At 40.7% G+C, this 247,805-nt stretch overlaps 1 protein-coding gene across 7 annotated transcripts; it reads left to right on the forward strand.

Moving 5' to 3' along the window:
- The first annotated feature begins 22,811 nt into the window (after positions 1 to 22,811).
- CDON (cell adhesion associated, oncogene regulated) lies at positions 22,812 to 242,622 on the forward strand. Of its 7 annotated transcripts, none has more exons than XM_075604348.1 (23): positions 22,812 to 22,976; positions 56,536 to 56,579; positions 125,490 to 125,568; positions 145,882 to 145,955; positions 199,977 to 200,113; positions 202,399 to 202,674; positions 204,483 to 204,629; positions 207,820 to 207,963; positions 209,595 to 209,882; positions 212,695 to 212,964; positions 214,451 to 214,810; positions 216,705 to 216,994; positions 219,009 to 219,183; positions 221,028 to 221,150; positions 222,954 to 223,154; positions 223,981 to 224,162; positions 225,017 to 225,122; positions 225,367 to 225,489; positions 228,637 to 228,861; positions 233,052 to 233,323; positions 236,387 to 236,466; positions 237,642 to 237,892; positions 238,475 to 242,622. In XM_075604348.1, the coding sequence occupies exons 5-23, from the start codon at positions 200,038 to 200,040 to the stop codon at positions 238,633 to 238,635; spliced, it is 3,750 nt and encodes a 1,249-aa protein (XP_075460463.1). In that variant the 5' UTR covers positions 22,812 to 22,976; positions 56,536 to 56,579; positions 125,490 to 125,568; positions 145,882 to 145,955; positions 199,977 to 200,037; the 3' UTR covers positions 238,636 to 242,622. The 7 variants fall into 7 exon arrangements, with proteins under 7 accessions (XP_075460463.1, XP_075460461.1, XP_075460460.1 ...); XM_075604346.1 differs by lacking the exon at positions 145,882 to 145,955 and adding an exon at positions 185,150 to 185,334; XM_075604345.1 differs by lacking the exon at positions 145,882 to 145,955.
- Positions 242,623 to 247,805: the final 5,183 nt, after the last annotated feature.

Genomic DNA, 247,805 nt, shown 5'->3' on the forward strand with positions numbered 1-247,805 from the left:
ACATTTAATGATCGCTGGGATTTTCTACAAACTGCTGAATAACTTATCCATACGAACTTCAATTGGAAATGCTGCTGTTTTCCATTTCCCCAGTCAGATAAAAGCCCCTAAATAACCTTTAACAACAGTATACTGTATATTCTGTGATAAAGTACTTTTAAATTAAAGTCTTTTAGCCTAAAGCTGAAGAACTATTAAACATATCTTAAATTACAAAAATGAAAGTGAAAATGTGACTGGGCTTCCAGTTTAATAGTGCTTTCACTTGGTAAACTCTATATACTGTATGTTGTTGAAGCATTAATCCTCAACGCAACTTTTTGTTCTGCAGAGTTTTTTGGTGGAAGACACTGTAGTTTTATAAATTCCTGTTTATTTTCTGCACCTCATTCCCCTTTGATCCCCCCTTTCATTTCTGCTATATATTTATATACTGAAAAATCACAGTAAATATATTTGAGGTGTGAGTTAAGAGGACGTAAAGAAAAGGAAAATACAGATACCAGACCAGTAATCCCATTTGTGGATACATACTTACAGCCAAGAGGCAAATTTGTGAATACAATACTTACCACATACGCAATGTTTTTCTAAAATTTTGGAACATACAGTATTACAGTTTTGTGGCTTTTCTCTTTTTCCCTGCTCATTTTGCACTTAGGTCATCATTCAGAACATTTGGGAATCTTCCTTCTTTATTGATCCAATGTGGGTTCAAAGGGGCCTATTCACAAAGCAATGATAAATGGTTTATTGGGCGACAAAATGCCTTTATAGGGCGATACTGCCTGATCTGCTACTGTATAATGGCTTTTTTATGCCCCTAAAAAGTCAGAGACAAAAAAGTAGTCCGATAGGGCAAAAAATGGCAAAACCGCCTTTTTCTTGCCACTAACAGCTATTCACAAAGCTGTGATAAGTTTATTGTCCCCTAAAAGCTCACCATATTTTTTCACCAGCTAAAGGCTGGCACAAAAAAATATTGAGACATGCATAAAATCATGTATTTTTTTGAGCACTGGTATCAATCCTGAGGCCGGCAGGGGTCTCCAGGTGGCACTTGCGGGTGTCTGGGGGTCCCACGGGAGTCCGGGGTTTGTTTGGTGGTCCCCTTGGGTTTCTGTGGGCCTCCAGGAGGTCCCAGCATGTGTCCGGGGGCCCACGGGAGTCTAGGGGAACTCAGGTGGTCCCTGCGGGTCCCCGCTGGCCTGTGGTACCAATCCTGTCGAGAAAATAAAAAATGCTTTTATGTGGGGGTACAGGGGGTGGGTGGGTTGTGTATTGGTGGGTAGTACATATTGTAATGTTTATTGGGGCAGAGGGGGTGAGTAAATAGCCAAGTACCCCCTTCACTCACGCCCTTTGTCACCAATAAACCCGCTAAAAGGCTGAAATCAATGCGGTTCAGCTCAGGGGTCCCCCTGCTCCCACACACTATCATCAAAATCAATTTTGTTATTGCACGATAGCCTGTAAGAGCCGTGCATGGAGATGCAGCATCTCAAAGCAGCTCTTCCAGGCTGCACTTTTTTTCAGCTATCGCGGTATAAGATTTATAGCGCAATAGCACTGATACAAAAAACAGGTCGGACGATAGTGCATTTTTTTATCAGCCTTAAAAAAAATGGCAGTCATTCTTAGTGAATCCTTTTTTGGATTCATGCTTTAGTATAATATATAATATCTATAATATATGTATAGGGGCCTATGCAGTAAGCTCAGATAAGTCACTTTTCGCCCCCTTATCACCAAGAAAGTCTGCTGCTATTCAGTAAGCTCTGATAAGTCGGCGATAAGAGAGCTTTTCGGCCAATTTTTTGGCCAAAAAAAAAAATATCTCCAAACACGTGACGATAAGCTACTTATCACCACATATCGCCAGCTTTTCAAACTCGTGATATTCTAGTTGTCACAATTAGCTTATCGAGCCTAATCGCAGCTCTAGAATTGAGATTTTCCCTCAAAATCGTCTCGCCAGGAAAAGTTGGCAAGAGGGTGGTGAGAAGCGTCAAGACGGGAGTTAGAAAAATAAATGCAGTTTTTACACATATGTTTAAAGCATGACACGTATTGGAGCTGACACGTATTGCTTTGTAGTTGTGATGCCGTGGTCTTGAAAAGTATGAGTTGCAATAAATATAAGCGTTGAACTTTATGAACTTATTGTGTCACAGCTTAGGTTATGAAGGGGTTAAGATATCACTTGTTGATGTTCTGGTTTTATAAGGGGTACATGAACATTTATGTTCAGCAGGCTAACTAGATATTTATATTGGGAGGTCTTAAAGGTGCAGTTCAAACAAAATCCTACATGTGTGTTTAAAATAATAAATCATGTATGTGCTATGACCAAATACTTACACGTAAAATAAAACATACCATACATTTTAATTACAAATGTAGAATGTTTATAATGTATAAAGCTTTAGCAAAGTGACAGCCACTTCCTCTCTTGATTGGCTCCACCTCTTGATCCCCGGCCTCTCTCTATCAATGCAGCAATTGTATCTAGTAAGTGGCCAATCCTATAATATTGATGTCCAACATTTATCACAATGATGTGCAATAAATGAATTAAAGAACCCAACCAAGCGATCGATTACAGGACAACTCATCGATCTGGAATGTAGCTATCGTTTGAGCTCAGCAGCAATCTTTGATCTTTATGAAGAGTTAAGCAAACATTTAGATTACGTAACAGGCAGAGGTCGTGCAGTCCCTGGCCTTGTAAAAATTGTGAGCTCATTACCTTTTCTTGCTTCTATGTTTTTTCAGACAAATGTGGGCATAGTAGGCAGAGTCTCGCAGTTGGCATTCTCGCGGGCCCTTTGCAAGTTTCTATGTGCACTGACTATTCGCGCTAGGAATTACAAGTATATTGATTTTCCTAGAGATCAGACAGTGGCTGGAACTCAGGATTAGCTTTTATAACATAGCCAGGCTACCCTGCGTGATGGGTGCAATAGATTGCACACATGTTGCGCTAACCCTGCTGACTGTAGATGAGCATGCATTCTGTAACAGGAAACACTTTCAGTCTATCAATGTGCAGGTTGTATGCGGTGCCAACATGAAAATTCTGAACGTGGTAGCCAAATTTCCGGGTTCCAGTCACGATTCCTCTATTCTGAGGAACTCATCAGTCTTCCATGCATTTGAAATGGGTCATTTTGAGCATGATTGGCTGGTGGGTGAGTACATCTAATATCATTTAGCGTTAATATCGTGTTTGTTTCATGTTTTTGTCTTTTAGAGAGAATAGTATGATTAATTGGACATATATCCTGTTGGTTATACTCAGATCTATATTAATTATTAGTTTCACCTACATGTTGGAATGTGTCAAATAGTTGTGACTGAAAAATGGAAGATCCAAGGCACTACAGATTTGAGAATATGAAATGTATTATACTAAGCACAACGTTTCGACCTCCTATCAGGTCTTTTTCAAGTGCCTGTCACTTGAAAAAGACTTGATAGGAGGTCAAAACGTTGTGCTTAATATAATAAATTTCATATTCTCAAATCCATAGTGCCTTGGATCTTCCATTTTTCAGTGTTGACTAGGATTTTCTACAGATTTCTCTGACACAGGTGCACCGGTGATATCGCAAAAAAAATTGTATTTGATATGTAGGTGTGCAGTACTGCTATTTTCTGTTACTGTCAAATAGTTGTGAAACATACAAATTTATGTGTGAGTATAGTATTTCACATATATAAAGACACACACACACCTTTTTAACACAATACAGCTATTATGTCATCAAGAAAATTCTGAATAGTTGTAGCGAACATAGATAACATTCAATCATGCCAATTATGAATGCCTATACTATGGATGTGTAATTTGCCACACTTACAATCTGCAAGAATATGTCAAACACAGAAATCAACATGTCGGATTCACCTCTCATATATGTATAAACACCTCACATCTGATAATACATAGTTCTTGTGAAGCTCTTGAATGTTTGAGGCCAATAACAAGACATATTTGTGTACATATTTACATTGTCAAATGTGTAACTAATTTAAATTTCGATGTATTATAGGTGATTCAGGATATGGGATTCGACCGTCGCTTCTAACCCCACTGGCTAACCCTCAATCCCGTGTAGAGGAGCATATAATGCGGCACACATATCCACTCGAGCAGTTATTGAGCAGACATTGGGACTGTTGAATAGTCGGTTCAGATATCAGAATAGGTCTGGGGAAGCCCTACAGTACAAGTCTGAAAAGGTTTGTGACATAGTAATATGTTGCTGCATTCTGCACAATATTGCACTGATATTCACTTTAAGAATAGTGATCACTCTTTGTTTTATTTGCGCCTTATTTATTCACCTTTACTTGTCAATATTGCACTGCGTCACAGCCTTCCAGGCAACATATGGGAGGGTCTCGAGGAGGACCCTCCTGTCCATTCTGCAGGGGATCATGAGCAGACAGCCAGTTGGGTGGAGACACAGCGGAATGTCATCGAAACATATTTCTCAGGTAAGCTGCAAGTAATGTTTTCATATAAATGTATATTGCCTTTAATGTTCTTTTAATTTAAATGTACTAATATTTTCCCATCATAGGATAGTGCAGTCTGCACACATCTTGGGTATACAACCTCTGATGTGTCTATGTGCACAGATGACTATGGTATGTGAAGCTCAAAAACATTTGTTATAACCATGCCAATAAATATGAATCATGTGTGCATGAGGGATCAATGTAGTACATGTACAAAATGAATAATAATGTATTTTTTTTTGTGTATGCATAAAATGAATGTAATATTGATGTCAGCTGAATAATATTTCAAACTTCATAAAGATGCAGCAACGAGTATCCAAACACTTGCCTTGGAAAATCTGGGGCAGTCTCCCAGTAATGCTGCAACATTTCTGTGACATTTCTGCAGACAGACTAATGGCCCATCGGATTAACACAATGGGGGTCCCTAGCAGTCCAATTCAGTTTGCTCCAAGAGAAAAAGAGACCGGACTGCTATACTCTAGTACAAAAGATGTTTATTGGTACACTTTTATAAAGCGCAGACCCTGCGCGAAACGCGTAAGAGGGTTTTTTCCCTTGCTGTTTTCTTGTGCCAATAAATATCTTTTGTACTAGAGTATAGCAGTCCGGTCTCATTTTCCCTTGGAGCAGTTGCACCGGATCACAACTTTTTCTCCATATTTATTTAAGCGGCAGATGTAAATTCAGCTTTAAACATATATATAAAGAAAACATAAATCATGTATGCATAATCGCTTGTTTATTTTAGCGCATGCGTAATGTATATTATTCATATGATGCTCTCATATTTAATTAAGTACTCCACAATTATGTAATTAAAGTAATATTACATTATATTTACCTGTATTGTATAAGTCACCAATGTCCTTGCTGGTATCCATTTTTCCATGAAGGCGTATCCTGTAAGTACATGGTTGAGTCACTCATGGGATTCTGAAGCATATCAACCTCGTTGCGAGCATTGCTTTGTTCGCCCTCCTTGTTTTCTGCCTGGTACATTGGCTGAGCCAAGTACGGAGGTTGGCTAATGTATTCCCCAACACCCTGATATTGGAATGGTAAGTTCAGAACTTTCCCATAGTAGTTAGCTCCGGCTTGCCAATCATACTGTGTTTGGCTGTGTGCAGGAGTCTGATACGAGACACCACTCTGTGAACTTCGATTCTTCCTGGGATATCTCAAGTACAATCTATTCTCATCCGATAGGTGCCATGATCGAACATACCCTTACACGATTGTTCTACTTCCCAGCAACAGCATCTCTGTCCAGAACGTTGTATTATTCTAATAAAGCATTCTTGAATGGATAAGTTGTGTCGAATGGAATTTTTCCATTTGTTTGGGTGAGTTGCTTCTTTTTAGTATTGATAGATTTCAATGATATTGTCATATATTTCACTGACAGTTGCCCTCTTATCATCCATGCTTTTGATAGCGTTATAGAAAGCTTTGGCCTGTTTATTTTGCCATCCAAATGTTACAGCAGACAACGTGAATAAATCAAACAAACAAAAATCCTTGCTCCACTGAGCACAAAACACAGCTCTCTTGGAGCACTACTCTCCAAGTTCTCTGTCCCAGTGACCCAATAGGAGGCGCAATAAACCACAGATAATACACTGCATCTCCCTGGGGCTTCATTATAGCAGAACTCCTGCAATAATTGAGAGGCAACATATACACCCTCCTCTACCATTCCCTTATATCCGTCACAATATATACATACACACACACACAGAAGATCTGTTGTGTGTATTTTAATTGTAGTGAAAGTGTACATGTGAAGCTTAATTATTATTTTTTCTTTGTTTACAAAATACAACATATGAAGTAAAAAATTGCTTTAAAAAATATATATTTACACATATTGACACCGTGGACCACCCGCTTCTCCTTCACATTCTCCATACTCTTGGTATTCATAACAAAGCTCTATCCTGGATCTACTCCTACCTCTCCCTTCGTACTTTCAGTGTCTCTTCTACTAACACCTCCTCCTCCTCTATCGATCTCTCTTTGGGGGTACCTCAGGGCTCTGTCCTGGGACCTCTTCTCTTTTCTCTGCACACACTTTCTCTGGGTGACCTAATCACATCTCGGGTTTAAATATCACCTCTTTGCTGACAACACACAAATTTACTTTTCAACCCCTGACCTTACACCTGCTGTACAGATCAAAGTTTCTGAATGTCTCTCTGTGATATCATCCTCGATGGCCCTCCACCGACTTAAACTTAGCATGGCAAAAACAGAGCTCCTTATACTTTCTCCCAAACCTGGCCCTACTACCATCCTTCTACATTACTGTTCGAAGTAACATCATTCACCCAGTAGCCCAGGCACGCTGCCTAGGGATCATTCTCGACTCCTCTCTCACATTCTCCCCTCAAATTCTAAACATATCTAAAACCTGTCACTTTTTCCTCCGCAATATTACAAATATATGCACTTTCCTCTGTTACTCGACTGCTAAAACTTTGACTCAAGCCCTCATTCTCTCCTGTCTCAGTTTCTGTAACCTCCTGCTGTCCGGCCTTCCTGCCTCTCACCTGTTTCCCCTACAATCTATCCTTAGCGCTGCTGCCAGAATCACTCTACTCTTTCCTAAATCTGTCTAAGCGTCTCCCCTGCTGAAATCCCCCTCCTGGCTTCCTATCAAATCACACTCAATTCTCCTTCCTCACTTTTAAAGCTTTACACTCTTCTGCTCCTCCTTACATCTCAGCCCTAATTTTTCGCTATGCATCATCCCGACTCTTGCGTTCTGCTCAAAGGTGTCTTTTCTTTATCCCCTTTGTTTCTAAAGCCATCTCTTGCCTTAAACCTTTGTCACTGACTGCCCCACACCTCTGGAATGCCCTTCCCCTCAATACCCGACTAGTACCTTCTCTATCCACCTTTAAGACCCACCTTAAGACACACTTGCTTAAAGAAGCATATGAGTAGCACCTTGGCTAATAATATACACATGATACATAAAGTTTGGCCCCCTGCAGACGCACTTATCAGAATGCCCTTCTACTGTCTCTGTATGTTCTTCCCACCTACCAATTAGATTGTAAGCTCCTCAGAACAGGGACTCCTCTTCCTAAATGTTACTTTTATGTCGGAAACAATTATATGCTGCACACCATAAGTCATATACATAATAGTATTACCAGTGCTGCTGGTTCAAAAGGGATACCTCTTACAATCATCCAGACTTGAACTACAAAAGGAAGGATCCAGCGCTCCATGGATTTTTCAAAAGTTCAAATTAACTTTGAACTTTTGAAAAATCCATGGAGCGCTGGATCCTTCCTTTTGTACTTTTATGTCTGAAGCACTTATTCCAATGAACTGTTATTTGTATAATTTGTTATTTATATGATTGTCACATGTAATACTACTGTAAAGCGCTATGTACATTAATGGTGCTATATAAATAAAGACATACATACATAAATACATACTATTTATCTTACCTTTAGAAGCGTTGGCCATCCGAATCCTGGGGAATCAGCAAGCTCTTGTACCATGACATCACGAAACACAATCCAACGCCATCCACCGTGAAGATCTAGGACAGGTAACAAATTTCTTCTTACTGTAATCGTCCATCATTTTCTTCATCTGTGATTATTTCTTGTTTTTGTTTATCTTCTGTCTTTATCTTCATCTGTTAATCCGATAACCCAATGTTAAATCCACGATATTGACTGACAAAGTGAGAATATGATGTAAGGGGGAGGTCTGACATAACAGCACTGGGATCTAAGCAACCATTTTAAGTCAGCATCCATCTTAGGTGCGTGATATTGTCTATTGTCTGTTTGAAAGTTGGTATGGAAGTTAGTATAATGACACATTTTTTTTTCTTTTCGGCTCCTGAAGGTTTTGATATTAAGCTGTTCAGCTAACTACGAAAAGACCCTGAAGAGGGGAGAAAAAGCGCGAATGTTATGAAAATAAAAGATAGATAGCGCACTGTCTCGCATTCCGAGGGAGGTGCCCATGAAGTCTGTATGTAGAGTAAAAGTCACCGGCTTGTATAAGGAATATTGCTGAATCATTTCATTTATGCATCCCATAATAATATTATTAACTCTATGTGTTCATATTCATATTTTGTTTACGTAGTGACGCACACGCAACCTCGTATAGGGGGTGTGGCCTTAGTATTTTGTGTATAAATAAGGCCTGAATGCCATCATGTCGTTGGGAGAGTTTTTTTTTTGAAACTCTCCTCTGCGTGTGCACCCTTACACTGCAATAAACTTATTTGTCATTCTGCAAGACATATCCTCAGACTTGTGTTTTTTATTCACAACTTTCACATGACACAACGGCTTTTGCGCTCAAATGAGACGTCATGGCCTTAAATATGGCTTGTGATCACATTTGGGCAGCAAATGGTTCACACACCATCTGATTGTCTGTGAAAACCATGTGCCCTTTTTTTATTGTGACGTCATGAAAGGGACTGAAGCCAGCCAATCAGAATGGGAACCATTTGCCGCCCAAATGTGACGTAACATGCCATATTTAAGGCCGTGGCGTCTCATTTGAGCTCAAGAAGCCGTCGTGTCAACATTGTATATTTAACATGGGGTTTTTGGATTAACAGATGAAGATAAAGAAAAACAAGAAATAATCACAGATGAATAATTCCCCAGGATTCGGAGGGCCAACGCTTCTAAAGGTACGATAAAAATTGAATGTATGTACTTTTATTTTTACAGGTTTTTTATTAGATTTTCTTTTTTTTAAAATATTTTTCATTACCCATTGACTGCTAATGTAGTAATCTGTGCCTTTTTATAGTACAGATGGAGCCAATGCTTTTTTTGGCTCATACAGAGATTAAATCAATTAATTCTGGCATCAATATTTAACACAATTATTATGGCAACATTGCCTGAGGCATAATATAGATATCTGCACTCTCTCTCATACTGTAGTTGCTGTTTTTAAATTCACTGACATGCATCACTCATTCCAGAATGGTAATTTGACACCGGGTTACCGTGATGACGCGTTGCTGGAAGGGAAGGTACTGTAAGTGTATTATGGAGGCTTGCGTGATCCCCCGGCATTTACTTTAAATGCATGAGGGAGAGCACAGGACCTTTATAACTGCCCTCCCCGCTCCCCAGGGGAATTAAAGTTAATACTAGTACATTGTATTTACCTTTATTATAATATTTGCCAACCGGGTGGTCACTCATGTAGTCTGCATTATATTTTTCTTCATTATGTACCGTGCCAACCGGTGGAGATGACCCAATGTCAAGGGTGTACAGTATTGTGCATAACAGCCAGAATCACTCAGGTAATTAGCATTATAGTTGACAGATGCCTGCTGAAACTGGTAATCAGGCGGGGCCAGGTAGCAAGGATTGCAGTTCACCAGGTTTTCAGTCACGGTCGGCTCGTTATTGCAATAGTATTGGGAAGCAGGTGTTGGTACCTGTGCACTGCAGGGTCGGGAAGTACGTACTGTACGAATCTTAAATGGATGAAACCCAACCTTTCTTCTTTAAATTTGCCATGAGCAAACATACCGGCAAAAGCTGGTAGCACAGACCAATATCCTCTTGTAACTCCTGGAGGAGGGGCTGTGCTAAAAAAGCAATCCTCATTAGTTAATGTTTGCCTTATCAAATGCTTCCAGTCACGTTGGTTTGGTGAAAATTTGAAGAATTCATATTTTTCAATTATATAGTCGTATATCTTTGCTAAAGTCGCCTTATCTGTTCCAGCATTAATTGCAGAAAATATGAGAAATGCGTAACAACATTGTGGTTTGGTATAAGGACTTGACATGATGGCCATTCACCAAGTGCAGGTAAAGCAATGTAGAATAACGGGACAAGCATTGTGTATACTTTGGAGATTTTAATTATGAAACGCCTAAATATGATAACGTCTTCAGCGACTAAGGTCAATTTATAATGGTTGATTGTAGCGGCCACTCTTTTTATCTAGTTTTTAAACACTTGCAAATTGACTACACACAATTGATTGGTTGCCCTGTGCAAAGGGATTCACTTTTACCATCTGGCGGAAACACGCAGAACTGCACCCAAACAAATCACAATCAAAGTAATCACGTAAATCAACAACGGTAAACACGTGTGTGATTGCCAGCCTTCACGGAAGATTAACGCATGGAAAAACGCGTGAAAGAGAGCAGACTTTGCGAAAACGGCGCAGAGAAATTATCGAATAATGGCCGCTGCATCTGCATGCAGATTTCTCCACATTCACAGAATACATCAGTAACTACAAGCAATTTATCACACATTATGAATTGATCTGTAAGCAAAAGTGTTTCTTCCATGATGTTCATACTTTACTGAATGATTGAAAAGCTAGTTAATTTCCTAAGAGACACATGTGTGACTCAAAGACGGAAATGGTTCAGCCTTCAAAATCCACCATGTATGATCCTGCTGATTTGGATAAGCATAATGTTGGCAATGAACAAGACTAATGCAAAGAAGTGGGGAAAAATCACTTGATGTTATTGCCCATTTTGTATCTTTGCTTTTCATGACAAAGTAAAATCTTTAGCTGAGTGCCAAATCAAGGCTTTCCTGCCAACCCCTGCTGAACATATCAGCATACAGATGTGAGTTATGGCAGACCAGCACCTGGAACTAATGAGCAGATGTTAATAAATATTCCGATCTCTGATGTCATTCTCCTTATGCAGTCCTTTGATCACATGTTAATGGCAACCCTTCTTAGAAATACTTTGGCTGAGTTTGTGTCTACTTGAATATAGTTTACACTTCTTATGAAAGTCCTCACACTGCTAGAACGTGTGCCACACTAGTGAATAGGATGGTTTCAGACATATATTTAGAGCCTTGAAATCCATTGCAAGCATTTGGCTAATTGAGCAGCACTAGTACGATTCTTGTATCAGTTCTCACGTCTGCAAAGATTCTGTGTTACTATGCAATGCTAAATCTGTGTTACATTTTGCTCTTGCAATGATATTATTAAGATGTGCATTGTGTCCACAGCAATTGTTGGCATTTTAAATATTAGTAGGGTTAAGGATATAATGGAGAATAAATAACCACGCTGCAATTAATCTATGAATATTTTAGATCTTGAATTTCTACCAAGAAATTGAGAGGCAAGGTTATTATGAAGTAGAGTAGCTAATAATTTGAACCATCACCATTATATTTCAAACTTACCTGGAGCTCAATATTTGACACAGCTCTTAAAAAGTCTGCCCATTGAAAACTGCTCTAACTAGAACTACAGTAACACAATATTTTATTGGGTTAAGAAGTCACAACTACAGTAGAGAAATGCAAAAAAACTGCTACTACACGTTTATTCTGATAAAAAGCTGGAAATATCTACACAAAAATAGGACCATCTGCTTGTCTGTGGTTTCATTTCATTTTTTGCACCTGACCTTTATTGGATTGTTTCCACAGGGCTTCAGCCCTGAAGATGAGCATGGCCTTCATTCTGGAAGGGGTAAATAATCTAATGGTGTTTAATGGGGAATATTAATTGCCACTGTGATTATCTAGGGCCTTGGTAGCAACAGTGACAATCAATGTATTACAATTATTGTATTTTTATGATGTGATTATGTTTATTTTATATATTTATATAACATGTACAGTATGTTGTAAGGCCTGTCAAAAGACAAAAGCCTTAATAGCCATATTTCACTAATAGAAATGTTGACCATTGGGCTAGTGAGGGTCGAGGGGACTTGGGGGGATGGTGGGCTATGGGGGTAGGTGCCCCAAAGAGGGAGGTAGGCCTCCCGGGGTTTACCAGGGTGCGGTTAACTCCTTGTATGCCACAGAGTTTATACTGCTATGACATTCAATGGGTAGTAGGGATGTTAAGCTATATTTATTAACGCTTTGGTTACCTAAGTGGCCATGAAGGCATGCATAATGCATGTGTTCATGGCCACTATGTCTTCCAAGGGGTTAATAAAAAATAATTTTATAGGGAAGGCAAATGCTAAGTACATACAGTATAGCATTGCGGCTAACGGATATTGTTTTTGCATATATTTAGCTTTGTGGATACCCGTTAAACTCAGGGAAGCTAACGGACGTTACCTATTTAGGTAATGTCATGTTAGTAGCATAGATTTAACAGAGCTTTGTGCATCTACCCCATGGAGTGTCAAATGATTAGGTCAAATGTAAATGTTCCCCTTAGCTCAAGCTCTATTACCCTTAGGTCAGTATCTCTTTGAGCCTGTCTCAGATGAATACCCTCATACAGTGTATGCACATATAAAGAAAAAGGTGTATAGTGTCATATGTAAAAATATATATTGATAAAAAATGTCCCTCAAATGCACTCACAAGTATATACAGTAGTATACAAAAGCTCATCTATGAGTTGCAGAGCGAAGTCTTTCATTTGATCAGTTGGAGGAACCTTCTACATCCAGAGAACAGGAGACTGAATGCCAGATTTACCAAAATAAACAACCAAAATAAAATGGACAAAACAAACATTTTAATATCAACATAAATCCAACCAAAAGAACAACATTCAAATACAATTTTTTTTTTAAATACTTGTCTGTTAATGTAGATTCTAAGGTGACAACAAGCAATCACCTACAGTACATTTACTCATTAAATATATCACTTATTAGTTTCCTATGGCTGTACAGGGGAATTTACTTTTAAAACAACTTGTCCTGGACTATTCATAATCCTACTTGAGTAAAATATTGTGCAATTATCAGACTCCATGACTTAATCACTTTGGGGGGAAAAAATCTGTTTGCAACATATCCCCCTTGGATGTTTAAACAGTCTGCACAATTTACATTCTTTGAGTTTTATCCCAACTAATACCTTGGGGAACTGCCAACCTTTCAACACAGAAACAGGTGAAAATAAGGCAGGTGTTCTGACTGATTTCTCCATCATAAAAATGGTAATTTATTTTTTTCCATTAAAAATCATTTATTTTATTAAAATGTTATTAAATATGACTTATTCGAAATAATAAATAAAGTAATTTGCTACCAGCAAATGTTGCTGTATTACAAACTACTCTGGCAACAAAGTGACTAAATGTTTTCATCATTTACATTTTCAGACATATGATTTATGAGGGACTCTGTGGGTAATCTTATGCTATTACAGTTTTATTGAAAATCTCATTTTATTGAACATCTAAAATTACCCCCAAATACATGACTCACAGGTCTGTAAGTTCTTAATCATTTAGAGTAAGTTTAATTCCTTTGAAGAAAGACGCAATCATGTAAAACATCGGTAGCACCAACAGCTAAGTGTTGGTACTGATAATCACATTTTCTCCATTAAATTGAAATTTTTTGGTCAAGGAATCCCAAATCAAATTGCTCATTTAAGTACTGAGGCCTATATGTAACAAGGCAAAAGTAATACTATAATGGGGCAAAACAATTGTACCATATGTATCAAAACAATCCTATTGAAATCAATTGGATTCTTTCTTTAATGCAGTTGATTTGCCCAATAATGTCCCCACGTTTGCCTTGATACTTAGACAACTTAGGCCTTGGTAGTGACGAATACCATCCAAGTACCAATTCAGATAGACGGCCATTTTTGGATAGCTCTTTTTCTCCCAACACCTTAGAGGAGAATTCCAATTCTTCCTAAACTGTTTAATAGCAATAGCTGTTGTTTTTTCTTTTAGTCAAATTACAACCTAAACCAAAAAAAGGAGGGGACTGACAAGGGGTACCCAGGATAAATAGGCTAGATGGTACTATAAAAAAAAAGGCAGGTTTATGAGGGAAACATGATTTCTATGATAAGACCTTGAGGGATTGTTTTGCGCAGTCCAGGGGGAGCATATAGGGGGGAAAAAACAACACAGACGGATCTAAGTGCAGATGATAGTGCTATAAATGGTGTAGCATTTAAAATCTTGGCTCTTATGTGCAGCTTACTCACAAGATGTCATTAGTAATAAAGCGACTCCAAAACTGTGGCAATACTGTGTCTTTGTATCAGGTGTGCATCAGATGAAAATGTCCCTAGACCACGCCCTACGCGTTTCATCAGCAAGGGCGTGGTTTAACCGTGGCTGTCACTCACATATGAACACTATTGCTGCTGGATGTAAGCTCCTGAGTCCCCCGCGAGTTGGATTGGATACATTCTATACCGGCTTATAGGAACCCTTGAACTACTTATATCCGGAGGAACTTTACTGCCGGGCACCCAAGGGAAAAGGTTCCGTTTCCGGTTATGCGGAGGAGCGACACAGGAGAACGTTGGGACCTCGTGGCGTGCAGAGAGGACAGCATTGTAGGCAAATGAGAGCCAATCTCATACATGCTTGATTTTTCAGTACTTTTGTGAGTGGGCATTTGATTGATTTCATGTTCCTTTAATATATATTTTCTAACGATATTGCGCCTGTTTGTTTTCTTCTTTTCACAGAGTTTTGTCAGGGACTGGTGATTCCTTTAAAACGGGCTGCAGATACCTGGGTGTATCAATTATTGGAACAGGACTCTGTCTCTCTAAGTGGTTTTTGAACATTTTTCAATTTTTTATTTTTTATATATTATTCGTTTATAAATATTTTTTTATTGTTATGTTATTTGCAATATTATGCATTAGATATTCTTGGGAGTAGACGTTTTTATCACATATGCCATCAGCAACAGTTATACCAACCCGCTAGGTTTCATTCAAATAGCCTATAGCAAAATAGTTCTTTATTGTACCATCAGCCATATATTCAGGATAATTTATAAGCGCTACTTCATATGTTCTTCTTTGTTATATATATATATATTAGCATGTTGTATAGTGCTACTAGTTTTACGTATCGCTTTACAGAGAAATTTTGCAGGCACAGGTCCCTGCCCCGTGGAGCTTACAATTTATTTTTTGGTGCCTGGGGCACAGGCAGATAAAGTGAGTTGCCCAAGTCAGACGCTTGCATTAAATTCGTGAAAATTAATATCCTACATTTGAAATACTGTAGGTGCAGAATAGTTTTTAAATTATGTTCTGCACAAAATGAGTGTATTTGATAGATTGCTTATGTACAGCTGTGACCGCCTTTATCCTAAGGCGGCTGTAGCCGCGCCGCTATGATAACCGCGGCCAGATGCGGTCTGTTTTCTTTTTTTCTGGAGCGGTTTTCGATATGTTAGCGCTCGGATTTTTAGCGCTGTCTGCAATACTGCAATAACGTCTAAAACTCAGGTGGGCGATCGCGAGCTGTTGTCTTAAAAGTCTAATAGCAATTCTACAGCCATACATTTTCTGCAAGTCTGTGTGTGCGCACGCAGTAATTGTAAATTTGAAGATTTTTACAGTATTACAAAAATATAACGTCGCGTCTTCATCGAATATAAAATTATCAAATTTCTACAGTATATGTATTATTTAGTAATCAATACTTTTACTTCTTTTCATACTGTTTATTTTATGTGCATGTGTGTACTGTACAGTACAGTATGTTTCATTTGAACATTGTTGAAACGCATAGGCGTGTTACAGTATCACATTTCAGCGCATTAAACATTATGATGACATTTTGAAAATATTTATTTAAACTGATAATCCATCATACAGCGCTCTCCCTCTCGCCCCCGCACACACACAAGGCTAAATTATTTCAACTTCTTATCTACAGTACAATTCTCCCACACCATTCCTTGGAATGGATGGCTTTCTGGCTTTAATCTTCCCGAACCTATCACATTCCTGTGCATGCATGTATAACTTCCCATTCAATTTATTTTTTCGTTTCTCGACATGTGCTGTGCCTGCATAATAATTGTTGATATTCTGATCATCAATCAGTACTGTTGCTTGTTAATTCTACACTAGTCATGCACATGCTTTATGACTGTAATCTTCCTGAGCGAGCCTGGTCTCACATTTCTGCACCTGCGTGTAATTCTCTTTGGGTGGGACCTTGTTGATTATTAATGCGCACGCGTGTATAACTTCCCATTCAATTAGAAGTTCAAGTATGAAAAAAAAGTTTTTTTATTTTATTTTTTCATTTCTCGACATGTGCTGTGCCTGCATAACAATTCTTGATATTCTGATCATCAATCAGTACTGTTGCTTGTTAATTCTACACTATGGAAAAGAATGGTGGAGCACTGCCTGGAAAAATAAAGGGCTGGAGGCTGGAAGCAAATAGATTAAAAATGCTTTATTCTATGGCATAAGTAGACCAAGCTACAAAAAAGCAGGTTCTCTAACGCGTTTCGCGCTATCGTAGCGCTTTGTCAAAGAGTCAATTCTTAATCAAAGTATTAATTCTACACTAGTCATGCACATGCTTTATGATGTGGGTGGCATACTTTGATTTTTATTTGGGGGTGTGGAGATCAAAACATTATGATAACCTGTTGAAAATATTTATTTGAACTACAGGTAATACATCATACAGCTTTAGGCCTCGTTCAGGGTGCCAGAGGCGGGCGTTTGCGAGGGCGGGCGGCAGTCTGCTGGGCGATGTGTGTTCATCCTCCCAGCAGACTTTTTCAGGAGTTGAGGAGGCTGGGAGGGGGCGGGGCTACAGACAGCAGCTTAGGGATCCAAGTTGCAGTCTTGAAATCATTCTCAAGAATGATTTCATTGGCTGCTGAGGTCCCAGTGACGCTGCTGCAGCTTCAAAAAATGACTTGTGTTGTTTATTGAAACTGTAGCCAGCATCAACTCTGCACTTCGGAGACAGGGCAGCTGCTACCCTGACAACCAGTATTCAATTTGAATACATTGTGTCCCACGGTAGCTCGCACGTAAGCACGCCCTCCCTCCAAAGCCAGCACCCTGAACAAGGCCTTACCCCCCTCACCCTTGCACACACACAAGGCTCAAGGATTTCAACTTCTTATCGACACCTCTCACAAACCATTCATTTTCAAATGGTTGCCTTTCTGGCTGTAATCTTCCCGAGCGAGCCTTATCTCACATTTCTGCGCCTGCATGTAATTCTCTTTGGGTGGGACCTTGTTGATTATTAATGCACATGCGTGTATAACTTCCCATTCAATTAGAAGTTCAAGTCTGAAAAAAAAGTTTTTTTACTTTATTTTTTCGTTTCTCGACATGTGCTATGCCTGCATAACAATTCTTGATATTCTGATCATCAATCAGTACTGTTGCTTGTTAATTCTACACTAGTCATGCACATGCTTTATGATGTGGGTGGCATACTTTGATTTTTATTTGGGGGTGTGGAGATCAAAACATTATTATGACCTGTTGAAAATATTTCTTTATAATGAATACAATTCATTATACAGGTTTACCCCCTCCCCCCGCACACACAAAAGGCTTAAGGATTTCAACTTCTTATCGACACCTCTCACAAACCATGAGAATGACTCATCCATCCACCCCCCAAACCCATCTTTGAGGCTTTGTTTACGGTAACGCATGCGCACGTGTGATAATCCGTTCCCGAATTTATTATGTTAATCTGATTAGCCCTTCTTAGCCCTTCAACCACTCCCCCCCCCCACCACTTCACACACAAGCCTTACAACATGAGGGGTGGGGGGAGGGTGTTTCAATGATTATGATTATCGTGAATGTAAAGAAATATTTATTTATGGTCACCTTGAAAAAGCGCTTTGGCAGGAAATGCGTAGGTAGGCTATTACCTCTATATTTTTTAGATGACCCATTAAAGCTTTATAGTTTTTATGGGAGGGCACTTATCTGTATTTATTTCATTAGTTCTTCACCTGTTGTGCTCCGCATTCTTCACTCCTGCTTCTACTCCGAGCGGACTGCACACAGAATAACTAAAGGATCTACAGGGCGGATGTTGTCATTCCACAGCATACCCGGTCCTACTACATGGCTGAGGAAAGGTACAGACTTTTTTATTATATAGTCCTACAGTATAAGCTACTCTATCTGGACACTGGATGTGCTAGCCTTACAATTGTGATATTGTAACGGATCGGGGGACTCGCAGTTCCCAGCGTGTCCCCGTCACCCCTGCTTCCACAGTGCCTAGTTCCTCTGCTCCCTTACTTCCCCAAACTCTTCCTTCCTCCCTCAGCCGTTCCTCCGTGGCTCGATCCTCACGCCCAGACTCACACTCTGCACACGCGCGCGGTTTCCTCACCAAGTGCGCGCGTTCACGATCGCGGGTTACCTTTTGTGGCTCACGAGCTCCTCGGCGTGCCTCTGTCACCCCTGTCCGTTCCCTACCTGGTTCCTCCGTTCCTCCTTCCCCTCTGTCTCCTCTCCCGTGCACCTCCTCCGCTGGTCTTCCCCCACGCTCTGGTGCACGCGCATAGCAGGGTTACAGAGGGCACGCGCACCCACTCTAGTTACTTACTGCCCCCACGCGCTTTCTCTGCCCCCCGTCGGTTGCAGGCTATAACCCTTGATTACCTCCCTGTTTCCTCCCCTGCTCTCACTGACCTATCCCTGCAAGTACCCACTCAAAGCTATACTCCTCCCTGCATCCCTATTGGCTCTCCTTCTCATATAACCCTACTCTGTCCTCTCATTCCTTGCTCTGCATAGCTTTCCTGTAGCTCCTGTGTGTGCAGTGTCTATGCCTAGCTCCCTTGTCTGTTTCAGCCCTTGTTCCTGTCCCTGCCCCTGTTTGGATTCCTTTGGCTTGAACTTGAACTCTGCTTTGGACTTGACTACGCTGCTCTCTCCTGTCCTTGAACCCTGGCTTTCGGACATCACTACGCTGCTCTCTCCAACCCCTGAACTCTGGCACTTGAACATTACCCTCCGACCTCTGGCACCCCAGACTCAGCAAGTATTACGTTAACCCTTACTTACCAGGCCCTGCAACGCTACTACCACACTCCGGGCACGCCCTCACTGCTGTGGGTGCGTGGTATACCCTTACCCACCTCAGTACTGGGGACTTGCCAGGTCTGCGGGCATACAGGCTTTACAGATATTTGAGGGTTTTCAGGCAGGCGTAATCTCCTTTCCCATACAAGCCTTATATTAGTAAATTAAATGGTATTCCTGATGTGAAATCTACAAATGTTTTATTGTATATCTGCTGTCTATTGTTCTGAGCACCAGACTCTTTCTGGACTGTTTAAAAAAAAATAGAATGATTCTTCATACCAAACATAAAAAAGGACCATCTTGGTTAAAGTAGAAAGTGACCGAAGATGCTGGCCAAAAAAAAGCAAGGACAAGGAAAAAATAATGGGCTAGCTACTGTAACAAGCAATACAGTGGCTTTCAGTATGCAATACCCCATCACATACTTTATTGCATATGTGTTTTCAATATTTTCCACTATGCGTGATATATTTCACTCTATGGGGTAGATCTTCATAAAAGTGCAAAAACAAAGTGCTAGGATGGTGCTCTCCAATAGACGCAATTAGTTAATGTAATCAAGTGAAGTTACATCAAACTTTACTTTGAATATTTGATAAAGAAGTGTCAACGTGCAATATAGTAAACGTGGATGACTGTAATGAACAGTATGAATAAAGTGAATTCAAAATATTAAAGTGAAAAAGTGAATAAATGGAGTCCTCCACTCAACCTTCAACAGAAAATCTGTTTCCCAGTTTTTTTCAGATGGGATAGTTCAAGAGAGATGAGGGAGCAGGGGATGTCCAATACATTTATGTGGAGTGTAAAAGAAAAAAACACCAATAGTGTAGTATGCAATGACTGGTTTTGGAAGAACACTCTTTAAACTCCAAAGGTTATACTCACATTTGAGAAAATAACAGGCAGTGAAATAAACTGTGTGGCAATTCCACGTTCAAAAATGGCTGTTTTGGCAAAGCAAATCTATTCAAATGCTTATGTTCTGTATGAATGTTTTTGATGATATGATGCATTTCTTTTTCATGACCATCATGCAGACAGCCTGTGCCCGAGGCTGTAGAGCCCCTGGAGGAGGAAGAGGAAACTGTCACCGTCACCTTCTACCTTACGGAGGTCATGGAAGAGAAGGTCCAAATGCTGATCCAGCTGCCCCAGATGTCCAGAGAGTAGGCAACCGGTGCATCAAAGAAAAACAGGTCCCATTAAAGCATGATAAATTCTTCCGTTAGGACACCTCCAATGTTGATATGAACAACAATTAAGCACCCTAGTAGGGCTAAGGGACTAGTACCTGGTGCTAACCAGCACAATAAACCATACATAAATTGTCCCATATACTAATGCAATATATAAAGAAGACTCACTGTTTACTTCCAGGCTTCTTCAATGCAGAGCGGTCCCAGCAGGTATCCTTAGCAGCGTGCAGTCCACCAGACAAAGCATGCAGAAAGTGGGTAAAAAAAGGCAGTGCACTGCCTAAGAAATGGAGGAGGCTAACGGTGGCAAAAAAAAGTTCCTTTAATGAATAAAAGGATGAAACATGACCCCTGGATGTCACAGCAAACGCACACCTACGCGTTTTGGGTTGTGCGCCCTTTATCAAGGTGTATACACCTTGATAAAGGGCGCACGGCCCAAAACGCATAGGTGTGCGTTTGCTGTGACATCCAGGGGTCATGTTTCATCCTTTTATTCATTAAAGGAACTTTTTTGCCACCGTTAGTATCCTCCATTTCTTAGGCAGTGCACTGCCTTTTTTGCCCCAGATGTCCAAGCTGTACCAGCAGCGGCCCAAGTTGTTGTCCCGGTTGCCCTTGCCACTGTCCCAGCTGCAACACCACTGCCCCATCTGCTGTCCAAGCTGCCCCACTCAAAGTTCTATCTGTACCCAGGCGCACCCGATCTCTACATCTGGCGGAGGACACTCTGACGGGCCATAAGGTGGAGCTGCTGGATATGCAGCACTGTGTGTTTCCACAGTGTGACGGCCCCACTGGCGAACATGGAGGCAACATCAAGGCATTGGGAGCTGGCAGCCCACAGCCACCAATGCATAATCATGCATGCCATTTGGACATCATAGACATGGACCGCCAACTTCACAGACCCTGCCTTCGGCAGACACCTGGTCTATTGCGCCGGAGGTGAGAAAGGGTCTCAAAGGGTCTCATGCATATGTAAGGCTCATTTTCACGCTCTGGATTGGGGAACTCTTGACAGCTCTGTCTCAAGCACTGTGCTGTAATGCATTATAAACCCATTGAGCTATGCAATAGCTTACCAGTGTTTCAACCAAATTAGGCCTTTAAATCTCTCTATTTTAATTTAACAGGACTATATAGACCTATTTCTGTTATAAGGGGGAATATGTCAGCCCTTTTTCTACATGGGTGAAGTTATACTTGCACATTTGGAATTGTGTTAATATACTGCCAGCTGTTAGCATAACATTAATCCTATGATAAAGAAAGTGATCTAGGGAAGCACACTGAACAACTCTACCTATTTATGATGGAGACTCCCAGATTTTTAGCTAACTATCATTTTTTTTCCGCTGAAAAAATAATTCCCTCAACCCAATGTAAGTAAATGGACGTTTAAAAAATCTCCCTCAGTTTTCTTACAAATGTCCCTGAAATAACTTTCTGAATGTTTGAGCAGTATGATCACAACTGTACTAATGTACAGGGACTGAAACGCTGGGATATCTGGTGTTTTATGGATTATAAACATTTGCTTTCTTTTTCAATACTCTTGTGGTCGGTGCTGGTAATTTTGTATATGAAGTAGACCATACTTTGGTAACCACTTCTACATTAAAATAAGAGATTTAAAGATGTGAACTGGCTGAATCTCCTCTCAGCCATTCATCTATAACCAATGCAGAGGCCTGCACTGCATTACAGGCAGCAAAACTGTTACAGACTCATCTAACATTGAAAGGGGATGGGGCTTATTTACTAAAGATTTCCAGCTGCAATACTGGGGAGAATTTAGTGCAAAAGAACGCTACAAAATTGATCAAAAACTTTAATTTTCTTCAATGGGATTCATTGTCTTTGATAAAATTTGTTGTCTTTGTCCCACTTTTGCAACAGGGAAACTTTAGCAAATAGACCCCAAGGTGTTTGCAAGAAAGTGGACATTTTTCAAAACTAATCGGCAGTGGCAAAAAGAAAGGTGGAAAAAAAAAACTTCCCATCCAAAACATATGTTTTTGCTACTATTCTTGTTATCTAGGATATTTCCTGCATGTTTGTTACCACGGCAATGAGCTTGGTTAGGATGGACTATTTGCTAAGCCTTTAGGACATTAAACAGGCATGTGTTATCAATTTCGCAGATAAAATAAAAAAATGAGAGTGAAACTTCTCCTGCAATCTTTCTTTTTGCAGAACAAATGAAGACAAGAACCATCCCTTCCGCTCTCTTCCTCCGTCTCTTCGTTTCAAAGCAATCATTTTTTTTTTCCCCTTCAGAGAAAGTTTTCTTGGCTGCCGAGCAAGAGTCACTGGGCAGAGAGCCACAGCGGAGGGGCTTAACTACGAAGGAAGCGAGGAGAAAAGTGTCTGGTGCTTGAGCGGAACATTAGACTGGTGAAGCAGTGACGGAGAGAAGCTTTCAGAGCTGTACGAGGTAAGTGAAAGATAAAACCACTTGCAAGTAATTGCTGATTATGGCCAGTCATTAATGGGAACCAATGAAGTTTGTTGCAGTTAAAGGATGACTTTTGGTCAGTACAAGATGAGTAACTGTCATCTTAGCACCGGTTCCAAATTTTTTTTATCTATAACTAATAGATAGAATAAAATTTACTGCGCTATTAAATGAAACAATAACTTTTTACAGAGCATGAATGCTTTGCGTTCACTCTTTGGCAATGTTTTATACTGTATGCATTTGCCAATGTTTGTATAATAAAAAATAGCTATGTATAAAATAGGACCTGTTGCTAGTCACTGCAAGGAATATCCGGTGCATTGTTAGGGAATATGCCATTAAAAGGAATATTTCTATGGGAAACAAATCACTTTTACAATAGCAGCAAGAAATGCAATGCAGGTTTAAGGCACATTTTGTATTTCTTTCTGGATATTCATTCTACAAGAACACCTGTCACAGTAAAATATCCCATCCAGGTAACCGTAGTTTCACTGTCAACTTCTAAAAACACACAAGTTCTGGACCTATCAAATATCATTTAATGGAAAAGTACTGACTTCAGTAATTGAAATTCCATGCAGGTCTATGAAACTGCTGGTGCTAGATATCAGTGACACTGACTCCAAATCATTAGTTGTGACAGGTCTGAAAATGTATAAGAAAATCATAAATCATACATTTGCAAAATGCCCTTCATACACATACTTTGGTTTTTATTTGAGTTAAGCAATAGTGCATACAGGGCTGTCCCTTTGTGGCTATATTTGCCTTGGGCCCTTTGGGCTTCCACATAGGATGTCTATACCTAGAAACTTCCCGGACTTGTAAACCATCTCTGCATGAGTGAAAAAAACAATGGAATTTCAAGCAGGCAAGTGACTGAAGGCAAATGACAGTTGACATGGGGTCATTCAATTAACACTATGAGGGTCTATGTATCAAGGCAAAAGTGGAGGAATTAACTGCACCGTGGGGTATATGGGGTGCATGTATCAAGGCAAAAGCGGAGCAATTCTAGGCAAAAACATTTTGGAAATTCAGATTTATGAGAGAAAATTCTGCTATTGAAAGCAATATGGGGCATATGCATCAAGGTAAAAGTGGTGTAATTCTAGGGCAAAAAATATTCCCCAAATGTATCAAAGTAAAAAAAATCCTATGGAAATGTAATGGATTTTTGTTCTTTAAAACGTATGGTGTAATTATTGTGTCCCAGAATGTGTCCACTTCAACCTTGATACATATGCCCTATGTACCCATATTTGTCAATGCAGAGAGAAATGTATTTAGAGGCACCACTGTCTTTTTTGCAGCAGAGTCACATCAAATGTAGGAACAGTTTCTTGCATCAGATGCATCATTTCAGACTTCATCCACTTCAAATATGGCTGATTTTTTTGTGACAAATAAAATGGAAATAGAATGGTGCCCAGAGACGCAGAATGTGATGCATCTAATTATAATCTGTGCACCATGCAACTCCTCAAACTGACACTCCCGATTGTGCAAACTGGGGCAGACAAGGCAAATGTGGAGAAAAGTACTTTGAAAAGTAAATGCAGGATGAGAACGTCCAAGTTTTGCACCAAAATTGCCTTGACACTTGTATCAAATGAAGAATTCTAGTGCAGTCGTTATTTTGTCGCAACCCGTGTTAGCACATACCTGCGACAGACTGTGTCTATGTATAAATCTTTCCTTTGACATGTGCGTCTGTGACCGAAGGGTTGAGGGATTGATGGAGCCAGTGGGAGGGGTCAGTGTCAGGTTAAATTTGCATATTGGCGCAGGTCAATGTACTACGGAATGTGCGGCTTGCTCAACGTTTCTTGATGGTTTTCTGACTTTGTTTTCTCCGTCATATTAAAGGTGGAATAAGTCTTTTTTTCTACGCAGAAAAGCAGTAGAAATACTCTTCATAAATTTGTCGCGTTTCAGAAAGCGCACATGTACCTGTTGATGTGTAGAGTTCTTCGGGGCATGTCTATCAAGGCAAAAATTGTGCAATTCTGAAGCAAAAATCTGCACCATATGTATCAAAGAAAACAATCCCATTGACATCTGGAGTAATGCTTTTGCCTTAGAATGGCACACTTCAGCCTTCATACATATGCTCCATAGACCACTAGGAGCTTTTCTTTAAACAAATCTTGTGAGTTCTTTAAAATGAGTTCCCTCCCCCCCACCCCTGATTTTGCAGCTGGGAGACTTTAGTAAATAACCCCCACAGTGTTTGCGCTGCCACTCCCCAACACCCCACGTAAAGGTATCTCAAGTTCTGCAAAGCTTTGAAGTTCATCAAAGAGAATCTCATTGGCTTTCCTTTCAGCAATTGCACCTATGTTTCTTTGTTGTTGGATCTGTTCATTAAAGCCTTAAGTGACCTATAGACATAAAGCGTGCATCAGAGAGGACGGGACCCTCCCTTCCGCTTACATCACCGGAAGGAGGTCACTATCACGTGAGTGCCAGAGGTTCCATGGCTGTAGCAAAAACCATGGGCAATAAAAGGTGTTAAAATGCCCTGACTGCTACAAACCGCACCAGATTTATCAAAGATAAGGAGCCCTTAATGAAAGCGAAGACGATAATTGATTCAATAAAGATGGTGCATTTCAGTTTTGCAGCCAGCAGATATGAATAAAATGATCCCACGATGTAAACGGTTTGCGGGTCTAATTTGCTACTGCAGAGGGTTTTTGTTTCCACTGTGCTTTAGAATAGTTTTGTTACAAATGCCTGGATTCAATAATAGTGCAATGCATGGCATTCCGGGTTAACTGCCATTGACGTAATCCCCAGAATGGGGTGAGATACCCGACTGTATGTGAGCAATGTCTTTGGTTGAGCATCCACACATGATACGTTCACAAAATCAGGAGGCACACCGTCCAGAAAGCTCTGATATTATATGTACAGCGTCCCCACCCAAACAATTGTTCTTGCAGCCATGGAGCTTAGTGAATGCCGGATTGCCAGTCAAAGAGTGAACAGCTTATGTACAACATTCAGAAACGGTCCTGATTATGGGGACCAAATGGCACTCAAAAATGTAAGTTCAAAACCGTGATTAAGTGTAGACATGGATTCAAGACCTGTTAAGTGTAACATATGGCATATTATTACCATGGACTTCAACTGGTCATTCTAAATTAGATTGTAAGCTCTTCTGGTCAGTACTTCACAGTGACTACTTATGACTGTTTAGAATTAGAATTGCAGTGTTAGATATCCTGATGTTTGGACAGTGAAGTAGAGATACTCATTTTATAATCCAGTGCCATCTCTGTTTCATCTTGACCACGTCATTTCCTTTACTGAATATAAATTTTAAGCTGTTCAGGACCAAGACACGCTCTGAAAATGACTATTCATTTTATTTATTTTGAAGGTGCTAAACATTTAATGTGCCGTAGTAAATTTAAATAGTACCGTGCAGTGTACAGTATACTAGGAATAGTTAAAATATATATATATATATATATCCCCTTCATACTTCAGTTATTTATATTAATGCAGGGAATTTGCATCGCTGCTGGAAGACGTTTACGCAATGTAGTGCTTTGCAATGCTGGTTTGGCAGCATAAGGGTTGCATTTGACTGTGGTTTCATGAATAAAAATATATAATGTTTCATATCTTGTTGTGACAAAGTATTTCAAATGAAAACGTTGGGGCTTTGGTGGGATATTTCTTCCTGTGGGTGTTCAGCTTTAAAATGTTAACACTTTCCTGCTAAAGGTGCCTGCCACCCGCTTGCCCTGCAAAGCTTTGCCTGCTTTACTAGAACATCAGACATCATTTAGCACAGATCTGTGCTGTGTTTTGTAGTCTAAAATCCTTTTCTTTTATTTCTCCTCTGACTCCTCTGATCATTTTCATGACAACAGAAAGTACTACAGTAATTAGAATCTTCTAAAAACAGTATTTGTAAGACACATTAACACACTGTCATTGTAAGTGGCAGTTTCATATTTTATATTAACTGTTTATAAGGAGATAATAATTCCACTCCGTGTAGTTACTGTCGCAGCCGAGTTTATTTTTACCTTTGCCCGGTCTCGGCCGCGACAGTAAGCGGGCGCGCGCCGGGGTGTCCCGTGCGCGCGCCGAAGCATCGGAGGAGCGGTGCTCCGATCGGGGCTTCCCCCTCCACTCTCCGGGTCCGCCGGGTCCCCCGGAACCCCCCACCGCCGTCCCCCACATCGCGGGACACCAGGGCTCCCTCGGGGAGCCCTGGGCACACGTGCATGGGGCGCAGGCACCCGATGAAGCGTGACCGCGCATCGGTGACGTGCGGCACGCCGAGGGGATTTGGCGGAACTAGCCAACTAAGAATAAAACGTGTCGCCAGTGTATGCCAGATTGCATTATCGGTAGTTATTTTTTTATCAATTAAATATCAATTATTGCAAATCTGTGCGTTCCCTATTCCCATAACATTCAAAAGTACTACAGTACCATGTCTTATAATAGAAGTTTTATTACTAAGAATAGTAATAAAGAGAACCTATTTTGCAAATGTGCAGTTGTTTGAATTCTAATATTGATTTTAATGAGTAAATGTGGATGTAATTGATTAACTACTTCAGTGCATGCAGTGCATGAAACACATTTCACAGTAATGCAATAAAGGGGTTAAAAATAGCATACAGTACGTTGCGCTAATTACTTTTGACAGTATAATATAAAAAGTGACAGTGGCATTTAGCTTCGTCGTGTATTTCTGCCTGTTCTGCCTATTTGAAAAATTCATTACTGCCATATAATCTGAAATGATAAAGGTTTCGTTGATAGCAAGTGCTGTAATTGATACCGGATTCCTTTGCCCCAGAATTGCATCACTTTTTACATGATACTGTACATAGACCCCATGGGGGATTTCCCAGTGCAAAACTGTGGCAAAAGTTTTTTTTTCAAGAATTTAATTTCCATGAAAACAAATAGGATTTTCATAACTAATAAATATGGTGCAGTTTTGGAACACATTTTGCCATGGTTTTGCAGCCATAACACTTTGTGTAAATGGTCCCCATAAACGCCAATATCTTAGTATTTTTCTAAAAACAAATGGGGAGGGGAGGGGGGATTTGTTTGCATGCAATCGGCACCAGCTTTGCTGCCACGTTACTTAGATAAAAAGCCCATAAACAGCATTTGCAACTAAACAAAACCAGATATTGTAAACATTTAGTAAAGATGTGACAATTACCCATGCTGGAAAGATATGTTGGTGAAATGCGCTGTATGGTTTCCATTCAATATGAAAACGAGTCCCATCTGTAAGTTATTTTGTCCATAGGTTGGACAGAGGAAATGCTACATAAGTCAGTGTTTCCGACGATTTCTAAACATGTGATTTGCTTATCAACCTACGCGGAGGCACATTTTCCAAGCATCATTCTCTGTGGCTGAAGTGTAATGGCAAAAAGGGGTATGTAATACCACCATTTTGTATGTTAACCAAACAGGAGTCCCACCTTTTAAAAGGAAGGGCTTGTTGAAAAAAATACCTTTCCCCATTCTGTTTGTTTAAAGCACAACACGTATTTTAACTTTTCTAAAATGATTTTGAGTGCTTTGCCTCAATGTTTAACAGGTTTAAATTTCTTGAAATTGAACACAGCGCCACTCATATTTTTTCAAGGCCCTTGACCATGTCTGCTTCTGCTATCTATCAATGCATTACAAAGTGTGAATCTCTTGGGTTCCCCAATGTATGTTGCTAACTGGATCCTGCACACGATACTCAACATGGCCATGTTGTACACACTAGGGTTATATACTAAAGTATCACTGCTGCAAAACTGGGGAACACCCAGAGCAAAATAATTGCACCAGATTTATCAAAGGAAAAACTCCCAATACAGGCAGTCCTCATTTTACAACGCTTGGCTTTACAACGAATGGCTTATCCCACGCTATGCAATGCATACCTATGTTCCTTTTTACAACGCCAAAACGGCTTATCCAACACTCTTACGACGCTTTGCAAAGTTGTTTGTGTGTATATAATATATATATTATACTATATTATACTATATAATATATTATATTTTTATATTATATTATATATTATGTTATATTATATATATATATATATATATATATATATATATATATATATATATATATAATACAGTATATACACTATATAATTTATGTGTGTGCTGCATATCTTATTGTCTGCGTAAAATATTTTGTATATTTTAGCATTAAAAATGCCTTCAGGAACGGAACTTTTCATTTAAACAGTGTTCCTATGGGAAAACGTGTTTCGCATTACAACGTTTCGCTATCCAACGCCATTTTGAGTAATGCATTGTGTCGGATAACCGAGGACTGCCTGTACTTGGGATTTCTTTTCTTTGATAAATCTGGTCCAGTTTCTGGCCCTGTTTTGCCCCAGTTCTGCAGCTATGAGACAAGTAAATAGACCCACCTGTAGATTAAATTCTTATTTCATTATTCCCCACCCCCATGTACAGTATCCAGACTCGAAATGTATCAAAGAAAAAAAACTATTACAATAGGATGTATTCGCTTCCATACATGTTGCGCACAATTGCACCTCATTTGCCTGGATACATACACCCAATAGGCCTCTAAACTCCTAAAAGGGTTATGTATCAAAGTCTCATGGCAGCATAACTAATAAGTAAAACAAGTGCAACAAATTAATTGGAGCAAAAAATCTCCTTTCTATGTGATCTTTTCTTTGATAACTCTGATAAAGTCTATTTGCTACAGTTTTGCAGCTGGGAGCAGTAACCAACTGGGGCATCTAGGGAAAACTGGGGAGCCTGCCTGTAGAGACCATGGTTATCAAGCAAGGGGGAAGGGCATGATGCAGGCACAGTGGGTGTTGAGTGGAGGGGGGACCAATGTTATTGAGTGCAGAGTTTATGGATATTGATATTGAATTGGGTGGGACCCTTGCAGATATTGAGTTTAAGATGGGTCTGTGGCTTTTGAACAGAGAAAATGTCTACGGTATTGAACGGAAGATGGGCCTGCTGGTATAGATTAGAGGGGGAGGCCTGAGGCTATTGAATAGGAGGTTGGCTCCTGTGAGTATTGATAAGGAGGGGGGCACCATACTGTATGTATCAATGTAAAAATCCCATTAGTCCATTAAAAGCAATAGTTTTTTTTCTTTGATGTTTCCCCACTGTTTTCTTTGAACATATGCCCAATTGATAAATACATACATAAACCTCTTGAGTTCCTCCATGACGTAGCCACGATGTAATGGGGTCTGATACTCCAGGGGATCCGTGAGATTGTGGCCCCATCAGAACTTTTAAGATAGTTTTTCTCGGGGAGATCATGTACTGCGCTCCAGTGGAGCACTGGAAGCGATCTGGGAGGAAAGAGAACAGGAGAGTGCTACCACCTTCTCTGTTCACATCATCAGTGATGCCACAATCACGTGACTGCTACTTGGCATGGCCACATGATCACTAATTGCCGGAGGGGCTATAGCACTCTCTTTCTGTGGCTCCTTTGGCATGCAAAGGGTTAATATGTTGTTTTCTCTAGCCAATAATCTGCAAACAAAATATTCCCTTCTGTGATCTGGTGGGACCTAACACATACTGTAAATCCACTGGATTTATTAAGCGTCTCTGGTTTGATTGAATGAAACTAGATATTAACACATTTTAAGAAAGCATGTCATGGGAACAGAATTTAACTTTACAATAAGTAAAAAATTGTCTCAGTGCTAAACATTTTTGACTTGTGAAGGTATTAGAGATGTAATGCTGTCAGTCTAAACATGGGTATATTGTCATCAACATTGAGGATATCTGGTAGCAAGTCAAATGAATTTCTCTGCCAGATAAATAGAGCGGAAATATATCGAATCGGATTAAAGTGAATGAAATTGTGTATTTTCAGCACATTTCCTTAAAGTGAAATTTAAGTCTTAGGATAGGAAAATATGGCTCAATTTGAAAATATTCATGCTACATTTTTAGCACTGAAATATTCCCTTTTCTTTAGGAAAATATAGCATAGGACACAAATCTGGGGTTCCCAGCAGGCTTCTGAACATCCTAAGGTTTTGAGCGTGTGATGGTGGGTGTAAAACTCCACATTATTATTTTAAAAGTGGTGTCATTATTATATTAAAAGTGGTGTCATTATTATATTAAAAGTGGTGGTTCGGACACATGTGGCTTTCATCTCAGCCGACCTGATTTCAACATGGGTTGAATTAACATGTCAGAATGATCTGAAACAGCACTAATTCAGAATATGTATAATGTTATCTTCTTTATGGGCTGCATCTTCACGTGCTCTATTGTAACCTACAGAGGCATAAATGAAGTCCAGCAAATGCAATTATTTGAAAACTCCGATAATGTTTTGGAGTCTCTGTTCCATAAAGAAAAGCTTAGATATTTGGAACTATACAGTCATACTCTGTATTGTTTTATATTCCATTTTAACAGGAAGAGATGGGTTAAAAATGAAATGCGGTTTATCACTTTAATAAACAGACTGATTCTGTACAACTTGTGATACCTTTTAATTGATTGATACACTAATTCATCATTGATGTTGTGGAACATGAGCTTTTAGGACTTTAAGACTTCTTAATACTTTCCCAATGGGTAAAAAGGCCTGTTTACCATACTGCTAGTTGCTGAACTTAGAAAATGGGAGAATGCAGTCCTGATATATATTATGGTCCATTTAACAACTTTAACTCTCTATTTTTCCAGCAGAGCAGGGGGGAAAATACTGGACATACACAATGTAATCTTTGCAAAGGTACTGTACATGTCTTGAATTGTAGATCCAGCGTTGACCAATAATTAATGTACGATTTGTGCTGGTGTGCCAGAGAATTGTACAATTTATACTTGCCTCCAATCAAATAAAAGAAAAAAGCATATATTTCAGCACACAAAAAGATAACACATTATAAAAAGAAAATCAAAAGTTGTATCACTTTGACCTTTATTCTCATGACACATTGCAATTGTTGTTGTGATATTATGATAATTTCTGACATAAACAAAGGTTACAAAAAACATTAAACAGCAGATGTTTAACAGACAAAATGGTAAAGATGGTAGAACTGGTGCAAATTTATTTCCTGCATATTTTAAACCAAATCTGTTCACCCCACCTCCCCTATCACCACCACCACCACCACCACCACAATCCTTCTGCGAATTGGGCACTAAAAATGTACAATTTGCTACTAGATATAATCCAGTCAGATTTTTTAAAATCCAAACTTGGATTAAATATTTAATCTGAAATCCAAGCAACGAATTACGAGACAGAAGAGAGGCAACTTTCAAATTAGTAGAATCTCCAGTTGTATATACAGTGGTGAAAAAGTTTGTGAACCACTTTGGAATTTCACATATTTCAAGCCTAGAATATAATTACATCTTACTCTAAGTCCTAATAATAGAGATAACCTGATCAAACAAATGACAAAAAAACATGATACTTTCTCAACATTTATTTATCCTCAAATGATTAAACATTCAATATGTATGTAAACCTTTAGATTCAATACCTGGTGGCACCCTTTTGATCAGCAATAAATTCAATTAAGCATCTCTTGTAACTGCTGGCCAGTCTCTCACATCGGTTTTGAGGAATTTTGTCCCGTTCCTCCTTACATAACTGCTTCAACTCAGTAACATTTGAGGGCTTCCTTGCATGGACAGCTCGCTTCAGGTCCTGCCACAACATTTTGATTAGGGTTTAGGTCCGGACTTTGACTAGGCCATTCTAAAACGCAGAATTTCTTCTTCTGCAGCCATTCTTTTGTAGATCTGCTTGTATGTTTAGGATCATTGTATTGCTGCATGACCCACTTCGCTTCAGCTCACAGACGAATGGCCTGACATTCTCCTCTAGAATCTTGTGATACAATGCAGAATTCATGGTTGTGTCAATGATGGCAAGCTGTCCAGGTCCTGAGGCAGCAAAGTAGCCCAATAAAATCACACTCCCACCACCATGCTTGATGGTTGGGATGAGGTTCTTCGGTTTGACTGCAGTGTTTGTTTTTTGCCAAACAACCTTTCTCATTGAGGCCAAAATGTTATACCTTTTACTTGTCTGTCCAGATAACATTGTTTCAGAAGTTTTTTGGATCATCTATGTACTCTTTGGCAAACTTCAGAAGAAAAGCAATGTTCTTTTTAGAGAGCAGTAGTTTCTTCCTGGCTATCCTTCCATGAACACCATTCTTGTTCAGTCTTTTTCTGATAGTTGAGTCATGAACACTCACATTAGCCAACGTGAGACTGGCCTGCAGATCTTTGGATGTTACTCTGGGGTTCTTTGTGACTTCCTGGATGATTTGCCGGTTTGCTCTTGGAGAGATTTTGGTAGGATGACCTCTCCTGGGTAGAGTGACTGCGGTCTTGAACTTTCTCCATTTGTCTAACAGTGGATTGGTGGAGCCCCAAATCCTTAGAAATGGGGTTTTAACCTTTTCTAGACTGATGAACATTAATAACTGCTTTTCTGAGATCATCAGATTTATTTTGATCGTGGCATGACATATTTCCATTTATATAGGGTGGGGCTTCCTAAACTCATACCTGAAGATCTACCTAATTATTTAAACACCTGATTCCAATTATCCCCTTTAATTTAGCTGATTAAATCAGTGCTTCACTTACTTTTTCACATACCCTGACTCTCAATTACTCATTAAAGCATTTACTTTTTGCTCCACATTTGCCTTGATGCAGCACCCCAATGAGTCTTTATATGATTCAATAGATATTTTTGCCCCACAATTGCACCATTTTTACCTTGATACATAAGAGTCTATTAACTAAAGTCCATAATGTATAGGTGTAGAGATCGACGCTCATATACGTGTTGAGACTCACAGACTATATTATTAAGCATCAAGATAGATAGGAACTTTCATAAAACTTTCCATTATTTATGCAATAAGAGGTCAAGGGGGGGCATAAACATGAAACCTAGCGGTCAGTCAGCACGACTACCGCAAATGTGGTTCCTCTGCTCACCCCACTTAACATATACACTTCCCCATATAAGGACCAAGGTAACCAAATGAGGGCTAGTGCCCATTACCTGTCCATGGGGTGTATAAAAATCCAGAATCCATCCATTGAAGAGTTCCAGCGCGTGCAGTCCTGATAGAGTGAACAGCAATATTGAAAGGAAGCAAAGGAGCACAGCCAATAAAAGAATCCACAGGAAGAGTCCTATAGAAAAAATAAAGGGCACAACTCCAGGCTAAAACTGAGGGTAGTTTAATGGATAAGTGCACAGGAACAGAAACACAGCCCACACACCAACGCGTTTCGTCCCAGGGGACTTTATCAAGGTGTCCCCTGGGACGAAACGCATTGGTGTGTGGGCTGTGTTTCTGTCCCTGTGCACTTATCCATTAAACTACCCTCAGTTTTAGCCTAGAGTTGTGCCCTTTATTTTTTTCTATAGGACTCTTCCTGTGGATTCTTTTATTGGCTTTGCTCCTTTGCTTCCTTTCAATATTGGTATTAACTAAAGTCTGCTGATTAATCAAGTTTCCACCTTTGGAGCCAAAAAACTTTAATAAATAATCCCCAAACGGGCTTATGTATCAAAACACTCGGTGGCAAAAAGTACATCATGTGTATCAAATTAGAAATCCAAAAGAAATCAAAATGATAAGTTCTTTAATATATTTCGAGCAATATTTTTTCCACACTATTGCACCACTTTCGTTTTGATATATATACTGTGCCTTGTGGACTCACTGATCCTGTAGGAGGTTATTGGGGCTATGTACTGTATTAAGAAATGCAATTAAACTTTTTAACATAAAATTGACACTTTGAAATGTCTTCCTAACTTGCATTTCAAAGGGTAAATGTATCAATGTAATTTTGCCCACTGTTGCTCTATTCGTATCTGCTTGTGTTTTGGGGGAGTGTTATAGAAGGAGTTATGATACACATATAGGAGTCTCTGGGGTAAATCTAGCCATATTCATCAAGAAAATGAATATCATTGAAATCAATGGGAGTTTTTCCTTTGATAAATCTGGGGCAAATCTTTTGCCCAGACTGTGCCCCAGTTCTGCAGCCAGGAGACTTTAGTGAATAACTCCACAAAATAATTTGCCAAGTCTGACTTGGCATAAACCTCTAACTATGAATTTGCACCAAATGGTAGACACTTGTTTAATTAATTTCTTACATTTGCTGCAGACGCAGGCAATTTATTCACTTATTTTTTCAGCTGTGCATCTAGTTGCTCTTTTCACTATCTTTATATATAACCCCCTAAGTATCAAGGGGAGCCATTCTGCACACCATGAAGGAGCAAACATTTTTCATTAGGTCAGTTTGCTTCAGCTCTATACATAAAAGTCAAGAGTGACACACTGTGCTCATCTATATTTCATTACCCAGAAGCCCTGGATGAGAGTGGAAGCATTGTTTGCTAAGCAATAATGGGAAAGACAGGGATGAAGACCTGAAGGCAGAAGATCGGAGCAAACTCCCATCCAGGGACAGAAAGAGAAGAGAGAATACGTGGGCACAACAGATTTCCAAATGATCTAATTTATTTACCCAAACAGAAACACAACGTTTAGACCATAAGGTCTTTTTCAAGTGAGGTATAGTGGCATGGTATTTTTTTATGTATTTTGCTCTCTATATATGAAGCTTGTTATTTGAGCTTCATAGAAGTGGTGCTGAACAAAATATGCCCCCTTGCAGGTTGAAGTGAGGCAATCCATTGAAGCAAACTTTGATACATCTCCTTATGCTATTGCTCTAATCAACTCCTATCCTAACTGCATAGGCGCAGGTTGAAAATTCTCTGTTTTTGCGGCAAACTGAACTTAATACATGGATCCTTATGTATCCATGGGTTTACTGTATCAATACAAAAGGGGCCAATGCTATAAGCGTTCATTTAAAAAATCGCCGGGCCATTTAAATCGCCTGTTTTTTGAGCGTTGCTATCACAGTATTCAGAAAGCCTTGATTACCTGTTGTAGCAAAATTCCCAAAACGGGCGAGTAGCCGGTGACGTGAAGATCGCTTCTCTGAAAAGGGCCTCACCTGGCGATTTCTTTCCGCTACAGAGAGCTGCACAGAGAGCCGCCTCTCCCTGCGCAAATCTCCCCTGAAATTAATGTTTTTTAATACACATTTTATTACTAGTGTAGCTGAGCGGGGGGTCTCTGGAGCAGCAGTGTTGATTTCAGGTCCAGGGACCCCCTGCTTCCCGAGATACAGGCCCTGTTATGGGGTGCCGGTATCTCCTATGCATTTTATTCCCACGGTCACATGACGCGAGACATTTAAATGCATAGGAGATACCGGCACCCCATAACGGTGCCTGTATCTTGGGAAGCAGGAGGTCCCCGGACCTCAAATGAATGCAGTTCTAATCCTGAGACCCCCTGTTCATCTACACTAGTATTAACATTTTTATTAAAACAGATGCTACACACAATAAACATTAAAACACAACAAGACTAATACCCACCTCCTCTACCTCCACATGATTTATACCAGAGGCAGTGGGTGTCCGGGGGTCCTTAGGTGGTGTCTGCGGGTGTCTGTGGGCCCTCGGTTGGTCCCTGCTTGGCCTGTGGTACCAATCCTGTGCTTAAATGGTTTTTTTGCAATATATTGAAATAAATACACCCCCTCCTCCCCAACACAAACAGTACTGTAATGGGCAAAATAACTATTATGCAGATATGGACAATAGCTAATTTCCTCATTAGAAAATCAAACTTTAGCCAACCAGCATAAATAAAGTATATAAAATATTCTACTTACCCCTGCCATCCAGGTCCTCCATTGCCAGAATGAATACAAGAAAAATACTATCTAATGGCCCCTAACCCATTAATCAACTTAGCGGTTAATAAACGTTATAGTAATTAAGGGGTTAACCCACCCTCCCCCGCTACCCACCCGGGAGGCCTAACCACACACCCTGGGACCACTATACCCACCCTCTACCCATTGCTTGGCATAGTGGTACATCATACCCATATAATATGGCCATGATAAGCCACTATGGCAGTCAATGGTCACCCTAATAAAAAAGCATGAAGGCCCAAAATACACAATAATAAAAGATATACACAAGCACCTAAACACCCCAATTCAAGAAATAAAAGCACTAGTCAACCAATTAAATAAATAAAAGCACTAGCCATCCAATTAAATAAATAAAAGCACTAGCCAACCAATCAATTTCATAAATAAAAGCACTAACCAACAAAACAATTAATTAATTTTAAACACTAGCCAACAAAACAATTAATGAATTTAAACCAGTAGCCAACAAAACAAATAATTAATTTAAAACGCTAACCAATCCTAAAATGTACTAACATGCCATCCAAATTCCAAACAATTGAATCCAAACAATAAAAACAAATAGAAAAAATTACAATCAATTCAAAACAAGCATTTGCCAAAAAATGCATTGGCTGTCACTGTATTTATCTGTACCCTAAAGGGGCATAGATTAATACATTATCAGTCAATGGGCAATAGCAAACATAAAACATAAATAAATACAATGAAAAAACCTGACAAAAATACATTTACATACATCAATATTTTACTTACCTTTAGAAGTCTTCACCCTCCGAATCCCATTGTATCTGCAATCTCTCATACCGCGATGAGAGCACAGCTAGAGAAAGAAAGCTTCCCCTTATTTAACAAAGCACAAACTTCTGTGATATACTATAGGACCTTGTTTGTTGATAAATCTGGTGCAATAGTAAATCTAGTTTTGCAAGGATCATAGGGTTCTAGAGGGCATATGTATCTAGGCCAGTGTTTCCCAACTCCAGTCATCAGGGAATCCCAACAGGTCAGGCCTTAAGGATATTTCTGCTCCAGCACAGGTGGGTCAATCAGCGGCTCAGTCATTGTGACTGAGTCGTGGGAAGCGCAAACATGTGGAAACAAAAGATATAACTGATGGTGCAATATTGTTATATAACAGGTAAGTAGTCTTCTCAAGGTCTAGGGATATTATACTCACAAAGGTGAGGATGAGTCTGTGTACGTAATGGTATCTTTAAATGGTATCTCTTCAGTGAGGAGGGATTAACTTCAACCGTAGTGTAGAGGTGAATCCATGATATATGCTGTTTTAAAGCATTTAGATACACAATCGATCTCGCCTTCCGTGCCTTTTAGCTTTCTGCTTCCTTTCTCCTCAGTGTGCGTCTCACGACTGCGTTCCAGCAGATGCGGATGTGACGTCAGCTAGGTTGGGAAGTTCTGGTTGGCGAAGTGGCTGTGGATCACCTTCACTCTACTCCTGAAGAAACCGAGATAGGTGAAACACGTAGAGTGAAGGTGATCCACAGCCACTTCGCCAACCGGAACTTCCCAACCTAGCTGACGTCACATCCGCATCTGCTGGAACGCAGTCCTGAGACGCACGCTGAGGAGAAAGGAAGCAGAAAGCTAAAAGGCACCGGAGGCGAGATCGATTGTGTATCTAAATGCTTTAAAACAGCATATATCATGGATTCACCTCTACACTACGGTTGAAGTAAATCCCTCCTCACTGAAGAGATACCATTTAAAGATACCATTACGTACACAGACTCATCCTCACATTTGTGAGTATAATATCCCTAGACCTTGAGAAGACTACTTACCTGTTATATAACAATATTGCACCATCAGTTATATCTTTTGTTTCCACATGTTTGCGCTTCCCACTGATCATCATGTCTTTATACTCACCTGGGATTGAGAGAGCAATCCTGCACTGGGTCACAGCAGCATTCAAAGGATTTGTTTGTATCACCATATATATTTATAATAATTGGTTTTATATGTTAATACTGAGTTAACACGTGTTTTTATTTAGAATTAGAGCGCCACTATTGGTATATATATTTTTGCAATTGTGACAGAGCCACCTGTGCTGAGCAGGGATATCTTTAAGACCTGACCTGTTGGGGTTCCCTGAGGACTGGAGTTGGGAAACACTGATCAAGACAGAAGTGGTGCAATAAGATTGCTCCAGATGAATCAAAGAAAACAAAATATTAATTTCAGTGGGATTCTTTTAATTTGATGCATATGGTGCAGGGTTCTGTCCCAGAATTGCACCACTTTTCCTTTGATACATATGCCCCAATGTGGTCTGTAATTTAGTTTTTCTGTCTGAAATGCAACCTATTTATGAAATCTATTTCTACTGTTGTACAATTTGGTGAATGCTGCTCTAGTATTCTGAGCTGCAAAAAAGTCTTGCAGTACACCTTTAAGGTGATGGAGAAAACCAAAGCCGAAAACCATCAAGAATATGTATGCAAGACGCACATTTCTTAATACATTGACCTGAGCCAAAATGCAAATGTACCTCCACCTTAACTCCTCCCACTTGCTCCCTACATTCTGCATCTCGTCACAGACACTACCTGGCGCATGTATTTTTCAGTACAATTTGCATTAAAATAAAGACAATGGGGGTGATTTATCATAGAAAATTTGGAGCAAAATTGCATCATTTTTATCTTGCGTCTCCTTGCGTTAGTGTGTCAAGGTCTTTGCGTCTCCTTGCGATTGGAGGCATGACAATAAGACGTGTTACATGACACACAGATTATAATGAGATATCAGAAACTCTGTTTCCCTGCATCACCTTTCTATCTTGTATTTGCATTTTAAAAAATCTGCCAGGTCTGTGGTGGCGTAAATTTTTCTTGCCTACAGTGTGCATCAGATGTAAGAAACACTTTCATCATTTGACGCATATGCGATCACAAAATGAAGCAATGCGTCAAAACAAACTTCTATTTGGACATTGATACATCTCCCCCTTTGAACTATGAACTTTGATACTGTACATAACTAATGGTCACATATTGGTGCAAAATGAACATATGTGTGCCCCTATGTACTGTATTAACCTTTATTTTCTCAATGTGCATCTTTTCTGTCAAAAATTGTTTTAGTTTAGTATATCAGTGCACATAAAAAGGATGCACATCTGTAAATAGTATGATAAAAAATTGTGCGCTGAAAAACGCTAAATACATAGGTTCGCGGAGTTTGATGTGCCTTATAATCATTTAACACTTCCCTAACACCTGCTGCTGACATTGCCTAAATCGCAAGTTGATGTACAGTACATGGCCCAAATCTTGGAGCAAAGACTTTGATGCACTGAAGCAAAGAGTAATGCCTAACCTCTGTTCATTTACTGTAACCATGTATTGTCATCCTAACTTTGTGCCCTGGACATACTTAGAAACGAGAGTTAACTCTTAATATACTTCCTTGTCAAACATTTTTATAAATAAATAAATAATAAAATGCAAGCTGAAAATCACACATTGAGAGTTATGTATTAAAATATTCTCTGTGCTAAACCAGGGCAAAATTAGAGCAAATCACTTGACAGAATATCTGAAAGCAAAACATGCAATTGTAATGTTTTGTGATGTAATTGTCCCATTAGACATTTCCCATTGATAAATCTGTTTTATTGCTCCAGTTTTGTAACAGTTGTGCAACCAAGAGACCCCAATTTGCATCAATTTTGCTCCAAACTTTCTTTGATATATCTCTTCCATTGTCTATTTTCTAAGGTTTCCCAGCAGGAAAACTGGGACAGAACCAGGGCCAAGGAAAGGAATGATAGTGATAACGATTGGGGGTTTATGCATCAAGGAAAAGTGATGCCACTTTACGGCAACAATAGGGCACCAGTTGTATCACCAAAAAAAAATTGGTGCAATTGTTTTTACCGCAAAATTGCAGTATAATCGACTTGATATACAGACCCCTTGGAGTTTTTCCTTTAATACATCTGTGTCGTTTTTTGTGCACTGATTAAGCCTGAGCTTCACAACCGGGGGACTTCCGTGAATAACCACCATGGAGAAAATGTATCATAGGGGCTTGTGCAATGCAGTGAAAGAATTGTATGGTGAGTGATTGTAGGGAAAGGCGGGTTTGAGGACCTTTCAGAGGCGTGAATGTGCATATAAGTGGTATTTTTATTTGATGTACGCTGGAGGGTTTTAGTCACGTATTTGCTCACCATTACACCACTTCCTTTGTGTACCTGATTTGTGGCCACTACCAGCTTCTCATTGCAAAGTCAGTAACAATCCTCACACTGATGACAAGACCCAAAAGGTTGAAACAGTTGTCTATGAGTAGGTTTGCTGCTTTCTTTTTTTAACCAATGCTTTGGTTATAAAACTGCAGACATACTGTACGCTTATAGGGACCCATGTTATAATGGATAAGAAGCAAAAAGCCACACAATGTGAGTACACATTTGCATGTTATTACCCAGAATCCCTGGCTACAGTGGAAGCTGAGAGATAATGGGGAAAGGCAGGTTTGTGGACCTGTCTGAGACATGAACATGTGTTCATACAGTAAGTGATATTTTTATTTGCTAAAAATATGGGGCAAACGTTTTACTCCAGCTTTTCTGAGAGATTTTGATGCACAAAAAGGGGTCATGTATCAAAGTCTCCTGGCTGGAAAAGTGGGGCAAAACTGGTGTAAAACAAACGGCACCAAACTTATCAAAGAAAAAAATCCCATAGGAAACAGTGGGATTTTTGCATTTCATTTGGTGCACTTTGTTTGCTCCAGTTTCCCCCCTCTTTTGCAGCCTTGAGTCTTTGATACATCACACCCCATTGAGGGCTATTTATAAAGGCAAAAGTGTTGCAATTGTGGGGCAAAACAAACTGCACAAAATTTATCAAGGAAAGAGTCCTATTGTTTTCAATTAGATTTTTTATTTAATACATATGTTGCAGACTTTTGTACCAGAATTGCACCACATTTGCCTTTACACATATGCCCCATAGCCCCCAATAGGCCCAATAAAAACTGGAGGCTTGGTCTTGTGTTAGTCATCTTTTCCACAATTTTTCATGTTCTGGTACAGTTTTTTCATGTATAATTTGTGGTGAATTGTCTAATTTGTAATATATTAAAAAGAGACACTAGTTCACATATTGCAGAATATTTAAGAACAAAAAATGAGAGTAGCGCAATGGATTGTTAAGTGTATGATGTTTAAACATAGGTATGTATTATTTTCTTAACTTCTTGGTTGCTGAAGTAGTGGTATAAAAAGTGGTTGCACTGTAAAATATTGAAGGCTGGTCCAATGGAGAAAGGGTTAAGCGGCTGTGGTCTAAAACAGTTCCAAGTGCCAAGAGTAACCCAGTGTGTTTACGATAACTGTGTGAGGCTCCGGCCTATAAAAGGCAATGTAGGCCTCTGGTTTGTGCAAAGGGAATGTAAACGTTTGTAAGGTTAGAAGTATCATATACATTGGGGAACCGAGAAGACCTTGTTACGAGAAACAAACCTGTCTTGGGTTTGATATTATGCTTGTAGTAGGGTGCTAGCTATTGTTAGTGCAGGTTTTCCTGGTTTGATGAAAAGATGTCATGCTGCTTCTTCCATTAGGTTTCAAACTATTTGAGATCTACGGACCAGGTGTATCTACAAACTATAGATACACCAGGTGTATGAAATAAAAAAATCTTATTAAAATCAATTAGATTTGTTTGGATACATTGATACCTGTTTCTGCACTAAAATTGCACCAATTCTGACATGATATGTAGAGACCCTGTGAGTTCTATGCATACAGCACACACTGTTAATGTTGCGTAGACTGTTAATTATTTCTTACTCTGTCAGTTAGCTTTTGCGTCATGCACAGATTTTCTGGGAGGCTCAGAGATTTGGAGTCAGTCTCACTGATTTTTAGTATCAGCTGTCTCATAGACTACAGTGGAGTGACTAATCAAAATCTCTATATATAAATGAGCTTTCTGGCAGTTTGGACCTGATGGTTTAATAGATACACAAAAAATAGAAAGATAGTGGGAAAAGTTTGAGAAATGTATTGTATCATTTATATGTACATCACAAAAATGTGTAACTAACTCCTTCAGTTGCTCTCTGTAGTCATCCCCTACATTTATTACAGACATAAGTGGGGCAAAAAAGAATACTAAATGCAGTATGTGTGCAGCGCACAGCAAAGAGTTGAGAGAGAGCAGGTCTGGCAAAATAAGCTCTTTAATGACAAGCCATAAAATAGAGGGTTGCAACCCTTCTACGCGTTTCGTGCAAGTTATGCACTTTATCAAGAAGTGACTTACACGATATACAGAGCATTTAAATACAGCTGACTGCGGTTTTTGGTGCCAAACGAATGACGTCACTAATCTAAGCTAACCAATGAAAATCTCTCATCTCGCGCATGCGCCGCACTACCAGTGCATAACCTGCATGAGATGAGCTATTTTATGGCTTTCCATTAAAGAGTTTATTATGCCAGACCTGCTCTCTCTCACTACTTTGCTGTGCGCTGCACACATACTGCATTTGGATTCTACTTACCTGGATAAGCTGCATGCTTTGGATAAAGCAACTGGGAGTCTTGTGAGTACGTTTACCTGGGGCCTACCCAATGAGGCAGGGAGGTGTCTCCGTGCCCTTACCCCTACCTTCAGGGTACCTTAGAGCCCTCCTATAGGTTCAGTGCTTGATTATTTTAGTAATCATTACCCAGTGTCTTGCTCTTTTCCTCTCAATATAAGGATACAGATCCTAGTATTTTAGAGCACCACTTCTACACTTTATCTACAAAAAGAATACTACTTAATATATTTGTTTCTTATAAATCACTGACAATGTACACAGTGCTGTACATAGAATTTGCCGAGGAATTCACGCTATTTCACGCTATTTCGTGAAATTATATACAATGTACACTTGTTCAAAAAGATTAGAAAATAGATTTCTAATCTATTTATAATTTATAATGTAATTATTAGAGCTGACACTGGGATTTTAACTGGGTTTATCCATGTTCAATGTGCAGTATTGCTCTTACCACTTAGGGGGTAATTCAATATACTACACACTGCTTCGAAGTACATTGAATTGCCCTACTAAGCACATGTACCTTAAAGAAGCAATCCCTCCTAGGACCAGAGTGAACTAATTCCAGTGAAATATTTAAGGGGTCTAAAAGGGGAGAGAGGGAGAGGGGGAGATATTATTGATAATTTACTCAAAATATTGGGGGGGGAAATTTTCGGCTAAACATTGTACAGTATAATGAATAGAAACGTTTGGTTATTCCAGACTCAGTAACCCGTATGGTGATACAGTATAGGAAAAATACTACTTAACTTGCCTATTTCTACATTCCAGTGTTAAAACAGAAAGGTACGCTCCAAGAAAGTCAAACAATGTTTCCGAAATAAACTAATGTAATAATTGATCTTTCTTCTCTCAATATTGCAGATTACTTCAGTGTGTCAATACTTATTTACAATAATAGCAATTGCAAACCTGGAGCGAACCCTGTGCATCAGGTTTCTCAAATAAAAAAGTTCCCCTGTTTCTATTAGTTTCATTTTCTTTAATAAATCTGGTGCTTTTTTACCTCAATAAATTTTGCCTTTAATAATTATACTCCTTTATTACCGGTCTGTACTGATGAACATACTTATGTATTCCCTATATACATTATGTTTGAAAAATACTGGATCTGATGAATGATGGAAGCGCTACTGCCTGCATTAGGCTGCGGCCAAGCAGGGAGCGGGCGTTCTGGCGCTCATGCGCTGCGCCCTGCTCGGCCGGGCGATTCGTGGTCGGCTAGGTGCGCGGCCATGACGTCACGGAGCTGTGTTGCCCTCATTGGGTGAACCGCTCACGTGACGCGCTTGCTAGAGGCAAAATCAAATTTGCTTGCTCTGCAAGCATCTAAGCGCCGAGCATGCGCAGCCGCTTGCTCACGCTGGTCACACACATTGCTTCAATGTGTTTCAGAGCGGCCAGCGTGAGTGCGCCCGCCGCTCAGCGCCACCCTGGCCGAGGCCTAAGAGAGATGCTGGAAGTAATTTTGAAGGATCTTATGCACCACCCCTAAAGTCATCAGGAATCTCCAATGCTATAAGGACCAACCACTATGTACTAACTACAGGTGTGCTCAACTCCAATCCTCAAGGGCTATCAACAAGTCAGGTTTAAAGGATATTCCTGTTTTAGCACAGATGGCTCAATCAAAATGACTGATCCACTGATTGAACCACCTGTGCTGAAGCAGGGATATCCTTAAAACCTGACTTGTTGTTGGCCCTTGAGCACTGAAGCTGGGCACCCTGGTACTAAGATGATCATTGAAATTGTTTAAAAAAAAAAGGGTGGCAAACTCCAGTCCACCAGGACCCTCAACAGGTCAGGTTTTAAGGATATCCCTGCTTCAGCACAGGTTGCTCAATCAGTAGATCAGCCATTGACTGAGCCACCTATCATGAAGCAGAGATATTTTCAAAGCCTCACCTGTTGGTAGCTCTTGAGGACTGCAGTTGGCCACTCCTGTTTTAATGCGTCAAAAATTGTAGTGCTAAAATGAAGTTCAAACCTTAGTACAATTTGTTTGGTATGTTACGTGGCCTATTACATATGACGCATAGTTCGTTGTCTGAAATTATGTTTGACACCTTGCATCATGTTGCAGACCTGATTGATGCAATTTAAATGAAAACAGGATAATGTCAATTTTTTTAGGACAAATATTAGCAAATAGCCACTATTAGTTTAAAATAATTTATAATAGCCATACTGTGAAAATAATACATTTTGACAAGTGCATAATTAAACATTCGTGCTGCATAAAAAAAATAGTTGATAGTAGCATGCATGACTTCTAATTCTGGCCAAACAATATACAGTATATTGACTTTGTGGGATTGAAGCCAGGTAGAACTTGGCAGACGATTTAGACAAAGGTTCAACTATTATTTTAGCACACAGAAACAATTTTGTTAAGTACATTCCATTTACATCTGTGCACCATGCCCATCCTTATTTGTGTGCACCAGTATATTTGATTCCAAATATTTTTTTACATAAATCAGACTGAGGAAAAAAAGGATTAGTACATAGGTGCACACAAGGGCAATTTAATGTGTGGTTTTGTGCATCAATTTACTGCCAATATTCCATTTGCCACTTTATTGCAACTTCTAATATATGTAAGCTGCATCTTTAAATCAAAATGGTCTGTTCTGAAGCTCAATCAGTGGCTCACATGGCTATTGGTGCAAGTTGAAGGATACATCATGGCCCTCTCTGCAATAATCAGCGCAGACATCACTAGTTCAGAACAGCAGTTTTCACAATGCAGAAAACCGTGCCTCACAGAGGCTTATAGGAACTATAACAACAGCAACGTAGTGAGAATGTTTTGTGTTTTTTTATGGGCTAATGGATTACCTTCAAAGTGTAACTGTATCTACGTCTGACCCGTGAGAGGCTTGTTGTCTTTAGCTGGTCCATTTAAAAGTAGTTAGATGGCCCGGCAAGTCTCCAGGGAGGGGAAAGCACTGAGGCAAATGTTAAATGCAAGAAACCACCTGTCACAAAGCAGTACTGTGCTTTTTCGTTTACAGTGGGAAATGGCAAAATTGTAGAATAATCCAATGCAAGGAAAGCACATCTCATTTGCACTCTGTTAGTGTAATCAGAGTAAATGACTCTGCTTTTACAGAAATTATACATAGAGGTTATTATGTTTTTCTACAGTACAGGATGTACAATTCTAAGACAGCATAGGTTACTGTTTCAGATGGCTGCAGTGCTCAATCACTCAGCTCACCTACTGTAGTTTAGGTATACAGTATAAGGACTTGTTTCATTCCAGTGATAGACTATCATATCTATCACAGAAGTTGTGAGGGACAGGGGCTGTTAAACCCTAACAGTCTAAATCTGCCATGGACGAAATTGCCATTAAGAAGTAACAATTCTGCATAATATAATTATATTGCCCAGTTTCCAAATGTTTATGCTTAATTTATAATATATAAAGAGAGATCATTAATTTTTTAGAATAAATGTTTTTCTCTTTTTTTTTACTTTTAAAGAAGGGGGAGCATGTTTCGTAATTAAAAATAATGGTGTCTTAGTTAACGAGCTTAGTTAACGACACTGGTGACAACTATCTAAAAGTCTGGGCTCTTTGGCTAGCTCAGACAGACATCCCTGGGGTAGAGCGTAACACAATTTGGCTATAATATTAATAAATGCGTTCTCCTTCAGAGAAGGGGAAACCAAGTCCACACTGGGAACCTCACACTCCTTATGATCAATAATTTATATTCTCACACGGCCCCGTTGGTTGTTACACAGCTCTTGAGCCGTCTCAGTAGCCTCCAGAAGCCGTTGCATCCTCATCCTCTGAACCCCCTTCCCTCTCTCTGTCCCCCTATCCCCCCTCCCCCCTTTTTTTCCCCCCCATTTATAACAATTATCATTTTACCCCAGTCCCTCACAATATGAATGACGATCTCCTCTCAAGCGGTTAAGTAGGGCTCGAAATACCGCGTGGGCTTGTTAAGCTTATGTTATTGTACATTTTATGCTACCCTGATCAATGTGCATATGATTTGTTTTTTATGTATACCATGCATTTATTCATTAATAAAATACAAGTTATAAAAAAAATAAAAAAAATTATGATGTCTATAGTTTTTAGCAGCACCTACAAATGAAACATACTGAAAGATGGAAATGGTGCACGGGAACTTAGATGAACCCTAATTTCCTCCAAAGTTACAATACATAACATTGGTGGAGTTCCCAGCACTCTAAGGGAGTATAGATTACATTATTACAAAGAACATATATGTATTGATTGCTGTAAGCTACTTATTTCTTTGAGTTATATAACTGGCCTTTGCTATTTTTTGCATCTCTTGTGATAATTAGCTTATAATATTATTTTTATACATATATATATATATATATATATATATACATATATATATATATATATATATATATAAATATATATAATATATATTGTGACAGAGTCACTGACTCAGTAAGCTGGAATGGAGGATGTGTGTACTTTCCAGCACTAAACCAGTTAACCTACAGTTGGAGAACTGCATACACCTGCAGCCTAATTAAGCAGGATGCCTTAGATACTGTAGGTTTAAAAAGAAGGAAGTCGCTCACACAAGGTGAGCTTGTTTTTCCCCAGGAGGGTGGAGAGACTTCTCCAGCTAGGAAGCCCTAGCTGTGGCTCTGGTCCCAACCCAGTCCTGCGAGGAGCTTTGCTGCTGGGACCAGCTGGGACCCCAACCCAGGATAAAGATTGCTGTGAGCTGGACACAGCCTGCTCCCCGGAACCGGCGTTCCTGTTTGCTATTGGAGCTACAATACAGATAAGACTTTATTGTTATACTTTATTGTTATACTTTGTGGAGCACATGTTTTGGGCATAATCAGATTAGCTGGCTGCCCTGTTAGTAAGAGCTCAAGAAGTTGAGTTAGTTTCCCTTACGGGAATAGGTTTTATTTTCTATAATTTGGTTTCTTAAAGGGACAGTGCACTCATACTTTATTTGGTTGTGGCTAATAAACCACTACAGTTTAAAGTTTCCCATCGTGTCTAGCGTCTTACTGACCCCTCCGCGAGGCCGTCCTGCCACAATATATATATGTATGTATGTATGTATATGTATATGTTCTACGCAATTTCAACTATACAAATTCTATTTTTTGACAAACATCATTGCCATTGTATCGTTATTAGAGTCCTGGGAATTCCACCTATGTTATGTATTAAAAATAATGATGTTCTGAGTTAGTTAACAAACACTTCGACTACACTAGCAATGTCTTACTGCAACCGAGTAAGTTAATTTTGCAATCCTGTGCACACACCTTTTTGTTACGGTACCAAAACCAGGTTATGCTACTAGTGTATAATCACATGGATGACCCCCAGGATTTCCCCTGTATCAGTCGTGTGTGTATATCAGTATACACTGAAAGAGAGAGAGAGAAAAATACCCAGCAGCAATAATGAATAATGACAACATCACTGGAAACTGGCATGTTACTTATCCCAGGAGTAAACGGCGGTCATTTTATACCGGTAGAAAACATTGTTTACTTCCAGAGTAATTACCGGTGCTGTTTAACAATGGGATGCACCCAGAAAAAAAATCAACAAAAAATAAATAAGGGATTTCCCACTCCCATTCTCCTCTGCCTGAAGGGCCTGCTTTGAAATGTATTCAGGACTCCTGTGGCAGAAACAGGGTAAATAATAGATCATAACTGAAGGTAACAAAAGGCAACTGCTCACAAATGTCATTAAAACAAGTGAACGGGTTGGAAGCAGGCTAGCGAAGTGTGAATTAGCTTTAGTTAAGTGATTTATGAGACAGGGAATGCGCCTTGCACAGTGTCTTCTTACGGAGCATTACCACATCCTGCTTTCAGATTCCATTCTTTGTAATAATGTAATCTATACTCCCTTGTGAGTGACCTCTATTCCATGCGAACATCTCTGGCTAATCTTCACTCACTCCCCTGCGAGCCTCCCTACAAAGGCTGCCTGATAATATGCGCTTTACCACATTGCAAAAGAATGATGGAAAAAAAAGAAAAGGCAGTATGTGTTTTAATTAAACGGTTAGAAGGAACATAGCCAGGGCCAGCTGGGGAAAGGAGGTTTATGGGGCTCCAGCTTCCCCTAAAAAATATTGCAGTTGTGTCATACTTTCCACATAAAGTACAGCTTTGTTGTTACTTTCTCTATAATGTTTACGTTTGTGGGGCTATTAGGTATTCACCTGTAACTGCTTGTTCCAGTAATATATAAGAAGGTTGAACCTGATATATATAGATGTATGTATATAATCTAATCAGAGATCTATGGGGTATATGTATCAAGGAAAACACAGTTACAGTATGTATATGGAAAAAAAATCCCATTGAAAGGAATAGGATTTTTTCCCCCAGAATTTCGCCACCTATGCCTTATTACATATGTCCCATAAACCCCAATGTATCAATGCAACATTTGAGCAATTCGGAGGCAAAAAATGCATCAAAGAAAATTATTCTATTAAATTCAATAAGACTTTTTGCTTTAATGCATATAGAGCTTGTATTTTGCTGCTGAATTGCTCTACTTTTCCCTTGATACATAAATCACTTTGTTTTTTGACACATGCAGTTTTGCAGTTTGTTTGCCCCAGAACTGCAGCACATTTACCTCGATATGTTTGGGTCTATGGGGTATATGAATCAAGGCAAAAGTGGTGCATTTTTATGCACAAAACTGCACCATATGTATCAACGACAAAATCCTATTGAAATTCATTTTCTGATTATGTGGGATTGCACCTTTTAAGAGCACCACTGAAAAGCTGGATTCCAAAGTTAATGGGGAATAGACAAAAAAAAATAACTATTCCACTACCCATTGGTTGCATAGTGAAGGAAAGATAACAGATATAATAGAGAGTAAGGATTAAAATGTGTAGTCAACATTTTTGCATCCGCTGGCTACTCTCCCAAGGTTATAGTAGCATGTTGGCCCCATCTGTTTTTCACGCGTGGCAGCTTAACGGTGGTGCGTTGTGTATGAATTACATAGGACCTACCAAAAATCTAAATAACATTATTTTCCGCTGTAAATGATTAAAACATTCCCATTTAAATCTTTCAAAACTAGCCACTACATTGATAGGTTGTTCCATTTTTTTTATTCGATACAGGGTATGGGTAACACAATCCGACATTAGCTGTTGTTTACTTAAATTGCAGTTAACACTGTATCAGCTGCAGTACTGTGCATTGGATCTACAGTAGATGAACCATGGTATATAAGTGAGAGCTCAGTGTTACATTAATTGTGAGACTTTTTAGGGAGGGGGACAATAAAATGACAGTGAGAATTCCAACAAAAAATGCCCACTAAACCACTTGAGTGCTGCATGACGTAGCTACAACATAATGAGGTCTGGCACACCAGGGGCCCCATGTTTTAGTATCTGTCATGGGATTTTTGTTCATTTTTTGGGGAATAACGTGTTTAGCGCTCCAGGACACGATCAAAATGGATAGAGGACGTTTCCTCTTCTATTTGCGTCAGTGACAGCACAATCCCCAGAGTGAGCATGGAAGGCCGGAGGGGCTGTGACAATCTGGTGCCTGCGGAGCCTCTGGCCCTCAAAGGGTTAAAGGGAGAATAATCTCAATTTACAGCCCCACGGGTTCACTGTTTCCTCTATAGACATTAAAAAGAATGCTGACTTAAAATAATCGTGATGAGGGATGTGCAGCCTTTGATCTCTAATAATCTGACATCAGAGGAATACTCAGGCAAAGGATTACAGGAGGGTGTGGGATTAATATTAGAAGTGCAGCAAAATAACAAATACCTGAGGATATACAATACATGCTTATTTTGCTGGGGGCTGGTGCGAGGCTCAACTCTAATTGAGGAAAGAATGCGGCAGCAATTCACAGTTATTAGGACTGAATTATCAGGACTAAACTATATTCAGTGGTTGAAATCCCTTCAAAATAGAGTTTATTGTGTCTGATTACAAGACATTTTGAACCTGTACAGCATTGAAGCAAAGCATTTGGGACCTCACTTTATAAATGGTTTCTATATCTTACAAACAGAAAGGGAGAGAGCCTTTTTTTTTTTTTTAAATTGGCATTTTCCAAACCTGTGTTTATTTTTTTTTATCTGGTGCTTTATTCGGGAAATATATTTGTCTCAAATATTACATGTCCAGGAAGTTAAAATGAAAATCTCAGTGTTTATTGCAGTGAAATCTTTTTTTTTAAATAAATCAGTTCTGTAGTATTAGATACTACTGTCTGCATTTTTTTTTTCTAACTCCAAGTGCCATTTTTATTGATTTTTTTTTAACATACTGATTATTGTTTGGTTGCTACAGCAATCATTTATTAAGTCATATACACTTCCTCTTCTAAAACAGACTCCGACACACACCTTTTTGAGCTCTGCCCTTTAGCAACAAAGCATCACAAACAGATCTGTTGCTGTGTTCTGAAGAATAGACTGCCTAATACTCCGAACGCTGTAACAATAATGTGTTACACTTAGTAATATAATGCTACATATCAGCTGCAAGCATAAAGTTAGAAGGTGGCCATTTTATTAGGCACGCAATCAGGATTTTGACAGATTTGTAACAGGAGCACCAAATGATTGCCATGTTAGGTAAGAATGTAGAATTATTCATTGTCACATGATTTGTATATAAAAGAAAGGAAAAAATGGGGGGTGTTACAATGGTACAATGTTAGAATGGCTGCTTTAATGTTATAATGGTAACCTCAGAAGCTAGAGAATAAGAAAACCTTCTTCGGGGAGAAAGATACAAATATTATGTGAGTTAAACTCATATGGACTTTTGGGGGATTGCTGCTATAAGACAAGAATGTAAGGGTAGTTGCAAAGTAAGGCTGCGCTTATAGTGCCGGCGACAGCAACGTCGCGGCAAAACAAATGCATTGCCGCTGTCGCGTGCCCTTATAGTAAGCGCGATGCGAAGGCGCAACGGAGCGACGATTTGGTCGCGATCACTGGAAGTCATCTCTATTTGATTTTTCCAGAGACCCTAGCCTGACCGTCGCGTCACTGTCACCGGCACTATAAGCGTAGTCTAACTGTGATCAGGCATGAGGTAGAAGGTAGTACTTACAAAACCACATAATGGTAGCCATTTTAATAATCCCAGCAAAGAATGTCATTGAATAATAATATCAATCCTTCTGAAATATTAACATACCGGAAAATGGCCCTGAATTATTTGATTGGGAGGAATAAATAAAAACAAATGCACTGTGCTCACATAAATAAAGACATTCAGATCCAGTGAGTGAAATTGCATTAAGGTTTTGTACATATAGATTTTACATCCTTGCTAAAATAATTATTGCTATCACAAAAGTGGTGTAATGCTGAGGCAACCAAATATCATTTTGGAAGTATTTAAGAAAAATATTCTATTGCTTTCAATTATTATTTTTCCTTTGAAACATAAAAAGGCTTATGTATCAACTTTTTTTTAAGGTTACGTCAAAACGGTCACTGGTAAAAAGTAATACAAACCTTCGAAAAAATGTGCGTTGTGTGTTGGAAATTATTTGTTACGCAGCCCTCATGTTGCACACCCAATTGATACAATTTGAATCATGTGTATATATTGTAAAATGCACCACTAGTTTTAGTAAACATGAATTATTATTGTATTTTGAAAAAAGTGTATTATTTTTTATAATAGCCATACTGTGAGAATAATAAAAATGTTAGCCTATATAATGAAACATATATGCTGCGACACAAGTCTTTGTTTGGGATAACACCAAGTTGAACTTCACAGGTGATAGTTTCACACTTTTCAATGATTTTGTGGTACACAGAAATATATATATTTTTAGTACATACTAATAATAATAATAATAACAACAATGTCATACAGCACTTTTCTCCCACTGGGGCTCAAAGCACTTCATAATTACAGTATAGTCTACAATACATCGTCCCAATCTATGTTTTGGTGCCTGAGGCACAGTGAGACATGAAGTGGTCACAAGGAGCTGACACCAGGAATTGAACCAGCTTCCCTTGATTCAAACCCAGTTTAATTATTTACAGAGTAAGGCTAAGGCCCCAGTGCGCGCAGTGGCGCAAGCTCTGGGGTGCCTGGCGGAGCTTGTTGCCTACATCAGCGCGACCTGATCTACTCCAGGCAATTCGCGATGGGGAGGTATGGTGGGGGCGTGGCTATGAAATTACGCGGCTCGTTTGGCCCCATTGGCTGAACCGCCATGGTGACGTGGCCAATGCTCGGCCGCCCCGCCAAAAGATAAAAATCTTGTCTTTTAGCAAAGGTGGTCGGGCATCGCGCCTTGTGCACGTGCGAACACACGCCGACTGGGGCCTTCCCCATAGAGGGCTGTACCTTGTGCGCGGCATGCACGCCATCACGAGCGCAGCCGCGGCCAACGGGGACGAATCCTTTAGTGTCTTTACTCACTGAGCCGCTCCTTCATCTGTATGCCAAGCACAGTTTCTGTGTGCCAAAACAATAAGGGGGGGGGGGACATTTTTGTCACAGCTGGTGCAGATGGAGAAGTTTGAGCTTAGTACATAGATGCACACTTGTGCATTAAAATGAAGTTTGTCATGCACCAACTCTGTGCCAACAAATCCATTTGTGACACTTAGTACGTAGCCCCCGTGGTGTAGAATTGCATTACTTTTACCTTGATACCAACAGTAAGGATTTATTTACTAACGTATCCCTGCTGCAAAACTGGGGCAAAAGCAGTGCAAAAGAATTGCAGCAGATTAATCAAAGGAAAAACTCCTATTGCTTTAAATTGGATTTATTGCACTTCTTTTGCACCAGTATTGGAGCCCGGAGACTTTAGTAAATAGACACCATATACTCCACAGGATATACATGTGGGGTGGGGGGGAAGGGTTCAGTGGTCAGTGAGGATTAATGAAAATAAATTATTTAGATCTACGGCATACATACAGATGTAGCAAGACTTACTGTTTTCGGCAATGAGCTACTAGACTGCCATGGGACAACCCAGTGCCGGAGGATCCGCAGTATTTAGCGTTTTTCAGCCGTGGCTCCTGAGACAGTACAGTAAGTCTTGCTCCACCTGAATCACACATATCTTACATTATGAAAGGGTAGAAAAGGTGTTCCATGACTGAGTGTGTTCATTTTATTGGAACATCAAAGTGGTCAGGCTAAGAGGGACTGGAGATCATTAATACAGTTCAGCACCAAATAAACGATGTGCAATACTATGTTTCCTTATCATTGTGCTATCTGACTGAATACCATCATATAAAAGCAATGTCCTTCTGTCGCTGGTTCATAATGTGTTGTACGAACTCCAGTCCTTTCCTATGTGTAGCTGTCTCACAGATCGTTGGCGTCTATATGTCCGCCAAAGTGTAATATTTGTTCTTAACTGGTGGTCTTGGCTGCTGGCCCTTTGTAGTAAAATTCCCAAGATAAGCTCTGTGCTTTGTTTTACTGTTATATACACTAAGAGTATGAAGTACAGGGATGATGAGATGGAGGATAATGGCAAGATTATAAATGTGTCAGCTTGGATGCATGTTTCTCCATATTATACTAAGACATATAAACAGCTATACCTACAGAAACATCAGCAACACTTAAACTCATCCCTTCCACGCAAAAACCAGGGACATACTGTATTTGTTTATTTATAAAATGTTTAATACTTTGAGAGTTACCTCTCGTTTTCAAGTATGTCCTGGGCACCGAGTTATGATAACAATGCATGGTTACATTAAATGAACAGAGGTTATGCAGCTTATTCACAGACATTTAATGCACCATTAGAGTTGCTACATTTGGTACAGGGGATACAAGAATTTCCTATTGAAATAGAGCAATTTTAACATCACCAAACATCAGCGAATGGCAGCAAAAGGCTCACACACATTAGCTGCCCTTCGGCTGCGCCAACGGCTGTCCGCCTTTGGGGCGACGCAGATATAGACTGAGGGGTTCAGATTGAATGCAGCTGTGGTTTCAGAGTCCTGTGTCTTCCAGGAGCATTAACATTCAAGAGGGTGGGGCTGACGTAACACAACAGTAAGCAAGCACCAAAATTAACCCTTAGCACGCTGGTTCTGTGCAGAGGGGAGCAGCTCTTGGGGAACCACATCGGGCGACACAGATATAGACCATATACAGATATACTGTACTATATGCACCCATCCACAGATATTGGAGCCATATAATTTTTAATCTTACCACACAAATATCAAGGACACATAACATTCAGCTCATCAAGGGACACATACCTCTCACCCCCACATAGAAAAAACAATGGCACTCACTTTGAATTCCCATAGAGACACCAAGGACAGATACATCTCACATCTTCCCACAGTGACATCAGTGACTTACTGTTACCCACTGAGACATCATGGAGACATATCTGTCAAGCTCACATACACATACGTCTTGCCCTTCTAGTGCAGACATCAGGAGATAGTACATCTCATTCCTTCCCAGAGAAAATTCTGACATCTATCCCTAAGCTCACACATTTCGCCTTCAAAGACGACGTCAGGGTGTCATACCTCCCAACCCCATCTGGGGTCCATACATACATGTGTTCTCACTCACACAAAGATAAAAGGGAAATATACTCCCTACTGCTTCCCAAAAATACATTACAAATTCTCAGGACACTCGCAACCTTATCAGCGATACATACCTCTCGCCCCATTTCAGAGACAAATCGGGAACACAACACTCAACCATCAAAAACACATGCAAAGGAATAAATATCTTTAATTAGGAAAAATAGGGGGTATTTATCAAGCTTCCCCCTGCACAGTACACCAGAAATAATTATCTGTGATACATCCAGTGCTATTTTACAGCAATACCAAAATCTTGAAGACTGATGTCAATAAGGAATATGTGCTACTGCTAAAGAAGTATTAAAAGAGTGGAGATGGGGACTGTATTAGAGAAAGGGTTGGAGCTGACAGCTGTGAATCAGATAATGCTGGTGCCAGTGGATTTACCAAAATACACAATCCAGTTAATAACATTGCTTTGTTATTTTTGTATGTTTTCGCCTTGCAGGAATTTGGCACCCAGCCAGGCTGTCTCCGAGCCAGCTGCTCCAGGTAAGTGTGCAATAAGTAACTATACGTATGTAATAAATGTAAATATCTATAACAAATAAATGTCATTTTGAAATACAGAAACATCAGTTTCTATCCATCATACTATTCAGGGTTATTTTGTTGAACAGTGCACTACTGGAACCTCAAGGGGCAGAGTGGTTTAGACTGCAGTGGTCTTAGCTTAGAGGCAACTGTAGAACACATCCAGATGTGCCAGCTGATGCAGAACAGCAGAACACAGAGATCAAATTAATGACTGATACTAGCTGAAGTCATGCAGGCTCATACTGTAAGTTCTGCAATTGCCTTGAACCCTGTGATTTTTAGTCTTTACATCTAGAAGTAAATGATGGTTTTCATGCTAAATAGTTTAAAGCAAAGAGAGATAAGAGTCATCTGGTTGTGACATCACTGCCTTTGAAGCAGTATCAGAACCTCATGACCTGTGCTTCCCATATATTACATTGTAAGCTTTATAATGCAGGGAGTAGTGTCTGAAAAATGCTTTATTCAGCATAAATCTGGTAGTATGAGAATTATGTTGTAAAGACTCTCAGCTGGCAAATTGGTATAAAAACAGCACTATATTTATTAATTAAAATACTCCTACTTTTTTCAATTGGATTTTTTACCACAAATTATTCTGGTGCTGCACTTGTATTAGGTTTACAGCTCACTTTTAGGGGATGTTTATTAAGGTCTGTTGCGGGCTCACACACCCCATTCAACATTTAGGGCCATTCAATAAATGACAGTTATTTCCGGATCGGGTGTGTTTCCCTGCAATGGACCTTATGTGAATTTCCCTGTTAGATACACACATCTTTATGATTTTACCAAAAAGTATGGGAGTCTGAGATATGATTTTACAGAGGTTATTTACTTCAGCCATCATGTTGCAGAAAAACAGTGCCGTATTGTTTAAAAAAAAGGAACTACCATTGTTATGAAAGGTAAAAAAAAATCCCAATGACATGTTTCTGTTTAAAAATCTGGTGCTTCTCATTTACACAAGTTCTACTTCAGTTTTACAGCTAGCAGAATGTAATAAATAAATCCGCAAGTTGTCAACAATTTTTTACTTTAGTCATTTCTTAATATGGATTCTTCAATGTTGTTCTAGTTTAACTGCCGGGAAACTTATTAGACCCAATAGATCCATTGAAGTTTAGCTATGTGGTAATATCACTAGCTTTGCACCAGTTATGGAGAATTTGGTAAAAGATGGCCAATGTGTCAAAAGGTCTTTCTTTCTCACCGTTATTATGTCACCTCAGTAAGAAGGGACAAATTCATGTGATATATATGTTTATGTATAGCATATGCCAACAGCTGTCTTATACCATTCAATGATAGGGTTACTCCGGTTCTTAAAACAGTAAAATGATCTGGGAAAACACAGAGCAGCATACATGAGTACTCCTTTTTTCCACTGTCACAGGGGATGAATTGCAGGCCCCTCAGTCAGCAAATGCTTAATATACAGATGTAGGCAATGGCCATTGTGGTGTGAGATGTTGTGATATATTGAAATTATTGTGCCAAGTAATATGTGATTTATTGCAACATACTCTGCCAAGATGACCACTCCATCCAATAAAAAAGCCTGTAATACACCGAAGACATTTATGTTTTATTTATTGTAACATTTTTGCAGAACTACATAATTATGATGCCTGAAGCACTAATAACTTGCTTCAAAGTGTGATAGTTCTAGGAGGAACATATTCCTTACAAACTCACAGAACCGCAATTTATTTTGACTTACAGTACTCATTATTGTCTTTCTATTAGAGGGTAAAACTACCCAAAACTGAGGTTCAAAAATCTTCGTCTCGGGAATTTAATATGTTTACAATTGTTTAATACCAGCCACAGTACCGGTAATTTTTAAGACACTTTGATAACTTGCACTGACACTTGTACAGATGCTTCTGGTTCTCAGGACACAGCACGCAACTTCACAGACTTCACATTACCATCACCCATTCCCTTCTCCCATATGACAAATGCACTTAGTAGTAACAAGCCTAAACCACAGTTATACAGTACCTCGCATGGCTAATCATTTGAAAGATCAACTGGAGAAAAGATGTTAGCATAATAGACTCTAGACTCGTAATTGACTCTAAACAAAAGAGCAATAGGTTGTGTGTGACAGTTGAAAAAGAAGGTCAAATGAACTGTTAGGCTGTGTCTAGGGTGGATATCAAATAGACCACGGGTGTAATGCTTCCTTTTTAGAAGGTCTAAGAGATTTATCTTGGATCATCATAACCAGGTTTACGCTCCTCAATAGAAAGGCAATTGTGGGAAAATGAATGGGTAAAGCATACAAGATGTAGAAGAATAGGTAACTGGTTAAGTAGAAGCTTTGAGGATACATAAGCTGCAATAGGCTTTGCATCTGTGTGAGGAGATGGAAATCAATGGCCCTTTATGGGCAAGCAGTTATTTAAATGATTTGCTTGCCTGAAGAGCTAAATTAAGTTGTGCTAAATTGAAGGTGCAGCACGATGGAAACGTTCATGTTTTGGGTTCCATGATCACAGTAAATCAAAGCATTCCTAAAAAATGGTCAGTTTTAATACATATTTGAAGAAACTATCTTCATTTCTGTTTTTCAATGTGATCACTTAGCAAACTATTCAGTAATTTTGCATTTTGGAGAAATATTGATTGGAATATTTTTCTATGATATATTCTAACCATTATGTATTATATAGTAGGTGATATTTGCTACTGTGCTTTTTGCAATTACTGTAAATACAAGGCCTTCCTTTTATGGCTGTTTTACATTACCCAGTACAAAGGATAAATAGTGTTTTTGTTTATATTTTCTGTAAACTTGTATTAACTGTACTCCAAAAATATGTTATTACTGTTAAAGAGGAAAAGTAATAATTTTAATGTTTTTTAGGGGGGCTGTACTGTCAAAGGCATCTTTAAATAAAAATACAGTAATTCTTAAAAAGCAGGGATCATTATTAAAAACCTCACTGAAGTACTTTTTATGTGGAACCATAATCCTCTATAGGCATAAGATGTCTACAGATGCACAGATCTATAATTATGTTTTAGGCCTTTGTGACTAATTGTATTACAGGTTATGGTGATCTTGTATCACCATTATCTCTCAGATCCTTATAGTATAAAGCCTTATTCTGTCCCCTGCTTTCTCTGTTCCCTTTCTAAGGACAGATTGTGTTACAGGGCTAACACTTCTGTTCTACCACTAGTGATAGCGCAACCCAGGTGGCCTGCAGCCAACATTCTGAACCTCTCAAGAACATGACACCCTCCCCTGAGGTACATCAGAAGACAAAATTATTATGTCTGTGGGCTAAGGAATCATCTTGAGAATTTTAAGTTGACTTAGTAGTGCTCTGAGGCCTACGCTCCCCTTCTCGATTGCATTCCATGTATGAGAAAACATATCCAAGGGAATGTGCAAGGGTTTACTTATGGCCCCACTCCAGATCTAGAGGCTAGTACTATTTTCATGAAGCCAACTCAGTGCATGTAGCTGTGTTCAAGGTGAGTCAGTTCAGGTGGCATATTATTGCATATACAGCTCAACCCTCTTATAACACTGTGCTTGGGGTCCAAAGAATTACATCGCATTATAAATAATGTACAATTGTATGCATTGTACTATAAAGTATTTAAGATATCAAAATCGTGTTGTAAAGTATTCATAAATATGAAAATTGGGAGCCACGCTTGCATCGCGTTATAATGGGGTTGAGCTGTATAACGAAAGCTTGTGCTTATGATCCTACATACAAGGATTTACTATTCAAATATCTATAGATACAGTTAGGTACGTAAATAATTGGACACTGACACAATTTTCATCATTTTGGATCTGTACGCCACAACAATGGATTTGAAATGAAACAACCGAGATGCAATAGAAGTGCAGGCTTTCAGCTTTAATTCAAGAGGTTGAACAAAAATATTGTATGAAACGTTTAGGAATTGCAACCATTTTCATACACAGTCCCCTTATTTCAGGGGCTCAAATGTAATTGGACAAATTAACACAATCATAAATAAAATGTTCATTTTTAATACTTTGTCAAGAATCCTTTGCAGGCATTGACTGCTTGAAGTCTGGAACACATGGACATCACCAAACGCTGGGTTTTCTCCTTTGTGATGCTTTGCCAGGCCTTTACTGCAGCTGTCTTCAGTTGTTGTTTGTTCGTGGGTCTTTCTACCTTAAGTTTTGTCTTCAGCAAGTGAAATGCATGCTCGATCGGGTTGAGATCAGGTGATTGACTCAGCCATTGCAGAATATTCCACTTCTTTTCCTTTAAAAACTCCTGGGTTGCTTTCGCAGTATGTTTTGGGTCATTGTCCATCTGTAAAGTGAAGCGCCGTCCAACCAACTTCGCTGAATTTGGCTGAATCTGAGCAGACAATATCCCTACTGCACCGACACACTTTATTCGAGCAAATACCCGGTATGTACCTGGCAGATACCTGGAATGCGCCGCTCCTCACCTCTGACAAGCCCCGTTGCATTTGCCTTCCCAGCCTGGGTTCATGCCTGGCTGATGGGCGGCTGATCTGTTAAATGATAATGATTAGGATTTAATAGGCTGCAATGCTTCGCGTGTCTACCAGATGGCATAAATTCATGAATTGTAATGCAGTATATATATATGTAGTGTGCAGTATTGCAGCCAACGGGAATAAAATGCTTCAATCCCTGCCGGAAAATAACTCAATGCACTCGGGCAGAAAACAGTCACAAACCTCAATACACCCGGGTATACCCGAATTCGTGGGACTAGCCGAGCTCGAATAAAGTGTGTCGCCAGTGTATACACTTCAGAATTCATCCGGCTGCTTCTGTCTTCTGTCACATCATCAATAAACACTAGTGACCCAGTGCCATTGTAAGCCACGCATGCCCATGCCATCACACTGCCTCCACCATGTTTTACAGATGATGTGGTATGCTTCAGATCATGAGCCGTTCCAAGCCTTCTCCATACTTTTTTCTTCCCATCATTCTGGTACAGGTTGATCTTAGTTTCATCTGTCCAAAGAATGCTGTTCCAGAACTTGTCTGGCTTTTTAAAATATTGTTAGGCAAAGTCTAATCTTGCCTTTCTATTCTTGAGGCATATGAATGGTTTTCACCTGGTGGGGAACCCTCTGTATTTGCTCTCGTTAAGTTTTCTCTTTATGGTAGACTTGGATAATTATATGCCTACCTCCTGGAGAGTGTTCTTCACTTGGCTGGATGTTGTGAAGGGGTTTTTCTTTTCCATGGAAAGGATCCTATGATCATCCACCACTGTTGTCTTCCGTGGACGTCCAGGCCTTTTTGTGTTGCATAGCTCACCAGTGCGTTCTTTTATTCTCAGAATGTACCAAATTGTTGACTTGGCCACTCCCAATGTTCCTGCTATCTCTCTGATGGATTTTCTTTTTTTTGGCAGCCTAAGGATGCCCTGTTTCACTTGCATTGAGAGCTCCTTTGACTGCATGTTGTGGGTTCACAGCAAAAGCTTCCAAATGCAAATGCCATACCTGGAAACAACTCCAGACCTTTTACCTTCTTAATTGATGATGAAATAATGAAGGAATGGACCACACATGTCCATGAAACAGCTTTTTGAGTCAATTGTCCAATTACTTTTGGTCCCTTGAAAAAGAGGGGGCTACATATTAAAGAGATGTAATTCCTAAACCCTTCCTCCAATATGGATGTGAATACACTCAAATTAAAGCTGATAGACTGCACTTTAAGCCCATATTCATTATTTAACTGTAACTTGAATTTATTTTGGTACACAGCCAAAATAACAAAACTTGTATCAGTGTCCAATTATTTCCGGACCTAACTGTATATGTAAGGGTGAGCGAATAATCCATTGATGGATCCTAATCAAGAAAACATTTTGTTTCATGCATCAATGTTATTTCAATGGCAGTAGTTCTAAATAATGGAGTACTTCAGTATTAGGTTATACATTTTTTTTATTTGGACTCAATTTATATTTTAGGACAAGATTTTGAGAGTGCTCCTCTCTTTTTCAAGTCTGTAATACTAATTATTAATGACAAATTTTCTTAACAAAAAATTATAAATTGTATTTAGCACTCTTTCCCCCTGACTAAAGAGACTACCGGTACTGCTGTTACCTGTTGGCTCACAGAAGACTGGAGCCTCCGCCACTGGGAGCCTGGGGTGATCGTATATGCACCTCAGTGCAGTGCCTCCACCTGAAAGGGATCCTGACGCAGCAAGATAAGCCCCTTCCAAGAACAATACCAGTAATACACACACACGTCTGTATATATTAACAAACTTTACTATACAGTAAAAACAGATAAACCGGTGCCTAAAGGAAATAAAAATCTGACCAAATAAAGTCCAATTCAAAAGGCTGGGATGAGTTCCATGGAAGTGTCCTCAATGTAATCTCAGACAAACAAACCTTCCTTGTCTGAGTCACTTTCCTCCAGAGCAAATGGTACCGACCTTCTGACCAGTATGGCCACTCCTCTTTTCTTCACACGTGCTGATGCAAAGAACACTGAAGAGGAGGTTCTGTCTCAAAATCCGGGTTGATCTTGTTTCCTGAAATGAGTTTCCTCACAATGCTCTGCATATGCCCCCTTCAGTGCTCCCACGGTGGGTTTGGCAATTGGGAAAACACCTCTCAAAGCTGGCTGTGTGCTCCACTGTGTGCTCCTGCTTCAAACTCCTGCAATCAGTAGCACTGCACGTCCGCAGTGTAAGCTCCTCCCTCTCCCCCCAGATGGGTGCCTCCAGAGACCAAATGCAGGCACAGAAAGAGACAGGCTCCAGGGCACTCACAAACTGATCCTGATCACTTGCTTGATCAAACAAAAGGAGTCTCCTTTGAGAAAGACCAGGTCTGTATATAATAACAAACTTTACTATACACCATAAACAGTACCCTGTACCACACAGTATAACAACCCCAACTCAGTGGGGTGAATTGCGCCAGTCAATGAAGGAGGATCCCCTTCTATGCTCGGAGACTGCTTGCTGCCAGAGTCTGGTCGTTCACCTCCTCTTCTGACGTCACCACTCGGATTTCACAGCTACGGTGTCCCTGCGATGCCAAAAAACCTCCTACGTGTTTCGAAACTCCAAATAGTGGGTTTCTTCGTATGGAATCATTGTGTCTTATAATGTATTTTTTATAGTGTATTAAATTGCTCTCTTTACATAAAAGCAAGTTATACTGTGTACCTGCATAAAATGTAAGAAATATTTTAAAGTGGAAGTCCCTCCTAGGTCCAACCTGAATTTATGAGAGTGGCGTGTTAGTAGTTTGAATGTAAGTGATACATTTTTATGTAAATCAAACAGCTATAAGAATTTTAAAATAACATTTTCAAATGTTTCCATAGTAACCAAATGCTTTGAAGTGTGAAGTGTTTTTTTTTTTTTTTACAATCTTTACCTAAACTCTTTTGTAGTAAGACTGTTGGCAACTCTAAGGCCCAGATTCACACACACTATTCCTCTAGACCAGTTTTTTTTTGGTCTGGTGGACACAAAATGACGCCCTTGTCAGGTCGGCCAATAGAGAGTCACAAACTCATAAGCAAATAAAGTTGCTATTTCCTATTGGTGCCACAAGCCGGCAATAAAAAATACAATCATCTCAGAAACCAAGCTCCTCACCCCTACCACATACAGCACTTATCATCTGAGATCAGACTCCAAAAGACTATTCATGGTCCCAAGGCTCAACAAAGTATCCGGCCGTTCCTCCTTCTCTTACCGTGCATCCCAAAACTGGAACAACCTACCAGAGACTCTCACATCCACCACCAGTTTAAATTCTTTCAAATCTAAGGCTGTCTCACACTTTAATCTGGTCTGTAACTGTTTCATACGCCTATATATATATTTTCTTTAACTATGCATGCAATGTATTGTATATAATGTATACCCTGTTCATTTATGTAACTGTAATTGTAACTATGTATTATTTGTCTTAACTTTGTGCCCAGGTCATACTTGAAAACGAGAGGTAACTCTCAATGTATTACTTCCTGGTAAAATATTTTATAAATAAATAAGAGGACCCCCAGAGGTTTTGGGAGTACAGATCAGCTCCAGTAAAGGCCAAAAAATAAACTGTGGGTGGGACATTACTGCTTTATCACCTTTTACTGATGCTCCTTTCCCAAAATCACACACACTGCAAAATAGGTGCAAAGTATTTTCATAAGTTATTCATTTGATTGGAGCTGACCTCCGCTCCAGCACAGGACATAGCTTAACGGCATATTAAAAAAGTGCCATTCATGTTTTGAGATGCAGAAAAGACATGCCTCTCCTAATATTCCAGACTGGAGTAAGCATTGGTGGGAACCTGTGTGATATGAGGATCCAGTATTCTGTCTTGAAATTACTATAATTAACACACACATTCCCAGTAAGCTCTAACTCCAACACCCACCACATCATACATATATATAAAAAAAAATTTAAATGAAACAGTAGGCACTCAACTGGCAAAATAGGGTAGGTGCATGTTCTATAGAAATCAATAGAGAACCAATGTAACCCAAAGGGAAACAGAAAAACAGCACTCAAGGTATATGCAAAAATCTTGTAATAAGACAAGGTACACAGGCACAAAAATCCAACGTTTCGGATTATATACAAGTCAAAATGAGTGCTCCTGAGCGTGGCAAATGTATACAACAAAAGACAGGGGTGCCCAATGTTACATCCAATTGACAAAACATATATGTGTAAGGAATCGGTGAGCACGTCCCCTGGGTGTGCTCCCTCCTTACCTGCCGCTTCAAAGCCTTCCGTGCACCTTACAGAGCGCGCGCACCCACGGAGGGTTTTCAAGGTCCCTATGGAGCTTGGCTCTGCCCCCCGCTTGCGACGCACGGCTGCCCCGCGCGGCTCACACGTGACGCGCGTGGACTTCTCCCCAGCTGCGTGTCAACATTCTATCTCGCTCACCTGTCTCCTGCACCTCACAGTCTATCTCTGCCTCTGCAGAGGCCGCTCCTCCGCTCCACCCCCCTGTCTCATTGGACTCTCACACACATTTATGCTCAGCTCTCTCACTCCTTCTTTGGCTGAGCATAGTTAATTGTAGCCTTGCTGTTCCCACGTCCCTGTTCCTGCTGTTTTGCCTTGCCTGTCTCTGTGTTTGATCTCCTGTGTACCGACCCCGGCTTGCCTCTGACCTTCCGTATCTCTCCATCCCTGACCACGCACATGACCAACGACTATCCTACTGCCTCCAACCCCTTGACCATGGCACCCAGCTATCGACTACTCTCCTGGCTCCAACCTCTGACCACGGCAAGTATCAAGACCATTCTACTCTCTCCAACCCTGAACCGGCTAACCTTGACTATCCACTCTCCAGATGTGCCTCCGCTGCTGTGGGTGGCGTGTTCTATAATCTCCAACCTCAGTACCGGGGTCCCGCCTTGTTCCTGGTGAGCGCAAGCGTTTACAATATGGTAATAAGTATAAAGTTTAAATACTTCAATAATAATAATATTTTCTTGGTTATTTAGTTAAACCCTTTGGCCAAAGCGTCATAAGCCTGCATACCAACGTCAAGGTATAACCAAATTTTGCAGGTCCTAACTCTAATCTGTGAACCGTTCTTTTTACCTCTGTATGAGGGGAAACAACCACAGTGAGTCCTGTCCATTCAGCAAAATGTTAGAACCTCCCAAGTTAAAAAGGTGGGGAGGGGTGAACTCTGGGAGGAGGGGTCACCTACCTCCAAACAACTCTTGCCAGTTGCCAGTAAGCTCTAACTCCAACACCCACCAGATCATACAGTGTATATATACATAAAATGAGTGCTAATGAGCGTGGCAAATGTATACAACAAAAGACAGGGGCCAATGCTACATCCAATTGACAAAACATATATGGTAATAAGTATAAAGTTTAAATACTTCAATATTATAAATGTTTTCCCCTCCCCACCTTTTTAACTTGGTAGGTTCTAGCATTTTGCTGAATGGACAGGACTCACTGTGGTTGTTTCCCCTCATACAGACGTAAAAAAAAGGTTCACAATTTAGTGTTAGGACCTGCAAAATGTGGTTATACCTTGACATTGGTATGTAGGCTTATGACGCTTTGGCCAAAGGGTTTAACTAAATAACCAAGAAAATATTATTATTATTATTATTGAAGAATTTAAACTTTATACTTCTTACCATATGTTTTGTCAATTGGATGTAGCATTGGGCACCCCTGTCTTTTGTTGAAATTACTATTACAGTTTTCATCTTAGTTTTTAGTTGTGAAATCCTAAGGTAGGTTTACAGTATTTTTTGGAGAAATATTGATAAACAATAATATTTTGGGGGCTTTTATTCACTATATACTGTACACTATTTACTTAATGTCCTTCTACATAAGACATCTTCCAGTGCTGGAAAGGCCCATTTAGGTAATTGAGCTGCAAAGGATATTCTGGTACCAGGTGTCTTACAGCAGAGCACCGCTTAGTAAACATAACCCTTTAACAGTAGAATTGCATCTGCATCCTAAACAAGCACTATGTAAAGTATTGTACATTCTGCATGCGTTGTTGTTCAATATGGAACCCGGGAATCAATTATGAAATCAGTTTTTTGCCTTATATGAACCATGTGGTCCCCACATCACTCAGTGCTCTGGGGAGACCCTGATTGCGGAGATGTGATTTTATCAGTACTTGCAAGGAAATACAAAGTGGCTGCTGGGTCACCCAATTAGATGCTACCATGTCATCTCATGATGATGTCACAGCGTTCTGTTGGCCGCCAGAGAGGCTGAATCCAACCCTGGACAAGAATTCTTGTAAGGTAAAAAAAAATAATTTCTGAGGAACAAGGGGTTCCCCATAGTTTGGAGTGTTGTGGTTTACTTCAGGGAACCCCTTATTTAAAATAGGATATAACAAATATGTATATGTAAAGATATGAGCAGCACAGATTGCTGCTTTAAATTATGGAACAAATTGAAAACACTACATGTGTTTTATAGCTAAGAGATGCTTATTACAGTTCCAGGTTGTTTCCGGAATATATACATTCCTCAACCAAAAATGCTTTTTCCTATAATATAAAGAGCAGCGTCCCTGACAGAATTTGTATTATTTTCCCCTAAGCTGTGTGATTCTTGTTCTTTTCTCACCACTTTGCTAAGAAACACAATACACTTTACCAGTTCTTCTGGATTAGTGCTAATGGGTATGAAGACTGAACTTGTTTTTACGCTGTATATGAAAAAACAGCATGTGTAGTACGTTTCCCAGTCATCTAAGATCAGCTAACATATCTACCAAAACCTAGTACTGACAGAGATAGCCCAGCTGGTCTCTCTCTGCTTGACTTATCCATAGTTTTTTTTTTCATATGTCTAAGAACACATAGTTGATTCAAATGTTGACCAGCAGCTAGAGAAGTGCTGAACCGTCCCATAACAAATTAAATCCCAACACAAGGCCACAGTTAGAAAGGGGAATCGCTGAAGCATATGTAACCATGCATACAGTTTTTCTGTGTTCCCAAATAGTTTAAGAGAGCTCTGGCTCCATTCATAGGAGACCACTGAATATATCTCACCCAATTAGAATTTAACAAAGGTTTTACTTAATAGATGTCTTTTTTCAACCTAATCTTCTATGTAACTATGTAACACTCACTGGCACTGTTAAACCACCATTAGAAGGTTAGCTATCAGGTGAAAACTTAACATGCATATTGGTGTATGGTCACAGCTACAACCAGAGCCATCCTGGCATGTACTGTAGGTAAGCATGAGACCAACTCTACTACGTCATTAAAGGACATTTGAATGCAGCTGCATCAGCTACAGTATTGATACTATGGGGGCGGTTTACTAATGTCTATTGACTGCAAAACTAGGGCAAACCCAATACAAAAGATTTGTATCAGATTTTCTTTGATAAATATGGTGCCGTTTTTTTGGGGGGGGAGGGGGGGTTGCCCTAGTGTTGCCCTAGTGTTGCCCTAGTTTTGCAGCATGGAGACTTTAGTGATCAGCTAAACATTGCAGTGTGCTGATGCTCCACTGCTAGCAGTCTAGTGTCTTATCTCTGTCTCCTCTCTCACCGACAGCAGAAACTTAGGGGGGGGGGGGGGAGAAATAGCTATTTATTGAGAGGGGATGCATCAGCGTGTGTATGGCTGAAATCAAAAGCCCTGTAGTAAAGATCTGCTCACAAATGCAGATCCCCCACCTCTTCTTACAGTACATTGCACACACCTTTTGTGTTGCAACCTCTTTACTGTATATGAGGAGGAAAGAGAGTAATTCCCTACTAGTCACTGCGGCAGCAGGACTGAAGGACATACTGTATCTCTCTGGCAGTGATTTTGACCTGTTGCCAAACTTGGAAACTGCTGCTAAGATGGTTGTGCATGTGACGTGTACAGACACCTGAAGAAGAAAAGAAACAAGATCAAAAGAAAAGTATTGAGTTCACCAGACTTACACTTCAAATCCATCAGTGTGATGAATTCAACTAAAATACATTTACAAAAAGACTCTGAAGTAACAGGAGAAAGCAAGACAAGTAAATAAATACAAGACCATCCATGATCACAGAAGGGATATATATATATTTTTTACACTGAGTGCTCATTTGCATGTCATTTCCCAGAATCCCTTGCTGCAGTGGAAGCGCTGTATGCTGGGCGATGATGGGGAAAGACAGGGTTGCAGACCTGCCTAAGACATGCAAATGAACAAACAGTAATATTTACAGTTGCTATATATACTGTGACAGAAACCAGTGGATGATAATAAATTCTACAGTATATAGAGCTCCCAGGATACTGAACAGTTTCTATCCTGTTTAGGCTGGAAGTGCAGCCTCATAATACATGCACTCCATCCCACAGTTTGGCAAGTGCTGGAACTGAGGGATGAGGGGTCCAAACCAGAGTTTGTCTGCTGCCTGATTTCTGTCACCTGTCCTGCTAATTAGAAATCAGGTATTTAAGACTGATTTCCTGGTTCCTCTCCCCTCTCCCCCAAGAGCCTGGAGGCAGGAAGTCTGCTGGAAGCAGAGGGGGAAAAGCCTCTCCCCAAACAGGTTAAATAATTCTGCTCTTTTTTGTCTAAAACTGCAAAGTTCCTTATTTTGTTGTTGGAAGTGGAAAAGCCACTTCAACCCTGAGTCAGGGTAAACCTAAGTTAAGTTATTGCTCAGGTGAGCAGCTTTTTGTTTTGATGTGTTTCTGTTGTATGCACTGTGGCAGTCTCAGTGCCTGGGACTGAATAAACCAGGCATAGCCTGTTTAAAGGAACAGCACGTGACGCCTCGTCATTTAACCTACCCTAAAAGACCGTGTTCTAACAGTCCCGGACAGACGGCGGAGCCCCAGAGTAAGCCGTTTGTCACAATACACACACACACACACACACATATATGTACTATGATGGCCAGTATTGAACTGGACTGTCCTGTATTTGGACACTCGGTCCAGTAAAAAATAAGATTTGATACAGGACATGGTTGGGTAAGGGAAATGAATCCCTAATGGGTGCTCCACTACGTGACGATGTAGCTGTGGACATATAAAGATGTAAACCAATAAGTCCCACTTGTTAGGGTATGAGAAATTAGAACAGTTTATAATGCACAATCTCCAATGTACACGTGTACTAGCCCAGTGTTGTGTGGTGTGTGTATTCAATGTAGAATCACCTGAGCACTATCCAAAGCTCCTATAACAGGGAAAGATAACAGCTAACCTTAACCATCTGGATGTTGAGTCCGGATTACGATAATCCCTCCTGAGGTAGGTCTGTCCAGTTCCTTGGCTCCGCAGTATTGGTAATATTGCCTCACACCACACTGGCTAGGAACACACAGCACACCGCTTATATCTGTCTGTGTTGTATACTCACACAGGAGAGGCTTCTGTTCTGGTGCGTGACAGGAGAGGCTTCTATTCTGGTGCGTGCTTCAATCCGGGAAAAGCGTAGATGCCGGAAAAAGGGAATGAGCACTGCAATCTTGAAAGTAGGCTGGAGACAGGTACACTTATATTCATTTATTGGGCATAACAGCCAAAAAGCAAAAACAGCTGAATCCTCTGACGCATTTCTCGCCTCTAGGGCGCTTTATCAAAGAGATACTGGACATGTATGTGTCTGGTATTACCTCTCTGGACATAGTGACCTGACCGGCTTGGGGGGCAGCGGGTTTTCCCTGAAAAGGGAGAGAGCAGGGCTATTGCTAGGGGGCTGGGCAGCTTCCTCCATCCTGATTTGCTGCTACTGGTAATGCAGCCAATATTTCACCATTGTGTCCAGCATTTTTGGAGAAGGCACCTGGTAACCCTAAAATATATATTTTCTATATATAGAAATAAAAAACAGCGCTAAAATAGACTAGTTCTAAATACAGTAGTACTAAATATAGAACCACTTGAACAAACTATCCCAGCTAGAAAGGAAACTAGAACACACTGAAATATTAATACAAAATGATAAAAATACTTAATCCTTTAAAAGTCCAAGCAGTGTAAATATATGTTCCAATAAAAGGAAATTAGGATCCACTGGCTGCCCTCCACATGGAAAACCACTCCCATAGATAATCTGAAAATAAATAAAAGGGGGAAGGGAAAAAGAGAGGCGCACTCACCTAGTGTAATATTACTTGAACAATTTATTACACTATAAAAATCATCAATGGTTCAACTCACAAACAACAGCACAGCAACTGCGAGCGGAGCGGAGAACGTGCAACACAGACCTCACGTGTGGAGCCAGTGGAAGATATTGTGAAGCGTGTACAGCGTAGCTGGGGACGGACGGAGTATTATACTCAGAAATGAGAGTGACTTGCTGTTTGTAAGTTGAACCATTGATGATTTTTATAGTGTAATAAATTGTTCAAGCAATATTACACTAGGAGAGAGCGCCTCTCTTTTCCGCTTCCCCTACTGTATATATAATATATACTTACAATTTACTTAAATCTGAATTAAATCTGCATTTCTGCTTATCGATTTAAACTTTTATGTACTTTTTTTTTTTTTTTTTTTTTTACCACCCCACTCATTTTATTTTGTAATAACCATTTTGTTCCAGGGATTTTCTGAAAACGTTTTTATATGTGTTATTTGTTTGCAAGGAGATTGTGATCACCCGTTTTTATACTGTACATTCTTGGAAACAACCAGGTACAAAAATCTTTAAACATTTATATTTCTAGAACTGGAGAATCCCCTGAGTTATTAGTTGGGTGACACATCTGTAGACTCTCTAGATCCAATTATATATAAAAATATGAGCAGCATAGATTACTTCTTTACATTGGAATTTTTTGTTTGAGAACACACAAACCTCATTCAAGTCCTTTGACCTCGACAGCTATGAGTAAAACAGACACCAAGAATCGACTCTACTTTTATGATGTGTGATGTATTTTTTTTTAATTCACTAACACTCTAGAAATTAATTTTCACAGGGTTTGTGAACCCTTACATCTCTGAGATAGCTATACTCATTCATTGGAGCTTTCCAAAGTTGGCACGCAAAAGAGAGAAGAAAATCTCTACTTACTGTACTGGAAAAGGGACTAAAGGTGTAAGGCCTTTGATCTCTGCCCACAGAGTTCCCAAAGAAAACGTTTCAATGCCCCCTCTCCGTGAATCTAATAATGAAAACAGCAGGACATGATCAGAGTTCTCCCTCGCTCCTAAAGAGTGATTTTCTGAGTGTGCTGGCTCTTTCAAGGAAGAATAAACAAAGTACAAAAAAGAAGGTGAAAAAAAGACGTTTTAGACTTTCACCAAATCTTTTCAGTTCTCTTTCTTTTAAGCAAAGGGAAATTGCACAATATTGTCCTCACAGCTTCTCTGTTGGGTAAAACTAAAAACCAAATTATAAGGAATGCCTCCTTCCTAACTCATGTACTAATAAAGGGTTTGCAGTGCATTGCTTTACTATATGTTAAATTGCCCACTGGTTGCTAAGGGATTAGATTAAAAAAATGGATGTTTAAATTACGGATTTAGCTGGCCCAATTTGGATCTATGTATAACTCTGTTTTCATCCCGATCACATAATTTATTATGGAATCCTCCAGCATTTATTGTATTTTTTCACTTTAACTTGGGAATTTTACAAATTGATGAAACATTATTTCCTTTAAGTATGAAGCAGTAACTAGCCCTTAACAAAAGAAGTATGCATTGTATATTTGTTTGTTATTTTTAAAGGGATTTTAACACAAAGTTTGCAGGGCATAATCTGCAAAAACTATTAAAGCAAAAATCTGAGATACTGTAACCTTTTTCTTTTTAACCTTATTCTAAACTGTAGGGTTTTGTAGTAAATGACTACAGACATTGGCAGAAGCCAATCCATAGTTATGGACAATTGTCAATTTTAAACACCTGTTGTATTCAATGATGTTGATCATATTGATCAGCTCATAGCATATTTTCTCTAGGCAAAACCGAACAATATTTCAAATTAAATGATCAAGAGTCTTACAGAAGACTGACCAGAGCAGTCGGGTACCAAGGCACCAGAAAAGGGAATTGATGCGTTAAACAAATTATTCCATGGATCAACAGTTAAATAAGGAAACAAGACATAAAATGGTTAATTTAGGTTACTATTTTATCAGGTTTATAAATAGCTAATAACCATATTCATGACACAGTGCGGTCTATACATCAAGCTTTCTCAAGTGCATTTAGCCACGCATCAGGTTTTGTTTCTGCTTCTCACTACTGTACATAAAATGTAAGAGACTTGCTAATGTATGTATGTATGTCTTTATTTATATAACGCCATTAATGTACAAAGCGCTTCACAGCAGTAATACACGTGACAATCACAAAAATCCAAATAACACATAATGGGAAGAAGTGCTTCAGACATAAAAGTAACATTTAGAAAAAGTTGTTCCTTCTCCGAAGAGCTTACAATCTAATTGGTAGGTAGGAAGATTGTACAGAGACAGTAGGAGGGTGTTCTGATAAGTGCGTCTGCAAGAGGCCAAGGTTTATATATGAGGTGTATAGTATTAGCCACGGAGTTACTCATATGCTTCGGTAAGCAGGGGTGTTTTAAGGTGGATCTTAAAGGTGGGTAGAGAGGGTGCTACACGAATATTGAGGGGAAGGGCATTCTAGAGGTGTGGGGCAATCAGTAAAAAAGGTTTAAGGCAAGAAAGGGCATTAGATACAAAGGGTGTAGAGAGAAGACATCCTTGCAAGAGTCGGAATGGTGCATAGAGAGAAAATAGGGCTGAGATGTAAGGAAGAGCAGAACTGTTAATTCAGTTTCTTACATTGTACACAAATCAGGTACTGAACGTTATGCCAAATCAGTACTAAAAATTTTTTGACATAGGATGAATGGTGTAAGGTTATGGAATCAAAACTAGAGATGGGCAAATTTTGGGGGGCAGATTTGGATCTGCCTCGGATCGGGCGGTTCCTTTCAGTCTCAAAAGATGATTCGTCTTTTCTGGATTTGTTTTAGCAATCAGAATCCAATATGCGGATTCTGCAAATTGTTCGTGAATTTAAAAAGATTGTGGTGGATTCTGCAATCCGTTTGTGGATTGTGGAATCGTCCAATGGACGGGGGGGCCCGACCGGCACTGGTCGGGCCTATTGTTGCCACCATGCCTGACGTCTCCCCAGCTGCTGACCTGCCTCTCTACTGTACTGTCCCACGCCGGGCTCTCATGCCGGTGAGTGCCGGATGTGCATGTCCCAACTTCCGTCGTGAACCGACATCACAGAGCCCGGCGTGGGACTGTACAGGAGAGAGGCAGGCCAGCAGCTGGGGAGACGTCGGGCCCGGCGGCAACAAGAGGCCAAACCAGCACCGGCCAGGCACCCCCACAGCCACCAGCAGGATAGTGAGGGAGAGAGTTGGGGGTCGGCAACCTGCAGAGAGCAGCCACCCTAAATCAGGCAAGTTCTAAGGTCTAACTTAAATAATACATTTCCTCAGAGCTCAAATCCTCGTGCCTCTCTATTTACTTTTCATGGAAGAAATACTCTGGGACTTGCAAACTGAAATATCTTTGTTACTTTGTGTGACAGAGTCACTAACTCAGTAGGCTGGAATAGTGAATGGAGAGACGCTGCAGCCAGTTCACAGAGTGTTAATCTCCTCAGACAGAAAGAATCACACCTGCAGCCTAACTAAGCAGGAGGCCTGAGAGACTGCAGGTTTAAAAGCAGGAAGTGACACACACACAGTGAGCTTGTTTTTCCACAGGAAGGTGGAGAGACCTCTCCCGGCTAGGAAGCCGTTGCTGTTGCTCTGGTTCCCCAGTCCTGCGAGGAGCTAGGCTGCTGGGACCAGCTGGGACCCCAACCCAGGATAAAGATTAAGATCGCTGCGAGGCTGGACACAGCCTGCTCCCCGGAACCGTGTTCCTGTTTGCTACTGGAGCGGCAAAACAGATAAGACTTTATTCTTATACGTATCGTTATCCTTTGTGTAGCATGTTTTGGGCATGACCAGATTAGCTGGCTGTCCTGTTAGTAAGGGCTCAAGAAGTGAGTTAGTGTCCCTAACGGGACTAGGCTTTAATTTTCAAGAAAGTAGTTTCTTAAAGGGACAGTGCACCCGTACTTATTTTGGTTGTGGCTAATAAACCACTAGTGTTTAAAGTTTCCCATCATGTCTAGCGTCTTACTGACCCCGCCGCGAGGCCGTCCTGCCACAGGTGGTGTCAGAAGTGGGATGCTACGCCTCTGGGGGTCAGTAGATGAAGATGTGTTGAGACACTGAACTCAAGCGGAAAAAAAAAATGATTTTTTGCTGAAGCATAGAAGTTACAGCTAGCAAGCGCTGAGTGTAAATTTTGCCCGTCGGGTATGAAAGGATTGCTGTGTAAAGCTAATGCCTTTTGCTGAAGTGAGTGAATTTGCAGCTAGCAAGTGCTGTGAGGTAAAGTTTGCCCTGTCTGGTAAAAGGAAATTGAAAATGGATTTTGGCATAGATGTTGCCCTAAGAAGAACCCAGAAGGTTCATAGATTGTAAAGCACCTACAACTTACGTGTGTTGTGCAAAGTCTGCCTCATCGGATGTGAAGAAAAAAAACAAAACAAAAAAATGGGGTTTTAAAATGGCCGCCGTCAAGTGTCAGTTTTGCAATGTACTTAACCATACAAAACAGTGTCCCTTCAGGCCATATGATGATTATGATGACAACGCATATGTGGCCCCGAGAAGAGAGACGTACCCGCAGATGAAAGCTGCAAAAGTGTCCAGTGTGTGTGTGCCCAGACCACTGATGTCTCTGGAACTAATAAAACAAAGAGAAAGAAGAAAAATAAAAATATTTGTCAAGTCACAGAGGAAGTGACCGAACCACTTGAGCCTGCGATATCAGGACAACAGGCGTCAGCAAGCCACCGAGATGTGCTGCAGACCGGAGTGATGGGCTGAATTGTCACAGGAACCGTGGCAAAGGAAAAGGAGGAGCAAAGGGAAGCTGAATCCTTGGTCCAGGGAAAAGAGGCCTTAATTTCTGCACTCCAAACTGCCCAGCGTGATTATGATGTCTTGCAGGACCAATTGAATAGGGAGCGAGAAGCTAATGCCGAGGTACAGAGGTATATACTCCCAGCTATACAAGAGTATGCGGCATTAAAGAAAACAGAGTTGGAGGAGCTGACGACAAGTTTGAATAAGGCCAACACCGCAATTGCTAACATGGAATCAGGGAGAACAAGTCTTGACTGGAGACTGTGCTATCAGATGTCCCAGAGAGATGTGCAAAACTTCATCAAAGACTTAGAAGTTTCTTACCAAGAAGCTAGCGCGCTCAAAACAGAGCTGGAGCTCTCACACCAGGAGGGCCACAGTCTAAACACAGAGCTGGGTATGTTGAAGAAAACCCATGAGAATGCCCTGAGGGATTTAGAGACTGTAAAGAAGGAGAATGTAAGTCTGATGCAGAAAAATTCAGACTTGACTGATCAAATCAGTAAAGGTGATAAGAAGCTCCACCAAGCAGGAAAATGGAGAAGCAATTGATCCAGGAAAAGCTAGAGGTGCAGGAAGCACTGCAGAATGCAGAGAGGATGCAACGTGTCTCCCTGCAGCAGCACACACAGGCAAAGCACTTATGGCAGAGCCAGCTGCAAGAGCTACATGCAAGTCTGCAAGCAGCCAAGGAGAAGCAGCGACTGCTACAGGAACGGCTGAGTACCCAGTATGTCCCCACAGAACAGCATGAGGAACTGAGGGCCACGCTGTACGCCACAAGAGCATCGCTAGGGGCAGAGCTGGGTACTTTGAAGAAAGCCAATGAAACGGTCCTAAGGGATATAGAGACTGTGAAAATGGAGAATATAAACCTGAAGGAAGAGGTTTTAAACCTGACTGGTCAGGTCAGTGATGGGACTGAGAAGCTTCACCTAGCGCAGAAAGTGAAGACACAATTCCTCTGAACGCCTCTGGAGGAAGTCTCACACTCTAGCAGACTTCCTTCACTACAAATTTATGCTATCCTGTTTCAACTCTGCCCTCTCGCAAGCTAAACAAGCCTACTTTTCTGCACTAATCAACATGCACAAGTCTAACCCACGCCGACTGTTCTCTGTCTTTAATACTCTACTCAAACCACCCTCAGCTGCCTCTCCTTCCTCCATCTCTGCTCAGGACTTTGCTGACTATTTTAAGGAAAAGGTGGAATCCATACGTCAGAACATCCCCTCTGTTTCTTCTTCCCATCCTACACCTCTTCCTAACTCTCCTCCTGCCTTCCTTGACTCTTTTTCCACTGTCTCAGAGGAGGATGTGTCGCTGTTGATCGCCACTTCTCCCTCTACCACTTGCCCTCTTGACCCCATTCCCTCCCATCTCCTAAAACCTCTTGCTCCTACTATAATCCCTACGCTCACACACATTTTTAACTCCTCCCTCTGCTCTGGAACCTTTCCATCCTCCTTCAAACATGCAACAGTCATACCATTACTCAAAAACAGCAAGCTTGACCCTACCTGTCTTTCTAACTATCGACCTGTCTCCCTCCTGCCTTTTGCCTCTAAACTCCTTGAACGTCTTGTATTCTCTCGCTTGCTCCATTTTCTCAACACCTATTCTCTCCTAGACCCTCTACAATCTGGCTTCCGCACTGCTCACTCCACCGAAACAGCCCTCACTAAAATAACTGACGACCTCCATGCTGCCAAAGACAGAGGTCATTACACTCTGCTCATATTACTCGACCTCTCTGCAGCATTTGACACCGTGGACCACCCTCTTCTCCTTCACATTCTCCATACTCTTGGTATTCGGAACAAAGCTCTATCCTGGATCTCATCCTACCTCTCCCATCGTACTTTCAGTGTCTCTTCTGCTAACACCTCCTCCTCCTCTATTGATCTCTCTGTGGGGGTACCCCAGGGCTCTGTCCTGGGACCTCTTCTTTTTTCTCTGTACACACTCTCTCTAGGTGACCTAATAACATCTTTTGGGTTTAAATATCACCTCTATGCTGACGACACACAAATATACTTTTCAACACCTGACCTTACACCTGCTATGTCTCTCTGCTATATCATCCTGGATGGCCCTCCATCGCCTTAAACTCAACATGGCTAAAACAGAGCTCCTCATACTTCCTCCCAAACCTGGCCCTACTACCTCCTTCCACATTACTGTTGGAACTACGATCATCCACCCAGTAGCCCAAGTACGCTGCCTAGGGGTCACACTCGACTCCTCTCTCACATTCGCCCCTCACATTCAAAACATTTCTAAAACTTGTCGCTTTTTCCTCCGCAATATAACAAAGATACGCCCTTTCCTCTGTTGCTCGACTGCTAAAACTCTGACTCAGGCCCTCATTCTCTCCCGTCTTGATTACTGTAACCTCCTGCTGTCCGGCCTTCCTGCCTCTCACCTGTCTTCCCTACAATCTATCCTAAATGCTGCTGCCAGAATCACTCTACTCTTTCCTAGATCTGTCTCAGCATCTCCCCTCCTGAAATCCCTCTCCTGGCTTCCAATCAAATCCCGCATCTCACACTCCATTCTTCTCCTCACTTTTAAAGCTTTACACTCTTCTGCCCCTCCTTACATCTCAGCCCTAATTTCTCTCTATGCACCACCCCGACTCTTGCGTTCTGCTCAAGGATGTCTTCTTTCTACCCCCTTTTTATCTAAAGCCCTCTCCCGCCTTAAACCTTTTTCACTGACTGCCCCACACCTCTGGAATGCCCTTCCCCTCAGTACCCGACTAGCACCCTCTCTATCCACCTTTAAGACCCACCTTAAGACACACTTGCTTAAAGAAGCATACGAATAGCACTGTGAACATTCTGAACACATGATACATAAAGCTTGGCCCCCTGCAGACGCACTTACCAGAACTCCCTCCTACTGTCTCTGTACGTTCTCCCTACCTACCAATTAGATTGTAAGCTCCTCGGGGCAGGGACTCCTCTTCCTTAATGTTATGTTTGTCTAAAGCACTTATCCCCATGACCTGTTATTTATATTATCTGTTATTTATTTGATTACCACATGTATTACTACTGTGAAGCGCTATGTACATTAATGGCACTATATAAATAAAGACATACAATACAATACAATACAATTGGTGCAAGAAAAAAATGAAGTACAGGATGCTCTGCAGAATGCAGAGAAAATGCTGGAAAAAGAATGCCTCGCCCTGGAGCAGCTGAAGATCACGTTGAGCGCCACAAGAGCATCGCTGGAGGCGGAGCTTAGAAGCCAGGTGACTCTGTGTGAGAGGGAACATGAGAAGGTCCAAAGACTGGAGCAAGAGCTGGAGAAGCAGAGAGGCAACTCCATCTCCATGATCCAGTATGCCAAAGAGAAAGAAGCCTGGAAGACAGAAGCAACAGCGATACTAGCGACAAAAACTGCAGGGCTCCAAAAGATGAAGGAGGAGCTGACGCAAGCCCAGAGCAAGTACCAGGAAGAGGTGAGGGCCCTGAGAGGGCATTTTCAGGATCAAATTGAAGAGCTGCAAACGCAGGTTGCTGAGCACAAGATACAGTTCGCCGAGCGGGAGAAGGTGACCGTCCGACAGGTGGCTTGCCTGTCATTGTGCTATGAAACCGAGATGGCTGATACCCGCAAGCTTCTGGACCACACGTCCAATGAGATGGCCCGACTGCAGCTGGAGCTGGACAAGGTCCGGGAGGAGTACTGGCAGTGGCAGGTCAGAAATAGAGCGAAAGAAACATGCATTCATGTGTATGAACATGACACGCACCATAAAAAGAATAAGAAAATCTGTGTCAAATATAAGATCATGAATAATGACATAGCAACATATGTCTAATGATTTTAGGCAATAAATATATTTTTTGATGCAGTGCACTCTTTGAATTAGTTTTTATAAAAAAAAAAATGATTACACATAGCCCCACACATGCTTTACCTCTTCATATTGTAATCTCTTCATTCTTGGAGATATGTGTTGCGGCTTTTTGTAGAACTTAATATCTGGACACTACTGGACTAAACCAAGCCTTGGTTGAGATGCCCTTTACACATCACAGTGAAGATAATGACACTGTAACATAAGTTAGTAACACAGTAGGTTAGTTTTTAAAAAAAAGACATATGTTGATCAAGTTCAATCTAACTGATTGAGACACTCAGCCATTAGTTATGGCTATTAATCCAGAGAAAGACACCACAGTGAGACATTTGCCACTTACTGTATGTCTCATAATGGGGAAAAAATTCCTTCCTGACTCCAGCAATGGCAACCAGATGTTTAACCTTTTCTTAAAGATATTTACTGTATCTGCCATTCCAGTATCCATGGCTAGTAAATTTCACATTTACAACTTCTTGTAAAGAACCCTTTCCTGCTAGTTACATTTACTTTTCTCTTGTCTCAAGGGATCATCCCATGTCATTTGAACTGGGTCTTGGATAAAAACTTCCTTTGAAGGTTTCTTGTATTGATCATGGATATTTGTAGTAATTATATTCATTTTAGATGGCTCTTCTCAAATCCTAATTTGGATACTGTTCTGTCATTGGTCAGATCTTCCATCACATTTTTTTAATTTGGTGGTTCTTCTCTGTACTTTTTTCAGTTCCATAATGTCTTTTCATGATGAGGTACCCAAGTCTAATCCAGATCACAGCTTGGATTATGGGCCCAAATCTGAAGCAAAAGTGAACCAAAACCTAGTTTCTGTCTCAAATTTGTTTCAGGTCCCCTCCTCCCACCCGAGAGAGAGGGCAACAGAGTCCAATTTAATATCCATTAAGGTTGAAACATGTCTGTGAGTGGTTTCTCTGGCTTTGCATCTGATTCCCATGCTATGCGTAAAAGCTGTGTTAACAGCAAGCATTAGCTTATAAGGGTTCCATGTAAAAATGGAGTTCAGGCAAAAGGTGACAAGGTGTGCTCATCTCCATGTCATTTCCCAGAATCCCGGGATCCATCCATCCTTAGTAAATATATATATATATATACATATACACAAAGAAGATACAGTAGCGCCACTTGTGAAACAAGGTGAAATAAACAATATTTAACTAAAAAATAAAAATAAAAAGCACAATATATATATATAAATGATAATATATTAATCTAAAAAACTATATTACGTGCCAACAATAGTGATAACATATTACAAACAAGAAAAAAGAAAACCAAAAATGTAGAAAGTCCAACCCTTTGTGCAAGTCCAGAAAAATTCAAAATGAGGAACAAGATGATAGTATATTGCAATTTGTAAAGTATTGATATACAGGGACGGTTACGGGCGTTTCTATTGGCTAATCACCAGTGCCTTAGCCTCTTTGTATAGGCACTGACGATTGGCCTCTGGTCACTCCTTTGACCACCCCCCTTATTCTGGGTGTGCCTATAAAGACCGAGTCCTCCACCATGTTAGTATTCCCTTTGAAAAAGTCACTTCAGTGATGAAACGCGTCAGGGTACATCACCACGACACTACATCATCACGCAAGTGCGCACTTTAAGACCGGAGAGCGCATGGAGCTGATCTGAGGCTGACAACTTGAAATTGCATTCAAAGCAGAGACACGGTGTTCTCATTCATCAGAAACTGCTGAAGGTGAACTGGATTGGCAATCAATCCACGGATGTGTTCCAGGACGGTGTTGCCCTGTTGGTGGTGATTATATCACAAACTGCTTATAATTCTTTTACTTTTGTGAGTGTCCTTAATCCCCTTGTCCTCTTTTGAACATTAAATGTACTTTTTTACACTATGGGACGTGCGCTCTCTGTTCGTCTCTTTCTATATATATATATGTATATGCAGTGTTCGACAAACCTATACATTTGCTCGCCCCGGGCGAGTGGATTTAACCCCCGGGCGAGTAAATATTGGCCCAAGCAGCACACGTTTGGTACTAGGTGGCGAGTAGATTTTTTTGTGTGGCGAGTAGATTTTTTGATGATTTGTCAACCACTGTGTATATGTATATGTATATGTATATGTATATGTATATGTATATGTATATGTATGACTTTGAATTTCAATTTTTTTTCCATGATTCTTTAAAAAAAACAAAGCAAATCAAGTTTTGGCAAAACAAAAACACAAAAATGTTTTAAAACAAAAACACACGAAAACATTTGAAAACCAAAACTCCAGTGAAAATACCCATCTTTAATTATAGGTTCCTCATAGTCTTTTCAGCTACTGCCCAACATTGAGCACTATTGGTAAGCTCTAAATCCCTTTCCACCAGTGATTGTCTTAATTTTGTCCCATTTAGTTTGTAGGTAGCATGCTTTTTGTTAATTCTCAAACACATAACCTTACACATATCTATATTAAACCTCATCTGCCATCTATCTACCTTCCCAAGTTTCCATCTTATCAAGTTCTTCTACAGACAAATACATTGTGTTCAGATTGTATTGTATGTCTTTATTTATAATAATACAATAAGTGCAGATTAATTGTCCTCCATAATTTAGTTTATGGAGCAAAAATTTAGATTTTGCTCTGTATGTCTACATCAATGCCCTTTAATAAAAAAGTTCAAAAGTAGTAGTCCCAGTGCTATAACTCGAGGCAGTCCATGTAGCCCCATGAGAATCCAATGATTCATGTATGATTCCAACCTGCTGCCTATAATTCAACCAGTTCTCAATGTACTGTACTGCACCGACACACTTTATTCGAGCAAATACCCGGTATGTACCTGGCAGATACCTGGAATGCGCCGCTCCTAACCTCTGACAAGCCCCGTTGCGTTTGCCTTCCCAGCCTGGGTTCATGCCTGGCTGATGGGCGGCTAATCTGTTAAATGATAATGATTAGGATTTAATAGGCTGCAATGCTTCGCGTGTCTACCAGATGGCATAAATTCATGAATTGTAATGCAGTTTATATATATATATACTGTGCAGTATTGCAGCCAGCGGGAATAAAATGCTTCAATCCCTGCTTGGAAAATAACTCAATGCACTCGGGCAGAAAACAGTCATAAACCTCAATACACCCGGGTATACCCGAATTCGTGGGACTAGCCAAGTTCGAATAAAGTGTGTCGCCAGTGTAGGTGCAAATGTTGGCACCCAGACCAATTCCCTTTATTTTGTATATTAACCTCTCGGGTGGCACTGTATCAAAATCCTTTGCAAAATCTAAATAGATCCCATTGAATGCATTACCTTGATCTATATTCCTACTTACTTTTTCAAAGAAACTACAGCCCTAATATCAGTTTAGTATTTACGAACCCTCGTGAAACCGTGGTAACTTAAAAGTAGAAGAGCAGTGTGGGAAGCCAGCCGGAATGATAGGTTGTATAGGAATAAGCAGCAGAAATAGAGGGGAGGTGATGCCACTTTATAGATCATTGGTGAGAAATCATTTAGAGTACTGTGTTTAATTCTGGAGACCTTATCCCCGGAAGGACGTAAATAAATTGGAGATTGTGCAAAAAAAAAGTTACTAAGATTTTACATGAGCTACAGTATAAGACTTATCAGGAAAGACTGCAGGACCCTAATATGTACAGCTTATGATAGAAGGGAGGAAAGCATATTTCAAAGAAAGAGAAGTGCTAAGAGGTAAATCTCTGAAGCTGGATGGTGGAAGGCTAAAGGGAAATGTAAGGAAATACTTCTTCCTCGAAAGGGTGGTAGAGTTGGGGAATAGCCTCCCAATCGAGGCTAATAGAGTAAGGGAATTTAAACATGCTTGGGATAGACATAAGGCTGTCCTAAATATTAAAGACAAGCAAGGATCAAATAGGGTCTGGGGTTTTACAGCAGATACTGTAGCAAAATCGGCAGAAAAGGTGGGCCAAGTGCCTCTTACCTGGCCTTAAATGTTATGTTTATTAGTTTCTAACTTTCAGTAATAATTGTATTATTCTAAAGGTGTTCATGAATATTATCCATCATTGAATCTTTAAGCAGCTTCTCCATATTGATATCAGGCTTACAGGTCTCCAAATCCTTGGTTACATCTAGCCCCTTTTTAAATAAATGCATTACTGTACATGTGCTTTACTCCAATCTTGTGGTACTGAATCTGTGGAAATGTAAAATTAAATATAACAGTCTGGCTACGACTGTGCTGAGCTACTTAACAATCCTTGAGCTTATGTTATCATGGCCAGGTGCTTTATTTACCTTAATATTTTCTATCTGCCCAGGAATTTAAAAATTGTATTGTATTACAGCTTTACAGACTAAAAGCAAAATAAATATAACACAGGTTACATTTGCTGCCATTGTTCTAATAATCAAATCCTGACACAGCCTTCTATTGGATTGCATTGTAGTACATACAAGTGTAAGATCATGTTATGGGATGTATCTTCCACTAACAAACTTTTGGCAGCTCCCCAGTGCTGCAGACTAAATGTACTCTGGATATTGGAATGCAAATCAGTACATTGAGTGTCTTGCTTTGTTTGGTGTGAATAAAACCAGTCTGGAGAGGCTAATCATTAGCATTTATAAGATCCATTGGTTTTCTCCCCTTAAACAGCATGCTGTACAGACACTTACAAGGTGGTTTCTCCACCCACATGCTAGAATCAGTGTTTTTCAACAGGGTGATCCCCAGGTATCTCTAAAGGGTTCCCAGCTATTTTTAGGTAATTTTTAAAATGTACCAAATACAGAATAATTTACAATACATCTGATATCAGAGGCGCTTTTAGAGAGGTTTGGGGTTCCTTACAATGTATCTGATCTCAGAGACGCTATTAGAGAGGTTTGTGGTTCCCTGCAATGCATCTGATGTCAGGCGCACTATTAGAGATGGTCGGCGTTCTTTACAATGCATCTGATCTCAGACGCACTATCGGAGAGGGTTGGGGTTCCTGCAATGCTTCTCATCTTAGACACGGTATTAGGGAGGGTTGGGGTCCCGCAAAATTTCACAATATAATTATTGGGTTCCTTAACCGAAAAAAAGGTTGAAAAAAAGGTATCAAGCTTCTAAGTGGATTGCATCTAAATCCACACATCTAACTATGATTCGTATTTTTAATTGTAGCTCTATCATATGTACAAAATCTATTCATCAGAGAGGGTTACACTAGATCAGATGTTGTTGATGCAGGTGCAGTGCTAAAAACGCAGGAGCCCAGACACAAAGCGGGGTTTCATAGCAAGACCTTTTGGCTTAGGCTGGGGCCATGGTGCTGCAGACCGTGCAGAGGCATCCACTCGCTGAGCAATCAGATTGCCTTAAGGCAGTGATCGCACCCATGCGGCATGTGGGTGAATGTGCGCGGAAGCGGGAGGGGTGCGCGTTGCGCAAGAAATCAGTTGAAACTGATATCTTGGAGCGACAGGACGGTAACATGAGTGGTTCACCCAATGAGGGCGAACCAGCTCCGTGACGCCCCTAGGATTTCCCCCCACAGCCCGTCCACCATGGCCAGGGAAAGCACCTGCTTCGCGCGGGTCACTTCACAGCCTCCGCGCGGTGAAGGCACAAGGGCTGGGAACGTGCATGCTGGTGCTCGAGCGTCGTGACATCATGCGCTCTACTTGGCCATGCGATTCCTGGCCAGCTAGTTGCGCACATGTGTGGGCATGTCGGGAGGCGCAGCCATGACGTCATGGAGCTGGTTCGCCCTCATTGGTCGAACCGCTCACGTGACGTGCCAGCGAGCGGCAGAAACAAATTTACTTGTCTCTGCAAGCAGCTGAGCGCCGTGTGGCCACGGGCATGTGCAGTCGCGCTCACACTGGTCACACACATTGTAGCAATGTGTTTCATCGCAGCGAGCGCTAGTGCACGCGCCCTCTCAGCATCTCCTTGGCCACAGCCTTAAGATCTGAAACAACATATGGACACAGCACCAGATTTTCATTCTTTAAACATCTGGGATTCTAATAGCTGACATTTACCAGCTGCAAAATCAGTGCAAAAAACAGCACCTCATTTATCAAGGACAATAAGCCTCATTAGAGCAATATGATAAATCTGGTGTAGGTTGTTGAAACAATTTTGTAGCTGAGAGGCTAAATATATTCTCTGGCACTGTATTTTTGCTAAAGTATCCCCAGTTTTCAAACCAGGGATTTTTATTGATGTCTCCTTCTATAGAAAAGGTGTGATACTGGTTCAAAAACAGCACAAAATTCACAGGGGACAAGATTACAAGGCACAAGATTGTTAGCTATATCTTTTTCTTTTATTATTAATCTGATGAAATTGTGGGCTATATGAAGGAAGACTGACGCAATAAAATGCACCAGATTTATGAAACCAAAAAATCTCCTGTTTTGCAAATGAGATTTCAATATATATACTCCCAAATCATATACACACACACACACACACACACACACACACACACACACACACACACACACACACACACACACACACACACACACACACACACACACACACACATATCAAATGGAAATATTACTATATGCTCATTTGCATGTCTTAGACAGGTCTGCAACCCCACCTTTCACCATTATCAACCAGCACACAGTGCTTCCACTGCAGCAAGGGATTCTGGGAAATGATATGCAAATGAGCACACAGTGCCACCTTTTGTTTCAAAACCATATAACATGGTCCCCTATAAGCTTATGCTTGCTGCATTTCACAGCTTTTGAGCACAGCCTGGGTTAAGATGCATAGCAAGTAAACCCACCCACAGACAGCCGTTTCGACCGTAATGGGTCTCATCAGTGTGGGGTTAGTTATACTGGCTTTGCAAAATGAAGCACGGATAGGTTTCTAAGTATACAGTATATATATTTATATTTATATATGCCGCTGGGAAGCTTCTCTAGTTGCGAAATGGGATTGCACATTCAATAATATAAGCTGTTCAATCAGACATAGTACCATTAATTCTTAAATAACACTTAGACCAGTGCTTATGCCTGTAACATCACTGGTTTCCAGCTGTTGATGGTGCCCATGTGGGAAAGGCTTTGATAAACTGAGATGAAGCGACACTGCCCTGTAACTCACCAGTTCCTTGAGTGGGATTATCCCATGGCAGGGTGTGAGATATCAAAGCCGGAAGAACATGGGGGGAGCATCAGCTTCCCCTCTTTGTGAGCTTCAGTCCCATGAATGCATGAAAGACCCCCCTGTGTAAACGGCATTAGACTCATTCCCAGGGCTCATTCCTGATTGGACACGCTCCGGATCCCCCCTCCCCACCCTCCCTCCTGCAGCTGCAGTGCCTGGCTGCTGGCACTCTCCTTTTGTCCTGTCAAAATTAGGGTTTGGAACCATGAGAGGCTATCGTGTTACTGGAGGAAGCAGGGGGTAAAGTAGAGTAGGGGGAAGGGACAGACAGAGGTCATTCAGTGAAAAATGAACCAAGCCTGTGTTGGGCTGCAGGGGTTCTGCCTTCATATGACAGAGTAAAATAACCCCCTCACACCTTTTGTACACCGAGAGCTAGCACAGAAATGCAAGATAGATGAGTTAAAAGGACCTGTTGTGCAACCAGAAAAAAAACATTATCATACATGTCATACCATCATAATATAATATTCTTCATCATACTTTATCATATATTCACTGACAGCGCGGCCAACAGTGCTTTGTAAATTTAAGCACAAGAGCTTAAATCTAAGAAGCAGAAAGACAGATACATCCCAATAGAGAACGCAGTATGTTTTAAAAAATGTCAATGCTGCTCTGGATCCAAAGTTGCAGTGAATAAGCTCAATTATAAAGCGATAGTTATAATTCAGAAGTGCACTTAATAATGGCCACACATTTTTTGTACAGTAATATTTATTCAACACACAAAGCCGATCGAGTTTATCTAAATAAAATGGATAGTATTAGGTGATACTTTTTGGATTTGTTTATTGATTGTCCAATAACCTAATGCTGAAGTACTCATTTATTTAGCACTATCGCAACTGGATTAACATGGCTACTTCTATTTAATACATATATATATATATATATATATATATATATATATATACAGTAGATAGAATAAAATGGCTGTGTATATCATCTAAACAGTGTGTCTAAGCTGATCATTATTACGTTATTGTGCTACTTGCAGCTGTTTTAAATGTAACTGAAACTTTTTCTTTTTAGTTTCTAATGTTCACAATATGGCAGAACAGGTTGTGCACCAGTGTCTCTGCGGTGCCAAATGGGGGCAACCAAAATGCTTCAGATTGAATTGAAGGAAAAATATTCTATTGGGGCAAAAGTGGTGCAGTCCCAGTAAAAAAAAATTGCTCCAGATGCATTGGGGATAATATTGATGTGAAAGGGATTCTTTTCTTTAACACATATGCTACAGCTTTTCGCTACAGAATTGTACTTCTTTTCTTTTGATACACAAGTCCTGTTGCTTTCAAAGAGAAATGTCCTTAGATACATCTGATGGAATATTGTGATACTCAATGACTGAAGAACTAGTTTAATTGTGAGAAAACCGACTTTGAAGAGGCAAGAAAAGGTTTTTTTTCCCTCCTGCCTGAGCCAGCAGTGGGTGGGGTTAGTTAATTGCTAACCTAACACACCTGGTAGGTGTCCCTATTTAATAGACACACAGATACCCAACAAGCTCTTAGAAACCCCAAATATTGCCACTATATATAAATATATATATATATATATATATATATATATTTATACATGTAGAGGTATCAGTACCGTGTTAGCCGAGCTTCAATAATCAAAAAATAAATAGATGATACCGTTCTGTGGCTAACGAGATGCTTTTATTTGTGCGAGCTTTCGAGATACACTGATCTCTTCTTCCGGCGATGTTACAATGAATGAAGCAAGGGTATACTTAAAAACAGTGTCTCTTGGAATGTTATCTGTGCTGGTCCTTCCCCCGGTGTGGATGTGTTTTATGGCTAGAGGTGTCAAAGCAAAGCAAGTGAAGAAAGAGTGTGTATGTGTATCAGTGTGAATAAAAATGAATGGAGAGCCCACAGTATATACAGTGCTTTACAAAAGGTGTGTGTGGAGTGGGAGTGGATATATATATAATATATATATGTGTGTGTATATATATATATATATATATATATATATATATATATATATATATATATATATATATACAAATATAGCTGTATGCTCATCTGCATGTCTTAGGCAGGTCTGCAACCCCGCCTTTCCCCATTATCACCCAGCATACAGCACTTCCACTGCAGCAAGGGATTCTGGGAAATGACATGCAAATGAGCACACAGTGTCACTTTTTGCCTCAATAACCATTTTTAACATGGTTCCCTATAGGCTTAAGCTACCCTGGCTGTGCTCAAAGCTGTGACCATGCAGCAAGCTTAAGCCTATAGGGAACCATGTTAAAAATGGTTATTGAGGCAAAAAGTGACACTGTGTGCTCATTTGCATGTCATTTCCCAGAATCCCTTGCTGCAGTGGAAGTGCTGTATGCTGGGTGATAATGGGGAAAGGCGGGGTTGCAGACCTGCCTAAGACATGCAGATGAGCATACAGCTATATTTGCATATTTGCTTTCCTGTGGAGGGTTTTTGTCACTTTTTTTACTCACCATAACTTAACTCAGTATTATATATATATATATATATATATATATATATATATATATATATATATATATATATATATATATATATATATATATATATATATATGTATACACAGAAAAATGACTGCCGGTTCTCTGTAGGTAACAGCGGGGCTATACATTCGCTAAAACACATCCGGTTTGGCTAGAGGGCACGCCATCACTTCCGGGTTAGAGCCCCAATAGCGATCTCCACTAGATGGTTGCGGGAAGACCGGGGCCCTATTCTCTATGAGAGCGGCTAGCCAGCGAAGGTACAGGTACAGGATAATCTCCTGGTGTGGACTTTAAAAGGACTTAGTACCTCGCCCATTATTACATTGTACGGGGACAAATATCCACGATCCTGGCATCCGGTTTACCAAAGAGACTGTTACACTTCCGGGTCACGGCTCCAGAGGCATGCACAGTTCCTGCACTCAGTAAAGACGGCAGAAGCAGCTGACATCCTACTTGAGAGAGAGCATACAGCAATGGCGCCATAGCAGCACACGGAGGCGAATGAGTATACTCATTACATGCTTTTATTGATTTTTTGTTTGTGAGTGCATTTATGTTGGACCTAATCTATTTTTATTAAAAGTGTATTTTTCATGTTGCACTAGGATCGGGCGCTTTCTTTTCTTGTTGTTCATATATATATGTATGTGTATATATATATATATATATATATATATATATATATATATATATATATATATATATATATATATATATATATGTGTGTGTGTGTGTGTATATGTATGTATATAAATGTCAAAAGGAGTGCTAGTGAGCGTGGCCCAAAGCTACTTCCAATGTGACAAAAATACACAAGGTCATGCCTTGAAGTGGCAGTAGGCTTAAGAGGCTTTGGCCAAAGGGTTAAACTAAATGACCCTTTTTCAAGAGAATGTACAGGTATTGCACTGTGTATCTTGTCACATTGGAAGTAGCTTTGGGCATCTTTGTTTGTTTTTTTGTGGTGTCCCTATTTAAACAGAGGTTGCTCACGAATCCTGAGCTTGCGTGTACTGATCTGCGTGACTGGTTGATTTCAAGTGCTGGTTGTATTAGGTGTGCAGTTAGAACAAGAAGCAGTTTGAACGAGGAAGGGGTTTAACAAGGTATAGGTATAGTATACTGAAGTACAGTTTATTGTTAGTACTTATAAACTTCCTAGTTGCTAGAATGAGCAGGATTGAAAATGCCACTCAATGCCCATCTTGCCACATGTATGTGCACTTGGAGCAGTTGTTCCAAGGACAATACCGCTGTGAGAAGTGTGAGCGGCTGGTCTCTATAGAGTCAGAGATTGCTGATCTGAAGAGGAAACTTGCAATATCGAGGGATATTGATAATCTTGAAAGGGGTTTAGTGCTCAATGAGCAGGCCCTTGCTTCCAATAGTGGTGCAGATGGTGGCGCTGTTAGTGAGGAGCAGGTAGGTAGCTGGGTAACAGTTAGAAGGGGAAGCAGGGGCAATAGGGGGAGGCAGGCCAGTTCTGAGCTGACCCATACCAATATATTTGCTGTGTTCAGTGAAGATATTGGGAGTGCTCAGATACAAAGAAAGATTGTGGTGGTAGGGGACTCCATTATTAGGACGGTATATAGGACAACCTGTTGCCGTGACTGCATGAATGAACAGTTTGTTGTCTCCCGGGTGCTCGAGATCGGCACATTGCGGATCGGGTAGACAGATTGTTGGGAGGGGCTGGGATTGACCCATGGTCTTGGTACATGTTGGCACCAATGACAAAGTTAGAGAAAGATGGAGGGTCCTAAAAAATGATTTCAGGGATCTAGGCAAAAAGCTTAAGGCAAGGACCTCCAAGGTAGTATTTTCTGAAATGCTACCAGTGCCATACGCTACCGCAGGGAGACAGTCAGAGATCAGGGAGGTTAATGCATGGCTAAGAAAGTGGTGTAGGAAGGAGGATTTTGGGTTTTTAGAGCACTGGGACTCCTTTTCTGAGAGGTGCCACCTTTATTCTAGGGACAGATTGCAACTTAATGAAGAGGGATCTTCTGAGCTAGGGGGAGAATGTTAAAAAGGTTGGAGGAGATTTTAAACTAGGATGGAGGGGGGAGGGGAATGAAACAGATAATGAACTAAATAGAATAGATGAGGAAATAAGGGGTTATGGAGGTAGAATGGGGGCAAGTGTGAGTTTGACAAGCAGCGAGACACGCATAGTAAATACAGAAAATACTGGAAAACTTCTAAAGACTAAACCAAGTTGGCGCATAAAGGAAGGAAAAGATAAGATAATAGTACAGGCTGGAAAAAAAAACTTAAATGTATGCTTGCTAATGCAGGAAGCCTGACAGATAAAATGGGGGAGCTTGAATTAATAGCTAAAAGGGAGCAGTATGATATCATAGGCATTACTGAAACATGGTGGGATGAGCAAGGATAAGCTCGGAAGGATCGAGCAAATAGAAGAGGAGGTGAAGCATGTTTATATGTTAAACCGGATCTAAAACCTATTATAAGGAAAGATGTTTATGAAGGGAATGATGAAAATGTAGAGACTTTGGGGATAGAAAATAGCAGTGGAGGTAAAAGTATAAGGAAAATGTTTGCAGGGATATGCTATAAACCACCAAATATCTGTGAGATCGAGGAAGCTAAAATACTTTTGCAAATGGAGAAGGCATCAAAACTAGGTCATGTTTACATAATGGGTGATCTTAATTATCCAGACATAGACTGGGGCAATGAGATTAGCATTATAACAAAAGAAAACAGGTTTTTGGGGGTGCTTAAAGACAATTATATACCCAAATTATTGAGGAACCAACCAGGAGAGGGGCAATACTGGATTTGGTCATTTCAAACAAGGTATAAGTAATAATAAATATTCAAGTCCTGGAACATTTGGGTAACAGTGATCATAACATGGTCTCATTTGAAATAAAGTATCAAAAAAACAGATTACTTGGGTTCAACAAAGACCTTAAACTTTAGAAAGGCATATTTTAATAAACTGAGGACTAATCTACAAGTAATACATTGGGACGAGGCTTTTACAGGGAAAATGTAGAAGATAAATGGGCAGTCTTTAAAACATTGTTAGAAAAGCACACTCATCAGTGTATACCATTGGGTAATAAGTATAAAATAAATAAGTCAAAACCAATGTGGCTAAATAAACAGGTAGGGGAGGAAATGGAAAAGAAGAGGCATGCGTTTAGATTCTTTAAGTCAGGGACGGAGGCCTCATATCAGAATTATAAGGAATGTAACAAAAATTGCAAAATTGCAATCAAATTAGCAAAAATGGATAATGAAAATAGGATTGCAATGGAAAGTAAGAACAACCCTAAAAAGTTCTTTAAGTACCTTAATAACAACAAAATGAGAAAAGAAAATATAGGACCCTTTCTGTGTGAGAGGGGCAGGCAGATAATTGGAGATAAGTGGAAAGCAAAGGTATTAAACACATTCTTTGCCTCAGTTTTTAACAGGGAAGAATCAATTTCAATTGTAGTGCCGCAGGAGGAAGCCACAACCTCCATATTAATGAACAATTGGTTAACTGAGGAAGAAGTTTATAGACAGTTTGAAAAATTAAAGTAAATAAGGCACATGGCCCCGATGGCATAGATCCAACAGTTCTCAAGGAGTTAAGTTCAGTAATAGCCAAACCATTACATTTAATATTCAAGGACTCCATTTCCACAGGCTCTGTACCACAAGATTGGCGTAGAGCAGATGTGGTGCTTATATTTAAAAAGGGAGCTACATCACAACCTGGGAATTACAGACCTGTAAGCCTGGCTTCAAGAGTGGTAAAACTACTTGAAGATTTAATAGGGGATATGTGACAGGGTGAAGTCAACCCCTATCAGTTATGCCTGGGAAACATATGTCTGAGTGCTTCATCCAGCACTCATAAGGGTTAACTCAGGTGGAAGCTAGCTAATCATGATGTAAGCTGACACCTGGGAGCCAGCAAGGTAGATAAGGATCTTGTTACCAGCAGTAGCTGCCTGTCCCAGATGAGAGCACATGGATAGATGTGCTGCTAGCCAGAAGGATACAGCACACTACTTACTGCAGCCAAAGTAAGATTTCTTTCATTTGTTTGCATGACTGCTTAAAAAGACTCTTACGGTTTGGGTATGGTTTAGCCAGCCAGCCTGCTAGCTAGGACTGCTGTATTAGTCAGTTTTCTCCCAAAGTGGAGCAGGATTTATTAGCTTAAAGGGACAGTGTACCCGCATGTTATGTTGCTGTGGAGAAATAAAGCCACTGAACGTTTTCATTTATCCTGAAACTACACGTGTGGACTGTTCCCTGACCTCGGCTACAAGCCGTCCTGCCACAGGATAATATTCAGGAATACCTAATGGAAAACAAAATTATTAGTAATAGTCAGCATGGATTTATGAAGGATAGATCATTCCAAACTAACCTTATTAGTTTCTTTGAGGAGGTAAGTAGGAATTTAGACCAGGGTAATGCAGTTGATGTGGTCTACTTAGATTTTTTAAAGGCTTGTGATACGGTTCCACACGAGGTTGGTGTACACAATAAAGCAAATTGGACTCAGTAAAAATATATGCACCTGGATTGAAAACTGGTTGAAGGACAGACAACAAAGGGTTAACATAAATTGAATTTTTCAGGTTGGGCTAGGGTTGTGAGTGGAGTACCTCAGGGATCGGTACTGGGACCCCTGCTTTTTAACTTGTTTATTAATGACCTTGAGGTTGGCATCAAGAGCAAAGTCTCCATCTTTGCTGATGATACTAAATTGTGTAAGGTAGTAGAATCAGAGCAGGATGTAATTTCTCTTCAGAAGGACTTGGAGAGACTGGAAATGTGGGCAGGTAAATGGCAGATGGGATTTAAAACAGATATATGTAAGGTTATGCATTTGGGAAGCAAGAATAAATAGGCGACATACAAATTAAATGGGGATACATTGGGGGAATCCTTAATGGAGAAGGATTTAGGAGTGCTTGTAGACAGTAGGCTTAGCAATAGTGCCCAAAGTCATGCAGTAGCTGCAAAGGCAAACAGCATCTTATCTTGCATTAAAGGGAAGTAAACATAATTCTGCCCCTTTACAAAGCTTTAGTAAGACCACAACTTGAATATGGAGTACCATTTTGGGCACCACTCCTTAGAAAATACATAATGGAACTAGAGAGAGTGCAGAGAAGAGACACCCAATTAATAAAGGGGATGGACAATCTAACTTATGAGGAAAGGACCTTACATACATTTACACTAAAAGATTACAATGATAATATTTTTTATCTGAAATTGCCTTGGTGAATATAATGCTTTATTTATTTATTTCACCAGTATTTCTTTTTGCAGCCGGTTGGCTTTAAATAACCGGTCGACTACCCTTATGACATTACAGCACTCTATGGACCCTAATATTGTACACTGAACATCATGCCATTTGTACTCATTTTCAAGGGAAGATCGTGTTCACTGCTCCACATGGACAGTGAATGTAAACGAATTGGAACAGGTAGACCCTCCTCTTCAGTTCACTGTGGTGACGTCACAAGAATGTGATCGCTGCGAAGCAATCACGTGGTCGCGACTTGCCGAAGGGGTGGTGGCACTGTGGTTCCTGGAGTCTCTCTGGCACTTAAATTATCCCTATTATGTCTACGGTTATTTCAGCAACCTGTAAATTAAATTATATTTATTAGGGGTGAGGCCAGGACAAGAGAAACAGAGACAGGGCCAGAAACTGTGGATTCCTCCCACGGCCTTTTGGAGAACTTTAGTAATATAAAGTCACTAAGTAATCCCAATAGTGTTCTGTTTGCTGGCTGACTGTTAGTGCAACTCCCAAATAGTGATGTTTTACTTAACAATCTTTTTCTTTCCTTCTTTCTGGCATACTGTACCACAATCTTGAGTCAGATTTCACAATGGGTAATTTATTACAGTCTTACTGCTGTGAAAATAGTGTCAAATAAAAACAGCACCAATATTACCAAAGAAAGAATACAGTTACTGTCAAGGCGATTATTTTAGCTATTTATCAGAGTTTTCCATCTGCAAAACTGGGGCCCAAAACTTATTCCCCCACTCCCTTTTTTTAAATTTAAATCTGGTGCTGGTTTTGCACCATGATTGTGTTAGTTTTATAGCCAATAGACTTTGGGGGATGGAAAGAACATTTTATATAAGCAAAGAGACATAGTAGACATGTGTCTAAAGGGGAGGTGTATTAAGATGGAGCAGTTTGCTCCGTAACATTGAGCAAAATCATTTATTTAAGTGAGTTTGCACCAGAGACATATGTATGAAGTGTGTAATTTGAACGCCTTACATTTGGCGGTGATCTCTTAAGCAAAAAAGTTAATGTCGTTAGTATTTCAAGAAAGTGAGGTATTGAAGCAATAAAGAATAGATAGTTAGGGTACTGTCTTAGATTATACAGAAAAAAACTGTCAGCAAAAGCAACAGATGTTGGGTAGAAAGTATTCTATTAATGGCTAACTGATGTTTGAAAAATGCAAGCTGTCAAGACCACTAATATGTCTCCTTCAGACAAAAGTCTCACAAAATAGAAAACAGATCAAATCTCATCGAATAATTGTAGGAAGCAATTTTACATATAAAATAAATGTTTGTGTTATTGTGAATATTTAATGATCCTTTTCATGTTTTCCATAGTCCTTTCAAATGTGAAATATCGTTTTTTTTTATTTGAAGGCTTTGGCATAGTTATAACGTGGCGGCCGTTTTTACCCACGGCAGTAACACATTGGGTATTTTGTGATAAAATGTTCATTTGGCATTTCCTAATATAAGGAACAGAAAATTACATTTTTTTTTTTCACAGCGTTTCAATTTCCTGTGTTTTTTGCCCTCAAAATGTTATGGAACTGTAGGTTTTGGTGCCTTATGAGAATGTCCCCCTGGGCGAAGTCTCTGTGGTAACTTGCTTAGACTGACGTCCTGACTACAAGATGTTCTTCTTTTTGAAGCTTCGAAAAGGTGATGCAGGAGAGGAAAGCTCAGGTCAGAATGCATTAGTCTCCAAGTCTGAAATGAAAAACAGGTTCTCACAGAATGCCCCTTTGGCTTTCCTCCCGTTTTGTTATACATACTGCTTTCCTTGTGTTCCTTGCACAATTCCTCTATATTCTACACAGCCATGCTAGGGGAAAACAGCTTTGCTTCTCTGAAAATAGATCTTTAACCCATTTCACTGCCAGAACTTGAAGGGCCTGCAGGAAAATATGTTACAGAGACCTCTCTTGTTCTTAAGGAGTTCAAGTTGCAATCTATGATGCTCAATTAAAAACAATTGATATAACAAACCTTTTTATATTTTACAGTTATGCTTACATTCCATGTTATGGCGTACTGTACCACTTTGAAAACATCTCTTTGTATTACTTTTGTCTCCGGGATAATAAACAATGGCTTAAACTCTTAATTTAAATGAATAAGGGCCTAATATAGAAAACGTGGTGTACTTTACTTGCCTGCAATACTGGTGGTTGGAGTTGTACGCTCAAATCTATATTTTTAGCACTCCTTTCATATCGTGTACGGAGCAAAGAATGGATTTTTAATTTGGACTTCATTATATTTCAGTACTGAAAGCACAAATGTACATATGTATATCAAAAGACATATTAAATAGGCCATGCGTCTTGTGATTTTAATGTTTAAAAATATTTTTCTTTACATTATTTTACTAGCAAAATATATTGGGAGTGTGTTATTATTACTCTATGGCAGTTCTATACTGTACACATTCTGTTTCTACTTTTCTTCATTGTTCATTGTCAGTTCTCAGTTGATGCTTAACTAAGTAATTGGACTCTGTTGAAACCTGAAAAAAAATAGAAACATTTGACCCAGACGCTATATGACAGTAAATCAGGGGTTTCCAACCTTTTTTTGGTTAAAGAACTCTAAATTATGTGGAACAACAACCCTCTCTAATAGCGCCTCTGAGATCAGATGCACTATAAGAAACCCCAACCCTCTCTAATAGCGTTTCTGAGATGAGATGTATTGTAAGTGCAACAGATTTTCCCCCACCCTCTGGGAGGTTTCAATGTTACCTAGTGTGATTGTGCTGCTCACCTACTAGGCTTACAGGATACTGAGGGTCCGCCAGTGGTAGTGGGGATGAACAGGACAGGCTTTAGGGTTCTTCTCAGTTCTTTACTTGGTGTAGCGCCTCCATTCCCCGCAGGACCCAGCAGAACGGGGCACAGTCCCTGCAGGAAAACCCTCCGGTACTCCCCCTGATGAACTGCACTCTCAGACAGGAGTATAAAACAGGAACAGGTCTTTATTGTTCATCAGCATACAACATGTACACTTCTTCCAAGGTCCCTGGACTCAACCCGGGGTGCTTGAGACCCCAAGGGTCGATCCCTAGCTCCCTTATTCCCTGGTGGAATAAGGGTAGTACCCCACTCCCCTGAGGGAGAGGGTATCTCCAACACTCAGAACACTCCCAGGAACACTACTAGAGCCAGAACCACTAATTTAAGACTCTGCAACCCCTTTTGTAACCAGGGGGATGGTCTTAGGTCTGAGCCACTGATTGGGCAGAACACAGACTCAAGCACCCCCCCCCCCTGTCACTCAAAGGAGCTGCTTACTGCAGGGGAAAACCCAGACTAACCCTAACAATGCCTACGCTGGTATCATGGCGTATGTGTTAGGCAGGGCAGATTAGTAGCCGAGGATACATGGCTACATAAGGCTCTCCAACCTTCTCTAATAGTGTGCCTGAGATGAGGCGCATTGTAAGGAACCTCAAATTTTTCTAATAGTGCACGTGAGATCAGATGCATTGTAAATTCTTCTGTATTTGTTACAATTTTCAAATGAAGAATGCAAGTAACAGCACGGCACAAGGACTTATGCAAAAAGAATATTTAGCCAAAAAAAATAAGGTTTCGGCTGACAAGCAGCCTGTGTCAAGGTGAAGGCTGACGAAGATACTTGTAGCAATTTTTTTGAAAAAAAAAAATATTTTGAAAGAAATGTTTAGTGTATTCTAATGTAACAAGCATTTTTGTTTCTATAACAACCATTTACAAAGTCGCATCCCCTTCCTTTTCTGAAACTGGCTCTGGCTCTTGAGCCCTGCCCTCTCTCTAGCAGTGCACCAATTGTATCTTGTGACTGCCTGATCACGTGATCTTCCACACAGAACTTTGCATCTTGGGTACTCTTCTGCAGCACTAACAGTGATTTAATGAACCCCCGAGTCAAATCTTCACCGATCAATCACAGGAGAACTGATCGCTCTGCAATTTAGCTAATCACTTATCAGTGTGCAGATTGTATTGATGCACATATTGAATGGAATTTTTTTTTTTTTTTAAACGGCAGCTTGAACTGCAGCTTTAAAGGCCGTGAAACATTCTGTAGCTTGCCCAAAAACATTATTTTTTAAACATCTTATCAATGTCATTGGCTTCCTTAGAGAGATTTAATCACCCTCAACGCAACAGTCCAACCTACATTGCATTCAATTTTTTTTAAGCTTACCTGAACTGGAGGATCCCTGGGAGCTGATCCATCGTGCTCTGGGGATCTCCGCTTTGTAACCACCAAATACATTTGACACAACATGCAGGGGGATTGGTTTGGCTCTCGCAGTGAACACAAAGTTGCCACGTCTTCAAAAATGAGAACAAAATAAACAACACAAATCTATTAAACATGGTGGTTCCCAGAGGTTGAGAGATAAAACGTAGGGGGTGATAATTAGCTTTTTATGGGGAACACTAGATTCAAGCATTATGTCAGCTATTTATATTTATCCGTTTGAATAATCATGGCTTTATAATTACTTTTCTAACAAAAAACAGATCACAACTAACAATCTACCTGACATTATAAACACAGGCAAACCGTCTCATCACCAAAAGACATTAGATAAAGATTGTAAAAACACCAATAGCTTTTATTTACCATGGAAATGCTCAAAGTTTAAATACTATACAAAACTACGTGTGTTAGTTTAAAATAAATAAACAAACTTTAGTCAGCTACAGTACTTTAAATCTATAGTATTAAACATGCCACTATTCTCGGTTAACTTTCCTAAGCATGACTGCCCTTTTAAGTGATGCTGCACTTGAAGAGTTGGACAACAGGTCAAAAGCTCCAGGCGAAGGTTTCTTCAGCTTCTGCAAAAGCGTCAGTGGTTTCATCTCTACTTCACAAGCCAACCAGCATCATCCATGACACACACCAGCCGTTCCCAAGGCTTTGAGGTTACTTGTGTCATCCAGGCTCTATGCTGCCCCAGGGCTCAAGACCCAGGTCACAGATGGCTATATAAAATTCCATTGTTCAAGGAACTGACCTACAAAGTTCTCAGTGATGTGGCCCCTTGAGAAAACAGACATAAACTGCAATCCCCAAAGTAGAGTAAAATATAATCCGATGAGACAATCGGAATGACAGAGACTTTGATGTGATAACGAGAGCTGTGCTGAAAATGGGTTATGAAGAGTTGTCAGCAATCTAACAATGCTCTCCTCAGACCCCCGAAACACAGTGCAATGGAGATAGATATGGAGATGACAGATATCTAACTGAATCCTTTCAGGTGCAGAATAAGGGACAGACTGTGCTTCAGTCTGGTATTATAATTGGGGGGGTCTGAATGAACAAAACTCAACACGTCTCCTTTTCCTCTTAGGATTCTGTTTCCTGCACAGGTGAAATGACTTTTTTTAGAGGGTCAATGCTGATTGGTGAAGAAAGTACCACCTCTGCCAGTACAGGGGTTAAACCGATTCCACACTCCTCGTGCAACAGATTTCTTTATGCTTCTGTCTATCCAATAATATATAATATATATATATGGATATATATATAAAAAGAAGCGCAAACAAAGAAACTTGAAAGCAACTTCAAGTTTAATATTGAATGTCATTTAACACATTTAAAATATAGAAAATGCTGCAAATATACAAGAACTGTGTCTTATGTGCTTTAGATACCAGTCCTCTGTGAGCCCATGAAGGACTGCTTGTTTCGTGACTCCTAGTAGTATAGGTTGTGCTGGTGGGACAATAAAAATATGGGGTAGAGGACCCCAGTCACCCAGTGCTACAGAGCTTTGTATTAACCCACAATAATAAAAAATGAGTATGTCTAACTGCTTTTGAACCGGGTCACTTGATGTGAAAATGCGTGCTTGAGGCTGTATGCATGAATCCCCTAGATGGCACAAGGTGGCAGAGATATGCAGAGTTGTAAGGGGGGAGTCTTGAAACCCCCCCCCCCTGACCTCTCCAGTCTCTCTGAACTGAATAAACCTATATGCCTGGGGCAGCTCTCATTGGGCAGCAATAGTACTCACGTATATGTGAAACCACCGGTTCTGTGTGCTCCAAGCTGATGTGACAAGCAGAAGAAGTGTACCTGTTCCGGTGAGGAGAGGCAATTCAGCGGGCACCACAAGGCAGAAGAAAAAAGTTGCTGAAGCTGGACTGTGCTGTATAACAAATCCTTTAATGAAGCATGGTTAAAAAGAGGGGGGACGCATACCCCTGCGCCTCTAACGCGTTTCACCCGCAAATTGGGCTTTTTCTTTGAAAAAGCCCAATTTGCGGGTGAAACGCGTTAGAGGCGCAGGGGTATGCGTCCCCCCTCTTTTTAACCATGCTTCATTAAAGGATTTGTTATACAGCACAGTCCAGCTTCAGCAACTTTTTTCTTCTGCCTTGTGGTGCCCGCTGAATTGCCTCTCCTCACCGGAACAGGTACACTTCTTGTGCTGGTGGGACCGCTTCCTGTGTCCATACGGGTCCTATGTGTTTCGCATCTAAGTCGCTTTATCAGTGAATGGCAAGTCAGTAAGACGGCTGTCGTATTTACAGGGGAATTAACTCTTCCTACAAGTCCTTTGATTTGATATAATTGGACACTCAAACAATACTCGTGTTCCACCTGATTTTATTTTCCCTAGTCGGGACATATTCAACTTTTTGGACTATTTCCAAATATTTTAGATATTCTGTATGCTCATTCTCTGTTTTTATTCCATTTTTATTTGTATTTTTGAATTTAACTTTGTTATACACATCCTGCAATTTCTGCATTATTATGTTTATATTTCATATGGTACAACACTGTTCTTTTCCTACTCACTAGTCTTTGTGTGTTTACCACATGGTATTCTATCTATCCTTGCTGTTATTTACCCAACACTAGAACTTCATATTTAAACACCCCTAGGTCTATCCTTCATATTTCTTTTAGCCTCATATACATAGAGGCTAAATCATATTAATTGTGGATTCTCTTAGTAACTCCAGAGCCCTCCTTTTATTTAGCGCCCACTGTTTACTCCTTGTACTATACACATACATACATAATACATATATTGTGTCAAACGTATGTAGCACTGCCATTTGCCCAGGTTCATCTCGACAAAGTATTCTAGGGTTTAATTGATAGAAAAGGAGGACAAACATGTGTATACACACAAGGGGTACTCAGCCCTCAACCTTCAGCGGTTTATTTTTCCATTAGTGACATTAAACATTTCAAACACCGTCACTTTAAGAAACAAAAGAAATCATAAAAATAACATCTGCTCCTGTCAGGAGTCTAACTCACAGCATATCCCTATCTGCAATGTTGGCTGGGTAAGCCAGTTACAGTACCAACTTTAAATAACACACAGCTATAACATTGAGTTCTTAACTGTCAGATGGGGACAGCGTCCCAATAGATTCTCAGATGCTGCAACACGTGAGGGGGCCGTCTACCATGAACTGGATCCTGGGGGATCAGCATCCTCCCAGCCTCCAGGCTCTAAGAAAGAATGAAGCAGAAAATCTAACTGCAATATATTCCTATTCCTCAATTAGGAGAACAGGTGAGGGAAACCAGAACCATTGTAAAGTCTGGTATGGATTTCCTATCCACCAGCCTTAGTGACTGTGAATCTGTAGGGCGTATCTCTTCCATACTATGTCCGCACTTTCTTCTATAAATCAGACAGAATGCTGCCCACTATCCTGGGACTATGTTAAAAAAAAAAAAAAAATTTTAAATATATATACACACACACACACACACACACACACACACACACACACACACACCTTTTTGTGTAGGGAGAGCTTAATGGAACACCATTTTACACATTGACACTTTTAAGGAGAATCAAAATATTGTATCTGGTTAATAGAACTAAGGTACAGTACCTCTAACCATTGTGTCCCAATTTGGAGACCAGTAAGGTCTATAAAAGGCCATAAGAAAGTATGCAGGCAATTACTAATGACCTCAGTAATTACACATGTAAGGAGGGAAGGCAGGGAGTAGAAAAATACTTTGAAAAATGCTTCCTGCCTGTGCCCAATTCATACCCTTAAGATATTTTTAAAGTTAAAAGAACACCTGAACAAAGGATCATGCTCTGTAGCTAGAGGGTAGTAGATACAGAGAGAGTAGGAGATGCATGGAGCAACCCTGCTGATGTGATAGGGGCATCTACTGTAAACAATTAATAAAATGGGAAAAGTAGGCAAAGGAAAAGCCATTGAAAAACAAGGTATGTGGGTTAGATGGATAAATGTTCCTTGTCTCCCTCCAATTTTCATGTTTCTATATTACCTTCTGAATTCTATGTCTGGGGGCCACTTCAGATGTGAATACCAGACTCAAAGGAGAAAAAAACGAGAGAAACTTTTTATGAAGCCGTCTACCACTCTCTAAGATGAGATATTCCTGCATTTAAAGCACAGCACAGCAAACTAGGAGACCTGGATATAAAGCAGAAATGTATACCTTACGTTTATAGGGTTATGGTATGACTGCAAAACTGGTGTAATAAGTGGTGCAAAGAGAAACTCACATCCATATGCAACACTTAATACATGGCATTAGCTCCCTGTGCACCATTCAATTGTAATATTAAAGCTGCAGTTCAGTCAATATCCTGCATGTGTGTTTTTTTTTAATAAATCAGTTCTGTAGTAAGAAAAAATACTTTTAGCATTTTCTGTTTTTAAAAAAACAACTTTGAAAGACCAATTTTCTTGTATTCTATTTTAACAGCCATTTGCTAAGGCACTGCCCCTTCATGTCCTGTCACAAGCCCAGGCACACCCCTTTGTCAGCCCTGCCCTCCCTCTAGCACATGTCAGTGCAGGAGTGCTCATGAATATTCATGAGCTTCCACTGCCAGTCAAGCAGATTATAAACAAATCCCAGCTTTTAATATGTCACAAAATTTCGACCTATCAATACATGGAAAACGAATTGACTGGCAGCTATACTGTTCTTTAGGTAATTAGAGATTGCACACATGAAACTATTGAAGTAAAAAAATAAATTAAAAAAAAAAAAAGACTGAACTGCAGCTTTAATTGGCAGTGCTGCAATTTATGGTTCAGTAGTTATATCAACGTATGTATACTAAAATGTTTAACCACAGCCAACATCTAAAATAACTTTAGGGTCAAGGTAAGGGTGATATTTCCCCAAAGCATAATCTGACACGGGAACTGTTAGCAGATTATCTGTTCCGTGGATTGTTGTGAAGAAACATGCCGTTCCAACGAGAGATAGTGTTCTCTGTAATGCCAGCTCACAAAATCCTTGGGATCTGGGTGGCCAAACACTTGTTTCCTAAGGCACTTCAAGGTTTTGTTACCATGTAATAATTCTGTTGATTACTTGAGTTACTGTACCTTTGTGTAATATCATCCTTTGGACTATTTGAACAAACAGTTATGTATTTTGTTCACACTTTAAAATGATCTTAACAAAATATATATATTTCCGGAAAAAGTGTGTGTTTGTGTACATGTATATATTCACACAGCAGTGAATCAACACGGCCTGAAGAACATGGTGTGTGTGTGTATATATATATATACTCATATATACATATACACATTGTATATGCTACAGAGAGGAATAAATGGCTGCACTCACAAACTTATATTGTCTTTCAGAGCATACTGTACATCATGCACGGTAAACAAATAGTTACAACAATCTACTAAACCAGAAAGAGTGGTCAAAATACCAGCACTGGAGGAAGGAATATGGTTCTAAATGATTTATTGCTCCATATGACTCTGGGCTATCTACTGTCATCTGGAGCAATACATACTTTAGAATCATATTGTAATGTTCAGAGCTGGTATCTTGACCACTCCCTGTGATCTAGTAGATTGTTATATATTTTTTATATATATATGCACCTGCTGGCTTGTAGAACTCCTGAGTCTTCCGCGGTGATATGGGGAAATACATCAGGTCTGGCTCATGAGGTAATGCTGAGAACTACTCACTTCTGGTACAGCGCCTCCATCTCTTCCAGGTCCCCACGACAGCAGGGAGGAGTCTCTGAAAGAGAACCTCTGGGTGCAGTTTCTCCTTGAATGACTCCACTCTCAGGCAAGAAGGTTCTTTCATGTTGGACATTCTTTATTAACATCATTTGTGGCAGACTGCCCATCATTGCAGCCGGTCTCTAGCTGCTCAACATAAAGGTTGCCCACCTCAATGAAGTCCCTGGACACCACTCCTAGTCAGGGCCCTAGAAGCTGTCCTTGCTCTTCCCTTACTCCCTAATAGATACATACATACAATAGGTCTGAGTATTGCTGACTGTAAACTGCAGAGTGAAAAAGTGTAAAACTGTGGGTTTTTTTGTTTTTAAGTTGCGTTGTATTGTATATGTTAAATGTTATAAAAATGTGGATTATAAATAAAGAATTTACAAAAAAAATTATATGAGATGTGTTAAAACAAGGTGGATTTCTGATATTGGGTTCAGTATGTAAAATTGAAAACAGAAAGAGCTCCATCTGTCGAGTTTCTTAATTATGGTGAAGCTGTGCTAACTCTTAAAGAATTACTTGAAAAAGAATTAAGACCTACAGTAGATTGCTCTTTACCATTTTAGGGATGTGTTGCAGGAACAATGCAACGACACATGGGTTATCTGAGTAGGCTTGTTTATTCAGCCACAAAAATATGGAACACAAAATTAGCTTAATTCAGCACAGGTCTAAAGTAACAAAAAAACTCCAGTTTAGAACAGTCCAACTAAATAGTCTATAACAGGGCTTTGCCCTTTTCCCCAAAAAGGCCATTCAAGTCCAAGAAAAACACAAAGAACAAGGGTAAGTGTCCCACTGTAACATACCTTGTTGCAGGGTTGTCTCCCTCCAGAGTTTCAGAATGTGCTTCTCTGGTTCAGACAAGAACCCTAAACAAGCGAGAGCTCTGGGTTCTTAAAGCCCCATAACGAGCCAACGGGGACTGGTTAATCCCAGTTTGAAAAAAGGCTGGATTAATTAACCAGGTCCCAGTTGACTCAGGACATACTTGAAAACGAGAGATAACTCTCAATGTATTACTTCCTGGTAAAATATTTTATAAATAAATAAATATGGGGCTTGAAGAACCCAGAGCTCCCGCTTGTTCAGGGTTTCTGTCTGAACCAGAGAAGCACATTCTGAGGGAGTCTGCTGGAGGGAGTCTGCTGGACTCCAGACCTATAAATAGGTCTCCTGGGCATACTGTTGGGATAGTGAATTCGCCCTGTCACAAGATACCTTGTGGAAAAGATGCAAAGTAATTGACCCTACCAAGAAACTACAGGTGCCTGCAGAATACATGCACAAGACAAACAAGACTAGCAAAAGTCCAATATCACTCTGACTATCTTTAAAAAATACATAAAATCCTTCAATCTTCTGGAAGGTCATCAACAATATATTCCAGCCTTCTCGCCATCAACATATCAAAAAGGATGATACTATGACAAATCACACTGACATTGCAAATACTTAAATTAATACTTTGTGGGGTGTGCTACTTCCCTTCTAACAAAACACAACCATAACTACAATCATGAATCTCAAACTGGGCACCCCTAAAGCCCCACCCCCTTTCCAACAGTGCTTACAATGTGTCCCAGTATCTGAAGAGGAGATTATACAGGCGCTCCTAACATTAAAATTAAACAGCCAATGTGGATTTGACCTAGTGCAATCAAAGTTCCTATGACCCAGTGCCCAAGTCATTGTCATACCACTTCCCTAATCAACTCTATTTTGTCTTCAAGCCATATCCTAAAGACCTGGAAAACTGGCAGAGTTGTCCATGTCTTCAAAAGTGGGGACAAAAACATTGTCTCCTACAGGCCAATCTCTCTTCTCCCAATACTATCTAAAGTCATCGAAAAATGTGTCCATTCCAAATTAAGCAATAACTATATAAGACAAATTTCCTTAGCGAACTCAAATCTGGCTCTGCATGGTAACTACCCTCTTAAAAGTTTGCAATGAGATCCAGTGTGGAATGGAACTGGGACATCTTACTGGTGCAATATTCCTAGATTTTGCAAGGACTTTTGATACGGTTGATAATGTTATCTTGTTAAACAAGTTCTGGTGCTCTGAAATAGGGGAACATGCTTTAAACTGATTTCACTCATAGGTATATCTCAATATGGGTATATGTCAAGCTCTAACTCCAATCACTTGCATTTCACCTGTGGGGTCCAGCAAGGCTCTGTTCTGGGGCCCCTACTCTTTTCAGTCCTCATTAACTGACTTTAAGGAAGTTTCAATGCACATGCATGCAGATGACACAATCTTATATACACATGGCCCTAGCCTCTTTGTTTGGGAAACGTACTTCAATCTGATTTTTTAAGACTTGAACACTGGATCTCCCAAAACAAACTGTTTTAAACACTGACAAAACTGTAACAGTGGTATTTGGGGCTAAGGCTAAATTTAGAAAGCTACCAACGATAGCTTTTAACGAGAGGCTGAGGAGGAGCCACGGGAGTGGGAGCAGACGGATCCTGTACAAATGGTTTTAGCAGGGTAACATGAAAGACCACAGGAATTTTCATGGTGGGTGGTAGGCGTAGTTGGAAAGCCACCGGTTTGACCCTTTCGATGATTGGGAAAGGGCCAATGAATTTTGACGACAGTTTCGCGGTAGGCGCCTTCAACTTAATATTTTTGGTTGAGAGCCATACTGCTGCGGCACAGTTTATTCGAGCATTTGCCCGTTCTGTGCCGCAGCAGTAGCCTGGCGCGCGCCCGAGTGTGACGGGCGCACGCCGAAGCAGCGGAAGAGCGCCCTCCGATCGGGGCGCTCTCCCTACCGCTGCCGGGTCCGCCAGGTCCGCCGGGTCCCCCGGAACCCCCTGCCGCTGTCCCGCGATCGCGGGACACCAGGGCTCCCTCGGGGAGCCCCTGGACACGCGTGCAGGGGGCGCACGCTCCCGATGACGCGTGACCGCGCGTCTATGACGCGCGGCACGCCGAGGGGCGGCCACTAGCAAGCCGGGAGATTTCCCGGCTTGCGGTACCGACCACACTTCAATAAAGTGTGTCGGTAGTGTACCTTGTCTCCACTGTTGTATACTGGGGCCGTATGATGATGCCTATCCGCTTGCCTTTTCTGGGTTGTCACTGCTTTCCGAAGATTCTCCTGGATTTTTCCCCATAGTTCCTGAAGCTGCTGAATCTGGTTATTCACAGCTAAGACCTCGGACGTAGCTCTGGCTGAAGGAAGCGCTGATGGATGAAACCCATATTTCGAAAAGAACAGTGACTCCTGAGATGATTCGCTTTGCAGGTTGTTATGGGAGAAGAGATCCAGAAGGTAAAAAATGGAGCACAGCTATGGCAGAAAAGTGGGGCTACACACCAGAGTCTATATTAAAAATACCTCCATGCTGTCACCATGGTAATAAAGGTATTTTTAATATAGACTCTGGTGTGTAGCCCCACTTTTCTCCATTTTTTACCTTCTGGATCTCTTCAAGCAAATAGCTAGTGTGATGCACACATTGAGACTGGACTGCCTACAGACTGTGAGTACTTTTTTCTCCACTTATGACTGTATATTTGTGTGTGGCTCAAGGGTGGTTGTTCCTAAAGGTGGTATATAGGGTTCACTGTTCATACACAGTCGTCCCACACATACACCACAGGATTCTGATATTTAAAAAAAACCTCTACATGAGCACATTTGCACACTACAGTAGTGACTCATAGATGCTTTTATGTCCATCATCAAGCAAGTTTATATATTTTGAGCAGCTTATACTCACTGCTTCCATTGTTCTATGGATCTTGAGCACTGATATTTAGGACTTGGTTCTTGTTTTTTCTACTTTGTTATGGGAGAACTCCACCCATGGCAATAGATCAGCCCAGTCGTCCTGAGTTTCGGACATGAAACAGCAGAAGTACTGTTCGAGGGACTGATTCTTCCATGTTTGTCCATTCGACTGGGGGTGATAGGTGGACAAGAAGTGCAGCAAAACTCCGAGTTGCTGGCAAAAGGCCCGCCAGAACTTGGAGATGAATTGTGAACCTCAATCCGAAACAATGCCCCATGAAGTCATAAGATCTCCCGGATGAACACCTCGGATAAGGTGAAGGCGTTGGGCAGGCCCCTCAATGGGAGGAAGTGAGCCTGTTTAGAAAAATGATCCATGACCACTAGGATCCTGGTCATGCCCCTGGATAAGGGTAGCTCCATGATGAAGTCCATCATATGTGGGTCCACTGACGGTATTTAATTGGGAGTGGCTGTAACAGACCAGTAAGATGACTCCTAGGTGTCTTGGTCTGGGCACAGACACGACAAGCATCCACGAAAGTCCTCACATCTTTCCAGATCCCGGGTCACCAAAATGTCCGCTCCAAAAATTCAGCAGTCCTCTCTCCAGAATGCCAGTGCTCTTGGAGCTATGACCCCAATCCAAGACCCTATGTCAAAAGGGTGTGGGTACAAAGAGGTGACCCTCCGGGATATTGAGACCCTCTGTGATCGGAGACTGTCCTTGAACAATGTCCTCCAAGGCGTCAAAGGTGGCAGCGGAAATTATGCACGAATCGGGCAAAATAGGATCCTCAGCAATATCGGCCACCAGGAACTGACGAGAAAGAGCATCCGCTTTTACATTTTTGGAGCTGTGGATATATGATATAATATAGTTAAAGCGGGAAAAGAACAGTTACCACCTTGCTTGCCGAGAACCCTGTCGACGGGCGCCCTCTATGTACATCAGGTTCTTATGGTCAGTAAGAATCGTGGCAGGGTTTTCAGTACCCTCCAGAAGGCATCTCCATTCTAGCAGAGCCATTTTAATTGTCAAAAGCTGCCTATGTCGTAGTTGCGTTCTGCCGGTGAGAACTTATTGGAAAAGAACACAGACAGATGTAATTTAGCCTTCATGTCCTTCCATTGGGAAAGGATGGCCCCTGCCCCGACATCGGACGCATCCACCTAGAGGGTGAAGGGAAGAGTGGGATCTGGGTGCACCAGGACTGGAGCTGATGCGAATGCCTTGTCAAGTTTAGTGAAGGCCCATAAAGCCTCCGCAAGCCATTGCGAAGGATCGCACCTTTGCTGTTCAAGGTTGTGATAGGAACGAGGACTGAAGAAAAGTTCTGTTTGAATCGACGGTAGTAGTCCGCAAAACTTAGGAAGCGCTGGATGGCCTTCAAGCCGATAGGACATGGCCACTCCAGAATGGCCTTTACTTTAGCTGGGTCCATAGCCAAACCCATAGCTGAAATTATGTACCCTAGGAAGGAAGTGCTGGACTTGTGGAACTGGAATTGTTCTAGCTTTGCAAAAACGTGAAAAAAAGGGGTGGTGTAAAAAGTGCTAATGCTAGAAATACACTGTGTATATAGTGTGTGAATTAATCAGGAACACTAGAATACCTCATATATATAAGGCAAGGCTGCCTGGCAACAACTCTAACCAAACCAGGTCAGGAAACAATACAGATATAACGGAACTAACGTGGTCAGCGTGGCAGGCGTGTTTTGAACTGGCAAGCAGGAAGAGGTTCTTCTCCTCGAGGTCTGCCCTCAGCGTCGGAGCATCCGTTCCAGGAGCGCGGGGCAGCATTGGAACGCTCTCACTCCAATGTCATCGGAGGACAAGCTGTCATCTCACTGCGGTCGATACACTTTGCCTGCTTACTCTCATCATCTTGTGAGTAGGATTCTGTTTTTTACCCACCGGACCAGCTGTACTACCGTTATTCTTATTTTAGCAATTTTATTGTTTTTATACGTTATATTAAATTAGCTCTTCCTGGTTGAAGAGGCTGAGCCTAAATAGCAGGAGCGACAAATCAGCTGCAGGATTACTGCTGCAGGCAGGAGAGAAGCGCGACCCAATCAGGTGACTGGAGCTTGACTGGGGCAGGGTCTGCGCCCAATCTCACAAGAAGCCAGCAAAATGTTTCTGAATTTAATAGTTGAAGGCTACTTTTTGAACCGAAGGTAAGACGAATTGTGAAATAGTAGGCGTCCCGCCACTTGATGCTGTGGAGATGCCACAGACAGGGAGGAATGGAAGGAGTTTGTGTTACGCCGATGCTCGCCACAAACCGGGACCGGACCGCGGGGCTGAGGTGGGGTTATATAATCACCGACCTGAGTCCACGCAGACTGATCCGGAGTGCGCAGTTCGTAGTCGTACATCGCAGGGTCAGGATTGGAGAAGGCAGCATCGTCGTTATGGAAGCAGGAGTTCGGCAACAGGTAGTCAGGATTTCCCCGCTTCAGCTTAGGAGCGTGAGCGCGGGGGTGGCTTCTGCGCGAGGAGCGGCCTCGGCCCATGACGCCGATCTCAGCAGGAGGAGACAGCAGGCTGGCCGAAGTTCACCGCAGGGCAGCGTCGGGTAGAACCAACGCTTCAGCGCAGAAGTCCAAGGCAGGTCACTGCAAGAGGATCGCAGCAAGCCGCAGGAAAGGAAGGGTAGCCACTGCTAGGAGGGAATGCAGCAGGTACCGGTGCTGGCAACACGCTTCAGCACAGACGTCCCGGGTAGGCCACTGCAGGAGAATAGCAGCAGGCCAGTGCTGGCATCAACGCTTCAGCACAGACGTCCAGGGCAGGCCACTGCAAGGAGATAGCAGCAGGCCGCAGGAAAGGAAGGGTAGCCACTGCTAGGAGGGAATGCTGCAGTACCAGTGCTGGCATCAACGCTTCAGCACAGACGTCCAGGATAGGCCACTACAGGAGAATAGCGGCAGGCCACAGGACAGGAAGGGTAGCTACTGCTAGGAGGGAATGCAGCAGTACCAGTGCTGGCATCAACGCTTCAGCACAGACGTCCAGGGTAGGCCACTGCAAGGAGATAGCAGCAGGCCAGTACTGGCAACAACGCTTCAGCACAGACGTCCAGGACCAGGCCTCTGGATACTCAGGAACTTGGAAGGTAAGAACGCTAGGAGAGAGGCCTGGGGTGGTTTGTGGCAGAGACAGTAACATAGAGGTAGGAATAGTTTATGCTCGGCGCTGGTTCAGAGCCAACGCCTAGAATATAAAGGGCGGAGATCCAATCACAGGAGGAGGGTGTGTGAGAATTCCTCCAATGAAGTAGCACAGGGCAGAAGCTGCAATGAGAGGCAGCACCTGTGCCATAGATTGCCAGAGGAAGCCTGCAACTGCACAGGTCTGCAAGGCAAAAGTCAAAGCCAGTAGTGGATTCCTTACAGTACCCCCCCCTTCAGGTGAGACCTCCGGACGAACAAGATCCATCACAGATTTGGGGGACATGGAATTGTTCCTAAACCTCCTTAGGCGAGAGGTAGCGTTGAAAGCCCATAGTTTGTTGGGATTCCTTACAGTACCCCCACCACTGGGTGAAAAGCCTGGGTGAACAGGACCATTCATAGGTCTGGGAGACATTGAGTTGTTCCTGAAGTGTCTCCGGCGAGAATTAGGTCCACAATCCAGATGTACATTGGCGAGTGCCATGAAAGACAGCGGTGGTACTGCAGTTCTTGGTACATGGACAATGGGACCTGAGGGCTCCGGAATGGGAACATCGGAAGGACGGTAGCCAGGTGTCCGGTGCATAGTAATAGTCCAAGAGTACGGGACACAGGACACAGATTGTCGGACAAAAATGGCAGAGGGACCTTCAGAGAAGGCAATGTCTTTGGTGAAATCAGCACGGAGGAAGTTGCGAGAGTCTTTAGCTTCCAAGGAATTCCGGGTGGTGGTTAGCAAGGGAATGGGGCGGGAGGGTTCACTACACACTATTGCAGCGGTACTTTTGATACCAAGCAGGGTTGCTATCCCAAGCAATTTGCGAGAGTCTGTAGCAGTGTGTATGCAACTCATGGTACTGGCAGTTGAAGAAGGATCCGCTTCCTTTGGTTTGTGATCTTTAGAGAGAATCAAATCCGAAATTGTGGCCTTGGCGAAGGACATAATAAGCATGTCTATACCCATAGTGGACCCATAGAGAACAGGAACGGACGCTTCAGGTAAAGCGACGAGGTCCAGTAAGGGTGTCTTCGTCTTAGGGAGAGGCCAATTGCCATACAGATTGGGCACTTTGGGCACCGCACAGAGACCTGCGAGTAAGGAGTCTGTTTGAAAGGTGAGAAAACAGATTTTATCCAAAAAACAAGGCAGGCGGTTAAGCGGTGCATCAACCTTAGGGAAAAAAGTATTGGGGTTAAAGCTGGGTGCCTCCAACACAGAGAAAGAAGACAGAGAACTAGAGCTTGGCTTCGGAGTGGAGGTCCCAGGTACCCAGGTCTCACATGATACTGTGGGAGAAGCAATGCAAATTGTTACTGTTTTAAACATAGGGTCTTTAACATCGGTAGCTCCAGGCACCTTTTTGAGAGGTAACCCTAGTTTTGGGACAGGACAGTCAATAGCAAGTACCCCAAGTATTGTGGAAGACACAGAGAAAAATAAGTCCATTTTAAAGACGGGATCTTCTGAAAAAAGGGAACGTTCCAAATGCGATACCCCTGAGTTCGTGGTAGTAGACATAGTCAGTAGTGGATACCCCGAATACTGTGGGCGAATCAGCGTGAAACAGTATTATTACAGGAATGGGCATCCCAGACTTAAAGTCATTTTTAATCATCCCGGAGGCTGTGGCATGATCCGTGAGAGAAACTGGGGTAAACTCTCCAACAGACACAAGGGACATCTTGCTTGTTACAGAATTGGGTCCCTGAGAATCCCTAGTGAGGGCATCAGACTCCATGGGAGACTTAGTGACAGGGGTTTTGGAACTGATTAAAGGAATGGCAGGTATCACAGATTTACTAGGAGAAATACCTTGCAAAACAGAAATTTTAGTAAAGGTGATAGGCATCACAGATAGGGCAGACAGAAGTAAGCTAGGCAAGGTTGCTTCTATAACAGAAGATTTGGCAGCGGCAAAGCTTAACTCAGCGGCTGCTGGAGAACTTTTAACTACAGTGAGAAGGGACTGCAGTTTTACAAAGTCAGGGATAAAGGGAGTCTCAAACTTGAAAGCCTGATCATTCAAAAAGAAGGGCCCTAACTTTAATGGTACTGAGGGAGCAACAGCAGATACGCTGATCTCAGAAGGGGTCACTTGGAAAGGAGAATAATATGTACTGTTCGCTTTAAACCCTAGGATTTGGGAAAAGGAGAACTCAGACAGTGCAAGTGGGGCAACCACGACTGTGCTGGCCTCTGAAGTGGGTATTTGGGAAAGAGTGTCTGGGACTTCAGAAACGACAACAGATTCCACGAAAAGGGGTCTATGCTCAGAAGCAGGGGTCTCAGCTCTCTGAGTGGCAGACGGGGTGAGTGAAATACCTAGGAGTAGGGATTCTGCGAACAGGTTTAGAGAAACAAACGGCTCCAGAATACTTTTTACTGGAGCCAGTATTATTGCCGAAAGTTCAGGGGGCATAGCCCCGAGAATTTTAGCCGAGTCAGAGGACAAAAGGGGTTGATCCTCTGAGGCTAAGGAGGTGTCCCTGACTGACGAACTAAAGGGATCTACCAAGGAAGGTTCACAGGGCTGACCTGCAGGGGTTAACATAGGAAAAACCCCAAGGGTTAAATTACTCTGTACCTGAGAATCAGAGAAATAGAAGCTAGTCTCCGAGAGTGGGGTCATAGGGGGTTCTGCCTCTTGCCCTAGGAACCTATCATTAGACTGCGGAATACTAGGGTTAGCAATAGGAACCTCACAGAGCAGACTAGCAGGGGTTAATACAGAAAAAACCTCGGAAACAGAGCTTAGAATTTTTGGTTTAGGAAAAGAGGGCAAACAGGATTCATTCTCTGGTGCTAGGGAAGACACACTGACCTGGGTACTGCAGGGATTTACAGTGGGGAACGCATAAGCCTGACTAGCAGGGGTTAAGACCGAAATAACCTCAGGGACAGAACTTAGGGAGGTTAACTCAGGATTAGGGAGCGTGGCAGCTTCTTCCTTAGCGGGCAGCGACAGAGAAATGGTTTGACCATTCTTAGGAGAGAGAGGTAACCCCACAGGTTTAGTAACAGGACTGGTAGCACAGAGAATCTGCCAAGCAGCAGCATAGCTGGCAAGGAGGGGATCCTGTTCTATTATGTGAGTGTCTAGTGTTGAGGAAAATACATGGAGTGTATCTTGAGACTGAGCCAACATGAGGAGGGCGCTCTGTTCTACTAGATGAATGTCCAGTGATGAGGCCAGGGCATAGATTGCCTCTTGGGCGTCGGCCAGTTCCATAGGGTTCACATTATCCCAGGTTAAAGGGGAATCAGGGGAGCGAATACATTCGGCTAGAGACTGTTTTAAGCTCAGGATACAGTAAGCCTTAATAAAGAGATCACAACGGCATTGTCTTTGCAAAGGGGTTAAACCTTCATAGGTAAACATTTCATCCATCAGGGGTATTACTTCACACAAATACTGGCCTTCATAGTGGGACTGATACGCAGGACGGGACATAACTTCAGTTGGAAAATTGCCATCCCCCGCCACGGCGCGGTCCGGTTTTAACGGGCCGAGCATACTGTTACGCCGATGCTCGCCACAAACCGGGACCGGACCGCGGGGCTGAGGTGGGGTTATATAATCACCGACCTGAGTCCACGCAGACTGATCCGGAGTGCGCAGTTCGTAGTCGTACATCGCAGGGTCAGGATTGGAGAAGGCAGCATCGTCGTTATGGAAGCAGGAGTTCGGCAACAGGTAGTCAGGATTTCCCCGCTTCAGCTTAGGAGCGTGAGCGCGGGGGTGGCTTCTGCGCGAGGAGCGGCCTCGGCCCATGACGCCGATCTCAGCAGGAGGAGACAGCAGGCGGGCCGAAGTTCACCGCAGGGCAGCGTCGGGTAGAACCAACGCTTCAGCGCAGAAGTCCAAGGCAGGTCACTGCAAGAGGATCGCAGCAAGCCGCAGGAAAGGAAGGGTAGCCACTGCTAGGAGGGAATGCAGCAGGTACCGGTGCTGGCAACACGCTTCAGCACAGACGTCCCGGGTAGGCCACTGCAGGAGAATAGCAGCAGGCCAGTGCTGGCATCAACGCTTCAGCACAGACGTTCAGGGCAGGCCACTGCAAGGAGATAGCAGCAGGCCGCAGGAAAGGAAGGGTAGCCACTGCTAGGAGGGAATGCAGCAGTACCAGTGCTGGCATCAACGCTTCAGCACAGACGTCCAGGATAGGCCACTACAGGAGAATAGCGGCAGGCCACAGGACAGGAAGGGTAGCTACTGCTAGGAGGGAATGCAGCAGTACCAGTGCTGGCATCAACGCTTCAGCACAGACGTCCAGGGTAGGCCACTGCAAGGAGATAGCAGCAGGCCAGTGCTGGCAACAACGCTTCAGCACAGACGTCCAGGACCAGGCCTCTGGATACTCAGGAACTTGGAAGGTAAGAACGCTAGGAGAGAGGCCTGGGGTGGTTTGTGGCAGAGACAGTAACATAGAGGTAGGAATAGTTTATGCTCGGCGCTGGTTCAGAGCCAACGCCTAGAATATAAAGGGCGGAGATCCAATCACAGGAGGAGGGTGTGTGAGAATTCCTCCAATGAAGTAGCACAGGGCAGAAGCTGCAATGAGAGGCAGCACCTGTGCCATAGATTGCCAGAGGAAGCCTGCAACTGCACAGGTCTGCAAGGCAAAAGTCAAAGCCAGTAGTGGATTCCTTACAGTTTGAAGGCTTCAGTGATGTTTGGATAACCAGGAACCACTGCCAAGATGCTTGATATAGTCGATGGCGTTGTATATTCAAGCATATTGCAGGGAAAAGACCTCTGATGGTATTAATGAATTAGTGCTTGGAATTAGCCTCTTCTTATATTTTATATTTTGTCAATATAAAAACTACTGTAGAGGTTTCAGAATGTGGTAACGGTGTCTGTTCTCAAGATTAAATGGTTAAAATGAAATGCAATTGGGGCAAAAAAGTGGCTTGTTTTTATTCCACGTTCTCCTTATTTGGAGCAGCTCAAACTAACTGGCGAACTAAAGTCTGTGTCCTATTAAGAAGAGTAGGGGCTGTAACTGCTCCCTTGACTGATTTACACCTTGTGTGCAGGTCAGGGGAAGCAAGCCTTAAATCAACCTTGTTGGCTACCAGCCTTTTTTAGGCCTTTCTCCCTTGCAGCAACCAGCAGATGGTTCTGATTAAATACAAATATTTGCTTAAGTTGATACACAGCACTGCTTCACTGGACATAGAATTTTACAGAACCAACAACCAAATAGCTTACACTCTAATTTTATTACAGCATTTCTGAAACGTATACATTGTCACTAATGTTTTGAAAAAAATCTAGATGTCTCAAAATGCTTACAGGCACATATTAGTTAAAAGTGCACATAAATTCCGCTACATAATTCAGCCCAAAATAATGAGTGAATACTCACATATTTGTTGGAAGCAGTCTGCCGTTTCATTTAGGGATAAGCTTGGAGTTTTTCTTCCACTTCCAGGGTATGTCCAGTGTGCAGATGCGCTGATAATACTGTAGAAAGAAGAAAGGCAAAAAGCCACTGCACAGCACCACAAAAATGAAGAGTGAGAGAGGGTGACTATAAAAAATCCCAAATTTATTGTAAAAAACGGAGACCGGAAATCACGAAATCGCGTTGTCAATGTGTGATATATTACATTAATAAAAAAAATTATACTATAGAACATTAATATTTTCATGTTTTATAATGACACATCGCTGTAAATATAATCATGTGTATAAAGATTATTATAGCTATAAACCTATGCAAATGTTACTTCTATATTAGCACTATGGCCATATACCAGCACTAATAGTATAGTTAAAGTTAAAGAAGTCTGCCCATTTTTCCTTATTTTAATTGTTTTTGAAGATTACTTTGGTTTGCTATTGCACCCAATATTTACTATAAATTGGTCTTGAACATTGGATTTGGAGAGTTCCTCCAAAATTCAAAACCTAAAAAAACAACACTTTCATTGTCATTTTCATGCAAATAAGAAGTTGTTGGTACAGTGAGATGCAGGAATAAAATACTTAGAGGGACATGCACAAAGCTTGGATACAGGGTATTGCACTGTAATGCCATGTTAACTGGCATTTAAATCAATACCCCACATTGGAGATCAGTGAAATCTAGTTAGTTTAATAAGTCCAAGTAATGATGGGAAAACATTTAGTAAATCGTGTTAGGAACATATCAGGAAATATTTCAAGCAATTTTGGATGTGTTAGTTTTTAACATTTTGCACTAGACCCTCATTGGATCTTTGGCAGAAACATTGTTAATTCTGAAAATGTGGAAGAACTAAGGTGTGTAGCAAGGCACTTCACATCTGATTTTCTCATTAATAGGAGCTTAGGAGGTGTTGTCTGATGCACATATATAAAGGTGATGTGTTTCACTGGTATTGTCTAGCATGAAAAAAGGAATCTATGCTTCATGCGTTGGTGATGCAGAAACATCAGTCAGAGGTCAAACACTTTTACAATCTACTGTGTAGCTCAGTCACATGGAATACTTTAGTACAGCCCAAGAGTTATGTTTCAAAGAGATATGTAATGCTTTAATCTTTCAACATAATTCAAAACAGCAATTAAATGCAAAACTAGGCATCACAAGTCTTTTCGTTCCTAATCTCCCTGGATCTGACTCTGTAAGGGTTGTCTAGTGAAATGGTACCTGGCTATCTGGAATGAACATTTGCATTTTAGGACCAGTAAAGTGGATGGGGGAGTATGGTATTAAAAGGGCTCTTCTCCCCCCTAACCCCGCAATATATAACACTCATGCATAAGTTGTCATCCTTTAATTGCTGTAATATTGCAACTATTTTTTTTTAAACGAGCAGTTCAAACGAGCAAACATTTTTTATATATATTACTAAAATATGAAGGCTTATAAACATCTAAATAATTTACTTTAATAACAGTAGAAGTTTGTGTTTGTTAGCAATATTTAATGTATCCCAATCTGTTGGGAACATCGAAAGTAGCTGCAGAAACGTCTACCTCTGCCCACCAAGTAATGTCACAGGCATTCCGACTGTAGCACTGTCTGAGAGAGCATTCACATCATTACATTATTACTAGTACAACCTGATCAATGATTTAATTTATTTATAAAAAAAAGTTGTAAGTAATAGATTGAGAGTCATCTCTCATTGTCAAGTATGTCCTGGGCACAGTTACAGTATGATAACAATACATGGTTACATTAAATGAACAGAGGTTATGCATTATATTTAAACACATTTCATGGATTGTTAGATATAATATATCTTATGGGTGTATGTATCAGTTACAGACAAGATTAAAATGTGAGACAGCTGAGGTCTTTAAAGAATTTAGCCTGGTGGCAGCTTTGAAAGTCTCTGGTAGGTTGTTTCAGATGTGAGGTGCACGGTGAGAGGAGTGACCAAATTCCTTGTTGAACCTTGGGACCGTGAACAGTCTTTTGGAGTCAGATCTCAGGTGATAAGTGCTGCGTGTGGTAAGGATGAGGAGCTTGTTCAGATAGCCAGGTAGCGTGTCCAAAATGTATTTGAAGGCAAGAAAGGAAAAATGTACTTTGCGCCTGGACAGAAGTGATAGCCAATCTAGATCTCGGAGCATTTCGCAGTGATGTGTTGTAGTTACATTGTAGGACAAAGCGGCATATTGAGTTGTAGAGGGTGTTTAGTTTGTTAAGATGACTCTGAGGTGCTTTACCATATACTATGTCCCCATTGTCTATAATTGGCATTAGCATCTGCTGTGCGATGCGCTTTCTGGCCAGCAAGCTTAGAGATGATTTCTTCCTATAAAGTACACCTAGTTTGGCATGGGTTTTAGATCTCAGAGTATCAATATGCAACCCAAATGTTAAATGGGACTCAAACCATATATTTAAAACTAGTGACAGGGGCTAGAGTGGTGTTAGACTTGGTTCTGATCTGTAGCTGTGTTATTTATAGCTTTAAAATGGTCTTTGTCCCATATACCATTGTTACGGTTTTGTCAGTGTTTAAAAACAATTTGTTTTTGGAAATCCAGTTTTCAAGTCTTGAAAAATCAGATTGAAGTATGTGTTAAACATCAAAGAGGCTAGGGCTGTGTGCATATAAGATTGTGTCATCCACATACAGTACATGTGCATTGAAGCTCCCTTACATGCTGTAGGTAGATGATAATGAAGACTGAAAAGAGTTCCCCCCAGAACAGAGCCTTGAGGGACACCGCAGGTGACATCCAAGGGGCTGGAGTAAGATCCCAAGATAGAGACATAGTTTAAAGCATGTTCCACTATTCCAGAGCACTGAAGCTTGTTTAACAAGATAACATGATCAACAGTATCAAAAGACTTTGCAAAATCTAGGAATATTGCACCAGTAAGATGTCCCAGTTCCATTCCACACTGGATCTCATTGCAAACTTTTAAGAGGGTAATTACCATGCAGTGTTTTGGCAAAAGTCAGATTGGAGTTGGATAAGGAAATTTGTCTTGGTATAGTAATCACTTAATTTGGAGTGGACACATATTGGGAGAAGAAAGATTGGACTGCAGTTGGAGACAGTTTTTCTCCCCACGTTTAAAGATTGGGATAACTCTGGAATTTTTACAGGTCTTTGGGATATGGCCTGTAGACAAAATAGAGTTGATTAGAGAGGCAAGCGGTATGGCAATGGCTGGAGCACTGAGTTGCAGGAACTTTGATTGCAGTAGGTCAGATCCACATTGGCTGTTTTGTTTTAATGAGTAGAGCTTGTGTAATATCCTCTTCAAATACTGGATAGGTAACCCGTGGATTGGCAACCCGAGGTACAAGGGGGTAAAGTAATTTCTCTGAGGGGAAGAGTAGCTTACTAAACATGTAATTGAAACTAACATGCCACCATAACATTTATACCAATGGCTATTGGTAAATTACTTCCTTGACTATCTCCTTCCCTTCCCTGTTATTCTTAATGTGTTTTGTGCAAACCCTGTTCTTTTAAATACCTATCCTATTGCCCATACTATACCAACTTGAGATTCCCTACATAAAAGATAGAGTGAATATGGTGTCTCTTTGAGCTGTCTTTAGTAGCTTTTGCTCCCTACGTCTCCTTCAGTTCAGCCCAAAGGGGTCAGGTTTCAATTAATGGAAAAGTTTGCATCCCTGCTAGTTTCACACTATGAAAGGAACAGGAACATTTAAAATCTGGTGCATGGCATTACAGAACCCATATCATCTCTGCAAAGATTGTGCTTATTATTTTTTAAAGCCATTAGGAAGTTCTATTGAGTGCTGCTATGTTGGTAAGAATAACACCATTCATATCCCACACACAGGGCCCCAGTGATGAGATCATTGTTACCAATTTTAAAAGTATTGGACCTGCATACTGCAATGGAAAAATATCATAAAAGAAAAGCTGTTATATGAGCAAATTACCAATGTTTTCTGCTAAAAGAAAATCTGGCTCCTTTTACACTTACATAATTAGACCGTGTAACTCCTTCACCACTGTAGAAACTTACAATGCATTGAACAGTTTACAGGTCCCTAATGTTATAGAGGCATGAAAAGCCAGCACAAGCATATTAATGCAGTAATTTTTGATGAGGCGTGTCATTCTTTTGACCACATGCAATATTTAGACTAGCTATTATCCATAATTTAGTTTCACTTAATTCTCTATAAATCTATGAGATGTATGATGCAGTCATTTGTCTTTAAAACAAATATGCTTGTAATAGACTGAAGCTGTGCATGATAAATTGAGAAGGCACCTTTAACATTGGAAGATCTACACTACATATGTTAAGTGAGCAATAGTGGATTCACATATGGAAGACGTGGGGTAATACATACAGTAATTAATAAAGCATTACAACTGACTGAATTGAATAAAAGTTCCTTCGTGCATAATTGTGTGGTACTGTAATCCACTTTACACCATATGGAATAAAGGCCATAAAAAAAAATTGACATTTGTTCTGGATTATAATAGTTAGTACAGTACAAACTAAAAGTAAACATGGCAAAAATATATGTACACACATGCTGCATGTAGATAACAAATTGGTATAAGCTTTTTTATGTATTATTCTCCCCAAAAACAACAAAATGGAATCACAAACATTAAGTAAAATACCCTTTTGAAATCTGGGTAGGGGAAAATTACTAAAAGTGTGAAGGACTACAAAGATTATTATAACTATTTGCCTTTGCTATGATTGTGTTGATACTGATTTTTGTTGTACTCAAGTTTTACTGGAATGTTTATTATTTTCAAAATAATAAAGAGGTATGAAAAAGAGGGAGTATGTGAAAAGTGGTGAGGGGAGGACAAAACATAAGGGAAATATACCATTTTTTAATATACTGTATATGTAGCAGTGTTTCCCCCACCCTCTAGGAGATTTGCCCTGCTACCAGGTGTGTAGTGCTGGTACCTGCTGGCTTACAGGATACCGAGGTGTCCACCGATGGTAGTGGAGACATCAGGACTGGTTTCTGCGGTATTAGCTGGTTCTCTCTCACTCAGTTGTCAGCGCCTCCATCTCTTGCAGGCTCCAGGGATGTGGAGACAATCCCTGCAGGAGAACTCACAATACTCCCCCAGGACAGATTGCACTCATGAGGCAGGAGTATATTTTAACAAGAGGGGTCTTTATTCCTCACAGCATCTATAGCATACACTGATTAGCAATCTCTCTCTCTGGCCCCTCCACCTCTGGATGGTTCCTGGACTCACACCACTGGCCTAGGGCACCAATGGTGGTCCTTGCTCTTCCCTGACTCCCTATTAGAGTCAGAGGCATGGTATTCACCCCCCACTCCCCAAGGGGAGGGGGCAGAAGGTGCCAGAGCCCTGAACACCTCTGTGTGATACCAGTCTCTCTCAAAGGGGAAAGACAACTGCCTAAATTTAGTAATGCAGTCCCTTAAGTACCGCGGGGGAAGGTCCAAGGTCTGAGACCCTTATTGGGTAGAACACAGGCCTTACCCCACCTCCTCAACTGTCACTTAAGGGAGCTGCTTGCTGGTGGGGAAAATTCTGGATTGGTCCTGACACTGCCTGCACTGTTACCAGGGCTTGTGTGTCAGTGGGGACAGATTAGTAGCCAAAACAAGCATGGCTGTATATATTTGTCATTACCGACTCTTTCCAAAGCCTGGTACGTTTAAGTATATTTTCTCAATATTTGAATACTGTCTGCGATAAATTATGGTTTAAAAAGGGTTTTCTAATTGAAAGTTTTTGTCTAACTGATTGTTATGCAGAATAAGTTTTTGGAAGTGCCTCCAGGAATAGGAGCAGGCTCTCTAATGAACATACTGTATCTACAAAGTCCGGGAAAAAAGCTTTAGAAATGGATGAAAAATAACTCAACTCTGAAGTGCATTAGTTTGTCAATGGAAGGCAACTTTTTCCCTTTTTATATACTTACAGGCACCACAACATTTTTACTATTAGCTTATATCCTGGCATTGCTATACAGACTTCTGTCAGGAGATAGTCCACAAGTTACCATTTCTTTATGCTTGGCCTTTGAAGAACTACATGTAAAAATAGTAGGTGGTGTTGTGCTCTTCTACAATGAGAGCCTGATCATGGGTCATTAAATCTGGGGTTACTGCATGTCAGTATGCTATGGATGTGCTCTTGTGGTAGCTTGTAATTAAGACTCCCATGAGAGCATATTCAGGAGCTGGGTGGCTCTTATTTCTGTCTGTGTTTGAAATAACAAACAGGTGGATGGTTCTTAAAGTGTAAATGGATTCATGTAAAAGAAAGTGATTGTTTATGTATTGAGAGGTACTGAATGAAGTTTAATAATACACACTTAACCAATAATTGAGTTATGCTAGAAAATAAGAGATATGAGATCTGATTTTTTTTTGTGTAAATCTAATGACAGCAAAATTGCAATAAACAGCCCTTCCATTGTTCAGACCAGAGAAACAGAGCAATACTGGCATGTGTTAGGTCAAACTGATATCAGGAATCTATTCAATCATTGTGTCCATATGCCACTATCCTTCTGTATTTCTCTACGCTTCTTTTATCTCTTTCTCTGTTTTTGGCTCCCCTCCATGCCTATTACCTTCCTTTTTACATTTTATCTAGCTATTGCTCCACACCTGCTATGATCTTTCTTTCTGTTGCTACTCTCTGTACCTCTTTTGCCTGTCACATTCTCTTTGTCACTTTATTGCTCTCTTGGCGAAGTCCTTACTATTTCTACAGCTCTTCCCTCCACTAAATGAGTCTGATTGCTGTGTAGAGCAGGGGTGCGCAAACTGGGGGCACAAAATTCTCTGCGGGGGGTCGTGGGAGGGGCGTGGCATTTGCAGAGGCCCTGCACGCTTCCCGAAGGCAATTAAATTAAATGCCGGGGGAGTGGCGAAGGCCTCTGTAAACTTCACTTACTTTGGCTCAGACGGCTTCTGAAGACGCATCGCCATGGCAACACGGCGTCTAATGACACTGCAGGATCACGTGACGCCGCGTTGCCATGACAACATGACATTGTGACGTTAGAACGCCGGAGACAAGGTAAGGAGGGTCGCGAGGAGGGGGAGAGATGGCAGGGGCCACAGGGGAAAAAGATTGCGCACCCCTGGTGTAGAGCATACTGTAGTATGCTTTCTGTGTTAGACAACAAACTGCTCTCAGAAGAGCCACAGAAGGTTTTCTAATTTTCCTAGCAGGTCAACCGTCTTTCTAAGTATATGTAATAAAAATATTTATTCATTTTAGATGTGCAACCACACTGAGAAGATATATAAAGGACACTTTTAAACATTTGGCCCTCCTAAAAGTAAATGTCAATGTGATAGGCAGTGAGGAATTAGCTATCACTATGGGAAGATGATAGTAACTTGATGATACTCAAAATAATGTAGTGGCCACTTTTCCCCTGGAATCACACTGTTGTGAAATGAAAGTGACACAAACTATAACACTTCCATTTGTGAACTTAAGGAAACCAATCGGAAGCAGAATTTGGAAGTGGACATTTTGGCCTATATTTACTAAGATGTGCTACCCCATAAAACACCTGCCAGCACGGCTTAGTAAAAATTACCCATTACAGCCCTTACGACTGATTGGGCTGTAAGGTATGTTCTGGCCGCCACAGACGTCTTATGAAGTAGCACTTCTTAGTAAATGTGGCCCTTAATACGTTCAGTCTCCAGCCAAAATGTTGATATATTGGGTTGAGTCACATGCTTCTGCCCAGAATTGTGCTTTCACTGTCAATATTAAGTTCTTAGATCCTTATTAAATAAGCTGTGAAGTCACTTCCAACTGCTAGGGAAAATATCAGTTTCATACAAATACATTCGTCTAAAATCTTCTTCTACACAGGGATGTGGCTTCACAGTATACTGAATAAGGGCCCTAGTGTTCTATCTAGAATAAGATGATAATAGCTTATGACTGAGAGCTGTAGATATTATATTACTGCGTATGTTAGAATTGTGTTATATGTATAAAAACAAATCACTGTATCTGGATTCTTACCAGACTGTGTCAGTGCCATCTGTGCAAGGTTATAATAGTAGCCAGAATGTGACAGTGTAATGAAGCTGTAAAGAAACACAAAAGCATCGGCTAATGTTTGTAGTGGAAGCGTCAACTGTGAATTTATTTCCTCATTTTCTACCCACAGGAATCCTTCCTTACCACACCAGACCACAGATAGAGACTATTGTTTAGAGCAACACGTCAAGGTGATTACCATCCAACTGGTAGGTGAACATCCTTCTATTATTTTCCAGTGCAATTAAGGTAGCAGTCCCTCTCCCCGAAAACAGTTTTTTGTTTTTTTTACTTTGTCTGAACCAGGAGTTTTCCCAGAGCTATCCCTTGTTCTCCAACATCCAGAGACCCGATTTGTATAGAAGCAACAAAACTTCATTTTTTTTTTTAGTTTTCCCCAAAAAACTACAAACATGACTGTTGGGTGCCCAATATAAAGCCACAACGCCATCTCACTATGCAAAACATTTTTTCGAGCAGCAATCATTGCTGCTTTAAGTTCATTACAGTCTGTTATTTTAATTAAAATGGAATATTAGGGCCAATATTTTACTTGTGAGTGAATGAAAAAGGGGACATATGAGATATAAGGAACCTATTCACTGTTTCTGTGAACAAGAGTAAGAGTACTCTTTTTGCTATTATCTTTATTTATCATTCACAAGACCCCGTTCTCTCTATTCCCTCCACCTTTTATTCCACTTGCCTTCTCCTTTTCTCTCCCCTTCCCTCCACCCCCCTTTATTTTATTTTTTTTTGGGGGGGGGGTTGGCTTTTGAGTTTCTCCTTCCAGTGCGATACACCTGTTACCTTTTTTTCACTGATCTATACCATTTTTGATTGATATTGCTGCTTGTCCTGCAGCTTACTCCTACAAGCTTCAGCTAAGCAGTTTGCTCTTGTAGATGTTTTTCGGTTTCACATACAGTATCTCTGTATCACTTTGCTACTTGTAGGAGTTCACCTCTGTATAGACTCGCATGGTGTAGTGTTATCATACTTTACTTTGAGTAAATATCTCTTTGGTGGCACATCCTGTGTGTGTCTCTTTTCATGCGTGTGCGGGTTCCCCTCTGTATTTATTGTATTGGTATTTAGGGACCCAGGGGCCCTAGTGGGCTCCTTGCACCTTGTATCTTACTGTGCTTGTATTTTTCTCTTGGAGTGCTGATTCTCACAATTTTTCTGACAAGTATGTGTCTGTCGTGCTCTATGTCTCCTGCAATACAACCGTTTTGCTCCCCATGTATGTATATGTATAATTTTATTTATATAGCACCAGCAATGTATGCAGCACTTTACAACATTACAGTACGAGGTAAATACATTACAAACAATAGGAATGAGTGCAACAGGTAAATGACAACATAAGGCAAAGGACACCCTGCTCCAAAGAGCTTACAATCTAAGGCCTAGATCCACAAAAAGATGCTAAGCTTTAGCACACCTCAGCTCCTTTTCACATGAATAGGTATAAAAACGTGCTAAAGCTTAGCAACCTTTGTCGAACTGGGCCTAAATATCTTATACATTGATGGAACGTGCTTTGTGAGGACTTGTCAGCCCAAACTATTGTAGTCTCTACTCTTCTATCACCGGGCTGTGTTTATTTAATTGCACTTTCCGGAGCTCTAAATTACTTCACAGCTTACAGTTTTAAACAGGTACTGTAGTACAATGATAAGACCCCCCCAAAATTCAGTATTTTAATAAACCGGAACACAAACAGTTAACTTTAGTTACAAGAACAGCTTAAAAATGCATGTATTGGTGTTAATGGAGGTCAGCAACTTGGTCTGGTTTTCTGTGTTTGTCTAGAAGTGAGGTTGTCCGGGGTCAAAGCCTGGTTTTTAAAGTCAGTTTATTAAAATCTGGCTTCCCAACTCTTTCTGACAGTAGAAATAAGCAAGGACCCTTTTAATATATCTTAAAATAGATTCCTAAGTGTTCTGTTGAATGCAGGAAGGTGTGGCCAGGAAGACAGTCCATGTCTGTGTATATTTACTAAAAAAACAAAGATATTCCGGATCGGACAACGATTCACAAGAATTACAAATATATCTTTATAACATTTGCGATCAGACTATTTAAATGATGCTGAACAATCCACAATTGTGAGGCTGCAAAGAACAGATATCCATTTGTCTCTCAAACCTAACATTAATCACATCAACTTTAATATCCACAACTTTTATATTTTAGTTATAAAACGCAAAAGTGAATATGGCATTCTTCTAAGTATTAAAGAAATAAAGATATAGGGCCTTTTCTATATTCAGGCATCGTTTGATTCAAATGAAAAAGCAATTTTTTATCCTTAAGCCATGAAGGTGTAACTGCAGATTGATTAGAGGGTGTTAATGACACGCCGAGAAGGTGGGTTTATTCAGTTTCCAAAGCAGGAAGTTTTAGGATAAAAACCATACATTTAAAATATGAATTTAGATTTTCAACGAAGGGAGTGTCAATGCTCTGACACATGAAATCTCATATATTTAACTCACAACCCTTTCAGAAATCTGATAAACGTTATGTATGCTGTAATGTAAGTTAGAATTTCTATTTATCAACTTTTTATTATTTTAACTGTCTGCATAATTGTACTGTATGTTTTTTCTGTAATGTAAGCACTGTACGACTTTTGTATATTAAATCTAAAATGTAAACAGTATTGTCTTTTGAGCTCTAATTGAACTTTGTACATTTTGAAGAGAGATTAAATTTTCGCACACATTTTGCTACAATAGATTTTTGTTTGTTAAGTGCATATTTGTCTTAATTAAAAGGGAGCAAAAACCCTGCAAGTACAACTTGACATACATTTTTGTTGGTGGAAGGAAATGAAGATATATATTGTGATGGATTGAGGGGAGATATTATTCATTTGAGAGATCTTGCAGAGATGAATAGTGGGTTAGTTAGGTAGTTCTGTGTATTAATCCTTGTCATATATACAAGTCACGTGCTCACAACTATGACGTTTGTGATATGTACATATTAACTTCTACAAACTACAGGCAATTTGTCTGCGCATGTGAGAGATCAGTGCCATCGTAAAATACTTTATATATTTTGCTGCCTTCTTCACTGTGTGCTGTATATTAATATATTAATAATCTTACCAGCTAACATCTCATTGTGTACTAATGCCCAGATCCACAAAGCTTCAGTAAATAACGGCTGTGATCACATGTGATATCTAAAACAGGAACTGACGTTATGTCCCCTCAGTTAATATGGTATACCCAAAGCTAATTATATTCCAAGACAAATTGTGAACTATATCTCATTAGCATAGGCTTAAAAATCCAATTTCAGAGTGTGGATGGGATAACCGTCAAATATTCTGTAGCTATGACTTAACGTAAAGGTAAGTTCTGGCGCTAACCGTAATGGATTTTAGAGGATGAGCGGTACTATGATAATGGCTTATTTGCTATGCTCTTTATGGGAGAAAACATGGCTTAACATTATGTTATTGTAGTTTGAAGATACACCGTTAGTCTTAACAAGACGTTAAATTAGATTGAAGAAAAGAACAATGTTAAATCCTAATATAAACGTTAGTGTAAGTTGTTGCTTCCTTTTCTGTATTTCTAACAAATGTTTTATATTTTCACAAATATATATATAATTTCGTGAAAATGATAGTGTAAGAATGTAGCTTTTACTATACTAAAGAGGCACGTACTGCATTTTTTAAAATAGTAGTATTCTTTAAAGATGTGGTTAAAATGTTTCTCCTAGAAGACTTTTTTTTAGAATAATGTACATTTTTATAGAAATGGGAGAGGTTGGGCTACTAAGAATATGAAAAGGAAGTCACTATGAGGTGGCTCAGAAACATGATGATTGGGTGGCTATAACCAGTTGGAGAGTGAATCGTGGACCAAGTTTCTGCAGATTGAGGCCACCTACTGTGAAATCTAGTGAAATACTTTTCTTATTGTCAATGGAAGTCTCCAGCAGCACTCAACAAGAGATAGGAGCCCATTTTAGGCAAAGGCCAATGTCCTCTTTTAACAGGTTGGTTATATTGAAGCTGTTGAATAATAGACTGTTGAAATTGAATTCATGATGTAAGTGGGGCCAATATACATTACTAGCCTTGCTAGACATTTAGGGAGTCACATTCTTAAGGTTACTTATTTCCAGTGAATTGCATGCACCCGCTGGCTGGGAAGGGGTTAAAGGTTCATTTTGCACTGGTGCCAATGGCTAATGAGGAACTCATATAAATCCATGCAAAGTACCAAGGAGCATGCACACATGCTAATTAAAGTGACGGCTGCTCTTTAATTAAGCAGCAATTCCCCCCCAAAGTAGGCTTTATCATGTAAATAAGGAGCACTTGGCTAATGCAAAAGCTCTATTACCAACAGCCTAGTCTCCTAAACGGCCTCACAAGAGTATCTGGAGATGTTAATCCCTGATGTTTCATTGTTTTTAAGATGTTGAAAGTGCTAAAAAATGTGTAGTAATTCTACATTTTTGTGGCCAGAGCAACAGCATTGATGTTGTTGCCAGAGTCGTTTTTTTAAAGTAGGATAACAGCCAATTGGAAATGTGTTTCAAGGGAACTAGCTCCTCTTATCAACCTAATGTGCCTTTAATGAAATGCTAAAGTACTGTAGTATGCAAGTGCAAGTGAATTTTAACGGATAACAAGGGAGGGCAATAGCATTTTGCAGCTGGTGTAGGTGAATCAGGAGCACCCACATACAGTATAGATCTACAGACACACATCTCAGTAGTAGAGGTTTTGTCCATCAGACTATAGAAAATGTATAGAGTCCCCATTAATCACTGCTTTGCCTAAAAGTTGAACTGATGATTCTGTTTCACTTTATCTAACAAATCTGCAAATGAAGGAACCTTTTTGACCCCGAATATTTGCACTCTTTGTAACCATTGGCTATTAAAGGAATCACTTTTAGCGTACTTTTCTTTGTCTATTATACGGACTAACATAATACCATCCTCTATTTTTCTCCAACAGATAGAACAGTGGTTCCCAACTCCAGTCCTCAAGGACCACTAACGTTTTAAGGCTATCGTCTCATTAGCACAGGTGACCCAATAATTTTGTCTGAACCACCTGTGCTCAAGCAGGGGCATCCTTAAAACCTGTACTATATAGGTAAGTGGTCCTTCAGGACTGGAGTTGGGAACCGCTGAATATCTTGAATTTATACAGTGCCTTCACTAAGATAGTAAGCTATCCAGAGCAAGAATTGATGTTCCTATTGTGTGTTTTATGTTTCATGCACTTATTGTATTATATTTTCCTGTATTCTAATGTCTATTTAGTAAAGTACTTCATACATTTTTGGTGCTTTATTAATAAATAAATAAAACATGTATATAACTAATTATTCATGCACCACTGATTCATGTATCAATAAAGCATTTTTTTATTGAAATACTTCTTTATCTGGTACTGGCAATCATTTCATGATTGGGATGAATAATTAGTTAGACTCATCTACCGTATATAACGTGTACGCACCGTATACTGAGGCCCCATCTTTCAGCGAGTGCAGCCATCTTTTCTATTTATTTATGTATCTACAGTATGTATGTACATACAGTATAAAACTGCTTTGCATTTATAATACTAAAGCATCCACACAGACACCTTTGTACAAGAATCCTTACATTTTAATCTGCATCAAAAATGGATATGGGTGAATGGAGTTAATACATTGGCCAAAAATATGTTAGGGATGATTTATTATAATATGCCCACTGCAAAAATCTAAGTTCAATTGACTTTGACACTTCCTTTTTTCTCTCTTCCTTCCTTTCTTCACTTCCCCTTTTCCTTTCTATCTTCCTACAATGAGGCTGTACTGATTTTGTCGAAGTTGTACTTCACCACTGGCTTTATGTAGTTTCATGCCAAAATTCAGTAAGACCATTAGATTGTTTGGTAAACAACCAATAATATATATGTCTTTATTTATATAGCGCCATTAATGTACATAGTGCTTCACAGTAGTAATACATACTGTATATATAGATCAACTCCATTATAGTGCAATCCGCTGCAACGTGGATACGCTTATAACTCGGTCTGAGCGTCGCTCCCTATTTAAAAACATCTCTAAGTTGTTTTGTTTTTTTTGCGAAATGGACTTACCTGGCATCTGCAGCTCTCTCCTCTCTGCAGTTCTCTCCTCTCTCTCTGCTTTATCAGGCTGCGTCCACGTGCATGGCTCACATCTCCAAGGTTTTTCTTTTTTTTTTAATAACATTCAATGCTTTATTGCTGTAACACTTGTGCTCGCCACGAACAAGACAGGACCCCGGTACTGAGGTGGGAATGGGTATAAACTCCACCCACAGCAGCAAGGGTATGTCTAGAGAGTGGGTAGTCAAGGTAGCCGGGTCAGGGTTGGAGAAAGGAGAACAGTCCTGATACTTGCCAAGGTCTGAGGTCGGAGCCAGTAGAATAGTCGATATTCGTGGTGCCGTTGTCAGGGGTTGGAGCCGGTAGAGTAGTTGATGTCCGGGTGCCGAGGTAAGGGGTGGAGAGATGCAGAAGGTCAAAGGTAAGCCGGGGTCAGCAATCCAGAGAAGCGGAGTCCAAGGGTCAAGACGGGTCAGTACACAGGAAGGCAAACAGCAAAACAAGATAAGGTAAGGCAAGGTAAACGCAGCTAGGAACAGGGACGTGGGAACAGCAAGGCTACAAAGAACTATGCTCAGCCAAAGTGCCAGTGGCACAGCTGAGCATAAGTAGGGTAGGACGACCAATGAGGCAGGGGGGAGGAAGGAATATGCGGACCCAGTGGAGGTAGGGAAAGGCTGGGAGAAAGACTTGCAGCTGGGGAGCAGTGCACGCGCATCATGCGTGTGTGCCACGCGCCGCCGGAACGCGCCATGATGGGAGGGCGGAGCCAGACCCTGTGAGGTCAGAGGGACTCCTCCGTGTGCGCGCGCGTGTGTTGCGGGAGCGACGTCGGGTAAGGAGGTAGTGCACTGCGGAGGACACGCTCTCCGATTCCTTACAATTGTGGACGGATGCACGCACCCTACACTAATAATTTTAGCATACCATGCAGAAATCGAACCCATGACCCTTCATACACTAGTAGCGATTCTCTATCTGCTACACCATAGGATTGATGTGATGTCATTGACTCTATTATCAAACTTAACTTCTACTGCACAATACTGAAAGGCAATACTGTGCAGTAGAAGTTAAGTTTGATAAAAGAGCCACAGAACGATATCATCTATTCATTTTTGATATATATATATATATATATATATATATATATATATATATGTATATATATGTATATATATATATATATATGTATATATATATGTATATATATATGTGTATATATATATGTATATATATGTATATATATATATGTATATGTATATGTATATATATATATGTATATATATATGTATATATATATGTATATATATATGTATATATATATATATGTATATGTATATATATGTATATATATATATGTATATATATATATATGGAAGGAAAGAGAAAAAAGGAACCCGTATGGGAGCACTCAGGTATGCAAAAAATTAATTAATTTATATATTTGACACAATTCAAAAAAGATTTGAATAAACAGTACAAGATTAAAAACACTTAAAAAAGAGGCATGGACCCCTGTCACGGTTGTTACTTTAAAGCACTGATGAGCAACACTAGGGAACGACATGCATTGTCAACCCTATACATAAGTAGAATAGTGACTCAAAAAACACTAGGGTAAATCAAAGTAAATCACAATGGGTTATTGGGTTCAAAAGGCACCTATACAGAGCTAAGAATGATTCGCACTACACACCAAACGGTGGACTGATCAAAGTATAAATGACAGTCACCAGGCATCACACATCTGCATGAGTATACAATAATTTGATCAGTACCTTCAGCATGAATCCTGTGTAGGAAAGGTGGTGAATTGGAATATAATCCCTAGGTGTGTGGAGTAGTAGTTGGTAATATAGCATGTATAGGAAAATACCTGATGGACGCCTATTACATAACCCTGTGTTAGTGGTCAGTGCCCCTAATGAAAAAATGATGAAAGTCACAGTCCAGGAAAATGATTAGCATAGGTGCTGGGTAACATAATTACGTGAGCCAGTGGGTCAGGGGTCCTGCCTAGCACCCCCACTCCGACGCATTTCGTCCAGAGACTTAGAATTGGAGTGGTGAGGGAGCTAGGGCAGAGAACTGTTTATATGGGTTTAAATTTCGCGCCAAAACGGAGAACAGCGGCGTCAGCTGCAGGTGATTAACTGGATTACAGGCTGCAAGCCACTTCCGCGTGTCAGTATGGTACGCATTATAGTGCGGTGAGTCATGACAGGGTCTCTGTAATCAAAGCGCGCGTGCGCGGCTAGTAAAGCCTGCCTGCTGTGTCAGGCTCGATGTCCCTGTCATGACTCACCGCACTATAATGCGTACCATACTGACACGCGGAAGTGGCTTGCAGCCTGTAATCCAGTTAATCACCTGCAGCTGACGCCGCTGTTCTCCGTTTTGGCGCGAAATTTAAACCCATATAAACAGTTCTCTGCCCTAGCTCCCTCACCACTCCAAGTCTAAGTCTCTGGACGAAACGCGTCGGAGTGGGGGTGCTAGGCAGGACCCCTGACCCACTGGCTCACGTAATTATGTTACCCAGCACCTATGCTAATCATTTTCCTGGACTGTGACTTTCATAATTTTTTCATTAGGGGCACTGACCACTAACACAGGGTTATGTAATAGGCGTCCATCAGGTATTTTCCTATACATGCTATATTACCAACTACTACTCCACACACCTAGGGATTATATTCCAATTCACCACCTTTCCTACACAGGATTCATGCTGAAGGTACTGATCAAATTATTGTATACTCATGCAGATGTGTGATGCCTGGTGACTGTCATTTATACTTTGATCAGTCCACCGTTTGGTGTGTAGTGCGAATCATTCTTAGCTCTGTATAGGTGCCTTTTGAACCCAATAACCCATTGTGATTTACTTTGATTTACCCTAGTGTTTTTTGAGTCACTATTCTACTTATGTATAGGGTTGACAATGCATGTCGTTCCCTAGTGTTGCTCATCAGTGCTTTAAAGTAACAACCGTGACAGGGGTCCATGCCTCTTTTTTAAGTGTTTTTAATCTTGTACTGTTTATTCAAATCTTTTTTGCATTGTGTCAAATAAATAAATTAATTAATTTTTTGCATACCTGAGTGCTCCCATACGGGTTCCTTTTTTCTCTTTCCTTCCATATTACTCATAACCCGTGAGCACCGCCATACCTTACTCATGTAAATCAAACAGGGTTTTTCTCTGGCCTATGGTGGCATAATTTATGTAAAAAGTAGATGCGAGGTTTTCCTTCCCCATCCCTCTCCCCTGTTTTTCCCCCCGTTATTTGAGTATATATATATATATGTATATATATATATATGTATATATATATATATATGTATATATATATGTATATATATATGTATATATATATATATGTATATATATATGTATATATATATGTATATATATGTATTACAACTTGTGTAAAATGTGAACTACAATAAGTACTCGTACAGCCATATGTTTCTATCCTGGGTAACTGTGTACTTCAAAAAAGCCATGCAGGATAAAATACAGCTTTAGAACACATGGTTATCTTCAGATAAAAATAATGAGATGCAGCTTGTATAAATGAAAATAGCCAACTTCAAAGTCTGTTAAATCTGGCTTAATATTCTTTCCAATCTTTTAGCAGTTCCTTCTAATCTCTGGTGAAATGTCCAGTGCATAACATCTTTAAGTTTTTTTTTTTTTTAAATCAAGATTTAACATTTCAGCGGCTTTATGTGAATGGCCATTATATATCTGGATCGTAACCAAAAGAAGTGTGACCTAGCATACAATCTGCAGCTTTTGGGAAAGCAAAACAGCTATTTGTGGCCAGGGCTCTGTTTATTTTATTCTTAGGCTGTGGAATCCTTTCACAGGAAAAGCCTAAAACAGCAGTAGCTATTTATATAGTTATGCGCAGAGTACACACACACACACAGAGAATTGTCTCCATTCACAACATGGCAGCCATTTTCATGGGAAACCCGCCACTTCCTGTTTCCATGGAAACCATGTTTACCATGCTCACGCTTATCAGGCCTTGGTGTCTAGACCTAAAGAATGTTCGTTGAACTTTGCTAAGTAATAAAAGAAATAGTTCCATGACAAGAGACAAAAGCAGCTGGAATTCCACGCTGGTGTGTTTACACTGTACAAAGTCAGATGTTACAGCCTAGCCCTGTGTAACTCACTCAAACACTCACTAACACAATTATTCCAATATTGCAGGATGGGAAAATGAACACCTAAACTTGTAGTATTGCAGAATTATTACCATGTTTATTTACCTAAGGTTGAGACAACTAGTTTTTATGCAATGGGGTAGGTGTAAGGTGTGAAAATTAGGGTTAAAACCCTTTCTGTCAGGTGAGAATGATTGGTATTGGTGGACTATAAAATAAATATAGAATAATCAAGTCATGTCTTTCAACTTACTTGAATTGTAAGGGTGTTATTACATTCACCAAATAAAATAGATGTCCCACTCTCTTCAATTGGGTAATTCTCATAAAAGTCAGAAAGTTACTCTGGCAGATATTTGAAACTGAAGATTTATACATTAAACTGTAATCTTAGTAGTCATAAATTTAAGCAGTCAAATAAGCAACACCTGTCCAACATGTTTGGCAGTTGATACACAATATACATTTGGTAAATTTTGGCTAAAAGCTTAATTGAGATAATTGCTTTCATTATATAAGACATTTTGCTTTCATTATATAAGAATACAAGTTTTTCCAAGAAACAAAACTGATCTCATATCACTGTGAAAATAGAATGGATGCTTCACTTTATACAGACTTAAGTTCAAAATACATTCTGTCTCTATTTATTAATAAGACAATTTTGACACAGAACTGGGTCATCTTCATCCTCCATCTATAAATGTACTTAGCACCAAGTTTCCCAGCGTGCTCCAGGCTGTGACATGGGAAGTTTCAGTAGGAATCGGAGAGGAGTTACATGGGGCATATATTATAATGAAATCCATGACATTCATGGGGGCTGGAACTAGGCATGTGGGGGGAGCTTCAGCCCCCCTCCCCCCCCCCAAGGTCTATTTAAAACAATTATTATAGTAATATATCTATGCTACTGATTTCATATGTACAGCACCCCCACCCAAGGAATAGATTCTGCAAGCATGATCACATTCTGTTTTCCCCTTTCATTTGCACCAAAAAGTCCAAATTTCCACACTCTATATGTGCTCTAGTGGGGACTGAATCCATCCTCCCTTAGTACATCATACTTGATCTCCTGGAATAAAACCAGATGAGACTTGTGTATATATTAATCGGTGCTTTCTGACCCCTGGACTAACCTTAATCCGGTGGCCCTTACTCTTAAAGAAAACACTCTATATTTAACACACTGTATATACATACGCAATACAATACACAATAAATATTGATTCTGCACTATTGTCCCTTGTATTAGTTCCAGTGTCCAACGTGAAAACAACTTAGCACAATATTATTGTCAGTACTGCGTTGGAGCTCTTATCTCAAAATGGTGTGTAGTCACGTTGCTGGTCTATTAAGGGTGAAACCAGGGCCGCCAATGAGGGGGACAAAAGGGACAGGTGTCCCGGGCTCGGTGTATGCGGGTGGCCAGTCCGTCCGGGTCTGTAAGTTGGGCCCGACCTCTGGCCAGGCCTGGCTGCCAGTCCTCTCGCAGCCATGCTCCGGCTCTCCTTCAACTGCAGGCCTCTTCCTCTCTGTCCCACGCCGAGTTTCCAACACCAACGCACAACGGGCCTCTGTGACGGCAGCGTGCCGGAAGTAAGCTTGGCTCAGCTTCCGGCATGTGGAAGCAGAGGGAGACCCGGCTTTCACGCCAGCGTTGCAAGCACATGGGAGAGAGTGGTAGAGACCTGCAGCTGAAGGAGAGCCGGGGCCGGCCACAAAAGGACAGGGCAGCCAAGCCTGACCAGAGGTTGGGCCCACCATGCAGCACTGGCCCCCCCAGCAAACACCGGGCCCCCGCAGAAACCTGAGAATCCACATAGTAAGTCTGTTTTTTAAGTATGGGGGAGGGGATATTTTTTATATGTATTGGGGTTTATATATATATATACAGTATATAGTTTTTTTTATATGCATTGGGTTTTTTTTATGTGCATTGTTTTTTTTTATATGTATAGGTTTTTTTTATATGCATAGTTTTTTTTATATGCATTGTTTTTTTATATGCATAGTTTTTTTATATGCATTGTTTTTTATATGTATTTTTTTATATGCATTGTGTTTTTATATGTATTTTTTTATATGCATTGTTTTTTATATGTATTTTTTTATATGCATTGTTTTTTATATGTATTTTTTTAATATGCATTGTTTTTATATGCACAGGGGCTTTTTTTTATATGTAATAGTTTTTTTTATATGCATAGTTTTTTTTATATGCATTGTTTTTTATATGTATTTTTTTATATGCATTGTGTTTTTTTATATGTATTGGTTTTCTTTAATTTGTATTGTTTTTTTATATGTATTGTTTTTATATATGCACAAGGGCTTTTTTTATATGTATTGGGATTTTTTTATATGCATTGTTTTTTTTAATATGAATGGAGGTTTTTTTATATGCTTTGGGGCTTTTTATATGTATTGGGGATTTTATACATGTATTGGGGTCTTTTTTATATGTATTTTTTTTAATATGTATTGGGCGATTTACATGTAATGTTTTTTTTTATATATATGTATTGTTTTTTTATGTGTATGGGAGTTTATATTTTTTGTTTTTTATATATATATATATATATTTTTAATATGTATTGGAGTGTTATATGTATCGGGGTAGTGTTTTTTTGTATGTATTTGGGGGTTTCTATATATTTGGTGAGGTGGGGTCATTGTATATATTTGGGGGTGGGGATTTTTTGTATGTATTTGGGGGTGGGAAGTTTTTTTGCACTACACACTGCCTATTAAGTATTTTCATGTCCATCTAACAAAATGTATCATGGTATGCAAAGAATACAACTCATATTATTGCCCTTCAATGCTGTAACGTTGCCAACCAAATGGTACAGTTGATTTAAGTTTAGCTTCAGTTTAGCAAATCCTTTGTTTATTGAATTTCCCAGTTGATAAAAATAAAAGAAACAATCAGAAATAATAGCTACGCATCTTTCCTTCCAATAAAGATCAATGACTGAAGGTTTTTTTTTTTGCTATCCTGGATACTGTTTTCATTACAATGGCCTGAGGTTAAGTGGTTTAACTGCCAGAGCAAGTTTAAAGTGCCTTTCATTTTTTGGGTTTTCTTTTTGGATTAAAAAAAAAAAAAAAAAACACAACAAGAAAATGTGTTTTACCTCAGGCTTAGTACTCAGAGAATAGGCAAGGGAAGTCCCAAGCAAGTCTTTCCCCAGGCACCTTGCTTTAATCACGTCTTAAATCTTTTTTGAAAGCAGTATTGAGGGGGTTAGGCCTGATAGGGTGCTAATTGGCTTCGAGCTAAGCCTTTTGGAGAAGCCAAACAAAATTGCAATGCAAGTCAGTAAAACAACATAGCTGTGATTCAAGCAGAGAATTGGTCAACCTATTTGGTACCACTAAAGTCTAGTGAGTCTATTGGGGTTATTCATTAAACTGCCATATTGCTGAATGGGGAAATGGAAATTGATGGATCATATGGTGAATTAACTACGTCTCTAAATGTTTCTGTGGTTCCATGTAACCACTCCCTGATTCCCACAGTGAAACAAGTGTCAATGAGTCAATGGGGGTTATTTACGAAGCTGTGATGGTGCAGATTGGAGCACTATTGAGAACTGAAACTCTCATTGACACTATCACTGTTTAATGAATGACCCCCCAATCAGAGTGGAGGCTGTGCCCTTGCAATAATGTCAGCTTAGTTCAACTATACTTACTAGTGTATATGTATGTATGTCTGTGTGTATGTATGTATATCTTTATTTATGTAGCACCATTCATGTACATACTGTAGCGCTTCACAGCAGTAATACACGAGATAGTCATATCAATAACAAATAATACAATAACACATAATGGGAAGAAGTGCTTCAGACATAAAAGTGACACTTAGAAAAAGGAGTCCCCTTCCCTGTTCAAACGGCTTCTAGTTCAAACTGCACTCTTAATACAACCAGCACTTGAAATCAACCAGTCACGCATGTCAGGACACACAAGCTTATGATTCTCATAAGGAGTCCCTGCCCTGAAGAACTTACAATCTAAATACTAGTCTCTCTGATATCCTCCTATCGTAAGAGTGTTGGGATATTTTAAAAGTGTATTCCCGCTCATACGACCAAAATGAACAAATAACAGTGATACATTTAAAGCAGCAAATGATCTTTTTTGTATATTGATCTTTTAACATGGGTGGAACTGGGGCCTCCTCCGGAACTGTACCAGTCAATTTTCAGCTACCCAGATACTTACAGTTTTAGCTGCTGGTCTTCTACACCCATCCTGGGGGAAAAATGGCTGCCTAATCACTGGCCAATAGGAAGCCGCATTGGGTGACATTATAGGAGCAGTTCCTCCTACTCGGTTTTTTTAAAATGCTCCCATTTGTTTACAAGGTGGGAATCCTGAGCAACTATTTTCAATTTCAAGAATTGCCCCGGTTCCCGAGATACTTACCGGTAACTTACCAGGTTGAAATCTCCCATAAAATGGCTGTCAAATCTTAGGCCAATAGGAAGCTACAATATAATTGGTTGGGGAATCCTATTGAATGGTGATTTAAATCCCCTTTAAAAATCCGGAAGTTATACTGGTAAAAATCTAAAGAAACAGGGAGTCTAGAGAGCTGTAAATAGCGCAGTTGAGCTCTGGAGGACCCCCGGTTAAAAATCATGTGAAAGAAAATAGAGGTTAGTTAGGGTGGATTGCTCAAGTAAGGCTTTTTATTGGATGACAGCCGGTACCATGTTAAAAAAAAAAAGTAAGTGTGCCGGCAGCTAAAATGGTAAGTATCTCAGAAATTCGGGTTCCCCAGAGTACCCCCTGGTTCCATTCATGTTATAAACATTTTAGGACATTTTGGATGACATTGCTTCTTTAAGGGGTTATTAATGCCTTAGTAATGACTTACAGCTGTTGGTATTTGGAAATAATTGTAAAGCTATTTTGTAAACACTGGCCTCAAAGGAGATTCCTTTAGCCACTCCCATTTTTGTGAACTCAGTGGGGCATATGTATCAAGGGAAAAGTGGGGCAATTGTGGGGCAAAATAACTGCACCATACAGTATGTATTAATGAAAAAAAATGCCTATTGACTTCAATGGTACTGTCTCTTTGATACATTAGGTGGAATAATTTTGCTCTCAATGCTCTTCTTTTGCCTTGATACATATAGCCCAATGTGTGATGGGCAGGAGCTTCCACACACAAGTGTCCTACTCTTCTCCTGTATACTCATCTGACTGGATAGGTGCAGGCAAAGATACCAGGGAGTACTTGGCTGACACTTCAGCTTCCACAGTGCAAAAGTGACCTTATTAAATATAGCACAGAATAAAATGTTTACTTTAAGACTAAATAAATGAGCGTAGGAAGGGTTAAGTCAACTGCAAAAATTGTTATAGCAGTCCACAAAAGCTACAAGACAAACCTTAACACCGACAATGTAACAAGCTTAGCAATGCCCAAAATGTAACCCTTTCTGGCAGTGAAAGGGTTTCATAGTAACATAATTATATAGTAGATGAGGTTAAAAAAAAGACATGTCCAACAATTCAACCTACAATTTGTTACATTTAGTCCACTAAGATACTCATCCTGTATTTGTATTTATATTTTGAAGCTCGATAAACGGTAGAGTAAGTGGTATACACCGTGCGTGATAACATAACATATTCCGTTATAAAAACACAAAATATCACAGAGTTTGCATAGGATACATTGGCAGTATGGGTGTAGAATCAGAATATCACAACATATCCCATCATAACACAACAGAGGGACAATGAAGTTTGGTACATCTTGGTTGGTTTATGACTTTCACTATTGTAGGTGATCATGTTGAAAAGTTATGCATTCACCAGCCTTTGGCATTGGGATTTATACCTTTACTGCTACAGTAGGTGTCTATGAGAAAAGCAGAGCAGCATTGGTCCTGGCTGCTCCCACTTGGGAGTGAAATCTGAAAAGAAGTGCAGACACCACGCTCGGGGTAAAATAGCTTTTTTTTCTGGCAGGGAAATGGATAACTATATTTCCCCAGGCTTGGCTGTTCTAGGCAGGGTTGAACTCAGTAGACTAGAGGAGGAGGAGGGCAACCAAGTCCTGAGTAAAATGTAAAGCAGGAAGCACATGCTTGTTGTCTCTGGTTTATTTCTTGAGATATGTCTGGTGGTTCCCAAGATCCTCTCATGTTGACCCCTTTCGAAAACAGAAACACTATTATTAACCACTTGTATTCACCGAGATGTAAAGATCCAGTGGCCATTGCTTCATTCCCAATATCTTTTTATTAGCCTTTTCTTTGAATTTTCCATCCTTATTATCAGTGTATGCAATAAGGGGCAATGAGGCAGCAGATGTGGTCTATTCCTTCCTCCGCTCCTCCTCTTTTTCAAGTTGCTAATAAGAGTTAAAATATATTTCTTATTGCGCATTTATAGGGGTGTTTGAATGTTACAGCATTTCGAAAGCGCGTGGTGAATCGGGTTTGCCCATCCTGGGTTATTTGGTAATTTACAGTGGGCTAAGTGGCTTAAAAAAGTAATGATATTGTGTCTGACTTTAAATGTTTCCAAATTTATATAGCACAGAGGATAAACTTTTTTTGACCGTGTATGTATGTATGTACGTATTTATGTACAGTATGTATGTCTTGATCTGTATAGTGACATCCATGTACATACTGTAGCACTTCACAGCAGAAGTAAACGCAACAAAATAACATGAGATGTAAATACATGATGGCAAAAAGCTCTTCAAATACAACATTAGGAAAGAGTCCCTGCCCCATAGAGCTTACAATGTAAGTGGTATGTAGGGTCCACATACAGAGACATTAGGAAGGTGTTCTTGTTAGGGCATATGCAAGGGTGAATATTTTGGAGCTACTTAAATGGTTTATTAAAGAGATATGTTTTGAGACAGACTGTAAATGTGGAAAGAGTTGGTGCTTGGTGGATATTGAGGGGAAGGCCATTCCATGGGTTCGGGGCAAGAAGTAAGAAAGGCACCAGGTGGGTGAGGGCTTCATATACAAAAAGGTAAAAAGAAGACATCCTTCAGCAGAACACAAGAGGGGTGCAGGGATCAATTGATAAATTAGGGCAAAGATATAAGGAGGGGTAGAGGAGTGTATAACCTTGAAATAGAGACAAATAATTATGTAAGTAATACAGGACTTAATAGGAAGCCAGGTGAGAAACAGAGACAGATTTAGGAGAGAGTGGGGTGATTCTAGCAGCAGGATTTAGGTTAGATTCCATGTGGTTACTAATGGGTTAGATTAGTAAATTTTGCCTTAGCCTCTGTAGTGTTTAGGTCCCATGTTTTAAAAGACAAGTCATCTATAGAGTGGGAGTTCTGAAAGTTCTCGAAGGAGTCAAAGATCTTGGGAGGTGAACCAGGTACAGGAGCAACCAGACCGGTACCCCAAGCAGTAGGCAAGGGCACGTCACCAGAAGACTAGCCGTGCAATGAGGGGGAAAAGATAGCAGGGGACTGGTTGAGTAACGGAGGTTCCTATGGGAGATAGGTCCCCAAGATCTTAACTAAACATAATACACCCTAATTCAAACTCTTGTGGAAGCCTTCTCTTGGTGAGCTCCCTAAATATTGAAGTACGCTATCCAGGTTGTAGCCTGAAATCACCTCTTGGGAAAAATGTATTGTTGCTCTAAGAAATCATTGTTGCTGTGAAGTTGCTGTTACTGTTTGAGTTTCTACAATAAAGAACTTGATTTTTTTGTAAAAGTCCCTAGCACACTTTCATCTTTCTCCTTTTGCTGCCGTGCCCAAAAACCCAGCAGCCTCATCACCTGCGTTCCGGTCTACCCTTAACAACATCAAGATCATTTTCTGGACTAGCCAGAAAAGTAGTAAATGTCCTGATGACCTGCCCAGTTCCAGAGCTGCCCCTCTGACCAAATAGGCTACAGGGTTTAGGGGAGAAAGGGGAGATGCCAGTAGGGCCAAGCAGTAGAATGATATAATAGTTAAGACAGGGCATTCAAAGACATATTCCTGGAAAGCAGGTGTAAGGTCTGGAGTTGAAGTGTAAATGTGTGTGTTGTTAGCATAGAGGTCATATTTAAAACAAAAATATGTGATAATGTCACCTTGAGAGACTCAGCACAGACCCCTGGGGTGTGGCCACAGAGAAATCGGCAGACAAAGAGAAGGTTTAGACACTGAAAGTACGTTAGGAGAGATAAGTGGAAATCCAGGATAGAGCTTTGTCACTGATACTGAGAGTATAGAAAATGTGATGTAGAAGCGGGTGGTCAATAGTATCAAAAGCAGCAGACAGGTTGACTAATATAAGTATCATGTAATTAGAGATGGGCAAAACTGTCAAAAATTCATTTTAAGGATTTTCTGCACCAAAATTCGATTGGCACATGGAAATCCGAAGGCGGATTAAGCACTAAAAAATTCCATCCGGATACATCCAAATCCGCCATTGGATCCGTTCCACCTGGATTTTGTTGAATGATAGAAAGAGTCTCAAGTTCTATATATATCACCACAAACCACATAGGGAGAGACACCTGATCTCAAAAAGGAGCACACATTAGATATCTGAGAGATATGGTTAGAGATATGCAAAGTCTATTTAAATTGCTCACATCCCACACTTACTAAAAGTATTTCCATAAGAACTATATTGACAAGCTTAAGGCACCTTGCGAAGATTAAATGAGCAGGGTGGTGGTAGTGTGTGCTTTTCTGACATAGGGCGGTGGGGGAGCCCTCTCCGTATGCAGCCTACTGTGTCTCAAATCGCCTCTGGAGACCAGATTTATATAAATTGACCATTTTGACTTTTATAGCAATGGCTACCCTAGCTATACCCATAAAACATATAAAATTCTGCACCTGTAATTTCCTACTTTTCTGTATTCTTTGCTCAAAGAAATCCAGTGACATAAATCTCCCAGATTAACTATCGGTAGCAGAAGTAAGAAACTTGACTAACTGGCTTCTTACATACTACGCAGTCAAGAGCAAAATTGGAGACCTGTGCACAACACACTTCTCTTTGCCTTAATATAGTACATCCCTGTAGTATGCAACTCTAATGCTTTAACCATTACATGTTTCCTCACTGGAACAGAGAGAACGAATTCTTGATTGCAGCGCAAATTGCGCTGCAAAGACTTAAAATTTCATAGTGGGAATAGTTTTTTCAAACCTCCCAAACATTACCAGTGCTTTCTAATCCTGTTATTTAGCTAATGCAGAAACTATGGAGATACGGAGAGCTATTCATGTGCCTGGAGGGTTCGTTTTTTTCTTTCTTTTTGGTGACTTCAAAGAGGTCTCTAGGATAAAGCAAAAATGCACCACGGAGAGCCTCAGAACCAATAGCTTCCGTTGCCTAAACACACCCACAGGGCATGTCCTGGAATGCTTAAGTAATGCACGTAACACACTGTGCTTATATTCCTTCTGTACGTTCCTTACAATGTAAATAAAGAGCCTTAAAGGCATATGTATAAAACAGGATCTATCAATGCAGAGCAGTGTCATCAGAATTTATAATGATAATATGTTCTTCAAAAGTGCTGGCGTATAAATATAAACTTTCAAGAATGAGTCTGCACCCTATGGAACTTACTATTTAATGTTAGTGCCATATGCACAACATGGAGATAAGGTGACATATCCAATGTCATGATGAGCCGACACGGATATAGAATGGCATAGTGTTAGCCCATAGAGTACATGGAAACAATCTGAAGAAGGGACCAGAGTGGCCCTTAAAGCTTGCACTCCTTTTGAACATGTTAGTCACTAATGGTATTATTTTTGCCTTACTTTAGTATTTTTTTTTATTAGAAGGAGCTGACAATGTCAGTATTGCAGCTGTATACCAATACTTTGTCAAAATCATTGCAGCTCACAGCAGATCATGTTTCACTATTTTTTTTAGACTGATGATTATCAAAAACTGAAGGCCATTGTGTTCCAATGAATTGACAATAAACTGGTACATTGGCTGCAATGATCATAATGTCAGATCAGGACAAAATCCATTTTTATTTATTATAATTAAATGTGTTTTCCTAATTCTTACTTGTTGAATTATTACATTTGTTCAAATTATTACTTAGTGAAAAAAGATCTAGTGGGTAGATTCATTGAACTTGTGAATAGACATTACAGTGTTGATCTTACAGCCCTCAACAATGTTCTCTTTCCTTGCTCTGTTTTGCAGATCATATTTATTTCACTTTTTCTAACATGCTACTCACCAAGAAACTCAGTACTAGAGCACATTGAGGACCTTAGGTAAGACACCCAGATGATCTTACAGTCTGTTTTTGTTGGTGCCTGAGGCACAATGAGATAAAGTGACTTGCCCAAGGTCACAAGAAGCAGACAGCAAGAATTGAACCACGTTTCCATACTTCAAACTCAGCATTATTGTTAACAATCACTGTCTTTACTGACTGAGCCACTCCATCTCCTGAATAATCATACAGTAGGTTCTTCATTTGATATTCACGTAACATACTTTGTTGGAAAGCTAACCCATTCAGACCTATCAACTCATATATTTTCTGTGAGTCTCTCTGATTAGAAGTCAGCCTCACTTATATTTGGCATCAGCATCTTAGACTTCAATGATAAAAATCAGTAGTTTTCTATTTAAATACAATAGATGATCCAGAACCCGCAAATGTCACTGATTTCAGTTCTTGGAAGCTGCCATCTCTGCCAGTATATATATATATATATATTGCCCCCTGAAGAAGCAGGACGGCAAAACGTACGTTGGGGTTGCCTGTATGTCCTTGTCCTCTCTGTGTCCCTCACATCCCCACCTCATGACCGCATACAAGGTGATGCACTCATGTCTAGCTTCAGCTGTACCAGCAACAGATTCTAAGTTCCTGAAGCTGCTTTCTGCATAAGTATCTACTTATCTTTATTCTATATATGACCATCGTTGGCTCCTGGGACTTTCTCACAATGTATACCTATGTGGAATAGTGAGTCTATATGAACTGTGTGTACAGCCATTTTTGCATTTTCCTTACTGGCTGTTTACGGGTTGCTGTAGCTTTATGCTGCTATTTACACATGAGTGCTGATGCATTTCCTTGTTTGTTATCAACTCTGAGGTTATGTTACCTTTTATGCCTAATGTTTGTTGAAGGCTTGTCTCATTCCACCATTTTCAATACAGGACCGGACGGTCTAAGGGTCTAAAGGGTTTGAGGCCGCTCACATGACTCATTACTCTGTGGTTTTGAATAAATAGGGATTCATAATGTGACTTTCCTCCATCTGGTATAGGGCTTTCTATATTCATTAGCCATTACTCAGGGATTTGTTGTTATGTGAGGGTATTGGAAACTGTTTTAATGTATGTGATATTATAATAAAATGTATTATCTTTTGTTACACCAGAGTGCTATTATGGGAATATATATATATATATATATATATATATATATATATATATATATATATATATACACACACAACACATATATACACACATACACGCACAGTATTTAAACCTCGTAAAAACTACCTTTACTCTTTCTATCTTCCGAACTCATTAGAAATGTATGCTGCATAGAGCCTACAATATATTACCATCACAAGCACTTTTCTCTTCCTTTCTAATTTAAACTGAGAACAATAAAATGGCTTGTAGTGGTAATAAAAGAGCCTATGTTTGTAATGCAAACTTTTATGCTACATTAAAAGTTAAAAGTAATTTTGCTTTTGATGTTCATAGAGCATATAATAATTATGGTCAGTCGCTAACATAATCAAACTTTGTATCATGATTGTAACATACATCTGCCATGCTTCTCATTTTGAGCATGTTCTTACTGATGCCAAGTTTAAAGACCTGGATTCAATAAACTGTGCTGCGATGTGTCGAGCCCGAATCCATTATTAACATCCATGCATGTCAATGGCCATTAACACCGGATCGGGGTATAATACCCAGTATTGTGACTTAGGGCTGTTATATAGTGTGTGCGGCCGTGCGCGCGCACGCCTGTTCGAAGGCGCATGCACGTGCCGCATACTTTTTGTGTGTATACTGTGTATGCTGTGAGCTGTGAAGGTACTGTGTTTGTGTGTGTTTGTGTGTATATGTATATGTATATGTGTGTGTATGTATATGTGTGTGTGTGTATGTATATGTGTGTGTGTGTATGTATATGTGTGTGTGTGTATGTATATGTGTGTGTGTGCGTGTGCGTGCGTGCGTGTGTGTGTGTGTGTGTGTGTGTGTGTGTGTGTGTGTGTGTGTGTGTGTGTGTGTGTGTGTGTGTGTGTGTGTGTGTGTGTGTGTGTGTGTGTGTGTGTGTGTGTGTGTGTGTGTGTGTGTGTGTAATGTGTAATTTATAATTTATTAAAAAAAAAACATTGGTAAAAATAAAATATTTATTACATTTGTACAGACACACAAATACATACACACATACACACATACACACACACACACACACACACACACACATTCAGCGCCGGTAGCGTCGCAAAAAGATGATTTTCCTTCTCTTCCCCGTGGTCTGTCGGCTCCCTGCCGTGCGCGTGGCCCTTGTATAGAAGGGCCGGCTGACCTCAGCCATCTATAACTGCCGTGTGCGCGCACGGCGTAGCACGCCCCGGCAGTATAGAACCAGCCTTAGTGAATCCTGTCCCTGGAGTGATAAAGTGATGTGCTCACTGCCCAACAAAAACTAAAGTGGTCAATACAAGACATGAACTGGCAAGCTTGTGTATTTAAACCAGCACCTTATTTATTATACCAGCTCCTTGCCAGAAAAGAAATAGAAAAGAACAAACAAAAGAATAATTTCGCAATAAACATCACACAGCTGTGTGTGATATTGTGGTGTTTACAGGTTGTAATGTGCAAGGAGTAAAAAATAAGAAAATAATGAATCACATTTCCAAAGTGGTTACAATCAAGCTGTGGTGGTGGAGGCCCTTGGTGAATGTTACAAGACCACAGCGTGCAGCTCTCATATCCAGCTGACCTCAACCAGTCCTCATTTACATGTTATCTATACTGCAACTCAAGTGTTACAGCAATAAGCAATTCCCTTGTCAATAGCATGGCATTTATGAGGTGTGTTCTTATCAGGCCACTTGGTCCCTGAATGTGATGTTTATCTTAGGACCGTTATGAAGTGTTAACTAGATTAACCAAAGACTTTTATTTCAACTTATGAAATCTACAAGATAGAGGATGGTACTGTTTGTCATACCAAATTAGCAAATGTAGAGTGGAAATGGCACATTTAATGGATAATTAATATTGCAGGGAACAATAAAGACATTATGGGCCACTCATATCCCTTTTTCATTCCACTTATAATTTGGGAATGAGCTTCTAGATAACTCATTCTCCATGCAGGGAACTATTTGAAGGTGGCTTCTTTTAAATTGGCTAGGGCCGCAGTTGCCACTAACATGGAACTATTTTGTTTGTACAATGTGCTATGTGCTGAATTTGGTGCTGGATACAGTTTGTTGCTGAGAATATTCAGAATTTGCTAACTTGGAAGTTTATTATTTATTAAAATCTATCAACTACAAAAATGGTGCAAAAGGATTGTGCCAGATTTATCAATGGAAAAGAAATCCAGCTGCTTTAAATACGCTTCGTTTTCTTTGACAAATCGTATGTTGTTTCTTGTGGCCTTTAGCAAAAGGGCAGCTGAGAAACTTGGTGCAGTAGGGGAGTGCTTTGTGCTTATCTGTATTAAGTCAGTTAAGAGACTCAGGGGGCTATGCACTAAGCAGTGAAAAGTCCTTTTAAGACCGATACTGCGTGCAGCGTGATTCACAAAGCAGTGATAACACTGCAGTATTGCTCTTAAAAGGCATTTTCCATGGGGAAAAAAGTCAGTGAAAAAAAAAATCGTCCGATCAGGCAAAAAACGGCAAACAAGCCGTTTTTTGCCAGTCAGCACGATTCACTAAGCAGTGATAAGTGTATCGCACTTTAAAAACTCAGCATTTCTTTTCACCAGCTAAAGGCTGACACAAAAGAAATGGAGACAGTCAGAAAATCTTTGTTTATCTTTTTTTCAGCACAGCATTGATACAACAGGCCAGCGGGCGTCCGTGGCAGATCCCCGCGTGTATCCGTGGGCCCTTGGGTGATCCCCACGGGAGTCTAGGGCCCTCAGGTGATCCCCGCGGGAGTCTGGGGCCCTCGGGTGATCCCAGGGGAGTCTAGGGCCCTTGGGTGATCCCCACGGGAGCCCGGGGCTCTCGGGTGATCCCCACGGGAGTCGATGGGTCGCCGCTGGCCTGCGGTACCAATGCTGTGCCCAAAAAAAACACAAAGGCCAATACTTTTAAATAAATACACCCCACTCCCCACCTGCCCCCTAACACATACAGTACAATAATGGGCAAAATTACTATGATCCAGATATTGATAATAGTGCATTTGCCCATTTAAAATACATTAAGCAGCATAAATAAAGTAAATACATCTTGCACTCACCCCTGCCAGGCTGCCACGATGAAGGCCGTCCTCATCCTCATCACTGTCCATGTCCTCAAGCCATGCTGCTTTTGGTGACGTCATGTTAAAGGGAAAGGAAGCACAGCCATTCTGAGTGGATGGCTTCATTTCCTTTACATGACGTCATCAAAAAAAGGCACATGGTTTTCACAGGCCAATCAGATGGCGTGTGAACCATTTGCCTAAAATGTGATGTCATAGGCCTATAAAAGCCTTTGCAGCCTCATTTGACAGCAAAAAGCCTCCTCCACCAATAGAAGGACAAGGGCGTGCCGAATGAAGACCGATGAAGATGAAGAAGATCCAGATGAAGATCCAGATGAAGAAGATCCAGAAGAAGATGAAGAAGAAGATAGAAGACCCCTAAATGGATTACAAATTTAAAAGAAAGAAGAAAAGGACTTTGGATTTATTTTACCTGTGGCCCATTCCTATTTGAGTTTGTGGATTGGTTCGAGAGGTTGCGGTGTCCCCAGGAATCGGATGGTGAAGACATCTAAAAGGTAAAGAATAAAATTGAATGTATGTTATTTTTATTTTACAGGTATTTTTAATTTAATTTTAATTGTGATTATTATTTTTTTACCACATTCATTGCTTATGTATTTATGTATGGCACTTTACTGCTATACATACATACAGTTAGAAGCAATGGTGGTTTTGGCAAATGCTTGCTTGTATGTATTTTAAATGTATATTGGTACTTTGTTTTTTTATTTTTTATGCTATTTATTTTCCGTTTGGATTTTGTGTGTTGGCATTTTTGGTGGTGTTTTAAATGGTTTATATCTGGCTTTTGATTTGTGTTTGCTTTTTAATGTTGGATTAATGTTTGAGTTTTGTTTTTTAATGATGCTGTTTATTTGGATTTTTATTTGATTTATTCATGGTTTTGTGTTGGTGTTTTAATTGTTTATTCTGGTCTTTATTTTGGATTTGATTAATTGATTGGTGGTAATTTTGTTCTGTTTACTTCTTAATTTGTTTTTATTTTGTGATTGTTTGGATCTTGTTTGTGATTGTTTATTTTTAGGTTGAACATTGACTGACATAGTGTTAAATCATGCCCATATATTATGGGCATAATGTACCCACTGTACCATTCAATTGTTTGATTGGCATAAGTAATGTGTTGATTTTGCAATGTAATGTGTTTTTAATTGGTTCTGTTCTTTTTATTCTATCACCATTTCTTGCTATAGTGGTAAATCATGCCCATATTTTATGAGCATGATGTACATACTGTACCAATGAATGGGTTAAGGGTGGGGTTAGTTGCCTGGGGAGGGTGGTTAAGGGTCCTGGGTGGGTAGTTGGAGAGGGTGGGTTAACCCCTTAATTACTATAATGGTTACTAACCGCTAAGGTGATTAAGGGCTCAGGGGACACTAGATTGTATTTTTTATTGTACTGTTTGTGGAACGGAGGCCATGGACGATGATGAGGATGAGGACGGCCTTCATCATGGCAGCCTGGCAGGGGTGAGTGCAAATGTTATTTACTTTTTTCAGCTTGTTGATGTTGTATTTTAAATGGGCAAATGCACTATTATCCATATCTGGATAATAGTAATTTTGTCCGTTATTGTACTGTATGTGTTAGGGGGCGGGTGGGGTGTATTTATTTATGGGTTTTTTTTTTTGGGCACAGGATTGGTACCGCAGGCAAGCAGAGACCCCCGAGCACCTGCGGGGACCACACGAGGGCCACCGCCGGCATATAGTATCATTCCTGTGCATAAAAAAAAATTAAGATCTTTTATTGTATTGTATGTCTTTATTTATATAGCAAAAAAGAAGAACCGGCGCCACAGTGAATAATGAAAACCAAACCAATAGAATGTAATGTCCAAATGGAGTCCTATTAAAGTTGGTAATCAAGGATGCTCACGTCAACGATGTGATATGAAAAAAAGAAGAAGAAAAACAAATTATGGTGCAGTAACTCAAATTAGGAGGTGAAAAGGTGGGCTAAACACACAAGACAAACAGGACATACAAACCAAGACAAACACACATGAAACGTAACACTAGCACAGGCCTATTAATAAAGAAATGCTGATTTAATAAGGTGGAGGGTGAATGAGACACGCATCCGGAGGGGCAAAATTACAACCCTACTCACAAGATGCCAGATAAAACAAGCAGCGAACTGGGGACATGCAGCTGGGCTTCCAAGATGGTGACCGGGATCCTCTCACTGGCGTCCTCACGTGACAGGGGTGAAAGGCTGAATCCCTCAGGTGATACAACTTCCGGACGGGTGTGACGTCACGTCCGCTGGAGATCCACACCGGACGTTCTTTAGAGCACTAGTCCTCCACTGGTGAGCCGCAATGTCCTCAAAAGTCAACCGCTTGACTTGACTAAAAATCGCCAGATACACACTTCTCCAAACCTGGAACAGCACTAAAAACACTGGAAACTTCCCGACGCGTTTCGTACGCATGCGCGTACTTCTTCAAGGGATGTGCCAACCCCTTGGACTCTATGATATATATACCATCAGTCCTGAGCTCTGATTTGTTAATTAATGATTGTATTAAATTAACCCCATATTGGGCATACTCGAGGCGGCACTGGGGGATAGGCATATGCTAAACAAATACACAAAAAACACATAAAAAACTTAGACAACATTAAACATAATGACATTAATACATAAAAACATTAAAATATTAAAACATTAAAAAGCATTAAGAAAATAAATATTAAGAGGCAGACAATTGAATGATTCACAAAAAAGCCTTAAGTTCAAAGTCTATGTTTAACCCTTTAGGGGACATAGTTTTCAGTTCATATATCCAGTTAGCTTCACGCATACTGGCCTGCTGGAGTCTATTTCCCCCTCTTGGGTTAACATCAACTATCTCGATAGCCTGACAGCAAAGACCATTAGGGTTTTTGTCATGACAAACGAGAAAGTGATGTGAAACACTGTGTGTCACCAAGCCCCTCTTAATATTGTAAATGTGCTCGTAGATACGTCTTTGGAACGTCCTCCCTGTTCTGCCTACATATTGCAAGCCACAGGGGCATTGCAATAGGTATATAACATATATTGAATGACAGTTAATAAATTTTTGTATGGAGTAGCTCTTATTAGTGACGTTAGATTTAAACTGTCTAGCACTCTTACTATAGAGGCATGCTGTACACTTAGCACAGGTATAAAAGCCTTTCAAGCTCCCTCCTTGTCCCTGCTTATGTTGTTTCACTGGACAGCTGGGGGCTAGCTTTGACTTAAGGTTATTGGCCTTTGAAAATATGATGTTAGGTCTTTTGGGGAGAATGTCCACTAACACCTCATCTTGTAACAAGATTGGCCAATATTTGTTAATAATTTGTTTTATTTTTGGCGCCATCTCATTATACTGCGTAATGAACGCTACCTGCTTATTACTCCTTTCTTGCGTATCCTTTTTTTTATATTGGAGTAAAGTGTCTCTATGTATCCCATTGACTTGATTAAAAGCTTCATTAAAGTCAGACTCTGAATATTTTCTATTAATAAATTTTTGTTTTAGATCTTCAGATTGGATCATAAAGTTCTCTACTTCGGAACAATTACGTTTAAGGCGTACCAGTTGGCCTTTCGGAATGTTTCGCAACCACTGGGGGTTATGCTGACTATCTGCGCGTACATAATTGTTAGCCTGCACAGGTTTAAAAAAGGTCTTAGTGTGCAGTATTTCATTTTTAACATATATGTGAAGATCTAGAAAATTAATGTGCTTAATGCTAGAACTACAAGTGAATTTAAGATTAAGGTGATTGTGATTAAGGTATGTGCAAAAATTATCAAGTGATTCCTGAGTGCCTGACCATACAAAAAACACATCGTCAATGTAGCGCCGCCAGAGCACCAGGTTTGCTCCTAGAGGACAGTTGTTCCAAATAAACTCCTCCTCCCAACTGTCCATAAAAAGGTTGGCATAACTAGGAGCAAACCTCGTGCCCATAGCGGTACCACATTTCTGAATGTAATACTGTGAGTTGAATGTGAAATAATTGTGTGACAAAATAAACCTAATACCGTCTATCAAAAAATTCCTTTTAATGGGTGAATAGTTACTTGAAGTTTCCAATTTGCGAGACACGGCCACACAACCTTGATGATGATTAATGACAGTATATAAAGATGTTACATCAGCCGTGGCAAGTATATAGCCACGCTGCCATTTTAGATCTTTTAAAATTTGTAAAATATGTGTCGTGTCTCGCAAATAGGATCTAACACCAGTGACAACAGGTTGGAGATGGTGATCAATAAATTGTGAAAGGTTGGAAGTGAGGGAAGAAATACCTGAAATAATAGGTCTCCCCGGGGGTGCAGTTAAACTCTTGTGTATTTTAGGTATAAAATAAAATAACGGTGTACGTGGAAACTGAACCGACAAAAAATTAAACTCATCTTCACATATTGCTCCACTAGCTACGCCAGAAGTCAGCAATTCTCCAAGTTCGGCCCTAAATTGGACCAAAGGGTCACCGCTAAGGGGGAGGTATGTGGTTCTGTCACTCAAAAGTCTATTAGACTCCTGTAAATAATAATCTTTGTCCATCACCACAATACCCCCACCCTTATCAGCTGACTTAATAACAATGGAGTCATTCTTCTCTAGATTTTGGACTGCCTCTTTTTCCTGAATATTAAAATTATCCTTTTGGATTTTGTAAGTTCTGCATGAATTCTCAAGATCTGTACTAACCATTTCTACAAATGAGCTCACCAGGTGTCCTTGGGCGAACTTAGGGTAGAAAGTGGATGTTGGCTTAAAGATCCTTTCATGAGGGTTAGTCATACTGAGTGCCTCTCTATTAGGGCTCATTTGGTTGGATATTGCGTCCCTAGCAAAATATTTTTTCAGGGCGAGTTTGCGAGCAAATTTGTGGACGTCTATAAATAGGTTGAAACTATTTGGTCCACAAACCGGGGCAAATGTAAGGCCTTTGTTGAGTACCCTCTTTTCAATATCAGTTAGATGGTGTTTGCTGATATTGAAAATATTGGAATACTCAACCCTATTCTTTAACTGATTTCTACTAGTACCTCCTCTTCTCCCTCGGACCCTGTCTTTCTTTTTTTGTAATTCATAGGAGGTTGGTTTTCGGATGGTTGTTTGACAATTTCCACCTCTGGAAAGATATGCTCTCTCTCTTTCCTCCATTCTAAAAAAGAAAAGTTGGACTTAATGGCAGGTGTAGGGAGGGGTGTGTATGAAATGCTCTCCGCATCACTCTCAGATCCTATATCGGACAGCAGTGTGTATCTATTGCTGACCGGTATAGGTATTGACTGTGGTAATGTCAGTGCATCATACCGTTCCTTGGCTCTTTTTTGCTGCAAATATAAACTTTTGTCATGTAAAGGTGGTTTAGTAGGAATAAATGGAGTAGGAACTAATACATTAGTAATGGGTCTCTTAGGGCCAGTTTTCACTTCCTTATGCATAAATTTGCTCCTATTGGCCTTAAGCTCTTTGGATCCTATTGGTGGAGTTGGTTTCTTATTTTCTACCTTAGTGGCATTAATCTCCTTGGTTTTCTTTGACCAATCTCTTTCGCATAGGATAATTTTAATATTCAGGAAAAAGAGGCAGTCCAAAATCTAGAGAAGAATGACTCCATTGTTATTAAGTCAGCTGATAAGGGTGGGGGTATTGTGGTGATGGACAAAGATTATTATTTACAGGAGTCTAATAGACTTTTGAGTGACAGAACCACATACCTCCCCCTTAGCGGTGACCCTTTGGTCCAATTTAGGGCCGAACTTGGAGAATTGCTGACTTCTGGCGTAGATAGTGGAGCAATATGTGAAGATGAGTTTAATTTTTTGTCGGTTCAGTTTCCACGTACACCGTTATTTTATTTTATACCTAAAATACACAAGAGTTTAACTGCACCCCCGGGGAGACCTATTATTTCAGGTATTCCTTCCCTCACTTCCAACCTTTCACAATTTATTGATCACCATCTCCAACCTGTTGTCACTGGTGTTAGATCCTATTTGCGAGACACGACACATATTTTACAAATTTTAAAAGATCTAAAATGGCAGCGTGGCTATATACTTGCCACGGCTGATGTAACATCTTTATATACTGTCATTAATCATCATCAAGGTTGTGTGGCCGTGTCTCGCAAATTGGAAACTTCAAGTAACTATTCACCCATTAAAAGGAATTTTTTGATAGACGGTATTAGGTTTATTTTGTCACACAATTATTTCACATTCAACTCACAGTATTACATTCAGAAATGTGGTACCGCTATGGGCACGAGGTTTGCTCCTAGTTATGCCAACCTTTTTATGGACAGTTGGGAGGAGGAGTTTATTTGGAACAACTGTCCTCTAGGAGCAAACCTGGTGCTCTGGCGGCGCTACATTGACGATGTGTTTTTTGTATGGTCAGGCACTCAGGAATCACTTGATAATTTTTGCACATACCTTAATCACAATCACCTTAATCTTAAATTCACTTGTAGTTCTAGCATTAAGCACATTAATTTTCTAGATCTTCACATATATGTTAAAAATGAAATACTGCACACTAAGACCTTTTTTAAACCTGTGCAGGCTAACAATTATGTACGCACAGATAGTCAGCATAACCCCCAGTGGTTGCGAAACATTCCGAAAGGCCAACTGGTACGCCTTAAACGTAATTGTTCCGAAGTAGAGAACTTTATGATCCAATCTGAAGATCTAAAACAAAAATTTATTAATAGAAAATATTCAGAGTCTGACTTTAATGAAGCTTTTAATCAAGTCAATGGGATACATAGAGACACTTTACTCCAATATAAAAAAAAGGATACGCAAGAAAGGAGTAATAAGCAGGTAGCGTTCATTACGCAGTATAATGAGATGGCGCCAAAAATAAAACAAATTATTAACAAATATTGGCCAATCTTGTTACAAGATGAGGTGTTAGTGGACATTCTCCCCAAAAGACCTAACATCATATTTTCAAAGGCCAATAACCTTAAGTCAAAGCTAGCCCCCAGCTGTCCAGTGAAACAACATAAGCAGGGACAAGGAGGGAGCTTGAAAGGCTTTTATACCTGTGCTAAGTGTACAGCATGCCTCTATAGTAAGAGTGCTAGACAGTTTAAATCTAACGTCACTAATAAGAGCTACTCCATACAAAAATTTATTAACTGTCATTCAATATATGTTATATACCTATTGCAATGCCCCTGTGGCTTGCAATATGTAGGCAGAACAGGGAGGACGTTCCAAAGACGTATCTACGAGCACATTTACAATATTAAAAGGGGCTTGGTGACACACAGTGTTTCACATCACTTTCTCGTTTGTCATGACAAAAACCCTAATGGTCTTTGCTGTCAGGCTATCGAGATAGTTGATGTTAACCCAAGAGGGGGAAATAGACTCCAGCAGGCCAGTATGCGTGAAGCTTACTGGATATATGAACTGAAAACTATGTCCCCTAAAGGGTTAAACATAGACTTTGAACTTAAGGCTTTTTTGTGAATCATTCAATTGTCTGCCTCTTAATATTTATTTTCTTAATGCTTTTTAATGTTTTAATGTTTTAATGTTTTTATGTATTAATGTCATTATGTTTAATGTTGTCTAAGTTTTTTGTGTGTTTTTTGTGTATTTGTTTAGCATATGCCTATCCCCCAGTGCCGCCTCGAGTATGCCCAATATGGGGTTAATTTAATACAATCATTAATTAACAAATCAGAGCTCAGGACTGATGGTATATATATCATAGAGTCCAAGGGGTTGGCACATCCCTTGAAGAAGTACGCGCATGCGTACGAAACGCGTCGGGAAGTTTCCAGTGTTTTTAGTGCTGTTCCAGGTTTGGAGAAGTGTGTATCTGGCGATTTTTAGTCAAGTCAAGCGGTTGACTTTTGAGGACATTGCGGCTCACCAGTGGAGGACTAGTGCTCTAAAGAACGTCCGGTGTGGATCTCCAGCGGACGTGACGTCACACCCGTCCGGAAGTTGTATCACCTGAGGGATTCAGCCTTTCACCCCTGTCACGTGAGGACGCCAGTGAGAGGATCCCGGTCGCCATCTTGGAAGCCCAGCTGCATGTCCCCAGTTCGCTGCTTGTTTTATCTGGCATCTTGTGAGTAGGGTTGTAATTTTGCCCCTCCGGATGCGTGTCTCATTCACCCTCCACCTTATTAAATCAGCATTTCTTTATTAATAGGCCTGTGCTAGTGTTACGTTTCATGTGTGTTTGTCTTGGTTTGTATGTCCTGTTTGTCTTGTGTGTTTAGCCCACCTTTTCACCTCCTAATTTGAGTTACTGCACCATAATTTGTTTTTCTTCTTCTTTTTTTCATATCACATCGTTGACGTGAGCATCCTTGATTACCAACTTTAATAGGACTCCATTTGGACATTACATTCTATTGGTTTGGTTTTCATTATTCACTGTGGCGCCGGTTCTTCTTTTTTTCTAATTGTGCTTTGACTGACTGTACTGTCAGTGTTTACCTGGCTGCCAGTTTTTTAACATATAAGTGTTTTAATTTATATACTAGCGCTGTTTTACACCATTCTTTTTTCTGTTTATTTATATAGCGCCATAAATGTACATAGCGCTTCACAGTAGTAATACATATCATATAAATAACAAATAATATAAATAACAGGTCATGGGAATAAGTGCTTCAGAAATAAAAGTAACATTAAGGAAGAGGAGTCCCTGCTCCGAAGAGCTTACAATCTAATTGGTAGGTTGGGGAACATATATAGACAGTAGGAGGGAATTCTAGTAAGTGCGTCTGCATGGGGCCAAGCTTTATGTATCATGTGTCCAGGATTATCCAGTGCTATTCATATGCTTCTTTAAGCAGATGTGTCTTAAGGTGGGTCTTAAAGGTGTATGGAGAGGGTGCTAGTCGGGTATTGAGGGGAAGGGCATTCCAGAGGTGCGGGGCAGAAAGTGAGAAAGGTTTAAGGCGGGAGAGAGCTTTAGATAAAAAGGGGGTAGAAAGAAGACATCCTTGAGAAGAATGCAGGAGTCGGGTTGGTGCATAGCGAGAAATTAGGGCTGAGATGTAAGGAGGGGCAGAAGAATGTGTGTGAGATACGGGATTTGATCGGAAGCCAGGAGAGGGATTTCAGGCGGGGAGATGCGGAGACAGATTTAGAAAAGAGTAGAGTGATTCTGGCAGCAGCGTTTAGGATAGATTGTAGGGGAGACAGGTGAGAGGTAGGAAGGCCGGACAGCAGGAGGTTGCAGTAATCGAGACGTGAGAGAATGCGGGCCTGAGTCAGAGTTTTAGCAGTCAAGTAACAGAGGAAAGGACGTATCTTTGTGATATTGCGGAGGAAAAAGCAACAAGTTTTAGAAACGTTTTGAATATGAGAGGAGAATGAGAGAGAGGAATTAAGTGTAACCCCTAGGCAGCGTGCTTGGGTTACTGGGTGAATGATCGTTTTCCAATAGTAATTTGGAAGGAGGTAGTAGGGCAAGGTTTGGGAGGAAGTACAAGGAGCTCTGCTTTTGCCATGTTAAGTTTCAGTCGGCGGATGGCCATTCAGGATGATATTCCATAGAGGCATTCAGAAACTTTGGTCTGTATAGCAGGTGTAAGGCCAGGGGTTGAAAGGTAAATTTGTGTGCCGTCAGCATAGAGGTGATATTTAAACCCAAAAGATGTCATTAGGTCACCTAGAGAGAGTGTGTAAAGAGAAAAGAGAAGGGGTCCCAGGACAGAGCCCTGGGGTACCCCCACAGAGAGATTAATAGAGGAGGAGGAGGTGTTAGCAAAAGCGACACTGAAAGTACGATGGGAGAGGTAAGAGGAGATCCAGGATAGAGCTTTATTCCGAATACCAAGAGTATGGAGAATGTGAAGGAGAAGAGGGTGGTCCACGGTGTCGAATGCTGCAGAGAGGTCGAGTAATATGAGCAGAGTGTAATAACCTTTGCCTTTGGCAGCATGGAGGTCGTCAGTTATTTTAGTGAGGGCTGTTTCAGTAGAGTGAGCAGTGCGGAAGCCAGATTGTAGAGGGTCTAGAAGAGAATAGGTGTTGAGAAAGTGTAGCAATCGAAAGAATACAAGACTTTCAAGGAGTTTGGAGGCAAAAGGCAGGAGGGAGACAGGTTGATAGTTAAAAGGACAGGTAGGGTCAAGCTTGCTGTTTTTGAGTAATGGTATGACTGTTGCATGCTTGAAGGAGGATGGAAAGGTTCCAGAGTAGAGGGAAGAGTTAAAGATCTGTGTGAGCATAGGGATTATAGAAGGAGCAAGAGGTTTTAGGAGATGGGAGGGAATGGGATCAAGAGGGCAAGTGGTAGAGGGAGAAGAGGAGATCAGCAGTGATGTATGTTAGGGGAGTAAAGGGGTTGTTGGGGGCCCAGGGGGTGGGTGTGTTGTGTATTGCAATATTTATTGGGGGCAATTGTCCCCAATAAACATGCTATTGTGCCTTAACCCCTTCATTGCCTTAGCAGATAGCCGCTAAGGAAATTAAGCTGCTTTAATATCTTTTTTTTAAATAATGTGCAGGAGCAGGGCGTCTCCTGAGCTGAACCGATTTGATTTCTTGCTCAGGGATCCCCTGCTTCCTGAGTTACCGGCCCCTGTATGGGTCATCAGATGCCAGTGTCGCCGCCATTTTTAAAGCGCCCACGTCACATCACGTGCGACATGTAAATAATGAAGGAGATACCGGCACCCCATATCTGGGCCTGTATCTCGGGAAGCAGGGGGTCCCCGAGGCTGAAATCAACGCGGTTCAGCTCAGGAGACCCCCTGCTCCCTCACTCTATTAATAAAAGTTATATTAAGGCAGCTTCATTACCATAGCGGATAGCCGCTACGGTAATGAATTATTTTTTATTTTATGTGTGTTTTGATACTAGTGTAGATGAGCAGGGGGTCTCCTGAGCTGAACAGCATTGGTTTCAGCCTCGGGGACCCCCTACTTCATGAGATTTAGGCCCAGTTGCAGGGTGCCGGTATCCCCCGGCAGGATTTAAATCCCCCGGTCATGTGACGCGGCAGCTCTAAAAGCACAGGGGATACCGGCACCCCATAACGCGGCCTGTATGTCATGAAGTAGGGGGTCCCCGAGGCTGAAACCAAATGAAGTTCAGCTCAGGAGACATCCTTCACATGTATATCATTATTAAAATGTATATTTATACTGTACGATTGCCGGTAAGAGCCGTGTATGGAGACGCAGCATCTCCATGCAGCTCTTACAGGCTGCTTTTTTTTCTCAGCTATCGCGCTTTACAAGTTTAAGCGCAATAGCAGGGGGGGGGGGGAACAACTTGCGCATTCTGGCATTTTTTGGATCGCACGGACCAAAATGGGATTCACTTGTTAGTGAATCCCTCGTTTGGCTTCACTTTTTAACGTGCGAGTCCAAATTTCAGACTCGCGCGAAAAAGCTCGCTGCTTAGTGCATAGCTCCCTCAGATTGGGTGGTGGATCCAATGGGGCACCACCTTGGAATGTGGGCAAAATCTGGGGCACAACAATTGCACCAAATGTGTCAAAGGAAAAAATCATATTGATTTCCATTGAATTTTTTTCTTTTGATATCTGGTGCAGATTTTGTGCCCCAGAATTGTGCCCTTTTGCCTTGATACATATTTCCCTATGTTAATAAACTCTATCCATTGTGTAACTGATGTTGAATCATCTTGTGTCAAATTTCTGATTACAGATGTACTGGTTGAAAGACAATGTTTTTTTTTTTTTTTTTTAACTAAAGTCTCAAAGGCTGCAAAACTAAGGAAAATTAAGTGCAAAAGATTTTCACCAGATTTATCAGAGGAAAAACTCCCTTTGCTTTCAATGGAATTACTTTTATTTGAATGATAATGGGAGTGGGGGTGTTGCCCTGTTTTTTTTTAGCCAGGAGACTTTAGTAAATAGACCCCAAAATATGTGTGCAAAAAGGTTAGAGATCTGGTTGAAGTCAATAGGGGTTATTTACTAAAGTCTCCCATCTGCAAACCAGTTCAAAATATGCAACAGATTTATCAAAGGGGAAAAAATATATTACTTTCAATGTGATTCCTTTTATTTGATAAATATGGTGCTTTTTTTAAATAATTTTTGCAATAGTATTGTCCCCGTTTTGGAGCCCGAAGTTTTTATTAAATAGACCACAATGTGTGTAAGAAGATAAATCCCACACAATAAGGGTCAGTTAAGAGAGGTGTGTGTGTGTGTGTGTGTGTGTGTGTGCTTGCTACTAAAGATGGTGGGTGCTGAGTGTCTGTAAGTGGGTAACCTCTGTGCTGGGGGCTAGGTGTTATTATACTGGTGCCTCTGGAATTTCAATCCTGGGAATCATGCAACATTTGCCTGAAGCTGTCATCTAGCAAAGCAAAAGGTCAGTCCAGGGCGACCCTTTACCTACCAGGAATGCGGAACAGCAGCAACTCTAGGGAAGAGGAGGGTGGGGAAGGAGGAGGCAGGGAAGAGAAGCAGGGAGAGGGGAAAGTGCACTGAGATATAGAGATTGACCATTTGAGTGCTATGTCCTGCTCTAGTACTGAAGGGGTTTCCCCTCCCTGATGTGATATGTGAGGGTCTCTCACACGCACAGTCCCAGCCCCTTTTACATTCCCTCCTCCCCCTGATCTCTCCTCCTCTGCTCCTTCCTCCCCCTCATCCACCTTCTCCTGCTGCCACTGGCTCTCAGTCTCCGGTGCCTCTTCTTCCCTTCCCGAGTACGGGAAGCAGCCACGGCGGGAGTGAGAGTTAAGAAAGAGCCAGAGCCACCTGGATATAAGAACCAAGGACCGGGAACAGGGGGTGCAGATCTGGGGAAGCAGATCCTGTAGTCAGGCACCTGGATCTGGGGGAGATCTCTTAGACAGTGGAGCTGTGATCTTGAAACCGGGCACCTGGAGCTGAAGACCGGGGAGAAGAGATCAAAGAGCTGGGAAACCAGGTCTTAAAGGGTCTTTATACGTAATCCTTCTCTCCAGCTGGAGGGGGCAGAGACCGGTGCCCTCCCACCCTCCCCCTGGGGTTTGGAGTAGGGCTGGGAAGCCCGGACCTGTTGCACCGGGGTCGAGACGGGAAGGCTGTGCACAAGATCGCCCGGGGATCACCGAGATCTAGTGGTTTCTCCCGGACTGATCTTCCCCCTTCACGGTTGGACTTGGTCTCTGAGGCATGTACCTTGGGATTTATTCCGGGTCCTATGGGCACAGAGAGCCCGTGTCAAAGGTAAGTCTGGTCTTTCTACATATGTATAAACAGGGGTTTGAAGGCATTAGTAGAAGACCTCACTGCTGGAGAGGTCATTCACCTAAATGGCCATATCGTCCAAGTTTCTATAACAGGGAGAGTCCCAGGTAATTATGTGTATTATATTCTAATTTCTTCCTGATAACCTTCATACAATTCAATAAATGGTCAAGAAACCCATCTTCACCTTTCTTGCTAACTCCTGACAAGCTTTTACACATTGGCCAGTAAGGAAGCAAACTTGTATGTGTTTGTCAATTAAGCTAAAAACGTGACACTTTTTTGTTGCAGAATAGTTCAATTACTTAATCATAGGAACCACACGTTGTTGTTGTTGTTGTTGTTGCTGCTGTTTTTGTTGTTGTTGTTGATGATGATCAAACGACTAAATTGTCTTCTGTGTTATATTCATTAGTTGCTGGGGAGGTCCTTCGACCAGTTAGATATGTGGCACATGTATCAAGGCAAAAGTGGAGCAGTTCTGGGGAAAAACAATTACACCATATGTATCAAAGAGCAAAAATATATTTTAGCTTCATTTTTGTTTTTTTGCTTTGATACATATAGTATGTGTTTGTGTGTGTGGTATGTATGTATATGTGTGTGTATGTATGTGTGTAAATATATATATATATATACACATACACACATACACACACCATGATACATTTGCCCCATGGGATTTACACATCACTGATGAGAATTCCTTCATACAATTAAATGGTTAAGTAATGATGGATGCCTTTAAATCAAATGGGCAATGCTATTTGTACTCTATTTAAAGAAAGGTTATTCTATATATCTGTTTTAAGAACATAACAAGACATTTTAATATAGGTTATTTTAAAAACATATATTAGCACTTCCAATATTTTACTACTACCTCTTTTATAGTCATATTACAATCACTGTTAGAACATTCCACAGATACCGTACATTATGTATCTATTTAAAAATAAGTATCCGTATGGCTACATCGAGGTGTGAATCGTATTTGTAGTACAGTATGTCCTGAGAAACAATGTAGTGAGAAATAAATGAATGGAATTAACATTCAATAACAGAAGTTTTTATTGTGTTATTGGAATAACTTGAATTTTCTTAGTGTTAAGCAGCAAACACTGAAACTAGCTGCCTCCACTGAAAATTGAAGGACATCTATCTTACATTACTGTAGCTGGGGGAGAGGGGTTGGTAATAAACACACTGCTCATCATCTCCCTTATGGAGATACTGTAGTGAAAGGTGCAATTACTCCAAAAAGATGGAGAACAAAAATCATTAGACTTAAAAAATATATATTTATATATTATAATTACAATTACTGAGAATTGATGTTCACCTCTAAAGGGATCTTGCTGTCATCTGTCCAAACACTAAAGTCCCTTATTGAATGATCAGCCAGCATCTGTATTTCTCACTACACTGCAAATATATTTTCACTTCATTGGTTTATATAGGTTAGTATCTTTGTTTTGCAGCCCAGCATCTGTGAGTAGCGTAAGAGACAGACAGACAGGTTTAGCAAAGTTAGGGTACAAGTAGTACTTTTTATATTAACACACCAAAAAATGGTTGAATATCAAAGTCTTCCACATTAAAGCAATTTGATTTCTGTGTGGAAATGCAGGGGAATTTCAGTGCCAGTGTGTGTATGTCCATCTACTAAACAATGTCACTGACCAATCTAAAGAACATAACTGGAGGGGCAGAGGGATTAAAACAAATCACAACATCCTCCCACCCCCTTCCGTCCCCCCAGCCAGTTAAGTATTGTTTGAAGTCTCTTTCAGGTCTAGACTGTATCTCTGCAGGGCACTGGGAGACAAATGCAGAGAGGAAAAAGTATTGCAAATTTGCAATCCAACCCTACCCCTTTCTGTATCCTGCTGCGACTCAGGCTGCTTTTGGTTGGGGGCATAGCAGGCAGCTGCCCTATGGCTCTAGCGCGCGCGCACACACACACACACACATACATATGTATATTAAAATGTGTGTGTGCGTGTATGTACATACACACCTTTTGGCTGTGTAGGTTTGGTTGTTTCATTTTGTAGCCCATGATCTACTTTCAGCACATAACAAGCACCTTCATTGCTTGAGGGGGCCAGCAACACTTTGAAAGGGTTGATTGTGTTTCTGCTAAATACCTCATGATCTGCTATCACTAAATTGCACCAGTGATGCATTCCTGGTCTTTCCAGCACCAAAGGGAGCTAAACGAGTCTGCAGGGGATAAAACATACATTTGGCCAAGGGCCTCTAGAAGTCATCCATACATCAGCCAAGTCGTTACGGCTAAAGGAAATAAAAGGTAGTTACTGTTGGGGAAACTCAATAGTTTGTCTCCCTTTTCACCACTTTTTATTTACACCATAAAGGGTTATATTTTAAGTAAACTCTGTAGTGATGCATCATCCAATGGTTAGTTAGACCGGAGTCAATCCAGAGAACAGAAACTACAGAGGTGAAAGGTTTGCATCAAAACCCTATGAGGAAAGTTCAACTTCAATATTTACATTGTGGAAGAAAGGTAGAGAGGGGATTTGAAAGAGACTCAAATAACTCGAGTACAGAAGGGAATCATTTTCCAGAGAAAAGAGCAGTGCCACAGGGTCATGATTTGAAACTTAAGGGGGAGGGTGAACTGGGAGAAATTTGAGAGTAATTTGCTGAAAGGGTAGTAGAGACATGGAGCAGAGTCTTTTCACCCTAAGGGCAGTGTTTGAAGTGGTCCGATCCGCAAATAATGTTAATTAAACCGAATAAAGAAAACTCTGTCTATGGGGAAGGAAACATTAATTGAAATGTTTAACTAATATTATTTGCCTGTATTTCTATCTGCTCATTTTGTGACACAATGTTTACCTTTTAAAGATACACCAACTGTTCTGCAGCCCTAAACAACCGTATTTGCGCTGCTCTTTTGTATACTTGGTCTACTTTCATTCATTGATTAACTTCCTATGATGGTTGAAAAGGTATAATAAATCCCTGCCCGTACAGTAAGCAAATTAGTTTTTGGTGCCAAAGGTACCAGAAATTAAGTCACTTGCCCAAGTGTCTTCACTACTTGGTTATTGGCTGAAGTGTAACAGTAGTATTTCTTTGTAGAATTAACCTTTTGCAAATGGGGTCAAAAGAGCTTCACCCCTTCCCCTATAGCTCTTTTGTAATCTGGCCTAGCTCCACTTTTGTTAATGGCATGTTTATTATTGCAAATCAAATTAAGGGGTTAATATCTTCCTGGGTAAGGGGAGAACAGTTTCACAAGAATATTGAATAAGGGCCATAGAGGAGATAATATTTCCACAGTGTTAAGGAATTTGCATCAAATTCCATAAAATACTTTGGTGAAATACCAGCACATGCGTTTATAATATTACCAAAAAAAAAAAAACGTTAAAAGAGAACTCACATTTAACAGTCCTTACATTTGATTAATCTTCCATTTGTTTTAAAGCATATGCAGTCTATCTTAAAAGTAACTTTTCCCTTTTGCAGCAAAAATATACAACACACCATTTAAAATAGGGTTTTGTTCAAAACAACTGTATTGTGCTGCATTCTATCTCACTACCTCTATTTTCCTAATTGTGTTTTGGCTTGTGTATATTAATCTCCTCATAATGGCACCGTTTTTGTTCAGTCAATTATTAGTGATACGCCCGAATAATGCCTAACTGAGCCAAATCTTAGATCTGATGACATGCAAATAAAATAATTCATTACAGCTGCATGTCACAAGCACCTTCGAAATTCCAGGGTTGTCTGCACAGATAATGTTAATCCCCTGGAGTCTCGCTGTTTCCCATTAAATGTGCGCTTAGTCTTAAAAACATGGAATTTTCTGTTAATGTTGAAAGCCCCTGTGGTACTGTAGGAGTTAATCAGCAACAGATTCATCAGTTCAACGTGTGTGTGTGTGTGTGTGTGTGTGTGTGTGTGTGTATATAATATATAGACTCACACTTTGAACATAATAATTGACATTACAAATGAATCATGACTGCACTTAAACATTACATTTAAGTTGTAATGCTACTCCAGTTGTTGGTAGGGATTCCTCATTCTTTCCCTGTTAATCTTTTGTTTGCAACAAATATTCTCTAAAACTGCTGCATAAATGTGTGTGTATACACCCACACTCATCAGCCCTTGTTGATCCACTGCTGCATGAAGACCTCCCCAATGTTCTTCCAGGTACTGCGGTCGCAAACCTCTCTTCTCCTCCATGTTGATCCAACAAATATTCTGATTTCGTACTCCTGTCTTACTTTTGGTTGTAGTCTTTGTCTTTTATTTTACCTTGGAATCCAGTCAAGTACAACAATGGTAATTTCTTCTTGCGATATATCTGCCCCACTACTATTTTCATTTCTTTATCCTTTTGTTTGCCTGTGAACACATTAATTCTTCTTCCTGTCTTTTCCAGTAATACCCAGTATACATCTCTCCATGCTTTGAGTTGTCTGAAGCTTCTGAATTATCTTCGCATTTAGGGTCCAAGTTTCACATTTATACGTGAGCACAGGCAGAATAGACTGGTCAAACACTTTCCTCTTGACGCACAGTGGAAGGTTCCCTTGGAAGATTATCTTATTTCTTCCAAATGCGCTCCATCCAGCCTTCATTCTCCTATGGATTTAATTTGAAAGGTTCCCATCCATTGTTACTTGCCAGCCAAGGTAGACATGTTCTTCAACTTCCTCTAATTTTATTCTATTTATTTAGATTTTTGTAGAGTTGACATATTTGTTGAACATCACTTTGGTCTTTTCTGAGATTCATATGGAAGCCCACCTTCTTAGGTCTGTAATATAGTGCGGGGGCGCGCACGGCGCTGCACGTGGCGCGCACATTTAGTTTGTTGCCAGCGGTGACGCGCACGGCTAGGGGGCATGGCTCTGACGTCGCAGCGTTAGGCCGAGCTGTGATTGGCTCGCGGCGTCACGTGACACGGCAGCAGTGCGAAAATACACATTTCTTGTATTTGCTCTGATCTGCCACGTCACCGTTCATGGCCATGCACGAGCGTCTCGACTGTATCAACGTCAGCCTCCCACAGTCAATTATTATTGATGAGCGCACGTGCACTATATTACAGACCTTACTTGCTTCAGCTAGTACCCTGATTTGTTCCTGTAGGTCTTCTGGACTTATAGCAAAAATAACAAGTCATCTGCACATTGTAGGTTATTCAAGTATTTACCGCTGATTTTGATTCCTTTTTCTTCTCTATTCAATGTCTTGAACAATTCTTGGTGTTGCTGTAAAAAGCTTTGTTGACCTGGTGTCTCCCTGTTGCACTCCATTGCTGAGCCTTACTGTATGTTGCTTGTATCTTCATGTAATGAAATGGTTGATGTGAGATTCTTGTAAATGTTCCTTATAATATCAATGTACACTTCTAAAACACTTCACATTCTTAATGTATTTAAAACTGCTTAAGTGTTGACAGAATAAAATGCTTTTTTGTAACCTATGAATCCTAAACTGATTGCTAGATTATATTCTTTAGTTCTGGAAATCACTACTTGTATGACTTGGATGTGGTCAATTCCATTGTATCCATTGGACTGACAAATCCTGCTTGTTCTTCCCTAAGGCCTGTAATATAGTGGGGGTGTGGGGCAGTTATAGTTGGCTGTGGTTAGCCAGCCATTGTATGCTAGGGCCACGCGCGCGCACGGCATTGAGCGTGGACCCGGACGATAACGGGGAATACTCAGAAAACTAAGTATTCGCGCCGCTACCGCCATTGTTGTGTGTGTGTGTGTGTGTGTGTGTGTGTGTGTACAATGTTAATAAATTATTCTCAACGTGTCGTGGTTTTTAAAAATATATATATAATAAATTAATAGCACACAATCTATGTGTGTGTGTATATATATATATATATATATATATATATATATATATATATATATATATATATATATACACACACACACACACACGTACACATACACATACACATACACATACACATACAAACACAGCAAACCTGTCACTCCCGGGAGCACGGACTGTACACACAAAAAGTGTGCATCACGTGCACACGCGTTCGTGTCTACTATAGAACAAGCCTAAGATGGGGACAGTCCAGGGTTCATTGCAGCCGACCAGTGAGTATCTTCGTAAAAATGTAAGTGATTGGAAGAAGCCTTATTTGTTTTTAGTTATTGAGGTCTAATTGTTTGTGGATTGCTCCTGCTCTTTGTGTATATCTATATCTCTCTATCTAAACAATTGTGTGTGTGTGTGTGTGTGTGTGCGCGCGTGTGCGCGTGCCTGTGTGCCCAAATTAACGTTGCCATAACATTTGAGGAAAGTGTAGCAGCATACAGTAGTAACAGGGTAGATCGCCTTTATTCCGTGCTACAAACTCCATTTGTTTTGGAACACACCGCATTTCTATTGTCCCATTAGTGCCACAGAGGCCTGCAAACCATATCATAGCAATGTTCCCTACTCCCTAATGGCACAGAAGAGGCTAAAATGGATGTGGCTAGGGCACACTGACTTCAGTAGTCCCCGACAAGAACAACAAAGACAACTGTGTGATTGGAAACATGGTTAATATTTTTTTTAGTGGGCAAATCAGAGTTTACTTGTAAGTACAGAAGCTCCAAGTGTCTGTGCCGTTTCCTAAGGAAGTAATTCCCAGTTCTGCAAAAATTCTGCAACAATATATAATCATCCATTTAAATTTTATTGTGGTTTTGTGCATAGGAGAGCAGTTTTCTTAAAGCAGCAATTTCACATTAAAAAAAAAAAACACACAATATACACTTTAATTAAAGCATTGGTACAGGTTGGGGGGGTAGGGGGGGGGGGATCAAAGGCTAAATCCCACTATAATTGGCTCCTGGGTGTCCCTGGTTCCCAAGCTACATACCGGTGTAGTTACTGGTGGTTTTGCTGGGTATTTAAATGCCCGTCTAATTAGATGCTTCAGAGAAGGTTCACACTCTTTAATCTCTTTGGTGATAAGATTGTTTGTGGAACCTTCCCTTACTCAGGCGAAACATAACCCCCAGCCCTCCTCCCCCTCCCCCAGCCCTCCTCCCCCTCCCCCTCCCCCTCCCCCAGCCCTCCTCCCCCTCCCCCTCCCCCTCCCCCAGCCCTCCTCCCCCTCCTTTAATACTTCCTGGGAAGTACTTACAATGTCATCATTAGCTAAACAGTTAATAGTGGTAGACAGTAAATGAATAATTCCAGTGCTCCCGGTGGCTATATAAACATACTCATTTGTCACAGAAAGTAAAATAAGTAGGATTTTAAATGTAATGAAATCTTTCCAAAGGGAGGCAATTTCATTAGGAAGCTGTTTAAAAAATATATTTTTGTTTGTTTCTCTTTTTAATATTTAAACCAAGAAATCTGTGCTGTGTTTAATAACTTCATTTATTGCAGTACTGTATATGCTGACAGTAAAATTGCAGGTTATAAAGGGTCACAAATTGACCGTATACTAGATAAGTTTAGAATTAAATGGCCCGGAAGAAAATAGAAATGTATCCTTTCTACACAGGAAGCCTATTACCGTTCTAAATTAAATTTAAAAAATGGGACTGGGAAAGGGGGTACCTGCTCTGTGGACCTGAACTATTGGCAGAGACATGAGTTCAATGTAGGCGATTAACACCATTTTAAATAAACCTGAAAAATATTTGTAACTTTGTCATTTCTCTTGCTTTTAAGATCTCCATAGCAACAGAATGCTTTGGAATGTTTTTACAATCTGTGCCTTATGTCTCTTTGTAAACTGTTGTATATGTACAGTGTTCATTCTCAATATTTTCCTTTTTTTTTTTTTTTAGATGTTTTGCTTGTCTATTGATGGCATCATTATTACTTCAATTCTTCGGGGCAGGGTCTGTCTCCCTGTGCCTTTTTGTTGTCATTTACCTCTTGCGCTTACCCACATTTGTTTTTTTATTTCCATTGTATTGTAATTTTGTATAGCGCTGTGTACGCTGCTGGAGCTATATAAATAAAATTATAGATACATTTAAAGAGCTAATGAGAGGACAATAATTACCAGCTAATATGTGACCGGAGCAGACCCCAGGAAAATAGAAAGTATTTACCCAAAGTAAAAAAAAAAAAAAAAGCTACATTTTAACTGTTAGGGAGGTTGAATTTTTCCAAACAAGCCATTTATATTGATATGTTGGTTAGTAAATAAAAATATCACTTGTGAGCACACTGATCTGTCAGACAGGTCTGCAACATTTTTTTTCTTCCCACCATTATCTCTTAGGCCTGGGACATAGTACAGAATTTGGTGCTGCCGCTCGCTCTACCAGGAGCTTTTTGCTGTCCTGGCAGAGGAGACAGCAAGTGCGCTTGGGAGGCGGGTATCACTGTGTGTGTGTGTCACTTGGTAGCTGTCAGTGTGTGTGTGTCACTTTGAAGTGGTCTGTGTGTTTGTGTGTCACTGGGAAACCTGTGTGTGTGTGTGTGTGTGTGTATATTATATAATATTTTAAAATTAAAAAAAAAAAACATGTTGTGAGAATAAATTATTTATTAACATTGTGCAACTTTGATAAATATATTCACACACACACATTACACACATGACACACATGACACACACACATTACACACACACATTACACACACACATTACACACACACATTACACACACACACATTACACACACACACATTACACACACACACATTACACACACACACATTACACACACACATACACATACATACACATATATACATACATACACATACATACATACACATATACACATATAGTAAGTATAGATATAGAATAAAGTACCTGTTGTCTAAATTTAGCATAGGTTGAACTTGATGGACGCACGTCTTTTTTCAACCTCATCTACTATGTAACTATGTAACATACATACACATATACATACATACATACACACACACACACATACACATACACACACATACACACACATACACACACATACACATACACATACAAACGCATACACACACACACACACACATACACACATACACATACACACATACACACACACCTCTGCTGGTCTGGTGGCTCTGTAGTTACAATGCCGGACCGGCTGCAGCCCCATTGGATGGGAGCGGTTACGTGACCGCTCCTCCGCTTCCCAGAGCGGCAAATTTCAAACTTGCCTGTCTCGGGGAAGTTTCTCAGCCTCCGCACGCATCAGAACGCATGCGAAGGGAGAAACTATAGCCACGCTGATAACAGATGCAGGGGCTTTGTGCATCTGTTCAGCGCGGCTCAGTTCGGCTCAGCCGGCTCAGCGACGCTGAGTTCACTATGTCCTAGGCCTTAGCATACAGTACTTCCAATGCAACCAGGGATTCTGGGAAATGACATGCAAATGAACACACAGTATCACCTTTTGCTTTTGTTTTCTATTGTACTTTCCCTTTACCCCTTTAAGTAATTTCCAGTAAAGACTCTGTACCAGGTATTGGGACATCATTTGACATTTGAATGCATACAGTATGCTACAGTACATCCAACTTCTCACTGCCAGCCATACTGACCAAGCAACAAATGCAATTTTGCTCATCATTAGAATTGGGTCACCGTGACACTTCTTGTGTTTCTAATATAGAGAAACAAAATCTATTCTGCTATAAATAAGGTTTCTTTTTTTATTTGTTGAGATTTCTCTGTTGACTGTAGCAGTGCCCTAGGGAAATACAGCTCTCTAAGTGCAACGTTATTATCACGTGTGAAATTCAATGCAACAGCAAGTCGAGTTCTGAAGGACCTCTCTCCCTCTCCTTGATTCCTACTTGAACGTGTCGGGACAGCTGTCTGCAACATGTTTGTTGCTGTGAGTGACAAAAACCTAGCATGCGCTCCTCTGACTCAAATGTACTATTCAGTTGCAGACTTGCAGTACTTGGCAAGATATTTTTCTAGTTGCAGTGAAGAGAAAGCACTCAGCCAATTAACACATTCTCTACTGTTTTACTTTTTCTCAGATTTCAATAACCATATCCTACCTCCAAACAACCCAGCGACAAAGGCTACTGAATTTACATTGTTGTGTGTGTTTATATGTGTATATATCTCAATGTGCACATTTCTTTGTATATCTGTACTGTCAGCTGTATATAAGGAATCTGAAGGAATTAAGAAGGAATCAATATCCGACTGGCACCTTCTCTCTTTCCACCTTTTTTAGGATTTTTCTTAAAACGCACCTCTTTAACGCCGCATATGGGTAGCTCCGCTGGCTTATACCATACATCTCATGCATTGACCTTGATCCCTTGCAGAAGCACATACCCTCATTCTGTCTCTAAGTTCTCACCACTTAGATTGTAAGCTTTTTGGGGCAGGGAAACCTTTTCCTATTGTTTTTTAGGTCTGAAGCGCTTATTCCCAACATGTTATAATATAATGTCACGTCTATTACTGCTGTGAAGCACTATGTACCTGGATGGTGTGCTATAAACAAACATATATGGAAGTGCATGCACACCGCTAATGGTGCTGGAGGGGGGTACTTATCTGCCGGTGCACTGTGTCCAGGGAGGTCCAGACATCCCAAAGGAGATCAGCAATGAAAAATGGAAGCAGGCACACGGTCTTCTTAAGATGCAATTTAATGTGCCACCAAAGGGTCCAACGTTTCGGCAAAAATTGCCTTTATCAAGGAGAGGGCCATTGATATAAACAAAGACATACATACATACTGTTATCAATGATAGTATGTTCTAGTTCATCCAGTTGCACATAAATGAACACAATGGCTATCAACGGGTTAAACATCTACCAAAAACCTTCGAGCTCTTGGAAATTGCATCTGGTTCTTGCTATCCATAAATTAAATCTGTGCCTTCGTAGCAGAGCTTGAAAACTATAGTCCCTTTTATAAAGTGACACTTAAATGTAACCCCTTTTAGTGGTAGAGGCGTTTGCAACATGAAGATCATTAACGCCGTTTATTCTGGATGGGCGATGTCCTTCCACCTCTGAAGGGTAAGGATTGAGCTGCCACTGTAATTCTTTTGCAAACCCCTCTGGCACTGGTGGGAAACTTTCAATTGTGGAAGGAAACGTGGCATACTCCCGCTTATTCTAAAACCTGTATGGATGTGTGTACAATCGGGAGTAGCTACGCGCTAAAAATGACAAGACTGGATTGACTTTCTTTTAAATTGAAACAGTTAACTCTTCAGCAATGGGATTTAAGGTGCTTCAAACTCTACATTACTGTGCTGTCAGAATAATAAAATAGGTGCATAGTCATGCATATTATTTCTGTATACATGCAGCATACATGCACTATACAAGTGTGTTACATTATTATATTATACACATACACACAATACAAATTTAGTTTTTACTGATTTCATTCACATTCCTTTTTGATCTGGGCACATCTTCATTGTACAATTATTTAATACTGGTAGTTGACAACGTTGATAAAATAGTGATGCAAAATAATATTTTTGGAATCTATTAGAAACGATTAATTGGACACTGGGCTTCTGTTTATTAGCTGTGGTTGCCTTAATGGAAACAGATTAGCTTGTACAGCTAAACCCCGTTATAACGCGGGTCTCGGGGTCCACCCCGAGACCACCGCGTTACTAACGGGGTCGCGAGAAAAAAAAATGGCCGCCGCGCTTTAGCGCATATTCATCCCGCGGGACAGGAGATGGGAGCGGGCATGTCCCTCCGCTCCCCGCTTCCCCCTGTCACCGCGGGACAGGCCGCGGGGCAGGAGATGGGAGCGGGGATGTCTCTCCTGTCCCCGCTTCCCCCTGTCACCTTGGGACAGGCCGCGGGGCAGGAGATGGGAGCGGGCATGGCCCTCCGCTCCCCGCTTCCCCCTGTCACCGCGGGACAGGCCGCGGGGCAGGAGATGGGAGCGGGGATGTCTCTCCTGTCCCCGCTTCCCCCTGTCACCTCGGGACAGGCCGCGGGGCAGGAGATGGGAGCGGGGATGTCTCTCCTGTCCCCGCTTCCCCCTGTCACCTCGGGACAGGCCGCGGGGCAGGAGATGGGAGCGGGGATGTCCCTCCTGTCCCCGCTTCCCCCTGTCACCTCGGGACAGGCCGCGGGGCAGGAGATGGGAGCGGGGATGTCTCTCCTGTCCCCGCTTCCCCCTGTCACCTCGGGACAGGCCGCGGGGCAGGAGATGGGAGCGGGGATGTCCCTCCTGTCCCCGCTTCCCCCTGTCACCTCGGGACAGGCCGCGGGGCAGGAGATGGGAGCGGGGATGTCTCTCCTGTCCCCGCTTCCCCCTGTCACCTCGGGACAGGCCGCGGGGCAGGAGATGGGAGCGGGCATGTCCCTCCGCTCCCCGCTTCCCCCTGTCACCGCGGGACAGGCCGCGGGGCAGGAGATGGGAGCGGGGATGTCTCTCCTGTCCCCGCTTCCCCCTGTCACCTCGGGACAGGCCGCGGGGCAGGAGATGGGAGTGGGGATGTCCCCTCAGGTCGCCGCTTACCTCAGAACCATGCTGCCTGCATGGAGGTTGTAGCGGGGGGTTTCTTCTCCCCACCGCTGTCCCCGGTGCTCCCGCTGCCTGCGCGGGAGGAGGGGGGGGAGCGGGTGGTGGTGCTGGTCGCGGCCCGTCTGTGTAGAGTGAGAGAGTGTGTGTGTATGTATATATGGGAGAGAAAGTGTGTGTGTGTATATGGGTGTGTGAGTGTGGGTAAGTGTCTGAGTGTGTGTGTAAGTGTGTGTGAGTGTGTGTGAGTGTCTGTGAGTGTGTAAGTGTGTGTGAGTGTGTGTGAGTGTGTGTGAGTGTGTGTGAGTGTCTGTGAGTGTCTGTGAGTGTCTGTGAGTGTCTAAGTGTGTGTGAGTGTGTGTGAGTGTCTGTGAGTGTGTAAGTGTGTGTGAGTGTGTGTGAGTGTGTGTCTGTGAGTGTCTAAGTGTGTGTAAGTGTGTGTAAGTGTGTGTGAGTGTGTGTGAGTGTCTAAGTGTGTGTAAGTGTGTGTGTGTGTGTGTGTGTGTGTGAGTGTGTGTGAGTGTCTGTAAGTGTGCGTAAGTGTGCGTGAGTGTGCGTAAGTGTGTGTGAGTGTGCGTGAGTGTGGTCAGTGTGTGTGCAGTGTGTCAGTGTGAGCAATGAGCAGTGTGTGTGCAGTGTGCAGTGTGTGTGCAGTGTGGCAGTGAGCAATGAGCAGTGTGTGTGCAGTGAGTGTGTGCAGTGTGTCAGTGTGAGCAATGAGCAGTGTGTGTGCAGTGTGCAGTGTGTGTGCAGTGTGGCAGTGTGAGCAATGAGCAGTGTGTGTGCAGTGAGTGTGTGCAGTGTGCAGTGTGTGTGCAGTGTGGCAGTGAGCAATGAGCAGTGTGTGTGCAGTGAGTGTGTGCAGTGTGTCAGTGTGAGCAATGAGCAGTGTGTGTGCAGTGTGCAGTGTGTGTGCAGTGTGGCAGTGTGAGCAATGAGCAGTGTGTGTGCAGTGAGTGTGTGCAGTGTGCAAAAAAAAAAATGTAAAAAAATTTTTTTTAAAAAAATTTTTTTTTTTTTTTTTTTTTTTTTTTTTAAAAAAAAACGGGAGCCACGGGAAAACCGCGTTATAACCGAATCGCGGTATAACGAGGCGCGTTATAACGGGGTTTAGCTGTATATTGTACGACTCAGGGGTGCGCAAACTGGGGGGCCCGGTGCTTACAGAGGCCCCGTGCTCTTCCCCACAACATTTAAATCAAATGCCTGGCGCGAGGCCTCTGTATGCCACTTACTAGCTCTCCGGAGGCTTCTAGTGATGCTCATCATGATTTTATATATATATATATATATATATATATATAATATATTAAAATTGTGGATTCTCTAATATATTTAGCACTTTACCCACAATTACTGCAACTTTCCTCATCTATTTGGCGATGACCTGTTAAAAGTTGCTTTTACTTTTTGAAAGGATGTGCCTCCAAATGCTTGCAGGCCCCTTCCAATGTGTATTGGACTTTTTTTTTTATAAGCGGGTGGATATCAGCATGGCAGATCCAATTAGATAAAACCTTAATTCTAGTCCAAAGCCCTCACTTGGCAGGAAGAACCAATAAACAGCAAGGATGAGACCTACAAGCAAGGGATTCTGGGAGAGGGAATAGCAGCCACAATTGGAGCAGCATTTCTTTGGGGACATTTAGAGTACAGCTTGTAATACTCTTTCATCTAATGCGTTTAGCTTGAAGTTTGTTCTTGGTGGGTATGCACCTTTAACTCTATACAAAGCAGAATGTATTAAAGAGTTAAGCTTTGTAAGAAATATTAGACTGTAAACAAGGTTTTGCATTCCTAAATGATTTCATTTTTCGTATCACCTTAACTTCTTTGTTACTACATGGAAGAAAGGACCAACACGGCTACCCACCCTTGTGTGCTTCCTTTTATGACAAATTAACTGTGTTATTAAAAGAGACAGAGACTGTAAAGCACATACGGCCTTATTGCGTACACACTCAAAGTGGATAATCTGTACTTTTTCGGCCGAAAATCCCCATGAAAGGATTACTCCATAATTTCAATAAGACAATATTTTGGGCCTACTTGCCCACTTTTGCTGTCTATTATTATTATTTATTACCATGTAGTTTAATTAAGGATGAGTGGAGGAGGTTAGGTTTATACATGAGGAGAGGAAGAAAAAAGACAGAAAAGAGTTCGCAAAAAGGGGTTGGTAGAAATAGAAAATACTGTATTTTTTTAAATTGAAAATGAAAGAATGGGGAGGAAGGAAGGAGTGAGGAAGAAGTTAAAAGATTGAAGAAAAGCAGACTAGAATCATCTTCATTCATTCTCTTTCATCCCTGCTTTCTCCTTTTCTTCCATTTATTTTTTAAGCACAGCATGATATCTACTTAAAATCTTATTTGGCTAATAACATTCTGGACATTCATTATTGGCTGCAATTTTAACCAATCAAATAGCTGGATTTAATTATTCCCCTTTTATAGACTATAATAAACTGTATATTTGACTTTTCTGGATACTACTTTGCTTGTGTGTTCATATCAGCAGCCACAGTCTTGTTTTTTCTTTTAAACAATGAGAATTCATTTTATAAATCGTTTGTTTGTTTTTTGCACCAGAGACTTTAAAGCTGCAGTTCAGTCTTTTTTTTTTTTTTAATTTATTTTTTTACTTCAATAGTTTTATGTGTGCAATCTCTAATTACCTAAAGCACTTTATAGCTGCCAGTCAATTCGTTCTCCATGTATTGATAGGTCGAAATTTGGTGACATAATTAGTGAAGGGATCTGTTTATATTCTGCTTGTCTGTCAGTGGAAGCTCATGAATATTCATGAGCAATCCTGCACTGACATGTGCTAGAGGGAGGGCAGGGCTGACAAAGGGGTGTGCCAGGGCTTGTGACAGGACATGAAGTGGCAGTGCCTTAGCAAATGGCTGTTAAAAATAGAATACAAGAAAATTGGTCTTTAAAAGTTGTTTTTTTAAAAACAGAAAATGCTAAAAGTATTTTTACTTACTACAGAACTGATTTATTAAAAAAAACCACACATGCAGGATATTGACTGAACTGCAGCTTTAATACGTAACCCTTATTGTGGTATGGTGTTGTAGTGCTCTGTTAGAATGAAGCATACATATAAATTCTGTATTCATATGTAAATGCATTCACTTGCTTACTCCTAAAACCCAGTGTGACTTTGCTGCCCTGAGGGTAGTGTTAAGACTCACTGGCCTGTTCCTTTTGATACATGATATGTCAGCCTTTTTTTGACCTCTTTAATGTTTGGTGCACATTTTTACATATGCTTTGATGAGGTTGTAAGACTTGAGGAAGAATGCAGAACACAAATATATTAAACACACAGTAGTAAAATGAAAGTACTTAGCAGTTTAACCATTTTTAACCAGTTATTCAGGATGGGTCCAATCGCTTTGCCAATGTAGGCCAAAAATATCATTCCTAAAACACAACACCACTGAATGCACAATAGAGTTTGCTTTTGTAAAAGGCTCATTAAAAAAAATAATTTTCATTGCTGACTGGTTTTAAGAGTCTTCGTAAAATAATGTTCCAACAATTTGTATTTTCTCCTAAAATTTTTAAAGCTTTTTAGGAGAGTTCACAGTGAAATGTATGACATAGGGGAAGCAAGCGAAATTTGTGCAAACGAATATATTAAAAATAAACAGAAGATTACCCTTTAAAAAAGATGTATTCACCCTTATAAAGGAAACATAATTTCTTTGTGGTTGATGAAAAATTCATGTTGTTTTCTTTGCAATTGAAACTCTGTTTTGTAAGGCTACAGCCCCAGTGTCGGCTGCTGCACGCGCGCCTGGCAGGCGGCTCGGGCAGCTGTGTAAACCGCGATCTCTGGTCTGTGGCTGAGCTGCAGGGGATTCGCAATTGGGGGTGGGGGGTGTAACGACCATGACGTCACCCGGCTGGTTTGCCCTCATTGGCTGAACTGCCAGGGGGGTGTGGTCATACTCCGTCGACAGTTTTAAAGACAATTTTCTTGTCTTCAGAAAATCTAGTTGAGCAACGCCGTGGCAAATTGCACGCCAAGGCAGCTAGCGGGCCCGCCCCATTGACTGTCAGTTCTTGTTCCCGCAGCGCACGCCATAGCGCGCACTGCAGCATGTACTGGGGACCTGCAGCATGTACTCAGGGCTGTCTTAACATATGGGCATGCTGGGCAGCTGCCCGGGAGCCCCACAGCATAGGGGGGCCCCACGCGCCCGGCCCATGAGTGCCCATCAATGCTCTCCCCCCGCCCGGCACCCCGGCTCAGCTCGCTCTCCCCCCGCCCGGCACCATGACTCCGCTCGCTCTCCCCCCGCCCGGCACCCCGGCTCAGCTCGCTCTCCCCCCGCCCGGCACCATGACTCCGCTCGCTCTCCCCCCGCCCGGCACCCCGGCTCAGCTCGCTCTCCCCCCGCCCGGCACCATGACTCCGCTCGCTCTCCCCCCGCCCGGCACCACGACTCCGCTCGCTCTCCCCCCGCCCGGCACACCCAGCTCTGCTCGCTCTCCCCCACCCGGAAGTGGAACTCCGGCTCTGCTCTGCTCTCCGCCCGCCCGGCACTCCGGCTCACATCACAACTGCTCGCAGCCTAACAGTGCAGCACTTCCGGTGCCTGCTGCTGCTAGTGAGCGCGTGGGAGGCTGGGAGCGACAGTGTAGGCAGGACCCCGTGAACTGCTTTGCCCGGGGGCCCCTAATGTTGTTAAGTTGGCCTGCATGTACTGGGGACCTAACCTTAGACCGCTCCAGTGGGTTTTCTTTTGACATTGAGATTCATCTTTGCTGGCATCAGGAGGCAGCTGACCACATAAAATGGAAAGTGTCAAACAGGGTGGCAAATAATCTAACGAAATTGACAATAAAAAATGATAAAATTAACCATTGTGAAACCTTGAGCATGATGATTACTTCCAAGGGAGGAGAATAGAAATAAGGGGAATGATAAAAACACATAGCCTCGCTGCCTTCAAGTACACAAAAAGCCAATGTTTCCATTGTATAACAAAAGCAATAATACGACTCCCATAATCCTATGCTTCCAGCAAGAGCACCAGTACAGACATTCAAACAGGTTCTGGTGACAGAACAATGCACAGGTTAGTTAGTGGTCGTGAACCATTCAATTAAAGAAAAGTATTTAAATTTCCTTTCTAATAAATCTTGATTTTTGCCTTTGTCCCATAAAATCTCCTTATTTATTTTTTTGATTCCTTAAATTTCCATGTGGTGAATGGTTTCATTCACACATTTGGCTATACCGTTTAGCTGTGTAGCTTTGAACTACACATGTTGTTGTCTCAATTTGTTTAACTAAGGCTGTGCTTATTCAGCCGGCGATGCGACCAATGACGTCAGCCGTCGCCATTGCAAAAGTTGTATTTTAGATTTTGGAGACGGCGCTGGCTGCAGTGACGTCAGCAAGGGGGAAGGCAGGTGGGCGGAGAAGATCCCTGATTGGCTTATAGCCAGTCACATGTGGAGACTGTCTCTCAAAAAAATCAAATACAACGGACTACCAGATTTTTGGTAGCGCCGTCGCGTCCACTATAAGAGACAGCGACGTCAAAACAAATGCATTGTCGCCAGCGCCCACGCTTATAGTGGAAGCGACAGCGCGATGGAGTGACAGCGCAACCAAAAATCTGGTAGTCAGTTGTATTTGATTTTTTGAAAGCCGGTCTCTAAGTGCAGCCTATACAGCCAGCGATGGCGACCCGACCGATGCCATTGCGACGAGTTGTATTTTGACGTTTAGGCGACGTCGCTGGATTACGTCATAAAAGGGGCAGGCAGAGGCACGGAGAAGCTCCCGATTGGCCGCAAGGGGAGACCGTCGCCGAAAAAAAATCAAATATCAGTGACTACCAGATTTCTGGTAGCACTGGGCGTGCACTATAAGCGCCGGTTACGGCGACAATGCATTTGTTTTGCCGCGACGGCAATGTCGCGTTACCGTCGCTGGCACTATAAGCGCAGCCTAAAGCCGATGCAAAAAATGTTTTCAGAAACATTGTTTTGCAAAATATCTCAAAAGTGTTGGCTTTCACAAAGTTTGGCTGGTTTCACTATCACACACTGAGGCCAGGTCCCCGCTGGCTACTGCAGCGCCCGCTGTGGCAGACACTGCAGGTACAAGAGCCGCCCCACAATGGGGCCGGGCCGGCTGCGAGGGGGGGCCGCTGCGCTGCACCGACAAACTCCCGCTCTCAAGAAAATTGAGAGCAGGACTCGCGATGGAGCACTAGGCCACACCCTATGGTGGTTCAGCCAATGAGGGTGAACCTGCCGGGTGATGTCACGGTTGCGCCCCCGTCACCCCCTCCCCCCCCCCTGTCTTTCCCCCTGCATCTCACTGCAGACCGGGGAATTTGGCTGCCCGCGTCGCCAGCCTCACAGGCGCATGTGCAGCGCAGGCACTGGGGCCGTAGCCTTAGGGATGACGTGTTATCTGTGAGTAACATATTGATATTTGGTGGATTTTTGTTTCCTTTTCCTATTTAGATGGGGGAGAGAGCGTTGTCTAATGTTAACAATGTGCAAAATTCACTAATTTCTCCAGCGTGTAAATACATGTTTTATCCATCTCTACAGATCTGAGATTTGAGAGACAATTGATTTATCAAAACAAATTCCAAGTACAACTCCCTGCAAATGAGTGAGACTCTCAGGTTAACATGAGAGCCCAGTGCAGTCTAAAGGTTATCATGGTAACCTCAAACCCTAAAGATCATGATTTTTAACACCTATATATCTACACACACACACACACACACACACACATACATACATACATACATACATACACCATCTGTACCCGTCGTAACATATGCTGATCTAGGAAATCTGAAAGGTTATTAATTAAACTCTTTTTTTTCACCCCTCCCTGTAATGCCTTGCTGTCGCTTGTCCCCTCTTCCCCACCGTACACTCTCCTCCAGCATGCCCTGCTCTTCTTTGCAATCTCCCCTCTCTTCTCACTCTCTACCTTACTGTGTCTGCGAGAGTGTGTGCGAGAGTGTGTGCGAGAGTGTTTGTTTTTTGTATTTTTTTTATGGGGGGTAGAAGTTGGGAAAGGTGTGTACATAGTGGTGCAGTGTATGTGCACAAGCATAGGTGAAGGGGAGAAGAGATGAAGTAATGGGGATACGAGAAGAATTGGAGAGAACAGAAAAGTTTACAAAGAAGTGAGGAAACTGCAAACAGGAAAAGCAATAGGGAGGGCATGAGAGGCAGGGAGGAGGATAAGAAGACAAGTAGTTGAAAGAGCAGGTGAATAAATCAGGCCTGGGAGGGCAGTGTAGCATTGATGGTTGGTCTTTAGATGTGAAAAAATTGTCAGAGCATTTAGAAAGCCAAGTTCTCAGAGTTGCAGGGTTGATGATGAAGTGCAGAGTTCAATTCTTGTATTCTTCAACTCCAATGTGAACTCCACAGACACTTCATATGTAACACTTCAGATGTTACTCAGCCAATGTGCATTCTCATTGTCTGTCCCTGGGTTAGTGAGAGGCTAGTGAGAGGATGTGCATCCTCACTGGCTCTGTGTGGGTGAGTGACAGGCCGTTCAACCTATCACAGAGGGATGTGCGGACATCCTTAGAGTGTATGTATGTATGTATGTATGTAAAGAGCAGGAAATGCTGAGGGGGGCAATATAGTAACATATGAGTTAAACTCCTAAGCTTCTGAGGGAGATTTCTGCTTTAAATATGTCTATACAGGTGCTTTTAATTAAATATTTATGTTGCCATATAACATCTCAGTAAAGGTTCTTAATAAATTTGACAAACTTGTGTTGGATGACCTAATTTCTCATACACACGTGTGTGTGTGTGTGTGTGTGTGTGTGTGTGTGTGTGTGTGTGTGTGTGTGTGTATACAGTCAAGTGAAAAAGAAAATACACCCTCTTTGAATTCCATGGTTTTACATATCAGGACATAATAACAATCATCTGTTCCTTAGCAGGTCTAAAAATTAGGTAAATACAACCTCAGATGAACAACAACACATGACATATTACACTGTGTCATGATTTATTTAACAAAAATAAAGCCAAAATGGAGAAGCTGTGTGTGAAAAACTAAGTACACCCTTACTGCTTCCATAGGAATTAAGATGCTAAGTAGCAGACAGGTGCTGCTAATCAAATGCCCTTGATTAATTGATCATCAGCAAGTGATCATCACCTCTATATAATAGCCGAAGTTTTAGCAGTTTGCTGGTCTGGAGCATTCAGGTGTGTGTTGCAGAGGAAAGACATCAGCAATGATCTTAGAGAAGCAATTGTTGCTGCCCATCAATCTGGGAAGGGTTATAAGGCCATTTCCAAACAATTTAAAGTCCATCATTCTACAATGAGAAAGATTATTCAAATGTGGAAAACATTCAAGACAGTTACCAATCTTCCCAGGAGTGGACGTCCCAGCAAATTCACCCCAAGGCCAGACCGTGCAATGCTCAGAGAAATTGCAAAAAAACCAAGAGTTACATCTCAGACTCTACAGACCTCAGTATTGGTATAAGCAGGCAATATTGAAGCAGCTAGCAGGGATTTCGGAAGAGACGCCGTCTGGATTATGCTGTGGAGCCATAGAGGAGCTCACTGGTCCAAATGACCTGAGCACCCGTTACCAGCTATATCCACTAGCAGATGAGTGCTCTTCAGAGCCCCTGGTATCCAGTTCTATCCAGTATATCCGCATCCGCCTATCCACACGCAGCGTCTTACAGATTGTCTCAATCAAATTTGTTTTTACCCCCTATGTGAGTACCTGTGTTACAGACTACTCCATGTTATAATAAATTTCCCATTTTACAGTATTATGCTATGGAGTTGGCACTTCTTGTCTTTATATATATATATATATATATATATATATATATATATATATATATATATATATATATACATATATACATACACACACACATACACACATACACACATACACACATACACACATACCTTCAGTGCCACAGCAGCCTAAAGCGCTGAATGGTTTTGCTGCACTTTGAATTTGAAAGCCTGGTAGCAGTGTAAGAGGAGGGCCTCACTTTATTTATATAGCGTAAGGCACAGTTATTTTGTTCTCCATTGGTAAACAAACACTTCTCTCTTCACTCTCCCGAGCATCATCTGTGATTCATTTGCCCTGCACATTTGGACAGTAGTTTGGGTGGGGGGGAGAGAGTTTCAAACACAAATGTTATGTTTGGCCCTATTCAGTCAGCAGCAAATATTTATTTATTTTTTCATTTATTTTTTCCCGGTGCCTGAAGATGTGGAAATAAAACATGCTATGCCTCATGTCCTTTGGTTTATAAATGGCTACAGGAGTTTATAGCAGAAGCATCTGTCTTGTGTATTGACATACCGCCTACAGTGCAGACTCTTTGCACTCACTATTGTGCCAAGGATTATCATCGTCTGTTCAGTGATCGCTCATCTGCAAATTCATTCAAAGGTAGATCAAAATTGTGAATCTTGTATGTTGTAAATTAATAAGAAGTCATGCTCTCTAAATCAAATTATATCCCTGTAATGTACTTAGAAGGTCTCAGTATATTCCATGGCACTTCATATATAAGTAACTCTACCTACTCTGTCTGAGTAGCCTGCAGCAGTTGAATTATATAATAATTACCACTAAAATACTCCTTTTAGAGAGATAATCTCACAGAAGACCTAACAATATATACTAATTATTTCACTCCATTAGCTGTCACCGTCATAGGCTGTCCATGTCGTGATTGTTAAAGCAGCAGAGTACTGTATGTAGCACTATGTGATTTGAAATGTATGTATTTTTATTACAGGATTGAAGCAGGGGGTCTCTGGAGCTAAACTGTGTTTAATTGTGCTCCGGGGACCCCGGCTTTCTGGGGTACTTACCCCTGTAGGGAGTGCCGGCATCTGCAGCCGGAGAACTTGTGTGCCTATCATAATGGCATTTAAATATCCTGTGTCTCGTGGGCCAATAGGAAGCGTGACGCCATTCCAAGTGGCTTAAAATTGGCCCGTGGAGTTTAAATTGACATTTAAACTCCACAGATATATTGGCATCCCTTATGGAGGTAAGTATCTCTGGAAGCAGGGGGTCCATGGAGCTAACATTAACACTGTTAGTTCAGGAGAACACCCTGCTTCAATCTTGTAATGGAAAAAATAAAATTGCGCAGTGCTACATGTTTTGCTGTTTTTAATAATACAAAATACAGGCTGTCTTTATGCAGTATATAGTTTTCTGCTCTTGCATACTTTCTAGACCTTATTAGGACATAGTGCGAGTTACAGTTGGTATAGCAGAAGAAGACTAAGTGGTTAAAAAGGTGGACGTCACACGAGACAGATGTGTTGGAAGCCGTACAATATTTCATTAAGCCAGGGAAACGGATGCCATATTCTTACTGCTGTAACCTGGAAATAATTTGGGCAGAAATGTTTCTGCTTTTATGTTCCTTTTCCCAGCCGCGAGGATCCGGAACCCCACTGAGGCAGATCCTCCTCTAAAAATTATTTTCAGGAAAAAGGTGGAGTTTCTGGCTGCTTTTAATTGATGTATACATGTTAAAAACGCTGCCATTGCCTTTGAAGGCAGTAAACTTGGTGTCAACTCATTGTGATTAAAGGCAAGTCACTTTGTCTGTATCCGATGCCTCGGGCGCCAAATATTGCCTTGTATCGGTGGTATATAACAAAATATTTTAGTATTATTTTTATTATGACATATTTGGAGGTCTCACTAGAACTACCTACGGTGAAACAATAAAGCTAATTTTGTCTTCACTAATAGTCTACATGCAGTCCAACTTACACAATACATATAATGGAATTTCAATAAAGTCACAACTCTTGGTCATATAAGACCTTTCCTGCCAACATATTGGCTGATATTTGCTATGTGGTGCTATTTCATAAGACACATGTCAGTATCATAAGACCCGTTGAGGCCCATTCAAGTGAGTGGACTTTAAGGTGTCTTCTGCACTGGAAGAGTCTCTTCTTATTCCTCTTCCTCCTCTATCTCTTCCTCCCCTATCTCTTCCTTTTTCTCCTTTGTCTTTTAAAGCTGCAGACCAAGCAATATCCTACATGTGTTACTTTAAAATAAAATCAGTTCTGTACTATGAGAAAATACTTGTAGCATAAAAAATAAAACGCTGACATTTTTAATGTAACAAGCATTTTTTGTTTCTATAGCAACCATTTACACAGTCACATCCCCCTCCTCATCTGAAACATGCTCCGGCACACACTTTTTTGAGCCATGCCCTCTCTAGCAGTGCACCAATTGTATCTAGTGACCATCACAGGAGAACGGATTGATCAGCAATTTAGCTAATTACTTATCATTGTGTGGATTGTATTGATGCACATATCAAAGGGAAAAAAGATGTTATTAAAAAACAGCAGCTTGGACTGCGGATTTGAAACGCTTCCTTTTCTCTCTCCCTTTCCCGTGATCATTATTCTTGTTTCTCCACCTTTTGATCTTCCTTTGTTCTGCTCCATAATGCTAGTCTGTCTCACATTTTAATCTGGTCTGTAACTGTTATATATGCCTATAATATATCATCTTTGAATGTGCATGCCATAATGTCTTGTATATAATGTACTGTGTAACCTTTTTCACTTAATGTAACTATGTATTTGTAACCATGTATTTGTCATTATAACTCTGTGACCAGGACATGAAAACGAGAGGTAACTCTCAATCTATTACTTCCTGGTAAAACATGTTATAAATAAATAAAATTCTCTGATATACATCTCCCTCCTTTGTCCTCTTTCATTTCCCCCCCTCTCAGCACAGTTGTAAGTGTAACAATAAAACACAAGAGGTTGCTGTACCGCACCTTTTTTTTTTTCAAATGTATTTTGACAATACATGAATGAGGTCTGGAGCATCTTTAGAAAGATTTATGATACCGCTGCTAGAAAACCTCTGCCTTACGGTTTCCATCTGCAGAGAGCAGAAAAGGTCAATGGATGAGCACAGAAAATGTACATTTACATTTCTTGAGCTTAAAATAACTGTGGTTAGGAGCGATGGAAAACATAACTGTATTCAGGAGGTGAATGAGGAGGATGCAAGATTGAAAAAGACCTGCCAGTGAAACAGCCGGGAAGTAATGAACTAAGAGGACAATTTCTGTGTGACCTTACAGCAGCTTTTAAAGGGACAATCCTTTGAGTATTGGCAAACAGTCTCATCACTAATATACATTAGATAAAGATTGTATAAGCCCTCCAAATCATTTCTTTAAAAGTTTAAAGAATTAGTTAATATACTTGTGTAAACCCTCTCTCAGAAAATTCACTGCTTTACCATTTTTAAAAGGTCTCAAAAATACAACAATATTTCTCTACAAATTGGCCATTCTCATGGCAATTATTTGTATTTTACATAAATATTTATCCAAAATGGAAAAACAGTGGAGAATTTTGTAATGGGGTTTACTATGAGTGAAACGGAGAGAAATAAAGGTAAGGTTGTACAAAACAAAACTGGACTGGGTTTCTCCTGGAATTTAAAAATGAAATCTTTCAGAAACGAGGGATCCCATAGCCTAGAATGTTGTTCATATGTGTATATATATGTATGTATGTATATGTGTGTATATCTATATATATATTTTTATATATATATATATATATATATATATATATATATATATATATATATATAGATATATAGATATATATATTTTTTTATATGATATATATATCATATAAAAAAATATATATATCATATAAAAATATTACTTGTGAGCACATTCACATGTCTTAGACAGGACTGCAACCCTGTTTTTTTGCCATTATCACCTAGCATACAGTGCTTCCACTGCAGCAAGGAATTCAGGGAAAAGACATGCAAATGAGCACACAGTCTAAGACATATGAATGTGCTCACAAGTAATATTTGTATATGCTATATGGTGGAGAGGTTTTAGTCACCGTTTCACCCACCATAACCTAAATAATGTGTGGTGAAAACCTACTCATGTCTCAAATTGTAAAGCCAGTACAACCAACCTCACACTGATGAGACTCATAAGGTTGAAACTGTCTGTGAGTGGGTTCACTGGCTTTGTATCTCATCTCAGGCTATGTTTAAAACAGCAAGCATTGGCTTAAGGGTACCAAGTTATAATGGTTTTGAGACAAAAGGTGGCACTGTCATGTCATTTCCCAGAATCCCTTGCTGCAGTGGAAGTACTGTATGCTAGGTGATAATGGCGAAAAACAGGGTTAAAGACCTGTCGACGACATGTGAATGTGTTCACAAGTAATATTTTTATATGCTATACGGTGGAGAGTTTTTAGTAACCTTTTCACCGACACCATAACCTAAATAATATATACTGTATATGTATATATGTATTTCAACTTTTTGGGGGGTTAAGAAATATTGTAAAATTCTGAGGAACCCCAACCCTCTATAATAGCGAGTTTGAGATCAGATATGTTTGTGTGCTGAACCCTTTTTGCTGCAGGGGGGCTGCCATGCACAAGTTCATGGAGTTAGGATTTGTGTCATCAAATTTAACCTCTTCAGAGAAGTTTGCAGTGCACTGTAAAACAATGTGTTACAAGCATATTTGCGGTTGAAAGGGTTTTATATTAAGCAGCTTAAAATGGTTGAAAAGTTGTTACATTCTACAAACTAGCAACACACATGCCAGGGACCTACCTCTGCTTCAGCCAGCCTATCCCTGTGACCACATGGTGCTTACTGTCCCAGCAGAAGAATGTGTAATTGATGTCATACGATATCCAAACTATGTGGGGGAAAGAGAGGCAGGGTTATGAGCAAGAGTAAACCTGCAGTCCCACTAACCCAGTCCAAAGGTTCGGCTGAGTCCATGGTGTGGGAGACCGCACGAAGGCGTCCGCACGTGCCGCGATCAGATTGCCTTAAGGTATTGATCGCGCCCATAGACCACGTGGGCGGAGGCAGAAGGGGGGCACGTTGCGCAAGAAATCAATTGAAACTGATTTCTTGGCGCGACACGCAGGTCACTTGAGCGGTTCGCCCAATGAGGGCGTACAAGCTCCGTGATGGCCCTAGGAACGCCCCCCATGACCCGTCGACCATGGCCAGGGAAAGAACCCGCTTTCTCACAGCCTCCGTACGTCTCGGCACAGGTGAAGGCACCTTGGCCCGGCCTTGTTCTTTACCACTAATTGCTTTTCACTTTGATCCCATATTTTATTATGAAATTATCCACTAAATCAGGGTTGACCAACTCCAGTCCTCAAGGGCCACCAACAGGTTAGGTTTTCAGGATATCTCTGCTTCAGCATAGGGGGAAATCAATCAGTGGACCAGTGCCACTGATTGAGCCACCTGTGCAGAAGCCGGAATATACTGAAAATGTGAAAGAAGCGATGCTTGTTTATTTTATTTATTACCTTATTGCAGTTTCGAGACTAAATAATAACAGATATTTAATAGATCATCAAGTATTAGGCCTCCACAGTGCATTGAGGTTAAATATAGTTCTGTGTTTTTCCTATCTGACATACACTCAACTTTATAATGTAGTTAAAATAAAGACTATAGCTAAAGGCCTAGTTCAATTACCAACTCCACATATACTGTTCTGTGTAATCATCCAAGGTAGTCGGTCTATACACCAAAGTACGATAGCCATTATCAATCATCAATGGCCATTCACATGAGTGTCTGTTCTAGAATAAACATGAATACAACTTTCTCCCAACTGTGAAAAGTAACAAGCCCATTATAATCATACCAAATATTTCTAATTTATAATCCCTCTAAATGGACATACTGTAGGACGTGAAATCCCTATTCGAGATTCAACGCCGACTTTCTTTTTAATTTCTTCATTGAAAATCAAGAAACCTTCAATTAATAGTCGGCGACACTTTCTTTCTACGCCTATAAGGCTAGGTCCCTGCTGCAGTCGGCAGCGCGTGTGCGCCTCCCACTAGCCCCTTACCTCCTCCCTAGCTGTCCCCTGTGTCGCCTCGCTTCCTGGCGTACTGTGATGCGTCAGCCAGCAGGAGCTACAATAGGATTGTGTTCCGGGGTGGCGACGCATCACATGGTGCGCCAGGGAGCCAATCAGAGGCAATCATCAGATCACCAGGAATCTGCAGGAGGAGATGGACGGGGAGGGGGGGACTATGGGGAGGGAGCGGGACAAGTGTGTCCTCTGGTCCCCGCTGCAGTCTATTAACATGCTGAGGGCATTTTTTTTATAAGGGATTGCAAAAAGAGCTTAAAACCAGTATAGAGTGATGTGTTAAAGCAGCGGTGTGCAAATTGGGGGGCGGGGCTCGGGCGCTTGCAGAGGCCCCGCGCTCTTCCCCGAGGCAATAAAGTTAAAAAGCCGAGGGTTCGCGTGAGGCCACTGCATCAAACTTACCGGGGCTCAGGTGCGTTGGTGTGACGCGTCGCCATGGCCACGCGGCGTCAAATTATGCTGCAGTGTCATGCGGAGTGACGTCTCACACGGCATCTCCATGGTACATCACGTGACCCCGCTGCGTCATTTGATGCTAACGAGCGAGGTGAGGGGGAGCGGAAGCGAGAGGGAGGAGGCAGGGGGGAGCAGCTCCAAATGTTTGCTCTCCCCTGTGTTAAAGAGTTAAGTGGTGCAGTCATTTTCACCATGAAAAAAAGGCCACTTTGTTTGGGGGTGAGAGAGAGAGGGGGTGGGGGGTATGCTTAAGGAAATGCACAGCTGCACAGGCTCAGCAAAACACATGACTACAGAAACGAGGGTTTAATTATCCCTGCACAATATAATAGACTGCACTAAGAGCAGCTCATGTTATTTTCTATGCTACAATATCTTTAAGAGTGCATGTGTAGGAAACTGATTTGCTTTGTGCGTGTCATGGCCCCGCCCCCCCATGATGGCCGCCCCCACCCAACCCGTTTTGCCCCCCCCCCCCTCCGGACGCCGAAATAAGGAACCTGCGGATCGCGGTGAAGCGCCGTGTGATGCCAGGACGCAAGGCGGGCGTGCAGGCGCATGCAGTGGGGCCTCGGCCTTACATTTTCGATACACACAAAGTCTAGCAAATATCTCTTGATGGCTACAAAATGAAAGAAAAGTATCTCTCTAGACATAAAGTTGTTATAAGGAAATGTGTATGCGGGTGGATATATAATAAAAATATTACTTGTGAGCACATTCACATGTCTTAGGCAGGTCTGCAAACCCTGCTTTTCACCATTGTCACCAGCGCACTTCCTGTATGCACTTAAATTAAATGCCGGGGAAGCGGCGAAGGCCTCACTTACATTGGTTCAGTCTGCTTCTGGCGACACGTTGCCATGGCAATGCAGTGTCAAATGATGCAGCAGGGTCTGGTTGCTATGGCAATGTGACCTCATGATGCCGGGAACCAAGCTAGGGGGTGCGCGGAGAGGACAACCTGCAGGGGAAAAAGATTGTGCTCCCCTGTGCTAGGTGATAATGGTGAAAAGCAGGGTTTGCAGACTTGTCTAAGACATGTGAATGTGCTCACAAGTAATATTTTTATTTGAGATATATATATATATATATATATATATATATATATATATATATATATATAACACACACACACACACACACACACACACACACACACACACACACACACACACACACACACACACACACACACACACACACACACACAGTTTTAGTAATGCTGCAGACATCCAACTGCAAGGGATAACCTAAGATCTGCTGTGACAAACGTTGGTTAATTGGAAGACTGTTCATTCTCCTAATTGTTTTGCTTCAGCATTCCTGCCCTCATCTCTCTCCCACCTCGCTCTCATGTAATTAGCAAAGCAATGATCCTTGTTGCAGCTGGCAGGCCTTGGATAGCTTTTTTGTTTCTCCCCCCCCCCTCTATTTTCCTTGGCCCTCTGCATCCTCTGACCTTTCCTGGGGTTAGCCCTGGGCCCTTGCTTTGTGCCCCCTATCAAAATGGGGCTCCCACTGTGTTGATTACTTCCGACCATGTAACAGACCCCCTCTCCCTTTTTTTTATTATTTATTTTTTATTATTTAAAGGTTTTTTTTGTGTGTGTTACTATTTTGTTTTCTATTCTCCTCTCCTGTCTTCTTTTGGCAGAGTGTAAGGAAACACACACACTCGGGTTTCATTCTGAGTTGTGTGGGCAATAGGCTCAGTTTCATGTACCTAGGGTAGGTTTTGCTTTGTGGTGTTCAAAGCTGCAGTCCTACTTGACTATGAACAAGGATGCTCACAGACCCCCAACAGGTCAGGTTTTAAAGATATCTCTGCTTCAGCCCTGGTTACTCAATCAGTCCCTGCTTCAGCCCAGGTGGCTGATTGAGCCAACAGTGCTGAAGCTGGGGTATCCTTAAAACCTGACCTGTTGTAGCTTGAGGGTTGGGGTTGAGCACACCTTCTATAGATGTTGAACCTGTAGCAGTGTTCTACAATCTATAAAATGAAAAGGCACACATTTTAGATCTGAGTATGTTTAATGGCTTTTTCCATTCCAGGGTGCGTGGTGAATAACAGAAAATTCAAACTCGCAGAATGAGATACATGTGTTTTCTTTCCCCAGTATTAAAAGGTGCAGTCGTACTTGGCTGGCCAAAAAAACCTTTTGTAAACCATTTAACAATCAAATTGATGCTCCTAGACAAATGTCAAAGCAAATATTTGAATGCCTTTGTTTCTCTGCAAATTAATTCAAAATGGCATTTTGGTCGGGGGGGCTCTGAATGGGGGAGTGGGTGTCAATCAAGGTGTTTTTTTTGTTTTTTTTAAAGATAAGAGGAGGGGAGAGACTGAGAGGACCTAATACAGGAGAAGGAGTGGCTCAGTGAGTAACAACACTGACTGGCACTGAGTTTGAAGTAGGGGAACCTGGTTCAATTACCGGTGTTGGCTCCCTGTGACTTTTGGCAGGTCCCTTTATCTCCCTGTGCCTCAACATCAAAAAACATAGATTGTAAGCTCCATGGGGCAGGGACTGTGCCTGGAAAATGTCTCTGAAAGCGCAATGTAAAACTAGCAGTGATATACAAGAACATGCTGCTATTTATTATTATTATTATTACAAAGGGTTTGTTTGAAGACATGTTTGAGTTCTCTTAAAAATTCTTATAATAGTTTAATGAGCCATGTCATGTACGGCACCCAGCTAGCACGCGACCTGCATACGCTCACAAGTGCTCCCACGTTTCACCTCCGCAAAGGTCTGTCAAATGGACAATATCGCTTCTACAGGATCAAGGATCAATACACAGCTAACAAACTGCCCCACTCTTCACCTTTGCAAAGGTCCCTCAAATGAGTTATATCTCTCCTCAATCCGTCCCAATATACCACCACCACAAACAGCACACAAGTGAGCACGTGACTTACTGTAGATATGCAACCAGGACCAATACACACGGCTACTCTAGCCACCCCACGTTTCTTCTCCTCCAGGAACCAGTGAGTTAATATTAACCCCTACTCAATTGCAAATCATATCTAACCACTGCCACCACCTGAGGGTATGCAAATATGATAAAATATATCAGACCAGGTCCCGGTTTATTATAGAAAAGACTATGTACTTTAACACACCAAAATCAGTTGCAGCAAAAATGTGTCCGAATCGTAATTATTCTCCCCAGAGTGTGCAATCAGTTCATTCATTGCCCAAAGCATTACTTACTAAATGTTTTAATATATATAAAAATACGGTGCTTAGATTGCAGAAAAGTTATTACAAAAAACATACAGTTACAATACAAGGCAGAACAGCTTCTTAAAATAAAAGGGGAAAACATAAAAGGAAACCTATACTTTACCAAATGCCATAGATTTTCCCCCAGAGAGGTCACTGGTAAGAGTATCTAGTCGCAAATACACCTCTGCGGACGCCTGATTTTTCAAAATCTTTTTTCAGACTTAAATACATTCTTTCCTCTTGGCACTGGGCATAAACCCACCCCTCCTCCTAGAGCATGCTTTGAATCTGCTCTTACCCAAACCATGTCTATAGAACTTGATTAAAACAGTTGACACCTTGAGTGGGCTATCCAGGATGGACCCCCGCCCCAAGTAAGTCCCTTTGAAGTTCAGAGCAGACCAAGGAAACAGTCCTGACCGTTTTCAAACCCAGCATTTTGTATTTTTTTTAAACAAGCATAGCTCATTAACCCCTCAAGCACCAGAGGGATTAACTACATAATATCTCATGATATTATCATGGCAAGCCATAAAGATAAAAAATATATAGTTTAAATTATCAACTTGTATATATTCCGAGCCCCCGTCTACCTTTTTTCCCCCATCCAACTATTCAAATGTACCTACCTACACAGAAATATAATATTTGTTTGATACACTAATTGGTATAAACATTTGTAATAGTTTCAACTGTACTTATTTTTTCTCTCCCATTATTATATGCGTCTAACCATTTGATATATTTACACTTCTTACTGAGATGTCTTTTAGTTGTGGTAATTATATATATATATATATATATATATATATATATATATATATATATATATATATATATTTATATATATATATATATTATTAGTACTAGTATTAGTATTAGTATATTATTATTATTATTATTATTATATTTTTTTATTATTATTTTTTTTATAAAAACAACAACTATTTTAGAAAATGTTCTCATCATGACTGAGAAAAAAAAATCATTTCAAATCTAGAAATAACAGGGGGAAATGTTGTAATAAAGTGTGGGCTCCAGATGGGAATATAGAGGTTGTATAGAGCAAAGAAGAAAAAAAGTAAGTGGCACATTTTTGATCCTCTGGCAATGAAGATGTTAATAGTCCACTGGCTCACACCGGTTATTTAAATCCCACAAGAAGGAAAAGAAACCCAATTTATTCAACTTTGTGAATAATAGCAGAGGTTTAAAACGCACACATATCCTGACTACTAGATATATTTTATTGCTGCTTTTCCCTGCTGAATGTGCCACAGCATAATGCTAACATTTCCTGGGCACTGTGCCTTTGAAAATGGAACATACAGTTGCATTGTCCTTCGTCACAATCGGGAACCTATGCTCATGCAAGCGTCAATTATAATTGCCCTTTCTGGCTGCAAAATAGCTTTGTTTTGTATTTTTATATGTAGAAAATGTATTTGTGAAATGTCAAGTCATTATTTAGCAGCTTGACACCAGCACTGCGTTTCTTTCGGTTCGTATATACAGAACAAGAAGTTGCTAGCGCAATGCTGCCAATTAAACCCTGTGCTAGCATAACTGGTTACTACAGCGTGCCGTAGAAGTGGCTAACGCAGTGAAACTAATGAGCTCTACAATGGGTTTGGCCCCTCACCGAATATCTTTATGACCCAACTCAAACTTCCAACAGCCTGGTAGAATGTACAAGCAAAAGCAGAACATTCAGTGTAAAAGAGTATAAGCAGACATTAAAAGACAGTGTAAAAGAGTGAAACTTAGTTTAGCAGAGAGTGATTTATCTCGGTAACAGGACACTATGGACCATTTCATAAGCATAATGAGACATTTCTGACCCTGAATTTAAACAGTTCTGCCTCAGCACACAACCTGCCCGTGCGTTCGAAGTGTGAAGTCATGGCCCTTTCCTTATTGCTTACACATTGGCATTCAAAGAGAATGGGTACTTCTGAAATCATGTAGCAGAGCGATGAGGTCTCTGTGGGATATTGAGAGTTTAGATCTGGGAACTGCAGCCAAGAGAACAGCGTGAAGACTGCTTGTGATAAAAGGTTTTTCTCAATCACCAAGGATTCCTCGGCCAAAGGAATGTGTCAGTTTACTCTCTCTATAGGGAACCTGTCAGCTCCGCTACCTTTTCAAAGGTACCTCTATGGGCTATGGCATGGCTTCACTCAGTCTTTCAGAACAAAAGCTGCCTCCTGTAATATACATTAGGATTATTAAAGGGCAGAGCTGCTTACATTAAACTGGCATGGGTAGAAAGGAGCAGTTAGGCTTTTATCAACTGCAATCCTTGTTACTTTATAAAATAAAATACATTTTGTCTTGCATTTGCCTTGGATGGCCACCGTTTTCTCTCTGCTCAGTTGTATGATCAGAGTAGTCCATTAAGTGGGAAATCCTCATTTCACTTTGTTTATTGCAGACTCTAAACCCTGGAATGTAATTAGAGCCCGCGTCCCCCTTCCAGTTTTAAGGGAAGGAAATGTCGCCTTCAAATAAAAACTTGCATGCTTAACGGAAATCTTCCTTGAATATTCATAGCTAATGTGCTAAGAACACAAATCTAGAACCTGTTGGAAATAATTGTGTCCCATTTATTAACATGCTGTGTACTGGGGAGCTGTTGTTATAAAGTGACTGCATTCACATAACACCTTCTTTACAATTTGTAACATTTGTTTAATTAACCAAGGCATGTATACATAGTGGTCTTTAATGTTGATCTGGGGAACTATGCAACAGGCCTGTAAATTGCTGGTTATGTTTCACACATACGCAGCTGCGGAAAACGCTGTGGAGCTGCTAAAGCTTATGTAATAAAGTAAAACTGTGGTTTTCAAACTGAGGTTTCTGGACAATCATGGGTCCCAAAGACTTTCCTGGCAGTCCTTAAACCCTTTAAAATGCTCCTTAAGCCACTCTCTAGTGCACTTGGTAGTTTTAGATTTAGGTTCCTTTTTTTTTTTAAATTGAGATCTCTTTATGTACATTTTATATATATATATAATTACATGAATGAAAAGTGATGTCCTCTGCGTGGTTATTAACAAAGTGATTTACAGTAAGGAAGAGTTTGAGAACCCTATGCCCTTCCAGCAGCTAATGAGTTAAGGCAGCTGCAGTGTAGCACAGTAGCTGCATGTGCGGAGGTCAGGGTTGAATCTGGGTGTTCATCTCTTTTTATAAATAAATAGTTGTGGAATAGTTTGGCAAAAAATGAAGCCACACAAAACCCTCCCTCTCCTATCTTTTCTCTCTCTTATGTATGTGCTTCTCCCTCCTCCCTTCTCTCAGCCTCTTTGGTGAAGTGCTTTGTGTTAACAAGTTCTCTGAGTGTTTATTTTGTTCTGTACACTCTGTGGCCTCCTGTTGCTGCTGCCCTTGAACCGAGAGAATTTAAAATAAATCAGCTCCCGCTCCCCACAGCCAGCTGGTGTCTCCTGCCAGCTGGTACCCAGAAATAGTCTCGCTCTGTGGAATGTACCCATCATGGCCGCACTGTTGCTACAGCATGAGCATAATGGTGCAGTTACACAGTGTATACAACTACAAAAATATAAAAACGCATAGCCATTCCACTGCCTTTTTAAGCTTTTTTTTTTTTTTTAATTGTTAAACCTTAAAGCAGCAATTGGTGCAAATTTTTCTTTTATGAACGTTGATTTAAAAAAAATGGATTATATCCTTGTGGATCATCTGGAGCTGAAGCACAGCACTCGGTCCTCTGGGACCTGGTAAAGGCTGGAAAATCAATAGGGACACGGGGTCTTCAAATAAAGGCTGCAACATCATCTCCTGATGACATCATAGCTTCCTATTGACTGCTGGGACAAGGCTAACCTCTGAGACGATATTGTTTTACTGGACAAGTATTCTTGTCTAAGTTTTCAAAGTGTGGTTTTTTTTTTGTTTTTGTTTTTCATTCCATCTGGGGGCTTACCTGAAGCTGCAAGTCATAGGGTTTAGCTTCAGGATACCTTCTAGTGCAGATAAATAAAATATATACGTTTAAGCAGGGCGAAGGGGGTCCCTGCCATAAGGCTAATTACTTAAAGCCCAACATCAAATATAATTTGCTAGCGCATACCTAACTACTTAGATGATTTTCGATTTTTTTTTTTGTTGAAATCACAATTCATAATTTTTTTTACAATCCCAATAAAATGTTTCACATCAAACCAATTAAATATATGTTGCCGTGAAAATGTAAACGTGAAACATATTTGTAAGTAATGTGTTATATCACATTTTCTCAAAAAAAATAGAAATGTAAACGTCAGACTGCACTATTCTACCATCAGTGACGGTGCCATTTAAAAAAAAAAACAAACAAAAAAAAACATTTTGATGCAACTTTTGAACAAGCCTCTTTCAGCTTTCTTCAGTGATATGTAGTTTTGATTATTCAGTTGGACTTTACTTTTCTTTTGAATAATAAGTACAAGTAATTGAATTAAATTATTTATCTACAAGACGTGCAGATTATTTACTTTGGCACTGTGTCAATTTTACATTGGTGAAAGGCCCCGAAATTAATTTCTCGAGAGCAACCACCATGCCAAGTTGTCAGGGCAACACATACCTTTGTGATAATTAGAGCTAAATTGATTAATTGGTAATTAGAACGTTCTTGAAAACCTGTCTGGTTGCTTACTCTTGAGGACTGAACGTAGCCTGCTGCACTAAGGTAACTTTAGGGCAGGTGGATGGTGTTAGGGTCAGAACTTGATTGCTAACTCAACTGTTTAAAGCTAGTACAAGGCTGCAGACTTGGATACGATTAAGATGGAGATTCACCAAGGTTCTTTGTGGGGTAACTCACCTGATCCAGAGCTAACTGCAATTGACTTGAATGTGTGCGTTAACTTGCAACCTACCTTCGTGAATTCGCCCCTCTGAAGGGTACAAAACACATTCCCTGCACACAGTACAATAAAAACACTCCAGCTTGTACTGTATATCTCATGCAGTATTTGAATTTGTGTACAAATAATCTGAATCCGGCATGTGTCCTATAGGGGGAAACTTTTAAAATAATTAATATTTGAAAGAATGTGTAAAAAATATATATATATATATATATATATATATATATATATATATATATATATATATATATATATATATATATATATATATATATATATATATATACACAGTGTTCGATAAACCTATACATTTGCTCGCCCCGGGCGAGTGGATTTAACCCCCGGGCGAGTAAATATTGGCCCAAGCAGCACACGTTTGGTACTAGGTGGCGAGTAGATTTTTTTGTGTGGCGAGTAGATTTTTTGGTGATTTGTCAACCACTGTATATATATATATATATATATTTTTTATACATTTGTCTTTTTTGGGAGTGATTGCACATCTCATCTTCCTGCTTTGTTGCTGCTTTTCAGAATTTCAGCTGCCTGCTCTTCCCCTGGATCCCAACACTGTGAACAGGTCTAACCCAGCGCTATGCATCCCGACCCTGGGCCCTGGCATCCAGTGCTTTGCTTCATGCTAATGGTTCTCTCCACAAGTGCCAATTCAGGTACAGTATGTGAAAAGGGCTTACAACTGTGGTCAACTTCTCAAATATCATTTAGCTTCCTCTCTGACACCATTCTATAGAGAGAACCTGGCAATCAAGATGCAGAAAAAGAATTCTTATATTGTATTGCTGCTTTTGATTATCAAATGATGGCACTTAATAATAATAAATAATAATAATATAATCATTCTAATATAGTGCTGGCAATGTACATAGAATTTCACAGGCAAAAGGCGCCCCAAGTAGTGATTTTGTATTATGGTACCTCACCTAGTGCAATTTTTTTTTTTTATTGGAGTGCTATTTTGATGTGACCTAAATTGAAAAAAAAATCCACAATCACATTTAATCAATATTAACCCTTTTTTATTACTTAACTCGTGCTGTATAAAAGCCTGCAATCTTGATATATTTCTATTATTTATTTGCTAAGGTATCATAAGCTTGCCCACCACGTCAAGGTAATCCTAGATCAGTTAACAATCAGTTAACATGTGCTAACTTCTAATTTTATTTTTTTACCACTCATCTGAGCTGAATTCCTCCTGCTTATCTCTTTCATTTTCATGAAGGAAAATGCTCTGCTCAGGATTCAACAAGCTGTGATGCTGGGGTACTGCACCCTGATCTAGCAGTAACCAACATGCAGCTCATAGAAATAATAAGGAAGGGTAAATAATGATGTTGTGATTTTAGTGAATGTGGATGAGATAGTGAACTTTCTAGGGTCCCAAGGAGATCTGGCACTGAGATTCCAACCAGGTATTTGCTATTAAGAATAAATAATCTGATTTCAGGTACTGGTTTAGTTGTTAAAGAAAATCAAATTCCATCTTCATTAAGCAATGTGCACAAAGTCAACACATCCAACTGTGCACTCCATGGACAGCTGCCGATTGTGGCAACACGACCATCCTGTGAGCTTACCATTGCAGCCGTTGACCCCAGAGTTCTCTATCCCAACAGAGGCAACCTTTCTTCTGTTTGACCCCGTCGCCTTGTGCAGAATCTGTTGACTCGTTACAAATAAATAATAATATAAGTTGGCTTCGCTGCCAGGTATGTATATTTTTAGAAAGAGAGGCAGTTTGGAAAACATTCCCACACGGACTGTGGAAGGGTTATTGTATCAGTAAATTGGAAATGAAATCGCAAAGAATGACTGGCCTGTTTTTATAAGATGAACCTGAAATGAGCCAATAGAAAATATTTTTTTTAGTAAAACGTTGCTAGTATATGCCTGAACTTTATAGATGTGTAGCTCAAACAATAGTCAGCACTCCAGACGTCTTGTTTGTCAAGACAAAAATCCAAAGAAAGACCGAAACGTTGATTCTGCATTACATTTTCACCTTTCTAACAAGATCTCTGGAGTGCTGACTATTGCTTTATGGATCTGAACACTGCTATTTGTGGACGTCTTGAGCACCCGGGGCAGATTGCTGAGGAATTGTGAATTCTTCTTCAAATCGACCACTAAACTTTATAGATGTGCATTTTGAAACATTGCAGAGGTTTTTATTTATTTATTTTTGTTATGTACCGGAACCAGGGTATCCCTCTGAGCTAATCTGTGGTCTCCAGACCTTAGCAATGTTTCTAGTTTGTGTGCCAGTGTTTCATACAGAACACCGCAAATATGACTGCAGGGTCACCAAAAGAAACTATCGACGTCCTCTCCCAATGACGTTGCAGCTTTCTTATTCTATTGATCATCGAGCAAAACTTATCCTTGCAGGTATCTCATGAATCAGGGATACCCGTAGGTTGGGACATCATTAATTATCTCAGATAGTAATATTGTAAAATACCCTCTCCCTCCCAAATAAAATGAGCAGCACAGACTTTTAGGGCGTGGAGAGCATGCTTTTCTACTGTCCACTCTCCCTATCTGCTCTGTTTATAGATGAAGAGATCTGTCTTTCTTTCTAGCAAGAATGTATGTACTGCTGTTATCTGTTATGCTTTGAATTCCTATTCATTCCACCTCCTACTCACAAATTCTGCTCCTGAAACTATCAAGGCAGCCAAATTATTCTAACCTGAACTACTGTGTATTTTGAAGAGCTTTATCTCAAAAAGCGCAACACTTTATTGGAGATACACAACACCCTTGGACTCGTTGTGTTTTTGTTTATCTGTAGTTTTATAAAAATAATAAAAATGTAAAACTTGATTGTTGGATAGGCCCGTAAAGGTATTACAATTCTAAAGAGTTTATTGTAGTAATATGAGTTTTCTTTCCTGCATGTTTATTGCATATTTTGTGTTTCCTTCTGATTTAGATGTAACACCTCGTTTTCAGTCTGAGCCCCTTTCCGTTGTCCAAAAGCCTGGAGGCCCTGTAGCCCTGTCTTGTTCAGCTGAGCCACCCCAAGCTCGTGTCACTTGGTTGTTTAATGACGAGTTGTTGGATAGAAGTCAGACCCCGGGTGTGGAGGTGCAACCAGGATATCTGACCATCTACTCTCTTGGCCCCTCTCATGCTGGCCGATATCAGTGCATCGCTAATACAAGCAGAGGAGCCATCCTTAGCAGACCTGCAATTGTGTCTCTTGCATGTAAGTGTATGCCACCTCTGCTTCACACATAGGAACCCATTTGGTAAACTTACTTTTCTGGCTTGGTTCTTTCTCTTAAAGCTCATTGCATCCCATTAAAATGCAGACTTGTTGTACTGTAGGCTGTGGACTAATATTATAGTTCTTCATAGATACCATTGTAGTGTACTGATTTTGCCTTCCTTTCAAATAGGATTTTTTTTATCTCCCACAATCTCAAGATCTCGTCAGTTTGTCATTACTCTGCAATGTGTTGCTGGCCCATTTGGCAGCTCTGTTAAAACCATTGGGAGAAGGAAATCTATCATTTGTCATAATGATATATAATTTATAATAGGTTTCAATGACTAAATAGTTTTTAGAGTCTGTGATTAATAAAAGGAACACATTCTCTGCCATGTTATGTTCTTTCTTTGTTTTACAGCTTTGAAAAATGAAGCCAGAAAGCCTAGCAGCGATTAAATAGTACAACTGCTTTTAACTCATTGGATTCCCTTATGACATTCCCTGAACTTCATGAGGGCTGGCACTCTACAGGGCCCCTAATGACTTTCAGGAAACATCATTATTGCTTGTTTTCTAGGCAGAGATGGAACCAAAGTGGAGCCCCTTCCACTTGGGTGAAGTCATGACCACTCGGGTGCAGCCAATCTTGCAGCATCAAAAGATTTGAGGACTAGTTAAGGGCTCAGTTGCACTCATTCTAAGTTATGCAGCAGGTTTTAGAAAGTTGCAATGATGAACATATATCGGGTATATACAGTGGGTATGGTTGTGTGTGTGTGTGTGTGTGTGTGTGTGTGTGTATATATATATATGTATATATGTGTGTGTGTATATATATATATATAATGTGTGTGTGTGTGTGTATATATATATATATATATGTGTGTGTGTGTGTATATATATATATATATATATATATGTATATATATGTGTATATATATATATATATTCATACACACACACGTATATATATATATCTCAAATGAAAATATTACTGTATGCTCATTTCCATGAATTAGACAGGTCTAGATATACACATACACACACTGTTTTCTTTTTTTTCTTACACCTGGTGCACGTGTAGAGTCCCTCTCGTGTGTGTCTAGGCATGTGGAGGTCAACGTCTGAAAGGAGGCCAAGAAATTGGATCAGTAACACACAGCCTTGTGAAGCAGGCGAAGGATAAAGAGCCTGACGTCCCTCCCCCAACAAAATACACACAGCCTGCCCTCTCTGCTGCTCTGTCCAGCCAGCTTTTCCAGTGTGTGTTCATAATGGCACCCCTGTTACCAGCCTCCTAACTGCAATGGGGTGCAAAATGTAGTTTGTGCATGCACAGACATTTGTTTGTGTAGAATAATTACAGGAAGGGGGTGAGCCCTCCTTGGACCAAAGTGAACTAACGGCAGTTACATGTTTAAGAGGTTACATCTTGGTGATCACTGCCTTTTGTATCAAAATCTGACACAAATATTTTAAAATCCTTTTTTAAAGTTTGTAAACATGTTGATCTGAGACTTGGGCAGAGTTTGATTTCGTCTGGCTACTTCCTATTGTTTCATGTCACTTTGTGTTCAACAAGTTTGCACAGGCATACCCCCTCACTCCCCCTCCCTTATGTTTATTGGCTCTCTGATAAGGACAAGGTGCGCCAAGCATAAAGAAAACGATGAGGCCCTGATCCATGAAAGAGTTCTAAGCTTTAGCACACCTCCGCTCCTATTCATATGGGCATGGTCATATAATGCATTGATTTTTACAGTCTGTGATGTTCTAATCCCTTTTTTCAACCTGTCCCGCAGATCTAGGAGATTTTGAAACTTCAACACGACGCACTGTGACAGCAGAAGAAGGAAGCAGTGGCTTTATTGGGTGCACGATACCGAACAGTAACCCCAAGGCACATGTCCGCTACAGAGTCCGGAGGAAATGGCTGGCTGAATCCACAGGTGGGCCCCAACGTTATCCGTGCTTTGCTTGTTTGGGTCAGGAGCCTTAAAATCCCCCAAGAGATCAGATCCACTTAGCGAACAGCCCCCTTATTGTATTCATTGGCATTCTTCATATTTTGGGGATTGGAGCAGGTTTGGGGAGCTCAAATGAGAGGCACTGTTGAGGATTGTAGAACAGACTTTCCAACTCCATTCTAAAGGCAATCTCCAGGGTACTTTGCCCCGAGTGTGTGTACTCTCAGGAAAATAATGTACATTTGTATTATGACACACAGCTGTGTATGTGACAGTCTAGTATGTTTGCTGCCATTGGGGCTTGCAAGGCATTTCAGATTACACTGATATCACAGTTAACCTTTACAGTTTTGGGGGTCCAACAGAACCAGAGTTCACCAGACATCTCACACTTATGCTTGTATTTGATCGCTCCTGGTTGCCGGGAATGGAAATGGAGGTACTCCATGACCGTTTGGATTGGGATGGTCACTTTGTCGGAGGAGTCAGCCCAATCATCCCCATGAAAACCAGAAAGTGCTCATGATGCACCTGCTGTGTCATAATCGCACTCTAAAGGCTAACTGCAGTGTATTTTCCTCAACCAGGTAGGTTAGGTTTTTGCGTATACACTGGGAATATTGGAAATCTTGATCCTGGTAATTTTCCAGGGCTCATCAATAATGTCCTCAACAGTCTCCTAGAGATAGCCAGGATCCTGTCCTTTATAGGAACAGTCCCTGCTAGAACCAAAGTGTAATAACCGCAGTGACATGTTTAAAAGCTAACATCCATATGTATTTTTAAACCGTTTTTCTTTTTTTTTCTGTAGCTTGTAAACATGAGCTGAGACTTGGGGGGCGGGGGGGGTGTATTTTCTCTGGCTGTTCCCTTTTTGTCTGATGTCACTGTGTTCAACAAGAGTTTGCACAGGCAGTGCCCCTCTCTCTCCACCCCTTACCTTTGTTGGCTCTCCAATAAGGACAGTGTGGGATAATGGTAAATAAAACTCTTGATTGACAAACATACTTCCATTCAGAAGCCCCAGATAAACACAATTTGTAATGAATTTCAAGAGACACAAAATAAACCAAATATTTGCTTTTAGAATGGTTGGAATGGTTTAAGGCATTACATTTGATTGTTAAATTGTTAACATAAGGTTGTTTTTTTTACTAGCTATGTAGGAATGCACATTTAAGTTGGTCTGCAAACAGCATTTCATAATGCATTCTATTCAGTTGGTATAGTGTTGATACAACTGTCTTTGGAGTGGGAGAACCCTTTTGTAACCCTTTCTGGCAGCACCTTGTGATCTTGGGCAACTTTTATCTCTTCTTTTATACCAAAATTGCATTGTAAACTATTGAGGTCTGGTTGTAAAGGCTGAAGGGCCACCAACAGGTCAGGTTTTCAGAATATCCCTGCCTCAGCACAGGTGGCGCAATCATTATGACTGAGCCACCTGTGCTGAAGTAGGGAAAACCTGAGCTGTTGGTGACCCTTAAGGACTGCAGTTGGCCACCCCTGTACTAAATCATACCTGCAAGCTACTATTTGATCCAAATCTGTTTTTTAAACCCCCAAACCTTAGCACAGCAGTGCGCAAACTGGGGGACGGGAGAACTTTTAGGGGGGGGGGCAAGGTGGTTACAGAGGCCCCACGCTCTTCCCCACGGCATTTAAATTAGATGCCAGGGGAGGCGTGAGGCCTCTGTAACTCACTTACATGCTGTCAGTCGGGTCTTCGGCGATGCGTCGCCATGGCAACACGCCATCAAATGCACGTCAAATGACGCGGTGGAGTCACGTGACGCCACATGACCTGGGGCATCATTTGTGACGCCGAGCCATTGGGGGAGGGGGGCGAACGCTGCGGCTCCCGGCAAGGGGGCCACAGCTCAAGAAGTTTGTGCACCCATGCCTTGGCATTCAGGGATTCTATGTCCTCTATTTGGTATTTAGGAAAGAGTCAGGACAGCTGAGTATTAGTGGTGATGTAGCAGCATTGCATTATTATAGGACTTTGCAGGCATGGTCACAGTTACGTGCCACTGGTGTGACCCAGCCATCTAAAACTCAGCTTACAACATCTGTGGGACATGAAGAGGTCACAGTTCATATCCCCCTAAAGCTCCAGGCCTTTCATCTCTTCAAAATTATGGAAAATGAGTCCCAGTTAGAACTACTTATTAAACCTTTCACCCTCTGGAGCGATTCTGAAGGTGTTTTTTTTTTTTTTTTTTTTAACACATGATCTCCATCAAGATTGCTTAAATCAGCTGTCCCAGTGTAATGTGTGGCATAGTGATAACGCCCTGCAAGAGTGTTACATAATCACATCCTAATTGTCTTATTTATACATAGTGGAAACCAGGTAATTAGTGCATTATATTAAAAGTGTATGGTAATGTGAAAATGCAGGGAATTACAAAAGCAATACAGGGAACCACCAAGCTTGGTGAATACTAGTGAGGAGTCTGAGAACGTAAATGAAAAAGACTTAAAGCAGCAATACTATTCCCTTCCCCCCCCCCACCCCCTTTTTTTTCTTTCTTATTTTTATATGTAAAGTATGTGACAATGTATAATGCTACATTCTTACCTAAGCTGGCAATCGTTTGGTGCTCCTGTTATAAATCTGTTACAAACCTGATTGTGTGCCTAACATAATGGCCGCCTTTCAGTTTAAATCAATCCTTCAGTCAGTGTTACTCAGCAGCTACAATATATCCTTATATTACTAAGGTAATATTATCTATTGTTATAGTTTACAGCTCAAACTGCTGGGAATATTGGCAATATATCACAAACAGTAAAGTGTTGGAAATCTTGCACTGCTTGGGATGTGGGCTAAAACCTGCTATAGAAATCAAACGATGCTTTAAATCTCATTAAAAATGGCATTACGAGATGAATAAAAAAAAAAACAGTCACTAGTATCTAATAATACAGAACTGATTTATTTAAAAAAAATGACATGCAGTCCCTCTTAATTGACAAAAAGACAGGATTATATGAACAATGTACCTGTAATAATGTGGTTGAATTCCTTTAAGATATATATATATATATATATATATATATATATATATATATATATATATATATATATATATATATATATACAAAAAATATAAAAATGTGAGCGCGGATATATATTATATTATAATATTTTTTTTTCTTTGCCTAGATAAGTACTTGATCCTTCCCTCGGGAAACATGCAGATTCTCAATGTGTCATCAGAAGACCAAGGAATATACAGATGTGCCGCCTACAACCCAGTCACTCATGAGCTGAAAGTAAATCCCACCGGACACAAGCTCTCTGTTACCCGTGAGTTTCTAGAATCTAGTTTGTCCTTCTGCCAGCTTTATTACCACTTTTTTGGTGTCAAAATTTTCTTTCATATTGATTTATAAATATTTTTTCTTAAATACTAATCACAATTTATTGTAAAACACTCCAGTAGTTTTCTGTTTTTCAGAAATATTGATATTAAAAAAAATCCTAAAAATTGCTTAATAATTTAGACTTGATGACTGCAACTTTAAAACTGCCAAAGCACTACAGTATTTCCACCGTTAAGTTTGACCCCAGTGTTTAGTTGAGAAGAAAAAATTATCCAGAGCCACTGCGATGTGACGATAATCAGCTTATACAAACCCAGTTGTAGAAAAAAAGTCTTTTAATGTTGCACACACACAGACAGGTAAACCATGTCCTCCCTCTACGTGTTTCACGCCTCTAAGGGTGCTTCGTCTAGGAGTGGGGAGGCATGAGCTAAACACAAATTTAAAAGACTGTGAGATGCGCGAAAATCCAGCTGTCTCGTATATATAAAATGATGCAAATGTACAAAGCAACCAATAGAAATGGAGAGATTAGAAACTCTCTGATTACCCCTACACTGCACATAAGAATAAGGCAACAACTCAATGGGAATAAAGTGTCTAAATAGATGGAATATAATTTCAATTGTAAACTGCACATATACTGTATTGTAATATATACTATATCTGTAAATATATAGTATCCAGAATCACAGATATAGATAACCTCTGTGTTACTGGGTAGTGATTATTTCAAAAGACACAAATAACCCAATTGAAACGATCTGCCCAATGTGCAGCATGTGGGTAAAAACATAGCAGAGTAAATGAAACAATGTTATATACAAGATGTCAAAAATGATCATCATGATCTGTAATCTATTGTTAGAATAAGCATTGAATGATCTGACATCACACTTCTCTCACAATGTCATATAACTGACACAATCTCATACTGAGAAACAATACTCTGTCTAACAATAATAATGGTTGCGAAAAAAATATAAATGTGAAATCAAAAGCTGCAATACAATTCATCACACATGAATGTCAACATGACCCCAGTGTTTAGCCTCCTGCATTAACGGTATTTTTATATATTTTGTATGGTTTTTGTTATTGTGCTAATTTCAATTAGGTTTTCTGATCTGAATTTGGAATTTTAAAACAACCAGCATTTTTTTTTGTAGATTATGAGTTACTTGACTGAGTGCTACCAGGGTAGTATTACAAGTCAAGTATATGTTGCCATGACTGGCTGCATATTTAAGGCAGCATTTCCTGTTGGGAAGGGGTAGATGATGTATTCTATAAAGTTACTTAATATCTCTTAAGTTACCATCATTTTAAAATGGAACTGATATTTGTATATAGTTCTACCTTTCTGTGTACAGCAGGAATTAATATAATATTAGTTGATCATCCCCCTTAAACATAACCTAGCTGGGATGTGGGAGTGTGTATACTGTATATGTGTATACACACACACACACACACACACACACACACACACACACACACACACACACACACACACTTATATAATATGTATGTTTATGAAAACTACCATTGTTATAATGTGTATGAGTTTTATAGCTTGGCAATAAGATGGACTTTTTCTTTCCCCCATTGCAGGGTCATCCGGGGACGGGTTCGATATTCTACACCCCATTGTCTCTCAGACATTGTTCGTACATCTACATGACCCTTTAATCCTTGAATGTGTGGTAGGGGGGGCAGACAGGCCTTTGGTTCTCTGGTACAAGGAAAGTCAGAATGCAATGGCCCAGGGGAGAAGGACGCTACTGCATACCCACCTCGTAATTGAGCAAGTAGAAAGATCTGATGCGGGTAACTATTCGTGCGTGGTGGAGAACAAGTCCAGAGGATTACTACGTGTCAATTATACAGTCACTGTTCTTGGTAAGGTCCAGAAATATTTCAAAGGTGTCAGCAAAATAAGCACATGCACAGAGCCCTATCTTAAATTGATACTCATGGAAAGTAATGGTGATTTACATGTGCGCCCCAAATGGTTCCAAAGCAGTGAAAATTAAGATAGACTGTCTATATTCTCTGATGTACACCCGATTGTAGCCTTTTTTAATTTGCTTCATTGTAATGCATTTCACTATACAGTTAAAAAAAAGACAATGAACTAGTACTCACCCGACTAACACAATTCAGTTGGAGATGCTATGATCCTGCATCCACACTGCAAGATTCATACAACTATATTAAAAACAAACTGGATCAGCACTCAAAAATAATAATAATGAAGGACTTGCGTTTTGCATTTGGTCTCACCAAGTTTCTTCTATAATGTATAAAAAAAAGCAGCAATACAGAAAAAGATCGGCACACACGGAAAGGAAATGTTAGCAGACGCACACTGTTATAAATGCACAATAGAGCAACGTTTCAAGGCCCCCTGGCCCCTTCGTCAGGTTTAATCAATGTCCATCCAAGGAGATTTAAATGATCCTTGTGGACAGACATGTGCCCCTGCTCAGCGCCTCTCTGCACTGTGCAGCCATTACAGTGACAACACACAGCTGCTGCTGGGGCTGCTGCTTTTTTTGATAGATTAAAGAAGATACTTGGTGAGACCAAAAGCAAAACGCAAGTCCTTCATTATTATTATTTTTGAGTGCTGATCCAGTTCGTTTTTTGTATTTCACTATACAGTATCATATTGGGCAAGAGAACATTCAGGGGTGAATCACTTTTGATTCTGGATTTCTCTATAGAAGCCTTTGGCTTTGGGCTTTCTTTTCACAGACCACTTAATTAATCCGATTTTAGTTACAGGCTTCTGATGGGGTTAACATCCACACTATTTTGGCATGAAAATGCAGAGGAGCTGGCAGCACAGAAAAACATATCCCAGTTGGCTAGATATGTGCCATCAAAACAAGGTCTCATTTATGTGAGGCGAGGTGACTTCTTGATTGATGCTGAGGTATTGAAACCCAGTTGGCAGCATGTCTGCAAGAGCAGAGTCCAACATTAATCACAGGCGGAACGATTCCTAATGCTGATGATTAATGTTATTTCCTCCCTGAATCAATCACATCATTTCCCTCACTCGCTATTTGCAGTGTGATTGAAAGCTACTCTATTAACAGCTCTGCACACGACAACCATACTTGATCATATTCATACAGTAACTTCTAATTTATTCTTGTGGAAAGCAACGCCGTCAATAGCAGAAATTACAGGTATACTGAGCCTTTGTCCTGAAAAGCGTACAATCTAGTTTTCGATGCCCAAGGTACAAGGAGCAATGCATCAAGCAGCTCCATTTAATTAAGTCGATACTTAGGCTCTATGCACAAGGGTCTTTTCCACCACTAAGTGGTTTCCTGCAACAGCAGTTGCCGAGGATTTATGCAGCATACAGTACTTATAAAAATGAGATGCATCAAATGAATTGCCTGGGTGCATAATTTTTCTTACTTCTATACTGCGGCATATATGTTTCTCAGTTAAATGTTAGATCTTAAACAGCTTCTAGCGAAATAATATAGCTTTGTATAATCTATTGGGATTTTCACTGTTAGGACTTTGGTCATTTGATAACGAGATCTTAAATGATGAAACAACAGTTAAAAATGATAAAGAACATATTACATAGCGGAGTGCTTTATTGTGAGTCCAATTTATGTTACTCTGTAAGTACAGTTGTCTTGAAATAGCAGATGGACAGCTGAACATTTATTTTACATTTTATTGGCTGGTCTTACTAGGTGTAGGTTGCGTCATTACTGGAATAGCAGAGGAACAGCTGCAAGTAAAGATTGAGGTACACTAGGTGATGTGTGTGCTATAGTATTGGAACTTGGCAAAGTTTGTACGTGATGGGAGAGGGGATAATATGGCCTCCCTAAACAACATAAGATTTCATATCGTACATTTCTGATTACAGACTTGGTAACAATTTGGAAACACTGGAAGTGGGTTACAATCTGTTTTATGCTTCAGAAATGTTTATCTGGCAGCCAATAGTGAGGCCTAAATGTTTTTGGTTGGTATTTTAGTGTTTAGTACTTGGTGATTGTGTGTGGCCATTCCACTTGTATCTTGATCAGTTAATTAAATTTCATTGGAATCATAAGGTACTTTGAGGTCTACTAATTTCAACAAGTGAGAGGAGCTTAGCAAATATATTAATGTATTTTTTGGACTGATTTTTTAGGAATAAAATACAGATTAAAGCATTAGTCTCCGCTGATTGCTGGGTTTTTTTTGTGTGTGTGTTCTTTTTTACATACTTGCCCTGCAGGAAATGCTCTAGGGCCGGGGTGCTCAATTCCAGTCCTCAAGACCCCCCAACAGATCAGGTTTTTAGGATATCTTGGCTTCAGCACTGGTGGCTCAGGCAGAGACTGAGGCACTGATCGAGCCACTTGTGCTGAAGCAGGGATATCCTCAAAACCTGATCCGTTGGGGGGTTCTTGAGGACTGGAGTTGAGTACCACTGCTCTAGGGGCAAAATACTAGCATTATATGAGTTAAACTCCTATAGGCTTCTTGGAGGAGAGGTGGAGATTGCTGGTTCCAAAACAATCTGAGCAGAGAATAAACTAGAAGTATGAAAACGATATCTAACTGTACAGTGTTGTAAAGAAATCTAAAAATAAATAAACATGCAGAGGAAAATGCCCCTGTAAACTATGATGTAAGTGATGGTTGTATTCTTACATGCTATTTCTTATGTACACTTGTTTTCTAGAACCTCCTTCTGTATCCCGGGCACTTGAGGATCAGTCTGCACTGGTGGGCAGCACTGCGAGGTTTACCTGCGAGGCGCATGGTAACCCAGCTCCAAATTTAACCTGGCTACACAATACGGTTCCTATTCATCCCTCCCCTCGATACCAAGCATCAGGGAACAAGCTGAGGATCGCGAATCTTAATGCTGAGGATTCTGGGATGTACCAGTGTGTGGTAGACAACAGAGAAGGAATGGCACAATCCACTGCAAGACTATTTATCCAGTCAGGTAAGAGCGGCCAGTGGATCCAGTTATGTATTGTTGGAAGAGTGGCACAGTGCCTTATTGGGCTAATTTACTAAACCATGTTTTGCTTGTGTAACCCCCTGTGCCTATCAGCACAGGACATGGCCCCTTAAAGAATTACATTCCACTGGACCATGCGACTGTGCTTAGCCAGTGGAATGATGGTTGGTGACAGTTGGAAAGGGAGCTGAGGGAGTGAGGGTGTGCAGGCCCATCCTGCACAGAGAGTCCATGCAGGACCCCTAATAGAGCGGGAACTGCAAAGAGAGCGTTGCCCCACTGGACCAGTGAATGCAGCAGGGCCCAGCAGAGGCCAGGACCTGACATTGCAGTGGGAAGCATGCAGGCAGAGGCTACTACAGAGAGAGATTAGAGAGCCCAGCTGTACAGGAATTACACCAGGTTGGAGGGGGTGAGATAACCCACAAAGGATATAAACTGCAGTTATATTGCCATCACAGTTTGATCTTTGTGAAGCACCAGGCCTGCAACACACACACAAAGTTTATAAGCTCCAACGATTGTGCTAGCACACCAGGATCTACAGACCAGTACCCCATGATTGGGAGGCCGGACAGAGATAAGTTATTTGTTTACGCAGCGTTCGTCCTGTTGGTATAGTTTGTTTAAGTATATATGTGTATGGAGCGATTCTGATATTAAGAGTCACCATACTGATTCATATGAGTTATGTAACACCACAAATTATAGCTATAGGAGTATTTAAAGCTTGTTATAATTCATTACCTCTGTGTTGTGTCTAGTCACTACAGTTTCTCACACAACATTTCCCACACACTATAAGAATTAAAACAGTAACCCATAGGAATCAGGCTCCCGCCTCAGTGATAGGCCATATAATCTGAGATAAAATAAAGAGGGGTTACACTTGTGCTACTGCCATTTATTTAAATAACCACCGCTCAACAGAATAGCATGCGCACATTTTTTAAAAATGTGCCCCTAAGTTGGCTAAGTGAAAATAAAAACTTTTAACTTGCTTTTTTTTCTTTCGAGTACTGTTTAAGTACAAGCACAATCTAAGCCACTTTTCATTCTTATGAGGTAGTTAAACGCAGACCACTTTTTTTATTTGGTAACACTAATTGCGGTCATGTATAAATTCTCTGTAGAATGTTGTGATATACACATAGACCATGTAAGTTAATATTAATGGACTATGTATGCAAACGTATACATATATTCTATGGAATGTTGGTATTTCAAAGATGACGGTCCTTGTATATGTTTCAAGGGGTTATTCAGTAAAGTACGGCACAAACATACAAGTCAAAGCATAATCGCACTTTAATTATTATCCCTGTTTGAGTTTGGGTTATATTAAAATGTTTTAACTACTGTAGATTTATAGTTACTGGTTAGCACTGTAAGTGTAATTTCTCTGCAATGAATTGTATGCCTCCCTGTCACCATAGTTTCACAAGTTCTACTTGCATTGTATCTGCAGAAATAGGCTCCAGGCCAGTCATCATGTCCCCTCCCACAAGCGTCAGAGTTGTGAATGGGGAATTAGTTTCATTGACCTGCAATGCAACTGGGATTCCCACACCTGTCATCCGCTGGTACGACAGCCATGGGGCCATCAGCAGTCATCCTTCCCAAGTTCTACGCTCCAGACCTCGCAAGACACCACAGGCCAAGACAGCGTCACCCAGTTTCCACCAGGATCCTGTTCATCTTACCATGTCTCAGGCTGGATCCAGCTCTTTGTACATCAGAGCTGTTACAGTGCAGCATTCTGGGAAATATACTTGTGAAGCATCCAATGAGCATGGTTCAGCACATGCAGATGCTTTCCTCACTGTTGGTAAGTTTCTAAGCTGTGTAATCAAACAAGAGAAGTACCACGAGACATGATCTGTACCATTGACCTTGGTGGCATCACAACATTCGAATAATACTCCACATGATTTAATGATAATGCTGACCAGCATGTCCCAATATATCACAACAGTTTGTATGGAAATGTTATTACTAAGTTATAAAGCAAATATACTTTGTCTTAATATAGACTCTTTTAAACTTTTTGCTGCAAGTGGAGCCAGCAATGCACTATTTTGCTGACCCCCACTGTCGGTGAAAGGGTAAATCCAAAGTGCAATTATTATTGGAGGCAAATATTATTGGAGGCATTCATGCAACAGCCTTTGGGATTAGAGTCCTGGCAGCATATTTCTGGTGCCATCATTTCCATGTCAGACTCCAACAAGAGCTGGTGTTAATGAACAATATCAGTAGTAGATGGGATACCAGCAGATACAGTTACATGCCAAAGATCAGCAGATTACAGGTCATATTTACTCTACTCTGGAAGACCCCCTACAGCCCAATGGGCTGTAAGGTGTCCTATAGCAGAAGACTGCTTAGTAAATATGGGCCCATGTGGTATGTGTATTCAAGTTTAAAACCTTAACCAACCTTCCACTCACATTCCCTAATTAACCCCTGCTTTTTAAAGTAAGTTTTATACATTTTTTTAAGTTCTGTTGTAGGATTCTGGATTTATCAGTTGCTCAAAATTTGCCTCCCTGCGATGTTAAAATGGCGACCGCCATTCACACTCAGTGCGAGATTGCCATGGTAACAGCTGAATGCCAGTGAAATTAATAAATGGGGAAAAACCCCAGCAAAAAGTGAAGCTTTAAAAAATAATATATGCTCATTGAACACTTCTCCTACTATATCATGCAGGGTCAGGCTATGGTCACAACTGCAGGTCTTATTCATTATTTTTCTTCCAAGTTCAACATTTTTAAAGCCGTGTCCCGTATGTTTTAAACATTTTTTTTTTACGGCTATTAAATGAGAGGGTGCAAGGCCTCCATCTCCCTTTCAGAAATCAGTTTCCTCATAACTGGCAAGCCCAGCAGTGCGGCATGTTACACACAACGCTGTGGAAAAGTTTAATGCTCCTCACTCTTGGGCAGCTCTCATAAATTGTCTCAAAATAACTAGTCTGTTTGTTGATGGTATTTTAATGGCCTCCCAAGCAGCCAGCGTTAAGGCTGCATTACCACTAGTTTCCGTTTACTTTTGGTAATCATATGTCTCTCATGTAACTGTGTCTGTTTGTGTGTGTGTGTGTGTGTCTGTGTATATATATATATATATATATATATATATATATATATATATATATATATATATATATATATATATATATATATATATATATTATATAAATGTATGTCATAGGACAAGCTTTCGAGAGTTTTCCTCTCTTCTTCAGGTCAGCAATACTGATATACAAAGGTTTCTACAACTTAGACAGGGATTGAAAAAAAAAAAAAAAAAGGAAGGAAGGAAGAATAAAGAAGTCCAGGCACTGGAAGGATGTTAAAACTGAAGTATAAGTTTTTGCTTCGTGTTTGTTGGCCTTCATTTAAAGGTATTAGTTAAAGGAAGTTGCGCCTTACTCATGGCATTACTGTCTTTTTGACTACAGAATATAAGCAGCATATTTAGAAGCTGCCTTCTTAAGCTATAGCTTGGAGTACTTGACTTTGTTTTGTTTTTCCAAAACAATTCTGGAGGAGTGCATTGTATTATGTGAAAAACTTCAGCAATTAATACTGTTGCATTTTGTTTGAAAATATTCAGCAGATTATCCATACTAGTAAATGGCTTTGTTGGCCACCTTGTTTGTTGTAGTATTGCAAACGCTTCCATTCTATCTCACCACCTCATCTTTCCTCCTCCAGTTCCTTATGAGATGAGCACAAAATCTGAGGATATAACACCAGTAGATCTAACTCAGAGTGACGAGGGCAACTATGACTCAGAAACCAGTGCTCCTGATCCCTCTCAGCCTGGGGAGCAACACCCTGGCACACAGGCCACTGACAAGCCCTTTAACGGAGCCTCTTTACCTGAAGCCCCCATCATCCTGAGTCCACCACAGGCCACCAAGCCAGACATGTACAACCTGAAGTGGAGATCAGGGAAGGACGGCGGGATGCCCATTAATGCATACTTTGTGCGTTATCGCAAGGTGAGACAGTCGGGCTAGGTCTTTAAGGGAATGAGAGCAAAGTTCATCTGAAGACATGTGGGGACTTGGAAACCACAAGTGTCACTTCATTACTTTAGATCTGATAATAGACTTTTACGGTCGCAAAATTTGTTATTCTATGTGAGCTTTGAAAGACAGGAATGTAATCTTATAGAGGCGGTGTAGTTCAGATTGCAAGTAAATTTATAGCTGTGATTATTGCACCCGCTCATAACACAGAATATCCCAGATTTTCCATAGGATTCAATGTAACCCCCGCTACCGTACATCTGTAGATCTTTGACAGTATAGGTTTGATGCAGGTTGTGATATCTTGTAATGGGCCAACATATTGTATGCTTTTGAGACTTCATTGTCAGGACTTCTGAACAAGGGTCTCTGAAGTCTTGAAAGATTGATGTACAACTACTTATATGAAGAACTTTCATGGTGGTACATTGAAAGCTATCACAGCCCTCCAACTAACTTATATTGGTACAATAAAAGATCTTCTTTGTATACTCGTTAAGCAGTGTTTTTTTGTGCAAGCACAGTAAATATATGTTAGGAAAAAAGTTCTGTATGATTCTGGGCACGGTTATTTAAGTTTTTTTTTTCCACGGGAAATAACGATATCATTGGGCATGGTATAAAGTATACCTTTGATACTTGCTGCCAGTATTTCTACATACAGTAAGAATGAAACTGAGAAACTTGCAAACATTTAGCTCATGGGGATATGTATACACTATGATGATATGGTGTTTATCAGATTTGGCATGATGTGCTCTTTTGGTCTACTTAAAAACCTCTTCGTTAGAATACAAATGCTGTGCAATTACTTTTTGATTCTCAAAATCTTTAGGGTTAACAGAAGTAGGAGCCAACAATTGTCAGCATAAAAAAAAACTCAGTGTCTGAGAGGATCAGAAATTAGTTTGAGTATATATGTATATATGTGTATATATATATATATATATATATATATATATATATATATATATATATATATATATATATATATATATATATATATATACTGAGTTAAGTTATGGTGAGTAAAAAAAGTGACAAAAACACTCCACAGCAAAGCATATAGCAAATGTAAATATACTGTATGCTCATTTGCATGTCTTAGGCCGGTCTGCAACCCCGCCTTTCACCATTATCACCCAGCACACAGCACTTCCACTGCAGCAAGGGATTCTGGGAAATGACATGCAAATGAGCACACAGTGCCACTTTTTGCTTCAAAAACCATTTTATACATGGTTCCCTATAGGCTTAAACTAAAATATATATATATGTATATATATACAGTATGTATATGTATATATATATATATGTATATGTGTATATATATATACATATATATATACATATATACATATATATATATATACATATATATATATATATACATATACATATACATACATACACACAATATATCACATTTTATGTTATGGTGGGTGAAAAGGGCAACAAAAAACCTCCACCGTTGGCATATAGCCAATAAAGAATGTCTTAGACAGGTCTGCAACCCTGCCTTTCAACCATTATAACCTAGCATACAGCTCCCACTGCAGCAAGGGATTCTTGGAAATTACATGCAAATGAGCACACGATGTGTCACCTTTTGCCTGAAATATCCATTCTCATGGAGCCCATTTAAGCAGATGTATCGCCGTTCGCAAAGCTTCATGTGAATGGATATTCCAGGCAAAAGGTGACGTGTGCGCATTTGCATGTTATTTCCCAGAATCCCTTGCTGCAGTGGGAGCACTGTATGCTAGGTGATAATGGTTGAAAGGCACGGTTGCAGACCTGTCTAAGACATGTGAATGTGCTCACAAGTGATATTCTTTATTGGAGATTATATATATATATATATATATATATATATATATATATATATATATATATATATATATATATAACTATTTCTTCAATGTATTCCTTGTTGCTGAACTTAGTGAGTGGACTATCTTTCTCTCTCCTTCTCACTGTTCAGTTGGATGTTGACGGCAACATGGTAGGAAACTGGAACTCCATCCGTGTGCCAGCCAGCGAGAATGAGTTCCCACTCACAGAACTGGAGCCTTCGAGCCTCTACGAGGTCCTGATGGTAGCGAGAAATACAGCAGGGGAAGGCCAACCAGCAATGCTCACTTTCAGGACTAGCAAAGGTGAGCACCAAGCAGCAAGGATATAGCAATTATTATCAATAATAAAAGGAGTCTATAGCCACTTGGTTTTTATATACAACAACCATGCACTAATAATTACTAGTCTTGTTGATTTTGTTTCTATCTCTTATCATATGCTTTTTTTTACCAATACACTTTATTTCCAGCTGTCTGTGCTACTAAAATATTGGACGGTGAGCCTTTTGGTGTAGAGGCAAATTAGCCCGAGTTCACTAAACTCTGCAAGGGGTATTCCAGCTCGATCCCACATTTATTACCATTGACTTGAAATGCAGTTAACATCGGCCTGACCTCCAGTACCCTTTACTAATGCTTAATGAATTACCCCTTTTGAGATTGTGTTGCATGCTTTGTTCAGAGCCTTATTAGGTACGCATTAAAAAGTATAAGGCCTGGGACATAGTACTTAGCACTTAGGTGCTGCTGCTCGCTCTTGCTTGCTGCCGCTCGCTCTACCAGGAGCTTTTTGCTGTCCTTGCAGAGGAGACAGCAAGCGCGCTTGGGAGGCGGGTATCACTGTGTGTGTGTCACTTGGTAGCTGTCAGTGTGTGTGTGTGTGTCACTTTGAAGTGGTCTGTGTGTTGTGTGTCACTAGGGAACCTGTGTGTGTGTATATATATGTGTGTGTGTATATTATATAATATTTTAAAAATTAAAAAAAAACGACATGTGAGAATAAATTATTTATTAACATTTTGCAACTTTGATAAATATATTCGCGCACGCGCACACACACTCACACACGCAGACACACATACACACACACACACATACATGCACACACACACACACACATCACACACCACACAGACATACACACACACACACACACACACACACATACACACACCTCTGTGCTTACAATGCTGGACCGACTGCAGATCCATTGGATGGGAGCGGTCACGTGACCGCTCCTCCGCTTCCCCGAGCGGCAAATTTCAAACTTGCCTGTCTCGGGGAAGTTTCTCAGCCTCCGCACGCATCAGCACGCATGCGGAGGGAGAAACTATAGCCGCGCTGATAACAGATGCAGGGGCTTTGTGCATCTGTTCAGCGCGGCCCAGCCCAGCTCAGCGACGCTGAGTGCACTATGTCCTGGGCCTAAGGGTTATTTTTGTGGGGATGCTCTTGTGACTGATTTTTGTCACCTTTTTGTTTGGCAATCTAAATAATTAGGAATGGGGTTAGAATACTAACTGGGAGTAGATACATGCTTTTTCTCTGAGATATTTCTGAGATATTTCCTTATTTAAAGCTGAAATGTTTTTTCTTTGGTTATTATTATTATCATTATTATTCTCATTGTAGTAGACCAATTACATTGCCAATAATAAACAACCATGCTATTTGCTTTCTTAAACACGTTATCCTCCATAGATAAAAAAATGTAAGACATTTTTTAATATTTTCAGCGAGACCCTGAGGGTTTTTATAAGAGTTTTAGCCAATCTTTCACCACCCTCTTCTTTCTTAAATGTAAGTGAAAGATAGGTAAGAGAAAAAAAGTTTTCTCTGTGGAAGTGAAGGACATCTCTTGCTTAACATGCAGAGATTGCATAGAATCGAGGTGTTAAAGAAAATTAAACCCCTCCCTAGTTAACTCTGCCAAATTCACATGACAACTTTGAAAAAGAATTTAAACATACTACTGTAGGTGCTTAGTTTGAAAAAATAAAAAGCATCAGTCACACAGATTTAATACATGTACATGTCACTCACATGTAAAAAAAAAAAAATATTCAACCAAAATGAACCAATAACATTGCCTGCAGTGTTAATTTGACAGTGCATCATTGTGCTGTTTTGCTTCTTTTGTTGCACAGAAAGAAGTTCATCTTCCAAGAATACACAGGCTCCCTCTCCTCCAGCTGGTGCCCCCAAACAACCTGTTTTTGATGATTCCAACTTTGGCCTTGTGAATTCTGACTCTTCTGGCAAAAGTAGAGGTAAGTATCATGCATCCCTTTTCTAGGTTGCTTGTCATCCTACTTAACCAGTTCAAAAGTGACTCATCCCTATTCGCTGCATCTTTAACATTGCTTTTTTTGTTTGCGCAGTTGGGTAGGAGCCACTAACAAAAGCAGTACAGTGTATGTTGTATATAGCATGCTATTGTAGATTATACATATCTTACCCATTGAATGCCGGAGGAGCCGTGGCACCAGAGTGCCACAGCCCCTCCGACACTCACCATCACGTGATCGCTACCTCACTGATGACAAAACAGTAGTGGAGCCTGCTTTTCCATTACATTTCCTGATAAATCGTGTTCTCCTACAAAAATGAGCAGTAAGATTATGATATAGCTACTACGTCATGGGGCCCCTGGAGTGCCAGACCCCACGAGGGAGTAGCCATATCTATAGGGCATTCAAAGTGTTAAATGAAGCAACAAATATTTGGGTAATAACTAGCTCAGTCTCCAATGGTTCATTTTATGGGGTATACATTGAAGGTCCATATTCACTAAGCTGTCTTCTACCGAACACACCTTGGAGCCTATTGACTTGAATGTGGTGCATGGTGTCTTCCAGCACTGGAAAGTGTTTTGTAGCAGATGGCTGCTTAGCAAATATGGACCATTATATCCCGGATTGGATAGTCTTGGTATATTAAAATCCCAAGATCTGGGCTCACGTTTTCATTGACATCTCCTAGATCCCAAAACATACCGCAGATAAGAAAGTGAGGTTCAGCTTATTACCGAAAAGTGGCAAAAATACTTGGCACTGCTTCCCTAATTTCTTCTTTATAGAAGTGGCTTAATGTAGTTGTTAAAGGGTTGTTGGTCTTGTCTACATAGGCTTGTGCTTTCAGTACTTGCTTGGGTCACTCGCACTCAAAATGGGAAAACGAGACGTATATACCAAAGGTCTTCTGCTACTGGTAGACCACTTACAGCCTATTTCAGTCAATGGGCTGCAAGGTGGTGTTTTATGGCTAAGGACTGCTTAGTTAATATGGGTCTTAATCTCCATGTTCCTCAGGTACTGAAAACTATTTAATAAAACCATTAGAGCTGGGCTCCTTCTGTTTATAAACTCTATTATGTTCATGAATGGTGCACTGTCAGTGCTATCTACAAATTATTGAGATTGTCCCATATATAGTTTAAGATGCAGGGGGCATGTTGGATGGGCTCACCTCCTTTCACTGACTGTGGTGTCCTTGCTCGATTTAATATACATTATTGTATGGTGCATACATGCTAACTTATCCGGTATAATACTAAATACTTACTACTCGTACTAACCCTTTTCTCTTTTGTTCTCTCTGTTTCTTTGCTCTCTGTCTCCAAGTGAAATGTGTAAGTATTTGCACATGTCTGCTGCATTCTCAGAAAGCCACATTTTGTGGGGTTTATAGCACCAACATAAGAATTAAATCCCTACTATCCCTGATTATAATAACATCTTCTCCCGACTCCCCCAACAGGTCTGGCAGTTGACTATTAATATGATACAGCATTTCAGTCACATGTTTATTCGATCTATGCAATGATTAGCATAAATGAAACCAATACTGAATGAACATGGAGGTCCTTCATGTATGTTATGACCCATGAGCCTTTCATATCACAAAACTGCCTTTATTTGCTCCGTTTTCCTACTTTCAGTTATGCCAAATGTCATCTAAATTAATAAGACACTCTCTTAATGCTGGTTACTCCAGACTTGATGTGGTTAAGAGGTACATTTATAGTGTACTTTTGCCTAAGGCTCACATTCCTCTCTAATCCCTCTATTTAGTCCCTGAAGCCCCTGACCGTCCTACTATCTCCACTGCTTCTGAGACCTCTGTGTATGTTACCTGGATCCCAAGAGCCAATGGGGGCTCCCCTATCACCTCTTTCAAGGTGGAGTACAAGCGGTCAGGCAAGAACTGGGTTACTGCTGCTGAGAACATCCACCCATCCATGCTTTCTGTGGAAGTGTCCAACCTAGAACCAGGTATGGCTACAAAAATTCCAAAAAATGATGAAAAAAGAGCAACACATTGAGAAAGATCCACACTGCAAGGACTGAAACATTGGGTACTATGAAGGAATTTCAGTAATTGAACTAAAGCTTGTACATACAATAAAATAAAAAAAACCTGAATATAAATCATGAAGTTACTAGGGTGCTTCTAGAGATGAACATTCATAAAGTAGCCAATGTTTTAGCCATTAAAGGGGCCTTAGAAGTGCTATGAAGAAATACACAACAGTTGATGAATCTCTGGAGTTCTGCTCTTTTTCCTTTATTTGTAGATTCTGTGTACCTATGATTTTTGATTTATGCTATGATTTTGTTGGTTCTCATTCATGTACTGTGTAACCAGCCTGAAGAGTCAACTCCCTTTATATGTAAATTAAATACTTTCATGTGTTTTGGTAACTATTTAATTTTGTTTTGGTAATGTAAATCTTTTGGTAATGTGTCTATCCGAAAATGTTGTGTATCTGAAGGGCAGGCTTGAATATTACTTATGTAAACCTCTTCTAGGTCTCCACTGGCTACTGATCAGTGTCCACCCAGGCCAGTTTCTGGAAATGGTTGGGTTTATGTAAAATGTCTTCAATAATTTCAAAGATTTTAGATCAGTCATCCCAAATGCAAAAGCTATGTGTGATGAACATCTCCTGGTAGTTGTGAGCCATGAATCAACCTTACCAACTAAGCACTGCTCCTAAATTAGTTTGTAATGTGGACTAATACATGTACATTAGTTATCATTAAGCCCTGTTCTCTGGGAGAGTTTTTTGTTTGATATTTTTCTTCTTGTTCACTAAAGGAGCCATGTACAAATTTCGTGTCATCGCCATAAACACTTATGGTGAGAGCCAGCGCAGCACCGGGTCACGGCCTTACCAAGTAGCTGGGTACAGCAGCCGCTTGCCCAATCCCTTGATCGTCGGCCCTCGTATTGACAACACTGAGGCAGTGACCGATACACAGATCATGCTAAAATGGACTGTAAGTTTGATTCTCCGCATATCCTGATTTTTGTCATTGTCCACTTTGGAGGACTTCAGAGGTCAGAGAATGTAATAATCAAGTAATGTTTATATGTATTGTACATCCACCGTAGTTGGTTTACCATCCAAATGAATCATGTAGCTCCCTACCACCTATTTATGAAATTGTATGCAGCTCCTGACACAAATGTGGTTGCAGGTATTCCTGTTTTATGGGGGCATGTTCATAACCAAGAGCAATAGATGCAACTGCACAGTAACAACAATTCACTAAAATGCCCTGTTACTGCTGCTTCTTGAAAGTCTCTTCAATTTTTTTCAAGTAACCAAAGGTGTAGCCTTTTGGTTAAGACATCAATGTATGGAGTGGGAAACAAACATAGGCTTTATTTGATCCATCAGTTTATTGGCCTTTAGAATTAAATCTATTATTTTGGTATCTCAACCATGGGGTGAAAATACAAAGCGTGTTGCATACATGGTTTACCACACATTACTTCTCCTTAACATTAGATAACGCATTTTGTGGTGGCGGAGTGCAATTTTTTCAAGAGACACAAAGGTCATTTAACACAGTGACTTTATTGACTCTATCTGCAGAAGGATTCTTAGGATAACTAAAAGTTTTTAGCATTTTCCTGGAAGCTTCTTAGAATGAATACGTGGAGAGCTATCTCAATTGATATGCACTATAAACATTACTCATGTTTACCCATACCAAGCCCTCCACATATACCATGTGGTACAGATCACTAGTGCAATAACGGCTTCGTATGCAAAATAAATATGCATGAAATGTTAAAGGACCTGCTTTCTCTGCCAATGTCTTACTCAGTCTTTTTCTATTCTCAGTACATCCCCGCAAACAACAACAACACTCCCATCCAGGGCTTCTACATCTACTACCGCCCCACAGACAGCGACAATGACAGCGATTACAAGAGGGACGTGGTTGAAGGTGAGCTGGGAAAGCTAACGGGGCAGGCATTTTATTTTCTTTGAATCTGGATACAGCTCAAGATTGCTTTGCAGTATGCTGCTTACAGGTGATGGGTGTGCAAGCAATCTTAGCCTGGATACACCACAAGAAAAGCATGTTTTGGAAATAACCAACTAATATTAGGTGCTTCGTTTGGTCTATTTTCATGCTTTAAAAACCACAATGATGATTCTGAAGTGACCTGCATCTTCTTCATGAACAGGCACAAAGCATCGCCATTTCATTGGCCACCTGCAACCAGAGACTTCTTATGACATTAAGATGCAGTGTTTCAATGAGCGAGGGGCCAGCGACTACAGTAACGTCATGATGTGTGAGACTAAAGGTAAGAACAAGGCTAACTCTTCCCACCAGACTTTTGTAGCCATTTGCCAGTGAACTCTAATAGCAAATCCGACAACATAATCCGTTTAATGAACTTCTGAATCATTAGGGACCCAATTAAAGCATCAAGTGCCATAAATAAAAAAGTATACATTTGAACAAGAAACAAGAAACTTGAAGACTTGCTGCTGAAATATACCTTAACTTTTGATATGTTTTCTAGCTTCAAATGAAGTCTAAAAACCTGACTCTGATGACCAGACTAATATGCAAATTGGAGGCAGCTATCCTCTAGCTGGTTATTGTAAATGAGGACATGATTCACTATATGATTATAAAGCTTTGAAAAAATATGAGGTTCTCTGACATTAAAACAGAATTGGCTGATAAGTCACATCATTTGTAACCTCTCCCTTTTAGTGAAAGTCTATATGAGCTGCTTCCGAAATGTCTACAAAAAGTCTTAAATGAAATTCGCTATTCATTCTTTGTATGCATTATACACCAAGCAATTATATTATTGCCTAGAGACGGAAATAGAAAAGCTGAAGATGGCTCGAGTAAAAAAAGGATTTATTGTGGAAACAGATTTTTATTGAACAGAAATGGTGCATGGTGGTGTGTTAAGACCCTCACTTTTCCAGGTTGCATTTTTTTCCCATGTAGAATGGGTGATTTCCTTAATCACTTTTCATAATATCAAGTATTTCGAAAAGTATAAAAATCACATGAACGTCATCTTGTAGGTGGATTGCTTCTCTAAATTTGACACCCATTTTTAAAAGGGAGACCTAATTTTGTACTAAGCCCCACATGGTGGACTGAGTTTTTCACTAGTTCCCTGCAATGTTATATATGGAAGAGCTTTCATTGCTGAATGGGTCCTGAATCCTGATAATCAGTGTTCGAAAAATCACCCAAAAATCTACTAGCCCAACCAAAAAATCTACTCGCCACCTAGTCCCGCCCCCATATAAATTCCTAGTCAGAACAACATTCATTTTTGACATAAATGTATTTATTGTATTACATTATACTACAATTAGTCCTTGTTACGTGTGTGTGTGTGTGTGTGTAAGCCAGGTGTGAATGACTAGTTTGCTGAACCCCTTAACCAGTGTCTGGACGTCCCCGCTTCACAATATCTAAAGCAGCAATCCCGCCTGGGATCTTACCTGATCCGCAGTCCCTCAATGTCCAGGTACCCTCATTCCCGCAATGTTATACATTGGAGGGGATGTGTTCCCTACCTGTCTTCTGGGTTAGGGGGGTTCCAATGTCTTCTGTGTGAAGCTTGAGTCAGATCTGGAAGAAAGCAGTATAGGTTATTTCGGTGTAGTATAGGGCAGTTAAGATATATAGGGTAAGTAAGAGATCGAGAGAGTGAGAGAGTGACAGAGAGTGAGAGAGAGTGAGAGAGAGTGAGAGAGAGTGAGAGAGAGTGAGAGAGAGTGAGAGAGAGTGAGAGAGAGTAAGAGAGAGTGAGAGAGAGAGTGAGGGAGAGAGTGAGGGAGAGAGTGAGGGAGAGAGTGAGGGGGAGAGGCAGAGAGAGAGGCAGAGAGAGAGGCAGAGAGAGAGGGAGAGAGAGAGGGAGAGAGAGAGGGAGAGAGAGAGGGAGAGAGAGAGAGAGGGAGAGAGAGAGAGAGAGAGAGAGAGAGAGAGAGAGGGGGGAGAGAGAGATAGAGGGCTTGATTGGGTGGGGTGGGGGTGATTGGGGTGATGTGACACTTCTGGTATCCTACACACACACATACTCTCCCATGCACACACACACTCTCTCTCCCTCCCCACCACCTCCCCTCTACACACCTTGGGATCGCTGTGGTCTCCCCGGAGAGCAACATATCTCATGGATAGAGGGAGAAGAGGCGGGGGGCAGGCCGGGTGTCGCCATCAGCGGCTGTCACTGCGGGTCACCGGGTGTCAGACACGCCGGAACATGGGGGCGGCGGCAGCAGCCTCAGCTCAGTGGCTGTCGGTGGAGGAGACCTTCTGGGTCACCGACCTGGCGGAGCTGCCACGCGAGATCGGGAGTGAGTGGGGAGATTTGGGGTGTCGGGGGGAGATTGTGGTGAGGGGGGGTCACGGAGGCCGGGAGAAATTGTGGTGAGGGGGGGTCATGGAGGCCGGGAGAGATTGTGGTGAGGGTGTGGTCACGGAGGCCGGGAGAGATTGGGGTGAGGGGGGGTCACGGAGGCCAGGACAGATTGGGGTGAGGAGGGGGTCACAGAGGCCGGGAGAGGTTGGGGTGAGGGGGGGTCACGGAGGCCAGGAGAGATTGGGATGCGGGGGGGGTGGCGGATGGCCTGATGGGAGGGGGGGTGGCGGATGGCCTGATGGGAGGGGGGGGGGGGTGGATGGCCCGATGGGGGAGGGGGGCGCGGATGGCCCGATGGGAGGGGGGGGTCGACAGATGGCCCTGTGGCAGACAGAGGCGCGGAATGGGCTGGCTGCCGGAAGGGGGAGGAGTGGAAGCGCTGAGGAGGGAAAGTATTGCGGGGAAGGAGCGAAGGCACTGCTCAGAGCCGGAAGCGGGGTAATCTCCCCCAACAACATGAACCCGCCTCCGGATTTTTTTTTTTCTCCAGCGCGAGCGTGGGAAAAACAGCAGCGCGAACGGGGGAAATTTAAAAAAACACGTGTGCTGCTTGGGCCAATATTTACTCGCCCGGAGGTTAAATCCACATGCCCCAGGCGTGTAAATGTATAGCATTGTCGAACACTGCTGATAATATGTAGTTGATTAACTCTCTTCTCTGGCATGTGCTCTAAATGCCATCTACTAAAAACTGGCAGCAGAACCACAATATGTAAGTTTACAATATATTTCTTATTATGTGAAAAAGTACAGTATCTTTGTGTTTACTTGGTACTTTTCAATTCGAATATACTTTATAGCAAAATATGGGTATGTCGTAGCTCTGAACTGGGATACTGAGGGTACAATGTTGCCATTAATTATTAGAGGACATTAAACATACATTGAACAAGTTTCTCTGTATTCCCAGACTTTATAGCCTATTTCCTCGGAAGTGGCACTGACCCTTTCTTAAGTGTTGACATTTAAACCTTCAAAACATTTGGTCTACAGTAGATCCCTTCTAATGGGGTCTCCATGTTAATCACATATCTCATTTTTATTGTGTAGCAAAGCGGAGCCCTGGGGCCTCAGATTATCCATTGCTGGATCTCAGCACACCATCTGCCTATGACCATGGTAGTGGGAGCAGCTCCAGTGTATCCAACGCCCTGGCCCGGAGTGGTGACATGCTGTATGTGATAGTTGGTTGTGTGCTCGGAGGAATGGTACTCATCGTCGTGGCTTTTATGGCCATGTGCCTCTTGAAAAACCGCCAGCAGAGTCTGATGCAGAGTAAGTAACACAATTTTCCTTATGGGCATTCAGTGCAGGTATCATTATGGAACCTGACTTATATACCTCTAGTGACGTTTGAGGTTTTCGAATTGAAAAGGTTGTAGTAATTATTTTATTAGGTATTTTTCTAACCCTTACAGATTTAATAGGCTTCACTATTATTCCTTGTGTCGCGTTATGGTGGAATATGTGGTGCCATTGAATATATGTGATATTCTGACCTATTTTAGGATCTATTATTATTATTCCTAGTGCTAACATACAATTGACTACATCTGTATATCAGATACCCCATGCTTACAAGTAAGAATAAAAGAGTTGTACCATATTGGAAAGCATGAGGCTGAGAGAGGCTGAGAGAGGCTGAGAGAGGCTGAGAGAGGCTGAGAGAGGCTGAGAGAGGCTGAGAGAGGCTGAGAGAGGCTGAGAGAGGCTGAGAGAGACTGTGACTTGTTTACCTACTGTATGTAGCACAGCAGGACTGTCATGGTGCACTGGGGTAGCACTCGTTTTAATCTTTATGCTACAAGAGGTGTCCAGTAATCTGCTCCACAGTACATTGCAATTATTCTAGAAATTATGAAGTTAAAGGTCAGTTTCTCAGAGAATGAAAATGAACTATAGACGTAGCATATTTAACCTTTTTTTTTTTGCCACAGCTGCATCGGCACTCAAAGTCTTACAGCCCCTCCTGCACATTGTGATCCTGGTGATGATTGAGATGTCACTGATGTGAATGGAAGAGGAGTCTCTATTCCTCTTTCAATTTGATCTAGTGAACACAATCTCTTTTAACAAACCAGCAAAAAGCCCATGACATAGCTACTATATCCTGGGGCCCGTGACGTGCCAGCCCTCATAATGGTAACAACATCATGGGGCACCCAAAGAGTTAATATGTAAAATTGAGCTTCTGTGCAAAACAGTACTTTAAATAATTGTTTCAACTTTTAACATTTCCATGGTAAACAAAAGCATTGGAGACTTTTTAAACACTCTGTGTCTTGGTGATAATCCCAGGTTAGTCTTGCTTTATGTTTTGTTTGCAAAGTAATTATAGTGAGTGACTAATCAAACAAACAAACAGATAAACAAAAATTGCTGATATGTTTGAATCCTGTGGTACTAGTTACATAGTTACATAGTAGATGAGGTTGAACAAAGACATGCGTCCATCATGTTCAACCTACGCTAAATTTAGACAACAGATACTTTATCCTATATCATTACTTAATTATTGATCCAGAGGAAGGCAAACAAAAAGCCCCAGTGTCATATCTTCCAATGATATCTCATAAGGGGTAAAATAAATTCCTTCCTGGCTCCAAGAATTGGCAATCGCATTACTCCCTGGATCAACATCCTTCCCATGTTTACTTATTTGGTATATCCCTGTATACCTTTCTTTTCTAAAAACAGGCATTAATTATTGAAGATACAAATAAGTACAACAGCAACTTTAATGGTGATTCAATGTATAAATAGAGCAGTTGCATTGATGGCTAGTCGATAAATGTGTTTTAACACATTAAGTGGGACTGCCCCATTAAAAACAACACACGTAGCTGCTCATAACACAACTCATTTTTTCCGTTTAGTAATTCTTTGACACTTCTGATCTAGAATTGTTTTGATAATTTTCCACCATTTTCAATTCCTAAAATACTGAGCCTAGTACAGCATGGTCTGGTTTTAAATGAGTGGTCATCGCGCACGAGCGCCAGCGCGCTCGATCCCTGCCTGGCCGTGCGATTCTTGGCCAGCTAGTTGCGCGCTTTTGGGGGTGTGGCCACAACGTGACGGAGCTGGTTCACCCTCATTGGCCACTCATGGCTGGAATTAAATGAGTGTCAAAAAAATAAATGACAATTATTCCTTAATCTTTGGAATCTTTGGAAATGTTTGAGAAAGAAATGGGAATTGTACATTGTTGTGTTCAACAGCAAAATGATTAAGAATTAATTTTGCATGGTATGAGCAACTTTCCACATTGCTCATAGGTCCCCACCCAGTTCGAATGTGTTACGGCTTGGCAAGCTTAAAAAACACTTTAAATACTATCACACTTCATAATATTTACATGAATGTTGCTCGGCTGTGGACCTTTTTAGACAAAGGTCTAAACAGAAATGGGATTGAAGCATAGTTTAGCAAAGGAGAAGTTCTAGAACTAAAGGTCATACTTTGAAGATTAATAGTGGCTAGCTTTCTTCATGGGAAGGGTGGTGGAATTCTGAAATAACCGTCCACCAGAGGTGGTAGAGGCTAAAACACTAGGGGAATTGAAAACTGCTCAATATAAAAGGAAGCCAAGGAGCAAATAGGGCCTAAAGTTTTACAACAGATAGGAAAATGGTCGGCCTGGTGGGCTAACGGGTTCCGATAGACTGTTTAATTGACATTTACATTGATGTGTTGTTAATGTATTTATTATATATATATAATATATATATATATATATATATATATATATATATATATATATATATATATAAATATACAGGCATACCCCACATTAACGTACGCAATGGGACCGGAGCATGTATGTAAAGCGAAAATGTACTTAAAATGAAGCACCACCTTTTTTCCACTTATCGATGCATGTACTGTACTGCAATCGTTATATACGTGCATAACTGATGTAAATAACGCATGTGTAACAGGTTCTATAGTCTCCCCGCTTGCGCACACCTTCGGTGCAGGTAGGGAGCCGGTATTGCTGTTCAGGACGTGCTGACTGGCGCATGCGTGAGCTGCCGTTTGCCTATTGAGCGAGATGTACTTACTCGCGAGTGTACTTAAAGTGAGTGTACTTAAACCGGGGTATGCCTGTACAGTGGTTGACAAATCACCAAAAAATCTACTCGCCACACAAAAAAATCTACTCGTCACCTAGTACCAAACGTGTGCTGCTTGGGCCAATATTTACTCGCCCGGGGGTTAAATCCACTCGCCCGGGGCGAGCAAATGTATAGGTTTGTTGAACACTGTTATATATATATATATATATATATATATATATATATATATATATATATATATATATATATATATATATATATATTCAAATAACGGGGGGGAAAAAAGGGGGGGAGGGATAGGGAAAAAAAAACTTGCATCTACTAGTATAGAATTAATGCCACCATAAGCCAAAGAAAATATCTTATTTAATTTACACGAATAAGGTTTGGCGGTGCTCACGGGTTGTGAATTATGTGAGTAAAAAGAGAAAAAAAGTAACCCGTATGGGAGCACTCAGGTATGCAATTGATTAATTAGTTTATTTATTTGACACAGTGCAAAAAGGGATGAATAAACAGTACATGATTAAAAACACTTAAAAAAGAGGCATGGACCCCTGTCACGGGTGTTACCCTGAAACACTGATGAACAGCACTAGGGAACGACACACATTGTCAACCCTAAACATAAATAGGATAGTGACTCAGAAAACACTAGGGTAAATCAAAGTAAATCACAGTTGGTTATTGGGTTCAAAGGCACCTATACAACGCTAAGGATAATGCACACTACACACCAAAAAGTAGACTGGTCAAAGTATAAATGACAGTCTCAAAGCATCACACATCTGCATGAGCATACAATAATATAGCCAATACCTACAGCGTAAATCATGTGTAGGAAAGGTGGTGAGGTGGAATGAAATCCCTAGATGTGTAGAACAATAAAGTTAGTGAATAGCATATATAGGAAAATACCTAATGAGCGCCTATTGTATAACCTTGTATTAGTTATCAGTGTCCCTAATGAAAAAATGAACGGTCACAGTCCAGAAAAATAGTTTGCTTGAGTGCTGGGTAGCATAGTTACGTGAGCCATGGGTCAGGGGTCCTGCCTAGCACCCCCACTCCGACACGTTTCGTCCAGAGACTTTGACTAGGAGTGTTTTTAATCATGTACTGTTTATTCATCCCTTTTTGCACTGTGTCAAATAAATAAACTAATTAATCAATTGCATACCTGAGTGCTCCCATACGGGTTACTTTTTTTCTCTTTTTACTCATATATATATATATATATATATATATATATATATATATATATATATATATTAAAAAAATTAAGAATAAGTAAGAAATAATAATAAAAGTGAATGCAGCGTTTATGGGTGTGGTTTTGTAATTATGCTTCTTTGACTATTATGATTTTTTTCTTCTCTCTTGCAGAGTTTGAGCCTCCTGGGTATCTGTACCAGGGAGCAGACCTCAACGGGCAAATCATAGAGTATACCACTTTGCCAGGAACGAGCCGCATCAATGGCAGTGTCCATGGTGGCTACATGGGCAATGGGAACCTGAGTAATGGCTGCCCTCACATGCACCACAAAGTTCATAATGGAGCCAACGGAGTCATGAATGGTGAACTCTATCCTGGTTGTACCAGCTCTTTGAAGGGAACATACGTTGACTATGAGCACCTACCACATCATCTATCAAATGTGAGGCACTGTCTTTTTAGTCATTTAATTTGCACCAAGCTAGTTTTTTTTACAAATTGCCTTTAATGTCTTTTTATTGTAATCGCAAGATTTCTAGTGAACATCTCTGATAGTAGTGTTTTATTTATTTTCTCTGTTTTCCATCTTATTTTTCAATGATACATTAATAATAATGACAATAATATATAAAAATGGGACATTTCCTAATAAGTTTCATAACCAACCTCTGGTCACAAACAACGGAACTGTGCTCGGGTGCTTTCCCTTAATGAAGGCAACATACTTTTGATATATTAAAACAGCAGTCTGTACTGCTCATTTTTTTAAATATTATCAAATAGGGGTGTAAAAAATGGAAAGTAATATTAAAAATATATATATGGTGCTGTATATATATTATTATTATTATTATCTTGCACACACATTTTTTGAGCTCGAAGACTTTGATAAATAACCTTTATGGAGAACAAGGACTGATGTCAGCATTAAAGATGCGAATCAAGTTGGTAATTTTGACACCTTGTGGCCTCATTCATCCTGCCTCTTGAAAAAGTAGTGAGTGAGCGCTTTAATTACATCTGTAAACCACAGTTTGCTCAAGTTCTAAGCTTCATTAAGAGACACTAAAGCTAAAATGGCCAAAGCACTGAAATCGGGAGAAATTGTATGTTTCTAATTAATAAGCACTGAGGTTTACAGATTTAGATTCAGAGAATAGGTTCAGGGAATGATAATGAAGGAAACGTTAAGAATCCTAAACTTAAAGGGTAGATATTAAAAAGTAAGGACCAAAGAGCTTACAATGTATTTTTAACATCAACTGTATGCACAGCATGCAGCAACAGTTTTTAGCATTAAATGCAGGAACTTCTTCATGGGGATTAATCCGATTTTGTAAAATTTTATTAATGCACAGAGAAAAATCACTGTTTTCTAAACCCATCATTTGCAGCACTAGTCACTCCCCAAATTGCACATTCGTACTAACAATGCAAAATGAAAGCAGAGTATAGGTTTACAGTCGCCTTTTCCCGGTCCCTTTTGGGGAGTTATTTATTGTATGACACTGCTATAGTGTCGATCAGGCCACTAATGCACAACAACTCTTATTTACTTCAAAGGAAGGTAATGTGCGATAGAGTCCTGATCGACACTATCGTAGTTTACTCACCTTAATGCTAACTAAATCCCTTTTGTCGTCGGAAACCTGAAAAGCATGACAATGCATTTCTGACATCTCTGCCATAGAAGGGGTTAACAGTATCCCGCATCTTTCAGTGCTGGAGCCGTCTGCGGTGCACTGTTCAAAAGAGCAGTGCAAGACAGGGTTAACACTGAAACATGCAATTGTAAAACACCAAACATACTGGAAAAATAATTTTCCTTTTACTTGTCCCATTTCCAGTGGAAAATAGTGGGTCCATTATTGTCTGCAGTGCCAGATGCCTCGTGTATGAGTTCTGTTCGCATTTCTTCCCAAAACCCGTCAGCTCAACACTAAACACTTAAATTGCATCTTGGTCTATATCTATTGCTTCCAAATGATTAGTCTTCCCCTGTTTCTTTACATGGCTCTGGCAATGCATTCAGAACCTGGCAGTGATGTTCATAAACAGAGAGCGGTAACCATCCTTTATTTCTAACCACACTCCTTTATTTTGGGAACATGCCCTGAGTTTCCTTGGGTTGTTATAAACAATATGCCAAATGTCCTGCCTCCCTCCCCCCTATCGAACCCCATACATAGCAGAAATTCTATAAGCCATACAGCTTGTTGTAGGAAATATTTTTTAGAATATACCTTTTTGATCAGTGTTCTCCTGTCTCCATATTTGCATTAGCCTTTCATACAGTAGGTATATTTAGGTATATGTGGCATTGCATGAAGCTCTGCTGGAAATATATGTAGCTTCAATTTTGCCTGCAGAAATGATCAACACATACAGTATTCTGTGGTATCTAGTGGGCGTTATTGTAGCTGTTAATGTGTTTGGGCAGGAAACTGTACATATTGGAGTGGCTTCATTCAAAGAGACATAACGAGCTACAAAAATTCAAGGAAAAATCCTGTTGTCCACGATTTACTAATACATTAGTTACAATTATGGCCTCTACATTTGTCTACTGATAGTGTCAAAAGACGAAAATGGAGCTCAGGTATGGTAAGTGATGGTGGATAGTACAGTATATTGATAATGAAAAATAAAGGAGATTTAACTAGAAAGTGTGTGTTTGGAGTACCACTAACTAAAGTGAAAAGGAGTGAAACAAAAAACGATGTGAAAAATGTGAATGGGTAAAAGACATCTAGAAGTATCTTTAATAAAATATATCAAATATTATTTAAACATAAAACACACATACATTTTTTTGTGAGTACATACGACTACATTATCTTTGGTACACATTCTTATTAAAAAGTATGACACTGTTGCTACAGCTGTATACGAAAAACTCTGATGCAAGTTTGTGTTTCCAAAGCCGTGCTACAAATATGAAAAAGCCACAATAGGAAAAACCTCCTTTAGCAGCTTGTTCTTTGATAAAGACGAACTGATGTGGTCTGCACAACACCACCAAGGCCACTTTTAGTGCTCAGCGTTATTTTTAGCACGCGTCCTTTATTCTGATGTTGACACTAAAGAGCAATTAAACTGTTCTTTTTCTGGTGCTCTTTTTTCCCCCGGCCAGTCAGTCTATCCCTGGTACTATTTTTAGGTTCATTTGCTCGCGCGTTGCTTTTCCATCAATAGTCCTTCTAGCAAATCGTACTGACTTCTGATATCTTCTTTTATCAAATTCAATTTTTACTCTTCAACTTGTTAGTCCTAACTTGCTTTCAATCAATTTATTCGCCAAATATATCAAAATGTTAACAGGGTGTTTAAAGAAGAAACCCCATGACATTTTCTGGAGACATATTATTCCTCGAAAAGAAGCAGAGCAAAAGGTATAAAAGTGTATTCTAGTACTGTATAACACAACATTGTGTGCACTTCCTGGCTTTTTTGATACAATCAAAAGCCAGAATGGGGTTTGATATGTGACTTCTTTTTCCTGTAGGGTGGCGTCATGTATACAGCAGTGCCACAGACGGACCGCTCAGAGTGCATCAACTGTCGAAACTGCCGCAACAACAACAGGTCAGTCATTGTATCTGTAACAGTGTTTCCCCCACCGGGAGATTTGGCCATTACTAGTCGTGTGGTGCATGATATCTGCTGGTAACTGGAGGGCTGAGCTGTCCGCCGATGGTAGTGGGGACACAGGATCAGGTTTCTGGGGTACATTACCCACATGGTTCTCTAGCAGTGCAGCACCTCCATCTACCGCAGGCTCCAAGATGAATAGAGGTGATCTCCTACGGTAGAATTATTCCCTCTCCTTCCAGTAAGATCACACACTAGCCAGGAGGTATATGCAAACAGGAATGGCCTTTGAGTCCCAGCACAACCCAGCAGTGGTCTGCCCAATCACAGCTTCTCAGGATCAGCTATCCACTGGATGATGGTCCCTGGACAACCACTACAGGTCAGGGCCCCTGCAGCTGTCCTAGCTCTTCTCGACTCCCCTATCAGGAGTCAGGGTATAGGTCTACACTCGCTCTCCCCCCAAGGGGAAGAGGAATAGGGAAGGCCCCAATCTCAGGCACCCTGTGTGCAACATTCCTCTCTGTGGGGAGAGGCACACTCCTGAATTTGGGGTGGCACTGCCCTTAAGTACAGCCAGGAGGAGGGCACCATGTCTGTCCCACAATTGGACATGCTCAGGCCTGATGTCACTGACTCCCACTGTCAATCAAGTGCAGCACCAAGGAGTGGGGGGAAACCCATATGGACTGCTGGCAAGGTCTGCTCTTACCATGGCTTACTGTCAGTATGAGGGCAGATTAGTAGCAACAGGTGGCATGGCTACATCTCTAATCTGCAAGTGAGAAGAAAGGTCATTATGTTCTCTCCGATTTTGTGTTGAAGTCTAATAGCTTTCACTCTCTTCTGTACAGCGTAGTATTTCTGTTGAGTTTATTAGAATCTCTAAATTGGTCTTCATTTCAGACCCTCAAAAGCTCACCACCACATTGTTCTACAATACATTACAAGTGCCATTTCCACTCATGGGTTTATAGATGCCTCCAAGCAAGGCCAGTCACTTTTGAGAACATGAGGTTTTGTGGTTGAGTATTTTAACACTTGGCTCCTTAATGATGACCGCTGTTGTTTACCCTTAATGCTTTGTTTTTAGTCTTGATCTATTCTCATGCCAATATACATTTGGAACGAATGGCTAACTTTTGTTTCACTTGGGTTTCCATGGACAGGTGTTTCACCAAAGCCAACGGTTCTTACAGCAACAATGGTGTTGCCATGATGCCGATGGTGTCAGCATTTCAACAGGACAACCTGGAAACAAAGCCTCTGAATCATGTAATGGTGCCCATGTGCTTGACTTCCACTGACATAGAACACACTGCAGAGGTGGAAGGAGATGTTGGAGAAAAAGACACTGTGCCTTACCAGCATTCCATTTGCCTTGATGAACCAAAACAGATGAACACACAATGTCAGGAAGGTGAGTGCATGCATTACAGAGGTTTGTGGAGAATATAGCATTGGTCTTTAAAAAGCTGCCCAGTTTGCTCACAATCCATTATTCAAAAGATAGGATTGCTTGTTGCCACCTCTACCTACCTAATAATAGTACCCTGTTCATATTGTAAGAATATGAAAGAAATGTACACATAGACCGAGCTGTATGTGCAATCTTATTTTGCGCAGTCTTCATTTCCATTGATGTGCTATTAATTTGTAGTGTAAGATGAGACTTCTGGGAAAATACATGGGCGGTGAGGTCTATAATAAACCAGAAGACCTACTGAATGTTCAAACCCATCCCAGTTTGATCTTGACCAAAGTATGGAGCAAAATAGTTCCATTGTAGTTACAAAGCAGCAAAACAGGGCAGGGTCTATGGGAAACAGTTCACAAGAGACTAAAGGCGGGTGCATGTTTACCAACAATGTAATGAATTGTAAACTACTCTGGAGTTATTGGGTTATTCAGTTGAATGTTTAGGACATTTGGGAGTTCGCTGGTTACATTTATCTGCCAGCCCTAGCTCATCGTGACCCCATCATGTATGACTGTTTTACAGGTGAAGAATGTCCCAGTCAAGAGGAAGATGGCTCCATTTTGACCTGGCCTGCTCTTATCCTTCCTGCTGTCTCAAAGGACTGTAACGAAAAACATGCTTGGACAGGCATTACATTAGGCAGCTCTACTGGCAATCTTCACCAGCAAACGCAAGAGGCCTAGAGGAAGATGTAATCTGGGGGAAATGGAGATTTGGATGTCATATTTCTCTCCCTTTTAAGTCTGTAATTAATTGCCCAGCGCAGTCATAGACCAGATGGGAGAAACCTTCACCATTATGCATTGCAAACTTTGATGTGGTTGATTCTTAGGACTTCAGGACTAAAAGGGCCTGAAAACACATTGCTCCACAGTCCAGGTCTCTTTGACATTGAAGGTATTAATAAGACCTTGATGTGTTTCTAATGTACGCAAGCACTGCAGGACATGCGCTAATCCAGCAGGATGCTAATCGAGCTGAGTTATCAATTAGAATACTGCCCTGTAAGGGTGCAGATAAACTTTGGCCATACAGCTAAGAACTGAAAGGGTTAAACAATCTAGACGAGGGAGCAACAGATTAAAGTCACTATTTATTTTTTTGTAGTAGCTTAAAGTTATATGAATGTATCTTGTTAAAAACAGATTTTTAGCCTTTACTATTATTTATGCCTTGAACGAAAAGCAAAGACACTAAGGCCCAGATTTACTAAACTCCGTTCGGCCACGTAACATGATGTTAACATTATGTTAATAGTAATGCTGTATTCACTAAGGACAATCATGTCCTTTTTTCTTTGTAAAGGGCACAGCGTTAACTAAAACGTATGTTGGTAATAGGACGGAAATGGGGCGTTATCCTATTCTGTTCTCTTAACTCAGCTCTTGTTATTGCGGGTATGTAACATTAATATAAAGATATACAGGGGCACTCCTAATGCCAAATAAAGTACAAAAGACATATAAAGAGGATAAATCTTGGTGCAAGCTAGCCCATTCCTCACCACGTAATGCTGAAAACATTGCTGGGTTTTACTGCACAGTATCAGCAGACCTACAGTAGCATTGCTGATACTATGCAGCAATCTTTGCAGCATTACAAGTGGACCTCCATCCTTCTTTTTGGGGGGATGTAACATTACATTAGTTAAATATTGCTCTTTAATGTCTGGATGGGTTTAATAACAGATTTTGGTATGATTTAAATAACAGCAAGTTATTTCCTGCATTATTTCCCTACCCAATCCAACAAAAGCCCTTTTTCAGGGTCTGAATAGGAGTAAATCCCAAGATTTACCTAGCGGCACATTATGCACGTTAAAGTCGACGCATCAATAATGTGACGTTATGATACTGAGATGTAACACGGACGTTTTTGCATAGTGGATACGGCATTAACTTGGGGAAAATTATGTTTATTAATATTTTTAGTGATGTTCCGTTATTTTCCCTGATTTTACAGAGTTTACTGAATCCCACCCTTTGATTTTTTTTATTCTTGTTGGTGCTTTAGGCCGGAGCATGTCTGCAAAGGGCTGCGCTAACTTTGCATAAAGGTGTGTAATATAAAGAAAGAAGGATGTTTTCCCAACTGTAAAGTATTCATTGATTGAACTCAACTCAAACATTTCAAATGATGTGCTCTGAACAAGGCATGTTTGCTTCTATATTTATTCTTGGGTTACAGATCTGATGCAAGCACTTTTGGGGTGTCCTGTGAGACACTAGGGGAAATAGCGCACACCGCCATTTACTGCATGTGCGTATACCAGCACAAAAACATGCCTCATAGTCCTCCAATTCCTTCATAAAGAGCCAGAGTTAATCTATATCGTGGGTTACCAACAATTATAAATCTCATGGTGAACTGTTGCTGAAAATCATGCAGAGCTAGTTAGTTACAGGTTGATAAGGAATGGCCCTTTGAATATTTAATAAAACAACTGCTAAGACCTTACAGAAAACACACTTACACTGCCAACACTCTCTTTAATTATACTTGTGCACTAAATGACCAAGTGTTATAATAATAATAATGATGGTTGTGTGTCATTATCAGCCAGGTAAGAATTTGGTATACTGTTTAGTCAATGCTGTGCATCTGGCCCTTCACAGACCAGCAACCTCCAAGCCAACTTCATTCTTTTATGCGGTGATATTCGGCACCAACAATGCTATTCAATCTTATGGAAGTTTATGAGTTATAAAGGGATATGTTATGTTTTCACTAGGAACAATAAGGCTCGTCAATTTGCAATGGTAAAATAAGGCTCTCACTAATGCTTCAATAATTAATCCTTTCTCTCCTATACTTCAATGTAAGATGAAAACATTATTAGGTGGTAATTCAACTCTTTGTCCTGCGGTTCAAAAATTCGGGATAGAATGGGTTGCCGCTTTCAAATGTGTTCATTCAGAATTGTAACCCCAGATTGGGAAATCAACCTCTCTGTACATTTGTATACAAAGCTGACCTGTCCAGCAACAATTGCTTTCCACTAACAAGTCAGCTGGCTATAAGGTTCTCGGTAGTTGGGCCATCATTTGGTAATTTCGCTGTAACACTTTGGCAGTGTGCTTGTGAATACAGAAAATCAGAATCCTAATTAGAGGGCATCATTAACCCAGTTTTCAAGGTTTATGCTATGGGGAAAGGTAAGGTACACATTCAATGTTAGTTTGGTTTGTACCCCAGCTTGAGATGCCTGTGAAAACACAATGCAAGGCTTACATTACATGTTCAGCTAAATTGGGCTTATGCAACCCATTAAAGGCCCCAACAGGACCATGGAACATTAAGACTTTGCAGATTATGTTATTGCAACTTGCTCTGTAAAATACACTGCAGGCTGCTGTTTTGTTCTGTAATTTATATTAGTGACACTGTTTTAAGTGTCCTTTTTTTAATTATTTTTCTCGTTATTGTTATTTATACAAGAAATTATATTAGCCCGGCAGGCTCACACACTTTTATATATAGGCAATGCCAAATAGATGTTTAGGCTGTAGCCGATTATATGAAGCAAATGAATAACTGGGTGTCATGTTAACTCCTTCAGCGATTGAGAGGATATTTGCAGGTCTTTCTAGCCCTGAAAGAATTTAAAGGGGCATCTAAGAGTATGTATCATTATGGATTAATGTAACCTCTGCAACTCAAGGGTAAATCAATCTTAAGAGCATGACATGACACTACTTTTCCAGCTAGGAGACTAAGGGCCATATTTATTTAGTGCTACTCCATAAAACACTTTCCAGGCTAGAAGAATCCCATTAAAAGCAAGTGGAGCTTTGGCTTTGATTTTTTTCAATGGCCTTCATTTCAATGGCCTGTAAATAACTATATTCACTAAGCAGTGCCAGTAGGTGTCATATAGTTGCACTTCGTAGTAAATATGGCCTTAAATGTGCTACCAGCAGCAAAGGGATTATAACTCTCAATTTGACAAATGCAGCAATCTTTCTTTCGTTCAGCCTTCTCAATAAGACCTAAACGGCTATCTGTCACGCATGTACTGTTACAATATTGTTGCCCTTTGTTGTCACATGCATAGCTATCAATCACTCACCTTCATGCTCGTCTTGTTTCTCCTCTCGCCATGATACGACTATCTCCCACCCTTATTATGCTTTCCCTTCCACTGTCATGCACACAGCTATCTCTCACTCTGATCCTGTCTTTGCTTTCACTATGGCTATTTCTTACTCTAACCCCATCTCTCCATTCTCTTGTACTTTGCGATACACAGCTGTCTATTACTCTGGTATTATTCCTCCTTTAGTCTCCCACGATGACATACATTAGTCACAGTAGCTCTTGCTCTGGTCTTATCCATTTCACAGTGATACACAATCTCACTCATGTATATATGTCTTGTGAAAACCTCAAACTTTACACTACAATAGCCCCATAGCCTAAAAGGTGGATATTTTATCTCTATTTACCTGTTTCATTTTCCCAGGGCAAAGTGTTAACAGATGCATGTTTTCAAATCTCGTCATAGAAAAATCTGCTTTATTTTCCTAAGAAAGAAAAAAAAAGTTGTAATATTCTTTTTCTGAAATTGTATATATTTTTTAAATGATGTAGTTTTTTGGGGGGCAGGATTTTGTATAATCATTTTTTTTTTGTAAAATAATGTTATTAAAGAGAAATATACTTAATATAAAATGTTGCGTGTTTGTTGTATTTATTTCTGGTGTATAAAAGGTTCAGTCCTATTTATTAACATCTGAGTGATGCTCTGCCAGCGTTGTTTTAGCATTTGATAATCTTACAATTTTCCATGTGTAAAGAGTCTATTTACTAACGTCTCCTGGCTTCAAAACTGGTGTAAAAAAACAGCAGCATTCAATATTAAAAAAAAAAAAAAAAAAGAATCCCATTAAAAGCAAGTGGAGCTTTGGCTTTGATTTTTTTTTTTGTAACTTAAATTTTTATTGAAGTTATTCAGGGGTGGGGGTACAGAAAAAAAATAAGGAGGGGGGGACGAGGGTACAGAAATCATAAGGGTGGGGTTGGTCCGTGCATACTGCATACAACACAAGACATGGATTACGTATATTACATAGCTGGAGTCTCGTATCTGACATTTTCCCTTGGGCGCTCAGAATTTAGGACACTCCTAGTGAGTCGAGTTTGTCTCTTGGCACCGTGTAGTGTGGTATCTTATAATGGTCTGGCCACTCGGTGGGCCTCGGACATCCTAGATTTAACTCTCCCTCATGGGGCGGGTACTCGTGGGATGTAGTGGAGGCACCTCTTTATACCTATCAGGCTCTCTGTGACCTGCCTTCTCGGGTGACTATAGCAGGATTGAACTAGTGTCTACTCCCTGTGTGCACGCTGAGTGGATGCAGGGCTCCCAGACTGTAAGGAATTCACTGCAGGAATCATTTGTCAGACTCAGGAGCTTCTCCATGTGGCAGATGGAGATTATTTTAGATAAGGTGAGGATTGCCGGCTGCTTCCATACTGCGGCCAGTTTACATCTGGTAGCCGTGGAGATGTGGGAAAACCAGCCTGTTCCCCTGTCAAAATAGGGCGTCAGACGGTCTGTTTAGTAGGAGGAGCCAGGGATCAAAATCCAAGCGAGGTCACAAGAGGTCACCTGACGCGCTTTCTCACTGGCTGGAGCAGGGGAGTTGTGGAGCACGGGCGGAGATACCATCGCCGTATGCGGATATATTCCGGACTGATTTTCAGTGTCTGCACACGGTAAACCTGCCCGTTTTCCTTGTGTCTTCGTTTGTTCCCCTCGGTGTGTTTTTTTGCTTAGTCCTGGTCTTTGCACCACATTCAAGTGCAGTTATTGTGGCTTTTTGCATTTGTGACTATATTGTTGTAGTGTATTTACACTTGTCAATTGTTTTATTGTGTTTCATCACTGGGAGGGAGGGGGTCTCCTTGTTGTGGAGAGGCTGTTTTTATTTCTCCAGTGTTGTATATTGATATATTTGTGTGTGGTCATATGACTTTCTGAATACTTTTTAATTGCTACATTTTAGTAATTGATTTTATCAGCATACTCTATCAGTGAGTTTTAAACACTAATCCCTGGTGCGCTTTGCGTGTATCTTTTCGTCTACTTGCAGTATTCCCTGGACCCATCTTCTCACCTTTTGCCATAATGCTGATACCCTGGGGAGTCCAACCACATGTGGATGAAAGAGGCCTGACCTCCACATCCCTTTGGGCAGTCTGGCGGGTAGCCCGGGATAAACCTGTAAAGCCTTTGGGACGTTAGGTCCCACCTCATCAGTACTTTGTACCCATTTTCCCAGATTACTGTGGAGATCGAGCACTTGGCTACTGCTAGTAAGATGTCGTCCCAGGAGTCCTTGTCGATTTCCTCCCCCAAATAATTCGCCCATTGGGTCATATATTTTAGTTTATTGTGGGCATGGATGGGGGACCCAACTACCGTTCCGTATATACGGGAGATAAGCCCTGGTGATCCCTCGTCTCTCAGACATTGGGTTTCATATTTTGTCAGGGGCTCCCTGGGCCCCGGGCTTTGAAAGAAGGCTTGAAGTTGCAGGTACTGTACCTAAATATTTCTTTATTCGGCATGTTTTTTTCCTTTTGTATGTCTGCAAACGGTTTGATTTTCTGATCAGGGCCCAGATCACTTAATCTAAGGAATCCTGCCTCCCTCTACATTTGAAAACTCCTCTTCGGCAGTCCCGGACTAAAGAGGGGGTTCCCGAATATAGGAGTCATCAGGGATTTGGTGGTTGTCAGGTGATGTTTGTGTTTCAGTGATTCCCATAGTCTAAGGGCGTGTGTCATTGTTGGCAGATCTAGGCTGACTCTATACTTTTTGGATATTGGAATCCACATTAAGTTTTGGAGTTTATAAGGGTGGAATAGAGAGCTTTCCAGTTTGGTCCATCTCCTAGAGAGGTGGTAAGTGCCAGAAGGTCAGCTGGCTCAGCCTGGTGGCTCTATAATTTGAGAGGATCATGGCACAGCCAGGCCCCCTGCGTTATTGGGTATCGTAAGTTTCTGTCTCCTGATTCTGGGTCTTTTTTACCCCAAAATTAACCTTGTTATAAGGGACTGCAGGTACAGAATCCGCAGGAGGAGATTCATCTTTATGCATTGAATTCGCCCTATCCAAGACACATTATAGTCGGACCATGCCAGTGTTTCCCAATTAAATTTAGTCGTGGAACCCTTTTATATTTTGTAAAACAGAATGGAACCCCTTAAAAATTTTTAGTGTAGCACATGAAAAAAAAAAAAAATGCGCCGCGGACGAAACATTTTTTTGGTTCAAGATCATTTTTAAAAGACCCCCACTGTCCCAATACATTTTTAAAAGACCCCCACTGTCCCAATACATTTTTAAAAGACCCCCACCGCCCCAATACATTTTTTAAAAGGCCCCCACTGCTCCCTTCTCCCAGTGTCTCTCTCCCTCCAGCCAGTGTGTCTCTCCCTCACCTCAGTGTCTCTCACTCTCCCTCCTTTGTCTCTCACTCTCCCTCCTGTGTCTCTCACTCTCCCTCCAGTGTCTCTCCCTTCCCTCCAGTGTCTCTCTCACTTTCCCCCAGTGTCTCCCCCTCCCCCCCATGTCTCACAGTGAGAGTGCGAGTGAGAGTGAGAGTGTGAGCACGCACACAAGGGGAGAGAGGGGAGAAGGCCTTAAGGAGGAGAGTGAGGGGGGGAGAGGGGATAGATGGGGGTGACTTGAGGGAGAGAAACGGGGGTGATGGTAGGGGGGAGAGATGGGTGCGGCAGGTGGGGGGAGAGAGGGCGATGGGGGGGAGGGGAATACGGGGCAACAGGCGGACGAGAGACAGGGGGCAAGGTTTAGGGTTCCTCAGAATTTAAAAATCGAAATCTGGGGTTCCCTAAACAAAAAAGGTTGAAAACCACTGGGTTAGGGGTTTAGGGTAATAGGTTAACGGGTTACCTTAAGGAGTTAAGGTGAGAGATTTTTACGGTAATGGGTAAGGTTAGGGGGTTATCGTATACATTATCTTGGGGGAGAAATAGCCGGCGGCAAAAGGTCACCACAAAAAACACGTCTCCTTTATTTTTACAATTACAAAATCCTTTTGCTGCTGTTTTTAGCAATCCGATGTTTTTTAATATTCTAGTTGAGTTATCGAGATATTGGATGCTGAAAATGTTCCTCTTTACGAATGTTAAAATGGCCACTGTCGTTCAAACTCCTTAATACAAGAGTTTGTCATGGTAAAAAGCTGATGCATTGAAATAACAAACGAGAAAGATTCGTCAATAATTCACAATGGCTCTGTTATTTTTTTTTTTTTTTTAACAGCTTTCTAAATGATTTGTAATCAATATTTAATCCAAAACCAAGTTTCAAAACTTGCTTCATTCACCCCATGGTCACGTCACACAGTGGTTAAATCTGCAGACAGGGATTATGGGTAATGACATGCAAATGAGCATAGTAGGTGGTGTCACTTTTGGCTTCCTATCCTTTTTATGTGGGTACCAAGGAGATTTGCAATATTAAATGGCTTATTAGTGGCCCCACCGTAACATTTCTGATTATGATCAGGATGAGAGAGTTAATATTGATTTGTATGAAAGAAAAGATTTCTACCAATTTAGCTCCAATTCAGTGAATTAGTGTCCCCCATGGAATGGGAAGATTTCAGTTTATCGGAATAGAGTATGAATCTTTCTAAGCAAAGGAAGACATTCAAATATTCATTGAGTAAGGAGTAAAGACGTGCAAATCCGCCCAAACCTCTTTCACGGTTTTGCATTTTTTTCCTCCCCCCAAAATCCGGTTTCGCAGTGTAAAATCTGCAAACCAATTTGGTCGTTTTCATCAAAAACCGCAGTTGGGTACACCACGTGGACGGATTTGTAGAATCTAATCCACGGATTCAGCATTCCGTTATCCGCCAAAGGATTATCCACAGACAGTATTCTATAAATCCATCCATGGGTTGCGGAATGCTCAGTGTGTATTGGTAATATTCAAAATCCTCAAAACACGAATCGCCCTTTTCCGAGATTGATCTGCTGATATCCGTGGACCATAGGAACCGGCAGATCCAAATCCACTCCAAAAATTCGCCCATCTCTATCAGCGGCATTAGTGTGACAGATTTCTGAAACCATCTTACCCTTCACACACAAAAAACAAAACTGTGCGCTACTACCTAACTACCTATAAAGTTTAAATGTATAAATATATACAGTGCAGTGACTATACCATCAATTTAGTGATAAAAAATTTATAAAAAATTAAACCACAACTCCCACAGTGAGATAATTATACATTAAATAATAAGTGCCACATAACCGTGTTGGGGATAATGGCGTCTGCAGCTGTAAACGCAGGGGTGGCTCAGCACCCCACACACACTAAGAGAATGGAAACAAAAGAAAACGGCGCACAACGCCAAATAGTGAAGCAAATTCAACAATATATTATAGAATTAAAACGGGGGTAATATATCTGCGTACATGAAAAAAGTTGGTAAAAGGCATGTAGTGTGTATCACACTGTTTACCACTCGGCAGCTGTTAGCTGTAGATTCAGGTGCTTGCTTCCCTCTGCTGCTGCAGCTCAGTTGATTCTGGGGCAGGACGTCAGTCTTTTCACTCCCAAGGGGATTTCCCTTCATGCAGCCAGGTTCAGCAGCTGGTACTGGGGCTCGGTGAAATCGCCCCCTGGCCGATATGAAGCTGCCTTCACACACGCAGCTAATGCTAAGCCCAGTGACATCCCCTTTCTTAGCACATGGAATGATGGTGGTATTGCTTTTGCCCCATGTCTTCTGAAAGCTGTTAGGCCACAAGAACATATTTGAGCTCACAGATTTGCATTCCTCGCTTTATTCATCCAACCACAGATCCC

The sequence above is a fragment of the Ascaphus truei genome, chromosome 6 (assembly GCF_040206685.1).
Source record: "Ascaphus truei isolate aAscTru1 chromosome 6, aAscTru1.hap1, whole genome shotgun sequence".
Taxonomy (NCBI): Eukaryota; Metazoa; Chordata; class Amphibia; order Anura; family Ascaphidae; genus Ascaphus; species Ascaphus truei.

Coding starts and splice junctions, on each gene's coding strand:
- CDON (XM_075604348.1), top strand. CDS start 200,038: ATGCATCCCGACCCTGGGCCCTGGCATCCAGTGCTTTGCTTCATGCTA. Junction 219,184..221,027: donor CACTTTCAGGACTAGCAAAG/GTGAGCACCAAG, acceptor TTTGTTGCACAG/AAAGAAGTTCATCTTCCAAG. Junction 224,163..225,016: donor AGATCATGCTAAAATGGACT/GTAAGTTTGATT, acceptor TTCTATTCTCAG/TACATCCCCGCAAACAACAA.